The 239630-nt window shown below is 40.9% G+C and overlaps 6 protein-coding genes across 13 annotated transcripts in view; 3 read left to right on the plus strand and 3 right to left on the minus strand.

Annotated features, from left to right (window-relative positions):
* The window catches only part of RRAGD (Ras related GTP binding D), a 19485-nt gene extending 13054 nt beyond the window's left edge, over window positions 1-6431 (minus strand). Inside the window, exon 1 of the mRNA XM_066547480.1 lies at window positions 6199-6431. Within this exon, the coding sequence (XP_066403577.1) occupies window positions 6199-6346 (148 nt within the window). The 5' untranslated portion in view covers window positions 6347-6431. The remainder of the gene's footprint in view (window positions 1-6198) is intronic.
* Window positions 6432-10971: 4540 nt separating this feature from the next.
* ANKRD6 (ankyrin repeat domain 6) lies at window positions 10972-97864 on the plus strand. 8 transcript variants are annotated; one of them, XM_066547474.1, is made up of 18 exons: window positions 10972-11049; window positions 11391-11523; window positions 52948-53088; window positions 64124-64380; window positions 72676-72774; window positions 80965-81063; window positions 81572-81670; window positions 84893-84991; window positions 85903-86001; window positions 87591-87689; window positions 87921-87998; window positions 88796-88900; window positions 89148-89288; window positions 89517-89693; window positions 91587-91739; window positions 92324-92437; window positions 94155-94497; window positions 95566-97864. In XM_066547474.1, the coding sequence occupies exons 4-18, from the start codon at window positions 64261-64263 to the stop codon at window positions 96120-96122; spliced, it is 2382 nt and encodes a 793-aa protein (XP_066403571.1). In that variant the 5' UTR covers window positions 10972-11049; window positions 11391-11523; window positions 52948-53088; window positions 64124-64260; the 3' UTR covers window positions 96123-97864. The 8 variants fall into 8 exon arrangements, with proteins under 8 accessions (XP_066403571.1, XP_066403574.1, XP_066403572.1 ...); XM_066547477.1 differs by having other exon boundaries at window positions 89151-89288; XM_066547475.1 differs by lacking the exon at window positions 10972-11049 and adding an exon at window positions 11240-11302.
* Window positions 97865-99462: 1598 nt separating this feature from the next.
* Window positions 99463-101377, minus strand: LYRM2 (LYR motif containing 2). The gene is made up of 3 exons (XM_066547481.1): window positions 101290-101377; window positions 100998-101138; window positions 99463-100077 (listed from the first exon to the last, which is right to left on the minus strand). Exons 1-3 carry the CDS (start codon window positions 101332-101334, stop codon window positions 99997-99999), a joined length of 267 nt encoding a protein of 88 aa, XP_066403578.1. The 5' UTR covers window positions 101335-101377; the 3' UTR covers window positions 99463-99996.
* A 105-nt stretch (window positions 101378-101482) lies between these two features.
* On the minus strand, window positions 101483-195169 carry MDN1 (midasin AAA ATPase 1). Its single transcript, XM_066547482.1, has 102 exons — window positions 195068-195169; window positions 188225-188451; window positions 186469-186693; window positions 185024-185131; window positions 184753-184945; window positions 182584-182796; window positions 181261-181392; window positions 179671-179774; window positions 177621-177735; window positions 175897-176090; window positions 174788-174869; window positions 174011-174106; window positions 172914-173026; window positions 172229-172377; window positions 172072-172132; window positions 171368-171579; window positions 169814-169917; window positions 168683-168827; window positions 167962-168058; window positions 166641-166754; window positions 165866-166013; window positions 165590-165700; window positions 164622-164773; window positions 163982-164160; window positions 163409-163617; window positions 162182-162328; window positions 161323-161464; window positions 161060-161194; window positions 160836-160974; window positions 159721-159859; window positions 159499-159629; window positions 158864-159008; window positions 157693-157822; window positions 156909-157139; window positions 156011-156208; window positions 154356-154564; window positions 153702-153824; window positions 152610-152807; window positions 152410-152517; window positions 151655-151843; window positions 150742-150831; window positions 150392-150652; window positions 149980-150250; window positions 149471-149630; window positions 149054-149170; window positions 147703-147911; window positions 147020-147165; window positions 146332-146534; window positions 144991-145211; window positions 143889-144002; window positions 142963-143095; window positions 142179-142288; window positions 141389-141522; window positions 140642-140802; window positions 140185-140305; window positions 138830-139040; window positions 138457-138688; window positions 137474-137600; window positions 136425-136595; window positions 136069-136283; window positions 135592-135973; window positions 135300-135409; window positions 133506-134202; window positions 132389-132550; window positions 131461-131734; window positions 130261-130496; window positions 129520-129615; window positions 129211-129305; window positions 128413-128537; window positions 127152-127298; window positions 126750-126859; window positions 126237-126310; window positions 125852-126047; window positions 124230-124386; window positions 123927-124073; window positions 123378-123504; window positions 122393-122498; window positions 121234-121349; window positions 119726-120205; window positions 118979-119205; window positions 118480-118626; window positions 118063-118235; window positions 117528-117689; window positions 117260-117397; window positions 116852-116993; window positions 116481-116653; window positions 116113-116256; window positions 115345-115480; window positions 114364-114695; window positions 112695-112856; window positions 112218-112319; window positions 111870-112071; window positions 111235-111405; window positions 109639-109796; window positions 108045-108134; window positions 107555-107670; window positions 106756-106930; window positions 106071-106144; window positions 105863-105977; window positions 105151-105214; window positions 103793-103935; window positions 101483-102438 (listed from the first exon to the last, which is right to left on the minus strand). Exons 1-102 carry the CDS (start codon window positions 195167-195169, stop codon window positions 102250-102252), a joined length of 16728 nt encoding a protein of 5575 aa, XP_066403579.1. The 3' UTR covers window positions 101483-102249.
* A 537-nt stretch (window positions 195170-195706) lies between these two features.
* On the plus strand, window positions 195707-216139 carry CASP8AP2 (caspase 8 associated protein 2). The gene is made up of 10 exons (XM_066547483.1): window positions 195707-195783; window positions 196871-196946; window positions 198096-198176; window positions 199833-199933; window positions 201088-201162; window positions 202330-202445; window positions 204243-206737; window positions 207555-210486; window positions 212046-212145; window positions 213459-216139. Exons 2-10 carry the CDS (start codon window positions 196898-196900, stop codon window positions 213513-213515), a joined length of 6006 nt encoding a protein of 2001 aa, XP_066403580.1. The 5' UTR covers window positions 195707-195783; window positions 196871-196897; the 3' UTR covers window positions 213516-216139.
* A 7044-nt stretch (window positions 216140-223183) lies between these two features.
* GJA10 (gap junction protein alpha 10) lies at window positions 223184-231902 on the plus strand. The gene is made up of 2 exons (XM_066545922.1): window positions 223184-224533; window positions 231864-231902. Exons 1-2 carry the CDS (start codon window positions 223184-223186, stop codon window positions 231900-231902), a joined length of 1389 nt encoding a protein of 462 aa, XP_066402019.1.
* The last annotated feature ends 7728 nt before the right edge of the window (window positions 231903-239630 follow it).

A 239630-nucleotide genomic window follows, 5' to 3' on the forward strand; every position in this document is an offset into this window, starting at 1 on the left:
TTTTACTCTAATTAACACTATGCCACATATATTCTCCTTTAAAAGAGTATCATCTGATAACAAATACCCTTTCCAGCAGATAGCTACATCACAATGCTGGAAGAACAGAGTAAGACTCTGTGAAGTACCTCTGCATGATCTTTCTACCTGAGGGCTGCCTTTCTCTAAAATCAATCAACTAATAAATGAAATCACACATGCAAGGAGCTACAGGAAGAGTTCAACTCAGCAGGCACACAGCGCTTCTATGTTGCTTACTGAGTAAGCAGTAAACAGTACTGAGCTCATGAGGAGTCCTTTTCTAAGGTGCTTAGGATTTCACTTGCTGCTCAGCAATTCATGTTACAATCTGTAAAGGTTTGTTATCCAATAAATAAGATTACAGCATATCATCTGCCTATTTGCAAAACAAAGGCCTGGGAACACAGGGGTTTCATTGTGTTACCTACCCCAGTTTGAAACTGGCACTACTTTTTCTGGTGCTGATGCAGTTATATCAGCATCAAGTAGTTCCAACAGTAAACTATGCTGTTATATCTGTAAGGACATGAATGTGTAGCTATCCATTCCTGTACACACTTTAGCTTCAGGTTATCTCTAATCAAAACACCCAGAGAAGTCTAAATTGCTGCATCTAGTTGGCCTATAACTTTGAAATGTCCTTTGGTGCTGAGGTGAAATGGCACTGCCCTTATATGTAAAAAGCTTTGAAACACCTCTGTGACTCTGCAGTGTCAAACACAAGCAGCACAAAAAAATGAGTTGTCAGTGCTAAACCCACAGAGTACGACTCAGAGTACAGAGAGGTCAGGTTTAAAATACTGATCACATAACAGATAAACATACTATCCTGTGAGGTTTGGTAGACCTTTTCCTGTCCACTGCACCACAGACTATCCAGATCATACTTCACAGCACAACATAATATATAATTGCATTTCTTTTTCTTTTTTTCTGCTGGGATAAATTTTGAATTGCAAAACTTATCTGGATTACATTCATTCACATGCATCATTCTTGAATATGCCCAGCATATGTGGTCAGCTTTACTCCCAAAATATGAAAATCCAAAGCAAGAAATCTCAGTAACAATTTGAACCTGCCAATTTATTACATAGTCTTATCAGCCAAAAGAAGAGGGAAAGCTTAAAGGAATCCTTTGCCTAGGAGCACGTTTTGCACCCAGGGGTGGTGACCACATCTTGCATCTTCTTGTGTGCCTGAAGCCTTCAGAACCAAAGGAGCAGGGTATGTTTGCCAGGAGGGTACAGAACCGTTTCCAGGTCTGTTTGTGCCTCCCAAATTTGAGTGACAGAGAAGTAGGGCTTCTCAAACTGAATATATTGCAGTGTTAGCATAAAACATCTCCTGGCACCATCTACTGGCCTTGTGAGAGGTTGTGCCACTCAGTGCAGGTCCGTGTCACCAGTGACTGACAGAAGTTTTCAACTCATTATCAGAGGGATCCTGTCCATTTCAAATGCAATTGAAATTGTACCATGGCAGGTACTATCACTGACTGTGTTCTTGTCAATTATCACACATGAACACTGCCAGGCAGGAACATGTGCACAGGGGAAACACTTTCAGACAGAACAGAGATAGGTAACTCTGTCAGAATCTCATCCAGTAAACACAGCAATGGCCACTTCTGCTGATCTACACACAACAAATTTACGAAGTAAGAAACTGAGGTCAACATGCTCCTCTACTCTTCCCATCAACTTGAACAGAGGTAGTACTCCTGTGGCTGGGAGAAATGTGCCTACAATACTTCACATCTCCAGAAGAATAATAAACATCTGCTCTAAGATGATGTAAAGCTATTTTATGTTTTGGGAGTACAGCCTTGTCAATAAACCAAACCAAATATGCAAGAGTCAATGGTGTATACTCCATCTCACTCTGCTTTTTGGCCATGAGAAGAGAAAATAATTTATTCAAAGCTTTGTAAAGACTTTATAAAAACATGTAAAGAACAGGCTTCAAGTTGAGGCTTTATTGCATGTTGCAAAAAAATAAAAAGCCTCCCATTTGTAAGTTCAGTTGCATACAGAGCAAAGTCTCATCTACCATGGATTTGTACTTTGTGTCCCCTTCCTCTTCCCACCACAAAAACACCAACTTCCTCCTGTATGTCTTATGACATCTCCTCCAAATAATAGATATGACATGCTGTGGCTGGTCTGGAGCTCAGCACATTTCAGTTGGCTACACTGTGTACACCCGTCTGCCAGCTGCTGCCACAGTGAACACACAAAACTGCTCACTTGTCCCTCTGAGGACACTTCATTTAACTTCTCCTCTCTTCTGAATGCCAGTTTTCCTCAAACTTGTGGGAACTTAATAACCTTTGAGATGTCTTTTGTTCAGACTTGGTTGAAGATGGACAGCAGTTTCCAAGATTCTGACCATTGATGAGACAACCAGAGGACAAGCTACATACCTAACTCCCTTTTCTTTGAGAAACAATCTAAAAACCCACATATATCTGAAGAAATATCTTAAATAATTTGGGAGTTTTTACGTTGTGGTATTAAAATTATTCCCGGCTGTTAGATTTTTACTGATTGTAATGCTTAATAGCAGGAAATTGCTTTCTATTAAAGCCATACTAAAAAAAAATACAGTTGCAACTGCAAACAGAATTAGCGATGAGAATAATGAAGACCAGCTCTTCTGCTAGTAGGACTGTTACTTAGCTTTTGAAATCCTGCCAGTTCAAAGACAGGGAAATGTAAGAGTATCATCCAAACCTGACGAGATAGCAAGGCTTCTGCAGCACTTCCCTCTCAGAGAGAGTTAAGAGATTACCTTATATGTAAAGGAATTGGACGATGCTTTGCCTGCCCACATTCCTCTGCAGGAGTACATGACAACTCCTTTTTTAATTTGCCACAGAAATGCCAGTAGATGTATCACTGCAACTTCCCAGACTAGGTTACTGAGTGAGATCATAATATGCCCAAGAGAAACACTAAACTCTTCTCTGTTCTATAATGGGAAAGGTAATTTTCCCTATTGTGAGATGCCACACATTTCCTGCTTCATTCACTTTTGCAAAGAGTAAATGTTGTAAAATGCCAGTCTCTAATGCATATCAACAGCCCTTCATATTTCAACTTTTCTAAGCAGCCATAAAGAACAGAAGCCATGCTGGTTAGAGGCCATTCCTTTGAAGTATTCACAAATTTAACTCAACAAACCTAAAAGCACTTTCCCCCAGAAAAGCACTCAATTCCTTACAGAACTTCTGTTAACCACAGCTGTGTCCTTGCCTATGGAGTGTTTTGCATGCATTGCAACATGCAGAAGAGCACAGCTCCCAGGATTTGAGAACAGCATGCAGCACTCCCAACCTGTCTCTCCAGTACACAATTAATACTTTAGTATCTCCTTCATGCCATTAGATATACAGAGATAACTAAAGCAGTTTTTGAAGCCCATCCCGAGTAACAGATCAACTGCAATTAATTGTCAAAGCAGGTGACAACCCATGCTTTGTGGGCATATGGGATGGGGATGCCATGTTCTGTACATCCCACCAGCTTTCAAACATCCAAATGAAACATCACAGCTCATCTGCTCAAGTAACATAAAGCCAAAAGGAATTATTTTGCTTATGTTACCAACTGCAAGGTAACAAGCCTCTTAGTCTAGGTTTGAACTAATACAGCTAATGATGATTTTTTTTTCCCCACTAATTCAGTTATACTAAGTTTTAACCATTTCTATGTAAAGGAGAGGTAGCAGTTCCAAACTTCCTACTCTTACCTTCAAACCCATTATTCCTGTAGCATTTCCAGTACTGCTGTGACTGTGGAATTTGCAGCACTTTGGACTGCTGTCAAGACAATGCCCTTACAAAACACAGGCACTGAACATCTTCAATGCTAACAGATGGCCCAAGACTAAAGAGTTAACAGAAAAAGCTTGTATGCAATGAAGAAGGGTGTTCAGCTACTGGGGGTTCATAGACATTGCAGAAACACCTGGTGGAAAGAAATTCTTGTGGCTAAAAATCTCAGAAGTGTCTCTTCCAGAAGACCAGGTTCCACGCTGCCACAAGTGCAGCACTGCAAGGGTATGTCTTAAAGCCACTTCCTTGGGACGCTCTGCAGAGGGCTTTCCTGCTTCTGAACACTTTTAAATTGCATCTATAAAAACTATGACTAGGCTTTATGTAAATTTAAGTGTTTTAAGGTCTCTGAATATGACCCTAAGTGTAAACAAAAGACAAGAGCCATAGTTTCAGCCCTGAAGCTGGAGACACTAACCCAGTATAGGGTGAGGGATGACCAATGTGAAGTTTTGAAATCTTCTGCATACTTACAAGAAGAAATTATGCTTTTACTTTTAAGCCTGGATTCTCTCTTCACTGCCAACAGCCATGCACTGAAGCTGTTCTTCTTATACTGCCCTTTTCATTCTTTCTTTGTGGAAAAGTGGAGGCAGTGACACTGAATTTTGGACTACTTGCCATACAGAGCCAGGAAGAGAGGACAAAAAAAAGGGGGAAGCCCCCTGCCCTGCAGCCTAGTGTTATACAAAACACAGGGCCAAATCCCAACCCCCTCTAGTTCAGATGCTGTCTGCCTCTTTCTCTGGAGAATTCAAAATGAAAGAGAAAACCAGGGAATCTGGACAGTTTTAATCCTGTGTAAAATAGTCCCTGCATGTACTGTCTTCTTTTGCTATTCAGATGTAAATGTTTTTTTCTGTTAAGCACAATATTCTGGTATTACTGTAAAGAAGCAATTGCAATTTTTAGCAGTCTAACAAGTTCCTATTCAAAAATATCCAAATGAATTTGTCTGAAGACAGTATATAGGTTACTTCTCTACAGAAAATACTAAGTTAGTGTAGCACTAAAGAATCACATTAAAATTTATTATCTTTGCATCAAAATAAAGGCAATTCTTTAGCAGGTTTAAGTAAGACTTTATTTTATCTCAGTTACAGCTCTTACAGTCCAGCATTCCTATAGCTTTTAACCATGAAGGCTTATACTCAAAGCACTGACCTTCCTCCACTCCCCAAAATTACATTAGTCAATGCAGCATCTCCCGTGGCAGCCTGGAGGACTGGGCCTTTAAGGAGAAGGGTTCTGCACGCTAATATCGAAATAGACTTAAAGCATGTGGCCTTTTATTATGCTCTTATAAAAAAGCACTTCTTTTTTTATCCTGTGATACTGAGAGTTCTCCAAGCTCCTTTGTGAAATATGTCTCAGAAGAATGAATTCAGGCTCTGAATGAACGCAACAGGCTCTGAGCTGGCATTTCCTTTTTCTACTGAATGAGACTGCTTTTCCTGGTAAGCCCGTCCTTCTCAGCATCACCATCCATACTGACGCGGACATGCAGTGAGTAAGGCAGCTCCCCACAAGCACAGACAGACAGATGGACATTCAGCAGAGCCTGCCACTGTGGGACTGACACTCGCAGCTGCGGAGCAGCTCCGGACACAGAGCTGCGTGTGGCCGCTGCCTTTTATAGCGTGACACCCAACCCCCCACCCTTGGCACACTCGGGTCACATCATCAAGCTGTGGCCTCTAATAACTAATAACTCTCACGCCAGACTGGAAGAATACTAATGAGAAATTACACACACACACACACACACACACACACTTTGCCTGTACTCCCTTTGCCTCCTCCCTCTTTCCCAACGCTTCCTGCTACCTGTCAGCCTTGTCCTGCTCCTTCCTCAGAGCTCCCTGCACCCTCTGACCCACCGAGCACCCTGTCCCCGTCCCGGCCCTTGCCATGGCCACCTCCGCAGCATCCTCGCTCCGCCCGGCCTCCCAGCGCCCAGCCCCGTCCCCAGTTGGGCCTGCCCTCCCTCTGGGCGCCTCGTCTTTCCCCGCACCGCTGGCCCCGGCTCCCCCCGTGCCCCAAACCCCGCGGGGCGCCTCGCCTCCTCCCTGACCCACATCCGCGGGCCGCCAAACCTCACCTCCTGGCGGCGGCCCTGCGTCCCCCGCCACCGTCCCGGCCTCACCCCGGCCCCCGCCCCGCCTCGCTCCACACCCGCGCTCGCTGCCGGCCGCTCCTCCGCAGCCCCCTCCGAGCCCGGTGCTGCCCCTCGGCTCTCCGGGAGCAGCCCCAGCCCCCGCCCCCGCAGCCCCGCGGCCGCCGCCCCGCCGCTCCCCGCCGCCCCCGGTGCCGCTGCGGCCGCCGCGAGCGGCACTCACACGCCTCATCGCCGCCGCTCTCCGCGTCGCCGTCCGAGAAGGACTCGGCCCCGTCGGCGTAGCCCGCCAAGCCCACGATCTCCTCCTCCTCTTCCTCCTCCTCGTCCCCCTCTTCCTCCTCCGGCAGCTTCCTCGGCACCTGGCTCATGCCGGCCGCGCTCCTCGCGGGGCTCCGCGGCCCCTCTGCCTGCGGCAGGCTCGGGGCGCGGGGGGCGCAGGTCCCGCGCTGGCGCCGCGCCCGCCGCCGCTCCCCTCCTTCCCCCCGCACGGCGCTGGCGGAGCGCGGCGCAGCTGCCGGCGGGGCGGGCGGGGAGGCGGCGTGACCCGCGTCACCTGACGCGCCCGGTCACGGGCCGCCGGGGCCTCCGCGCTCGCCCGGGCCCGCTCCCAAGCCCGGCCGTGCCGCTGGCACCCCAGCGCCGGCGGGCATAGCCGGGCGCTGCGGGCTCACCGGTGGGTCCGAGCGCCGCCGCCGCTCGCCCCGGCCCTGCTGTACCGAGAGACGCCCGTGGGAGCCGTGCAAACGCGAGGCGCTGCCCCTGGCGTGCGAGGCGCCGCGGTGGGCGAGCGGAGCGGCCAGGTGTGCCCGGCAGCGGCACCGAGAGGGCACCTGGCGCTTCTATTACAAGCATCCCTGCTCAGAATCCTTACAGTCACAGAATCAAATAGGTTGGAAAAGACCTATGATATCATTGAGTCCAACCTATGACCGAACACCATGTCGGCTACACAGTGGCACTAAGTGCCATGTCCAGTCTTTCCTTAAATACCTCCGATGACTCCACCACCTCCCTGGACAGTCCATTCTGAATCTAATCACCCTCTCTGTGAAGAATTTCTGCCTAATGTAGAACCTAAATTTCCCCTGATGCGGTTTAAGTCTATGTGCTCTCCTCCTGTCACTGGTTGCCAGGGAGAAGAGTCCGATCCCTATCTGGCTACAACCTCCTTTCAGTCAGTTTGAAGAGAGTGGTAAAGTTTCTCCTGAGCCTCCTCTTCTTGCTCAAGTCCTGCAACCTCATCCTGCACAAACTCCAAAGACAGACGTGGGACTGTCCTGCATCATCTGTACACAGTTCCAGCATGTGGGAGACGCCGGGACATGGGCAGAGCCAGTGTGTGCTTGGTGCTGCTCAGGTCACCCATCTGCCAAGCACTGCCTGCTGCCCTGCCCCATGCTCCTTCCATGTCATCACGTGGGCGAGCCCAAAATGTTAATCTAGGCACTGATAGTGGGAGGTAATGTATTTGCAGTATGGGTTAGAGAGATTATTTTAGAAATAATTAACTTGATTAATAAGGAACACTAAGAGACATAGTAGTGAAATCTCTGAAGAAGTTGAGATTTTGATGACTCTGACAAACTAAGGTGCTCTCATCTCCCTGTCATTGCTTCCTCCAGGCTTGCTCTGCAAGGACAGACCTCCTGCCTCTCACCCAGGCTCCTTCTCAGGAGTTTCCAGTGCTGCTCTTCTTATCTTGTACCAGTCTAAGCTCCAGAGTGTGTGTCCCTGGCTGTCATCCCGTGTTGCCCACTGTGGTGACTGGCTGCTGAATTCCTGATTCTCCAACACCAAATTCCTCTGTTTCTGTTTCTTCCTTTCTACTTCTTCCTATCCCGTTCTCCCTCCTTGCATTCAATTTATTGAATAGACTTCTATTTGGAGTCTTCATTGTCTTCCTGCAGCTGATTATTTTTCTGACCTCTGTGCTGCATGACAATCTTATCACCAAGCCTTCCAGGTTGCACTAACCCACTAGAGATAATGGAGGTACACATCTGTTCAGAGGTGGGAGAAATCCCCCTTGCCTATTAATATACAAATTTATTCAAAGGCCTGCCTTTATTCTCAGTTTATCAACCTGCTTGAAGTTTTGCTTGAACAGATTAACAGTGTACTAAAAGATTATGGGAAACTTTTCAAGGTTAAATCCTGTAAAAGGAATTAGGACTTAGGTTTGGAGCAGGATTTTTTTACCACTTGTTTTCAGCATTGTGTCTCGGGACAGCCCTGACAGCCACTAGCCTGCTGAAAACTGATGGAAAGAGGGAAAGAGCTTCCAGGTGTGTAATGGAGGAACATCTGTCTCACACACCAGCTGATCACTTATGTGCACAAAGGGCTGTTAGGTTTCAAGGCCAGCTTTGGATAGGGGGTCTTGTCCAGAAGTGTCTGTATTAGGTTTCTTTTATACAGAAAGTTATGAAACATGACCAATGAGAGAGTGAATAATTTGGATATATTAAAATACAAAATCAGGGTGTAGAAACTCAAAAAAGAGTACTGGTTGCAATGCAGCTCTTCCCACAACATTCCCACAACTGACATCAGTGACCTGACCACAGCTTCAGGTTCAAAGCCACATAGACTCCAGGCCAGATAGGTTTTTAGAGTAAGGCTAAAGCATTTCTGCCAATCCCTTGGCAATATAATCTGCTGTGGACTCAGGACTTGCCTCAGGACTTGCTCCTCCTCTGTCCCTTTGCCACCAGATTGTTTTCAGTTCCCTCTGCCTTTTTCTTCTTTCCCTTTTGTCAGGTCATTTGACTTTGAAGCTGGGTGCACATAATGAAACAGTGTCCAGCCCTCAGTCACAGGACTTGCAGTAAGGGCAGAGGTAAATAAGAGGTTGCATCTTTGCATATATGATATGTACAGTGATAGATGTGACTGGACTTTGTCCATGGAGAGCTGCAGTTCATAGACATTATATTCTTCCTGTGTGATTCATTTCTCTTCCCACTAGGGAAAAAAATCCAGAAGAATACAAACCCAACTGTCTGCATTAGAAAAAGTTAATTTTACTGAAGTACAGGGAATTGTCCCACTGACATCCACATAATAGGAACCTATCTGCACCTAGGTTTGCAGGGTCATGATAGGGTCTCATCCTGTTCTGTAAAGAGTGAAAATTTCCATTAAATTTCACAATGTCACATTGGTGACAGACCTGTGCCAAGAAAACTTTTTTCTACAATGTGCTAGCATCTTGTTTCTCAGTTGTAATGATCAAACATAAAATAGTTCTGCCAACTTTTACATATATGGAGCTTCTTTAATACAGGTTAACTGTTACTCACACAAATGCTTTTATTCCTACATCAGAATTTTGAACAGTATCAAATTAAATAAAATTCACATGAAGTAAGCCCATCCTGAATATGGAAATGAGAAAACAAAATCGTAGTGTGAAGAATCACAGTGTGTTTTTATGTGTTTTAGCAACTACACTTTACCTTAAGTAATGACACCAGACTTCAGATTAATGCTGTAGTTTTGACAAAGCCTTGCTGTGATCAGGGAGGCATCAGAAGAATAAATCCAGTCAGTCAGTCAGTCAGTCAGTCTTTCCTGGGGAGCACCAAGGGTTTTGATGTGAACCTCTGGTATAACTATTGCCACAGAATGATGACTACCATAATAATTATTTAATGACAAAGGCATAAGTAGAATAACCTGAAAAAACATTCAAAAGAATATATTCATGACATAACTAGGAAGTGCCTGTGCTACTTCAATGTTTAGTTTGTTTAGGGCATCAGTTAATTTAGAGCATTTTGAGAATGCCTTCAAGCCAGAGAAACAGCCTCTGAAAGTGATGTGCATGTGAGATCAAGCATTGTATGGGGAACAGCTGCTTGCTTTCTGTTTTCTCCTTCTTCTCCCAATCCCACTTTTATCATTTTACTCAGCCTACTCATACAAACTCCTTTCTGCTCTACCAGTGTCTACAGATGGTCCTGTCCAACTTGCTTCCCTACCAGTTTGTAAATTACTGACATTCACCCATAATTGCCCACAAAACACATGACTTGGGTGAGCAGAAGGTCCCAGTGATATGGTGATAGCTGGAGGGGTGGGTGAGGCATCAAGCAGACACAGTCACCTTTCAAGGTGTTCCTCTCTGTCCTTCAGTTCAGACTTCAAAGCCCGCTGACTGGCTCCCTGCTGGAGGGAAGGGCATCTGGCCTCCCTAAAATTTGGGAAATTTTATTGTGTCCAATTCTGGGCTCCTCCATACAAGAGGGACATGTAGCTGCTATGGGTCCAATGGAGGGCAGCAAGGGTGATTGGGAGACTGAAGCATCTCTCTTATGAGGAAAGGCTGAGAGAGCTGAGCCTGGCTGCTGAAGATGTGACTGAGGGGAGACCTCATTACTGTGTATAAATATCTAAAGGGAGGTTACCAAGAAGATGGAGCCAGGCTCTTCTTGTTCTTGATGGTCTCAATATGGATATGAGGCAACAGGCACAAACTGGTGCATGGGAAGTTCCATCTGAACATAAGGAAGAACTTATGTTCTTCTTCACAGAACTTATTGTGCGGATGACCATGCACTGGAACAGATTTCCCAGAGAGACTCTGGAAGTTCCCTCACTGGAGGGACAAGAGCTCTCCAGACGCAGTCTTGTTCCACGTGCTTTAGGACGACCCTGGACCAGGTGACCACTGCGGTCCCTTCCAACCTGACCCACTCTGATTCTGTGGTTTTGTAGCGCTTCTGCTCCCACGCAAATTATTATGAGCTTCCATCATTAAGCTGCAAAGGAGCTTGGCTCCAGGAGAGCGGCCCGCCCGCGCGGAGCCTTGCTGCGGGCAGAGCCCTGTGTTCCTGGCCGGGGGCGGGCCCGGGCTCCGTCCCGCGGGCCGGCCGGCGGCGGGAGGCGCGCGGGTCTCTGGCGCTGCCCGCCCGCCCTCCGCGGCCGCTCGGTGTCGCCCTCGCAGCGGCCACGGCGGCGGCGGCGGCGCCTCCCCCGGGGCAGCCCCGGCCCGGCGGCGGAGGCGCCGCTGGAGGGGCAGAGCGGAGCCCGGCCCGGCGGGAGCGGCGCCGCTGGAGGGGCAGCGCAGGTGAGCCCCGCCGCGGCTCCGTGTGCGGCTGCGGCGGCCGGGGGAGCGCGGGGGGCCCGGGCGGGGCGGGGGCGCTCCCGGCGGGGCCGCACAGGTGATGGCGGAGGTGGCCGGGCTGTGGCGGGGCCGCAGCTGGGCGCGACCGCGGCGAAGCCAGTGCCCCCGAGCGGAGTCGTGACAGTGTTCCCGTATTGCAGCCCGGGGAGGGACCCCCCCAGTCGGGCAGACACGGACCCTCCGGGATGCCGCGCAGGTACAGGAGCCTGTGTCGACGTAGGGGCTCGCTTACAGGTTTGGGGGTGAAAATGAGGAGTCGTAACGCTCTTGTTCCAACTTTTAAGGCCGCATCTGATGAGAAATGGAAATCTGGCTCAAAGTCATCCTTCCTGTTGTTGACATCACCTGAAAACTCCGCTGGAAATTTTTCCACTAGTTTGCTGCAAACATCGCCTCCTCCCGAGGTCTCAACACCTTGTGAGTACACACTGGCTGCTTGTTGAGCTCTGATTGTGGAAATCCATGGCTACGGCGTGTCATTGTTCTGCAGTGTTCTTTTTATTGCAAGCATTAATAAAGAGCTTATCGTGCCCTGGGGTGTTGTGTGTATTACAGCATAGGCTGTAGACAGCGCTCTGTTTTCTTAAAAAGTCATAACCTGTATCTTCATGTTTTTATAATTATATGTGAAGCGATTATTTGGGTTTCTGCTTGGTATTTCTGCAATGCACATGACCAAAAGGACATGTTGTCTGCTACTGATACATTTTGTTCGCAGGGAAAACACTGAGAGAGTTAGAAAGTAGCTTGCTAGTAGGTGGATCGCTGAATTTTTGCCCCATGAGTTGTTTAAATGAACTTAGAATGTCCTACCAATGTTAAAGGAGTAATTGGGAAGATCGGCAAGTCTGCCTCTGTCCAAAGTCAGAAAAATGTAACCATGTCTTAACTCTTATGCAGCTTTGGTTAGGCATGGATCAGATCCCCTGGCAGGACTGTTTTAGTCTATGGGTTATTCTGAGGAGAATGTTATTTACTTTCTTTCAAGGTGATGTGTCAGGCTGTGCAGCTAGTTTTATAACAACTTATTTTGGCAGGCTCAAGTTTCAAGTATTGTGTAATCTTCATTCTCCAGATAGTTGGAAAACAAAGTGTTTCTGGAGATGTGTGATTACATGTAAGATCTGCAGTTGCATTGCAGACCACAAGACATGGTGTAATGACTCTCCTTCAGAACTTCATAACAATTTCTGAGCAGAAAATGCTCAAAAATAGTTAAATACACTGCATGTAGCAAAACCTGCAGTTGGGTTGCTACATAAAGTATTTACATGCCTGGTGTGTAGATGATGTATGCCTGTTTATCCATGAGGACCTATCTGCAAGGGTAAATGGGAATTGTGTAGCAGCTCTAGTAATGTCACTGCTTTTCTCCCTGTTTGTTTTTTGTTTTGTTTTGTTTGTTTTGTTTTTTTTTGTTTGTTTGTTTGAAAATAAACTAAAAAAAATTTAAGAAGGACTTTTATGGTAGTATTCAGCTGGGAAGTTTTCACTTTCCCTTGCTACTTAATATTTACCCAGACAGTGCTACCAACCTCATATAGGAGACTGGCTTTGAACACAAGAAATGAAATAACCAGTAAATGATTGGCAAAAATAAAGTGGAAACTCCCTGATCATGCAGGTGCTTTCCTTCAAGATTTTTTCACAGAGGTCCTTTCTTTTTTGAGGAACAGAAATTGTGAGAAGCTGTCTGCACTAGTGGGGCTCCCATGTTGGCTGATGTGATGTAGTTCCAGCACCAGGCTCAGCATCTTGCCCTGTTCAGGTGGCATGTTCTGGAGTTCAGATTATCAAATTTACCATGTTCTTGGACTAGATGAGATGAATGATACCTGAGTAAATCAGGTGCTTGTAGGGTGTGGTGGTGAGCAATTGAGCCTCAAGCTGCATTTCTCCATGTGTCTTTAGCTTCACCTCTGTTTGACTTTGCCAGTGAGTCATGTTGTGATGTAAAAGACCTTACTGTCCTTTACTCACTAAATCTGTATAACAGGATGAACAATGCTTATTGGTTTGGATAGGTGGTGTACCAATGAACATTTTTAAAGCACTTCCAGGTTCTTAAATTAATTATACTGACATCTATATTTATTCTCATTAGTTTCAGATGTGCACTTTCTCTTTTTCTCTCAACAGTTAGGACTTTGGATGAACTTGCAGAGAACTCACAGTTGTATCTTTTTATAGAGATATATCAGTACAACAGGTCCCTGGAAGTATTTTATTTAAAACAACAATGAGGTGCCTTATTTTATTGGCAAGATTGATATAGGGAGATATTTGTCAAAGACATAAATTGATTGAAATTGCTTTGGGCAAATAAAAATTTGAAATAAGTGTTTTTAGTTCCTTTTGTTTATTCAGGAACTAAATATGTGACTTTAATGATCCAGCTAAAAATAGAAGGTGCAGAACTGCACTTCAGAAAGACCTTAATTCATAACAGCAAGGGGCTAATTTTCTTCCCTGTCTCCTATACAGCTATTTTGATCCTAAAAATATCCAGAATAGTTTCTGAAGTACAATACTAGAAATATTCTTGCATACCATTGCTAACTTGTGAACCCTTTAGGAATAGCTTAGTTACTTGGCTACTCCACTCCCTGTTAGCAGGTGCTGCTGGAGAATAGTTTGTTACAGTTCATTGACAGCAGTTGTGAGAATAGTGAAATCCTGAAATACCCCATATCTTGCTGTGACCTGTCACTGAATTATGTGTACTGGTCTCTTTCCTTTTGTTTGTATTTGGTTTATCTCATGCAGCCATTCAGAAGACTGCTGGATTTGTGAAGGCAGATGTTCCAAATTTAGGAAGAGTCAGAATAAATATGTGGAGTTCTTATTTTTTGCATAGCCTTCAAACACATGAGTGTTGGGATGTTCCCTGTGCCTGGGATGTTCTCTGTGTGTTGCTTCCTTTGGCAGGTAGTGGATGACACAATGATGCTTTGTATTCAAAGCTGCTGGTTTGGCCAGACAGGTATTTTTCTTGTTTTCTGGAAAACACTGAGGTCGAGTTGGAGGCCTGAAGGTGTTGAGAGTGAAGCAGGAAGGATACTGTTGGTGTGCAGTAGTTTGATACCAAGGTCAAGAATGCTATCAAAAAAACCAATGATGAAATGAGTGTCAATTTAGGACACATTTTTAGAGGTGTGTGATAAATGAAGCATTAAGGCTGCACAGGACTTTGAGGCTAAAAGCAATCTAGTTTATTACCACTAACAATTAGTTGGGTATATCCTGTTGCCATAAATCAATCCCCATTGGATGGCCTAATGGATACAGTACAACAGCTTGAATTCTTGCATTATCCAGATGTGGAGAGGTTGTCTTGGTAGCCTCAGTGATGTACTTCTGATGGAATACCAAATGCACAGGTAACTCATGATACAATGCAGGACTGTAGATTGCTGGCTTGCTCTTGCATGGTTTTACTTTTGATCTTTTGGCAGAGATCCTGCTGTGTATCAAATGTAATTAAAGGTTCTTGGAATGAACAGGAAGATGATTTCTTCCAGCCAGCACTCGTGTGTGCCTGCTGTCTCCTCTGTGGCTCTCTCCTTCCCACTCCCCACACCCAGTGCTGCTCCTCCAATCCCTAGTGCATCTCAGCCAAGCCACAGCCATGAGGGGGAATCTGGCTGTGATTAGGGATGGGATTTGGGCACATCTGTGGCAAATGGTGGATCTATCTGATGGCAAGTGGTGGGAGTATCTGGTGTAGATGCCGGCTAGATGGAGCGTACTGGGGCTACAGGGTAGCTGGGGTGTGATGTGCTGAGCACAGGTACCCTAGTGGAATTGCCATAATCCTGAAGAAAAAATTATATACTCCTATGCCAGAAAAGCCTAGGCTGTTTAATCTTATGTCATGATCAAAAGCATTTTTGGAGTATTCTTCAAATCATTAAATCATACCTCCTCCAAATACTGGATTTAATTAAGCTTCTTGTAACAGCTTATGCCTTTCTCTCTCTCTCATACTTTGCCACCTTCCCCACCTAAACACCACCCACTTTGAGAAGTGACCACTGAAGATACAGGTTTTGTGTGCATGTCTTGGCATGCTGTTGGACAAAAGCATTTTCATTTGCATTATGGAAAATGCATTTGGAATGGATGAAAATTAGTTCCTTAAGGGTATGCATCTTCATTGTGTCTGCATTGCAGTGGGATAATTCCTTTTCCACTTTGACATGCCAATTGCTTTCAGCCAGTCAGGAGTATTTTCTGTTGGTTTTAACAGCATCTGCAATGTGACATCTTGGGAAGATCTGTTGCTAGGTCTATTTATATTGTGCCAATACACTTCTGAGTTAAAGTGCCCTAAATTGTCTCAGTTGGGACAGTCACTGAGGAAAAGTGCCAGCCTTATAAAATAAGAAAGCGCCATGAATGTATGGTAATTATATATGAGCTTAATATTTGAGTAACATTTTAATAGTGTTCACAGTGAATCATTTTAGGTATGATTTACTTCTACTCAGAGTTTGATGTCTGTCTGTGCAACAGATGCAGAAATTGCAGCTGTTTCAGAGTCTTGGGCAGGATGTGATCTTTTCACTGTTATCATTACTGTTCCAAATAATTGCACTAATAACTGCCAGGCAGATTTGTTGCTTAACTCAGTATTTAGTATTTTGTAAAGCTTACATATGAGTAATTTTCCTTCATTTTCTGTCTGAGCACTTTTGGGATTTGGCTATGTCTGGCTGAAGTCTTTCAAGAGGATTATGGGATGGAGGGAAGGGGGGGTGTCTTTCTTCTGGCTGCAAAATTATCTGCCTGACATCTACAGTTTTCATTGATGTTATTGTTCTGGTTTGAATCCAGATTTTAAAAGTGGAGCATTTTCTTATCATTTTTTTATAGACTTTGCAACAGCTCCTGAATTCTTGCAAGTATATGGTGGTGTTTTTTCACAGCTTCTGGATAAAATCTGACCATACTCTTTCAATGTGCTCTTTTTTATTATTATTTTTAAGTTTATGGTGGTTTTTAATGTTTATTTTTAAGCTTATGGGGTAAGTATTGCTATGAATGGCAGACTCAGGTGTGGAGTAAGCTTAAACATGAGTTTGAAGTATGGTATTTTATTAATGAACAGTCTGCTACCAAGTTGGATTCCCTTCTTTCTCTGTAAGACTACACTTAATCAGTTTGAAAGAGACAGATTTTAAGAAACCCTGACCTGGCATGCACTGGGTGAGGCTGTCATCCATTTCACTTATTGCCTGGTGTCTTGACAGACAAGTGGAGGTGCCCTGCAGGCGAGCAGCTTCATTGCCAGCATGCCTGATAAAGCAGAACTGGATTTGGAGATGAGTGAGGACAGCTCAGTAAAGAGAGGGTGTTGATCTTGGCTGCCTTAGTTGCTGCTAGCCTCAAAATAAGCAGGATCAAATTTAATTTATTTAAATTCTAATAATGTAAAGAGTTTTCAAAAACTTCAAAAACTACCAAGTGACATAGATGCTTTTGACATAGTTGGAATAACAGAGTGCCTAACCTTAGCAGCTTCTCTGTGTGACCATTTTTTACAAATCATACTTTGGTTGAAGGCAGTGAGAGGTAGATATCTCTTGCTGACTAGGACAGGACTGTCTGGCTGGGGAGATTTCCTTCAGCTCTTCCATCATTGTGGCCAGGAGCTGAGCAAGTCCAATGGCTGCAGGAATGATGAGCCTGGCTTGGAGGTGTGGGTGGATGGTGTCATGGTCAGCCTGGCCAATTCTCATCTCTAAGCTGGCTGTGTTTCATTTACAGGGAGAGATGACACATAATCTCTTTAATGCCTTTCACTCCTGTAGGGCATCCATATCAGTGACTCTGTCAAACTGAGGAGGGAACATGAGTGAATGGGAAACAGCCTGAGAAAATCAGAGAAGAAAGAACAAATGACAAATATAGCTTGAAAGTTGCTATTTGATAAGAAGAGCTATTTCTTCTCACTTGTTTTGAGCTTGAAATATGCTGGTTTAATCTGATGTCTTCTAGTATTTCTCCAACCTGATTTTCTTCTACTTCATTATCCTACCTTTAATTGACTTATGTTCTCCTTCCTGGAAACTTTTCTAGTTTTGCTAAACTTTTTTAAAGAGGAGAAGGCCAGACTTACAACCCACTGTCAATCCAGGATTTCATTCCTGAATCATCCCAAGCCCATCATTATGCATATGAAGTTGAGGTGTTTTTTCCCAGCCCAAATACCAGACTGTGTTTTAAATGGTATTGAAATCTACCAGCCCTTTTTAACAGTTGTAATCTTTCCCTGTTCCCTTGTGATTCATTAGTGGGTGTAATGACCACAATATATGCTTAATGCAGATGGCTGCAGGCTTAGTGTTCTTCTCTTGGGAAGACTGACCTTGTACTGTTTATTTCCTGTCTCACTGGTTCTCTATACAGATGAGGACTTTTCCTGTTATCCTATGACTGCCTAGTTTTTATAATACTGGGACTTTTTTTATGCGTTTGTTTGGGGTTTTTTTTCCCCTTTTAAGCAGCCTTCTTTCCTTTGGAGGGAATCTTTGGGGATTGGACATGAGTTATTGGGAAATAACTTCACATCAGTGCAAGTCTGTCAGCAGGCTATGTGTACACTCACCACAAATGTGAAGCAGTTTAACTTAAACCTCTGTCTTGTGTCCAAATAATCAACATTCAGCTCCATCTAATCTACATTGCAGTCACATCCCAGCTTGCTTCATAAAATTTTAAGTTTCAGTATTCTGTTTGGGATTTAGTTTTGGTTAAAGAGAACCTGCGTGCATTACAGTAACTCATTTCTGCTTCTCATTCTTCCTACCTGTCAGAACAGGTTGACTGTTTCTATATTTAGCTCTGCTTTGTTTATTCATCCTTTCTCAATAAGAATTTTGCACTTTGTTTACCTGGAAGCAAGATGGGTCCCAATGTGAAAGTGAATGGCTGAATTAAAAGAGGGGTGTGAATGTTTGCACTAAGTAGTGTGCCATATCAATAAATCAAAGCAGAATTTGCAGGCATAAGCTCTGAACTGAAAAAAACCCTAATATTTTAAGAAATTGTTCCCAGATTCATTCCCAGTCTCCATACAAGAGTATTTTAGGTCGAGAAAAACAAACCCAATTATTTTTCTGCCTCCTTTCTGTTCCCTTTATCCTTGCCCACCAACACATGGTTGAGAAGTTTAAAAGCAAACTTCTGGGTTCCATATTCTTTCAGAGAATTTAGCCTTTCATGTCTATAACTGCAGACATACAAATGAGGAGGATGCTGCTGCTTCATTTACTAGAACTGTGCCAGTTTTTCTTCTTTTTGTTTGTAATCCTGAAAGTAGGATACATGGTATGGAAGACAGAAACATATTCAAAATCAAGTTTACAGAACTTGAATACATGTATTTACAGCTTCTAAGAATGACTTTTTGGAAAAGTTGTAATAATATGAATTAGCTTACATATCATATGTGGGTATGTACATGCAGCAAATGTCTGCATATACTTAGATGGGGTGAGCTGGTTTTGGTGAGTAGACACACCAAGAAAACAGGTAAGGGTGCATTCAGAAGAACTGAGCACAGCACTTGAAAGAAAAAAACAAACCAACATTTTAAAGGTTTATTTGTTCTCCTCACAATTTTAAATTAAGACTCTCTCCTTGATTAGGCTGAAATAAGTGTTGAGCTACTCAGGAGGCTGTGGTGTAAAGCTAGTTTTGTCTGGGACCCATTCTCAGTCTTTCCCAGACATGGAATAAAGAGTGTCAGTGAAATGGAGAACTTGCTCTGTGTTTCAGTCCTGTGTAACTCTCATGAAACACAGGATACTCTGCCTTGGTAGAAAAAGCACTAAATGTGCTTTTCAAGTAAGCTAAGCCAGGGAAGGTTATCAGAGGAGAGTGACACTATGATGGAATTTCTCAGAACATTAGTAAATATGTGCTACAGTGTTTCACACTAAGATGAAGGATTTTTCTGTCATTCTATGGAGCTGTATACTTGTCATCTTCCCCAAAGTACTGAGATTTTGGAAAGGATTAACTATATAGGCAGTGTCTTAGTTTGATGGTTATCAATAAAGTCACATTGTAAGTTTTAATATGGCTGCAAGCAGCTGTTGTATGTCTGTCTTTTTTGCCTGTAAAAAGCAAACTGACCTTCAGTTGATCAGTTGTCATTATTCAAATTTTGAGAATGAGTATCCACTCTTCTGCTAACAAAAGTTTTTAATGGTTTGTCTATGTTAAGCTTAGCTCAAAATACATATGGTGTTTCAGGGAAAACAGAGTCAGGCAAAAGTGTAATGCAAAAGTTAGCAGATTTTACCAAGTACCATTTGAAAATCACTTCCCTTCTGCTCTACAAGTGGGATTTTCAGGCCTTGCTTAATTAAGGATCAAGAATAAAGTGATACTGAAATAATGACTATTTTAAAAATTCCCAGATTTGTACTCAAATAACAGTATGGTCCACAGAGAGGTAATTATCAACAAATTAGGTGTATCAAAATTATAATTAATTTAATATATTACATCTTGGAAGGGTAGAACTGAAAAACAAAACCTTCAAGTAGGTTTTGCATTATTAGATAGTTTAAAGATGGATGCTTATTATCCTGTTCTTTTAAAATTTTATGTTGTATTTTGTATCAGTAATGCTGGATCAAAACCTGATTTCCCTGCTTCTGTGGCTGATCTCATTCAGTTCCATGACTGTTTATGTGAATAAGACTCAAAGAATGTGGCTTTGTATGAAAAATATCCTCCCAGAGGGAGTTGTAGTAGGCTCACACTTAATATAAAGGGAAAAAAGACAGAAGTGAATGTTTATGTTTCATTGTCTTGTTGTACAATGATTTTCAGTGAAGTTTCATATTCCGTGAAATTAAATCTGTAGCCAAGATAATATGATATTGGACAATTTTTATAATTCAGCATGCAGGTCTGTGCTGTTGAAACAAAAGGCTGAGTGTTTTTAGGTGCAGATAGCCTGCCTTAAAGAACGTGTTGCCAAAGAAGTTGCAGTGCATTTTCGATAATGTTGAGCAGAGGGATAATTGTGTGCTCTGCATGGTGTGTTACAGTCATAGGAGTAGTTAACAAGATAAAGAAAATCTCAGCTTTCTCTCTGTTTACAAAACTGGCCTTTCTGGAAGGACTGGAAAACAAGAATACAAATATATAATCTGCTTGCCTTCTCTTTCTACCCCTCCTTTTGCCTCCCTGTGTTGAGCCAAAAGTATATGGGAAGAGTAACTGTAAGAAAACAGCACTAGAGTCAGTCCTCCTCTTCCTTAGTTTTCTATCCCTGTTTTATACCTCACTGGGAGCTGGTGGTTGTGAGGCAACTGCAGCTCCCCTGCTCCCCTGATTAGGTGTGATTCAGTCCTGTAGTGCCAGGAGAGAGCAGAACTCCTCTGTTAACTCCTCCTTACTCACACTGCAGAACCAGCAAATCCAGAGATGGAGCAGCAGAGCTCAGGAGTGAAGTTTGATCCTGTCTGCACTCAAACACCAATGTGTGCTTCTACCATATTAGGCCACTCCTGTGATTGTAAGGTAATGAGGATATCCTTGACCCTTTTACCATTTAATTTTCCCATTTTCTTTCCATTCTGTGCCACTTCTAAAAGCTCTGCATTGTTCCCCAATTTCATCTTCCCCCCTCTTTTGTCCCAGTACTTTCTTATCATTGATTAGAGAATAATCTGATTTTCTTTGACCTGTTCCTCATTTCCTACAAATCTCCTGTTGTTTTGCTAGTTGTGCTCCTAACAGTGGTTAATAAGTGCTGAATCAACACTTAGAACCCAAAAGAGATGTGAATAGAGCAAAAGGTTTTTTGACAATCCTTTAAGAAAGAATTTGTGAGAGAATGAAAAAGAATATGTGTCCCTCTTCCATACCTTTCCAGGCCATCTTTATAGATCAGTTTGGTCATGACACATCTTCCAAGGCTTTTTAAAGGCTTTATGTTCAGTATTTTCTTCCTCATCCTATCCTCTAGCCTTTACCTGTCTCAATTTGCAATCTTATTTTTTCTGCTTTCACTTCAACTCTAGTATTGTTTTGGGTCTTGGGGCATGTTTTTCCATCTCTGACTGCTTTCAGCTCTCTCTGTTCCAACATCAGTAGCTTATGGGCTTTTCTGGTTGCACTTCTGGCTTTGCTAGGCTTCCAGTCCTTACCAGTGTGCTGTTTTTTTGATAACAACTGACCACTGTGTTTCTTGGTAGGAGTGATGGTTAAGGAATATCTATTTCTGTCTTACTGGACAGGAACTGCCACCTTCTTGAGATTTCTATTGTGTTTTTCCTGTATGTTGTAAAAGTGAAAATGGAATCTCTTTCAAAAGGGTATCCTCAAATACACGAGGCACAGGGGTGCTGAGCTTCATAAGGGTAGGGAAGGAGATGGCCATGAGGAAAATCTGCATGTTTCTGGGAAGATGGTCCAGGAATATGATGTCCCTCTAGCATGATCCTGCTCCTCTCTGTTTCTCTGTCATCAGGTTTGGGATTTTTTTTGTTTCTTATTTCTCTTTAGGACCTGGGTAGCCTTTGTGGGCAGATAATGTAAAATGATCTCCATGTCTTAACACAATCTTGTATGAGCTGGCCCCTTGTAGAGTATGAAGGAGACTCAGATATACTGAGATTTCAGAATATTCATTAACTATAAAGCAGATACACTGACCTGCATGATCCCTTTCAGTACTCAGAATAGACCAAAGCATCTATTTTGACTGAAGACAAATAAAAAACCTAAGGAGAATGAAATGGATGCAACAAATAGCATCATCCTCCATGGTTCCTGTTAGTGGCTGACCAAGGAGGTGCTTGTACTAAGGGATCTTGGCTTTACCAAGGTGCTGTAGGTAAGCCCATGTAGTAACACATTTCCAGGTTTTCCTTTCTTTCAGCCTGTGGGAAACATCCACAAGCATTAAGAGGCTGAGTGCCTTTAAAGCCAGTTGCAGTTCCCAGAGAGATGGCTTCCACTGCAGGGCTGCTCCTTTGGCTTCCTGCAGTGCCTGGGAGCACCCAGGGGAAAGGAGGGGATCAGGGGGCAGTGAAGGGGAGTGGGGGTCATTTGTGTTCACCTTGCACTCTCAGCTCTCTGTACCTGAAACAAGTACGAGTATTTCTGGATTATGAGCCTGTGACTTCTTGTGTGCAGCCATGAGAGCAGAGTCTTCCCTGGGAGCTGAGGTTTCTGTCCTACAGGAGGAGAAGCTTTTAAGAAATGCAGTCTCTCTAGCATAGTTTCTTGAAACACCTAAAATTATATTAGTGGTGATCCTTTGAATCTGTACAAAGAGCCTGCTGGTGTAGGAGATTTTTATTTTACCTGGTTGGGTGTTGCATTTCAGTGCAGCAGATGGCATGTGTGTGACAAGTGCCCTTTGGTAAGAGAGTAAACACAGCAAGAAATACGCCCCAAACCCCTGGCATTTTCTTAGGCCTTTTATAACATCAAAGCACCCTTGTGCAATGCTCATTTCAGTCACCTGATGCAAGAGCCAAGGTTTTGTGATAGCTGCTTTCTTCTGTTGTTCCTGTGTTAGTACAGCTGGCAAGATTCTCAAGATACAGAGAAGAGCAATGTGAAATTCAAGGTGAGATGTGTTAACTGAGCCATAGCCTGAGCTGAGAGAGATTAACTTCAGTTACTTGTCCTGGAAGTATTTTGTGTTGATGCATAGGTTTTTAAAATTAGCTGAGATCCTAGTTTGCAATGTAAGTAGGATAGGATGGAAACATGATTTTGTTTATTTTGGGCTTGGTGGGGAGGCATTCCTCATGAATCAAATGCTGAGTTGAGACTATTGCTCTGCATGGCTTGCACAGAACAAATGAAGGAGGACATTTGGGAACTGGGCAGCTGTTCAGTTGGGTTGGAACAAAAGAGCCCTGAGGCAGGGAATAACTTTTGTTATCTGACTGAAATTCCCACCAGTGAATTTCTGCATGGAGTGAGGAAGAGTCTTCTGCAGAACTTGCAAAGAATTTAGCAAGTAATAAAGACAGCACAGAGGGTGCCCACAATCCACTGAGAGATCCTTCAGCTCCATGTCTGCCAATGGTCCAGGCAAGAGGATCAGAATTTCCATTGTTTTGTTTACATTACCTGTTTGGAGATTACTCACAAACATCACCTATACAGATACAACTGTGAAGGGCAGCTTGACCTTGTTGTATTACAACTTTATAGGGGAATTTTGATTACTTTTTGCAGATACTGTTTCTTATGGTAGCCTTCCTTCCAGAATAACTTAGGGAAAGTCTGTGTCTGTGTGGTATCAAACTGTCTCTGACTTTGATAATGGTGAGTGCATTAAAGATCAAAGTCTTATTTCTGTGGAGAATCAAGTCCCTGGTCTGGTCCCCCAAGTCCAGAACCTGCTCTATTGGTATGGCATATCCCTTTGGTCAGTTCAGGTCAGCTGTCCTGGCCATGCTCCCTCCTGGCTTCTTGTGCCCCTCCTCACTGGCGGAGCAGGAGACCCTGAAAGGGCCTGGACTCAGGGTAAGCACTGCTGAGCCACAACTGAAACAGCAGCGTGTTACCAACATTGTTCTTACACTAAATCCAAAACACAGCAATGAACCAGCTACTAAGAAAATTGGCTCTGTCCCAGCTAAGACCAGGACAAGGAGAAGGTGTAACAAGAGTAGGCAGGGTGTGAAATGGACTGGTGCAGCTGAAGGCTTTGTGCAGATACTTCTTCAAACCAATATTATTCAAACCAATGTCAGGACTGTCTTCAGACTGCGTTTGCATAAACTAAACTTACTCTTGAATTCTCATTTTGTAGTGTCTGAGTCAGCAAATGTGTCCTACTACTGTATTCAGCCCAGTATGTTTTAATGAAAAAATGGTCTTGTACCAAAACTGCTGCTGTCATTATTGTGCAGTCTGTCCCAGCATGTGGCTTTTCTCAAGTGTAACTCTCCTTCTTCCCCCAAAATCTACAATTGTGAAAGTCCTACTGGCCTGCCACCACAGGTCTGCAAAGAACCCAAGGGCATTTTGAATGAGAATTGCTTTAGAATTCCTGCTTGATTTATGAGCTAAAGAAAAAAATAATCACAGAAACATTATCCTCTTACCTGTTAAAATTTTTTTCTTCAGCTTTATGGTGATAACAGCTTAACTTTTTGCAAATGGAATAACCAAATGTTTACCTGTTTTCCACTTAGAAATATAGACGGTCTTTGCTTAAATGCAAGACAACTTGAGAGAAAAGGAAATGGAATTGTAAAGGACTAGAGGTCTTTGTTCTAAATTGTGGAATAAATAGACATTCAGGGCCTCAGAATTGGATGTTGGCTGAATTTTTATCCCATAACTTGTCTTTGAGAAATAATGCTGAAAATTTTTTTAGCAGTTTACTGTACTTTTCTAAGGAGATTTTTGTAACTTGTACAAAGTGAGACAAACATGGCAGCAGGTCTTTGCTTTTGGTTTTCTCTCATCAGCCCACCAGTGTTAATGTATGCACCTCCTTCTTTCTTTTGATCAAGACTACGTGACAGCCACAGAAACAAAGCAAGTACATTCATTCTGCACTATTTATATTTATGCATTCATAATCATAATTCATAAGCATGTTCACAGGTATAGAAATCTACTCCAGCCCATGCTGAGGTCACCAATTACAACAGGTGCCCTAAGTCTTATCAGCATCTTCACTGCCTTTCAGAAAGTGCCAAACCTGTTCTCATTTATGCTGCACTCAGCCACTAGATGTAATTTCTCACTATTCAGTAACACCTCCCTCTCCTTTCCCCCCCTCTAAAAAAAAAAAAAAAAAAGCTTGACTCCCAACATTCCTCTCATGTTTTACAAATATGTGTGAAAGTCTGTGGCAAGAAGCTGACTCTGCTCCTCCCCACTAGCCAGTCCTCTTCTGCTGCCTTGTATGCTTGTGTCTTCCAGTGCTTATTCCTGTAGTTAAGGTGCTGGAGGAGGTGTGTACTGTGGTTTTAAACACCCTTGAGTGCAAGTCCTGTGCAGCATTAGCATAGGCAAGTGGTATGAGAGAACACAGAGGCAAGGGGTACTCCTGGATATTTGGGTTTGGTTTTCCACTGCTTTTATTTAAAAAGGAAATTAAACATGAAAAACCGTAAGAAGAGAATGCTGTGGTGTAAACCTTAAGGACATCATTGAGTATTTGCTGCTGTGTGGGAGAGGTGGCCTGTGTGGTGCACAGGACAGGCAGTGCTGGGCAAGGCTCTGGAGAGGTAAGAGTGCACTTTTGTGTGGAAGCCATGACCTGGAACCCAAAGCAGGCTCGCACCATCGGGAGAAACGCTCGACTAATTCTGGCAGTTCCTGCTCTCTCTATGATTTGCTTTGCAGCTTTACTGTTCATTAACTCCTCCTTGGTGTTACATTAATCCAGGGCAAACAAGTTCCTTAGGTTTCTTGTTGCACTCCCAAACAAACACATTCATCAAAACTAGGATAACTTTCTGCACATACCTGACTTTTGCTGTGTTGTTTTGCATGCACTGACACTGCACACAAGTCTGAAAAATATGTTTTCTTGTTTTAATACCTCTGTAAGTACTACACTGAGGGGTTAGATCTCCAGGGAAGTTTGTTTACACTGCACTAGCAATGATCAGTTCACATGAGTTTAAATCCAAGGAATGAAACATTATTATTATTATTATTATGTTGTTGTTGTTGTTGTTGTTGTTGTTGTCCCTTGTATGGCCCAGAGCAGAGCTGTGTCTGAAAATGCAGAGAAAGCATTCTTTCAGAGGAGACTGCCACTCTGTTGCAAAGGTTGCCCAGATGCCAGGTCCAGTACTCGAAAAAGACATTTCTTGCCCATATTGGTTCTGCTGACTTTGTTTCAATCTCTTAATTGGTTTTTATAAGCTTTGAATCAGAGCAAGAAAGAACAATATTCTTCTCATAAAAATGGTAGTAAAACCTTCTGCCACTTCTGAAGTGAATTTCTGTGTATCCTCATCCCAGCAAACTAACATGGAGTCTAGCAAGGAAACTTGTCAAATAGAACTTTTCCTGACCAGATGAAAATACAAATCTGTTGTTCTTAATCTCCAGACCTAGTTTATATAAGAACTCAGATGCCTTGTAAGAGATCAGCTACAAGACTGTTGATGCAAAATTACAAGTATTGTTCTTGTGTGTAAGCAGTTTGTCAACATAACTGGAGGTACCAAAACAGAAAAAGTGAAAATAAAACTGTACTCACCAAGGGGATAGTCTTGCTCTGCTGATGCTGCTGACAGAAGTTGTGCTGCGTAGGACAGGAACAGGATCGATTTCAGATTCTTCATTTCTTTACCCTCTGCTGCTTCCTGCTGAACTACCCTTTTTTCCCCCCAGTAGCCTGAAACACATTCCAGAAATGTCTGTGTGAGGTAGAAGAGTAAGAGTGCCAAGGCTGCTGATGAATAAGAGACTTTGTGATGAATCTTGTAAAATTGGACCTTTTCATTCAGAGAACAGTTCTCAATTACTGAGACTTCTGTTGCCTTCTTTTGAATTGCCAGGGAGAGGAGGAGATGTTAAGTATTGTCCTGCAACACTTCCCTCTAGCATACCTGAATTACCAGAGGGGTGAATTGCTTTGACAGGGAGGTGGGGTAGGTGGGGGAAAATGCAGAGGAAGTGGACTCAGTTTGTTAAATCTGGAGATGCAGCAATTGCATTACCTCACTTCTGAAACTACAGTTTTGGGATATTTAAATTTATGTCAGAAGTTTGATTTTGAGCTTGCTGATCCAAGCTGAGATGATAATGAAAACTTTTAGCTTTAAAATCACTGCTTTTTAAACAGATACTCAGGTTTTATTGACATCCAATTCCTTAGAATAAATCTGTAAGATTAATTTTTTTTTCTATTCTAAACTGTTTTGCAACAATGTTATTATTCCAAGATTTGGTTTATTTGCTGATACTTCAGCTTGGAGCTTCCTACAAGGAGAATTTGGATTGCATGTATATTTTATCCAGACTATGCCAGAATCCCAAACATACATTTTTTTTCCTGCAAAGGGTTTTCCTGTAGTAACAGCTGGAGCACTGTGGTAGTTTCTATCTTAATAAGGTGGCATGCAGTGTGGTCAGGGCTGCAGCAGCTGTGTCCCTGGAGTGCACCTTGGTGAAGTTAAGCTTCATGCCTCGAATGGTGGTATCTGATTGCTAATAGGCAATAGGAATATGTAAACTTTGATGTGTGAGCTGTCACTTCAAGAAGAGGTATTGATGCAATGGAGGAGCTGCCTTCTAGTTCAGCAGGAGTCCTTGCTTGTGAAAGCTTGTGGTTAGCAGAACTGAGTTTCACAGACTTGTCTCCAAACCCTTGGTTCTTCATTAGGTCTGACAGGGTGTCATACACTTGTTAAAAATGATCAAATCGAGAGCCAATTTTATAAGAAAATTCAGCAAAGATTTATTAATTTGTCCGCGAGACCGAATTTCGTTCGTCAAAAACCACCACAGCCAAGGGTCAGGGTCGAGCCCAGGTTCGGCGCTGGGTGAACACACGGATCTGACCCCCAAATGTCAGAGTCTCCCCCTGTTCACGAATGATGCTGCGAGTTCTTACACAGGTCAGTCTGCCCGAGGCAGAGGTGACCGAATGTTCTTTGTGTCTCTTCACATGCAGAACCGAGGCTTTACATGTGCCGAGGTAGACAAAGGTCCAGTCCAGGTGTCGAGATATTGTCAGAGAACTTCGGGGAAGTCAGCATTCGCATGCATCAAGGTGGCACCGTCGATCATCGTGGTAGATGTAATTAATCATCGAGGTGATGATCACTCTTGAGTGCTCCCAGGACCGGGAAGCCGGTGATTATCGCCCTGCAAGCTTCTATTCTTACACTAAAGAACTCGATGTTATCTCAACGTAGTCCAGGAACTAGATGAATATGAATAAGACACTGCTCCCAACCAGGGTGGTCAAAAGACATAGTTTGGATCTTACAATATTTTATGCATTAATAGCATGAATTATCTCTACCATATACTACACACTTGTCTTTGAAATTAATCCATTCTTTGAAATTCCTGTGATGCTTTTTAACTTAACCACCTTGAGAGAGTGAGAGAGAGAAGTGTCTTTAAATAGGTCCCTATTTTCCCATATAATTATTGTAGGAGCTCCTGTTGTCTCCATTTGCAATGTTTCCCTCTCTCCCAAGCTGTAGTGGGCAGCTCTGCTGCAGCAAACACTGTAGCATCCATTCAGCATTGCTGCCAGAGCCATCAGCTTCAAGGGAGCTGCCCTGTCTCCACAGATCCTTCCAGCTTTTTGTGTTGGCTGTGGTGCATTGGCTTGGCAGCCACTCTTGTCTGGGAGAGCTTTTTAGAGACTCCAATGCTTATTTTTGTATGGAAATCTTCTGGACAAAATGTCTAACTCAGGAGGTAGGCAGCTGCTTTCCACACTGCACCAAGTTCTGTGTTTCACTTCTTTATTGTGTACAAGGGGTTTGGCTGGGAAGGCTGTGCTCCCTCTCTGTGCTGCTTGCTCTTCTGAGCAGTGGCAGCAGCCAGCATCCCTTCAGATCTCAGGGGGAGACCTCGGAATGCAGTGACAAACACCCAAATCTTTTCAGTGCTGGGGAAATGCTCTGGCAGGGGGCTTGCTGAGGAGCACTGCAAGATACCTAGATGGGGCTACTTCCCTCCATCACCAGGCAAGAAAGGAGAGAAAGCAGAAGCGGGTACAAGTTTCAAGAGCAAGGCAGCCTCTCCTCCCTGTGCCTGTGAGGGAAGCACCCCGATAGCCCATGCCACCAGCTGCACCTGGTGCAGAGCTGCACTGATGGCTCTTCCCTTCTCCCTGTAGTCTGAGATGTCACATGGGCTCTCTGCTCTCCCTGATGGTTTTGTTGTGGCTGGGCACCCCAAGAACACAGTCCTTCTGAAGAGCTTCCCACATTTATGGGGATAGAGCCTGCCTGCCAGACTCACACAGCACAGAGGAGTGAGTGGTATATGATGAACTTGCTCCTGATTTCTAATGTGAAACCTTGCTCACTGATGTAGGGGGAAAAGACAAACACATGCCTCTTTTAAACATGCTTTCTCTGACCAGTTTTGTCCTCCACCCTGCAAAAAATGCTATTAAGGACATAAATAATTTTTAAGGGAATGAGTCCTGTCATAAACCAACATTGCTGCTTTTACCCACCTAAGAAAATTCGCTGTGGAGTCTGTTCTTCTAGCTGGGGAGCTCAGCACTGGCCTCTTGGGAAGCAGATAGATAGACCCCTGCAGAAAATAGAGCTGTAGACATATGGTTCCCTGCAAATATGCTGAGATACCCTTTTCTCTTGTGCCAGCAGGTGACAGTCTCCCCTCCCAGCAAAGGGATTTATCAGTCTTAACTCTTTAACATTACTGTAAAAGTGCGACTCTATTCTTAAGGGAAGATGGAAAAGCTGGTACCCTCAGTTTTCCTTAGGCATTTCCTAGTTTTGTTTTTTTTTATGGACTCATAGAAACTACTGATTTAAGTCAGAAAATACTGAATATTGTGAAAATTGCAATGTGCACTCGCCCAAGAAGATTTGTGGCTGTATGTTGCACTTTCACCAGAATGGTGGGGTATTTTCCATTCTGAAGATTTGAGTGTTTTGTTTTGTAAACCAAAAAACTGGGTTGTTGCCTAGTATTGTTGCTACAGATCTCCAAGACATAGCTCCAGGACTGAACATGTTTTGCAGGATGTTTGCTCTCTCATTGCTGCCCTACTCTCTCTAACCCCAGCTTGCCACTTCCTCCTTCATTGAATGAAGACAGAGGGTTCCTTATTGTATGATAGTCAAAATGTAATATGATAGTCAAAATGTAATATGATAGTGCTGCAGGAGAGCTGATGGAATGGTACCAGGTGTTTGGTATTTTCTGTTTCAGGGAGATCTGCAGCTGCAAGAATGGCTTCTGTCTTACTCGGTCCCTATGCAGGAAGGGAAGGAAGGGAAGGTTGGGAATTCTTTGTGGTGTGGCACCATCTGTGCAGCCATGAGCCTTTCCAGGGGCTGCAAGTTGATGTGGATGGTATTTCTCACCGTATGAGAAAACCCCTGAGTTGGCAAACCAAACAGATGTGAAAACCCACAAAAGATCCAATTTCAGATCACATTTTTTCCTGAGGGAAGTTAGGGCAGATCTGTTCTTGTATAAAGGCATTGGGATTATTTTGTCCCTGGCCTCTCACAGGAGAAGCAGGTGAGGTTTCATTATAGAATGTGCTTTTAGTTAGCTGGTTCTGATCATCTGCTGTAGATATTCCTGCTGTTTCTGTTTTACCTTCTGTTGTGCTCCAAGTATGCCAGCACATACTACAGTATTGACTTTCCCAATGGGCATAGAAATAAAGCAGGACTGATAAATTGTTGTTTCAGAACTGCTTTTTGAAAGACACATCCATCATTTTGTGGACAAATTCAATAACTAGAACATGCTTTCTTCATTTTTGAACATATGTCTCAGGAAACATGTTATCCTATGTATTATCCCATGAGCACATTGTTCTTTGGAATTACTGTTGACTGTGCTTATTAATGCATAGTGAAAATCTCTTACAAAGAGAACTTGCATAGCCTGTATGGAAAAATACCTTAATTTTCCTGTCTTTAAAGATTACTTTCATTTTGGAGCTTCTCTCCCAGCAACAGGTTTAAAATAAGACACTTATTTATAAGTTGTCTTGAACAATTAAGCCATTAAGGCAGTTTCAAAATGAGTTAATAGCAGTAGCAGCCTCCTGTTCTCTCAGAGAAGGATGTGTAACTTTTTCTTCTAGCTAAATTGTATATCAGAATTTAAAAAAGGCTTCTTGTAAATATTCCCTTGCTGAAGGAGTGTTCAACCTGCCACTGCCTCCAATTATATTCCCACATGAAACCATCCTTTGACCCACTAGTGTCACAGACATCTTTTTGTGAAAATCTTTCTTAGGATTTTTCCTGCTGAAGCTGAGAAGTTTCAGCAACAAATGTAAACAATGGTTATCTGCTGCTGTGAAATGCAACAGGTCCATCTGTGATTGGGCCATCTTGAATGTTTACAATTAATGGCCAACCACAGACCAGATAGCTTGGACTCTCTGTCCGAGACACAGATCTTTGTTATCATTCTTTTCTATTCTTAGCTTAGCTAGCTTCTGAGAAAACCTGTCCTTCTAGTTCTTTTTAGTATAGTTATAATGTAATATATATATATCATAAAATAATAAATCAAGCCTTCTGAACATGGAGTCAACATTCTCATCTCTTCCCTCATCCAAGAACCCCTGTGAACACGGTCACACACTAGTATCTTGTATTTTTTCTGGCAAGTAGAATACATGCAACATAAGCCCTGAAACTGGATTCATACTACAGTCATGGTACAAATTAATTTAGAAGTGGCAAAGTCTTCCCATATTCTCCCAGTATATATGCTGATTAATATTTTCTAGTCTCATTCATACCACATAATATTTGGGTTTGGAAGGGATGCCTGGAGGTCTGTGGAAGCTGCACACTTCGCATGCTGCAGCAGTGCTTTCAAACCTGAAGGAAACTAAATCAGGTCCTCATACACCCTGCTTTCCTGATTGAAGATGAAACCACTTTTGGCTCAGTAGCTTTCAATTGTGCTGCTGATCTCCCAACAGTGGTACACTGCTATTGATTTCATCCTGAGTAATCATTTCACAGCTGCCCTTACATCATTGCCAGGTTTTTGCCCTTCGCCCTTGACTGAGCTTTTGAGCAATGAGCATCTGGTGAAGGTGATGACAATGATGAAAATGTAACCATTCAGAAAAAAAAAAAAAAGCAGCCAAGGACGTTTGCACCAAGAGGTTTGTGTTGGGTATTCAGCTTCATAGGTGAAGCAGTAAAATCTTATCAGGAGGTCATTCATTTTGAGAGTAATTGGACAGGGCATTGCAAGTTTTCATCTCATGTTATGAAGAGTGGTCATGCTGGTCAAAATTTCAAGCTAGTAAAAAGTCATTTCTTGATTTTTCTTTTAAAAAGAGATCAGCCAGGTCTGCAGCCTATCCCGTGTGGTTTTTTTACCTACTGTATGCTAACATCATTTGGATCTAGCTGCTGCTGAAATAAAAGGCCAGTTTGTCACCTGTGTTCACCAGCTACCATAAGCAGAGAAGAAAGAGAGAAATACTTTGAATCCATCTCTTAGGATGAACTAACTGCCAGATTAGGAGGGCTGGTTGGACCCATGTGGGCACGTGAGAACTGAATAATTGTAATAGTCTAGTTTCTTTTACAGCCCCTCAAGGCAAGTGTTTGTGATTATTTGCTGTAAGATACAAATCAGAAACAATATGTACATTAAGACTTGGGAACCATTGCATTACTCTAGTGTAAGAGGAGATAAAAGAGCCTGGGTAAATTTCCTCATGCTAAGGGAATTTCTTGCAACACCCATTATCTGTAGCATAGATGTCATGAACTATTTTAAAAAGATACCTCTTGAAAGCGAATTGCTGAATTTCTCTTTTTAGTTGGTGGATCAGAAAGCCATTACCCTCTTGGACAGCTTTTGCTCCAGTATCCTGCATAGTCATTTTGCTTTTGCTCCAGTATCCTGCATCGTCATTTTGCTGAGCAGCGGAAGGCACAGAAGGAAGGAAGGTCACTGCATGCTATGAAACCTCTCCTGCAGCCCTGCATTAATAGATTCCATTTTTCTGGTCTGTGTAATACCTGTCAGCTGGCTCTTGTGCCATGTTTGCACAAGGATCATTCCTGCAGTGTTTTTGGCTCCAGTTTGTGCTGTGGCTGAATTAGATCAAGCCAAACCAATATATAACACTTTTTTCTCCTGCTTAGATTGACCCTGGGAGTAAACCTGTTCTCTGGGGCTGTGTCTGGTTTTATATATGTGCTGGGTCAAGGTATTCACTGTTAGTCAAAGTTGCTGGCTTGTTCATGGTTCATTAAAAGTAAAGCAGACAAGCTAACACTGAATTGACTGCTCCAAAGCTGTGTTAATGTTTTCCTTCCTGACACAGGTGAGGACTTGAGCTCTTTCCTCTTACCGGTGGTTTTGTATGCAAGAAGCTTAACTTGTCTTTAAAATCTCACTTGTCAGTAAAAACAGCTGTGTTATGAAATAAGCTCATCTCATTTAGTAAAGTAAAATACTCTTTTGCCCTGTAACACAGTACATAGCAGGGCAGTGTGGAAGTGCAATCCCTCTGCCTAACAGAAATATGTAAGTCAACTCTGAAACTCTAACTGATGTCATTAACTGACCCTTAGTGCCTTTCTCACCTTCTCAGCATGTCCCATAGGCATTTTGGGAGCTGCCCAGTGCATTAAAGGACACTTGAGATGCTTTGTGTTCCCAAGCAGTGCAGCTGCTTTTGTGGATGCAGTGAGAGCTGTACTCCAGTTTTAGAACTCCTTTTACCCTGTGGGGGTAACAGCAGCTTTTGGTGCTGTTCCTGAGCACCTACAGCTGTGAGATACTTCCAGCCTTGCCCCTTCACTTCTATTCAGAGGTAGTGGAACCACTGTATCACTCAGATAGTGGGTTGGGAGGATGCCTTGTGGAGGTTTCATCTGCTCTGTAACTCCTCTACCCAGAGCAGCACAACTCCTTGTGACTGCTGTGCTCTGCTTTTGTCACAGTGGTCCTTGCTGTGCCAGAAAGCATCCAAATGAGACCTTCCACCCTTCTTTGGCTTCCTCAGGGTAGATTAATTGCACCTTGAGAGTAGTAATAAATGTGAATTTGAATATTGCTATTTAACTTTTATCTTCCGTTCTCAGTGTTTCGATTAAGGCAAATTAAAAATGAATCACATAGCAGCCTGTATTCTAAGGTCATGCAAGTTAGCAATTTGAATTCATTGAGTATGATGGGGGCATAAAGATAAAATGAGAGGTTTCAGGGAGTCTTACAATACTAACTCTTTAGGGGTGAGCAAAATAGCAGACTAAAATTTGCTAGACTCAGAGGGATCCTGGGATAATCAAACCATCCATAGGTCTGGAATCCTGTACAGTGAGATCCTAGATAAGCATCCAGATATGTAGACTATTAGATAATCCATATTACATTGTCATTTCTTTGTCAGTGCAAAAAATACCCTACTACCCAAATGGAGACAAAATGTCAGGTACACTTTCATGAGTATGACCACATTTGCTCCAAGTATCCTGTGCTTATTTTAATTCTGGCTGGAGATTTGTCTCTGGTTTCACCCTCTGCAAGGTGGGATATTGGCGCCAACAAATACCTTTTTGAACAGCTAAACTAAATGTTACCTTTTTTGGGAAAAAAAATAGGCACTCAGTCATCTTCTTAATAATAATGAAAATTTATTTTTATAAAATATCTTACGTAATTTTCTAAAATCAAAGCACTGGGGCCTAAATAGCTGAGCTTCATTAAGTAGATGAAATGAAAGAAGAGAAGCATCTGGCAGAAGAATGGAGGGCAGTGTAAAAATAGAGGCATATGGTGGTTTGAGTAGCATTAGTAATTTCTGAAATTACATTGCCTATGAACCTCTGCTCCATTCAAAGTAGAAGACTGAGCCAACAGAGCCAATTTTCAGGACTCTAACACAGTGTTCCTTTCTTCCTGAAAATAAGTTTAGGGAAATCAGAGGTACCTTTTGGCCAGCAGAATTTTTTGCCACATGGACAATTCTATGATGTACCCTAAAAAAGTCTTCAGAAAGCAAATCAGTTTGTTTTATAAAAAAAATACTCTGTTTTCCAAAAACATGTGCCCTGATTCATTGTGATTGGTCGGTATAAGGATTATGGAGAATATTCCTTGTATAAACACGCCCCTTGTTTGTACATATTTATCTGTATAGACTGTATGGAGAGGCTGGCTTGCTTGGTGCTGGGTTGTGGAGTTTTTGCCATAAAATGGCTTAATGCAAACATGCATTTCAGAAACATTAATGATTTTTCAAACTTTTAATCTTGAGTTAAAGAGTCAGTTTCAAACTTCTATTGTAAACTCCTTGTTTCAGGTTTTTTGTTTGTTTATTTGGTGGGTTTGTTTGTTTATTTTTGCATTCCTTTGTTTTTTCCTTCCCCTCCCTTACATCATTTTCCCCTACTCTCTACTGTCATCGTTTATGTTCCTTCTAAGAAATTTAGCTGGGTGTAGATGGTAGTGCATTCTTGCAGTACCACTGTATGTCTCAGTAAATCTGGAATCAGTGTCTCTAAAGCTTGTAAACCACAAGTGTAGGAAAATGAAATGATTCTCAACAGCACAGAGAAACTCTCTGTCAGACCTGGGGCTGGAATACAGGATATACATATTCTGGTCACATCACTCTGGACCGTGCTACCTCTGTGTCTACTTGCTGTTTTGTCTGTCTGACCTTTTAATCTTTCTCATCTCATTGCTCTCCTAATTTGAGTCTTCTCAAACAGTCCAGGTTGCTTCAGGCCTGTTCACTCTGGAACTGCTTTGGTGTACGTGTTCATCTGGCTCTCCATAATGCTTTCCATCATGGTTGTGACATAGGCTGCTTCTGGGATCATAAATATGCTCAGTAATGATATTGTGGGATATGGATATGCTGCTTATTAAGAAAGGCTTCAGAATGTGTAACTGCTGTTGTCTATGGAGAATAAGGTCCTCAGGATTATTTCTGATTTATGTAATTGTGGACACCATTATATTTAGAGACTGAATGTTTCCTAAAGTAGAGAAAGTTTTTTTTGACAGTTTGTGGAAAACCCTGGTGTCTCTAACTGTACTGGACAAGTGATGTGGTGTAGTCAGTAGGGGATTGTGTTAAATGGGAAATGCACATTTTGCTTTAATAGTTAAAGTGCAAGAGCATCTTATTCCACTGTAAGAAGAATTGGCAGCTTGCTAAAGGAGGTTTTCATATTTTTGAGATTTTAATAGTGATAAATACAATGATCCTGTATGCAGAATGCTTCTAGTTGTGAAACAGTTTTCCCACATAAAGGTGGTTAAAATTTATTTATAAATGGAAAAGCTGTTTAGCTCTGTAGAAAGTGGTGAGACTGTGCTGGTTTGGAGTTAATACTGGAGAGGTTCAGCACTGGGACTGTTTCATTTCACTCAGTTTCCCATTAGCAGTTGCAAGTGCTCAGCTTTTCATGTACATTTTTAAAGCAGTTTGATTAGCAAAAATGGGATGATGTACAAGTTGCTTCTCTCAGAAAATTCACTGGTGAGTTTTACTGTAATTAATTATGGTCTAGTAGTCACATTCAAAGTGAATTAAGTGAAAAATATACATTATCACTGTTCATACTTCACTTAGTCCCATTTTTGAGGTGAAGAGATCTGGAGGAACATGAGTGACTCTGGTAAGTAGTCTAAGATTTCTTTATCAAGCTATGCTAGATTAATTAAACAGCCTGCTTTACAACAACATCACATTATTTTTTGTGTCAGTTTAATAAAGTCGGTTTTAAATCACAATTTAAGTCACACTGGCATATCTTATTCACACAAAAGAGCTTCTGCATTTTTCTTCCTTTGCCTACTAGAACCAACAGTCCTCTAGCCACTACTAACATATCCAGCCTGAGAGGAATTTTGTCCTTCAGCACTGTATTCTTTATTTCCATTTAGGTTTTGGTCACTGTGTCTAACAAGGGTTTCCTCTGGTATTCCTGCTGAGTCAGTTCATTCCTAGTTTTGCATTTTTAGAGTTGATTATTCCTATGTAAATATGGAACTTTGTACTTTATTGATTGCATCTTCTTTATTCCAGACCATTTCTGCAATTTGAAATTACTTTGAAAAGTGACCTCTCTCTAAAGAACTTGAAACTTTACCCATTCTGATGTTGGAGAGAGATTTCACAAGGGTCATGTCTGTTTCCTTGATCCCAAATGGGGCTGTTTAACAAAATTGGACCAGCATATACATATATGGGAGCCTATCAGAAATTTCAGGACAGTTTGATAAAGAAACTTTCAGAGATAACTACTGAGCTATTGATTTTCTAAACCATTTGGGCACCCAGCTCGCACCCATAGGTTGTAATTTCTTAGTTCATGTGTCAGTGTCAAAAGCCTTACTGAATTCAAGATGCATACACTGCTCTTCTTTTTGCCTACTGAGAGGTTTCCCTGTCAAAGAGGAGTATTACATCAGACATAATTTTTGATGATTTTTGTGCTGTTTGAGGTTTTTTATCTTACTTTTATTCTTGTATTCTACTAGTGGCTGCTTAACCATTTATTTCTGAGTGGTAAGGGCAGGGTGGCAGTTTGTAATTCTTTTAGTTTTTCTCCTTTTCACCTTTTCAATGACAATCTTGACCTTCCTTTGTAGAAATTGTCAATTTTCTCTCTTCTCAGCAAATTTATAAATACGAACCTAAACAGGTGTAGGGACATTGGTTGAGCATTTCAATTGTTAATATTTTCCAGAATGTCCTGACCTCCCCCTTATTTTCTCTCATGGGCTTTCTTTGGTATAACAAGACAAGGCAGGAAAATGAGCAGCTGTATTGGCTTAGCTGGACCAAAAAGCTCCTCCTCCTGGCCTCACACAGTGGCCAGAAGTGTATGGCTAGGGAAGAGAAGGAAGGAAAACTGTCTCTCCTTGACTCCATATGATCCTTCAGTATCTACATCATCCTTTTTCTGAATAAGATGGGGTTGGATAACAATGACATAAGCTTGATTTCCTAAATTCCATAAATGAATGTTTGTGCTAGTTCTGAAGGTAAAACAGTTCTTTTACTACAACATAATTGTTGCTGGATATCTAAATAATAAATGCTTATATCTTCATCGGAACTTTCTGGTAATTTTTCCTGATGTTACCTGATGTTTTCCTATCATTGGACTGCTGCAGCTGAAGTGTTCTTTTATTCTAAACTGTGGCATGGCTTTGGACAGGGTGCCTGGCCTAGAGAGTTAAGCCAACTACTTATATATTGTGTGAGAATGGAATGACTGCAGCATCATTTTGGGGGTATGAACATGACTGATAAAAGGTTTATCTAAAATGGTTAGGCAGCATTGTTTATATTTTGAATGAAAACAGTAAGCTGCTTTTAGGGAAGAGTGATGAAAGAAGGATGACAGACTTTGATGAAACAATAGGAGAGAAATACAAGGTGCAGGATACCTTTGGTACAGCTGGATGAACATACTGAAGTCATGGTGCTTTGAGCTGAAGAGCTGTAAATTTGTGTAAGGTTTAGACATTAGTCCATGAGATGTGAGTGTCAGTGTTAATTGTGTGTTTTATGAAGCTGATGATTGGGCAGATTAGGCTCTGCAAACATCTTACCAGGTCTAGGCATCCAACCCAATGCTTTATTTGCTTGTAGTTCATCTGTAAATGAAAGAAGAAAACAATATAATTTTATTTCAGTGTTGCTCACAGCAAGTCTGAAAGGTTCTGTTGTTTCCCTTGGTTGTTTTAGTTTTCATTATAGCAGTGTTTCAAACACCACTGTCTTCTCTGAATGTGCTGGAGGTCTCCATGGAGAGCCAGCATGGGCAGGATGGGCAATATCCAGCTCTAGGCTGCAGGCTGGTATGATGCAGGAAATGCTTTGGCAATTGTACTGAAGTGATGCATCTTCCTGAACATAATCCAAAGCAAAACAAAGTAACAGAAAGGATTTTTTCTTCCCTTGGCACTTTTGCTGTGATGCTTACTCTGACATCACCTTTCTAGTCATTCATGTGGCATCCCAGGAGAGGCAAGACATGAATTTCTAATACAAGCAATAAACTGGAGTTTTCCTTCTCCTCAACTAAAGATGTAATTTAATATTGCAGTGACAGAGGATATGTTTTCTTTGGCAGGTAATTTTTAAGAGTCTTCCACACAATTTTTATGCCAAAACACTTCACTTAAGTAATTCTGTTACAGAGGGACATTAAGAAGCTCAGGCAAGAAAGGCAAGACATTTTCTCCTTGGGTTTGAAACAAGTTGGAAAGTAGATGAGGGAGGGAGGTTTACAAAGGCTCTTCCAGATTCCATGGGCAGGGAAATGTTTTGCACTAGCAGTGCATTTGGATGGGCACAGCAGAGGCCTGTGCTGCTTCAGCCAAGAGGCAGGAACATCCTCTAGGGAAGAGATGAGAGCAAGCTCCCAGCTCCAGGGATGTGAAGGCAGAGCTGTGCCATGGAGCTGTGCAGACTCATGATGCTTTCTGATGCTCTGGCTCTGTCCTGCATGAGCACCACCGGTCATGTGGGGACCAGTGCCAGAACAAAATGTGACCTCATCTGAGTTGCTTACAGAAGAGGACCATGTGTGTTGGCCCATCATGCTGTTTAGCCTGTTTAAATTTGGTAATTGTAATAATGTGAGGATTTAGGAAGGAACCCCATTCCTCCCCACTTCCCTCGGCCTTGAGGCTGCTGCTTGTATTGTTTCCTTTCTTCTTTTCCTTCTTTCTCTTTTAATGTTCACCAGAAATGTGGAATAAAGGCGTTTTACACTGCTGCAGCAAGTGTAGCACCTGCCATGTGAAATCTCTCCTTTTCTCTTTGAGTGAAAGCCTTAAGCAGCACTTCTCCCAGACGGAGATTAAGGCCTTGGAATTCCTGTCTGGGGTGGACATTTGATTAATACAGGGTCCTTTTATTGTCACCCTGCCTTTCTGCTCTTCCTCATTAGAAATCAGTGACTCTTCCCCAATTCATTCATGACACAGAGAAAAGAATGTCTAATTATACATATAAATACAGAAAATATATAGCATGCATTCAGCTAGTAAAATGAGCTATTTTCCCACATGAGGAGGGGATTAGGCAGGGGGGCATCTGTCTCCTGCAGCTGCTGGTAGAAGCCTCTGACAGATGGCAGTGCAATATATATATTTATTATATAGATGTGCATGCATGTACGTGGACACACAAGTAGGAGAACTAAACACATAGGTAATTTTGTTTTGTGTTTATGTTTCAGTGAAGGAATGTGGTGGCCTGGAGTTGTGGGAGGTTTTGCCTTTGAAGGCTGGAAATAGCTACTGTTTCCCTTAGCACTTGACAGCATCCTTGGATGGGAGAGGATTTATTTGCTGGGGATTATCCAGGGAGGGGTGTGGGGGTGTGTTTTGGCCACAGCATGCTGCTCTGGGGACATAATCCTTCCCCTAAGCAATTGCACAATATACAGAGATAGAAATGGGTATATTGATAGTTTGCCATAACCCTTTTAGCCCTTATCTCCAAGGTTTTCTCCACTTTTTAGTGATGCAGTCCTTCCAGACACAGCCAGGGTGAATATGTGCATCAGTTCACCTGGGGTTAGAGTTCCACAAGTGGTTTTCTGCTGTCCTCTCCCTGCTGCCTCCCAGCTGAGCAGCTGCAGCTCATGCCAGGGCAGGTATTTGGGGCTTGCTGCAATTCCCTTCAGCCTGGTTGGGAGCATGAACACAAGATCTGTGGTGCAAAGCCAAACCAAAACCAAGCTCTCTTGGACTCATGCTTACCCTGTGCCAGGGCAGTGTGGAAGCACTGCTGATGCAGAGAGAGGTGGAAGTTGCCTGGAGGAGACATTTCAGGTCCAGCTGTTACTGGAGGGGGTTTGATGGGGAGCAGAAGCTCTCTTCTGAAGTGGCAGGATGGTTATATGCTGTGTTGGTGGTGAGACCAGTGGGACCAGGGCTTGCCTTACCCCTGGAGCTTGGGGGTGCAGGGTTTGGAGCTGGCTGGAGCCTAGCTGTGGGGATACATGCCAAAGGTGCCCAGAGCAGGGTTACCAGGTTCAGTGTGATAGGTGGTGGTACAGAACAGAAGGAGGAGGGAAAAATCACCTTAGGTATCTATACACCATAATGCAGAGTGTAGAAAGTGAATAAAACCATACATATATAAATATATTTCATATATATGTAAATGTGTCAAATTTATATATATATATATATATATATATATATATATATATATCAAATAAGGAAGGTAAGAAAAGTTTTTGCATGGTCTCCATGCTCAACCCTGGTGGTCTTGTAGTTTTGTCATTCAAGTTTCTGACAGAAGTAAGGATCAAAACAAAAGCCCCCCAGCAACTGTGGTTCAAGATGAGTTCAGGTGAAATGAACATGAATGAGGCAGATGTACTTGGACAGGTGCTATGTGAGTGCTTTCTCAATGGGAGATGCTTGTCTGTCTGTCCACTGCTGTGGAGGTTCTGCCTTCAAAATGTACTGGATCCACTCCAAACCATAAGGTGGCAGTGGCCAAAACATGCCTTCCTTTATCTTTCCTTTATCTTTCCTTCTATTTTCTATTACTTCTATTTTCCTTTATCTTCCTTTATCTTTACTTCTGTTTTTAATGTTTCAGCATAGTAAAGTTTTTATTATCCCAGTACCTCCCTGAGAAGCTTATTCTACTGCTATGTAAATTGACCTGGTTAATAACTCAGTTTCAGTATTAACTTTTTTAATGCATTGTTACAGGGGTACCTGAAACTGTCAACATTCTTTGGTAGTGGTGCTACAGATCAAGAGCCCAAAACTAAGACCTCGTAGAGAGGGTGTTTCCAGCACCTGTTCACTTTGTTTGTGGAGGTATGTCTCCAGCACAGAACCAGCTTCATTCTTGCAGCTCTGGCAAATGAGCTGTGACACACTCTTACTGATGCTGCTGCTGCAGGTGATCAGCTAGAGGTTACTTTCATGAATGAAATACATTTAAATGGCAGGGAAGGAGAAGACTCTGGTTTATTTTGATTGCTTTTCCCCATGATATTTGAATACTGCGCTATGTAATATGAACAGTTATTTACAAAGATTTTTTTTTCTCCACACGATACCATAAATCAAGAGAGGGTTTTAAAAAACCCAAATTGCTTTTCCTGACGTTGCCTTTTCCCCTGAAGGGCCCAGGAGCTGAGATCTGAATGCTTCAAATGAACATATTGTTCTATTTATGCTGAATAAAACTATAGATTTTTATGTTGGATAATCTCTGAGGCAAATATCATCACCTGAATGTACTAAATAGAGTCAGCCCTCTTTGTTTATGTTTTCATTCCCAGATCAGTGCTAAAGGAATAGTTATAAAACTGCTCATCAGAGGTTTTGATAAACATTTTTCTGTAGTTGCAGAGTGACTAAGATGTAGTAACATGTTTGAGATGTGTTTGAGGAATAAAACACTTAATAACTTAGTGCTATACTAGCTGTTACAAAACAGCTGTGGGTTTCTTCTCCTTACCAAAGAGGTGATAAATTAGGGTGTTTCACTGTGCAAACTCCATCCTTTTTCTTAGGTTCAGCTTCTTTTAAATTGACAAGAATGGGAAAATAAATATGACAAAAATAGGTATAATCGCTCAAAATTCTTCATTCAGAGTGCATGAATATAAATTGGGGGTGCATGAATATAAATTGGGGGCAATTGAATTTGGAAAAACAGAACATAAATTTACACTGTAATCTGTTTGTAACAGGCTCAAATGATACCAGTTTAAAAAGTGGGAGAGCCTTTGAAGGAGCTGAGGCAGCAATGGAAGCACTTGCTCACTGGCTGGCTTGTGCATGCAGGCGTGTGTGGCTGCTTATTTTTCAGACAATTGTGCCAGCACTGTAAGAGCTCTTGTTTGGCACAACACCACTTGAGTGCCCTGAGACTGGGCTGCTTGTTTCATCCCAGCATCTGGTGAGATTAAGTATTAGTGCTGCAGTTTAATGAACAGGGTGCGGATGTGCATGAGTATTTGGGGTTGTTTTTGTTTCCTCCGGTTTGTAGCCGACAAAGCTGTAGGGATGAACAAAGCCTTCCAGGCTGCCTACTACATAGATTAATTTACAGCTGCCAGTTTATATTAGTTGTTCTATTTATTCTGCTTCGGTGCTTTTTTGAGGAAGGGAGTATTTCTTAGTCAATTGTCTGGCAAAGAGAAAGGAATTCAAGAAATGCGAAGCAAACAAATTTGCGGTAATTAGACAAGCTTTTGGCGGATGAACTGTTTGCTCCCTTTTCTTATGATATTATGTTGTTACACGGAAGGGCTGAAGTTTGAAAACAGAATTTAAGTTGACGTCTGAACTTTGTCTTTACTCTGCTGTTCTCTGTGTTGGTGATGCTGAGCCTTGATGAATGGCAGCTTTAACCACGTCTCTTGTCTGCCTGTTCAGCGTAGCCCTACGGGAGGTTTTGACAGGCAGAGCAGCTTAAGTCTCTTGTCTCTGCAGCTTTTATGATGCTGTAGATTCATCAGGAACCTCTAGGGCTCTTTATTTTTGTTTCCCTGTAACTCTCCTCTCTGTCTCTGCACTGAGTCCTGTTGCTGTGTGCTGCCCACCTGATGCAGCCAGGGACTGCTGGCTCTTTCTGCTGGAGATATCCAGAGCTGTGCACAACCCTGCACACCCTGAGAGGCAACTCAGTGCATTAGGTGGTTATCAGTGAGGGCATGAAAGGAATAGCTGAGTGTTTATCCAAGAGCCTTGTGGAAATGTCTGAATATTGATAAGGCAGACTGACTGATCTTGTCTGTCTTCTAAAATAATTGCTTTGAAGGACTCAAGTAGTTCAGAGGGGGATTATTTGGGTCACTCAGAGCAGGATCAGGCACACTGGGGCATGTGCTCTTCTTCCTCACCCTCAGTGGAGCCAATAATTTGTTGCCCAAATTACGGAGCATAAGATCAGACTGGGCTAAATATAATCTGGAATGATCCTGCACAGGTCATTCTCCTGCTTCCTTCTGCTGGGTTGCAGGGTGGGGAATAATGCATTGTGGGCCTCTTTGGAAATCAAGTGGCAGCTAGGAGGACATGAGACACCCCAGGTGCTAAGAAGAGACCTTCAGGAACAGGAGCCTCTGCTCTCAGGACCTCACAGCGTTAGGGGAGCCCGTTCTCCACTGAGGTGTCCCTGATGAACTGTCAGCTCTGAGGGAAGGCAAGGAAGTGAAGTCTCTCTAATTCACTCATAAGCCTTGCCAGGTAGCAATTAGAGTGTCTTGTGTACTTGGATGAAAGTGTCTAATGAGAGATCTATCATGCAGTGATAGATACAGAGGTATATGTATGTATTTATTTTTTCCTCCTGTTTTTTTTCTCCTCTTGAGAAGGTGGTTTTGCCTGACTGTTTTGCTCTCTAGTAGGTGATTAGTAGCAGGCATGACACTGGTACTGTGATCTTTGCTTTCTTCTGTCTTGATTGGACTTTGGCTTTGGAGCTTGCAGGTGCCTGTGACGATGGTGCAGGTGTTTGCTGTGCAATGTGCAGCTTCATTTGAGAAATGCTTTCTACTCCTCTTTTGATCTTTATCCTTTTGAAGGTCTTTGAATTGATTTGGAAATACCCTTTAATGAATGGGGTTTTTTTAACTGTTTCATATCAGATGTTTCGAGTATACGTGTGCTCCATTAATACGAATTTTATTTGTTGACTGTATCAAAAGTTATTTGATATGCCCTATGTAAAAGATTTCCAAACCTTATTAGCTAATCATGTTGTTTTTAAGATTGTGTAGCAAAGTGGAGCTGGTACTGGACTTCTTCAAAGTATACTTTGACTTGCAGTGGGTACTTAGAGTTAAAAATAAAAAAACCCAAAATCTTCTAAATGCACCAAACCCCAAAACAACCAGTGAATTATCGGAAAGAAAAATATTATATGTGGGGTTTTTTTTATTGTAACCAGTATTTAAAGTGGTTCAGAATAATTACTAAAACTATTTTAAACCCACTATTTTTCATCATTTTAATGGAAGTATCATTCCTTCTAAAAACAGCTCTGCACAATATTGAGAAGTAGCAGTTGTATTGTATAGAAAATACACCAAACAATTCACTGTTTTCTAATACTTTTCTTTGTCCTGAATAGACATATGTGAAAATATAGTACTTTTTGGTTACAAAGTAGAACTATCAATTTTTACTTTTATATTTTGTTGCAAGTGATTGTGTCTTTATTACCAGGCATGCTAAGCTTTCACATTCTTAATATTACATTTAAAATTAGTTCTTAAAATTCAATCAATTCCTCCCAATGCCTCACTTACATGCCAGTTAAATCTGCTGCTCAAAAAAAGCTCTTAAGGAATCTTTTTGGACAAAATCTCAGGGCATGTTGGGTCATTTTCAGAAAGGGTGAAGCTGAGTGAAATGTTGTTTTTTTTCTGTTGCAGTTGTAGGAGGTTTTATTCCTGGGTTGAAATGGCAAAACATCAGCCCAGCCATGTGCCCATTTAGCTGCTGGTAGGGATTTGATGTTCAGAATTATTTGCTCTGTGGCTGGGGTGGGTTTGCAAGTGTGCTGCTTTGCTTTGGTCACATCCAGTTCCTCTGCCATGGACTGCAGCTGGTGGCAGCCTGGGTAGCTGTTGGCTGCTGCACTTCTCCCTCTTGGTGAGATGAGAGCCCAGACTTGGGATACTCTTATGTAATACTTTCAGGCAGTACTTTACTTCTTGTTTTTGATACAAACAAGATGACCAATCAAATGGTTTTTACCTTAATTTGTGAAAAATATATGGACAATTAAATTGCTGTGCTGTTGAATCACTAGTTTTTGTTTATAGAGTCACTTTCAGAAATTCTGTGTGGTTCTCCTTTGTCAAGGAAATTTTATTTATTGTTTTTTATCATATGCATTGTTTTATGTTACTGCTGAATAAAGAATCACATTTCTTCATTACTACATGCCATACAGCAATCCTGAGTAGATGAGAGAGAATTAGAGTATATCTCAGTACCTGGCTTCTTCATTCCATGGAGTTTGTGCTGCTTTGGTGGACATCTAAAATCATTGCACTTGTTTTGATTGCTATCAGAAGTCAAAAAGTCTGACAAAACTGCAGAGATACTTGTTTGTTTTTTTTCCTTCTCTTTCATTCTGCAAAAACATTTATCTGTTTTTTTCTATTACACCACCTAAGTCAACAGAAGCTTCATCCTTGTCTGTGTGTGAAAGGGAAATTGCCCTCCTGTGCAGATGAGGGAACAGGAATCAGACAGTATCTCTGTTAAGCTTCTTTAAACATTTACTAAGAGTTTTAGAATAAAACCTTTGACAAATGTTGTGGTTGAAGACTTTCACATCAAATGATGGTATGTGTTTCCTGGTTTTCTTTTATGTGCACAAATGACTTAACAAAAATAATGGCTGTTGACTGTATTATAGAAATATATATTCAGAGTATGCATCATTAATAAGATCTTGAAAATAATTGCTGTATATAAAAACTCACAAAACCCCACAAAAATACTTTAAATTGCATATGTTATTTTCTTTTAAACATTTTCTTTTCAACTCTTGATTTCCTTTTTTTTTTTTTCTTTTCTTTCCTTCTGCTGTTTCTATTGGAGCTTACTCTTAAGAGCACAAATAAAAGTATTTGGGATATTTTTAGGGTATTTTTTTTCAGATATCCAGGTTGTAGCTATCCAGTTGTGTTAGCTGATTTTGAACCTTTTGCCCTTTTTATTTGTGCCACAGATGGGAAGCAGGCAGTGCTGAGCAGGTATGCAGTCACCAGCACAGAGGGTGTGCCTTCTGACAGACCTGCCTTGCCTGTCCAGATGTGTCTGTGCATCTGCTCAGAGTTGGATTCCTATGGAAAGGCTGGAAATGGTCAGGAGTGGCAGTACAGTGAATCCCATATTTGGGATTTCAATATCCAAAACTGAAATGGGACTAATCCAGTGCCCTCACAAACATACACGAAAAGTATGCTTTTTAGTTTAAATTAGATGAGGAAAAGTAGTTCCTGTATTTTCTAATATATTTTAAACATGATGATTTGGAATGAATGTGAGAAAGTGAACAGGTCATTTTGCCAAGTCTTTCAGGTGTAAGTTGAAACAGCAGGCTATTCAAATTTGGACATTTGACTCTTAAACCAGCCTGTCTGTCTGAGACTCTCTTTTAGGGAATGGAAAGAGACATTTTCATCCAAAGGGAAGTTATGAATCTCCAAATTAAGTGCCTAGTGTGGACTGCCTTCTGTTTCTTTCTCATAAGGATGCTCTGCAGTCATTGAAGAGAATTGGTCTGGGCTACCTGTGGATATGTATCCCCAGTTCCTTGTCCTTGCTGAAGGGTGGTGGTGAGGTGGGACAGTGTGGCCAGCAGATTCTTCTAGAGGAAAAATCTAACAGCCTGTTCATTTGTTTGAATTAATTCCTACATATGGTGATCCTAAAACTCCCCATCTTTAGAGAAAGCTGAGTAAGTGACATTTCATAGGCTGTCCATTCTGTTAAAGAGCTCTTCTGTTTTCATGTGGAGGGCACCTCATTCCCACGGTCACAGTGCTCCAGAGCCCTTTGTTCATCTTTGCCTCTCTTTTTGCCCCCTTTGGATGGAGGGGCATAAATCTCTTTGAAACACCCAGCTAAAATGTCAGGGTACTTAATGAATCAGTGACACAGCTACTTGTGCTCATCATGAAATTTCTGAACAGAGAACAAATAAACAGCCTGTAAGTTCATAAATATAAAGGTTTGTTTTCCTGCATGAACCATAACAATTCCCTGGTGCCTGTGCCTTGCAGCCTGTCACGGTATCTGGTTTTAAAGTGTGTGCCCTGCAGTGTCTTTGCAGGTAGCTGAATTGTCCTTCCTTTGGCATCCCTAACTTTAAATGGAGTAAGTTCTATCTGCTTAAACTTCCCCTCTACTCTTTCTTCCCTTCCTCATTTGATTTTCTTCTGAAAAGCAGTAAAGAAACTAGCAAAAGAAAGGGAAGTAAGATATAATGGAGAAATGCTATAGTTCAGTTGAACCTATACTTGAATTAAGAACTGCTCCTTTTATGATTCATATTTTGGAGTTGTAGTGCAGGGTGGAAATCCCTGTTTGCCTCAAAGAGTCTACATGGATTTTAATAACAAACATTACTCCTAGCAGAAAGAATTCTTCAGCATGGTGTGTTATAGATCGAGATCCATGGACTACATATTCCAAGATCCAAAAAAATAGCCTAGAGATTTAAAGCTGTTTGTAAATATAAAAAATAACAAGCCTTGTAGCTCTCTGGGTATCAGAAGTTGGAGTGAAATAATCAAAGTTAACAGCGAATTTCCTGTGATATAATAGGGTCAAGGATCATACTTGTATTCTACTTAAGGTTTTGCGTGTGTAAGGTTAGATATGGTGAAGGTGGCACCAGAAATAGCTTTGCTGCTTTAATGACAGCAAAATGAATGGTGATTAAAAGGTGCTGGGAATCCTGTAGCCTCGGATGGGAGCTAAGGGCTGTAATAACAGTTCAGAAGACAGTCTAGAAACAATTTTTAGCTCTTTCTTTAAGAAGATGGAGGCCTTGACATAGCAAAATATTTTCTCTAAAGGATGGCCAGGCTGTTGTTGTACATGGGGTTTGTGCAATCTAAGCAGAGGTGTGTGAAAATTAGAGGTGATGTCCCTTTGTGGTCAGAGGAAGGGGCCAGAAAGCAGCTGGGGCACTCCTGTGCCTGCATTACAGTTGTTTGCCTTTCTCCATCCATGGTAGAAGGGAATGTAACCAATGTAAATCAAAACTTTTTCAATATTTAAGTTATCCAGCAAAGTGTATCCAGAATGGTGACTATTGCAAAGATTTGTGAGACTTGTGGGTTCCTGTTAAGAGAAAGAAATGGAGGGAATGACTAATGTATTGCCTGTAAATAGTGTAAAATAATGAGTGGGAGGAGCAGGGAATTGTAGGGAATTGGCTCCAGGGTTTTGTCTTTCCCTTCCCCCTTGCACCTGGGTGGATCAATAGAAAGGGAGAGCAATTGTGTAATGGCTTTTTTGCCCACCGCTGTGTGCTGTTAGTTTGACACATGCAATTTACTTGGAAAAGCTTAAGTAGCCTTAATAACAGAAAGTCCCAGCAGAGCTGACACTAATGGTCTCCCCCGTTGTCAGTCTCAACAGAGAGATTAGAACTGAATGAACAAAGAGGCCCAATTACTATCTCCCCCTCTGGATGTGGCCCATGAAAGCAGGTATGAGCTGTGGCAGTGGCTCTTGGCACAGACTCTGCCATGCCCTGGTGTGAGAGGGGTTGGTTCTGTGCTCTCTGCTGCAGCATCACCCAGGCCAGCTTGTTTTGCACTAATAGCGAGGTCCAGTCATGCCCTGATAATGCACATTATAAAACACTCTTCAGACACTCACCATCCAATACACTGGGCTAAACCCAGCCCAGCTGAGTTCACCATTTTTTCTACTCAGACAAATCATCAAATAATTTCACAGACAAATCATCTTTTCTTGGCCCAAGCTTCAGGGAGGCAGCACAGTGCAGCTCTGCAGGGTGTGCAGCCACAGACAGACATGTCCCCACTGGACTGGACTTGCAGAAAGGTCTCAAAGAAAACACAACATTGTTTCTGCTTTCATCCAGAGCTCAGAGAGACTTGGTTAATAACCAAATATGAGCACCATCTGTGAATGGCTGCACACTACCCTTTGTGAGTGCTGTTCCTCAAATATATTATAAAGCACAGTGCCAGCTCTCTTTTGCCTCCCTTCACTAGGACAGGTTTGTACAATCAATCCAATATTCAGTTTTAAAAAATTGCTGCTGCGTCTGCTATAATTTTGTATCTGTTTTTTATGGTTAATGTGTGGAAGGCTTTAATTGCAGCTCATTCCTCACTAAGACTGGCTTTTTTTCAGGAATTTTTCTCTTCTTCTGTTTCTCTAGCTTGGCAGACCGAAGATTTGTCACCATTAGGAAATAAAACAAATTTGTTTCAAGAGGACTCTAGATGGGCTTTACCAACATAGGGTTTGATCGATGATGGTGATGATGGATTAATTTTGAAAAATATGTACCCCACCTTATTCAGTCTCAGTATTGAGGAAAAAGATCATCTTTCAGTGAACAGCTGATATTTGAAGATGCTATCCTGTTGACAAACTGTTAATACAAATCTGTCTCCCTGGGATTTAGAAGATTAAGACCTAAATAATACTCTACAGCATCAGTATCAACATTGTCTAGCCTTGCCACTCTTGGCTTTATAGCTCATTGTATTTTCCAACATCACTTAAAATACCAGGTACACCAGGTGAATGGTGGAGCTCACCATATTTGTATTTCAAAGGTAGTGAAATAGGTGCTTTGCATTTCATTAATTGAATGTAAGTATACAAACATTTAACTGATGTATATGAACATATTTCATTGATGGTTCTAGAGAGGAACAACCACTCTTGTACAAAATAATAACTAATATTTATGCTGCTAAAATATACTTAATATGCATGAAAAATAATGGGTTTGGCTAAAACCAGGTTTGTACAGCTTTGTGTGTTTTTCATACAGCATAAAAAGGAGCACGGCACATCCAATGAATGCAATATTTAATCTAAAGTGAAATGCTTAACACTCATAGCAGCAGTTCAAAGATGAGGACAGCTTTATTAGTGTTTTAGAGTCACGCTTTCTTAAACTTGAATTCTCATCTTACTGTGATAATTAAAGTTTTGCTGTTGATCTCCAGTGATTAAATTGGCTCCCTTATATATCACAGTTACAGTGTTGATTTTTTAAGTCATTTGTGCATACATCAGAAATTGCAGGGAGGCGAAAAAAAGTGTTAATAATCTTTATTAACAAAGACTTGCATGACTGATGAAAATAGAGGAGTATATAAATTTTCTATTCCCACCAAAACAAAATTTGAAATACCTCCTCCGTAATGGACTGGAGTGTATTTTGGGAAATACCTGTGTATTTCTTAAATCATATGCACTAAGCAAATACAACAGTTTATAAAGAAGTAGTAATTTATTATAAATATTTACTCTATAGCCACAGTGAGGTTTTTGAGAGCATGGACTTGTCCCTGGGAGATTCCCTTTTTTCTCCCTCCAGTTCTCTCTCAGCAATTGTTTTGAAGAGAATACTGGCAAAAGAAGCTTTTTCATTGTTTGTACTCTCTTCTCCTTTCTTAGAAGCCTGTCATTCTTCAGCAAAGGCAGAAGTTCTTTGCCTGCCCTCCTTTGCTAACCCTTCCACTTGCCCTGATGATCATGTACAATCTCAGACCATTTAAATGCTTTTTCAGCTCTTCTCTTAGTATCCACCCTCATGTCTCATTCCTCTGGTTTTGCAAGCAGCATCTGAACCTCTTCCATCATGAAAAAAGACCAGACCATTACCAGTTACATTTACTCTTCTAGACACCTTCTGCAGTTCTCTTCTCCCCTTATTTGTCAATGTGCTGTCAGTAGTTGTTGGTGGTACAGTGACTTTTCCAGTCCAGCTTTGCACATTTCATTCTGGGCAGTGCCTTTCCTGACCTCTCCCTCCTCAAAGGTGACAATGTGTGCTTCCTCCTCAGCCTCACATCAGCTGCCATCTTTCTGCTGTTCCTGATGTTCTTGAAATCCTGCCCATGCTTTTGTTCTCTGATCTCAGACAAGATGTTGGGTAGCATGCCTGGGCTCTTAAACTGCTTATGGCATTGCTGCTGGATCCTTCCTACTCTGTCTGCCACTCTGTCCAATTGCTGCTGCTTGATTTTCCTCACGAGTACAGAACAGGCATCTATTTCACCTTCTGGACCCTTTTCTTTGAACCGAGTTTCAGATTGTTAGTAGTCTTAAACAAGTAATATGTAAATTAGCAGCATGTTATGTTAATTTCATACTGTAGATACTATTTGCCAGATAGACTTTGTATTGCTGTGGAGTTACTTCTGTTAGCCTGCAGTTTTCAAAGAGTATAGATAAGAGATAAGATACCCAAGTGAAATCACACTAGCTGTGTTCCCAATGACCCAATGAACCTGCTGAGATGAACAGAATGACACAACTAATCAAATTATCTTGAATTAGACTTAATTATGTTTTTGCATGAATGTTTCTGGTTTGTTTGTGGTTTGTTTTTGGTTTGTGTTTTTGTTTGTTTTTTTTTTTAAAGGAACCTTCTATTTTTCCAGTTTGTACATGAAATTATAAGAGCACATAACCTGTGGAACTTGTACCACCTCTGAGACATTTTAGGAACCTGTTTTCAGAGTACACCATTTATTCCTAAACTGAAGTAGCATATAAATTCATCCAAGCTGTAAGAAGGGATGAGCTCTGGAGATGTCTGTCCAAGTTCCATTTCTTGATTCTCACTTTAGACTGTCTTTTTGCACATCATCTTGAATGTGACTGTTGATAGTCTACCTGTAGTTTAAATACAGTTTATTTATTTGGTTCTTTATATTTCAATTGGTATTTCCAATTAAAATGAAACAGCAAGGTGTGTTCACAAGACAGTGACATTGTCATTGACAACATAGTCAGCAAAACAGTACCAAAAGGTCAAGTCACAGACATAACTGTGCTTAGTTTTCCAATGCCTTTATGCTTTTGTACTGCAACATATCTGCTGATCGTAATGTATTAGGAAAAAGGATAGCAAAAGCAGCTAAATTATGTGGTAATTTTAATTAGTAGGAAAGAGGGATGGTAAGGTCTTCCAACAGCATTTTCTAATTGATGTCACTGAACTGGCATTTCAGCAATGATTTCTGCTTCAGAGATCATGAGAGATTATTTATCCTTAGCAGTTTTCAGCTCTCAAAAGTTCATGCGGGCCAAGTGACTTCCATCATTCATGAACACTGTTGTGAACTTGTCCCTTTCCTGATTTTATTGATTTGTCACGTGATTTCTGGGAAGAAATTAAAGTCTCTGTTGCATTTTCCTCATCCTTACAAAGCAGTGAGAGCTGCACAGTTTTATTTTCAGAGGTCAGTTAGTGGGAACCAAACTGGAGAGCTGTGGTTGGAACTTGTTTATGATGGGAAGTGGGTGTATAAACCTCAGGAGGAAAAGCCTGGGTTTGCCCAGGTGTATGCTGGCAGCTGAGTGCTGCAGAAAACACTGGTATTAAATTTCTGTGTTCTCACTCTGCTGTGATTCTCCATTTATGATGTGTTTCTCCTCACCCAGGAGCAGTGTACAGAGACTTGCTGTTGTTGCCAACACTGGAAAGACTGAAGCTGGCATCCCCATAGTCCTTCTCCAGAGGTTGCCTTGCAAGACACAGCTATAAATTTTCATCAGAAAAAACTGAATCCTAGATCCTTAAGAGTGAGTAAAAAACAAATGTGACCTTTCTGAATTTTTGTCTAAAATGTATAAAAATAATGCCATGCATTTTGCATTTTAGAAATGCATTCCAGTTCCTGGGTAACTAGGGATTGTGAAGGGCTCTGACTGAACCTGTGGCACTGGGTTATGGTATTTACATTGCACTGCTGTGTTCTTTGGGGTGTGTAGTTCCTTGCTTCCTCTGCTGTCTTTGTACGCCTCTGTTGAGCTCCATTTTTGAGGACCAGAGGCTTGAGGAGTGTCAAACGTTGAAATGGGATTTCCCTGAGCAGGAGGGAGCTTAGCTAGCTTGAATTCTTCAAGATAAAGTCACAGACTGTCCCCCTAGGAAGCCCCATCCTCTGCACAAGGAGGGGCTTTCCATGCACTAAAAGGTTCCATTGTTTCTGGAAAACACGGCACTCTCAGTGCTGGAGGACTAGCTGCTCTTGTGGGATCACTGACTAGGGCTTAGAAAATCAGACCTGAGAGTGTGATGTGATTTCTGCAGTCCATGCAGAAGATAAGTCATTACTCAGATTTGCTGATACTTTCTGCACTGGTTCATTTTTGCATCTCGTTTCCAATCTGAGTGTTTTCCCATGGTGAGTTAGAGTGCTTGCTCCACATGGTTACTCCAGCTCTTTGGTCCCACTGTCCTCAGCTTCCATAATGGACACCTCTGACTGAAGAGGTGAGTTATTTGAGAGCTGTTAACTGTCAGTGTCCAAGGAGAGTCTTTTCCCTCAGACAGCATCCCTCATTATCATGCTATCACCAGTGCACCTTCTGGTCTCACCAGAGATTTTTCCATTGAGATAATCCCTGCACAGCTCTCTACTGTCACCCTTGCAAGCCAACATGAAAGCACGATCACCATGCCATCAGCATGAAGATATCTTCAAGTTAATAGCACAATACAGTCAAGCAACAAAAAATGTCATCTGGTGTGATGCATACAGCCCATAGAATGTGTGCAAAAAACTTTATTTTTTTTTAGTTTTATTTTTAAAGTTATTTTTATCCCCCAGACTTGTTTTTCTCAAAGATTTGGCTTATTTAGGTACTTTGTATTGTGGGATGCTGCTAAAGTAATTGTTTTATTCCTGAGGGGACTGCAGCATGTTGTAAAACATGGATGTAACAATCCTTTAATACAATATGAAAGGGTTTCCAGGTAGATACATTCTCTGTTGCTGCCTGAAGTGTTTGTGGGTTTTGGTTCTGCGAGTTATTACTGATTCTGCCCCTCCTGCTTGTGTAACTACAGAGAAGTCAGTGCTAAAACAGGACCATTGGGCTTGTCCATTGTGTTCTTCTTGGTGACCCCAGCTTAAGAAAAATAGAAACAGCATTTAACCCTCAATTTACAAACGGGGTGGTGGGACAGAAAGAACCTCTAAGCAGTGTGGGAGGGTGGAATAGGGAGGAAAGGCAGGAACTTCAAAAGGAGAGGAAATCCATGGGGATTTAGCTCCACTCGGTCCAAAATCAAGAGGATTAAACTCTGCTCAGAGTTGAGTGCCAAGCACTACACTGTAAGAATGGATCTCTGATTCCTGCAAGGCAGAGAATTACTGTTTAAGCTGCAGAAATAAGTCTGAGAATTTGGAGTGTGCTGGGAAGTGAATTTGATCTGTCTGATGCAGTTGCAAGGAAAGGCAAAGCCCAGTTCCAGGGCTCTGAGATGCAGAAGTTGATCTGTAGAGGAGATCAGAGGGAATTATTAACTGTGTGGTCATCATGAACTGAAGGGTTAACTGGCCTACAGGAATAAGAAGATTTTGACCATGGGGGATTTCAGCTAGTACAGAAGTGGTCCCAGGGGAAGACCAGTAAAGCAAGAGGCAGAGTCTCACATCAATGATGAGCCTTGTCACGAAGCTAGTAGTCAGCCAGACATCCCTGATGAGGGTCAAAGAGTTTGTCTAGAAGATCTTGTGGAAAGTTTGTGTGGGGAGCTCAACCTCTGCAGGAAAACCACAAGCAGTGCAGGAAATAACCAGAGGATAAGGCTCCAATTTGGGTAAAAAGTCCTTTCTATGGCACAGAGACATTAGAAGGTGTACAACACACTCACCTCAGCAGCCAAGAGGTGCTGTTAATTTGTTTTTCAGCTGGGAGAAACAAGAAGATGATGATTTCTCACATCTCAGACCACTGTTTCCTGTTCTTGCAGTTAGAACAGCCAATGGCAGTTGTTTAACCTTATTTGCTCAGGATGTTTGCCCCTTTTTCCACCTTTCCCACTTCTTTCACCTTTTCAGATGATAAGTTCCTTGGTTTTCTACTCCTTGATGGTATCTCAGGATGGCTGTGATTTCTGAAAACCCAGCTGCCCTTCAAAGATGCTGACTGCTCTTCTCAAGGATGCTGCTGGCTCCCAGGCTCACAGTCCAGCAGGCATCTCCTCTTTCAGCACACATACTCTGCTCAGTGTTTCTCTCCTTGCAACCAGGTTGCCTTTAGGGCTGTTTACATCAAGAGCCCTCTGCAAATATTCTGTGTGGTTTTGAGTACCAAGCCTCAAAAGAGCTGTGTCAGGGGATGAATGAGCAGAGAGCTGGAGTAAGTTATCTAGAAGGGAGTGGCAAAAACCCCAGTGTTTTATCTAGACAAGAAAGCAATGAAGGAAATGAAAGAAGGGAAGAAGACAGGGATCCTCTAGAGTGATCTTCCATACTTCATTATGTTTGTCAATATAGGAGATAAATATTAGTATAATTTTGATAAACCAGCTTATTTTGTGGGGAAGAGAGTATTTTAATTGTCTGGAGTACAGTACTGACAGTATTGAAATCTCTGTTCATTGCCCCAGTTTCTGTGCCTTTACATGGCAGTCCAGTCAATTTGCTGAGACTACTGACAAATGTATCCTTTGATATGTGTTGGAATAATTTGGTCATTTATGAACATCTTTGCACTAGAATAGGAGTAGAGACCTTCTGTGGGTGTCATGTAGGACCCTGCACAGCCAGGAAACAGCAGTTTTGGTGGCTGACTTGACCTGGCTACCAAAGCAGAATTGAGCCCATGGTCTCAAGAGGAAAAGCTTTATCACCTTCAGCTGCTGCTGTGTGACCCAAAACACTGAGCACCACAGGAGATGTGCAGCATGGAGGCTTTGTGCACTGCATTAGAATCTTTGCTATCTTTGCCCTAAACTCTGGGTAGGATAGGGTAAAGTCCCTGAACTTTTCTCTCCTTATTAGGATCTCCTCAGAGATGATTTAAAGTTGCTCCCCAGTTCTTCAGGTCTCTTGCAAAGTCTGCTAAGGTCAGAGAGAGCCCTCTGGCAGACTCTACAAGTTAGGAATCTTTCCTAAAGAGGTTCCCTGTGTGAATCAGATGCAGCTAATTTAGCTCATCAATAATGTTTTTTTTCTTGGGAGTTACAGCCAGTTTCTCAACAGCAGCGCTGGGAGATGAGTGCATGGCTCTAGGAAATGAGAATTACTGTCCTAGCTGTGCTGACTGGTGGGGTGATTCTATGCAAAAAAAATGTGACCTCCATGTCTGCTTCCCTGCTGTGTTCAGTTTCTCTCACTTGCCCATTTTCCAGGGTGTGCCAAATCCCTGGATATTTGTGCTTCCTCTTGCTGTTGCAGTACCCTGTGGTGGGAGGCAAATGGAAAAATCGTCATCTCTTGATGATAATGGTGTGCACCATAACAGGGGCACACACCTCTCTGGGGTTGTAGTGGACATACTCAGCATTTCCAGCCATGCTTGTCTGAATACACCTTTCTCCCACCCTGGCCTCTTCATCCCTAAGATTTCATCCACTGGCTTTGAGCTTGAGCCTTGTTAAGCTTTTAATTGACACGCTGCCTGCCAGACTCTTGCTCCCATGCCAGAAGCCCAGCAAAACTGAGGAACATTGTGCCAATATCCAAACATCTCGTGTAGTCATGTTGTCTCCATGATTCAGTGCTGAGCTGGGTGGCACTGGTTCACCTACCTCACCCCATCTCCCAGTGCTCTCCCAAGACATCAGCTGTGAAGGTGCAGGAGGGGCTGTGTCATTGCTGCTGGCAGCTCCTAAGTCATGTTTTTCTTGAAGAGGAAGAGCATTTCCAGTGCTCTTTTGCCAGCTGAAGAATATTTTGAAGCTGGTAAATGTGTTCTTTTCTTCTCTGCTGTGTCAGCCAGAGCATTTCCTGATCACTGCCTGGCTGCACATCTTTAATAGTGTGTATAAAAGATAGGATCCAGCTCAAATAGGAGTTTGTGCCTTGGTGCTGGTTGGCATTAGATTATTGTAGTGGTGTTTTCTGGCCTTGAAAAAGAATCTGTAAGTGTAGGAATTACTTTTTCTTGAAATTTTCTGGAATGTCTTTTGCAGTATTAACCTGGGTTACTGTTATATGCTGTCTGGGAGGGTGTGGGGCTGCTTGTGCTAGCAGGGAAGAGGGTTCAGGTCATACATGGGCAGGAGGAGACCTCTGCACCAGCACTGTGACATGGCAGCAGCAGGGGCCCCAAACAGAATGGCAGATGCTGTCCATGCCAAAGATAATCTGAACCCTTGCAGCACAGGACATGTTTTGGGATCAGAAAAGGGAGAACAGCAGAGAAGGACAGGAAGATGGTTGTAGAAAGGGTTATGGCACTTTCTGCTCAGAATGAGGTCCTGCAGTCATTTTAATAGGCTCCTGCACAGAGGGTGATAGTGAGGAACAGTTCTCCCATCCAGAAGCCCCACTGTGTGTGATGGTAACATAAAACCCCACCCTCCCATGAGCACAGCCGTGTGTCTGCTTGGTTCCCAAGGTTAGGCTCTGGCACTTCTGTTAAACAGCAGTCAGCTGGAAAGATCTCCTAACTGGTTTTATGCAAATGGGAAGAGATGTGTCATGCATGTGTGTTTGCACACTGGCACTGTCCCCTATCAAACAATAGATATTGTTTTGTCATGTAAATAGTGCCCAACTGACAGGGCTTTCTGGGAGTTGAGCTTGCTTGCACTGAGTGGTTTTGACGTGTGTGTATGCAGGTGTTGAAAGAGTGGGGAGTAACAAAGCTGAGGAACTTCAATGAGAAAAGTCAAATAACCCCCCCAAATCACGTTATATGGAAAGTGGTAAGTATATTACTTGTGTGTTGCATAAGGGAGATTAGGGCTAGAAGGCAGAGAAGTAAGAGGGGAAGAAAAGCAATTGTTTTCATACAAGATTAGTTATGTTCAAGCAATGACTTGAAACTGCCTCTGATCTTCATTGCTGGTCTCCATGTGTCCGTGCCTCTCTGCAGGAGCATCCTGCCTGGCAGCTGCAGCTCTGGAGGTTGGTTTTGGTGGCACCAAAGCATTGCCTGAGAGCTGCCAGGCAGCTGAGGATTTACACTGAGTGCAGCCAGCAGTGGAGGCCAGGCAACAGAGATGGGCTGGACAAAGCCGCTGGGGAAGCTGCGGTCGCTGTCCCTGTGTCCGTTCGTCGCCGAGCGGGGCTGGCTGTCGGTCCGTGGAGCAGTGGCATCAATCAGTCTGCTCTGGTTGTGGGAAGCCTGATGAGCAACTGTCATGCAGATGCTCCCTGGGAGGCTGCTAAATAGTCATTGTTGAAGTAATTACTAGCAACAAGTGGGGGGAAAAAAAAAGCAGCTCAGAAATTGTTTTCAGATGTCCCAGACAGCGGTGATACTTAGGGTGATGAATATGCAACTATCCATATGAAAACTGAATGATTGTATTTGCCACAATAAAATATGTCATGAAAACAGCAAAATCCATCCCCCCAGACTCGAAGTCTATGTAGATGTCCAATTCAATATGTTCCTTGGTATAAAACCTAACTCCAAAAATAGTGTTGATGGTGTTGTAAAGGAAAGAAGAAAAGTGTGACTCAAAAGCACATTGTTCTCAACCTGGTGGGGGGCTTTACTGTTTTCCAGATGAAGCTTCTGCTGGCTTTCACAATTACACCTTTGACTGATTTTTAACTGTCTTTTGGGGCAGGAAGGGGTGAGAGGCAGTATCTTCCCTTTAGCAAAATATATTTTTTTCCTGAGTTGTTTCTACTGGATTCATGATGAAAGTAAAGAAAAATCACTGAAAGGGAAGCAGTGCTGCATGTCTCGGACAAACCCTTTTAAAGTCAGCTGAAAGAAATGGCAGATATATCAGCATCCTGCAGTAAATGATAAATGAGTTCCAGGAAACCCACTCTTTCTAATGCAATAATCCACTCTGCTGAATAATGCTGTTACTCTAAAGTGAATACAATCTTAGTGTTTACGTCATATTTTATGTATGACAAACTGCTTTGCAAAGAGGCTGGATGAGAAAAGAAGCATTTTATAGATTTTATACTGTTATGTACTAATAAAAAAAGAAACCCATTTTGCTGTGAGAGTCAAGCACAGAAGAGCAATATTTAGATGTAGGAAATTTTCTTAGAAAGAATATTATTATGAATTAGTAGCTTTTACCTACTCTCCCATAAAAAAATGGTCTAGTTCCGTATTTTAATATTGGAGTGTTCCAAAATAATTTAGACTAATTTTATTCCATTGTTTATGTTGAATAAAATAAAGCTACAAGATGTTGAGATTTTTTCTTGGACTAGAGGTTCCCCAGGGCAGTGGTCACAGCCCCAAGCCTGCCAGAGTTCAAGAAGCATTTGGACAATGCTCTCAGGCACATGGTGGGATTTTTGGAGCCATCTTGTGTGGAGTCAGGAGTTAGACACGGTGATCTTTGTGGATGCCTTCCAACTCAGGAAGTTCTGTTATTTTATGATTCTGTGATTCTATTCAGCATAATTTCTGGTGATAAACTGAAAAAGAGAATTTGGGATCCCTTGCAGAAAACTGGGGGTCCCTTCTTCTTTTTTTCCCCTTTCATCTTGTACCTCAGCACATATGGAAACTTTGTGTTAGCTATGTAAGCATTCTTTTATTCAAATACTAATTTAACTTAGTGATTGCATTGAGAATGACCTGTGCTCTGGTATTTCATCTTTTCCATTTAGCACAGAGAACTTCTTAAAATTGATTAGCTCACAGCTCCTAAATCTTTCATAGTTTTGGCTTTTTTCTCTTCCCTTAGTGAGAATGCTGCTGGTTTTAACCCTTTGCATGAACTTAGGGGAATCTGTTGCCTAGCCTTTCAGCATCTGTTTCCTAGACTGTCCTTTGGCTTTTGAAAATCATCATTCCTGTGCTTTTTTTGTTACTGACGTGCAGGGGCTACGGCCACTGAAGCAGCCTGGCAGCAGTTTGGAGGGGAGGGAGCTGGGGAAAGGTGCAGAGAGTGTTTTTGCCAGCTCTGCCAGTTGCACGGGAGAGAGGACAGAGCTGGGAGCTTTACAACCCTGCCATCGAGCAGCCAGCTGCCCACCCACAGGCTGCTGTGCCACCCCAGACAGACAGACAGACAGACAGACATGTCCTAAGTGTCCGTGGGGCAGTGTGGCTCAGTGAGCTGAGAGCATAATCCGTGGGGATGCAGCTGGACCTCAGTGCCGGGGGATGGTGCCTCGCAGCTGCCGACTGGGAACACTGATCCACAGTCAGCCTCTCCTTTTCCACACTCCACTGATGGGCTGAGCTCCTTATCCTCCGAAGGGATTGACCCACAACAAAGCAGCTGAACCTGTGGGCATCACATCTGGCCAGTTTCCTTGGAGAGGCTCAGGAAGTAGGTGTTGCTTTCCCAGCCCGCTCCAGGTAAGTAATCTGATCTTAAACAAAGAAGCACAGAGATGGCTGGTTTTCATTTAAAAATATGCTAAAGCAAAATAATTTTTTCTGTTGTTGTTTTGAAGGCATAAGATTTGAATATTCTCATGCTCTGTGCCTCCCTTGAGCTTCTGGATCTTGGGGGTGATAATGAGGGATTTAATTCTGGGCAGCAGGTGCTGGCAGCAGGGATGCGATGCAGCGCCTGTAATCGTGTTGTCGGGTTCATTTTGCACCATCTGGGTGTGAAAGGAGCAGTCAAGCTTTTAATTGCAGTCCTTGGGCATCTGGTACCTTCCTCCTGCTGCTGGGGGTGCAGACATGGTCAAGGAAAGACACTCTGTGTGTCTGAGGCATGCAGAGAGTTAAATCTGGGGGCAGCAATGCCACTGCCAGTGCAGCCACTGTGCTGGGCATGGGTCCCTGGGGAGGGGAATGAGAAGACTGTTCCCACTTCCACTGTTCACCCATCACCTTTTCCTACCAGCTCAGGAGAAAAGGAAAGTTGGTCTTTCAGTTGTCTGGGCTTCCTGTTCTAAATGGACTCACTTTTCTGAATTGCAGATAATCCCAGTTGAGGAGATGTAAAGCAGATTTGGTCACAGGGAATGTGACCTGTTGTTTGAGCAGGAGCCAGGCTCGTGCTGTGACAGCCCTCTGGGAACAGGACCAACACCTGCTGGAGACCTGGGCAAAGTGGGAGATACCCCTAAAAGACCAATAGCTGAATCAGCTCCTTGCTGTGTTTTTATGTATGATCCAAGTAGTGGAAAAGACAAGAAGGCAAACTCCATGATAGCAGTGATGCGGTCACAGTCCATCACTCCAGTGTGGCAGGGCATGGCAGGAGGAGGCTCATGATCTCACTGTGCTGCAGGGATGGGAAAACTGTGGGAGAGAGGGAGAACTATTCAACTAGGGAGTATGATTTCCAGCATTTACCTTGCACAGTTTATCCAGACTTTTCCAGCCCTACATTGTTGAGGTATTAGTGTCTTTCTAGCGGTGTGGCTAAGATGTGATGAGCATCTATGGTTTCTGCAAACTTGCTCAGAAATATCAGTGTATCAGGAAAATGTCTCCATTGAGACTGAGATTTTTGCAGTGAATATGCAAATCTGTCAGTGACAATGATGTCACTTCATTGTTTTGCTTTTGTTGTTTTGGTTTTTTTTTTTAAATTTAAGAGGTAAGAAAACCAAGCAGGTTCTGACCAGAGATGTTTTAAGATGTCAGTGTACATGTCTCCAGCCAAAGTGTTGGCAGGCATCTAAGGGATAAGGCTGGGAACAAACAAGTGATGGAAGTGATGGCACAGTTCACCTGGAAACTATCACTGCCCAGGCAGGGGCTGGCACAGACACACACCATCCTCTGCCTGAGGAGCTCCCTGTTGTGAGGTGTGCCCTGCACTGTGTACTGGTCACGGAGGGGAGCTGTGGGTTGTGCTCCTGGCTTATGGAAGCTCCATTTGGGATGTGATGGGAGACTCAGGGATGTTGGGAGCAGGGGGCTGGGATCGTGGGTGGGTGGTGGGGAGGTATGGAGGGAGGGTGGGTGTTCCACTTGCTTTGGAAGCAGGAGTCACTGGAAATCAAATACTTGAGGAGGTAAGATTGGAACTTGTGTTGTTTGTTACAGTTCAAATTAGTAAGTGTAGGCCACCTGTGTTTCTTGGAGCCTTTTTAATGGTTTGTACTATAATGTGCACAGCACTCTGCCAGAGGAGCAGGGTATGATGTGCTAATGAAGGACATGAGGGGTTTTCTATAATCTTCCCTATTTTCCATTTTACCAGGGTACAAACTGTGTCCATTACTCTGAGGGTGTGGGTGAAACCAGTCCAGTGGCACAGGGTACAGCACCACCCCTCTGTTGTTCTATGTTATGCTGACTTTGAGGCCTAGAAACTCTTTGTCTGGTTTCTCTAAATAAATGTGCAGCTATTTCCATGTTGCTCCAAACATGTTTGCACTTGGAAAGGAAGAGAAAGGTGAGGAAAAGCTAACTTGAATCTTTTAAAAGGAAATGGTCTTGCCTAATGCTTATACTTAAAAATCAAAAATCAGTTACCTGAAGCTTTTACTGGCTTTGGCATAACTTTCTATCAACCTCAGTGAAAACAGTAACTTCTCTGTGCTTTCAAGGGCCTTTTTCTAAGATGCATGTAATATTCTTCTGCATATTGTTCACTTTGAAGGCTGTTATAAGAATTAAAGCTCATAAAGCATTCTAAGATTTGCTAATATAAATCACCTTAGGAGTGCAAATTAAATTATGTTGCCATCTACTACTACAAATTAACCTACAGTTTTAGTTATAGCTGTTCTGAGATGGATTTAAAGGATAACCTAAGGGTGAAAGACATTGTATTCCAGTATCGATCTCCAGGATCATCCAGGACCCTGCACCTATTACTCTTTGACTATGCAGAGTGTTTTGCACTGGTGGCTGTTAAAGGGCAGTGCGGTGATATTTCAAGAGAGGAGGACAGATAATTTGTAAATACACTGGATATCTTGAAGGTGTTTTTCCTGTTCTGAAACAATTAAATGCTAACGTGAAAAGAGCACAAATGAAACTGAAATATTCCCAAACTGGGCAGGTTCTGGATCCCACAGCTCAAAGTGATCAGTGGATACATTTTCTGTAATTATATCAGAAAACTCTTTTCAGCTCTGATGGCTCGTTGGATGGGTCAGTGAAGCCTGGGCAGACAGACAGACATACAGTTTGCATGATGAGTGCTAAATCTGAATTGTTTCTGGAATCAGTGGGGAATGATGTCAGCTTGGTGGGGAGAACATAATTTCTCAGTGACAGCAAAGATGAGTGTTTCCCAATAGCAGGTTGTGATCTTTCCCAGCAGTGTCCTTGGGATGGTTCAGGGGAGGCTGTGAAGCATTTCATACTCGTTAGGGAACAGTCAGCTGCCTTTAATTGCTGACTGCACTCAATCCTTCCAGGGCAGAGGTTTGTATATCTATATCAGCAGTCAGTAACTATAACCTATTCTTGTTCCTCTGGCCAACAGGAGTTAACCCACCCTTGGCTAATTAAAGACCAGGAAACCTGGTGGGCGGACCACACAAATAGAAGTTAGGCTGAAAGAGAGTAAAGCTCTCAGAAAGTTCAAGGATTTTTGTCCCAACCAAGGGGAATGAGGGCACATTGAAAATGTGCTACTGTCTACATCCCTCCACCTTGCAACAGAAGTGCAATGTCTTCAGGAGGTTCTGAGGAGTTCTTGTGATCCCCTCCCAAGCCAATGCCAAGATGAACGCTCAGGGAGGAGCTGCTGTAGTGCTCTGTTTCTGAAAGCTGCCTGACAGCAGTGTTGTTTTCTGATCCATAGGTCCAATGGATGGCATAGCAATAACATCACTGTCCAGGGAGCTGGAATCCTTCCTCGCCTGCCTGCATGCTGCTTGAACTGATCCCAAGCCTTTGTTTTTGGACTGAAGAAACCTGAAAACCTTTCTCTCCTAATTCATGAGCCAGCAGGATGTGGTCGCCGTGCTTTCAGAACGCCTGCTTGTAGCCGCCTACAAAGGCCAAGTGGAGAATGTGGTGCAGCTTATCAACAGGGGTGCCAAGGTAGCAGTTACCAAGGTAACCAGAGAAAAACGCTTTGCAAAACCCTGGGAACTAATGTAACTCTTCTAGACCATTGTCTGTGAAAATGCCCTCCTAGCTTTACCAATCTGAATGTGACTGAAGTTAGTGTTCAGATTTCCTTAAAGTTTGCACTTAATAGCTCACACAGATTTGCTCTATAGTGGTCGTCTGGTGTTTATACCCTTTGCAGGAGGTGCAGCTGTGATGAACACTTAGTCCTTGCAAACACAGTGACACAGACAGAGGGGAGTAACATTTTTCAAAGCATTCATTGACTTTTGAACAGTGTGTGACCTGATGAATGGAGCGATTCATCACTGTCAAGGGAAGGGGGTTCAGGGCACCCGTCTCCCTGGTTGAGGAGATGGGGGAAAGCCACCTCTTGTGGCAGGGTAAAGGGATGCAGAAAGTGTTTCTTGCTGCTGAAGTCTCTTGGTGCAGCAGCCTCACTTATACCCAACCTCTTCATTGGTTTGTTTTGTGTAGTCCCTTAGTCAGTTCCAAACTTGGGGGTTGCAAATTGTGTTCCCTGTACCTTTGAGAAAAGTCAGAGTCAAAGGATTTCTGCTTAGATACAAGTGAGTTCAAACTGATTATTCACCTGTTCCTAATGCTCAACATGTTATAAATAATACTATCTTAGAAAAGATGAGATGTAATTATCTGTTGCAGAGAAGGTTTGATCAACAAAAAACCCTCAAATAGATAGGTAAGTCAAATCTTTCGACCTATAACATAAAATTTGGGGCATAATGTTTTGATGAACTGTTGTTTGCCATCCTACCTACTTATATTTGTGTTTCCATATTGATTTTGAATGTTACATATGTATGGAAGCTAATATTTACAGATAGAAAACACTTTTGATAAAAAGAGGAAAAGATAGAATGCTTATCTGTCAGTGACAGTTGTTTTCAGTCCCTTCACAGTGTTTGAGTTGTAGATAATACTTATTTTGAAAGTTGGAGTGATCCAAGGACAACCTGTGCTTGTAAGTTTTGTGTGCCAAAATAAAACTTGCTGGTAGATACAAAGCACAGATGTTATAAGCATGAGTAGTCCCATGTAGACAGCAGTTCTGTTCTCCAAGCAACTCTGTAGCTGATGAAAAACTATTAAAGGTAGTCAGCAATAGACCAGGAAATACTGACCTACACATACCTGGCTGGTAGCTCAGGGTTTTGTGGTTGTGTTTTCTTTTGTTTGTTTGGGTTTTTTTGTTGTTTTTTTTTTTTTAAGATTGTGAGCTTTGAGGCTGCTGAGGGACCTCTGCTAATTACAATAAAAAACAAATAACGTAGATTTGACTTTGAAACACAAAATCAGGTTAATTTGATAGAATGCAGATTTCCTAGAGTTGACAAGTTTTTCTTTCCTACGTGGCATAGGTAGCTCCCTTGCTTTGTTGTTCTGCCCTGTGTGGAAAATTAAAACAAAGCTCATTTGGCAGCAAAATTGTGATCAGGTGCAAAGTGCTGGTGTTTCTGTGGAGACATGTGCTTGCCAACCATGCTGGAGAGGTGTGAGCTCTGAGGCCATGCCTGTAGCTCACCAGGTACTACAGCACTGTAGCAATTCTTTCCTAGAAGTTGTGGGTCATCCCCGTGGACCCAGAGAGGGAAGATGACAAAAGCTGTCCCTGTTGTCCTTGTGGATGCAACCCAGCACACTGACAGGCAGGACAGATGAGCTGCTTGGGTAGCCTGGTGACAAGCCCTGCTCAGAAGAGATGAAGTCAGATCTGCAAGACTGTGGAGGAACGCACACAGAGGAGCAGGGGCTGTCTCAGAGCAGCAGCCAGGGCTGTGTGTATGGGACCTTTTGAAGGCTCACAGACTCACTGCTCCCACACCATCAGCCACAGAGAGCTGAGCTCAGTGCCAACCAAGAGGTGTGAGACCAACCTGGTGCCCTCACCAGGGCCCATCCATCCAGGCTCTGTGGTGTCCTGTCCAGGTGTGCACAGCGTGGAGTTTGCATCCTGCTCTCACCCAGCCTGCCAGCTGCACAGGGAGAGCATGTGTAGATTTTTCTACAAAAGGCTGTATAAACATTCCCTGGAATAGTTTGGCTTGCTAATCTGATGACACACACAAAAGCTGGAAAGAGAAAGATCTGTTTAAAATTAAGGACATGGTTGTCACAAGAGTGGGGATGTATAAATTAGACTCAAGTATATTGAAACAGGAAATCTGGAGGGGCTTTTTGAGCATCAGGTTCTTGTGCAGTTTTCTACTAAGCAGAACAAGCACAAAATAAGAACAACTTTCAGGATAGAGGTTTTTAATTTTAGAATGGAAATTAGCAGAATTTTTGTAGTGCAGTAGAATAGACCAAGCTTTCAGATAAATTGAAACCCAGAACCCTCTTCTCCCCCAAGATAAAACTCATTGCACAATGAAGCATAAAAATAAATGTATCCATGTGCCTGCCTTAGATCTGGTTTTCCTGTATGTCTCCTGTTTTTGTTAGTTTTCACTTTGTTCTGCCTAATTATAAATTACAGGGGTTTGCTTCCAAAAAAAGACAACATTTGATTTGGTCCTTGTCAACCAAACTTCCTGCTGAATTCTCTGGGTTTTATTGGAGGAGAATACATGGAGACAAAGCTCTTTGGAGGGAAAGAAAACGTTCCCCCATCACAGCAGTCTTTAAATGTATTTCTGATACACATCTGTAAGCACAGACCAATTGTTGTGAATCACACCCCAGAGCCACAGATTAAAGTGTCCAGGATCTTGACATAAGTGCTAGAGTTCTTTATTCAAAAAGGATCAATTGAGCATAGCTCAAGAAAAATGAAGAGTATTTTCTTTAACAAACCAAGTACTAGTAAATGCCTTATAGCTGACTTGTCCAATTCTGGTTTTGTTGTGTATGTCAGGTCATATGATGTGGTTAATTGTTGCTTCAGTAAGCAACAATTCATCTGCAAAATAGTATCTAATTTTTGTCACTTCTGAGTAGATGATTTCAGAAGAAAAGAGGAAGAATAGGAAAGAAACAAAATCCAATGGAGAATACACATACACACATCCAGGTGCTGACGTGAGCGTTACGGTGACGATGCACTGGTTTCATTTTGACAGCGTTACTAGCAAGGCATCTCTGCAGGTGAAGTCAGTATGGAAATGTGCACCTCCTCTGACTCCAGTGAGGGAGACTCAGATTTGAGGCCTTTTACAATATGTAGAGAGGAGCTGATGGCCTCTAGGTCCCAGAGGTGATGGCAATCTGCCACCAGGGAGCCCACAGTGGGAGAGGGCCGGTGGCACTGTGTGGCACATGCATTGGGCACTCGTGGTGGTGCTGGACCTCTTCCACCAGCCATTGGGGTTGTGGCCCAGGGCAGGTGTGGTGCTCAGCAGAGGCTTTGTGGCTCTGCCCTTCCCAAAGGGCACCTGCTTGGTCTCAGGGTGCTCTGTCGCTGCTCTGCCTGATGTGACAGAGATAATTTCCATTTTTACACCTTTTTGTCTGCCATTCTTCACACGTATGAAGAAGAAAACAAGAAAGTTGGTCCCCTCTTTCAGTCTTTTTTTTAGAGCTCTCTTTTAGTGAAATTATTGACAGCTGCATCTTTGGCACAAAAGCTCTGGGACTGTTGCTGAGCTGATGTGCCTTGCTGTCCTCCCAGGATGTTGTTGTCCTTTTCCTGAGGGTGTTGGGTTGGCATGGCCAGGTTTTGGTAGCAGGAAGGGCTACCAGTGTGGTTTCTGTGAGAAGCTGCTAAAAGCTTCCCCAGGTCTGGTAGAGCCACTGCCAGGTGGCTCCAAGATGGATGTGCTGCTGGTCAGGGCTTGGCCAGTCAGGAATGGTAGTAACTCCTCTGGGATAAAATATTTAAGAAGGAAGAAAAGAAGTTACAGAGATGTAATTATAGCCAGGGAACAGCAGTGAGAACATGTGAGAGGAACAACTCTGCAGACACCAAGGTCAGTGGTGGAGGAGGAGGAGGTGCTTCAGATGGTGGAACTGAGATTCCCTGCAGCCCATGGAGGCAGACCCATCCCAGAGTAGGTGGATGCCTGAAAGAGGCCTGTGAATCCATGAGAAAATTGTGCTGGAGCAGGCTCCTGCATTGATCATAGCTATAAAATTGAATTCTGCAGAGAATGGATGATCATTCAGAAAAAAAAAGTCCTAAAGAAATGGAAAAGGTAGTGCTTCTGTTTTGATTCAGTAATTGTTTGATTTAACTTCTGAAGCAGTCATGTTATGAACACAACATATGGCAACGCTTTTGTAATGCTGGGATACTTTAAGTCTCAGCTTCAGAGCATGTTGAGTTCTTTAAAGCAATTCTCTTTTTCTTGTTTTTTAAGCTAAGACAGAAGCAAAAAAAATAAATGTGTTTTGGTGCTTTCCCATTTTTGCACACCTTCAGTTTGAAAGGCTATTTGTGTCTGTTTTAAACAATAAATAAAGATAAATTAAAAGGGACTAACAAACACTTAGGAGCTTGCTGAATGCCTATTGAGGTCAATGAGAAGCTTTCTGCTGACTTGAGTGAGCAGGTTATTCATGGAGAACAGTCCAACAAATTATCAGTGTGAACAATGTGACAGGACTTGGATTTTGCTTTCAGGCTTTTCCAATAAAATGTGGACAGGCATGTTTTTTATGAGTGCAGAACAGATGAATAAATAACAGTCCTTGTGCACCACAAGAGGAGGGTGAGATGGAGAACTGAATGTACCTGCAGAAAAGTACCTACACATAGATAAACACAAGGAAGGATCACGGGGCTGACAGTGCTAAGGGCTCCCTGTATGGGTTTGGTTGTGGCGTGCATGCACCTTGGCAGCAATGCTGGGAGGATTCTGCTTTTAAGTGGTGTGCATCAACAGCTGCCTGTCAATATCTGAAAGCTGGAGTGCAGATTTAATGCAAACAGAATCCTACCCTTGGATTGTACTGCTGAATTTCCCGTGGCTGTTTGCAGTGCTTGGTGTGACCCCATGCACCCCACAGCTACAGCAGCGTGTCAGGGTGCCCGGGAGTTGCAGCCTTAGTCCCAATAGGTCCCATTTATTTTGTCAATAAGTCTGTGACACAGGGCCATTTGTATGATTTGTTGCCTGATGGAGCAATTGTTTACATTTGAATAGAAGTCCAAATTGCTGCTTTTTTTTACATATGAATGACTGGTTTATTGGTTCATTAATCCCAAGTTGCAGCAGTGTCTCATTTGTATTTGTAATAACCCCCAAAACATTACAGTTTATATTTGGCACGGCTCACAAGCTTCTAAGTCAGTAATCTGCATGTAGAACAGTCCCTGGGTTTGGTGTTGTGTCCTTGAACTGAGCATCTAGGAGACATTCTGGTTTGTATGTTTGCTTTCCTTTATGTATATTCAGATAAACTCCCTCTTTGCTGCTGCCTTCAGTGCAGAATGTCTTTATGGAGGAGACACACAGAGGGAGTTTTGTCTGTCTGCCTTCATCTCTCTGCCCCCTATATATTTTGGGTAGGATGAATTGCTGTGAGAGAAAAACTTGGTGGGCTGGTGATTTGACTTGAAGACATGAAGGCAAGAGCAGCCCTGACTTTGCTGCTGTGGTATGGACTTGTTCAGTGTTTGTCTCCAAAGCTTGGTCTGCTCCAAATTTGTCATCACAGCATGAGTGGCACCCAAATTGCCTTGTCTCTTCCTCACAGTTTGTTCTCGATTGGTGTGTGCATGTGTATGTACATCCATACCTGTGTGTGCGTGTATTTGTGGGGGGATTTGATGTTTTTCCAAGTGTTTGCATTGTCTGCACTGGAACAGTGTCCAGCTGTACCACTCATCTCTGCTCTCATTTTGATGTTGCTGGGAAGAAAATCTGGCATTGCGTGTTCTTGCAGGGTTGTGATTAATCTTGAGATGATCAGTGCTCTTCCAAAAGCCTGAGCCTCTAATCAGTGTTATATGCTGGAATTGATCTTCCTTCCCAGTCTCCTTTCCTGGCTAATGTCATAGTTTTTGTTTACAGCGTCCCTCTAAAGTAGCAAGAACTCAAGGACTGCATGTGTGCAGAAATTCTGGTTCCTGAAGGCCTCTCTTTAGGGTTTTCCAGTAGGTGAGATGCCTCTCAACCTATATTTCTGGATAGAGAATCTGAAACACACTAATACTCTGGAATAAAAATGATCCTTTAGTCTTCCAGCTCAACCATGCCAGCAGGCATAGCTCATGTGGCAATTGCCCAGGAAGGTGTGTTTGGTGAGGAAAATATGTCCCTTGTATTCAAATAAACTCCTATTCTGCTTTCATAGCTTGCTTTTAACACAGTACCTTTAACTGCATGTCAGCATTTTTGTAGTGGTTAGAGCTGGTTGCCTTACCAGAAAGTTTCCCTGCTGGAATATGTATTCATGTTGTTGATGCTTTCCTTTTAAAGCACATAAGCTGGCTTCAAGGTGGGTTTGTTTGGGATTTTTCCTTCTCCATGCACAGATTGCTATAAATTGTTTTCATGGTGTATTAATAACCTTCCAGGAAGTGAGATAGATGCCTGGATTAGGTGATTTACTTATTGGCATTAAGGAATGTAGAAAGTCAGTTCCTGTAAATCTGAATGTGCTGATTCACAGCACATATTCATAATCCAAACATACTGTTTATTGTTGGGAATGATTTGTCAATTTGGTATTTTAAAAAAAATATTTTATTCCTTTTTTTTCCCTTTCTTTATATCTTTTTCTCCCTCTATTGCTTGGGCATTTTAGGCCTCCTGCTATTGAGTTAGCTGGAACAGCAACATACCCCTGGCTCTCCTCCAGGCTGATGGAGAAGGAAGTGTGGTCAGTGCAGCTCAGTGCCCTTCAATAAAGGGTCAGGATTTTAGGGACCTGTGGCCAGATAGAGCCAGAGGCACCCAGGCTGGATGGTGCCCAGGGGCAGTGGTGACAAGAGAAACGAGCCCTTCCTACACCTTTAGCAGGGCAAGAATGGAAGTCTCTGTCATGGGAATGAACTGCTGCTGCCAGCAGGGGACAACATTCAGGCTTTGAGAGATCCACATGTCATAATGTGAGTGAGGGTTTTGTCCTCAGATCTGCCCCTTTAGGTCAATAAGATAGGACAATTGATCAACACTTAGTGTTTCTGAGCACAGCACAACTAATCAGTAATGGCACAAACATTTTGCCCTCAGCCATTCTGTTGATTCCAACAGCGTTTTTCCTTTTTCTCTGAAAAGGCCAAGTTAACAGGGCTTTACCAGGTATGTGGGTATGGAGTTTGCTGTATGAAAACAATCTTGTCTTGAGCTTGGTTTATTACATACCTGAAGTAGTTTTCTTTGTGAAGAAGTTGCTTAAAACCTCAGAGAGCCAATGGTTGCCTTCTGTGTACTTCAAGCCACTAGTCAGACAGCTCTTGAAGTGTTTGCCCCTTCTGTGGTTGATGTGTCAGGGCTGTTTATGCTCCTTTGCAGGATAAATCATTGGGTGGAAAAATAGACAACAGCACCAGTAGTGAAGATTTAGAATAAATACAGGTGAAGAGTCACGTGACTTTTAATGTGACCCTCAGAAAATGCCTAGTGGAGAAACCAGCATTCTTTGGGAAGATATTTTGTCAATTTAGCAATTGCTGGAATCCTGTTTCCTTTACTGCCATTAAATAATCTGCAGTGAACAGTTTTAGTGTTGTTGTTTCACAGATCTTAAGGTGTTTCACTCACTTTGAGATTTTACTGAGAGAGAGATAAAAATAAGTATTGTCTAAAAAAACCTGGCAGATCTTTTTTAAATTGAAGTTGATTGTCATACACACAAAGTCACTTGGAGTGACTACAGGCCTTCCATTCCTTTTCAGGAGAGCATCTGTCGTGTGCAACAGCTCAGTAATTCTTATCTCTGTTGCAAGGACAGTGCCCATTACAATATATGAATTAGCCAGTTATTGCAAGTTGTCTGTACCAGAGGGAAGGTGAAAGCAGTTGATAGTTCCATGCTCCAGAGGGACAAAAACAAGAGGGTCATGAATTCTGCTTAGGCATGGACACAGAGCCAGATCTGAATTTGTAAGGAAGGACCCTTATGTGAATATAATATCCCTTTTGTAGAGTGTCAACATTTCACCATAAATTGAAATATTGCAGAAGGTGGAGGAGAAGTTTTCAGCTTTCACAAAACCAAGGTAAAGTCTTTGTCACACTAATACATGTCAGTTGCTACTATTGCAGGTTTCAGACAGTGAGGTACAAGCAAAAGAATGATGAAAAGGAGATAAAACTGTTTTAAACTACCATGCATAAAAATTAATCTTAAGGTTTATTTTCTTCTCATTCATAGCATGGCCGGACCCCCCTGCATCTTGCTGCCTACAAAGGTCATCTCCACGTTGTCCAGGTTTTGTTGAAGGCAGGTTGTGATCTGGATATTCAGGATGATGTAAGTAGATACAACCTTCTAACTTGGGGTGGAGGGGAAAAGGTGATTTACAAATAACAGTAGACATTCACTTCTTTGAAGTGGGATTAAATGGAAATAAAATCTGTCTCTCTATTTTCCAATTCAGAGATGTAACCTCTATTAGAGATGCAAAAGTGCATGGGAAACAATGTAAAATGTGGTGGTTTTCAGTGAATAGCTCAGTGCTCTTGTTCAAGCTGCAGAGCTTTATAAGAGCTCTGCTTGTGCCAGGCTGTGTGAGAGTCATCATCTGCTGCTTCTGGTAGAAATGCTCTAGGAGTTCATTGTGGGAACCTGCTGGAGGACATCAGGTAGGGGACACAACCAATTTTTGGGTTTGCCTGAAGTGGGAGATGCTTTTTGAGTAGGCACATCCCTCAGCATCCAGAGCAGCTGCCCCTAGCACAGTGCTGTGCCATGGGGAGACCATCCTGATCATGGCACCATGCTCCATGTGGGGGTGCTCACATCTCTGAGGTTGCTGTGTGGTGAGGCATCAGCACAAAAGCCAGCTTTGAATTTAGCACATGGTGGTTTGTGTTCATTTGGTAAAATACATAAGTTGCTGGAATTTCTTGGGTTTCTGTAAGAGTAGTTCTAATCTAGGACCGGGCTTTAAGGTGCTTTGGATTGACAGGCAATGTGGTTTTAGTTCCCTCACTGCTGGAAAAGGGTCTATGCTGAAATGTGCAGTAGCAGTTGAATAACCATGATTTCTTCAAATTAATTGCTAACTTCTGATGGCGTGCTGGAAGAAGTTGGAGGTACAGTTGTTCCCCCTGTAATATATAAGGTGGAGAGTCTTCAAAGGCTATGGAGGCCCAAAGGTGTTAGTAGAGCCACCTGTATGACTGGTAGAAGGACACTGGAAATGTCTAGGTGCCTTTTAAAAATGCCTTTGGGCATTTGTTTGCATCTAGAGAGTTAAAAGTCTATAGCAACTGGAAAACTGGTTTCTTTCTCCACTGATGAGTAGCTGATTCCCTGGGAGATGTGAGCAGTCTGCCTGACGGGCTTGGGACTGGGGTACTGATGTGGCCAGCTTTCTGCAGGGAAACTTGTTTTTCTAGGAAGAAAATTTGCTCCCTGTGCTCTTTATTCTTTCCCTGTGCTCATCTGTGAAATGGAGCAGATTTGCAAGTGCAATGGGAGAATCAGTTTATTCAGATGCATCCTGGGTATGCTTTTTCACTTCTCCCAGCAGAAATGGTTCATTAGGTATTTAAGACAAAATTGCAGACACTTTTCAAATACAGCCAGTTTTCCTGAGAAAAGAAAACTGCTGCTTTAAGAAAGCAAGAGCTTCCACTGATTTGGTCAAATTGAGTTTCTGTGGAAACTGTTTTTTGAATAAGTCTGGTTCATTTGTTTTAATCATCTAGGAATAAAGTCTATGCTATTTATATGTAAATGTGAAAGCCATGATCGAAAAACAGTAAATCAGTGTTTAGCATAATTTCAGTTCAGTGAAGAGTCTTGCACTTGTAGAAATACTCAGCTCATAGAAAACTTACTGTCTTATGAGCTTAGGGGCTTTGTTCACAACTGGATACTACTTCTACATGTGGTGATTAATATGGGCAGAGTAGATGCATGCTGGATTCATAGATACTGAATCTTTAAAATGTATTTTGATGTGTCGCTCTGTATTTAGGTGTAGTGGTAATTTGGTTGGGATTGAGGAGAGCCTCAGGAGTTTCTGAATTTCAAAGGGTGTGTTTGGGTTTGTCTTGTAGAAAGAGGAAGTCTAAAACTCCAAATGAAGATTTTTGCTTGCAATAGGTATTAACTGAAATATTTCTGCTTTCCTTTTACATAGGTCTTCAAAGAAGGTTCTCTGCTTATGGCTTCTCCTTGTATAACTCATTTTTACAGTTTATGCCCCACAGAATGTTTGTAGTGTCTTTTAGTTGCAATCTCTTGATTATGCCTTCAGTCACTTTTACTGTGTGCTTATGTGGCAGGGAAAGCATCTTAGTCTCAAGTGTTGATTAACATCTGTATGTTTCCTTGCTGTTTTCCAGGAATGTGGATTTAGGTTCAGATATGAAAACACCTGTAAGAGTGGGGAGTATTATATTTAATTGATTTGTTGATTTTGGTCTATGGCATTGTTGTGATACCACAAAAAAATCCAAAATTATGACCTACATTTTATTTTTCAAAATAACAAGAGAAACCTAAACACTTAATTTTTGAGTTTTGATCAAATTCAAGAACAAGTTTTTATTTGCCAGATGATAAACAGAAACTTAAAAGCTGCTAATTGTTTCAGAGAGATTAAAATGCTCCCTTTCATCTTCTACAGATATATTCCCTAAGCACGGTAAGAGCCTTAAGAATTAGTTGAAGAATGACCTCCAGTGGCCTGGAGTGGGATTATTATGAATTTCAGCCGGTGGAGTCCAGCTCTGTAGAATATGCCACTCCAGGAGCTGACTCCTTCCTTCTCCCTGCCAATACTGCCAGCTCTTACTGGGATCCCAGTGCCATCTCTGAGTGGTCAATGAGTGTCCATACAGCACACACCTCAGAAATAGTCCAGGAGAAAATTGTCCCGGTGAAGGAAATCAAGGATGAAAAAAATAAGAGAAACCAGAAGAGAAAGGCTAGGAAGGAACCTAGAAGATCAGAAAGAGAGAAGGAGGTTAGAGCTCTTGTGCATCGCCCTGCCCTGCGCCTGCCGCCGGTCGCGGTGCATGCTGCGAGCCCTGGCGCGGCCGAGCTCCCCGCTGTGCTGCATGGCTGCATGGCCTGCTTGGTGCTCTGCATCCTCTCCTGCCCTGCCTGCACCCTTGAGAATAGCTGGGAAAACAAGATGATTTAAAACAAAGGCCAAAGGCCCCAAAACTTCCTTTCTGGAAGCTCCAGTTTAAGAAGCAGAAAATTAGTTTCAAATGGAACAATAGCCCAGGGTTCATAATAATTTCTAGCTGAATGGGAATGTGCAAAGTGGCTTATTTCTGTGGTCCCATTTCATTTAAAGTGTAATTTGTTTTGTTCATGATTATTTTTCATGCCTTGATCACTTCTGCTGGTCATGCATCATCATTTATTGTGCAAGAATAAATGAAGTTGTTCTTAGCTGCATATCACGACTGCCTCTCTGTAGCAAAAGAGGAGAGCAGCACAGAGACACTGAGAAAGCTGAGAGCATATTCAGTTCCCTTTGTGTACAGCTGCTTCAGGATATCCACATATGCTTCTATGCTCCTGCAAGTATTTAACACTTGGTTATATTTTAACTTTAGAATATTTTGATTCTTCTGCTGTGAATGTAGTGGCTTGATTTTATATTATATGACTTTACAAGTGCTGTTCAGCACTTTGCATCAGGGATTGAAGCCATGCGTTTTTTCTGGTTGTTTTGGTTGTTTATTTTTTGGTTGGCCAAAGTTGTGGATGCTCTATCTCTGGAAGTGTGCAAGGCCAGGCTGGACGGGGCAACCTGGTCTAGAGGAAGGTGTATCTGCTTATGGGAAGGGAGTTGGAACCAGATGATCTTTAGGGTCCCTTCCAACCCAAACCATTCTATGTTTCTGTGATTTTGGTGCAATTCTCCAGCAGCAAGATAGTCTGTTGATTTCTGTAAACACAGAAGTGAGGAGGCAAAGTGTCGCATGGGAGAAGGGCTTTAAAGGAGATTGTACAACTGTTGGATGCTCTGGAGAACAGGAATGTGCAGGAAAAAATGTGGTTATTGTTTGAGTTTTTTTAAATCAGGGAAAGGAAAAATTAACATTTACTACAAACTAATGTAAACCAAATCTCACTCATTTGGGTCTGTAGAGTCTATTAGAGAGACTCTAGTAACTCAGGAGAGCTATCAGAAGTCTACCTGAGACTGTATTGGAAGTCACTTGTGTTGTTTCATTCCCTTGGGGTAAACTTCAGATGTAAATGGATACCTGCCCTATTTCCAAGTGCCTGGTCCCAATGGTTACATCCACTGTTTTAGGATAGCACATGAGGAAGCTCAGGGAAATAGTTGCAAACATCAGGACACTGAGCAAATGCCAACAGCCATGCCAACAGAACAGTGATAAAGAAAGGGTAATGCCAAAGTCCATGAGGAAAAAATCAAGATTTAGGTGTCTGCCTTTCTTCAGGACTCCCAGCCTGGAAGCCTCTCCTGAAAGCAGGTGCTTAAGCCCTCTGTAAAGAGCCTGGTTCTCCCCTCTTGAAATGTACCTGCTGCTGTGCAGGAACCCTCTTACAGGTAGAGCTCTCAGATGTGCAGCCCTGCATCCTCTGCATCAGTGCATGCAGATTTCTATCCCAGTCTCCAAGTGTCAGCCTCTTACTATCCCAATGAGTACCAAGATTTTTTCCTAAAAGTGGAGAACTTCCAACACTGCAGTGCTGCCATGGCAAGACAAAGTGAGTGAGCACTGCTATCTCTGGGCTACTGTGGAAAAACCAGTGGCCACTTCCTTCACTGGCTTAATTTTGAAGGGTGGTGGCTGTACCTGCAACATGCCTGGATCTGCTTCCATCAGGTGTGTGGCAAGAGCACTCACAAGGCCAGAGAGAGGAGGGGAGCTGCCTGCACTGGGGCTGTGCAGGGCCAGGGTGTGCTGTGCCACCCTGATGCAGTGCCCTGTACCTGCCTTGCAAGCTGGTATGTCCAGGGCATGAACATCTTGGAGTGGAATTTCCTGAGTTTGGGCTGCCTTCAGGGCTAGGCAGAGTCTGAGGAAGGGGGTTTAAGACTCACCAGTGTAGACCCCAGTGCCTTACTTCTATTGAGCCTCACTTCAGTCTTTTTGGCCTTGGGCCCACACCTGCTTTTGGGCAGACTGTTGTTTCTGTCAAGGTCACGTTTCTGTGACATGGCTCTGGAATTGTCTCTCTTCATTGCTACTGATCTGCAGTCTGTTCCTAAGGCATAAATCTCTTGGAAACAGAATCATAAATTGTGCCCAACATAATAGTCTGGATGGTTAATACACATTTACCGATATAATTGCTCTCTGAGCCTCTGGAACAGACCCCTAATGCTTTGCTAAAGACAGAATTATAGCGAGTGCTTTCAGAGACATTTATTCCAGTAATTAATAAAAGGTACACAAGTCTGTGATTACACTGCCTGAAAATTCATGCTGTGAAAAAACCACAACTCATCTCTTTCCTTGGATTCTGTGAAAGGCAAGGCAGGGATTTGCTCCACTGCTGATGGGAAGGGAAGGCAGGTTAGAGTGCAGTGGTGCAGGCACTGTTATTTATAGGATGGCTGTGCTCTCCATGGCTGGGTTGTTCAGTGGCTGTCACACAGAAGCCATCACAACCTGGTGGTTCAGCTTCCACAGCACTTTAAGGTAACTATTTGTGCTGAGGTGTAAGGGAACAGGGGATCAGGTGCTGCCCTGTCCTGCTGGCTGAGGGGTCTGGTGCTGGTAGGGACAGACCCTCACCAGGACAATGAAATGTGCCCTCTCTTCACTGGGAGGCGCCTCAGTTGGTGAAACAAGGTTTGAGATATCCTTTGACACTCTCTGTTGCATGGATGAGGTGCTCATTTTGTCCAGTCAGGGTGTGGGTTGGACCTTACTCTTGGATGCTCCTGTAGGGAAGATGTCATAACCAAAGCCCATACCTCGGGCAGGAGGCACTTGAGCCTGCCATTTGCAGAACTTGTGTCCCTTCACCTACGTCTATTTCAGGGACCAGAATGTATTTTGGGACAAAGTTTAGGCATGGCTGAAGCTGTCCCAGTGCTGCTCTGCATCCCCAGTGTATGGCCCCCCCACCATATGGGTTGGGATTACCAAGACCTGGTCTTGCAGCAGTGAGGTGTGAAGCCCACTTTCCAAACAGACAAATGTGTTTGTATAAAATTGAAATGAATGAATTTAAATGAAATGCTGTTAGAAGTAGCTGTCGATCAACCAAGCCCCAAAAGCCGAATAGTCTTTGACCTCACTGCAGTTACTGTGATGTGGGGACAGGAACAGCCTTGATTTAAACTGTCCCAGTAAGAAGATCCTTAATTACAAACCGAATCCTGTACAATCCATTTCTGCCCCAAATTTGCCTTCTCCACAGTAATTTTCCCAAATGTAAAGCAGCAGGAACCAATCATTTATTGTTCAGATTCCATCCACTGCAATGGCAGTTACCATTTTGTTTTAGTCTGTTTTATAATATCTTCTGTGGATTTGCTGGTGCATCAATACCACTTGGCAGGGGTGGGTTGGCAGATTACTTTCCACTTCATGATAGTCAGATAAAATGATTTTTGCACTGTCCCACATGACTCACTACTGCAGTAACAGTAGCTGTGCCATTATCAAAAATCAGATATAAAATTCTTCCTTAGTTTGCTGGTGAGCAGATTTCCATGTAGTCATAGTAACCAGTAACTATTTGACATTTGTACTTGTGAGATGGTATAATTTGGACATTTTCCATAACATTTTGGTTGTCTTTGAATTTGGAACAAATACATAAGTTCAGAGCACTTGCCATGCTGTCAATTTTCCAATTCTTTTTGTTTCCACTTCCGGGAAGCTTCGCTGCCTTTGCTGAAATCCTTTAAAATATATTTCCAGTCACAAGAACAAATGTAAAAATACCTAACCTCTAGAAACAACAACAAAAAATAGATAGCAGGCATCTAAAAGCACCTTCAACACTATTTTTTAAAATCAACTTCATTATTATAAGCCAATTTAATGATTTACTGGTAGGGATTACTGAAAGGTTTTGGTTGGCAATGCTCATTTTTTTATAGATTAATAACTATTTTGGTGTCATTAGAACAAAAGAACCGCACCAAGAGCAATTTTTAAGTCAGCTGCTAATTGTCTTTGAGAACAAATTGTTCAAATAAGCCAGTTATCTAAAGACTTGGACACTCTAGAATAAAAAATAAAGAAATTCCTCTAATTTCAGTATTTAATATAATATGCTATTATCTGATGAAGAATGTTACCAGAGAAATTTAGTGTCTATTTAGGACTTGGTTTCCTGCAAGCTTTTTTAGGACACATGGCATATCTCTGCCCTGCGTGTGTTTGTGGTTACCATCATCTAGATAAGCAGAAATGGATTGGATTCCAAATCTGTTTATTAATCCCAAACAAGTCTGTGTGCAGCTTTGAAGCCTGTCTTTGTTCCTGGATTCAGGCTGTGCTTTGGCATTGCTGGTTCAAAGCAACTTCAAAGGAAAGCCAAGACCAGTTGTTGTGGCAGCAGTGGAGCTACTGCAGCTCATTTTCCCATTGATCCCTGTCTTACATCCCTACACACTGCTGCACAAATCCTTCTCTTGCCTCTCTTTTATCAGGTTCTACCAACATGTACATAAAAACATAGATAGTCCCTGATGGGCAGGGACAGTGATTTAAGTTTCCCTAGTCTTCAGTTTCTGGAAGGATTCTGGAAACTAACCTTGGGCTCTTCAGCTCAGCAAATGAGTTCAGAAGTTGTTAGAGAGGAGATAGATGGGCAGTCAGACAAGATGACCACATCAGCACAGTTTCTTTTGGAAACCTTAAAGGAAATAAACTGATGTAGGAAACTTGCTTGCTGCTGCTACATGGCAAGTCAAAGAGAAAGGAAAGTCATTTGGACCTCACGATGGCTCAGTTGCTCGAGTGAAACAAGTGGATGGTCCTGCAGTTGTGGTTCTCATGGTAAAGTTGCCTCCACTCTTAGCACTAATTGGTAAATTCATCAGAGGTGCTGAAGAGACCGATCTCATCTCATGCTCCTTATCCTAAGCAGGGCTGATGGAGCAATCAGAGGCAGAGCAGGAGAGCCTTATCCAGTTAGTGTAAGTCCTGGAGGATCATGATGATGAATTACGACAGCCTGTAATTCCCTTTAGTTCCCTACAGACACTGATGACTATTAGACACGTAGAGCCAGATGTATCCAATTCACTGCCTTCTAATACTGCCATGTTTTTGGAATGCTTCAGCGCTGTATATGGGATTGTGATGACTTGCAAACTTCTGTAAATGGTTTGTAGCTCTGATACTTGCAATAACCTCATTAATCTTGGAAACTTTTATGGTAGTTGTTTAGGGGGACTGTTTTCAAAGGCAGCTTGGATTTAGACAGTATGTGGGTCGAAGATGCAGCCCCTGTCTGTGTTGTCTGCATTTGCTTCAAGTCAAAATGAGGTGGGAATTGTACCAATTACAAATTTGCTTCTTTTTGCAGGGTGACCAGACAGCACTGCACCGGGCTGCTGTTGTAGGGAACACTGATATAATAGCAACTCTGATTCAAGAGGGCTGTGCTTTGGACAGACAAGACAAGGTAACAGACAAAACAAAAGCCCTGTGGAATGGCAGCTTTGGCAGTCAGTAATGTGAAGGTCTCAGAGAGAAAGTTATAGTTTATACTCTTTAGTAAGTGTCTGATCCTTCAGGAGTAATTGGAACAATTACATTGAAAAAAAAAACTTTACATCTCTTTAATACAAATTACTGGTTTAGTTATGCTTCTATATTAGGCTGATAGTTTTTGGTTTAAGAGTCTGTTCTTAGCTCATTAAGGGATGAATTAAAGGAATGTGCAGCCATACTACACCCTACGCAAAAGACTGCACAGTTCCCATGATTATCCCAGAAACTTGAGAATCCCAGGCTGTAAGTTTAATTTAGGAGTAAATATAACTAATTTCAAGTTCCAGACAAATAGCAATGTTTTTACCCTCTTATAAGAATAAAATAGAAAATAAGGTAGTAGGAAATGAAAATACTTTTAAGAGAATACGTTGGTTATACAGCCCCTAACATTCTCCTCTTGTGTGTGTGCTCCTCAGGATGGGAACACTGCTCTTCATGAAGCTTGTTGGCATGGATTCAGTCAGTCTGCCAAAGTGCTTGTTAAAGCAGGAGCCAACGTTCTTGCCAAGAACAAGGTGAGACCCATGGAGGAGGAGCTTTCAGTTCTGGTCTAAGGTGGCTGATTCTCAGAACTGGAGATTTCTGGCTGTGTCATTTCTCAGCAGGTGGGGGGCCAGCTCTTAGTGGGACTTTTTTCTTCTTTTTCTTTTCATTTATCATGCCTGGATGGTTCATCAACAGGCATTAGGAAATTCATATTTTGACAGCTGACGCAGGACAAACTCAATAAGGCGTTGAATGATACATTAATTACAGCTGAGGAACACTGCCATTCCTGTGGAAATCTCCATGGTGCTCTAATTTATACTGAGGAGATTCATTGTGATTGGTGTGATTTAAAATGGAAATGAATTGTACTAATAAGAAAAAGGTATTGAAAATCTGGTTTCCAGAAATTAAACAGCCAAAGGAATGTAAGCCACAGGGGGAAACAAAAAAAAAGTGTCTTTTGTTACTAACTTTTTCCTAATATATTAGCATAGTCTCTTCTCAGAATCTTGTAATGAACCTGGATTATGTTCCTTTTGGTATTTATAATACCTTGAGAGCCATTTAGAGGAAAAAATAACAAAGTAAAGGGTTTTAGTTCCACTCTAATTGTTATAACTGAGGGGCACTTCAATTCAGTAATTCAGAAGTTAATGGAATAGTCCAGAAAATGGTGGTAGCAGCCCATAGTGTGAGCAGAGTCAGGGTTTGGACAGCTGTGCTGCTGGATTGGTCAGATCACAGTGCCCTGCGTGACAGGGAGAGGGCTTTGGGATTGCTTTAGGGGGATCTCTGAGCATTTTTGGTAAATGTGCCTCTAAAACAACAACTGAAAGGGGGCTGGGAAAGAAAGGAGACAGCTGGTCAAAGTCTAAGGTTTAGAGTAAAAAGGCATGATGCTTGGGCATAGTGTTTCTGTATGTGCATGTGTGTATAGGCACTATAGAAGCATATATTTGTACAGTTGTGGTAACTTTGTGGTCTGCAATGTCATCGTCTTCGACATTATTTTATGTGTATTTCTTCTTTTGTATTATTTCAACTACCATTTTTTTATTTACTGTAATTACTTTTGCTGTAATGTCCATCTAGATTTGTATCAAGGGTACTTTAGAAAACTTCCTATGCTTGACTGTAAGCCTTGTGAGCCATTTTGCTCCTGTCCCTGGATACGCTTGTCTGTGTATACACATACACTTCTGTACAAAGGTGTGGGCTTGAGATGCAAGTCTGGTTATCCTGCATGCTTGGGTGCCTCAGGGAATTAGAAGATTTAGCATTAAAATCCAGTTTATGTCAGCTGGAGGCAACCTCTCTGGGAAAGTATGTGCACAAAACAGCTCAGCAGGGATGATGGCTGAAATATGACTGGCAAACTTAAATACTGCCTGAGCAGCTCCTGTGCTAGTCTTTGATGTCTTGTCCTTTGCATTTTACTCTTTGGGTGGTTTTTAATGGACAAGATATATTCTCAGGAGCTGCTGAAAAATGTGGGAATCATGCATGCTTGCACGTGCTTTTACCTTTGTTTTCAAGAAAAATTAAGAGCTTAAGTCTACTTAATCCCAAAATGGTTTCTCTGTTCTCTCAGCTTTTTGTGTTACTGATGACAAGGCATTATCATTCTGTCAGCTTTTCTGGCAGCCAGGGTTGAGTGCCATGGGCAGGAGCATCCCACAGGCTGTTGACTTACACCTGGGTATTGTGTCATTTTGGATGGATGGGACAGATACGGGCTGCTAGATTTGCCAAACCTGTGAAGCACCAGAAGATGGGAAGGATTTGACACTGTGTTTTGGGTAGCTGTATTTCTCCTGCACAGTAGTCACCCTGAAGGTTTATTTTTATTTAAGTTGGCTTAATAAAACCTTTTCTGCTTTGACAGATCATCCAGTGAGATCAGTCGTAGATGCTTATTTTTAGATTCTTCATCAGTCTGTACATTTCAGTGAAGATTCCCAGACTGGTACAACTTGGAGCTTCTCTCCCTCTCAGAAGTTGGTGAGAGATTTGTCACCCCATGGGAGATGAGCCAGACGAGCCACTCTGTGAGCTCTGACCCTTGGCACTGCCATTCTTGCAGAACTGAAGTCCTCACCTGCTGCACAGGACCTCTGCCTTCCCACCAGGGCCAACCTGCCAAACAGTAAATGATAAAGGCATTGCAGAGATAAACCTCTGAGGGAAAAAAATTGACACTTAAACACAATTTAGCTGAGAAGAGAAATGTTCATGTCTGCCACAGCTTAGAGCCTGACACACTCATATTCAGGTCTATAATATGCAAGTGAAGACCTAAGACCACATCTGAGAGTTGGCTTTTGTAATTCAAACCCTCTAGCTTTGATCTGTGTCTTGAAAGCAAGGGGGACAAATCAAAGGACAAAATCAAGGTGAACAGACAGCATAGTAAGCCTGGTAAACCTTTTTACCTGAGGTGATTTAATTTCTTGCTCCCAAGAGCCAAAAACCCTGAATGTTTTCAGACCAACAAAAACCAAGTGCTGCCGGAAAAAACTTGTCAGACCAATAAAATCATTCACCCTGTTAGAAAGACAATACACAAGCCAGCACTTCTTTGATTTCTGTCCACTTCTGCACATTTTCTTCTTTGAGGAACCATAGCATGTGATTCTCTGCAGCTTGGGAGGCTTTTTGCCCTCCCTTCTCATCTTGGCTAGACTGGTGTGCCTTCTGAACACCAAAGCTTCTTGGTAGCCTAAAATCTGTATCCTGCCCAGTGAGAGCACCTGCAGACCCAGCCAGACTTCAAGCTGGTTTGTATTACAATTGTAAGGAGACAGGAGTTGTGACCCTGGTCTGCTCAATACCCTGCAACATTCGTGGCTGGGATCAAAGATCCCATGCCATGGCAGTTTGGTTTTTTGTGTCCGTGCGTGGGGAAACCCAAAGCACAAGAATTACAGTTCTTTAAATTAAGTATTTAATACTGCTGTTTGAGACTAATGAATGAGACAGTTTCTAGAGTTCTTTCTTCCTGTAAACAGATTTGACCAATGCAGATATCATTATACTGTCCTATTTGTGCCTTTATTATATCCCTGGTAAGCCATTGCCAGAATGAAGTGGAGATTTCAGTCTCCAGGTTCATTCTCATATCTTTGGGAAAACAACAGTTTCCCACCCTTGGGTGGATCTTCTTTAGCAAAGATCTGTGAGATTTTATATTTTAATGCTTATGTCCAATATCTAAATATGGCTTTTATATTTTCCTGTATTTCTCTAAGGCAGGTAACACACCTCTTCACCTGGCTTGCCAGAATAGCCATTCCCAGAGTACTCGTGTTTTGTTACTTGGAGGATCTAGAGCAGACCTCAAAAATAATGTGAGTTTTGGAAATAACATGTTCATTTTTGTGTGACTTTCTTTTAGGTATATTGCTTTAACTCGTAGAAATACTCAGAAAGACTTTAAGCAATGATTTTTATTATAAATTATGTTGAAAAAACCCCACTACCCAACCATTGTATTCACCATGCACAGGAATACTTTTGGTAGGATTGAGTGATTCACTACTCGTACCCATCTCTTGAGCAAGGATAGAAGGAGCCAAATGGGGTTTTGCTGTTGCACAGACAATGGTGAAAGGCTTCAGATCTGCAGATCATATACACCGTATGTCTGTCTCTCAAATGAGGTAGATTCAAGGTGGCTTCAGCTTCAGACAGCTTTCCTCCTATTTTATAATGATTCTGGCATGATAGATAAAGAAAAATAAAAACAATCTACAAAAGGAAACCAGATATTTTTGCCCTGTTTGATAACAAAGTGGGCAGAGAAATGGAAACCTGTGAGGTTTTGTGCAGCTCCCAGGCTCAGCTGCACAAGTGCCACCCTTCACAAGAATGCTGCCACTCATGTTTTCTACATTATGTGCAACCCCAAGTTGAGATTCCAAATTGCATTGGGTTGTGGTTCAGAAGAACAGATGTAATGGGAAAATATAACTAACTCAGGGTTTAAAAGCCAGTAAAATAGCATTTTATTTTTCCAGTATTTCCCATCAGTGGTTAAAGAGTTCATGCTCCCCCCTTGCCTGACCCCAGCTCTTGCTAAACTTTCCCACCCATGGTAGCAGATTTTGTACTGCAGAGAAGACAGCATTGCTATTCTGTGGAGGTGTGTGGTGTTTACTGCTCTTTCTGATTTAATAGGATTATTTCATCCCTGAACATCATGATGAGTACAGGCTTTCTCACAGTGATTACATGCTCAGAGCTTTGTTTCTGTTTGCAGGCAGGAGATACCTGTCTGCATGTGGCTGCTCGTTATAATCACTTGCCCATCATTAGGGTGCTGCTCAGTGCTTTCTGTTCTGTCCATGAAAAGAACCAGGTCAGTGCATGAACCTCATTGTGACTCTGTGCCCTTTGCATATGGCCAGTTGTTGGGAAGAGGAATTCCTACCCAAGTAATCCTGCTTCACTCTGTGTGTTCCACTGTACCACCAAATGCCTAAGCTTTTAAGAATAGCCTTAAAGTAATGGCATATCAGTGGTTTATTATTTTGCCATCACATTTGCATTATTTCTTTAAAGCATTGCTTATTTATGAGGTGATTTAATGATCTTATAGCCATTACAGAGACATTGTGAAGCACAACTCACTGACATTTAGATGCTACTAAAGTGCAAATTCCTCTGGAATACTTTTCTTTGCTGCATTTTGCAGTAGGGAGAATTAGGAGGACATAAAAGTGAAGACAAAGCATGCTCTAAATTCAAAGTAATGATCAGTCCAGCCTAGGATTAATCATCCAGAGTTGTTTTATAGGGAAGTAACTGATTGCTGTACCTATAGGATAGCCTAATTGGGTAGTAGAAGGGAATGAAACTGGTACATTAAAACATTTTAAATCTGCTAAATAAACATATTATGTGGTGCTTAACCATGCTTTCTCATGTTCCTGGGAAATCTTCCATGTGTAATTGAGGATCATAAAGATGTTTTCTGAACTGTACATTTAATGTTCTTTCTTCACGATGAGATATTACAGCAAACAAAATAGGTTTCAGCATGTGAAATTTACTATGTAATTTCATTTGGAAATGAGTTTCTTAACTTGCAAAATGAGCTACTGAATATTAAGATCAACTGGTGTGAACCTAGCCTAGAGAGACATCCCTTTCCCTCATTCCCCAGCACTACCTGAAGTTGTTCCATATTTGCCCACAGAATGATTTAATTTAGGAGTACACCTCATCTAAGTTAGCAACAGGCACTAGTCCTGAGGAAATCTAATTTTATGAAGGCCAGATGCAAGACCAGGGGGACAGGAAGGCATTGTACACACGTGTCCAGTCCCACTTGAACAGTTGCTGGCTCTGTTACCAGTGCCCAAATCTGATCCCGGCTGTCTTCACCTCACTGCACCAGGACAAGGGCAGGGCAGTGTGTTAGTGCTGGACCCAGACTGCCTCCTGGCTCTGATCCAAACTCTGTTCTTCTTGAAGAAACCTGGCAAGAGCATGCCAACCATCTCGCTGCCAGTACTTACCTGAGTATTTCTGAGTAACGTGATACATCACCACCTGCACGCCAAATAATCAAACCTGGGGGGAAAAAAAGAAGAGAAGGTTGTAGTGGGAAAACTTGTTCTACCCTCAGATGTTATATCCATTTACTGGAGGTAGAGCTGGGCTGTCTCCAAGCTGCATCATGTGTCACTTGGTTTAGATAAATCAGATCACCAGCGCCCCAGCTGCATTTCTCAAACCCAGGCTGAAGTAGCTCTTTACCCCCTCCTGTCATCTTCCTCCCCAGTCAGTCATTTTTTATTGACCGGGCCTTATTTAAGCTTAGTTGTTGCATCAGCAAGTGTAGTTTTTTTTCATCTCTGAACATTTTTTAGGGAGGTGTGAATTCTGTAGGGTAAGACACAAGGACTAGTGTCACAAGTTTGTTTTCTGCTTTCTGACTTGCAGGCAGGGGATACTGCACTCCATGTAGCTGCTGCTCTAAATCACAAGAAGGTGGTGAAGCTCTTGCTGGAGGCAGGGGCTGATGCATCCGTTGTCAACAATGTAAGCAGGACACAGAGTTTCTTTGGTATTTTATATTGATGTAGAGTCTCTTCAACATTCCTCATAGGCTTGGTAGAAAATACTTGGTTGTGAAATGTTGATTTATATCTGAGTAAATTAATGCAATTAGTCACTTTTGTGCACAGAGTATATACTGAACTTGGTTGGAGAAATGTCATGTTTCCAGTAGCTTGTGTTTTGAAGGAAGTGCTGTTTTCTTTTTTCTCTCAGGCAGGCCAGACCCCTCTAGAGGTTGCCAGACAGCACAATAACCCCGAGGTTGCACTCCTGCTCACTAAAGCATCACAGGTACATTACACATCTTCTCCCCAACACACACACATACACATGGAACTGAGGCCACTTAATCTTGGGAGGCTGCATCCCCTGTTCCTTGTCTTCTGCTGTGAAAGGTTCCTACATTTCTGCTGGCATGGTGGGCTGGGCTCAGGTCTATTGACATAGAGCCTTTCAGCCCCCAAAGCGAGCAAGGTGTGCAGATTAAGCCTCAGCATGAAGTGCTGTCAGAGGTCTCTGTGTCCTGACTGGCAGAGGGTGGCACTTGTTCAGAGGCACTTGTTCCCTGCAGTGGCCCAGGGGTTAGAAAGTTGCCCTGTACCCTGAAGATCCTGAGTTGTGTCTCTCTGCTGCCTGCCTCTTGACATATCCTATCCCCAGAAGGGTGGTTAGCACTGGAGGATGCTTTGCAACAGGGACAAAACGTTTATGTCCTGTTTATACTTCGCAGCTGTGTGTGAAATTCTGCAATGCTCTTCAGGCCAGAAGGCAGGAGGGCATGAAACCAGGCACAATCCTGGTCACCTCTGCATGAAAAGGGCTGGGCTTGGCTTGGGAACCAGCCCAAAGACAGCAGAGGAGGTGTTCACCCTTCTAGGGGACAGCAGAGTGCTCCAACAGACTGAGCTCAGTGCTGATGTGTTTTCACAGCCATAAACACCCACGTTGCTTGGCTCATCAGTGTCCATCTGGCAGTGCACTCTCCTTTATCTCTTGCCTTTCAGAAAAGGAAAAGGTCTGCTCTGTTACTTGTCTTCTGTGTAGGAAAGAGCATGACATCACTGAGTAACAGTGTGGTCTGTCTTCAGGTCTCGCGTTTTAACCGTGGGAGAAGCCTGAGGAAGAAGAGAGAGAGACTGAAGGAGGAAAGGAGGGCTCAGTCGGTGCCACGGGATGAAGTGGTGCAGAGCAAGGTACAGCCTGGCATTACCAGCTGGATCTGCTGTAAGGAGGGACTGTCACCAAAACCCATTAAGGACACAGTCTGTTTGGAGCCATCACTGTGCATGGCCCCAGCAGCTGCCGAGGCAGTTAGCCATGCTCTGCTGCTAAAGCATTTCTCACTCACATGTGCAGAGCAGCTTAAAGCTGGGCAATCGAAGAAGAGGCTCCTTTTCCCCATCTCTACAACTGCTCTGAACTCCCTGTCTTTGCTTCAAGCAGGGCAGTGTCTCAGCTGCTGATGACACACCAAGCAGCGACCAGCCCCCAGAGAGGAAGAACAATCTGAAGGATAAACCCCGGTCAGCCTCACCAGATCCCAAAGGGAAAAAGAGCAAAAAGAAAAAGCCAAAGGAAAAGGTATAAATAGATTTAAAACAGCAGAGAGAAAGAAGGGATAGCTGTTCAGAAGTGGTGTGGGTCCCTTTGGTGTGTTGGGGCAGCAGTCCCACCATGCTCCTGGGGCAGAGATAATCTTCAGATAAAAGTGATTTTTGCTGTAATTGTCACAATAAATTTGTCCATTCCTACCAGGAATAGTTTACCAAGGTGCTCATGTAGGCAAAACATTGTGTGTATGTTGTCCAGGTTTCAGCACTCTCAGACCCCATCTCCCCAGCTGACCAGCAGGCACTCCCTCAGCCCCAGAAGAACGTGCCTAAGCGCAGAAGCAAACACCACTGCTCCTCTCCACCCCCTCCCCACGAGGTCCGAGCCTACCAGCTCTACACGCTCTACCGAGGGAAGGACGGGAAGGTGATGCAGGTGAGCCACTGCCCTCCCAGAGGGACACACTGCCAGCAGCCTGGGGAGCTGGCACACAGGTAATGGATAGAAAATATGCTCCACTAACTGCACTCTCAGGGCCATGAATCATGGCTTGGGATTGGTTTTCCTTGCTTGGGCTTCAGCTGCATTTTGGCCTGAAGTCTGGCAAACAATAAGCTGGTTTTGTGCCTGTTAAAGAAGACATACTTAAGTAGTTCTGATCTGCAAAGGTAAAGGGTGATTGGAAATGGCATGAGAAATTTCATTATATACTTTGGAATATTAAGAGTTCTGACAGAAGAAACTGCTTTCCCTTGGAAATTTTCTGTGTGAGCACCAAAAGCTTGCTACCTAAACCAAGAGGCTGAGTAATAGATTTTGTTCCATTTCTTTCTGGGTTTTGCAACATGTCTTTGGGTATTCTATGTTTACTGGGGGCAGTATTTCTATAGAAACTGGTAAACAAATAAACCTGGAGCTACCAGGCCACGTGCATTTATTCCAGTTTGGAGAATAATATTTTAGTCACTTTATACAATTAATTACCAGTAGACATTTATAAGAAAGCATAAGAACAGACATTAAATTATCCTGTAGACACTGTAGATATCTGTATTGTTGTTTTTTTAATATTGCCCTCCTGTACTCCTGGAAGGTCTATCCTTTCATTTCCTTAGCTTCTTGCATCCATCCATCAGCTCTTGTAAGTCCCTTCCTGTAGTTCAGAATTTCAGCAGATTCTGAAGACCATTGAAGTCAGACTTCTAAGGTTTTACTGGCTGTTTACTGCTTTCCAACCTCTCCATGTAATGTTTGAGAAATTTCCAGACGGGGCACTATGGAATTATCCTATAGCAGACATCAGGAAGGCTGGGGGACCTTTCATACATTAAAGGGATAAAAGAGCAGAGAGGTGCAGAAGGACTTGGGGAGTAGAGAAGTGCAGAAAGCAGACAGGACTTGTACACAAATCTCATCTGTTCACAAAGATTAGTTTAATAGCGCTAGACTCCAATACAGTATTTCCTGAAATACATGACACTCCTCTCTCCTTTTCTTTTTTGCTTGTCTGTCTTCTTTGATGCCCTGAGGCCATGAATAGCAAACATAATTTCTGAAGTACATGTACTTCTGAAGCTTTCTTTAGTACTCAGCAAACCACCCACCTTTCCCTGCCAAGGGAATAACCCCCAAGTTATGAAACATTGCTGTGGGGCTAAAGAGGAGAGGGAGGCTCCTTTGCAGACAGAGTTCAGAGCAGCTGCCTTGGGCTACTGGCACAGCCCTGAAGGAGCCACTTTCTGCCTCTGGGCTGCAGAAGAAGCTGATGAGGTTTAGCTGTCCTTGCTTGTCCTGCTGGCCTTTTGTGACCATCTCCCAGAGAGATTTAGATGTGGTCATTGCAGCTGCCCTTGCAGAGGGGCCATAGGATGGTGTCACATGAGTCAAAGGCAGGCAGAGGAGTGCCCAGCAGGCAAGGGGCAGCTGAATGTCAGGAGGGTGAGGGCAAACAGAAGCAGAGAGGGCTTGCCATCCAGAATTGGATTACAGCATTGAGATTACAGCATTGAGACACAGGGTATAGGCCTGTGTGGTGGTATTCCCTCAGCCAGCACAGAAGCTCTGAGCTCAGTGCTGCTTGTAGCCCCAGTGAAATCAACACTGCTGTATTAGGGTGTGTCCATACATATCAAATCAATCCCTGTGTAAGCTGTGCTTTTTCAACTAACAGCCCATCTGCTGGGCTGCTGTAAGATACTGTCAGGAGGGTGAGATATAGTACATGGGATAGAAGAACCCAGGGCTGACTGAAGGAGGCTGTGATAATGTTCCAAGTGTGCTAAGAGGGTGGGGTGTAGCAAGTAAATGTATCATCATCGCTCCTTTCAGGCACCCATAAATGGATGTCGGTGTGAGCCCCTGATAAATAAACTGGAGAATCAGCTGGATGCAACAGTGGAAGAGATAAAAGCTGAGCTTGGGACAGTACAAGATAAAATGAATATTAAGCTGGGCCAGATGGAAAGCAAAACTCAACATCAAGTAAGTACATGACCTGAAGTTCTGCTTGCCTATATGATTTAGAAACATATCCTAAACTTCATTAATATTTTCATTGCAATGATTCATTTTTTGCTTCTTGTGTTGTAAAAGCAAAGCTGAACTCTAATACTCAAGTCCAGAGAACTGTGACATTCCACTGGGAACTGATGTTGCAAACCACAGTCTTGAGAAAAAACACATTTAATGTCTTAAGTGGCTTCTGGTGCTTCTTTAGACAACAAATCTTAAGGGCTTGAGCCATTAAGAGGGAAAGAAGGCAGTCCCAATTATGACTAGTCAGTTCATAATTGTCAAAATCCCTCTTGCTGAATTATGTATGCATTGAGAATCAAGATCCTCTAAATTACTTTTTATTTTTAATTTAATAGTTATTAATTGGTGACTTTTAATTGGTGACTTATTAATTGGTGATTGAGCCTCTTTGCAAGCTACATCTAGTTGTAGTTGGCAGCATTGCTAGAAACCAAGACTGAAAGACAGACTGTAGTTGGATTTACAGGGTTCACAGATGGGAGTTTGGTTTCTAACACGATGATCTCAGCTGCACAGTGTTTTCCCCACAGCTCCGAGTTCTGGACAAGCTGATGGCCGAGCGGCTGTCGGCAGAGAGGACAGAGTGCCTTCACCGCCTGCAGCAGCACACGGAGCTGGAGAAGAGTGAGGGGGAGAAGCGGCAGGTAGGGCTTCACACAGCCACTCCCTCTAACTCTATCCCCTGGCAGGTCAGCTCCGGAGTTTCATTCCAGCAGGCAGAAAATATCAGAGATGTGTCACGTCTGTTAAAACAGGTAAAAGAGCTTCAAAGACCAAATTATTCCTACCCACCATCTTAGTCACGAAACCAAATTTATGATGTTTTTGCATTAGAAATGAGCAACGTGAAATCCAGTCCCACTGCTGTAATTTAATTTGGTGCATCTCTAGTGTGGGTTCTACAACAAAATACCATTTTTCTAACATAGTGATTTGCAAAAATTTCCAGCACTAAATTTTTCACAGTTGTGCTTTCAGCTTTTGCTTCATTAGAGAATATGCAGGAACATATCCAAATAGTAAAAAAGACAAAGATCTGTGTTGTTCCTTCTCATCCGTTTGGTTGTGGGCCCTGGGAATCTCTCCCTTCTTCTCCATCTGATCTTTTTCCTCCCCATGTATTAAAAGGCTGAAGTTCTTTCCTCTGATGTTACTAACACAGCACCATCTCCAAGCTGTGTATTACTGCCAATAGGAAAGTCCTTTTTGGTATGCTTGTTCAACCAGCAGGACAAGAACAACTGCTCCCACAGAGATCCAGCTCCTGCAAAAACTCACCATTTCAAACCTGCTGAGAAATTTGTGTTTCTCCACTCACACAGATGAATTTAAAATACAGTTCATTTTCTCATTATTGGTATTCTTCCAAGAATTGAGAAATACACTTTGTGCTAGGAAAACGTCATGAGTGTTTGTAAGACCATTCCAAATCCATGTAAAAAGACTGACAGCTGTGATAATCCTTGCATAGGATACTGATCAACATACTTGGGTCCAATGTCCACCAAACACTCTTCTCCAAACTAAGGCAGCTTTAATTTTTATTTTATAAGAGACGTAAGTCTTGTATAGGCTTCTGAACATGTAGGCTTGTACTCCATTTCCTTGTAATCTCCATTTAAGACACAAGATGCTGGAGTGATACGTCACTGAACTGAATTAAGTGATGTCAGTGTTTCTGCTCAGTTAGGTCTAATTGAAACACCTGAAAAAACAGAATTGGGCTTTCCTAAACACACTGACTAAATATCCTTGTGCCTAGGAGGGCCTGACCTAAATTCATGATGTCATATGAACAACAGGGTGAAAAGAGCTACTCCTATTTTAAATTATTTTAATGCATCTGCAGCTGACACTTATTAAGCATCTGTGTAATTTGAAAGCTGTTACTGATTTATCATTTAGTGGGGGACTCACCTTTATGACTGAATGAACAGAGAAGCAGAGGTTGGTAATTGTATAAAGTTGTCTCCCAGAAATGTCTAATTTGAATTTCACTCTTAAAAAATGACCATGTGGTGTTCCTTGCACTTAGAAAGTAGCACTGACTGTATGATTAAACAAGTCATCCCTGATAAAGTACTCAAGAGTTGAACTGGAAATAGAATATTCATATCTAAGGGGTGGTAGCTTGGATTAAAGAGACTGCCTTTCATAAGCTCACTAGCTTAGCACAGTTCTCCACCTTTTTTGATCTGGAGTCCTTTAAATATTCCCAGTGCAGCATGCCCATCTGAACAGGGAATCTAAGCCCATAGATACCCAGCTTGCTTCTCTGTGTCCCTGCCACATGTCCTCAGCAGCCCAGAAACCACAGGATGTCATAATGGGATTATGTAATTTACAGTCTCTTTCTGATAGATTTCTTTGGTTGATGAGCTGAAGACCTGGTGCTTGTTGAAGATTCAGAATCTGGAGCTCAAGCTTTCTGGAGATTCCAGGTCATCAAGACCAAAATCAACTTTGTCCACTTGTGAGTCTCTCACTGAGACCCTGGATACTGACAACAACCCTAACAGTGCCAAGGACTGTAAAGCCAACCAGCCTGTGCTGCAGTCAGAGGGCTCCCACCAGCATTCCTACATCACACTTCCAAACAGCCTCTTGGAAGATGGGGGAAGGAGCAGAGTCCAGATGCCAGAACAAAGCTTTGGGCCACACTTTTGCATTAAACAAGATGGAGCATTGGGTACAACCACATCAGGTACTTAACTGTCATATTCCTTCAAGGGCGAGCTCATTAACTGATTAACTTTTTAATACTTGTATTATTAATACTACATAATTCTGGTGGTGTGCTTCCCCCCTCCATATGGCTGATGTCTTGGGATTTGAATACACTTCAAGGCAGCCACTGGGAATATTTTAAGAGGTGGCTTGGTGGAATTCCACTGACTGTTCCTGATGCTTCTGCTATGTCTTTGAAGCAAAAGTCCTTTGGTGCTTTGAATAACTCTTGGCCCTGGAAGCTTTTGAAGGAAAAAAAAAAAAAGAAATGTGCAGAAAGGCCAGGTGTCCACAGCAAAGCCGAATGCTATCTGAGCCCTGGCTTCTGTAAGATACAATGTCCCCCAAACACCAAGCAAAGTGAACAGGCATGGATGCCCCATCAAATAGAAAGGCACATAAGAGATCTTGTGGTGCTTGAGTGTGAGCTATTCTGTATTGGAACAGTCCAAAGCATAGAAATGTGTGACCTTTCCAAAATTACTGGGACTTCCAAGTTTTGTAGAAGCAGGGAGTTCATCAATATCAGCAGACAGAACCTACTTTGGAAATCTAGATTGACAGTTGTTACATGGACTTCTGATGAAGTCACAGAATGGTTTTGATTGGAAGGGACCCTAAAGATCATCTCGTTCTAACCCCCTTGCCATGGGTACATGGGTAGGGACACTTTCCACTGCACCAGGTTGCTCAGAGCCACATCCAGCCTGGCCTTGCACACTTCTGAGGATGGGGCAACCACAACTTCTCTGGGTAACCTGTGCCAGTGCCTCACAGTGAAGAATTTTTGGCTAATATTTATGTCCTTTGGCTGTTGTCCATCTGTAGATCCACAGCTGCAATGCAGCACTTCTTTGCCTGAGCCAGCTTTTCTCCTTTAATGACTTTCTGTTACATCACCTGACTCTGAAGATGTGATAAACTAATATAAGCCTGTACAAGGTACATACAAAACCCCATCGTTCATCAAACAACGAGGTCTTCTGAGTGCTAAAATAAATGCCCAGAGCTTTTCTTAATATATTGTCTATAATTTGTTCTATAGGTACAGAGCAACAGGTAGTGGCTGGTGGACCAGTTTCTTCTGCCCCTGCTCAAGATGTCAGGCCAAAGGACAAAGCTGTGAGTGCCAGCACATTCCACAGGTTCCAGCAGGAGCTGCCCTCCTCTGAGCTTTCGGGCTCCAAATTAAGACATGTTAAAGTTCAAGCTGCTTTGCGGCCAGTGACTGAACCTGCAAAGACTGAACCACAGAGCGGCTACTTCCTTGACAAAGGAACTCAGACAAAGAAGTCCAGCAAAAGTGGGCAGTCGAGGCACAAAGCTGTGCACCACGGTGGGGCACAGCAGGGCCAGGAGCAGCAGCCCCCGGGCCCGCCTGCCCCTCTGCTCAGAGACACCTCCCAGGCCCTGGAGATAACCCAGTACTTCTTCGAGGCCGTCTCCACGCAGATGGAGAAGTGGTACGAGCGGAAGATAGAAGAAGCCCGGTGCCAAGCCAACCAGAGAGCGCAGCAGGACAAAGCTGCGCTCAAGGAGCACATCAAATGCTTAGAAGAGGAGCTGAGCAAATTAAGGACTAAGGTGCAGAAAGAGAGCTAGCACCTGCCAGGCAGCTAATCAAACAACAGGACTCATTTTGGAACCTGCTGTATGGGAATTGGGAATATTGATAGATATTTGTAGTGCCTGTTACATCCAAACACAACACTCTATTTCAGGAGTAGAAATAACTTTGGAAACTCCATAACTGAGGAGAGTTCATATGCAAACTATATTGATAACGAAGAGATGCTGCAGATTAGATCCTTTCTTTGTTATTTTCAAGAGTCTGTCAATATTGCACTCTCAGTTTCCAGATGCTGCTTGAAACCAAACTGCATTAGTATCCAAAACTGCTTTCTGAAAAGGGAATTCCCTTACTTCCACACAGGACACAGACTAGATGGTTCTACTGTATGCTACATGTAAACATGTTGTTACCAGTACTGAAATAAATCCAAGATGTTTGAAAGTTTTTGACATAATTACTTAGTGATGAAGGGCTATTGATCCTATTTTAGATACTCCCAGGGCCAGGGCCTCTCTCTAGTCAGGAGAGAAGCTAAAGAACCCAGTCCAGGTACAAGCCCAGACAGATGTAGGCTTCCAGCTGGGAGAAGGCAGGCAACCATGGAGGGACATGCTAGGGCAAATCATCCCAATAGGTACAGAAGCTTCAGCAGAAGCTTCACTTTGCTTTTCTCTTGGTTTTCCATTATTAAAACAAGTGCTAAATCTCATTTGTCTTTTTTTTAAATGGTGTCCTGCTTGCAGAGCTCCTCGTGATTACACTATTGTTGGGGCTCTACTCCAGTAATCTGACTAAGAATTTTGTTTAGGGCATGGATGACAAGTATTTTACTGTAACCATGGTCTGTTTTTTAGGTTGGATGTTTTATATAAATCTTTTTTTCCTTCAAGCAGGAAATGGCTAAATTGTCTACTATTGAAGAAGCTTGAAAAAGTCCTTTATCTAAGGAAGTGAAAGTTTGGCTTCCTGAATTCAAAATTTATTTTTCTGCAGTCAGGATTTTTTCCCAGGCACCTTGCCCAGACTGTCTACCTTTTTTTCCTCTGAATGGTTCCTCCCATTTTTTTCCCTTCTTTCTCTAAAAAGAAGACCGGGCCCTGATGAGTCCACAGGTTTTAGGACAAACAGTCCCACAAAACAGCACTCATCATTTTAAAAGCTTTATCACTGTATTTTGTTATAAAATCAGAACTTTCATTGACCAATGTTGTCCATGCTGACAGACTCCAGATAATTTCAAGGCACTGTAACTATTCCATCTGCATCCCTTTAGAGTTTCCTCCTTACACATCTGAGAAGGCTCCATCAGATTCTGCTAGAAATGTTTACTTACCAGATCATGATAGAACAACTGTTCAAAATCAGTTCCAACACAGATGGTACTGTTATGCCAAGGAGGAAAATACTTTTTTTCTGTACTAAGGAGCTCTAAAATCAATACAAAATACTTTACAGTGTTGAAGAATGCCATTCACTAATTAGTAATTAAGCTTTTGTCTTCTTAGCAGATGTACAAAGCAAAAAAGTCATATTATATAACGATACTTTTTAAGTTCCTATTAATGCACTATCATGACAGAAGAAGTGTATCTGCAGCTATGGAAATACTAGTTTTCTTGCTCTGACTTCTGTAGTCTAACATAGACACTTTGGTATGTTTACAGTTTTGTTTGAGCTACAGTAGGAATGCAGAAGCATGCTATTGAAGTTTTGTATCACCTGGATGAAGTTAATGTCTTGCCAAGCAATTAAAGTAAGTGTTGCTCAGAAATGTGTGGTGTAACATTTTCTAGCCACAGAAAACTGACACAGTTGCCTCACTTGACTCTGAAGGGGGAGCAGAATTTTGGACTTTAACTTCTAAGCTTTTTGTTTGTGGTTATGAAACACAGAAGTGGAATCTGCCACCTGTGCAGAGGGAGGCTGCAGGGACTGAGTGCTGTCTGTTGGCTGGTGCAGGTGCCCCTTTCAGAAGTTACAGGGCTGAGTTGTGCACAGATCACACACACACTCCTGATGCCCAAGCTCAAGGGAGAGGCTGTGGCTTTAGCTCTACTTTCCATACAGACCACACTGGACCACACTCCTAAGTCCAAGTAATTTAAGTAAATCCAAGTAATTACCAAGTAATCTAAGGCAGTAACCAGGCTGCAGGTTACTGATTTTAGAGGTTCTCTGAAGCCAGTGAGTGTATGGTAAAAGAAAGAGAAGCATTTTCTGCTAATTCCTTTCTATACCCCTCCCTTCTTCAAAACTGTGAAGGACTTTGTAAAACAGCTGTGACCTACCTACCTGTCTCTTCAGGTAAATTTACTTACCCTCACAGGCTGTACTTGGACTCTTTAAACTTCTGGCTGGCAGTTTTATACTTGGCAAGCCCACAGAGCAGTGAAGATGAATGGCAGCAGCACTCAAGGCATCAACATCTGTCCAGGGCCCTGTCTGTCAGTCCTAGCTCTGGATTACATACCCACAACCTGGAAATGTACAAACTGGGAGTCAAAGGGGTAATGCATGCTCTGGGCTCTGAAAGGAAAGCACCATGGTGAGGCAGCAGGGTACAGCCTCCTGATTAAGGAACAGAAGTCCAAGCACTGGCTGAAGGGGAATGGAAGGCTACTGTGGTAACAGCCAACAGTGGTTATGGCTGTTCAGTCAAAATACCTTTCTAAGCAGCACTTCCTCTTAACATGAAAAATAAATCCCCAACACAAAAATGTTCTGTCAGTCTGTTCTACCAGAAAATGTTAATAAAATGTAAATTTTTAATGAAGCGGTTTTAGATATATATTTTTCACTGACTGATTGAAGCTCAGAGGCTTCAGTCTATACAGATCTGAACCACAGCTCCTGCTCTCAACTGGGGTCATTTGCTCCTAGCCTGGAATTCTGTCCTGTCCCTTCCCTGGTGCCAGTGGTGATACCTATTTACCAGATTTGCTGCCAGTTTGTGCAGCTCAGCAACTCTGCAGAAAACCACCTTTGAAACAGGGGTTCTCCTCAAGGGAATTACAATAGTAGAATGGAAGAGGGAAGAGATCCTGCATATCTTGGATCACAAATTAAAATAGTAAGGCATCAATCTACTGCTGCCTGTCTAGTTTTGTGGAGAAAATCCCCAGCTCATCCCAGCATTTTTAAATTAAATGGAAAAAAAAAGATACACCACAGCTCAAGGAAAGTGAGAACAGCTGCAAGGTAACAATTAAAAGTGAAGTAGTGTAATATTTGAATAAACAAACCACAACTTTTGCAGTTATTTCCTACCTGTAATTTTTCTTTATATATTGACTTTTAAATAATAGTTTGAAGGTATCTGGTAATAAACATCTCTGGAGCTAAAATCTCCCATTTTCATAAATACAGACCTCCCCTTTTAAGTTTTATTTAGCTACTACTGAAAAACAACATCTACACACAAAACATTTTTTAATGTTTGTTTGTTCTAGGCCAATATATCACAAATTCTTTTTTCAATCACAAGTTTTGGTGAAAATCCTTGGTACAGTACATGAACAGCTGTCACTGTGAATATTACCAATTACAGCTACCACAGTGAAAAGCAGACAAAATAATCTGGCATATGTTTATTTTCCATTGCACTGGCATTAACACAGCTGTTTTAACTGTAATTTTTGGTGCTTTCTGCTTTTCCTGCAGCACATGGTACATCATCCATGCAGTTCTTTAATGTCTTTTGTGTCCAAGTGATTTCCACTTCTGAGGGTAGCAAAACTGAGAAATGGATTGGGGAAGGGGTAAAACCAAAACCCCCACAGTGGTAGATTTCTCCTTCAAACATTACCTGGTTGCCAGCAAAGGCTGCCATTGTAACCACATTCTGGAAAAAAACACTGTGCCTATTTGCAATAAATAAAAATTAAACTGTCAACAAAATGAAGATCAGGATTTTGCCAGCTTAAGTGTTCTCTGAAGTTCCTGAAGTTGCATGTTGCCTTGAGTAATCATCATCCTGATTGCATCCTGTAAAACAGAATGGAATCTAGTGAACTGTACATCTGTACACAGCATGGGTTTTATACATACACGGAGACTTTTAATGCATTAAAATACATTCAATAACATATAACTCTTACTGGCACTTCTGTAATTTACTTCTTTCTGTGACATAACACTGAGATGGTTAAAAATCAGGTAAATAAATGGATTCATTTTCTCCAGTTCCTTAACAATGTATTTGTTTGTAGCTTTGCTTTAATACTCAGTTTAAAAGAGGATTCAAACCCCTAATAATGTTTTCTTTATGCCTGTGTGTATTGACTTTGCAAGCCAGCAGTGAGACCAGCACATGAGCATTATGGAGATGGGTTTTACAGAGCAGGTGCTGGTTTCTCTCAACATTATCTAAGGGCTCTAAGGCTTTGTCTGCATAATTCAGCCACCTTGGGCACTGGCTAGAACAGGGAATGAACTAGGGAGCAGAGAACAGGAAAGGTACAAGAAATGTGAAGGTTTCTGCATTTCACACTTGCTTCACATTCATAACCATTCCATCTGATTGTATTCTGCTTGAATATAAGTGAAATTAAAGATAAAAAAGAAAAAGCTATAAAAAGCTTGACTATCACTAGGTTTGTGTTAGTTGCCATATATATAGACATTTTTCCTGATCTGTGATTTGAGTAAGTACAGTATTTGTTGTTCAGGTTTTTAATTCCAGATTATTCTCTGGAAATTTAAGAAACATCACTACTGCTAAGAGGGGGGATAATATTTAGAGATGCTGGATTATTTCTTCACATAAATGAGGGAATATAACAGGGGACTTTTCACCAGTCTGGAAGCAACACCTACAAAACAAACCCCAAGACAGGACAGGACAGGACGGTGCAGTGACCATGCCCGAGGCCAGGCGATCAGAGTGGCGGGTTCCTTATCCTCACCTCTTCTGTAGCATCTTTATTTCTCTTGAATTCCTCCCTGGCCCAGTCCTTTAAGTAGCGGCGATCCTGCTCAGCAGGGACCTCCCGGATAGCCCGCAGGATCTTGCGGTACAACTGAAGGACCTGCTGCCGCCTCAGGAACTGCCAAGGAGAGAGGGAAGTCTGCCCGCCGCCCCAGGGCACTGCTGCGAGCTGCGCCCTCGGCGCTTTGCTTCGAGGGGTATTTAAACAACCGCCGAGTTCCCCATGGTTTGTACAGGACGCAGCTTGCCCGAGCCCCCGTGCCCCGTACCTGCTTGAGGGTGAGCGCGGCCGGCGGGAGCCTCCCGGCGGCCATGACGCGGCTCCGCCCCTGCCCCGCCACGGGGCCGCCGAGCCCGCCCCGCGCGGGCGGGGCCGAGGCCGCCATTTCCTGCGTCACCGCGGCACTCACGGCCCGGTCGGGTTGTTGCAGCTTTGATCAATTCAAGGCGCAGACGTCGTAATTACAAAGAGCGGTACCTCTTTTTATTAGTATAGACGATACAAGATGCATAGCTTTTGCAATGAAAAATCACGTCCGTGATTTATGAAACATCCCCAACGCCTACCTCGGACGGGGCAAACTTCACAGTGTAAAGTGGTAAGGCAGGGATCAGCGTATATGGCGTGATTCAGAAAACTCCCTGCTGCTATCGTCAGGCAAAAATCGGCAATAATTAAAAATCATGCGTTAAAACCGCAGAATAGTTGCAAGTATTCAAGTACTTTTTTTTTTTTTTTTGGTTGATTAAAACCATCTGTGCCTCTCCTGGTCCCCCACTCTTTCCTTCCCAGAGGCACCTCCACATGGGTGATGCTGGAAAAGGCTTTATTTGTGAGACACCTCAACTTCTAATGCAGAAATGCCTTCCTAGGAACAAGACTGGTTTTACTTATGGCAGGGAGGGAGCGGCAGGAATAATATTACCTCTATTAATATTACAAACGCTTTTTTTTTTCAAGGTAATAAGTTATTAGAAGAGAATTTGAGACAAGTTTTACATTTCTTATGGGAATAGCAGGAGACAGTCTCACCATTGCATAATTGTCCTCTTGACACCTTGGGAGGATGCACACAAACCCTTCTGTTCTTACACAGCCTCTGCCCCAGGGCAGCTCCCACAGGATAATCCCAGTCAGGAAGAGCTTTATGACCCCTCCCATGAAATGCAGTTTCTTGTATTTCAGCAGTTCAGCAGCAGCAATCAGGTCCTGACCTTGTCTACAAAGTCTAAAGAGTGTCCGAGGCAGTCACCAGCTCAAACCACTGCCTGAGGGCATCGCTCAGAGTTTCTGGGAGCGCGTTCACGTCTCTAAGGATCATGTAGAACGGGAATGGGAATTCTTCCATGTAAGACCTGATTTCAGGCAATTCTCCAGGTCCTTTGAATATAGGTACTTTAATGTCCAAAATAGAATCCTGTAAAAAAAAGTGCTGATGTTACTACTAAATGACACACATATTCTATGATCACTGATAGAATTTACCCTATTTTCTAAGTACTTATAATTCTCCCCCCTTAGATTAAAAGTTAATAAAATACTTTTAAGATTAAAAGCTGTAAGTGTTCAGTGGTAAATCAGATCAAAAGCTGAACATTAATCAGTTAAATTCTTTTGCCCTTTTAGATAAGTGTACTAATCCATGAATTATAGGTTAGCAGGGACTAAGCTTAAGCTTTTGCAATACCAAATTCTGTAAATAAATTCTGTCTTTTCTTAGCATATTACGATTTGAGTTTACTGTTGGCACTTAAGTTTCATTAATTTGATGCCTTCCCAAGAGTCTGTAAGCTCTTTAGTGCTGAGTTCAACTCATATTTGTGCAGTGCTCTAACAGAAGATTCTTTAGCAACTTCACAGTATTTCAGCAAATACTACAAAGACAAAAATCAGATTAAACTCCAGCTGTGCTTCTTGTAAAGTAACTTCTCAGTTGCTCAGTGTTGCAGCTCAGAAATTAATAAAGGTTACAGAAAATACCTTTTTTTCCCCAGAAAAAAAAGCTTATGAAAGACACCCAGAATTTTCGCTTGATACTACAGCCAGGTTTCATCAGAACCTTTCAGCTGTTTGTCAGCAAGAGAACTGTTAGTTTTTCAACACTAAATATAGCAGATGAGTTTTGTATGCAAAAATAAAGATACAGGAAGAAAACACAACAAAATTAAGAGTCTTTACCACATAATTCTCTATCAGGCTTATGTTTGCTCACTTACTACCTTACAGAGCCTTCCTGAAACATGCCCATTTATTTCAGCTTCCCATCCAAGGATATCTAAAGTTTTCTTCCCCCATTACCAGATGCAGAACTCAGCTTTCCCAACTGAGGCACTAAATAACTCTCACACACTCCCTTCTGTCTAATGTTTAATCTCATACTGGCTCCAGCTGTCATGTCAATTGGGGACTGCTGTCAGAAATTATCAAGCTGAATCAGAGCTGAGATGGAACAAAGCATCTCTCAAGCTCCAAATCTGTCAACCTGCCAGCTGCTTCCCTGGTGGCCAAGAGCTACAAGCATTCCGTTTGAAGACGGGAGCTCTTAGCCTTTCTGTGGCATGGAAGCAGAGGGGTTTTTTTTTAAATACAAAAGATAAAAAGCACAGTAGGAAGAAATGGTAGATCTGACAGACGTGGAAAACTGCACTTGGGTTCAGTATCTCTGACCTCTACAAAAGATAAGGTAGCTGTATGGCATATAAAAGACAAGAAAAGGATTTGTATCAGTTTCTCATTCACTGCAGTTGAATACTTCTCCCTTGTTCACTTACCCGGGAATTAGGGTTGTCCAACACTACAAAAATAACAAAGATATTGGCACTCCGAGCTGCTTGAACTGCTGCTGTCACCCGTTCCTTGCCTTCCAAGAAAAGGCCTCTTCCATCAGATACAATCAAAAGCAGCTGCGCTGTTTCTGAGCACAAAGACCATTTAAAACTCCAGTAAGTTCAGAGTAAAACATTTAAAAGGCAAAACCCCCTATTTTGCTGTTTGGCCTGTGGGTATAATGGAAAAAGGAGTATTCCTAAGGATATTAACTCCTCAAATAGAATTCTGTCAAGTCAGTCCAATGAGTCTGAAGTAAACCTCCTGGAACATCAGACATCACACCCATGCTGCGTTCCTCAGCACCAATCATTTCTGGAGATATGTTATTGACCCAAGTTGCCCCTAGAGTCAGATACATCCCTCTAGAGGTACATTTTAAGTTATGTATTTAATTACACATAAAATCACAGTAATTACAGTGAGGAATGCAAGCCCTAATTGTTACAGAGGGATGCAGAACACACTTCTGCAGACAGGCCCCAGATGTGACAGGGCTTTGTCTTTTTACAGAAAGAGGTGATGAATCCTACAGCATTTTCTCTTGCCAGCTCCCTCAGAGCTGATTGCTGCTGCATCCCCACCTGGTTTACACAGAACTGGATGCAGCTCCCCCTCAGAATATTGTGACACCCTGGCCACCCTGTGGCAAAACAGCTGTGGATTATAAATCCCAGACTGTCCAGTTCTTGGAGTACTTCAACAACAAGAACTTATAAAAAATACAGGTGCCACCATGACAAGCTTTTAACTATCACAGAGCAATCTTTTAGACTAATAATGGGGCAGACATGAGGCAAGCAGTCTTCCAGCTTTTCTTGGAAAGAAAAGCAGCTTGTGATCTGAAGTTCCAGGACTGTGAAAGGCAGGTAGGAGGCAAATTCCCTCCTCAGAGCAGTGGCAAATTCCCTCCTCAGAGCAGCTTCTGGATACCTAGATAACCCAAGCTCTCAAGCAGGAACAGAAGTGTCTAGAGTCAGGGTCTTAGGAAGCTGGACAATGCTCCCAGCTGGCACTATCTACACCTTAACATAGTCTGCAATCAGGAGGTAAACGGAGACAGGTAAGGCGTGCCATTTTAAAAAGTCTTACACAAGATTTTAGTGACTTATTAACAAATATGAAGTAGATGTCGCCTGGGAGCCAAATTTCAACCAAACGTTGCTTTTGACAAAGCAAAACCCAAAGCCCTAATGCAAGTGATGTTTCAGTCCTAGGAGTCTTCCTGGCAAGATCCTACATCGGGACTGTAGTGAGCATTCCACTGCCATGGCAACAAGCACAGTAACACAAAAAAACTCACCCGGATTAATATTTTGAGACAACTGCTGTGCTGCAGCAAACATATTTGCTGATGATTCTAGAAACTGCAAAGGAAATAAGTAAGAAAATCAAGTTATCTTAAAAATAATAAACTTAAAAATGAAAACATTTCTAAAGAACAGCTTTCTCTCTTTTAAATGCTAAGACAGTCTGAACACGTAACACAGATACAGGTCTTAGCATTTTCCTGTATCAACTCCAGATTTAAATTTATTAAGTACTTTTGAACTAATGAATCTTCAGAGAGCCTTCAAATAGATTATTTCGTTCCCCAATACTAGCAAAGCCATCAACACAGTACACTGCTAATGAGATTAATGGCTTCATTGAAAATATACATCCTGTTTCTAGGTTGAACTTCTCTGGCTTCAGCCTGAAACAGGTGTATCTAGTTTAATACTCTAGTATTAATCTAGTTTAAGATTAAGAACATCAACAGTACCCAAAATACTTTTTAAGACTCAATAAAGAGTAAGGTGAATACTTAAAAGTGGTATATATCAGAACTAAAAGTGAGAAAACACTCTTCCTGTTACAAAATTACGACCATTTTATTTCTTTGTTATCTAACCAGCTATCAGACTCTCAAATACAAAAACAACTAATAAGTGTTACAAAGTGATCATGAAGCTGCTGATATCTTGTCTGGAAAAGACTGGTAAACCTGTTGCCCTAGAGGCATTTTTGTGTACCTGGGCTATTTTTGTTTTCTTCTGCTGAAACTTGCAAAGACGCAATATCCGTGTCCCTGACTGGTCACTGAACTGCTCGTGGAACGGGTGCAGCAGCTGAACAGTCTCTCCAAAGCTTCAGAAAAGAGAAGAAAATTAGAGCATGGAACTGGTATTTACATTCTGCTCTGAAGTACTGAAGAAAAGTCATGATTTCAAATAAACTCACCTACACACAGCAATTTGTCCCACTTCTAGAAGAGTCAGAGCATTTCCAATAACTGCCAGGGATTCATATGCAAGCTATTAAAGACAAAAGTTGCATCAAAAATTAGTATAGTCAATGTTTTACTCAATGCCCAGTATTAAATATGAAGAGTGTTACTGACATTATTTTTCATTATCTAGGAAGATAATTGAAAAGATTGCCTATCATGTGTAAGACAGTCAGTGCAATAAAGATACAATAGTTCTGCTTGAGGGCTTTAGCTGATTGATTTAGAGACACCACTTTAGGTAGGCTAATGAAATAAATAAGTAACTGTTCAGAAGGAAACACCATTTTAATTAATAAAAACCCTACAAGTGGTCTATGATGAATGGATATTTAGCACTCCAATGAACTGCCAGATAAGGAACTTTCAGCCTTTTGTACGCCACAAAAAGTAGTTTTACAGTGGATATGTACACCTCTAACAAAATTAACAGCTCGTCCTTTCAGCTAGTTTTCATTGATCTTTTGTTAATAATTCTCTCAGGCATGAATTGACAAGAGTTAAAGCACATGGACTGGAAAAACAGGTGCTTTGGAATTATCAGACTTTCCAGCAGCTACCAGCCCTGGATGAAACAAATCAGCAACTACACATCAATGACAGGTGGTTTCTCCATACCCCTCCCAAGGTTTATTTTACCTGTTTAGAGTGATTGTCAATCATACTAGAGGAATCATCAATAGCCAGGCAGATCTGGTACTGCCGTTTGCTGGGCTTGGTCCTTCGCAGCCAGATCTTGTCCTTTCGGAACTGACTGGCAATGTACGGGATCACTTTGCGCATGTTCAGCCTCTTCCCAGTTCTGTAGTCTCCTCTGAAAGTTGAGAAAAAGACAGTGACAGGGGTTATCAGCAGATATCTCATTCTGGAAATCCATGGCCTATGCAGCATATACACCAAATGATTTTTTTAAAAATACAACAAATCCAATATATGAGCAGTTTTAATACTGATATTTCATTATAGATAAAAATATCCCCCACATTTTTAATGTAAGATGGATATTCAGTGTTTTAAAAGAAGTTTATTTCTAGGTACCTAAAATGGAAGGCAGACCTTGAATTTACATTCCACCAGTTTGAAACAAATTTATATGTCTTTAAAAAATAATCATTTAATGTTATAAACAACGTAAAACATTTTGACATTTTACATAATCTTTGACTTAACTTCAAATGGTGAAGTTCATTAATCACCTGTTGCACAGGAGAAAAAAAAAAAAGTAGAAGGCAATATCCTCAGGATGGGTGCCAACTACTATATCATATTTGCATTTCATAAAATAACCTAATGTTTCTGTACAAGGAAATTGAAGGCATTTGCAAACAGGAATAATTACTGTAATGCAAGAATGACATAATGCTGCAGTTTTAGAGGTTAAAGCACCCCAAACCCATGAGTTTAAAGAAATCAGAAGCCTCAGAAAGACCCAACTTACTTCAACTTGGCAGCCTGAGTGGGTTCCAGGATGAGTCGCAGCTGTTCACAAAGCTGCTGTGATAGAGGAGCTGTCAGTACTAAATACTTCTGCCACAGATGTGCTGCTTCCTTCTCCTACAACATCACACAAAGAAATTAAAGTCAATTATGAAAGAACAAAACAAGAGGGGGAGCACTGTCTGAAGAAAGAAACCAAACCACAGTGCACCACAGGGAAGGCTGTAATGAGCTAAAACTGAGGGTGCCTCACATGACAATCTGCATTCACATTCAAAACAAGATCTGAAACAGCATCCTGCTTCAAGAATAATGTAGTATGTTTTTTAAAGTAAGGTAAATGTAACAACAAAATAGTATCTATATAATATGTTTTTGAGTATTTAAATTCCAGCCTGCTTGCATTCCTCAATGTTTTAGCAGTAAAAGAAGATGAAATAATGCAATGAAGGATTCTTATGACAGTTTTATATTCAAATGAGGTCACGAACCTCCTCTGGAGTTCCAGGCTGTTGTGTCTGCCAAGCTTCCAGTTGCCTTTCAAGTTCCTTTCTTAGCTCTTCAGGATCTCTAATGATGTGCTAGAAGTGGAGTTACGAGTTTTATGAGACAGAAAATTAAGTTTACACATCTGGTGATTCCCAAAGTATAGCAAACTATAAAGAAAGTAAAATGCATTGTTCTCATTCTTACAAACAAAAAAACCCCGAATACCTCAATGAAGATTCTAAATCTCCATGTTTTTTTAAGGGCTTCTATGTACATGAAGGATAAACACCTCCCCACAAATATCTCCATATGCGATTTAATCAATATAGAAACAAAGCTAGGAACATCTATGATAATGACACTGAATACAATAATATATAGAATTTCAAGATAAATCAATGAAATGATCTTGACAAACACCAGATTTATCAACAGTATAATGGAGACCAAACTATCGAACAATACACCTAACTAGTATCTTTGGAAACAGAGTACACTTCACTTAGTTATATTTTTATACAAGCTTCATTCAAACCACTTGAAGATTGAATGACATCATCCTCATTACCTGGCACCAAATATTATTTGATAAGCCATTCTGTTAAAGGACACCCAAGCTTTATGATACTTTTTTTACTCTCACTGTGTTTTCAGTAATAGCCTCTGTCCCTGACTTACAAACCCCCAGTTTGGCCAAACAGCACTACATGGTCTGTATAACCTGCAGGCACACAGACTAAGGAAAATAAGCCCATGACTCCAAGCTCAAAAGTCCCAGTAACTTCTCATTCCTCAAGAAGCAGCAGCTGTCCCACTGGTCACCTGCTGCATATTAATGGAAGGGAGAAAGAACAGAAACGGAGCAGATTTCTCTCTTCTTCCTTCTGCTGAAAGGTGAGAAGCTGCACTTTTCCCCCAGCTGCCTCTTTCCCTTCCCCTTTAAACAGTGCTGCAAGAGCTCCCTCTTCTGTTCCACATTTTGCATGCCAGTTGGAAGAAACCTACAAAGCTCAAAGGCACAATTATTCTGATAACATGAGAACATTTGCACTCAGCAGCTTTTTTCCAAAAAGCTGCAATATTTGGCATTAAGGTAGAAATACCAAGTGCAGCTGGCACACAATCCTTTCTTTGTTATGCATAGAAACAGTAAAATAGCACCCTCTAAGCATGTACTTAGGACACCATACTGTAAGAATGAAAGGTGAATCCTTCTAAAAAAAAACACACACTGAAAATATTTTCATTTCATCAACTGCTTATCCACCACCAACTGCTTATATGCTATAGGTCTTTATGATAAAATGTGCTTTTTCACAGAAGTTTGCACTGGAAAACCATGTTAACAGGAAGCTCTAGGATCTTCTAGGCCATGATCTTTTTTGAATTGAGACACTAATAAAAAGCTCAAAAAGGTTCTACAGTACCTACAATCAGCTGTTATAAAACAGTACTATATTCATGTATAATGACTGAATTGGCTGAAAAAAAAAGTAATTCTAGTCTTTTGCATTCACAGAGTTACATTAACACAGATCAAGTAAAACCATCTCTTCCTCCTGCTGTAGCTGAAAGAAGACAGACTGGGTATCCTACCTGGGGAATGTCCATCAGAAACTGGTGGGCTGTGTGTATGGTCGAGTCCTCGCTTCTCTCTGGCTTCTCTTCAGCCACCTTTAGTAGTTTTTCTGGTGCAGAGTCATTGACATCCTCTGAGTCAAAAGTCTGGAGCTCTGGCTCCACGTCACCTGGTCCTACAACCACAAAACTAATTACTGACTTCATGGGTCAACATAATACAAGAAACAATATTGTATCTGACTCTTTCACAGAGCATCTCATATGCTTTGTACTGCAGCTGACATTTCCTTTTAAAAGAAGTGCCAAATTTTAAGACATTTAATTCTAGGAATGGGATGAATACATCTTGCAACTCACTGGAACAGAAAACCATGCATTTCCTAATGCAAATTGTTTTTCTGTCTTGCAAACTTCTTGCTAAACAAAGTAATAGTTAACAGATATTTAACACCTGACAGTTCCACTGGTGAAGTACATTTATTGACTCTCATAGCCTCTATGACAGAATGATAGGAGGTATAAAGTCATATGAGAAGTCAAAAAATCATCATTAAAAAATGGCAATCTTTACTTATTTTTACTCTGATTTTTAACAGAACAGTTTTCTATAAATCAAAATTCAATTTACAAATAAAAGAATGGACTAGAGAATTTGTTTTATTACTGTTTCTACTGTACTACACTATTTAACAACTAATTTCTTAAGAATTATTCTAAAGGAGAAAAAGAATGACATTGTAGGACATGTTTCAAAGACTAGTTTTTCAGAACATAGTTAGAGAATCATGTGGAAAAACAAGCAGACTGATGACATGCACACCTGTACCATAAATAGAGCCTAGCAAGAGATCTAAGTGATTAAAGCTCAAGGGAGTGGGAGGCAAGAATGTAAGCTTGTAAAACTCGTCTCCCCTCTCCAGCCATGCTTTGTGTTGTTCAAGAAGAAAACTGTTCAAAATTCCAATCTATGATGTCATATACTTAGATGCATCAAAATTACAATTTCTGTTGCAATTGGCAAGAGATATTTCTACCTAGCTTTTTTTTTGAAAGGGGGGGGTTGTGTGGCTGACAAGTCAGACCTATCTTGTCTAACAACTACTTCTGTCAGCTGCTCAGTTTTGTTCCCTCTTAAGAAAGAAGGCAGTGAGAGTTTGGTGCTACCTCACCAGATGTTGTTCAGACCAGCTCCTCTACTTCTTGCTGGTTTGTTTTTTTGTTTTTTTTTTGCCAGAAGTTATACATAAAACAGTTGAGTTATGTGGTGCTGATGGTGGTGACACTGGAATGCATTGTTAAATGCCAATTAATTAAGTGAATTGGCACTGTGTTGAACAGCAGGGAAGTGTTTGCTTTTTATTTCTTCAAAGTGGTGGATAAAGATTAGAGACCATTAACTTGAAAGAAAGCAGTAAACCTCTCTGTCAATCAGTTTAGCAAAGGCTAATGCTGGTTACTGGGCAGAAGTAAGAATACTGCTGCAGAGGAGTCAATTTAGAGCAGGCATTCAGCCTTATGAAACATATCTACTACATGCAAATCTGAATACCTATATATACATCTAAAGATCCATATCAGCATGCATTTAGAATGCTTTACAAGTTAATGTACCAGAAGGTTTAGTGGCATTAGACTTCTTTTTTTCTGGCTTCAGCTCTTCAGTGTCTACTGCTCTGAGATCCTCATCCTCCATTTCTGTTTCCATTGCTGCATCTTCAAAGTCTCCTTCTTCCTTTTCTTCAGGAGGCATAACAGGTTTCTCTTGCTCCTTGCTAGCTACATCTGCACAAAGACAACAATACTTGTGAAGAGGAAAGTGGAAGGAGAAGTAGTCAAGTTAAAAAAAAAATGTTGCATTCTGAGGCCACTGTGTATCAATTTCAGTGAACTTAGAAGAGATCTGAAGCTCAAACTCCTGTTTTATCTTTCATTCTGCTGTGCTGTGTCATGTCAGTAAGCAATTGCCTTGATTAGCTGAAGTAAGATTTGAAGAGAATAGATTGTAAAGATAGTAAGATAAAATCTATTTTTAAAGTCAAAATCAGTATTTTCATAAGTGTTATTGTTGGTTGGAGTCTGACTGCAGAGTAGCATTTATTGTAGTGAAATGGTGTGGCACCTTTAACCAAAGCAAGGATTGTTAAACATAACTTTAAAAAGCAAACAGGGAAAACTACAACAAATACGAGTGTTTCAGGATTTGATTCTGCAATGACAACTCTTTACCCCCAGAAATCCCACTGTACCATATGTCTGTGCATCATAGTGTTCAGAGCTTTGTTTAATATGTTCAAATGCATCAGCCTCCTCCACGTTTTGTTTAGGCTGAGCTGCATCCTGCTTTGCTTCACTGCTGGATTCCATGGTTCTCAGTCGCTTGTGGATGCGTTCATTGTGATCTCCCATCGAGCGCTCGTTGTCTGCCTGGCCAGGTTTCCTCTTGAAACTCTGAAAAGGAACAAATTAACACCATCAACTTCAAGAGAGGTGTAGCCTACCACTAATGAGAACAGTGCTCTGACAAGGAGAAACTGAGTCCTGACTATTTGCTGGTCAATATTAAGACATTTAAACAAAAATTTAAAGAGACAAACCTGTGTGTTTTTTATGCTTTGCTTCTGAGAAGCCACCCGGGCCATACGTGTGGATTCATGGCCTTCTGACTGATTGGCACTTGAAGCTCCAGTTCCACTTTCCTGAAAGAAAAATAATAAATTTCAAACATTACCAAAAATAGAAACTACTGTAAACAAACTCCAGATGTTAAACTGCAGTGCTTTGCTACATTCTGTTCTGAACGACCAATGCCTCATAACTGCAAGTATAATTCTTATGGACAGCAGACAAGCCACTTCTACAGTTCAACAATTATCCTAAACTTACCTTTATAGGAGTGAAAATGCAGGATATCTACATAGTCTTTAAGGTTTTTTTTCAGTGAATTTACAACTGGTATAAACTAAGGTCTTAGGCACAGTTCTTAAAAACTATGGCAGCAGTTGCCTGATTTCAACTTGAAAACATATTCACAGATTCAGCATTTTTAACTCAGACACTTCCACATAATTTACCTCTTTAGACTGGTCTCTTTCTGAAGCCTCTCCAGCCAGCTCAACAGCACTGTCACTCTGCAGATTTTCTTGCCCAGTCTGCCCTTGTGTTTCATGCTCCATTCTTTCCTCAGCCTCAGGGATCTCTTCATCCATCTCTGAATTATCTTTATCCTCCTCCTCCTGAAATAGCATCAGATTATTTTAACATTCTAAAAAACATTGAGAACTCTGTGTTACTGAAAGGCACTTCAAGAAAAATACAGTTATAAGACACAGTCAGAGTGGCCTAACAAAGGGAAAGGCCTGTTTAACTGGATAGCCCCTCTGTGATGAGGTCACCAGCCTAGCACATGAAGAGAAGGCAGTGGATGCAATTTTCTGGATTTTTAGTAAGGGTTTTGATAATGTCCCTCACAGCATCCTTTTGGACAAGTTGTCCAGCTGTGGAATGAGTGGATTCACAGTGTGCTGGGTGGATTCTAGGGCTAAAATAATTGTACTGAATGGGGTTTCAGCTGGTGACAGTCACCAGTGCTGTTCCTTGGGTTTAAGCTCCAGGATTAGTCCTGTTTAATGCATTTATCAATGATCTGGATACAGGAGTTGAATGCTCCATTAGCAAGTTTGCTGATACAAACTGGGAAGTGCTGTGGGCTCTCTTGAAGGACAAAAGGCTCCTTGCAAAGGGGTTTAGATTGAATGGGGCACTGGACCATGATTAAGGGGATGAAATTTAACAGGTCCAAATGCTGGATTCTGCACCTAGGATAGAATAACACTGGGCTCAAGCATAGACTGGGAAGAGGAGTGGTTGGAGAGCAGCCCTGCAAAGGGATCTGGGGATGCTGGCCCACAGCAGGCTCAGAGTGAGTGAGCACTGAGCCCTGGCAGCCCAGAGGGCAATCCCCATCCTGGGGTGCATCAAACACAGCAGCACCAGCTGGTCAAAAGATGTGCTGAATCCACTGTATTCAGCACTGGTGCAGCCTCACCTGAGTGCTGTGTGCAGTTCTGGGCCCCATAAGTTAAGAAGGATGTGAAGGTCCTTTAATGTGGCCAGAGGGGAGTAACAAAGGTGGTGCAAGGGCTGGAAGCAATGTCCTATAAAGAGCTGCTAAGGACTTTGGGCTTGCCTAGTTTGGAGAGAAGGAGGCTGAAGGGTGGCCCCATTGCTCTCTACAACTTCCTGAGGAAGGGACATAGAGAGAGAGGTGCTGATCCCTTCACCCTGGTACCCAGTGATAGGATGCATGGGAATGGCCATTAGGACTTTAGTATCACTTCTTTACTGACAGGGTGGTCAAACACTGGGAAAGGCTTCCTAGAGAGGTGGCCAATGCCCCAGAGCTGTCAGTGTTTAAGAGGTATTTGGACAATAAGCTTAATAAATATGCTTAAACTTCTGGTCAGCCCTGAAGTGGTCAGGCAGCTGGACTAGATGATCACTGTAGGTCCCTCACCACTGAAAGAGTCTGTTCCACTCTAACACAAGGCCAAGGAGGCAGCAGGAACACAGACAGCAGAAACACATGCTTAATAAGCATAGTTCTTATTATCTTGATGAAGACTCTAACATTGTGTCTATTCAATGTCAATTTTTTCAGAGTATCACACAGCACAGCCATTTCTTAAATCTTGTATAAGGGAAAAAAAAAAAAAAATCACATTTTTATTTATCATACTGTACCTGAGGTTGAAGGCCTTGGTCTTCATTAGGGATTCCCTTATCTTCATTTTTTTGAGCAGATTCATTTTTTTTCTCATCAGGTGGTTGTGACTCTTCCTCTTCTTCTTGTGCATCCTCAGTATTCCCTGCCTTTTCTTCTTGATCATGATCTTGAGCTTCTTTATCTCCTTCATCTTCCTTCTCCTCTTTATCTTCAGAAATGCCCTCTTCAGCTGCTTTTGCATCTTGATCATCTCCTTCTGTCTCACCAGTATCCTCTGCATTCTGTTCTTCTGTCTTCTCAGCCTCATTTAAATCCATAGGTTTCTCATCTATTTCAAAATCATTCTCTTCTTCTGGATTAAAAAAAAAATCAGAAAGGTATATAAAACTTTCAGTGAAGTATAGAGACAGTGAACATTACAGGAATTTGGAATAAAACTGCCCAGCCTGTCAAAAACCCATAAAATACTCAGTTCTATGCACAAAATCTGTTTTCTATTAGATTAGAATTCTATTATAATTCTTTTAAGTCACAGTTGATTTCTAGCTAGCAGTATCACAAAAATTGATTTCTAGCTAGCAGTATAACTAGGATGAATTCCTAGTAACTTCCTTTAACCTGAGGGCCAATTGACTTTTGAGAGTACAAATACTCAGAAGTATAAGAGAACAAAAATGAAACCACAAAAGCAACTAGACAATTAAATAAGGAGATTCCAGCCTGAGATAGGCTGTATCACTTGGGTAGCATGAAAAGCATGCTCCACAGTGTGCATGAAAGGGGGTAAAGGAAAATATTGTCATGCTGACTTCTTGTCTGGCCTCCATTTGGTATGTTGGTATTTGGATGCACAAATGAATTTGCAGCTTCTTGCTGGTTACACTGAATCCTACCACCATCTCTCTCCTTTCTGTAGACAAAAAGGGTTCATGATCTGATTGTCCCCCCTTCTTCCATGTGGCTTTCATCTAGGAATCTATATAGATTTTCAGCTGTACCTTCATCCTCCTCCTCATCATCACTCTTCTCATTACTCTCCAGATTCAAATTATCAGGAAGGTCCAAAGGTTCAATTTCAGGCTCCTCTCCTTGCTGGCCATGATAAGGATCTACTTCATTGTCGTCATACTCACGCTGTCAGCAAAGAATGGGGAAAAAATAACAGGCATGGACTAAGCAGGAGGATTGGCAAAGATAAGAAACAAGATCCTACTGTATTCTCTAGGACAAAGAAATACTGGATACAATATTACATTTTGATCAGTTAAATGTGGATTTCCAGTGGTACACATAATCATGCATAAGGAGCAGAAAGATTAATTTCAGCAAATGCATTTACATAAATTGGTGGTACTTACAACCAGCATGTTTTCTGTTCAAAAGCCTATTTTCCTAGCTGAAACATTCTAAACAGAATATGCACTCTTGGAGATGCTAAATGTACTCTTGCATACTAAGGTGTTTCTGTTGCTATACAACAGAATTAGTTTTGGAGCTTTGTCCATCAAAACATCAATTCAATGTAAAGCCTGTTTTGGCAGCTATTGCAAGTTCAGGGTACTATAAAGAAATCCTTTCTTGAATATTTATCAGAAAATGAATGAGTATTATAATGGATACAGTATGGTTTACTTTTAGCTCTAAAATGAACTTTAGAGTGCTTCACTATAAAAAAAAAAGCATTTGAAATTCTCAGAAACACATGGTATGAGCAACAGAGTGTGGTTTAACAGCAAAATACTCCATGTAGTCCAAATAATTTTTACCTCATCAATTTGTTCATGGATTTTCTCTTGATTTCCAATGTCTTCTTCCTGTTGCTCTTTTTCCTCTTTCTTGGGAGGCTTTTTTTTATTATCCTTGTTTCCTGTCCCCAAATTGTCATCTTTTGCAACGAGCTCTGAATCCTCCTATTGATAAATCCAAAAGAAACTCAGTTACTTTATCCACTTTTCAAAGTCTCAGTGGCATCATCTCCTACTAAAAAAAAGACAACACCCAACAGAAGTTATTCCCTGAAATTATCCCCTTCTAAGGCAAAAAGCTACGAGAGGCAATTCCCATTCTAGGTCACATTAAGTTAGCAGAGTTCAATTCCTTTGATACTTTTTCCCCCCATCTTGTTCCTTATTACCTCATCCATTCCTGGTCCAGTTTCTTCTGTTTTACTACTAGCATCTTCATCATCGTCATCATCTTCATCATCCCCCCAGAGCCTTTCGTCTAGTTTATCATCAGCTTCAGCATTATCAAGATTGCCCATCTGCTTATCTAGTTCTTCCTCTTCATCTGAATTTTCCTCATCTTCTGTGTACAGTTCAGAATGTGTTTCAGTACAGAAGACAAAGATAATGTTTTTGTTAACTTTAGAAGCAAATAAGCAATCCTTAATTTTATCACCCCATTCAGTGTAATTGATATATGCACATGTTATAGGAAAGCATCAGCCATTACTGAACTGTTCTATAACTTTTCTTATAAGTTTGCCATAGTGGAAGAACAAACCTTTTTTCTCCAATTCTCCATCATGCATCTTTCCTTCAAAGTCTTCAGACATTTCAATTGCATTGTCTTCTCCTTCAATGTCTGGTTTAGAATCTTGATCCTCTTTCTCCTTCTCTTTCCCTTTTTGAAAACTGTCTTCTATCTAAATCATTGGTAAAGCAAAAAATTACAATGAATCTTGCCTATATATTAAAAGCTTCCCAAGCATATTAAAACACACAAAAACATATTGTGATATTAAAAGTATCACAACAAGATTTGTAAGGTGATAGGCAAAGGTAAAAGCCAACATAAATAGGAGACTGAAGATAACTTTGTGTTTCTTTTTACCTAAGATATCCACATAATGGATTTCAAGAGCTTTTTCAGTTTCACTTCAATTAAACAAGATCAACCCCAAATACTTGCCTGATCTTCACTTTCTATTTTGTCGCTCACATCCTTCTTGCCTTCCCCTTCTCCAATACCACCATCCTCATAGTCATGGAACTCTGTTGCTCCCTCTCCTGCTTCATCTTCAAGTAACTCTTTTGGCAGACAAAATCCCTGCAAAGGTGAAGAGAAACTCAAAATCTTCCTCAGTAGTAAGTACACTTTTCAGCTTACTTTCTACTCAAGACTTTTATACATTAACTATATGCTTGCCATAAAGCCACTGTTACCTCTACTAACTTACCTTCAGAGCAAGCTCTGTAAAAATGCTGGTTAGAACAGAAAGCAGTTTTCCAGTACTCCTGTGAGATGCCAGTGAAATGGTGAGGTAGAACAGGATGAGGTCTGAATATCTGCAGAGCATGGGCTTTAGACGCACCAACAAATAGCAGGACTGGTTGAAGAACTACAGTTGAAACAAAAAATCAGCTGTGAGTCATTACTTGTACTTACTGACATGCACCTCAGAGAGGCTCAAGACAGTGACTAAAAACATGCTCAAAGCAGAAATATCAGTAGGTGAGTTTAAGTACTATTTCTAATGTTTCTGGAGCTTTTTCTAGATTTTTCACAAAAACTTTGTCTTCTTACTACAGAAATGCTTAGCTTTTGCCAGACACTACAGAAGACTACTTTTATTTGTCCCCAGTTTCTCACATGCTTCTAGTTCTAAGGCACTGGGCAAGAAGAAGCAATGCACATTTAACCACCAAAGTAGTTACAATTCCAAATGTCTCAAGACTCCTAAGCTAAAAAACTCATGAAAAGAAAAAATTTACCTTATGTTTATATGAAGTGCAGTCTTCCCTGTAAGATTTCAGGATCTCCAGGAGTTCTGAAACACCTAAAATTGCCTTCTGCACATGTAAAGCCTCCAAATCAGCAGACAGATTTTGATCCAGAACTTTAGTTATATGTCCAGCTTTAATCACATCAAGTAAGGCTGCATCCTCTTTGTTTGAAACACATTAAAAAAAATGGAGATCAAGTCAGATATTCTAAAAATGTTATAGCAAGCAACCTAGAAATAGCCACCCTATCTGTGGCTAAATACACAATACACAATAAATACACAATTTCTATTAAAATAGTAATTTCCTTGTGTATTGGTACCTCTGACACACACTGTTTAAAAAATTAAGGTTTGCATGGTTTAAACTCTTCTGCTCCCCACTCAAGTTTATTGACAAACTTACCATTTTCCTCTGAAGATTTTTCTTCCTCTTTTCCACCTTCCTGTTTTCTCTCTACCAAACACTGAACAGCATACAGAACAGCATGGATAACAGTTTCCACTTTCGTTGAGAACTGCTCCACAAACTCTTCATCCGACCGTTGATTTCCTTTTGAACCATAACACAGGCAGTTTTACATGCTTGTAAACATCAGATTGCAGGTTCCTATGTTTCCTTTATGCAAGGACAATGACAGCACTATGCAACTTTTACTACACAGTTCTACCAAAATCTCCTTGCTAATCCTGACCTACAATTACAGTGCAGGATCCATCACTAATAGAGATGGTAAAAAAATTATACTGCACAAATAATGTCTGGACTTAATTTTGCAAGTTTTAATTTCATGAAGTTTTTGGATATCAGAAGGAACACAGGGCCACTTTCAGCAATAACCAAACTAATAAATTCTTGTGTCTTTACCAACATAACAAATCAGGGGGAGAAAAATTATCCTCACCAGTGCAATTTGACACAGGAGCAAGAAGCTGTGTTCTCCAGGCTGTGAAGTGTGAAGATGTGTTATTAACTTCTTCTTGTATATACTTCAGGCTCTTGATTAGGGCTATCTGATTTGCAGCTTCCATGCCTTGTCCTTTTGGAAGAAACAGGGACTCTATGCTTTGTAACTGGGCTGAGACTTCCAGCAAACAACTCACAGCTGATGTGCAAACTTCAAAGTCTCTCCTGCAACAGAAATACCGTAATACTGAAAGAAGAACAAACAGTCCAACTTAAGATTAAACCTTTTCTTGGTCATGGATAAGGGAGAGGCAGCATACATCCAGCCTGAATTTATTAAAGAAAAGATTTGACAAAAAGCTTATAGTTACACTGTTTCAAGCAGAGAGAAAATCAGAAGATTGTTATTAAATAGGCTACAACCGTATTTTAAAATGAAAATCTCTTCATTAACTTTATATTTGAAATTCACCTCATTAGCTAAGGAGCTATGGGGATAAAATCCTGAGAGATCAAAGACAAAGTGGGAAGCTGAGACAGAAATTTTTTTCACTTGACAAGGGAACGGGAGAAGACATACATTTCTTTAAAGAGTCAAGCACTGCATTTTGCAAAAAAATGAACAGAAAAATGTTTGAAGAGCATCTGAACCCACTTTTCAATATATGCATAGGCAAAAATTTTCAAAATTACTTCACACATACTATGTGAACATAAAGAAGGGATGTTCATGTGTAGGACTCACCAGGAATAAAAGGAGGTCTCACGTGACTGTTGTCTTACTCTGTCCACCTCTGCTTTCATGGCCTTCACATTTGCCATCACTGCAGTCAATTGTGTAGCTACCTGCAGCCACACCTGATCCTTATTTCTCATCCTGCAGCCAGGAGGCAACTGCTCAGCTGATACTGGAGACAAGTGCTTTAGATCTGAGGGAATCAGGTCAGGTATTCCCGCAAGAACATCTCCCATTTCAGGGACTGAACTCAGAGGAATGTTGGGTTTGACATCAGTCCTTTCACTGTCACTGCATCTGGCTGTCTCTTCTTTTGGGCAGCACTGGATAAACCAAGACAGCTCCTCAAGAACCATCACACACTGCATGCAGAGCTGCTGCAGTCTGTCTGTCCAGTGTTGAATACTGCCTTGAGGAGGAAATGCTGCATTGTACTCTCTGTCAGCAGTCAGCCTAGAATCTATCTCTTGTATACAACTCAGGAGGTTTCTAGTTAAGAAGAAAAAAAGAGAAGTTAAGATCACTGAGTTTTATGTTGTACTTCATTTTTAAAAGATCTACCTTTAACTAAATTATTATTTTTTTAAATCTAGATAACTTCTCCTGGAAAAACTAAAACAATAGTTGTTTTTTTTTAAAAAAAGGTGGGTTCATTAGTGATTTTTTTCCCTCCCTGAATTATGAAATACTACAAAGCCCTGGAAATCTGATTTGTTATGAAAGTCATGGTAATGTAGATATATGTCCACAAAATTTTACTATTTCTGTGACTCTAAAGCTGAGGAGTTTGTTTAGTTGGGGTTTTCTGTTTATTCATTTTTTTTTAAGTTTCCTGGCCTTAGAATAAATTTTGCAGCGGTAATCTCCAGTCCAGAATTGCTTCTCTGTACAAAGGTGCTAGCTCCTAACCTGACTTCTAGAAATTTCATGGACTACAGAGTGCTAAACACAAATATGCTCAACAAAGGTGGCATTTGCAATGACTCTGATGACTCAAGCAATGAAATGAAAGACCACATAGAGTAAGAAAGATTCTTACACACTTTTCCTTTTACAGTTTTGACACAACATCCAGTATGTCCCACCTTTCCAGAATTTTCCTTTGTAAGCTGTTGATGCTTCACTTATTTTGGCTCAAAATACCACCCAGATCATTTATTTGCCCCAGGTCGAGCCAACAACTTGAATGTAAACAAAATTAACTTAGGCCAATACCAAATGAGAGAGATATAACAATCTGTAAGTTTAATGGTTTAACTGTGTAATTAACTACAGGAATTAGTTCACATATATGCCTTACTTGTTCTACAAAATTATTTTGATTCCAAAATACTGGCTGCAGTGATAGGATAAACTTAGATCTTCTCTATCTAGGCTTAATTGAAGGGAGAAGAAATATCAGGAAGAAGAGGAAAAAGTTGTTTTTGTCTTCTGCCTTATTTTCCATCTTTCTTGAACTGATTTGCTTACTGTCAAAACTTCTTGCCAACAATTAAACATTGGAAGATGGAAAATACCTGAGTAAGATCCACTGTTCTGTCAGTACAGTAAGAGATCGCCTCTGTCTCACAAGCGTCTGCATGAGGTGTGCAGTGAACCCTTTGCAGCGCTCAATGCTGCCCAGTCCAATATCCTAAACAAAACAGAGACAGAAGAAGTGGGAGGGAACAGTCAGATGAACAACGAGACAATGGCAGTCTGTGTGCCTCCATTTCACTGAGCAGTCTGAAAGATTATGGTTTAATTGAACAAGTCGTACAAAATTTGCCCTTCGAGTAACTTCTGCAACAGTCACTCACATTAGATTTCGCTCCACTGAAGCAATTCTTATCAGGAAGTTGGTTCCAGTATTAAATCTACCTTATACAAATAATGATTAAAATCTGAAGAGGTACCAGCCTAAATGCTTTACATTCATGACCAATGCTACAACCATTCATTTTACCAGATATACTGACAATTACTTTCACTCCTTGCATTAGAAGTGAAAGGAGGTCACATCTTAAAGATCAGAATAAATGGTGACAACACAGAGCATAACTGCACAGTCAAGTTCCACTATTTGTATCCAGTATCAGGTGAGACTTTGATAAGATCATGTTGTAAAACAAGAGCTAAAGCATAGTGAAGGAAGAACATCTGGAAGAGGTGCTTTTTTTCTGAAATTTTGGAAAAGTTGTTCTGGTATTGCAGAGTTCATTTGTCTGTTCTACTGGTTTCAGACCAGTAAATGAAGAAATGTATTAGCACTTTAAATGAAGAAATGTATTAGCACTTTTTGTGTTGGACACAGACTCCTGTTATGCCCAATTATAAGTATCAACTGATTTCTTCAAGAACACTGGATCACATTGGGATTATTTTCCTTACAAGTTTGGATTCAGCATTTCATGAGTTTCTTCATGCACAAAAATGAGGCAATTAGGGATCTGCTGGGATGAAAGATAATGTACACTGAACAGATCATTAACTTCTTTCCCTGAACCAATTGTGTCCCTACATAAAACAGCAGGTTTCAACATGCTGCATTTAATGAGAGCTACCAAAGTGTCATATTTAGTATCATATTACACAACAGCGTTATCTCCCATCACTTTTTCACAAGGAAATTTCAGTCCAAGCTGGTAAAATGAAGTTTACAGAACTAAGATTCTGGTTTTACTTTGCTGGTTTTACCTTGGCAGGTGCTAACAAGGCTGTCTGGAGCCGAGAGTGACGCGCAAGTGACCGATAGAAGTACTTCTGGCACCCATCCCAGGCAGAAGAAATCTCTGTCAGCAACCTGGCAGAGCACAAAGAAGTCTGGTATTAAAAAGTACCTCAGCATGCTGGAGCCACCACATCAGCTCTCCAACCTAACAGTTTTGCCTGAAATTTGTTGTTTAGAAAATGCATCGAAGTTCCTATTCTTCATTTTATCTAAAAATATTCTAGTCTTAAGAAAAGATTTGATTTTTAAAATAAATTCTAGGAAAACCCTAAGTAATTGCAGAAAGATCTCTATCTTTGAATACCATTTAATACTTTCATAGTGATATTGTTTTTCTTCCCCCCATGCAGCTAAATCTAGCTTCATACAGAAGCCTTTCTTCTGATACATAAACTAAATGATTACATCCCAGGACAATAACCAGCAAGTCTCAATGACAAAAAAAGCCCTTGTTGACAGAAAAACAGTTTAAAAAAAATCTGAAAAAACATCTTTCCCCTAAGAAAGCTTTTCCAGTAATGCCCACTTTGAAGTATTTTCTCCTGAAATATCCCATTATTCAACGAAGACAAAACAATGAAGAAATCCCTGAAAATCACAGTTCACCTTCAATAAAATCATTAGCAGTTTACACTCTAATATACTGCTAGCAAAGCATCCCAGGCAAGGCTGGACAGTGGAGGGCTAACTGAAATCTAATTCATGGAAAGAATGAAACTGATGGTATCATTATTAAAGTGCAAATATAGAAAAAAACCAAAAGAAATTAAAAAAACCCCAAATCCTTGCTCAGTTGTACATACCAAACTGAGATGTAATGGGAGGAAGGGAATATGCAAAATCCTAAATGAATTACTGTTGAGAAACCCCAGTCTAAATCAACACGCCATGAATTCTATAAATTACAGCTGCATTCCCACAAAGTGAGGGGGAGAAGTCCTGGGTACATACGTGCTGTCCAGCTCATGTGTGCAATCCACTGCAGCCAGGGCACTGCGCAAGTCCAGCGGACGGAGGTACAGAACTTCCTGGCAGTCCTCTGAGCGGCACCAGGACAGACCTTTCCGGTATGACAAACCTGGAACGGTATTTCATCACACATCCTTTGATGCCCTCCTTTTTTGTATGAAAAATGTCACTCACACAGTTGGTAGGAAGACATTAAAATGTTCTTATTTTGACAAGTCTTTGAACATGCTGCAAGTTTTGTAATGTAAGAACACGTTGTAGCTGAGCTATCTTGAGCTGAACATAGCTGAACAACACAGCTGAAATAAGACTAACACAGACCTGTGTACATTACAGACTTTTCACTGCCCCATGTCCTTTAAGAAAGCTGTGTTAGGGATCATTTTTAAGACATGAAAAGGCTGGTGAATGAGGAAGGTAAAGGTGTTACCTTACATCATATTGTGGTGGGTTTAAATATATTGGCAAAGATAGTAAAATGCTCAAGAGCTCTGTACTGTTAAACCAAGCCCATTTTTAGTGGAAGCTCACCTGTTTTAGCAAGGCTTTTAAAGAGATCTGACAAAGCCCGTTGCTTTTGCATCTGAATATGCTTTGCCTCTGATTTCTGCTTCTCCTTAGTTGCTGTCTGATCAAATGTTAAATTTTGCAGTTCAGCTACAGAAACAATAACACCACCTGTATAGAAGACAGCAGACAAAGGTATGAGATTGAAATTTTCATGTATGCAAAGCATTCTTTGGGAAGACAACTATATATCTGCACTTTTTCCTGGCTTGCTCCATTTATGTTAGAGAGGCCAACTGTGGTATGGACATCACAAGAAAACCTAACCTGTGAACTGGTCGAGATTTTCCACCAGGTTTAAGAATGAATTATTTTCTGTAACTGCTGTACACATTTTCTTCATCTTCTTCGTCAGCTTAGACAGACGATACTGAAGAGAATCTGTATGAAATGTGATGATGCCCTGACATTCTGGGAGTGCCCTCTGAAAAAAAAAAAATGGAAGAAAATTATACACAAATACTCAAAGCTCTCATTTGACTCCTAGGAGTAAATTGCTTTAAAAAAGGGCTCAATTCTGCATTTATTTGAAACCCCAAAACATGCTCATATGATTCTTTCATCAGTTCAGCACCAACGCTTGAGAAAAATCATAACACATGTATGTCAGGCAGGCATTATTTTTGAACAGTCAAGTGAATGATGCTATGATCTTACTGTCTTAGGTGTTTGTCATTACCTCCATAACAAAAGTAATCACTATGTCAGGTCAGCTTCCTGTGCCTTCCAAGTCTAAAGGCATTAACCTAAATCACTAATGGCCTCAGGGTGTCAGGTAAGAACATCCTCACTCACTTTCCACTAGACAACAGAAACAGTGTGCAGGTAGAAATTATTAAATAACAGAATTAATTCCTCAGCATATCCAAAGCTTTTCAATTTTTTTTTTGGTTCAGTTTTTTTTTGTTCAATTTCAATTGTTTGCATGCGTCTTCTTTAAGGAATGAAGACAACATGGAGCTGCAAGCAGTGAAACCAATAACCCTGTTAACTATCAGTAACAGGCTTACAAATCACCCACTAACAAACAAAACCCTCAATCAATCAAATACATTAGATTTGCATTAAATTTCTGCCTCCTTGCTCTACCCTCCTGTACAGGACATGAGCAAGATCAGCCTGCTCCTGGTCTGAAGAAACAGAACAAAGCTGAGGGTAACTCAGCATTTCCCACTTACCACCAAATTCTGATGAGTTATGATTGTCTCCTTGCATCTTGTTAATAAAAACTAATGATATGAATAGGAATCTCTTTCAGGAAGAAAATTAGCTGACTTCCTCTCTGAGCTGGGCAAATTATTTAGAGACAGAGTAAACTGAGACTCTCTAGAACAGGATTTACCATGCATCAGCTTGTCCAAGGCAAATGTTCACAGTCCACAAACTCAGTCAACAGCAAACATGTGACAATATAGTGCATTCCCTTATGAGTATCCAAGCCAAAAGTGATTTAACATTTAATCAGACCTCATATGCACAAATCCTACAGCTACATCATTATTTGTTTGGGTCCTTGTTTAGGAAAAAATGAGTAATAATAATTTCAACTCCCAGGCTCCCAGTTTTACTTCACTAGTAGAGAAGTAACAAATTGCTGCAGGCACTATGCAAGCAAATGGGAGATGAGATGTGTAACAGCCTCAACTCTGTTATCAGAGCACAGATATAGTGCCAGATCAGTACAGACCATGCTTGTCATCCCATGCTGCATTCCCACCCATCTGCAGTGTTGCATAACACTGAACACAAGTAAGACCAAAAAAGTTTATGATATATTCAACAGATCTGACACTTACATAAGATTTTCCTGCATTAATCAGTGAAAAGCAATGTATAGATGAGAATAGGGAAACTGTTCTTCCCACACTTAGAATAACTAATTCAGTCACCTTGGTAACATCTGTTCTAGCAGACAGAACCTTTCTCAATGTGTTGTTTAGCCTCTGAATTTTGGTTTCTTTGTCGTCAGACTCCTCTTGCTTTTGCATGCAGTCCAGCTGCTCTTCCTTACCAATCTCCACCAAGGCAGGCTGACACGGCTCATCCAGAACAACTTCAAACTTCTTCATGAATTTAAAGAGAGTTCTAATTACCAAATGAAAACAAAAAATTACTGGGTTTTGTAATCCTGGAAATCTCTCAACTGCTGGAAAGAAATGTTTTCACTGTGTTATGAGCAGAAGAAACATTTCTGCATTCAAATTTAACATCATAGAGAAATCATCTAGACAGAAGGTTTCAAAAAGGGGAGCTTTATTTTAAGTTCTGACTTACCTGCGTATTTTTTCAACTGATTGCTTTATAGCCCAGAAGCTGACATCATTCCACCTGGAAATCTTCACAAATTCCTATTAGGAAAAAAAATAATCAATGGGATTACTTATGTAAATGAAATTAACTATTTCCACATCAAAGATGATCTTTAAACCTTATCAGCTACAATGATCTGGTAGCCCTAAAATGCCAAACATTTTAGTAAGTGAGCAAATTATTGCACAGGCATCTTATTAACATAATATTTGCACTGCATAAAAACTGCTGCATAGCCAGATGTTGTGAAATGAACAGCCCTGGGTAGAAACCTTCATGGATAAATGGGCTGATCAAACATTAAAGCTTTCAATCAACCCGTCCCCCACCTCAAGAATTAATTCTTGTCAAAGAAAATGTTGAGTTTAGTAGGGATTTCAGTGGCCAACAGAACTATTATAGACAAATTCAAATAGCTTCTGCTCCACTGTTCCTTTGATTAGACCAATATGTTGTCTGAGCCAAGTCTCCTTTTACCTTAAGTTCTTTTTCTATGGGCTGACGAAGTTCAGTGATTTTGGCCTCAACACACTCTGAAAACTGCTTATAGTAATTGTATAGATTCCACAGGATGCTGCACAGAACATCTAGAAGGGAGAAGGGACAGATAATAATCATCATCATCATCATCATCATCATTCTTTTTTTACAAGAGGGCATTTTTCAGTATCATTACAATAAATATACACCAATTTTTTTGGAACCTTAGCAACACCAAAAGATGGGATAAATTGACCAACAGGACAACAGTAAAACATCCCTATTGGCTTGTGTTCTATTTATGAGCTCAGTGACCTGTCTGGAAAGTCTGGAACACCTGATGGCTGAATATGGGGATGCTGTATAGGTAACTCACCAGAGATAATGCTAACAACTTACCCTTTTCTGCTACTTGAGGCATCAGCAAGACATGGCAGTGGAAAACCAGCAGTACCTGGAGCCGTGCCTGAAACTCTCCCAGAGTAGAGCCTTCAATGAAAGCCTGCAATGTGCTGACCAGTGTTTTCAGATCCATTTGCTCAGTTCCTGAACATTGCACCAGAAATTCAGAAAGAAAGTGAGAGAAAACAAACAAACAAAAAAACCTAAAACATTTACTTGAAAATTGTTGTCTGGTCTTCATAACTTTCAATTAAATATTGAGTGTCAATTAGGAAAAGTTCAAAACAAAATAGGAAAGGGGCAGAGAGGGGAAGAATTCTGATTTAATAAGAAGTAAAATTAACAGACTCCACGCTGGAAGAAAGGAAAGGGAACAAGAAGCAGCGTTAAAATAGTGACTGAGAAGGTCACTTATATGTTGAATTTCAGAATCCATTGAGTATTTACAGAATACTTGCTATTCTTTAAGAATGAATGGCTTTTTCAGTCATGATAAGCAACAGCACAAATAAGTCACTGCCAGTTCCTTAACTCCTCAAAGTCATGAGGACAGAAATAGAGCAGAAGAATCTGGTAGAGAATACAGTGTCTTTAGGGTATTATCTGTGGAAGAAGACATGTTGTCCTCTTTGAGATGTACTAACTGAAGGATCTGAGGCTCATCAAGTGCATTAAGTAGTCACGAGATTGGAAATTTGGCCTCAAGTCAGAGGATACTGCTTTCATCTTTACAATTCCATTAAATTTGGGGGAGGCAAGGTGTTGCCCCTCATTCCCCTATTTTATGTAACATGAACACATGCAGACAGATTTGCTAAGAACAGTATGTACCAAAACCTACTTACTCTAAGAATTTTTTAGGCTTTATACAGAATGTTAAAAGCAGTTCAGCTGGGATATGAATTATGCTTTCTGCAATTAAAAAAACAAGGAGCCTTTTCCAGTTGCAGATGGAGGCCTCCTACCCTCCAAATCTGTTTGAAATGTTTGTATATGCATGATGTACAGCTATCACAATTCTACTTTCTTTTAGGTGCTTTTTAAAAACATCTTTTCTTTACATCACAACACAGGCTCTGTGAGCCACAAGTGGTTTCACAAATATATACAAAGTTCATTCCATATGGAAAACCCTACACAGTCATGGAATTCACTGTGGGCAAAGAACTATATCTGAAAGTGCACTGTCAAAGTCTGGCATTTAGGACCGTAATCATACTAGAAACTGCATCACATTTATTTTAAGGCCAGCACTTACCTTCTGTGTTTGCCTCTGTCTGTTCTTGAACATACTTCTCAATCATCTGATAGATTGAGAACCAGTGCTTTGTGGATTTCTCCACATGCTGCTTCATAACATTGTCCAAACTTACTGACCAGCAACTAGAAACAATAAGAAAAGGGAGAGAGAAATCAAAAATATCATGGGTACTTTGAACTTTGGGTTCAAAACAACCAAAGTTTGTTTTCTGTTTCTATTAAACTAATGGAAAATGTAGCAGGATGAAAGAATCTGCACATTAGCTTAATATATACAATTTCTGAGGATCATTGTTTTGCTACCATTATTATATATGAGAGAAGAAAAAAAAGAGAGGGTAAAGCAAAATCCATCAGAGAAAGGTTTAAAGGTTTATTTTCTCAGAAATTGAGGTAGACTTGTGGAATTCCTGATTGTGACACACTGTGGCTATAAAAATTTCATGTGGTCTTAAACGGGAGACTGGAAACTAATTTTTAAGGACAATTTAATGATAGTTATTAAACAGACAAAACCCTACAGGCTCAGGAAAAACTTGGATGAAAACAGGAGAGCATTGGTAAAATATTGTTTCTACTTCTCCTGAGGCAAATAGAGTCACCACAGCCTGGACATGCTCATTCTGATCCACTACAGCTCCTCACTGGTGGTCTCCTTCCCTCACATATTTTCACCACGACAGATAGACAGAAGCATGTTCCAAAATTAAGGCAATTCTGTATTGGAATGTGCCTCCATGTGGAGATGAAAGCTTACAGTATCTAAGGAAAAGCAGCATGGAAGGATAATTCTTACTTCAACTCCAATCTGCGCCACTGAATGATCAGCTGTGTGACCAGATCCAGGTGCTTCCGCAGGGACAAGGCCCGACTGGCGTTCTCCTCCCAGTCCTAGAAAAGCAAAATTCCCCTTCACACAGCCAGAAATGAGTCACTGCCTGGCAAAACTCATTGCATCATTCTGGATTACTGGGTTCTTGCTCTTTAAACTGTCAGCATGGAGCAAGTTCATTCCCCCAAATCCTGACAAGCAGCTTCCATGTACTGTGTTTGTCACATGGTACCATAAAGAGAAAAATGAACTTTACCATAGACTTCTTCTTACCTGTGCCTTTGCAAGAAGAATTTCCAAGCCATTCAGAAACTTTGAGAGAGGACTAGAAAGTGGAAAACTCCGGATTCTGTCCATCACAACTAACAGCTGCAGAACAAAACCAAAAACATTCAGGAGCTGCACTTCAACAGAAGAAGCCATGAAATTCAGTTAATTTCTATGAGCATAACTGACCCTCACAAGAGATAAGAATTTTTTTCTTTTTTACACATTTTTAAACTGTTTTCTCAATTTAGTATAAGATCACTAGGAATTCAGTAAGGCCAATGCACTTGGGGAAGGCAGCACAAATTACCTAAGGCTAAGAGCTCATCTTAGGAATCTGAGTTTCTACATTACCCCACGAAATGTAACCTTAAAACAACATAGATGCTGTAAGAGGGACTAAAAATAACTATTCTAAAGCATTATGAAAGAAAGAACTTCAGAAGAAAACTGAGTAGAAGCAGCAAGACCTCGGGGATCTTTGAGCTATGGCAGACTGAAGACTGCTTAAAACTCTAAGTTCAGACTTGGCAGAATTCCACTTAACATTTCATGATTAAAACAGAACAGCTATAATACATACAGCAATACCTATACCTCTTATGAATAAACAGGTATGACTTCAAAACATCTGCATGAGTAATACAACATCTGTGCAAGCATATCAGTGTGTATGCACATGTCTATGCATATCTATACACATACACATAAATGTAATCCTAAAATGTTTCAAATATTTGTTTTTACCTGCGCAAGTACAGGATGCTCTGGCCATTCCTGCAGTAGCCCATTTATTTCTTTAGCAAAATTGTCAAGCACAGGTTGGCACTGTCGGACTTGCTGAATATTGGGATGCTGATAGAAGTCATAAGGGCCATCTTGCTGCAGCACAAGATCTGAAGTTACTTCCTCAAAAAAGGTATTGTGAAGAAGAGTGCTCAGCAGAAGCTGGCTTCCCAAAAGACTGTCATTCATTTCAGCACCTAGGAAGCAAGTAAGGAAGACATCACACATGCTATTAGTTCTTTTCTCAGTTGAATAGATAAAGTTAGGGGTTTTTTTCCCCCCTGTATCCGAAGCCTTAGCATGTTATCTTTTACAAGGGTAGAAGACTATACCACTGGAACAATGAGATGGAGTATGGAACACAAGACATATTTGGAGTTTATATTCTCTATTTTATCAGATTTTTCTATGAAAGTACAAGAAGTGTTATAAAGACAGGCTGTAATCCTGTCAGAAGAACAGATTGTCTGTATATAAATTTACATCAAGGAGATACTACTGTAAAGTAAGGCTCAGTGGAAAAGTAATCCAACACACAAAAGTAATCCCACATACATTATGGCTCAGGTGCAAACACAAAAATAAGTCATGGTAGAAACAACAGCCCTTATTCACTTCATCTTAATTGCGCACACGCCTAGATCAGAACTGAAATACATAGCTGTGCTTTAACAAGTGATGATTCTGAGATCTCATACATTGTTAAAAAAATTTACACATCAAGTTTTTGACAATTCAGGGTGGAATAAAAACCCCATGATACCTTTTTTCTTTTTACTTTATATACATAAGCTAAATTTAAAACAATTCTTTAATGAACTTCATTGCAAAATTTACTTCTGAGAAATTTCTTCAAGTGCTTTATCTTCCACAGGACTATGCAGATCCTATGATCAAAATTTCACTCAGCAGTCAATACATTTTTAAACTGTGTTGGTCTTCTGTATTACCAGATGGAATTAAAAAATGCATAGAAGAATAAAAAATCAAAGCATTCCACAAGACAATTCTGAACATGGGACAAATTCTCTGCGAAAAGGATTTTCTGTTTTGTGCATTTCCCCCATAACAGGTGTGTTTCATGACCTGTATTGTGATTATTTTGAAACAAATCTTTACAAATCTAAACTGGCATATCTGAAATACTGCTAGCAGTCTTACCAATTAAAGGATAGAATTGTGACACCAGGCATGCACCAGTCTGATAGCAGGAAATAAATGCACTGAAATAATGCTTGGCTTGATGAGAAGGCAGACTCTGTTGATACCACAGGGATCGAGCAAAGTTTAAGCACAACTGCTGATGAACCTTCATTACTGTTTGCATGGAGCTCTTGGACAAAAGGGCTCTGTCAACTTCCAGCTGGTCTTCCACTGGATCTTCAGTTTCCATTTTTTCTTCTAAGCTTGGCTGAGCTGTGATATCTTCAAAGTCCTGCAAATAACATGATAATCAAAAGTAAATTTTATTGTCTCCTCTCTCTACCTCCTCTTTTGCTTTTTTTGGCATTGCAACGACATGCTAATGATTTGCAGCTGGTACCATATAGACAGACTGCCAGTCTGAAACTGAACACAGGTGTACAGAACATTTCAGGGTGTAACTACAGCAGGCAGGAGTGCAGTACAGTGAACCCTGGGCTGCTGCCAACTAAACCCCTTTGCAGAAAAAGAAGCAGCAGCTGTGTCTGCTGATAAACCACCTCAACACTGCGTGGTTGCTTGAGGACCCGAACCATTCTGTCCCAGCTGCTTTATTTAATCAAGGAGATCAGCTTTCTCCACCTATAGTAGAACCTCAGATGACCTTACTTGCTAAACAAAAAATATTCCAGCTTTTTACAAGTAACTATGTTATTGTTCAGTTATATAATTTGGGATTTTTCACCCAAACCACAGTACAGTTCAAGCCTGGAAATTAATCCCAAAAACATTTTTCAACCAGAAGGTGAAATAAACCACAAGCACATCACTGAATACCTATCAAAATCTGCCCCAATTTGGCTTTTGGTTGAAGGAAAAACTACTTCATTCCTCATGTCATTTACAGCATTTACTTTCAGGAGCAACTTCAGATGTAATTTATTACCTTTTCATGAAAAGGAAATCTCCTCCTGAATTCTTCTTCTTCCTCCTCTTCCTCGCTCCGTCCTTTCCCGTGGCTTTTACTCCTGTACCTGTACAGGCTGCGTTCCATGGCCTCCTGCTCCTGGGCACGGCGCTCCTGCTCATCCCATTCGTTTACAATTGCCTAAGGAAACACAGAGCAAGATGCTTCTACACTTGTCAGTGTTTAACATCATCTCTATTCCATCATTGGGGCAGCATCTATTTTGCTGGGCTCTTCCCTCCTCTGTGGTCTACAACAGTAGAGATCAAAGCCATCTAATATTTGTGAGTTACCCTCTTAACAAGCTAATGAGGAAAATGTAAAGACAATACACAACAGAGTACTTGACCAAGTTCCAATCTCCTTTCCTCAACACTTAATAAAGAAACTCTCCACAAAGTTAGCATTGGGGTGCATTTTTCTGTGCATGTCCAACTTTGGGTTTTGCTGCTTGGGGTTTTTCTTACATAAATAAAATCTTTACTAATTATTACAGGCTATTGTTTTATGCCTTGATAAATTCAAACAAGTTAATCCAGTATACTAGATTATCTTTTACAATTAATTGGGAAAAAATTAGAAGATTTTAAAGAACATCCTACTAATAATTATCAAGATAAGGACCTCTAAAGATCATCTAATACAACCCCTCTGCCATGGGCAGGGACATCTTCCACTAGACCAGGTTGCTCAAAGCCTCATCCAATCACTCTCAAACACTTTCAGGGTTGCAGCATCCACAACTTCTATGGATAACCAGTTCCTGTGTCTCACCATACACATTTCTAAACAATTATTTTTATATTCTATCTAGATTTACCTTATTTCAGTTTAAAACTCTTATGCCCTGTTCTACAAGCCTGGGTGAAAAGTCTCCTTCCCTCCTTTTTATAAACTGAAAAGCCACAACAAGGTCTCCTCAGAGACTTCCCCCAGCTGTACAACCTCAACTCTGTCAGCCTTTCTTCACAAGAGGGGTGTTCCAGCCTCGTGATGATTCCTGTGGCCCTCCTCTAGAGCTGTTTTAGCAGATCCATGTCTTCCACAGGGGACAGGTTCAGAGCAAGACTCCCAGTTATGGGCATCCAGAGCTTACCCGACACAGATGTCTGAAGAGCTGCAGAGATTTCGGGTCCATCTCTCCTCTGGACAGTACATGGCATTGAAGATGCAGCAAAGCATTCACCAGGAGCTGCTCTGGAGTTGGGGAAGGCTGCTCAGCTCCCTCAGATCCTCCTTCAGAGTGCTTCAGAGAGAACTTTTTAAGTCCTTTAAGTACCCCAACTGAATTCACTGAGCATAAAATTTCTGCCCGAGCAAAGTAAGTGGGAAAGGCCCAGCCAACAGAAGGAAATGCCAGCAAAGAAGTGAGGAGGTTGCTGAGATCAGCAGGGCACACAGAGCTCTGCAGCACTGCGCTCGCTTCAGAAGCCACTAATCGCATGCCATGCTGCAGCTGCATGATGGCAGCCTGCAGGGGAGCGATGGCATCAGGGAACACAGCATACTCCTCTGCCAGGTGCTTTCTAAACTGATGGTGTGACTGTTGCCACGATGCCTCTTCATTTAACAGGTTCTGTGCAGCCTGCAGTGATTTAGGTCTCTCTCCACGGAGGAACTGCAGGAGGCGGGCTAGAAGGTCTTGGACTGAGGAAACCCGTGCTATGCTGCTGATGTACTGGTGAGCCTCCTGGTACAAGCAATCATACAGAGGAGCCGGAGGCCTGAAGGCCTTCCTTCTAGAAAGACTGCTTATTTGCTCCTTCAGCCTTTGCATTCTTTCATGCAACAGCCTGTTAAGAAATAACATTGACCGCTTTAGACATGGGAATACTTTTCATATGAACTTGTTTAAATGGATCTAACATAGCAGTTAGATACAGGAAAAGATTAATCAGATTATTCCTTGTATTATTCCAAAATTAATCCTTATCAGCAAATAAGGAAAAATAAGGGACAGCCTTTTAGCCCACAGATGTAGATTTCTTCTCTCCCTGCCACTTCAACAAACTTCAAGTACTTTTTTCTTACTACCTGACAGCTCTGTGAGCATTAAGAAAAAAAATAATATTACCACAAGCAATTGGTAAAACTCATCCATTCAGAACCTGCTTTCAATTATTATCATCTCTTTAAGCAGTAGTATGGAACTACCAGAGCCTCTATATGCATAATAATAAATCAAAAATTCCTACTGAAAGTGGAAAATAATGAATAATAGACAGTTTTTATCTTCATGTACACAGAACACACCTGAAGGCTACAGAAAAGAGAAAGCTCTTTGCTGAAAATTTTCTCCTCAAGTTCCTCTGATAAAAAAAAGCTACAAACAGCCCCAAACAAAATAACAGTGACTACAGATTCTGATTATCAACAGTGTACTCTACTCTGTGTGGTAAGAAATTTAATTCATCCACTGCAACACAGGCAAAGGCTATTGCTAAAACACACTATGCAGATTTTCCCCCAGTAATATCAGCTGAAGAACTCTGCAAAATAGCACTGGCACATATAATGGCCTTGAGAAACTACAGTGATATATAATTCATCTCACTTCAGCTGATTGATAATATTGTCACATTTAAGGAAAGTACTGTAATTTAAATGTATGGCATTGTTTTTACTTCCGGGCATGGTTTCAACATCAATATATGATGGCCACTGCTTTAATTATTCTATTTTCAGCAGTACAAAGTGTACAGACAATTCCTTATTGCAAGTAAGGAGCACAGTTGCTTCTTCTCTACCACCTCAACATGTAAATTGATACTTTAAAACCAGCAACTCTAGTTTCTACAGAAAGAGAGAAAAATTGTAAAGCTTCAGAGCCTGAGCACTCAAAGATGACATGTCCACTCTAAAAGAGATGGGTTCAGTGCCTGGGTGTTACCTGATATGGGGATGAATATAGTTGCTGACTGTTTCATCTTCAATACTTTTTCCTGTATGCAGCTGACATGAAAAATCATGTGTTTTCCATTCACACTCCAGCTGGTATAACTAAAAAGGAAAGAATAAGCCATTCACAGCAGTTCTTATTTTAGTAACCAAGGAGGTACATCAACTTTTTGGATATTAGAAGAAGTTCTAACGGTATAGTTTAAAAATCATGACCAAGCCAAACTCCTCTGCATTGATTTTACACATAACAAAGGTAAAAACCAACTTGGCTTCATACTCACCTCTTCTTTTGAGTACTTGAGCTTGTATTCTCTTTTAACAGCTGGATCAAACCTGGTCTGTGGAATCCACATCTGGATCTGCACCAAGCCAATGCTCACCCAGAGGCTTCCTCGCCAAGCCGTCTCCGGTAACTCCTGAAGCCCTTCCCCATAGAACTGATGCAAGCAAGTGAGCAGAAGGAACAGGAATTCTTTAGGAAGTAATTCCTGATCAGTGATGCTTTCAAGTATCTTGAGAAGGTACTCATATGCAATAGGATCCTTGAGGTAAAGCTTCTCACAGCACTCCAAAAATTCTTCTTGAAGATCCACTGGAATCAGATCTACCAGGGCAGAGAGCAGTCTGCCTAGCATTATTCCTTGTAGTCTAGCATCTGTGTGTCTGAAGAAAAGGAATGAGAAAATATTTACACACAGTAAGCAACCTTCTGTAACATGCTTGATTTAAATAACAAATATGTAGAAAAGAGGTCATACCTAAAATCTGCTATTGAAGAGAGAGCCAGGTTGGTCCACAGCACTGTGTTGACTTTGTGAAGCTGCTGTGCTCTCTCCATCCATTCTCCCAGTGTTACATGGGATGATGACAAGACAGGAAGCCCACTCACATCCCACTGGCTTGTCTTGCTGCTACTAGTTAGAATTTCAAAGAAGCACTTTGAGAAAACAGCTCGGGTCAAAATGCCTGGGCCCTGAATCAAGAGATTAAGAGTTAGATCATTCAGATGCAACTTGCTCTGACTATGCTAGAACTTACAATATTGCTTTAGAAAACTTGAATTAGTCAACAAGAGCATTCAGCCTAGAATTTGATTAGATCAGAAGAGACAAACCTTCGTAGAAGGGTTCACATGGGATTTAGAGAATTTGTTTTCCTCTGCTGCAGGCAGTGGCCTCCAGGTCAACCAGTAATCTGGGTCCGTGGTGAAAGTACTGCTCCAAAAGGATGCTAACACAGCACTAACTAGCTGAGATGACAGAAGAGACATTTCTTCAGGGGATATCTAAGGAGAAACAAAAACCTAGAGGTGAGAATAATGTACAGGGAGCAAAACAAAACTAAGCACACACATGTACAAAGAAAGTATGATTCTGTTTTTCAGTAGGGATAGTCCAAGATACTCTCCAAGATCCTTTCAAATTCACGTAGCATTTGCTTGCATCTCCTCAATGAAGAGTAAACTTCCTGAGGTCAGCACTGTCTCCTGTCTGTGAAATATGCAGCATGTTTACAGAGCAAGTTGTTAGAATACAGCCTGTAGTCCATGTCTGTGCAACCTTTTGTTACAATACACAAGGATGCAGAGGCATGAAACAGGTAAAGCCATCCAATACTCTGCTCTGAAGCATTTAAGGTGAACTTTGTGTTTTACTGTGCTTTGTGGGAACACAACCACTGTACAATAAATACTAAGCAGAGTTATTAAATGTTCTACAGAAAATGCATCAAGTAGCTTTATCAGTCTGTTTGATTTGCAACAGAACTAAAAAACTTTAGAGGCATGGGAACAGAGGAAAGCATTTTTCAGCATAGAATTACTTTGAATACATAGATACAACCAGGCTGGCACCTGCCATCCAAACAATTGCCCATTAGGTCACAGATGGATGTATGGAACAATACTACCAAACAGACTATTTTATTTGAGATTTTGTTGTATTTTATCTTTCAACATGGTGTCTTAATTGCATTTTCTCAAGGCTCACAGTTATTAACTTTTCTTGTTAAAAGAAGGAACAGCTTTTGTCAGGCAGACATAGAAAAACTGCATGTCAAAAATCTTAAGTGATATTCATATTTTGAAGAACCTTTGAAAACTTCAGGAAGATTAATTAAACTAAAGATCTGATTAAATTAAATTAAAATAAAATTTGTTCTTACTTCATTAAGGTGCAACAAGTGCCACAGTCCAGAGAGCTGGTGAGAAGCAGCTGGTGTCAGCTTCAGAGAAAAAGCTATGAACTGAGCTAAATCTGAACAGATGCTTAAGTCTTGACTGCAGTTCTTCCTGTAGCAGGTAAAAAAAATGCAACCTAAGCAGTGCTTAAGCAGGGCACACGAAATAAATCACTTGGATGTTGGAATACCAACCATCAGAGTTCCAACACTTGGATAGTAAAACCAATTAAGAATGGCAAGCAAAGTCACCAAAAGGTTAAAATTACTGCATTCCAAATGTTAGGGAAGAACAAGCACTCAAATAATACTCAAAACTCTTGAATTCTTCAAAGCTAACAAAATCTAAACACAAGAAAAGGGGGAAAAGTGTAATCTCCTGTAGCTAGAAGCTCCATGCTGAGCAAAACACACAAAACATTTGGGGAAAAACCATTTTCTAGCTTTATAGCTTTTGTGAAAAGTCAGAACTTTGCTGAATTCAAGAGTGAACCACTGACTCTAAGAGTCTCATTACACAAAAAAATTACTTTCACTAAACTCCATAAATGATTATCTTTTTTTTAAGGAATGGCAAACCAGACTAAAAATAAATACACTTGGCCCCTTAAAACAACACCAACACTTCTTAAATTAATAATGTTATTTAAAACTATGATTCTATGTGTGTATAGTTTACACAAAAGGAAGCATGCATGCTAGTCTACTTCCTTCATCTCCAGGTCTAATTCTGTTTTTCTGCAGTAGCCCCCAGCAATATAATGAAAACACCTTCTGTTGATTCCTAATACACATATATCAGTGTGCTGCATAGATATATATGCACACATACACAGGTGTATATGAATCACAAATACATACATACAGATTTACATGCAGATATAAAGCACCAAAGTTACACCTTCTAGCTAGGGATTTGGAATAGCATGAAAGGAATACAGCAGTTCTTTCTCCAAACTTCTTCTTACCTTCTTGCACAAGCCTTGGCCAAATAATCTGCTGTTAGTTTGTACTGCCAGAGCACCCCTATGTATTCCATGGCAGGCCACAGCTGAACTTGACTGCAGAGCTGGCTTAGCAGGGCAGGGTCTAACTGGTTGGAAATGGTGTCTTCAGGAAGCCTTTCTTCTGAATAACTGTATGTGACTCCTTGTGCTCTCAGCTGTGAATGCACAGCTTTCAAAAATGTCTGTAGCTGACCTGTTTGACAGAATAAAAGAGGCACATAAATATATGTACTATGTTTCTTGTCAGTGAACATTTAACATCCTTTCCATGAGTGTACAAAAGAATGGAGATGGCAGAAATCATCCTGCTGGGCTCTTCACAAGTGTAACCTACCCAGACTAACATCTTCTAAATGATTGGCTCTTATTATCAGGCCATCAGCTTGCAGCAATGCTTTCTTCATCTTCACTCCTGTGGCAGCAATTTTCACACAGCACATTTTTTCCTGCCATCTAGTGTCTCCACAGGCCAATCTTAGCTCCAAGATGTTCAGTGGTTTGCTGAGAGCTTTTAACTGAGAAAAACATTCCATGCCCAGTTTATCCTAGAAACACGAGAAGGACAATTTGTTTCAGCACAATTGTTTCAGACAATTTGTTTCAACAAAACCACAAACAAGATTTGTGACTGCAGACAAAACTAAGATTTCAAATTCACATGCACACAACTCAAGTACAAGCATATATAACCAGCCTGCAACAACAGCCTAAAAATAATCTTTTAGTAGCCTGACTCAATACAGCAGGAAGACAAATTAAAACAGGTGGCTACAATTCCTCCTTGTCAAGTAAGGGTTTTTCCCCTTCATGAAGAAACTACATAGATCATGCAGACAAATAGTATCTCAACTGGGCAATTTACCTAAATCAAGGGCAATAAATATACAAAATAATTAAAAAATACCAGGAGCTACTGTCACTTACAAGAAATTACAGTTTGCACCTGCAATTTAAATCCATTTGGAGGCTTAGATATGTTAGATACATTTGGATGCCTAAATACATTTGGATCTTTCCAAATCCTCAGTAAGCACTGAATGTTTTTCAGTCTCATAAAGTAACTATGTGCATTTTTTGATAGCTCAGTATCCTTGAGAGAGAAGGTCATAAAAACCTAGGTCTAAGCACTAGTGACCAACACAACTGCACATGACTACTTGTGCGCTCCTTTTAAACAGGGACTTGTACTCTTTAAAAAAATCACTGAAATATTTTTTTAAAAATTAATTACAACAGATTCTGAAATATATGAAGAGCAAACTCCAAAACTTTCAAATTTTAAAGGCCTTGTTTTGCGAAGTCATAAGGCAGCCCCATCCTGTGCTGTATAAAAGGAAGTGCATAGGCTGTTCTAAATACACCTGTGTTCACTGAATAAGCAAGTGGCATTTTGATATTCACAAGCCTCCAAAACACAACAAGGAGTAATATTTTTATGCTTAGGTCCCCCTTTCTATGACATAATTAATTAAACATAGCATAATTAATAGTACAAATACTATCTCTGGATAACTGATATCTTTCTCAAAAGATATGTATATTAACATGTGCTGAAATTTTTTTTAATCAATCTTAAAAATAGAAAAAAATTGTGTTTTCTCTGTCCTGAAAAGCAAGTGCTGTAAATATATTAAAGCCTATCTGGACATTGCTGGAAATACAAATCCTTTGCAAACATAATATTGATACCTTAAATGGAAGGGGTCTTCCTAGAGACTTCTGTAGTATCTTCATATTGGCTGAATTACCAGCAGGATTGACCAAGCAGTTCTGAATCTGCTGTGAAATGGATTGAATTTCCCTGGAAATCCTTGTAGAGGAAAAAATAAAAAAAGGGAGGGACAGAGGGGAGGAAAAAAGCCCACAGTTAACAAAAGTTTGAGAAACAAGACAAAAGGATGTATAAGGATGTATAAGTATTCTTTTACTAAAGGGGTAAAATTCTAGATGATCATTTGAGCAAGCAGAAGCACAGTGGTAGGAAACACAGATTTTAAAAATAAATGATGTTACTTGCATCACTAATGGAACATAACTTGGGACACTAATCTAAACAATGCTTAGCAGCTATAATGCTACAGAAAAGAGTAATTTATACAGCTATTTAACAGAAACAAATCAAAAGCCACTAAACAAAGCCACTCACTTGGTCTGGTCTGACCCAATAAGCATCTGAGGAATTCTGTCAATGAGGTGTTTCATGACCCAGTGCCAGTGCAGAGCCAGGAGTGACAACCCTGGTGAATCCACGGTGACAGAGTCAGAGACGGCCCAGAGCCGGTCCCGCCACAGCGAGCAGCACAGAACCTAGAACCAGCCAAGGGGGTTACAGAGTTACCCCTGCCACAGGTTACACAAGACTTCTTACTTCAAGCAGGAGAAAAAGCAAAACCACTATCACTTGTATAAACTTCAGAGTCCCACAGGGTTTTGTATTTAGTGCTACACAACCAGGACTCAAGTACAGGCTCTCTAAAAATACCACACCAGCAAGGGGAACTACAGCAGCCAAAACCAACCAATCCATGCAACAAGTCTACAATGTCAAGATTTCAGCAAAATGATATTCATGGTCTGAAAAGGGAAGGGGAGAAGTGAACCACCTCTGTGGCCTTCATGTCAGATATCATTCTTATCACAGATAGAAATGGATACTCTGTTTATCACCAGTGGAGCACTCCTACAGCACACTTCATGCCATCCTATGCAAGTATTAGAGGACACAAATACAGCAACTGAAACAAACATGATTGTTTGCCTACTGTTAGGCATATTCTGAATACAAACAGAAGCACTGCACTTTATTTCATGGCACCTGAAACTAAAAATAGCGTTCTGCACACAATCTCATTTCACTTAATTTCCATAAATGTACAATGGAAAATCTACTCACATTATGAGTGTCATCATCACTTAAGGCCACCTGAGTAGACTTCACCCAGTGAAGTGCAAATGCATCCCAAAGTTCAAAGAAAGCAGCAAGGTTGACCACGACTACGTGAGGAAGACAGTTGTAACTTCCTGGATCTGAGGTTTGGGGAAGAGGAAAAGAAAGGCAGAGACTGAATATTGCAGCCACATCACATGACACATGTGGGTCAACTTGGTCAACTTCTGATCACTAGAACCTCTCTAGCATTGAGAAATAAACCACAACCTGAAAAGATCCAAGAAATGAAGCAATAAAAGTAGCCCTTCATTATTTACACAATTCCCGGTTACCTCTATGCAGTTTATACATATATTAAAAAACCCATAATAAGGGATTCCTTGATCAATTGCTTCTATGCAGTACACTAACTTCATCACTAAATTTTACCCTTTGTTTTAGAAGTAAAACTTCCCACTTACATAAAAACACAGCTGAAGAATTTGGTTATTCTTGCTAGCTAAAGACAGAACACTATTCCAGTTTCTCTCCACTGTTATTTCAAAGTTTGGTTAATTAAGAGAAAAATCATATTCATTGATTACCTTGTAGAGGCAGGACATAAATAGATACCTTAGGTATCTCTAATTTAAGGATAATGTGTTAGATACCACACTAGTCCTCATCTGACTGCTTTACATTCACATATTCCTTCTTTGCACACCATGTTTGAAGCACACATTTCATAACAATGCAAATGAACTGTATTTCAAATTGACTACAGAACCAAAAGGAACAGCAAAAATCAACCCACTTTTGTGGAAATCTAGAGACATTCTTAAGGCACTGTTTCTTGGCTTCTTGCTGGCAATCAAACTCTTCTCAAGGTAACTCCTCTTTTCTCGGTCAAGAAATAACACTGCCCTGAAGTAAAAATAAAGTTGTTATCAATCCAACTGTTTTAAACCTTGGCCTTATGAGAATGGTGAACTACAACATGGCATTTGAACTGCAAAGTGACATAATACAGTCAGTGTATTATGGAAGAAGCATGAAGTGCAACACAACTAATTGCTTGAACATGGTTTCTGTAGAAGCAAGTTTCACAAGGAGCATATTCCTGACTTCACTAGGAAGGAAAAACCAGTGAGCTGCTAAACAGATGCAACACCACATCCTGTAGGATATGTGAGCAGCTGCTTTCTTAACACTTTAACTTCAAAATCTGTGCACTTTCTAATCTTATTAGGAAAAACAGTCAAAATCCAAAAGCAGGAGAACTATTTAAGTTTTGTCAGAGATCTCACACTGCTGCTTCTGCCTCTTTAATGCTTTATCCCACAGTTCTGATTTTTCCTTGAAGTACTGCAGCCTGTATGGAATGCTGGGAGCTCTGCTCCTATATTAAGTGATTGTGTTTAGTATGCATCTACAGAAAACAGAAGCAAAGAACTTAAACACCTGTACAAAAACCTCTGCTTGATATTTTTGACCACACGTATCAAAACCTAAAATCACACTTGGCAGACATCTCAAGTGCTTACTCAGCACTGGTTACAGGCATGAGCACTTTTTACAAGGGTTTTTTTGTAACCCACCGATTTGCGGCAGACTTCAAAAGTGTAAGAAGCTGGTCTGTGTGTTCCATTTCTGTATCAAAGTTCATCGAATTTCTAATGATCTCCAAAAACTGCATATTCCATCTTGGGTCCAGAGGCATCACATGTTCATCTGGAAAGGCAGACAAGACAGGACAGCAGTGAAACATCACTCAGTTCTTTTCTTGGTCCCCCTGCCTATGCAAGAACATTAAGGAAAGAAAGAAGCAGCCTAGGAGGAAGGCAGTCGAACTCTCCCACTCCAGATATCCCAACAGAAAAGCACTAAAGCTGACTGCAAGTTCTGTAAAACAGAACAGTAACAATAAATTAAACAGGGATTAGTTTAGAAACTCAAGTCTGGCTCCCAGTCCAGGCAAGACACCCAGGACCATCCATAAAAGGCCCACTGTCACTGGATGCAGCTTTCATGCACCTAACAAGCTTGGAAAAGAAGCTACAGGTCTGAGCTCCCCACAAAACACCAAGGGAAAATTACAGGCCAAGCCATGGGTTTCAGATGGGCTAACACAAATCCTGAGGAAAAAAGAAGACCAGGGTGCCTAAACTATCAAGTCAGAAAGGCAGTGAATATTTGAATCACTCTTCAGAACATCATTATGAGCTGTAGGAACACATCTGAGCCACAGATACACAGTCAGGACTCATGGGCAGAGCACTCATCTCTAACTTGAATAGTATGAATGCATTTAATTGCCATATTTGCTGTTCTAGACAGCAAGAATGTTTGTGTTTGTTGAAATTTTTTTTTGTTTTCTTTGTTGTACTTTCTTTTTATGACAAAGGCAACATATATTTAGAATTTAGCCTGTGTTTTGCTAGAAACATTTCCTAAGAAGGGTTGCAGTGTGTTCAGAGAACAAATAAAGGAAGCAATGTCTTACATCCATCTTTTCCAGGAATACCTGTCATAGTTGGCTGTAGCAACTTGATCATGTTACTGACTCCAGATGAGAGGGGACTGGCATAAAAACAACCAAGGGCTCCAGCACCCGCTTCCAGCTGAATCCTCACTGAATCTGCAGGTGAAGAGGGGAGAACATGGGCATAAAAGAGTGTTTAGTACAAATCAAGAAAAATAACTTCAACTGAGCCAGCACAAGCAGACTGAATCAAATCTGTGCATCCACTTTGGATATGCTGGTTGGTCATATTTTGTATTGGCTCCAGAAGAATCTCAGAATATCAGAGCTGAAGACATAAATCTTATAAGGAGTTCTAGTTGAACTAGTGATACTACATGTATGCTAGTAAAATATGGTTTGTGAAAATGAATTTATATCTTCAAATCTTTCTCTCAATGCATTTTTTTTGAGGGGGGGTGGGTGAATTTTCTTTACAATAAGGAAAACAAGAGCACACTTTTCATTATTTTTTTACATATTTTCTACTTTACAGACCTACCTGCCTGAAAAAAACAGGAAAATAAAGAGGAAGCAATTAATATAGGGACAACATATCTGAGATTTCAGACTATAGAAGAAAGCTAAATGTGTGAATTATTTGGACTAATGGCTGCCTAAATGCTTCATGAGTTTAATGTGATTAATTCTGTAATTAAGTGAATAGCTCTTCTCAGCTATCTTCCTCAATTTTCAGAAAACACTGCTTCAAGAAATCTCAGTTCTGCAGTTTCTTGGCTTTCTAAACATTTGTATTTTAACACCAGATACACAGAAGGCACTTGCCTGCTTTCACTATCACTAAAAGAAATAGTGAAAAGGCATATTTGCTTACACAGATGAAAAACCAATCCAAAAGTTACTAATTCAGAAGTGGCACAAGTTAAACACATGGCTGAATAATAAAGGATAATGTTTAGCTCAAATCTCCTTACTTCCCTAACATGTACAACCTGTTTCTGTCCCTCCCTGGAGCCTCCATGCCCTTGAATTACTGTGGATAATTGAGAGTCTTCATAACCCATAATTTGGAAAAGTCTGGATATTTTCATAGAAGACTTAACAACTCAGCCCTTAGACAAAACAAAGTTAAATGATTACATACCAAGCACCTGTGGCAGATTTTTGGCTAAGGAGTTAAGCCATTTAACTCTTAATTTCCAGTCTTGATTGGTTGCCTTTTCTATGAACAATTTCACTGAAGCCTGGAGAACTTCCATTTCGTCCATCCAGTTTGCATCTATCTCAACAGCACTGAACTTGAGATTCTCGGGATTAGTGGACTGCAGAACTTTCTTAAGATCTTGCAGAGTCACTGGTAATGTCCTAAAACACAAACAAGTCCAGCAATCAAGGGCTTGAACTGCCAGATCTAGGAAAAAATATATTTTGCAGGTCAAGCTCTGCAACCATCTTTAGGCATCAGTGGAATGCAATGATCTTTCCTCCATTATTTAGCTTTAAAACCAGTTTCCAACTTCAAATCAGTTGATAGTGTCTACTGATTATTAGGAGCTCACTGCTACCAACAATTCATGCACTACTCCCCAAGAGAATATGCACAGAATTTCACTGAGAAATTCTGACTGATTTGTGCACCAGAATGATGTGCAAATTTAAAAAGACAAAGATAGGAAAAGAAGTGTCATTGAGTAAAAAATAAACAACAACACTGAACAAAAATAGGCAAACACAGCATATTGCTAAGAGTTTACAATTCCAATTTTTTCTCTTACTACAAGCTTCCACACTTGTTTCACTGGAAGCAACCTACAGTACCTATCTGTATACCTACAGTCCAGAGGAGGTTATTAAACAAAGAAGGCAGAAACTAAGTTTTTGCACCAGTGTTGTAAAAACTAACAGCTATATTGCACAAGAAATCATTAGAAAATTCTTTCATACACCCCCTGAACAGGGGCCTCTGCTACTTTCAGACAGCTCTGTCTGAAGAAGGAAATTTTTGTTTTTACCTGAAACTACTGGACCTAAAATTACTGATGAGTAATTGATTCCATGAAAATTGGAAATCCAGAGAATCATTAGTGTACTTTAAACTACTTTAATGCTCTGGTTTTTTAAAGCTTAGAAGCAAACTGAAGGAAGAAATTTTGGGGCTCTTATTACCTACTAAACCCAGTGTTTGCATTCACATTTTCTGCTAAACAACTCTCAAAATGAGTCAAATGCACTTACTGAAAATTAAAAAGTCAAGTCTTTTGAATGTATTTGGAAGACTTAAGAATAAAGCAGTAAATAATTGAACTTTCATTTGCAGTGGTTGTATCCAAGGTAAAGGTAACAGGAACACAGAGTATGACTATCACAATCTCTACCTGCACAGTATCATGAAGACAGGATTTTGCAATAAACAATGACATGCCATGAATAGTTCACATAAATTGTTTCTCTTTTACTAGACCAAAAAAAAAAGTTTCCTGCCTACCTGCAGTTTCTGAGGTTTAGTCTATGCAGACAATACATCAGGACCTGTCCATCACTCTGGACTGTGGAAAGGAGTGAATCCTCAGCTGCAAACAGACCCGAAGGCAGGGAGTCTGGCCACAATCCCACTGCTAGCAAGGACTCACCCCAAGTGTCAGGGGAAGCCAGAGAGGAAGCATGCCTCGTAACCAATTCTAATACAAGCTACAACAAACAACCAAAAAGCAGTTTAGAGTCACATTCAGACATGTAGCATGTACTCAAGCACCAAACCTCAGGAAACTCTTTAATTACATGTATGTATTATGAAATTACTAGACACCAAATCTTCTACGAACACGATATAATGTACACAATAAAAGTACCAAAACATTCCTACAAGAAGTGAAACAACACACTGTGCAGTTCCAAACAGGAAGTGAATGTGTCTACAGATGAGTGTGCACAGTGTTACAGGCTACAGATGCACCAGTGTGAATATCCCAAAGTCTCAGCTGAAGCTGTCACAAACTACAAGCCTCAGAGTCCAAACAGGATACTGTTTGGTTCATCACTCCAAGAGCACCATCTTCATCAGTCTCTGTCTCAGGCATTTAAGAAACAGAGGATCTCAAACACTAGCCTCATGAAGTTACATTTTTTATTTATCTAGATGATCTAAGAAAAGCTTTCAAATATAGGATTTTTACCTTTTGGTTAATCTGCAGTTGCTGTGAGCGGCCATAAACTTCCCAACAGGCTCTGTAAAAAGACTTTGCTAATCCAAAGCCTCTCTGTATTTGCTGCACAATTAATACAGCAGCCTGAAGCAAAAGTGACAAAGATGACACAGAACCTGAAAGATACACAGCAATTAGAGTGATACAAATGTTTAGCAACTGTCAGCCCTTTAATGTGACAAACACCACTTCAGGTGTCAGGATACAAAACAAATATATCCTATTGACCTGAAAGCTGAATGGATTCTTCCCAAGGTTGATACGAAAATCTGACAAGACTGTAAATAACAGATGACCAGCTCAAAAAAAGACATCAGACAGCTGAGCTGAATGAAACTCAGCTGCAAAATACAACTTGTGCAAACCCTCTATTTTGCTGATTTTCACTTTGAATACATTGGCTTCACGATAGCAAGGGATAATGTGCCAGTGTCTGATGTCTCCTTACAAAGCACAGCAGCTACCACGTTTCCATGACTTGGGCCTACTTCCTGGGAATGCAAAAAAACCAATCCAAAAGTACCTGATTATAGTTTTATGTGCTTACTTATATCAGCACATAATAAAATAACCAGTGTTTAATACTAAAGACTTCATCCAGATATACATAATGAGCCCATGTTGCTAAAGAATAGTGAACAGACTTTTTTTACCTGCTATTGCTTCCTTGGTTTCTGAATGCACAGCCAGAAGTGCATCACAGACACTGTCTCCAACTAAACCCAAACCATGCAGGAGTAACTTCAAATCCAGACTGTCCAATATATTTCCATCATTCTCCCCAGGAATGTAAATTTCAATCCCACGATTCCGCATGGCTCTGGATATTTCCCCATGAACTGGATCCATAGAAAGGAAGAGTCTGTTGGGTATTAGAAAAGAATAATTCAAGTTGCAAGCGGCCTACAACAATCACCCATTTCAACTGCCTTAAATTCTTAAGATGTAACTTAGGCCCTTAAACTATCACTCTGGAACTACCAAATCTGCTTCTCCATAAAGTAAATTCCTCTTCATAAAAATGGGAACACAGTATCTAGAAATCCAGGGACAGCTACTGAATTTAAAAAGAAATCTGTATGAATAGTTATACTTTGCAATTAGACACAGATATTCTGCATGACTTCTAACTTATTATTATCTGAATTATGTCTGTTCTATCATTTGCCCACTTACAAAGAAAAGTTAGACTATGCCTCCGAGCTATCAAGATTTTTAGAAGTCTTAGCAACAGCTTCAAATAAATCTGTGCTATTTAAAAACCAAAGTATCCAACATTCAAGTAGTTATTATTATCAACAGACACCACTTAAAAGCAAGGAGGAAAAAGTACTTCTGCGATACAATGTAGTGGAAACAGGTTTCTGAAAAGTCAAGAGTGTTTCCAAGTCAGAGGAACCAGAGGGTATCAGTCCCAATATCCTTGTCATGAATTTGTAACAGGTAGGAATGATACAGAATCCTGTTACATTCTCCTTCCATCTTCCCCAGAGATTACTTCAGGTCTGAGAGAACAGGCTGTCTATTTGGGTGGTTTGTTGGAGTTTTTTAAAGTCCTGTCGTTGCAGGAAACTCAAATTTATATATGGGATGGAAAAAGCTGGGAAGAAAATTATTATGCCCATATACCAGCTTTCATAACCAGCATATCTCAAGACTTCAATGCATCCTCAATGCATCCTCAATTTCATCACAGTGAAGCAGGGAAGTGCTGAAGTCCTAAACCAGAAATGCAAAATCAAGGCAGAAGCACACTGCTATGCATTTTCCTGTGTAATAGTTCGTGTTGCAACAGGCATATAAAGCAAAGCCTCTTAAGCTTTCTTTTATATGCTCACCACAGTGCAGTTTTCTTCCCTGCTAGAGAGTGTCACTACACTGCATGGCAAACTGAACAGCATTCAAAATACCAGTAGACTGGCTCACTGATGACATTTTAATGCTAAACCTGCTATTTGATAAAGGAGAAAAAAAAAAGGAGAAACAAAAAGCAGAAAGAAGTACCTGAAGTTTGGATGAGGAACTATTGTTGGAATCGTGCCATCTATGACACCTCTCTCACTCATGGTCAGAACACCTCCTGGTTCAAGCAAAGCATTCAAGCGGTCCAGCACAGAAGGGCTACATTCAAAACAAATTCATGTGGTCATAAAAAGGTACCAATTTGATCCCCCTCTGATCTGAAATCAAAATGGTACCAACCTTAAGCAAAACCCAAAGAGTTAATTACTCTATAAGGAAACAGGAAAATTGTCAAGTGCTACACTGTCTGAGAAGGAAGAGACTCTTCCAGAAAATCTAACTTATTGCTCCTGTGTATTATCAAATGCAAAATATTCAGTTGTGAATCACTCAGTAAGAGGCAAAGTCAATCAGGGAGGTCAAAGGGTTCACTGAAACAAGGCCAGTAAAATCTCTTACTTGCAGAAATTAACATTGTCCATTAGGAGCCAGTCTCCAGATTGCAGGGCCTGAACCAACATCCCATCTACCCACTCAAAAGTGCCATGGCTGTTGCAGTCAGCAGCCTGGGCCTGTTGCAGCTTGAAACGCCGGAACTCTTCTACCAGGTGAGCAAACTCTGAAAGGAAATACATCTTACACTGAGACTCACATTAATGAAGTAGCTTCCAGCACCATTCAAGAAAAATAGTAGTTATTTTGTTAACAAACATATATGCTTCCTACTTTTTAGGGGAACATAACAGCAGAGGCTCCAGCTCTTCAGAAGCTTCCCTTAGGCAAAACCCACTTGAACAGAAAAAGTTTGCAAGCACAAAGAAATATAAAACAGATTGACACTTTACTCCCTAAACAGGTACTTTTCTGCATCACTTCTCCCCCATTAGATGAAATTTGATGAGTACTGATGCCTTATTTTAAACAATTATTAAAAAAAAAAAAAGAAGAAGGAAAGCCAACATACATACCTGCCTTTGTGTAAGAATTTATTTTGTTGTTTAGTCGCTGGATAAGTACAAGTATTCCCTCCAGTTTGCTCACTAATTCAGCTGTAACACTTCCACCTCCTTCCCCCAGAGATTTGGGTTTGTAATTCAGGATGAAATTGCTCCAAGCACGCAGCACGAGTTCAGCATCATCTGCACAAAGCTCTGCCAGGAGCAGACTGTCCCGTACAAGTGTGCTCACAGCACTCTCCACCTTTTCCAAGAGGCGCTGCCATGGCCTGTTGATATCAACCTGCAAACAGGCCAGTAGGGAGTTAGCTCATGCAGAACACCGTGCTGCCAGGGCTCCATTTACAAACACCAAGCTCACAGCAGACTGGCCACTATCAGGTAGGAAGGAGAAATTGTGCCATATTACCAAACCAGCGTTTACCTGCTCAAATCCACCCAGGAGCTCAGTTGTATCCATTGCGCTGTTCATCGCCATGATCTTCAGCCGATGGCCGGTGAGATGGGCCAAGAGCTCCACCAGACTGGTTTTGCCAACAGCTGCTGGGCCCACCAGGATCACCATCCAGCTCATGTGCACACACTTCATTATAGACTCCAGGGACTGCAGTGAATGATGCAGAAGTGAGAGAGTTCTGCCAGAATGAGGAATATAGTTGCCACGAGAAAGAACTGAATAACCGATCTGAAAGAGATGACAGAGGCAAATGGAGCTTGGCTGTGCAAGTTGTTTCCTTCCCTACCCCATCACAAAATCCCTTGTCAACAGTTTACCTGAACATTATATGGATTGATGTGGAACTCCCTGGTTCCTGTATACACACTGGCCTCCTGGCCAAAAATATCTCTGTATACAGAAATAACCTAGAACAGTTAAAACAGCAGAAAGAGACTTATGAGTTCAAGCTATCCACTGTTCCAAAGATTCACTTCTAAAGGTTTACATCTGAAGTATCTCTTCCTCTCAGCTCCACAGTTGTATGAGAGTAACTTAACATTTTAAATTACAAGCTCATTTAACTCAAAGTGCAGCAAGCAATGTGTGAGCTGCCCACAGCAACCCTTTCATTAACCATTGTTTCCTGAGACTTGAAATACTGTAAGCAATGTTTCTCTTTACAAAGTAGTGGGATAGAACTTACTTCATAATAAGTTCTTTCTTTGGTAACACAGAAAAATATAACAATGTTACAGGCAGGGGACAGTAAAGCCATGAGGAAATAGCCAGTCACATACAGCCAGTAACTTCAGTTTCACAATCTGACTTTCCAGTTTAATACTACTTAAATGGTGTGAAATTAAACAAAAAGCACAGGATTTCTAAGCAAGAGAGGGATAAGTAGGTAGCAAACATTATTTAATACAGAATCACACAAGAGTATGATCTGTTTTAATTTAAGTCCTTTGTTATTCTGCTTGCCTTTATTTACATCAGCTGTCTGCTTTTATACTAATTAAATTGATATTTCAAATGGCAAGGGGAGAGGGTATCTATACCCTCTTGCCATTTGAAATATCAATTTAATTAGAGCAAACCTCAAAACTCCAAACAAACATATTTTTAATTTTTAAGAGAGAAGTGTCTATGAATGAATTGCAAGGAATCTTCAAAGTGGAGATCTAAACTTGGATTTCTATAAATATATCCTGACCATCTGAAGAGAAAGGAAGGAGAACAATGGCTCACCTTTTCTTTGTCTTCTCTGGTTCTCATTCTTTCTCCATATACCAAAAACACATGCTGGCCTGGATCATAACATCCTGGTGACTGGTCAACAAGCATAAGCTGGCACCAGCGGAAAAGATCACGTAAGTTGAACTCCCAGGGTCCTCCTTTCTGTCCCCACTTTTTTTCAGCCATTACTTCTTTTTCAATCTGAAAGAAAAAATGGTAGTAATTAAAAAAATAATCATTTATTCCATCCACAAGCTGTTCTTCCATTTTTTTTTTTTAATGTTGACTGAACTTCTGCCTTTGGCACTGCTTACAAGACAAAGACAACTGAAAGAGCAGGCTGAATTTACTTTGCTGAAGATATGTTAGGAACTAAAGCCTGATTTAGAGTTTGTCTCTTACTGTTTCTCTTAACACTCAGTTCAATTTTGCAGTTTACTCTTGCACTCTCAAATGAATATGCAGTAAGATGCTGACACAAGAGATTTTACCTAAGGTCACAGAATACTACTTTCTCCTGTGTATATATGCTTTATCTTCTGTGAAAAACAGTGCCTCGTCAAATATCAACAAAGCACCTGATTGTCATGGTACAAGAATTCAGATTTAGTGGTGTTCTTTACTTTCCTCTGCATATATTTCCATCCCTCTTTTTTTACCCACACACTTCTCTATAAAAATGCTTGGAAATAAAACATTATACTTAATGTTTTTCTACTTACTGCATTCTACCCACTTCTACAGAAAAGAAAGTAAAATATGTTTACCTTGTTATTGAAAGCAACCATTTTAGCAATAACAGTTTTATCAATAGCAGGAAACAATGTATTCCCAATAAACTTCATATCTTCTGCTGACAGTGGATCAACATACACCTGGTAAAATCAAGAGAATTCAGAGTGCTTATAAAGTCAGAAACATGTAAGACAGGATCATGATATAGTTGAAACCAAACAAATAGGCTTGCCTGTGTAAATCTATTAAGAAAGGACTTGGGGAGACCCTTCCTTCCACCTCCTTGTCTGTACGGATTCTGGCATCCAAAAATCTTCGTCGTCTTGTGCTGTACATGAAAATTCATTCCCAGTTCTGGAACATAAATCTCAGCTCTGTGGTCAAAGCACGCATTTAGCCCCTCTAACACAGACTGAGAAGCCAGATTCAACTGAGGAAAGAAAGAAGGATACAATATTAATGCTCCACAAAACATTTTTGCATAATCTCTGGTCTAATAGTCTGGGATATATAGAAGGTAAAATTCCATTTCATTGCTGTTCTGGAACTAACACAAGTTATTATCACCAGCTAGACTGTTACTATACTGAAGCAACAAACACTTCCTTATGTTCACTTGTTATTTGTACTGTGTTTTTTCACTGTGATAACTAAACAATTCTCCATTGTAAAACCTGCATTTTCAAGACCTTTTTTCCTGAATTTATGTTCATACATTTGTGGCACTCAGAGCATTTTGTTTGTTTGTTTAAATTAAGGCAGTCTCAGCTATTATTTATAGTGGTTGTTTGAAGTGGCATTCTTCTCAATAGGGGAGAAAAATGAGGTATACAAGGGGCTAAGGAACTGAAGATTTTGCACTCTGCAGTAATTAGAGCACATATTGCCAAGAAGGCAGATCTGTGCACACACACGCTTGAAAGCACTTGCTACAGGGTACATGAACAAACCAGCAGTGGCAGAAAAGCTTATACTGGCAAGATGGAACTCTTCCCCATCTCAATTAAATCAGTAACCAACACAGTATATTAGTCCCCAAAAAAACACCCTCTATTTCAGTGAAACTGCATCCATAAAGAACATTTGTACTGAAACTTCTGTTGACATTCTTCTCTAAAAACTTTCAAATGCAAATCAAACCTATCCTTGTTCTTCTGCAATGATTTAAACTGGGATTCAATTCTTGTTCTCGTCTCAAAAAAGTCATCACCTGCCCTCATGAAGGGAGGTCATCGGCACTCAAAGGTGTTTATTCCACAAGCCAAATCACCAAATTTGCTCTTCTAGAACATTCCATTCTATTTGTCCCCAAACCTGAATTTACCTCATCTAACACAATCCAGTGTCCAGCCTTTAATGCTGCTAACAGTGGTCCATCACGCCAGGCAAATTCTCCTCCCTTTCCACCTTCAACAGGCAAGTCTGTCCCAAATAAGTCTGTCACATCCTTTGGGAGTAAAGAACAGAATGGAGGAGTTGAGGAATTACAAACAGAAGTTCATAAACATAATTTGTTAACTTTACTTAACATTTTCTCCCTTCCCTTTTAATGCCTACACTTTTAAGTCTAATGAAAAATTTTCATCAATTGCAAAATGCTGAAAGCTTTTCCATTATAGGACTCCAGTGATAAGGTACAATATTTAACAACAAAAATTTAAATTGCAACAGAAAAGCTAAAAAGCCTTAAAGCTGTTTTTGAGTAATGTTGCAGAAGCCAAGAAAAACACAGTAGACAAGGATATGTATGACTTCACCTGAAAAGAACAGAAATATCTGGGAATTGGCAGTCACTCACAGAACCTTGCTGCTCTGCCTCCTGCCCCCTCCCATTCAGTTCTGAGAGCACTGAGACCAAGAAGGAAAAACTGACATTTCAGATACAGTGCCAAAGTTAAAGAGAACTGCACTTTAAAAGTTATACAAAGCTTCTACCCTGCCATGAACACAAAGTAATGAAGATAATATTTTATTCTACCGTTTGCTCAGACAGGTTGATTCGAACAAGACAGTTGCCTGAGGCTTTTGCCAGGGCAGCAACCAGGCTGGTCTTGCCCACTCCTGGTGAGCCCTCCAACAGAATAGGTTTGTTAAGCTGTAGCGCTCTTAACAGCCTTTGTGCATTCACTGCTGTAGTCCCAGCATTTAAAGCATAATCGGTCATGTTGTTCCTCTGGAGAACAGGACCTAAAATAAAGGAAAGATAAACCAGAAAACAATTAAACAATTAAAGAATGTTTATGCTGGAGGTGCTGATAGTGTGCCTCTGAATGAGCCCACTCTGTCTGTAAACTGCTGATCTCAGTGCAGCAAGCAATGGAGATCCAGATTGTATGCCATTCTTGGAGATGTGGCACATAGATTTTATTTGACCCACAGCCGCATCTCAGCTTATCTCCACATATTTATATTGAATTTTGCAAAATAAGCATATGGACATAGGATTGTTTTGCCATGAAACCTCAACACCTCCTGGTTCATGACTTAAAGTAGAGATCTATCCCTGAACAAACATAAATGTGTTCTTGCACTTCAGTCATGTGGATCTAAAACTCAGAAACAGCTCTTGAAAAATTGACACTGAGGGATAGAATCCAGTCATGCTCCAGAGCAACATATTAATCTGTTCTATACACTGCCAGTTCTGTGAAGGAACATCCCCTTAATTAAAAGTTTGCTTCTCCTTTACTGTTATTATGGCATACAGTGGGGAGAGAGCACAGAGCTTGTCTGCCAAATTCCAGCCAGTATAGCTCCTTGGACATCACTCCCCCAAATGTGGAATACAGCATTTCTCATGTACACATGATACTAATCACCAGTGCATCCTACACAAACTGATACCTCTTTACTAGGAAAGGGATCCAAAGAGATTCCTTTTGTGAACTTATCAGCAGAGGGGAGCTAAGCAATTTACAAAAAAGCTTTACTTTGTACAATTTTATGCATGATTAACACAATCCATGAATGCCAGAAAGTTAAATATGAACAACTAATACAGCATTAGGAACACATAGGTCCGTGTGCTAAAAACTAACCAGCTGAGTTAGAAAGCTCAGAGTCAGCACTTTTTAGTCCTGTTGTGGTATTTTAAGGGTAAGCAGCAGTGTTTTGCTAGTTTCATTTGCATTTTTTTGTCCCATGAGGAATTGAAATGCAGAGATTAAATGATTTTGCCAAAACTGCAGCAAATCTTTGAGAGCCTAGAGCAAGGCATGGCATTATCTTCCATTCTGTTTAGCTTTGTACTCAGGACCCCTGATTTCCATTCTTGGCACAAGGGCCAGGATGAGCTGCAGCTTTAGTTAGTGGAACTTAATAGGCATTTTGAGCATGAAAAAGTGACAGAAAATCACAACTCAAAATTAAAAAAAGTTTTGTTACACCAAAAAAGTCTATGAAAATTAGGCCATTAGGAAGTAATGAAAAAGGGGAATGAACAGATGTGTCTTAATAAATGTGACTGAGTTGTAATCTACACATTTGGAGGCAGAAAAGGGATTTTTCTAAAGCTTAAGAACCAACAAATTGTTCTATGATGGTTCAGGTATTGTATTTAGATCTAGTGAATAACAAAACTACTGAAAATATAAATCACAGAATAAATGTCCACCCACTCCCACAGTCTCTTGCCTCTTGGAATAAAAAACGGGTGAATTCCCATAAAGTTGTCCATCCATACAAACTCTTTTTCCTTTGTTCTGTCATAAATCTTCAGTTCATTCTTCTGATAATCAGTCAGCTCAGAGAATTGACTCATTTTCTCACATAAGAATGTGAGGCATTTCTCACGAGCCAACAAAGCTGTATCAGCTGAGCAGGATGTTGTACCTGTAATTAGGAAAGTAAAGTGTGTTTCAAAACATAACTAGGCACATTCATCTCATGACAAAAAACTCATCCCTTCATGTGCATGCAAGTTTATATTTTATTTTAATGTTTACAGTGCTTCCAGTACTATTTGCCATGGACAGATTGTTCTGTGAGCCCAGAACTAAGGACACCATATTTCCAATCCCATTTCTTCTACCATCACAATCAACCTGACCCTTTGCCATAGGCCCCCCCAGGCTTTCTTTTCTGGCATTTCTTGTGCCTTCCACTTTTCCTCCTCTCCCTTATCTACTATTTATCACAAAGATGCATTCTCAGCTATGTGCACGGTGCAGGCCAGCACAGACAGATACTGACATGTGCAGTGGGGGAGAGCATGACAGCATAACATGTGCTCAAGTATCAGCTCAGTAAAACCACATCAACTCAATAAAAACCACAGGTTTTCTTAATTTGTGTGCTAGCCTTTGTAATATTATTAGTCCTTCTAATTTACTTCAGCTTGCTCTATTACTTAAACTCTTGCTGAAACACAGAAAAGGCACATGATATACAGAAGGTTGTCAAATGGAAGTGAAAACGTCTCCTAGAAAAGTCCCATGCTGCCCCAAAGCATTTTGTTTGCATTTGACTAAAAATATTAATACAAATACAGAGCTTCATATTTTCTGCTACCAAATGAGCACTGAAGACTTACCTGATCCTATTCCATCAATATACACCAAACATGCAGCATGGATAAAAGACATCCATGGGGAAATGTTACAGTGGCTGCATCCCTTGGCAGAGCTTGACTCATTCTCTGCCATGACATTCATAAAATTAACCCAGGCCAAGATGTCTCTCACACTGAGAATACACTGGCGACCAAACTCTTGATTAGTCAGCCATTCAACAAAGTCCATCATGAGTTCAGCTATGTCTGCCCCTAAAAAATATTTAAAAACAAACAAACAAGCCATCAAATAAATTTGAGTAACCATTTTTTTGGTCACATCTGCTACACTGTTGTAAAAACAAGTTAAGGCAGGTACAGCTGCATGAGCAATGTGGATGGGTACTCTATATCCTAGAAACAGAATAAGAGAAGAGAGAGCTCATGCCCGAGCTCTGATCCTTTTAAATTCAGGTAACAAGACAGCATCACGTGACTAACACTAACAGTGAAGCTGCTGGCAGAAAGTTAAGTGCCAGTTCTTTCAACACTCTATATTAAAACCAAGCTGGGACACTGAAGGGCTGGGGACAGTTCAGCTACCTGGATGGTAAAGTAAACACAGCCTTGAATTTACTTCTAGCTAGACATATACCATACACAGTGAAGGAAGAACAAAGTCCAGAATATAGCATACTGTCTTCAGGGAGAAACGTAGCAGAAAAAGGGTGACAGTGGTGTACATCCTGAGGAAAGGTTGTCAGCCTCCTGACAAACTCCTTACTTTCTCAGCAATATTTGAGTATCAACACACAGAAATACCCACCCTTGTGGTTTATTGCACCCGGAGACAATCCTGGATGGAGATTGTGTTTTACAATCTGTATCAAATCATCGCGGCCATTGCTCTGCGGACACCATATTTCTGTAAATCTGTTGCGCAGCGCAGGGGAAAGCTGCAAACAAGCAGAGTGACAGAGCAATTAAAGATTCATTACAACATCTTCCCCAAAGGTCAGTTAACAACAGCCTTGTAGTCACTGTAATTGTAAACAATAAATAAAATGAACAAGATAGATATTTCCTTTTAATTTTGACAGAGATACTTTGTAAGAAAATCTTTGAAAGAAGAAGGATTTTTAAGACTTCTAGTAGGGGCATCAATGCAGGAAATGGGTGATATAGAAAGTACAAAAGAATATGGGAGGAAACTGAGCTGGTTTGCAATCACCAAAGCTCTGTTTCATTGTAGGACATGGAAATTCGCCTTCAATTTAGGCTCGTTTCTTTATTTCTCTCTTCCTTGGTTGAATTGGTCAATCAAAAATTAGTAGCACAAATGCAATCCAGAAATAAATCCTGTTTACACACATGGCTTCAATGAGTGGTTCTCTATTTCAGAAACAACTTTAAATAGAGTACCCATCTTCTTTTGAGTAAAAGAGCTTCTGGTTCTTTTTTATAAACCTAGCTTCCAACACTGCTTAAAAGTTGTAGTGTTTTGTTGTCTTATGGGTTTTTTCAACATGTTTTAAATTACTTAATTCTCAATGTCAGAAACAATTTTTTTCATTTAATGAAAAAGCTTTCTTGGGATGTGATGTTCATTATTCACTAAGAAACACAAGATGACCATCACTTTCTGAATAGCATCTGATAGGCAACTTTGTACTACCCCAGAGACCTGGATTTACTTGCTTCACAAGTCACACCTCCTGTACTTGAATATTCTATATATCAGGACTAATTAGGGTATTTAGAGTCCTTTGACATTTTGCTGAGTATTCATTTATAATGCCACAGTGACAGCCCACAGAAGTGGCAGAAAAGAGATTCACTCCAATCCTCCTTTAGACCAATGAAGCAGATGCCAACTAGAAAGCACTGGATGCCAGAATTGGTTGGCATGATGCATTTTTGCATTGTACCTCCAACCACTTAATGGTCAGTAATGACCAGAAGATGCATGCTGTATTTCCACATGTTTTGGCATTTACCTCTTTTTTCCCAAAGTCACCTCCTGGGTTCATGGTTGCAAGGATGCGGAATTTCTTTCCTGCAACTAACAGTTCTACTTCATTCTCCTCATCATCTTGGCCACCTTTTTCAGCAAGTACCAATGTCTTTTCAGCTTCAAGAACACTAGAGAGAAGGTAAAAAAAAAAATAGCTTAAATTTTGCTCCACACTTCAAAAGATCACTTAAAAATGAAAATCATATTAATTGGCCTGGATAAACTTTCTTTTACCCAATATAATGGGTAACAGAAAAGACTGAAATGAGGGATACTGCTGCATACAGATAATGAGGTTGAATTTATATTTTAGTTGTTCTGGGGGTTTTCTTTACACACACACAAAAGAGGGGGAAAACTAGATTTTGTTCCTGGGATTTGCCAAGATATACATAATTTCAAGAGCTCTCTGGCAGGCTGAAAACATTAATACTGCAAATGGTAAACTAGAGATTTTACTTTTAAGTTTTATTTGTACCATTGTCCTTTTCAGCAAGAGAGCAGCTCACCTAAGCCAGGAAACAAAAGTGCCTAAAAGAAGTCAGATTTATGCCACTCATGTTTGGATAATGAACAGACACATTGAGGATGCTTAGTACTACCACATTTCAGACATACCTGTTAAGCCGCTCTAGTACAGAATCATCAGCTAAAGAAATCTCATCAAGGAGGAAAAAACCTTCCTCCTTCATTGCTAAAACAAGAGGCCCATCACACCACTCAAAGAGTCTAGAACCATCAGATTCCTCCTAAGAAATGGAAAAGAAAGTGAGAAGTGGTAACTGCTGCTTTTTACTCCCCTGGTGACACCATCCAAGGTATTAGTGGCGCAAGACAAACCTGCTCCTTGGCCCTCTGCCTGACTGGCCGCAGCCCTCCCAGGAAGTCTGATGTCTCCATGTGCAGGTGGCAGTTCACTGAGTACAGCTTCTGATTTGCTAATGCTGCAAAGATCTGACAAATGGTGGTTTTACCACACCTGCAACCAAGTAATTTGATTAAAAAGGATGAATTAAAAAAAAGAAGCAAACCAAATCAAACCAGTGAAATCCTGCTCACTTTGGACAGGATTCATACTTTCATTGAAGAGTTATGAGTCAAAGGCCCAGCATGCAAATTTTCTTCTGCTCCCTTTCATTGAAAGAAATGTATGCAAAGTGAAGCCATGTTTGGCACAATTGCTGCTGATTTGCACAAGAGACCTTTTAAAATTAAATTAAATTAAAATCAATTAAATTTAAATCAATAGCTGGACTGATGGATTTCTGCATGTTCTAAGTCAAATTTATTTCAGCTTGCCCTTCCAGATTTTCAATCAGCCTATCATTTCACTGAACTGGAAATGCTACATGTCTAGACCAAGCCTAAGTCTGATGGAATAAACTGCTGAGCATCTAGTTTTCATTTACTACCCAAGTAAATTTTCCTTCTCTCTTTTCTTGCATTTTTCTTTCCTTCTCTTCCATAAAAATTTACTCTACAAATTTATAACCAGCACAAGAGCAGACAGCATCTTCTTCCACAACCTCCACTACCATGTTTGAGGTGGAGAAGTGGTAGCAAGACTATATTCAAGCTCATAAAACATGCAAATTGAATGTGCTCTCGAAGAGAAAAATATCACAGTACCCCAAAAGCAGCCCCTCCCTGTGAGGCACAGTGAGATTCAACAGGGCACCTTGAAAGCTGGGGACAGAAGTCAGTTCACTTTTATTTTCCTACTTTTATGTAACTTCTATGTAGTTACACAATGCAGATGAACCCATCAAAGACACAGGTTAAATGAGATGCATCTGCTTCCCCTCAGAAAGGAACTGTGAAAAACAGCAGCTGCGAGTCTGCCATGAGACAGGCTCAAATCGAAAGATCCCAGATGAAAGCAGCACTGAAGCCCACACAATCATTTTGTCTCCAGCTCAGCAGCTGGTACAGAACATGATAAAAAGCAAGATTACCCAGTGTCTCCCACCAGCAGTACTGGTTCACCAAACTCCAGGGCTCGTCCCACCAAAATGGCAAGTCTCCTCATCCCTTGAGTCCAGACAACATGGCTGAAATCTCTGTCCATCACAGACATCCACGTGGAAGACTTAGCTGCACAACACAAAGCAATCCATCAGCTTCAGTCCCATCTAGAGATCTACCAGTTCCCTCTACCTGTTCCCTCTAGGAAACTCACCCAGTAGCTTTTTGACACTTTCCCCTGAGAAGAGAGACTCAGGATATATTTTTTTCTTGAAGTGTTTTTCAATGACATTTTGAATGACATCCACCTCCTCCTGTTTCCTGACTCTGCCTGCCAGAAGCATAAAACCTACAAAACAGAGGAAGAGAGAAAGCAATTACTACCTGAGTAATCAGCAACAAAGATTTACACTTAAGAAGTGGGGGCTGGAAAGCAGTTCTACAGACACTTGGAAAAGCTGGGGCAGCAGAGCTCACCATCATTTGCTAAGTGCTGAAGCCAGTCATAGTCCTTCTGCAGCTGCTCTGCCAGCCTGTACCTCTCAGCCCAGCGGAACAGATCCCGCAGGGTAATGAATCCGTGCTTCCCAGCAAACACCGTGGAACCTCTGCGGTAAGACTGCACAAGAGCAAACGTGAGCTATTTTTTCATCAACCTGTCCAAATACTTCTAGCAAAGCTTATCACCCCTCTCTGCAGTGACACTGCAACAAGAAAATTCTATGAATAACTACAAAAAAAGTTCAGTAGAGTCACAACATCTAAACACTAACTCCTTTTAGGCAGGTATTTGATGAGCATCAGGAACTAAATAATTTAGATGATAAAAATTTTTAAAAACCAACTAAGAATAAAATAGGTACCTAGAATAAAACAAAATCTAGTTTGTGCTGCAGTAATTGCTTTTAAACACAAGATAGTTTTAGCTAAGTGTCAAATGTCTGGTGAATACAGGAGTATCCGAACTTACCAAAAATTACTGTGTAAAAGTAATACTGAATTTCCCATGACCCAAAGACCCCTACAAATCCAATACTGTGCTTTGGCTCCAGAGCAAGGGATAATTCCACACATTAAATCCCAAGGTGTCTGGTTTCTTGGTGGGTTGTTTATTTGTTTTTTTGCTACAAGTTTTCTCTCAAATCTGACATCACCTTCCCTAGCCTTAGTCTTAACCACTGAAAATTAGTACCTTGGTGGGTTCTCTCTGTGATTTAGGATTTTAAATATCCTTCAGCTAACAATACCTCCCCCCAAAGGAATTTCTATTACTTTGTGCACGTTACTTTGAAGTATGTTTGCATTTCTTATACTAAAAGAAAAAATACTCTCATACTTGCAGGTCTAACATGACTTTGACAAGCTTGCTGCAGTAAGAAGGCGGCAAACTGCATCGCTTGTGCAGGATGGTTTCCAGTTCAGCACTCGGCAGTTCATCAAAATGCAGCTCCACAAAACGATTTCTGAAGGCTCTGGACAAAACCTAAAATATGAGACCACACCACTGTTTGAACTTTTTCCTTTGATATTGCTCATAGATGTTCCCCTACACATCCAAAGGAAATAAGAATAGTGTCATAGCATACAAATTAGCACACACATATAAACATTGAAAGAAAGAAGAGACAGTCAGGATGAGGACAAAAGCTTTAAAATGGACTGGGTGTTTTAAGGGCACAGGCAGCTAAGCATTACAAAGCCACAGGCTCACTCTCCCTACAATGGGAGTATTGGAAGGGTAAAAGTGATAAAACTTTTAGGCTGAGACAGTTTCATAGGTAAAGAAAAAGGTGCATGTGCAAGCAAAGCAAAATTAGGAATTCATTCGTCACTTCACATCAATAGGCAGGCATTCAGCCACCTCCAGGAAATAAGGGCTTCATCAGACACCAGTGTTATTTAGGGAAACAAACACTGAACTTCCCTTCTTCCTCCTCCCCCCAGTTTTGACTGCTGAGCACAATGTCATATGACATGGAACATCCCTTTGGGCAGTTGGGGTCAGCTGTCCCAGCTGTGTCCCCTCACAGCATCTCATGCACCCCCCACCTACTCCACAAGTACATGGGGCAGTGTGAGAAACACAAAAGGCCTTGAATCTGTGCAAGCTTTGCCCAGCAATCATTAAGACATCCCTGTGCTATCAACACTGTTTTGATCACAAATCCAAAGCACAGCACCATACCAGTCACCATGAAGAAAATCACCAATTCCAGACAAGAAACAGCACAAAATGGACTTCTACAGCTCAAGTAGAATCTCTTTCCCAGTGCTCTTGGACAAGAAATGCTGATTCAAGTGTAATATACGTGAAGTCCGGTTCACTAAATCACTTAAAACTTAACTACCTAAAATTAATTAGAAATTCTGTATCCATGAAACAAGCAACTCACCTAAACAGAGCCCAGCTGTACTGACAGTCCACAGCCACCTCAACTCTCTCCCACTTGAGAGATTCATGATGCTAAACATCATAACATTTTCACATCACACTCTATGTATGAGAGAGATTAACTCCCTAAAGTCTTGGCTACCCAAAAGGAACAGAACAGATCATACAGACCTTTCTGCCACCATAGAGACCTGGAGGGTTCTGTGTGGCAAAGAGCATGAAGCGAGGGTGAGCTTTGACAACCTCCTGGGTCTCAGTAATGAACAGCTCTCTGTTATCATCCAACAAGCGGTTGAGAGCCTCCAGAACATCAGTGGGAGCCAAATTCAACTCATCTAGAACAATCCAGTAGCCCTTTCTCATTGCATCTATGAGAATGCCTTGGAGGGAACAGAAAAATGCCTAGTTAAAAATCTTAAAAAGCAAATCTAACAGAAGCATGCACTCAGATACTTTCAGCAACCCATTTCATTCAGCATGAACACTAATCCAGAGAAGGAAGCAAGTGTTTTGTTTAAATTGTTGGCTTATCATCTTTAGGTCCCATGGGACAAGCATAATGAGACTTTCCAAAATTCATTGAAATTCACACAAGTGATCATTATTAAAGTGCAACTACTAATTTTATGACAGGCCATCTCTCCATTGTAATAAACCAGGTAAGTTAATCAGAAAAGGGGAAAAAAAAACCCCAGCCACTAAAATGAGACAGGAATTTGGAGTATATGGAACATGCTCACTTACCTTCCTTAAATACCAGCTTTCCAGAGGCATCTGATGTGTAACAGCCAATATATTCTTGGATATCAGTATGCTCATGGTTGTTAATCCTTACACAATGATTCCCAGTAGCAGCAGCCAACCAGCGAATTAAACTGGTTTTACCAACAGAAGTCTCTCCTTGAATCAGTACTGGATGAGTCCTAAAAGCCATGCCCAAAACAGTGGGTTAGAAGCATGAGTCATGACTTTCTCACACACAAGATGTGAACATTGTTAAATCACACTATCAAAACACCCCCACTTAACTCATTTGGGGTATCCAAGATCACACACTAACAGGGAAATAAAAATATCTTTACATCCAAGTGCTAACAGCTACCCATGAAGCTTTTCATGGCAGTGCAAAATAAGCAGGTTATTCTAACTGCAAATTTCTAGATCAGAATTTAAATAAAACTAGATATGGCAGTAAGATGGTTTAAGGAAACAAGAAACACATGTAAAAATTTCAAGTCACTCTATAATGAAAAGTTAACTGTAAAGTAGAAGGAAAATAGACATTATTCATCCAAACAATAAAGATTAGAGGGGCACCAACAACTCAAGGCCTAAACAAACATAATTACATTATTTTTTTAAATTAAAAAGTTAAAACACTTACCCTGCAGACACAACCCTGACAATGTCCTTCAGATTAAGCTTAACTGAAGGGGTCAGCACATAACTCTCATCTACTGTAGGTTCTTTGTCCCCAGCTGAAATCCAGTACCCTTCTATAAGTATGAAACTCCCCCCTTTAGGTTTTGGCATTTGCTAAGGAGACATGACAGAAATAACAGATTATACAGATGGGTTTCAATTTGCTAATGAAAACAACTACTGTTACATCACTGCTACATATTCTCTAAAGAAATTTTAAATTAATCCCTGAGCACTCCTGCAGTAACCACTGTCCCCTTGCCACAGAATGCAAATTATAGGAAAAACCTGACCAGATTATTTCAGGGTCATGAAGCAGAAATCTTTGCCAGTGGCATGAAGACAAAAATGTCTCAAGAGTCTTAGCACTGAATTTTGAAGGGCATTTACAAGCAGGAGCTTTGCTTTAATCTTTTTTATATATTTATACACATTTTCCAGCATGAAAGGGTTTATTTTGAAACAAATACCCATCTCTTTAACTGGCTTCCCCATCCCCCATGCAAACTCATGCTGGGTTCCCAGCACTACTGACATTCTTCCTTTCCCATAAGAGACAAAGCACAGATGCTTCTTCATATCCATATGTTCTGCATTCAGTCTAAAAATATAAAGCCTGAGAAAGCTTGTCCAAAGTCTGTGAAAGCTTTAGAGTTGGAACCACTGCATTAAGCTGCCCACACTCCACAGTGCTTTAGTTATCCAGACTTCCATATTTTTTCAAATTAACAAATAAAACCAGCTAACACATCAACATTCAAGCAAAGTAAAAAACTAGAAAAGAATGGCATTAATTTTTTCCGCTTCTTAACTTTGTAAAATGAAAAACAGAACGGCAAGAATGAAATGTAGAGGAAAAACGAGGGAAGACAACTCAAAATAAATTCTACTTTAAATACCAGACAGCTCTTCATAATCTTAGTTGCTTACCTGCTTGAGAAGGCTTTTGATGTTGCCAGAGACTATATGCTGGCATATTAGCTTTTGAACCACCGGGTGAGAACCTCTGTCAAGCTGTGTCAGGAAACTCAAACAGAAGCCCTAAGAAGAAGAATTATTTTCAGTGATAAACAGGAAAAATAGGGAAAAAACATACAGATTAAAGAACCATTTCTGTTCAATACTGAACATAGAGAAGATTATCCTTTACCCAAACAACCTCTGTAGTGAATACACACTGAAACACATGCCAGCCCAGGTAATCACCTCATACAGGGAGCGTGCTATGCTGCCACATGGATTAGAAGCTGCAAATCTCAGTGCCCTGCACAGGGTACGGAGACTGTAGTGAGGTCTGTGGCCAGTTCCATCCACCAGCTTGGTTTCTGCTTCCTTTCTCACAGACAAATAAAAGCTGCAAAAATAAAGTTACATAGAGCTGTTACTGATCAGACCACTGCTCCAAGGAATCAAAGCCCAAGTATGAACACTTCAGTTTATCCCCAACTGTTACTTTTCTCAAAAGCTCCAGGTTAGGAAAGCCATGCCAAGCTCTGCCATCTGTACAGTCAGTGAAGCACAGCAACAGAGTATTTTTAGAGCCATATTTCTGACAGGGCTCGATATACAGAGAGTGACTATAAACTCCAGATATTCTAAACATGAGATAGTTCACCCTACTCTAGGGGAAAGAAAGGTAACTCTACACAAACACACAAGACTCTCTTCAGAATTATCTACAGAAGCAAACCATTGTAGTCTCAGACGTGAAAGAGGACTGAAACAACAATGCTATTTAACTGGTGCCACCAAGAAAACAATTCTGAGTTTCAAAAAACTAAAATCTCCTTCCCATAAATACAGAAACCTGCAGAATTAAGAAGATGGATGTCTGTACTCTTCTGTTTCCTACAGCTATGCCAACTGCTGCATGGAGAGCATTATAGTGTTTCCCAAAGCGGTCTAACCACAGACTATCATCACATACTTACTTTTTGTGACTTATTTCATCAAGAAGTTTAAAAGATTACAGTCAACTTACTTCACAATTCCTTGTACTGTATTTTTGTTCACATTCAAGCTTCTCAGATAATCCATTATAAGAATTTGCAAGTCTCCTTCATTTCTCAATTCTTCTACATAAAGTTCAGTAAACCTGCAAGAATCAAATCAATTTGTAACACTTAAGACACGTGACCATATTGAAAAATCATATTATATATACATCTCATGGCATATAGCATTTTAAATTTTTAAGTAACAGAATACTGATTGTTAAAGCTGCAGATCTATAGATTGTCAAACCTACAGACAGACTCAAGAACCAGAGCAATTGAAAACTAAGGTATTACTAATACTTTCAAGTAATTTATCTGAATTAGTTTAACATCTTAGATTGATAGTGAACAGTGTGACTTAAATTACAATTTTAAACAATTTGCAATAGATACTCAGCAGTAGCTATTTTTGACAAATAGTAGTAGGTAATTTTGACAAATAGAAATATAAATTCTTTTAAACTTAGCAAGTTATGCTGATACTGAAGTCTCTTTTCTTCTGTATTACACTCATTTTCTTTTCTTTCACTATTCTGCAAGAGAGCCAAGAGCAATAAAACCTTGCTTTGCCACTAATAACTACAAATTACTAGTTACACATAGCTGGTGCATCTCTAGAATCTTGCCCAGTGTTTATGAATGTGGGAAGGGACTACACATGCAACTTTTGGCACTCATGAGTGAAACTGCATCAAGGAGGAGATGTGTGCATACAGGAATAGGTAATGGTACTGAAGAATGGATTTGCCACAATTCCAATTGCCTTGCCACAGCTTAAATGCTTTGAGACCACGTATCAAATATTTTGAGTATCACACCTTGGTGCCACCAGGCAAATCACCTTCCTTTTGAGTAAACAAGACTGGATATGCAGCTTTTTGCAAGGATCATCAAAACTTCTGAGTTCAGAGAAAGGCTGCTAAGCAGACACCAAGCACTTACATGTCTTTTTTACTCCCATCAGGAACATAATGCTTTTAGCATTATACTGCAGTACCTGGGAATGCTGCAGTAGCATTTCCAGGTGCTGACAGCTTCAATGTGAGGAATTTCTTCACATCTTCTGCTCCCACTGACAACACTCTACACTACTGCTACACCATTTGCTCACAGCTCAGCTACTTCCAAGTATTTTGCTGACTATTTCATGAAAAACCTTCACTACACATCCCTCACAAGTAGTAAATGAATTTATACTTGCATCTTCAGGCTTCAGATAAAGCATTCTTCACTGGTAAACTCCTGAAAGTAATTAAACTCTAAAAAACACAGTGACTATTTTGTCCCAGAATCATTATTTCCTACCTGTTTCTTATTCCTAGAGGAAGATTTCTCTTTCCAACATCTGTAGCTGGATTCATGCACGCAAACAAGCGAAAATCAGGGTGACGGACAAGAGGCTCTAAAGCAAAACGGAAATAAAAGACAAAGTTAATGATAAACACAGGATATTTATATGTTAAATATGGTGTATTTCATCTAAGGTAACTTTCTATTGCTGCACTACTACATTTCCTTAAAAACACCAGCATCAAGAATTTTCAGAGAATAATCCCATGTGATTTTATCAGAAGTACCTGCATCTTCACAACAGCCACAGGTAAGTAAAACCCTGACTTTTTCATGTGTAGCAAGATATTGTAACAACACAAAACATTTCAAAAATTATGTGAGTCCTAAACTTGGAACTCCTTTTGCCTCTTTCAGAACAATAGCCAGTGCTTCCCTCAGCCAGAAGAAAATAAAGCCTGGGATGCTCACACAACATTTGCCTCTCTCTGTAGCTTTTGAGAGCAGCATTCAGCAACTGTAGTTTATCTTTACATCTCTAAAGGGAGTTAACTTTCTACACAGCAGTGCTCACACTGCTGTTGAGAACAGACCACTTGCAAAGAAGTATGAAATCTACAAATCTTGTGCATACGTTCATTTTAATGGTAAATGATCTCAACTTATTTTGAGCTACATAGGATAGGGAACCCAGCTGAATACCAAGATAAGGCATAGGCAAGCATAGAAATAGTACCTGTGTCTCCTCTGTCCAGTAACACCAGTGAACCAGATGATCCTTCCAATAAACCACTCAGGCACTCCAAAGTCTCTGCTGCAGCCAAGTTAATCTCATCCAATAAAACCCACTCTCCTTTTTTCACTGCTTGTGCCAGAGTACCCTAAAAGCAAGATCAATTTGTTAATCATGTTGCCAGGAATGAAATGTCAACTGAAGCATTCAGATACTGGAATTACCTGGTGTGCAATCTACAGCTCAATTAGACAAATGGCAGTTCCAGACCTTTTACAGCAGTAGCAGTTTTACTGCTCTCTCTCAGTAACAGCAATCATTTTGCCAGTCACAGAAGTCACACAGTTATCATACCACTGTATCAGTTAGCAGTTAGATTGGCTCAAGTACAACAGATTTAAGATCCCTTTTTTGTGCAATCTAGCACTCTGGTGCATATGCATCACTAACACCACATGAGAATAAAGTTAATCTGAATAAATCCAAACACACAAGCAGTATTATGCTCCTAAGGAATCTGTACCCAACTAGTTAACACTATATTAAGTCAGAGGTTCTCCAACTACTCACAAATACATTTTTTTAATAGAAGACTGGTTAACACTTCACACACTTTACATGAAATTTGAGAGAATATATTCAGATTATCACGGTGAGAATAAACAAGCATAAATAAACATCATGGTTTCTCCTAATCCCATTTAATGTTTTCAAAACATATTACAGGTTTAAAACATTTAGAAAAATCTCTTCTAGATAAACAGCACAGATTCTTAATATTAAATCCTTCACAGGAATCCCTAGTCACAAGCAAGACCTACTGGAGACTGATCAAGAAGTTTTTTCTAATCTCCTAGAATTAAAAAGAAGATATGACATACTGATACTCATTATACCAGTCCTATATCCTGTTATACAGCACAGAATTAATGTGCTAGCACAAACCAGTCTCCACCTCCCATCTCACCACTGCTTCCTTGAATCTGCACACTTGATTTCATGGAGTTATCATGGCACACGTTTTACTTCACAGCATGGTTCTTGCCAGGAAGCTACTTATACAAGACTGATTGCAAAGTCTTTTAAATACTTCTCCTTATTTCTCCTAGCATCAAAATGCAAATATCTAAATACCTCAACAAATGCAAAGAGAAGGGCATTTTCTGTCATTTTCATCTGTTGATGAGCATGATTCAGTTTAAGACCAAATGCCTCCCACTTTTCCTTCAGTGGTAAGCCTGCAAGAAAACAAATTTAAGTTTGTACCATCCAAACACCAGCACAAAAAATGTTTGACAACAGTTTTTTAATCAAGTTGTTTCAAGCAGAGAGATACAAAAGTAAGCTCAAGCAACAAAAAAATTCAAGTCCTGCAGATGACACACCACAAATAAAAAAAATAATTTAAACTTCTTATTTTGGTTTCGGGCACGTGTGGTTTTTAGTTTTTCAAATTTAACTGTGCTCATATGTCAATAGTGCTCAGATAATTTGCTATTCATTCCCAGATGAGGAACAAATACCTATATTGCACTTTGTTCCAGCATGACTATTACCACTGTCTAATTTCCAAAGACAGAAAGAGACAGGTCAAAAAAATAAATCCAAATTTCTAACCCTTATGACAGAGAACAGATTAATAATGAACACTTCAGTATCAATAATTAACACACTATTGCTTAGCAGATACAACAGCATTTACTATAACTGATTTCAGTTATTTGTTAAAATCCCTACCTGAGCCACATACAACATCAAAATTCCTTAAGAAACTCTGCAAGTTACAAATTTCAGCTTGTTTTTATTTTAGGATTGTCAATTCCTGCAATAAGTGCAAGAACCTTTTAAACTCTCTCTTTTTTTTTTTTTTTTTTTACATTTGGGGGCATTTATTTTAATATCTGCATATTCAGAAGAACCAGTTAAAAGAAGAGTGGAGATAAAGTTGATAATTACTTTTATTTAGCCCAAATGGAAAGAAAGCTACAATTTCACTTGTTCTGCTGGTCTAGAACCGGAAACAACTCTAAGCAAGGTAAAGTATCAACATTGCCTCAGCCCCAATACAGGTTGTGAAGTATAAAACAAGAAAAACTTATTTGGAGATAAAACCACTCTGGAACAAAATAAAGCATTAGGCCAGTCAGCATCACTAACAGAGGAACCAAGGCAAAAGCAAGATCTTAAAAAAAATTTCTACCCTAAACCAGTTATTACTTTGGGTTTGGTTCTGTTATTGTTGTTTTGCTTTGTTTTTGAAAAGGACGTGTTTGTGAGACACAGGCAGGTTCCAGGGCTGAAAGTGTGGATACAGTCACATAGAAGAGTGACACACAAACAAGCAGGACTGCTCACCAGCACAGCAAACAAGTACTGAGTGGAGACCAGATGTCAAGGGTACCACAGGGCAGACATCTCCACACTCAGACATAGCTAACTGCAGAGATGAGTTAGAAAAAGGAAAACCAAAACAAAACCCAGCCACTGTTCTAACAGTGTTGTAAATGTCTTGTTGCAATGTTGACATTGCATTTCTCAAAACCAGAAAAAAAAAAGATGTAATATAGGAGGAGGGAAAAACCCCTAAACTTCAAACAAACCCAAATTAAAAGAACAAAATTCACCAGTATTTATCTACCCTCTGCATGGTTTAGCATTAATCTGTGTTTGATCCATCTGAAGTCTTACCAGATGCATTTTCTTTTACTTCTTTATTAATAGCAGATTTATGAATATGTTGCATTAGTTTTAGCAGATCATGCCAACGCTTCTGTCTGTAGCAAGTCTGAATGTGTCCCAAGAATGTTTGGTTTTTCTTCCTAGAGAACGTCTGAGAGAAGAGTTCTTCAAAAGACTCTCGCAGAGGGAGCCAGATCAGCTTGTTATCCACAGGCTTGTAACTGAAGAGAAGCAAAAGAGTAATTATTTATGTGAGACACAGTCACCTGTGAACTTAAAAAAGAAAACAAGTCCAAAACCAGTTACTTGAAACAACAATAAGCTGCATGGATGATCCCTTGTTTCTGAAGTTTTTTACTCAACCAATGAACCACTAGAATCGCACATATTGTAATGCACCAGGAGGTGATTTTGTAAAGACAGGAACACCCTGATAAGTAAAATATTTGTAGTACTACCAAACAATCTGTCCAGTGAATATTACATCAGATTTATATTGAACAGCTTAGCCATTTTTAAAGCCATTGGGCTGTGTTTTTGAATGACTTCATCACACACAGCTCTGCACACAATTCAGTAAAATTGCTCTGCTCTTCAGCAAGGACAAGAAGGTTTCTGCATGCAAACATGTTTACTAAGACATTTATCCAACTAGGTAACAGATACTGCCCATTTGTTCTGCAGAACAGACAAAACAGTGGTCAGTGACTCACCCCCCTAAGAGATCTGCTGTGTCACTTTGTTGGTTCATGTTGACAACCCTCAAACGGTGTCCTTGAAACAGAGATGAAAAGCACCATCAACTTGTGGGTTGGTTTGTTGTTTTTCACATTATCTTCATGTAAGTTACAATTTTCACACATTATTTACCTGTAATATGAGCTAGGTACTGGACTGCTGAGGTTTTGCCAGTTCCCGTTTCACCAACCAAGAGCACAGGCTCCCCTTTGACAACACACACTGCAAGCTGTTCAATCAGTACTGCAGATGGCCGTGTGGCAGCAAAGGTATGTTTTGCCCTGGAAAAACAAAGCAAGTTACTCAAACTAAGATTTACCAAGGAGCTCATTTCAATTTTGCCTTTTTTTTTTTTTTTTTTTTTTTTTTTGTGGTGTGGTTTGATTTAGGATTTTTTTTAATATAGGTCTGAAAAGAAATAGTTCTAAGATACTAATTTTTCTCAAGATACAACCTAAAAATTCACGGTTTCCAAATAACTTCCTGGCCAATGAAGTTACCAACACATACAAAAATCTCCCTCTTCCAAGGTAGAGCCATTGAAATCTTTTTATAACAGCTGTGGATTCACACTCTTTTGAAGTAACTCTAGTTCAAAGAAGCTGAAAATCTCCATGCTTTGGCTGCCAGAAGCATGATGCAGACACTCTTAAAAATACACAAGGTAAAACTTAGATCGAAAGGGAAAGAGCTCTCACATTCCTTTCATTAGAATGAGAATACCCAATTTGAATTTTCCTTAAACCCTGTGACTTGCAGCCTATTCTATTCCCCCACAGAATATTTCAATTCACATGGAAACTACAGGATATTCTACCTTTGAACAGTGAGAGCCTGGTTCTGCTTCTTCACAAGATTCACTCTTCCAACAGAGACTTCTTGTTCCCGTATTGAAATTTCTGGTTTATAGAGTTCACAGAAGAACTCCACCTGTGAAAAAAGCATCAGCATTCCCAATACTAATGTTGCTTACATTGCAATAAGAACACCCACCCATGCTACCAGTATTATTTTGTAGCAAGTTAATTTTTAATGGTAAAATTCTGTCATTTGGAGGTTTCACATAATCATCACCTAAAATAGTGAAGGACCTCAGAAGTGTTTTTATCTGTACAAACAATTTTCAACTTAATAACTTGGTAATAGTCTTTGCCACTGTATTTCTACTTCCATGGTAGTTCAACTACACAAATTTGAACAATTATTTTAACAATAAACAAACAATCTCCCTGAAAAAAAAACCCCTTTATGTGAACAAGGATATTTTGCCACTTGCAGGGAATAATACATTCCTATAATGAAATAATGCAAAGAAAAACAAAGAGAAAAACCCACAGAAGATTCAGAGATCCATCTGTCAACTTAAAGTAACAATAGAGGGAATTTGCTTTGCAGACTTCTTTCTATAGCCAGAAACAGTTGACAAAGAAGTGATATAGTTTAATTCTGTCATTTATAGAGCTCCAGAGAGGCAGGTGATTTTGTAATCATGACTACAGAACAAGTAGCAGTAAAGATCATGTTTCTCTCTGATCTCTCTGTTTAAGACTTTAATATTCACTGTAAACCAACTTAAGTAAAAACACATTCTTTGCTACCCTGTGCATATAGTGATATCATGTGCTTAGGCAGCTGTGCTGCTCCAGCTGTGAAATCCTTCTTTTGCATCATGAGGCCATTTGCTCTAAAACAGGTTGCCTGGAACTTTCAGAGAAAAAACAAATGCAGCTGAATATAAAATAGGAGAAAAACAGATCCTGGGATGGAACAGAAAGGAAAAAAAAAACCTGTTTGGGATGGAAAGGTGGGCATAATTTAAATAAAAATAGTGTAACATATTTCAATTAATCATAGAAAAATTACAAGCTATAGAATACTGCCAATAAAGACCATGTTAATTGTAGCTCACCATACCTTTTTTTTTGAAATGTTTAGGTAACTTCCAATAACTTTTGCCATTTTCTGTTTGCTCCCTTGGTTGGACAACATGGCTGTGAAACAGTCCAGTGCCTGTCAAGGGGAGAACCAACTTCTTGAAAACTAATTTTGTATGATTTTAACTGACAAAGAATCATCTTAATCTAAAGGAACCCACATCCAATTCAAGCATTGTAAATAAAACTATTTCACTGTCCTCTGATGGAGTCAAACAACAGAGTTCAAACAGATGCTAGAAGAACTTCCAAACTCTGTAATGTAGTGGGTTTACGCTGCATTAAGTTTTCAATGCCCAGCCACAAAAGCTATTTTAAGACAAAGGGACCAAAATAGAGATGGAAGTCACATTATAAAACATCTCATCTCAAAACTGCCTCTAACAGATGTACACCCAAAAAGTCCTCAACCTGTACTGTAAACTGATGAGTAGGTAAGAAGAAAAGTAGCCCCATATTACAAGAAAAAGAATGGTCTCAGCCACATGCAATTCCAGCTTGTATCAGTTACAATCATTTCCCACCATGCCGTTTGTAAGACAGCAGGAAATTCTTTTAGCACGTAACTGCAAACAACTTTCCTAGTAGCAACAAAAGCTTCTGATCAGAGAGATCACTAACATTCCAACTACAGTCCAACTGCTTCAAAACAAAACCAAACAAATCCCCATCTCACATTCCCAAAGAGAGGATTTCATGAGACATCACTAGAATTTGGGATCAGTTGGATCAATCTCTGCACCAAGTCTTACCGCACCTCCTGAAAAATATTCACTGCTGTGGTTGAAGAATGACTGTCAAAGTTGCAAGCAATCCTGCTGCACCAATTTAGTAGGTCTCTAAAAAGAAAAAACAAAAAGATTTGGTACAAACATGCCAAAATACACAGCACCTTCTTGCATGTTCAACTTAGGTCATGACATCATCTTGTGGCACTTGCATGTGCAATTGCTGTGCAAGTTGTACATGGGAAGACACAAAGGACAGTAACTCTGAGGAGCAGCTGAGCACAGACCAACATAGCTTATAAACAGATCATACATACTCTCATTAAATCATAACTTTAACTGTAAAACTCAAAGGTATTAAAGAATCCAGAAAGGTCTAAACCTCCCATTTTTTCAAGATACAGATTCCTTACCAACAACAAGATCTTCCAAAAGGCAAGAAAAGGAAACTTTGTTCTAGAAAAAGCTGACATTCTTATGCTCTACAAAAATATCAGGTACTACTCACACCTAGCATTTACTAACTAATCCTCAAAGCACTACTGGTTACAGAAATTCCAGATGAGTAGAACTGACAATTTGGAGGAGAGGAAGAAATAATTCAGCATCAAACTACATTTCATCATTAATTTCATTGATTTCAGAATTTCTGAAATTAACAGTACATTACAGATAGTTATTTTCAGTCACCCTAAGTTATAATGCTGAGTGTTCAGCATGAAATAATCAAGATAATATACTCAGTTACTGAAAATGTTATTTTCTAGCTACTGAAATAACATTATAAGGACCTTCCAGTTCTTAACTAGTACCAATATCTTGTGTTAACAATAATTAAGAATAAATTCATATGGCCTGATGCCAACAAAGCACTGCATATGACAGAACCCACACATTCCCCCATGCCACCCAAAAAGTAAGTATAGCAAATAGGAAGTTTAAATAATCCAGAATGAATTTAGCTTCTTTAAATGATATATTAATCATTATTTAAAACAAAAAATATATTTCCCAGTTTTTCTCATCTAATTATTCAAGCTATCACCATTATGTCTAAAAATTTAAGACAAATAACAAAAATAAACCCTTCTATCTCTGTAGCCAGCTGACTTCCAATAAACATGTAAGAAAAGACAACCTTAGAGATAGTTCTCGTCCTTCCAAGTTTGGTTTCTTATGTTCTGATCTCGATTCTGATGCTGCTTCTGGCATGTGACTGGAGCCAGCAGCACTGTTCTCTGGTGCCTGATACTTGTCTCCTGCAAGGTCAGTGAAAATGTCTAGCAAGTGATCTGTCACAAGAGCAAGGTTGGGGTATCTCCTTTGGAGGATCTGAAACCACAAACAAAAAAAGAAAAAAAATGAAACAAAACAACAAACCCATCCACACTGGAAAGAAACCAACAGCACCCCAGCTTTTACTGGGAAATGCTTCAATAGATATTATAGCTAGCAAGCTATATGAAACTGCTCTCCTGCAATCTCTTACGTGAAGAAAATAGAAATTATGACTACTATGATACCGATTTTGATGCCAAAACCAAACTTTTCCAGCTCAACTCTGCTCTAGATCATTTAATACATTTGCACAAATACCAACAGGAAGAACAAAAAGTACATTCAATCCTACCTGAACCCAAACCATGACCAGTTTACAACTTTACAACTGGTAACAGAAGTCCTTACCTCCCACCCTTCTTTTATTGACTAAATTCATATTGCATTCAAATTGTCTATTCACTGTGCTGACAAAGGCACATTAAGGGGATAATTTTTCTTTTGTAATTTCCTTTCAGCTCTGTTCTCTCCACTAAAGCTTGCCAACCAAAATATTGCTTCTCAAAATTACTTTTCACAGATACAGGCCAGGAAAACTGGTCCTACCCTGCCAGACAGACCTTTAAGATTAACAAAAAGATCATGAGACTTTTTTCAAGGCAAGGAAGTGGGTATACTACTGTGGAATCTTAGTGCTTAGTTTATACATTTTTGTAACTTAAGCTACAAAGTTTCAGAAAAAAGAAAAAAATAACCTGGTGGTAAGAGACACAGCTAACACTCAAGTTTTATTTTTTCATAAGGTTTTGATAGTTGTTCTTGCCCCAGTCCTAACAATTAGCTGACAAATGACAAGAAAGGAAAAAAACCTCACAGATATTTAAGGCCACCTATAATTGTGCTGGCTGCTGAACAAGACCAAAGGAGTGAATGAATTCTACTGAAAAAACTGTCTTCTCCATTCTAGAAAACTCAGAACTTTCTCCCCAACTCTTCTGCTAGAGACTATTCACTACGTTTTCCCTCAGCCAAGGTTCTTCTAGAATCAGATCCTGTTTGGAGCTCTCATCACAAGGAGAATCTCCAGAGAACTGAATTTTCATATGAGCCCTAGGCTGTTTTAATCTTCCAAAGAATTACACAGAGCAAACATCTCCCAGAGATGCTAACAAAAGAAAGATGGTAATACAAGCAGTTATTTTTAACTGATAACTGACCAACTATTTTTCAGCTCAAAGCTTAGAACACCAAATCAGAGTAAACTCAATTTTCTTTTTTGCTATTTCTCTCTGCTTTCAAGTCCCTGTGGGCTAATAAGCAGCAAAGTAACTTGATTCTTAGACCCACACAAAGCACAATTGTGTCTGTCAAGGCAAGTTCCAGGAATCTTGGTTCAATTCACTTCAAATTTTCCTGACAAACTGCCTGTTTACTTCAAAATTGGCAGCACAAAGCTGAAATTGTAAGGGTCTATTGTAGAACTTGAAGATAAAATAAAGATTCAATAAACTACTGAAAAACATTTATTGCCCCTAAGATAAAACAATTATTCACATGCCACAATGGAGCAACACACCCCCATACCTCCTTGAGCTCTCCTCTGCTCATGTTATCCAGATGAATTTTGGTCCAGTATTTGTCCAGAAGAGCAGCATGGCTGCTTTGCTGCCTGTACCAACCTCCACCACAGCTGAATATTCTAAATCAAAACAACAATGAAGAAACACAGCATGTTGAGTGTGGCTGAAGTATTCAGCATTTTCAGTGCATTTCTGTGCATCAAAGAACAAGGTACATACAGCTGCTACAGCATAAGGCAACAGGCATAAATGACACTGTCACTGTACTGTCCTGTACCCCACCTTGCCTATCCATGCTTTCCAAGTTACTTGTTATCATAGTGTTTTTCTTCCTATATGCCAAAATCTCCATTGAGGTACTTTCAGAAAGACTTAACTTTCTGTCAGTTGTCTGTCAGAAGCAATATCCAGAATCTTTGGTAAAGGGAGAAACCTGACAGAAGTGGCCTGTGAAGTATCTTAGAGGATCTGTGATCTTATTGCAGAGATGCAGGAAAAGCATCTTCAGCCCTGTCCCCTCCACAGTGTGTCACAATTCTTCTTCCTTGCCTCCAGACTCAGCTCTTTCCATCATATATTTCCTCCCCTTTGTTCTTTTCCTACAGAAATAACTATGCAGCCATGTAAGAAGTAGCCTTGCATATGCAAAGCATTAGATTTGGGGTTGTGGTTTGGCTTTTGTTTTCTGGTGGGTTTTCATTAATTTTTTTCTTCTTTGTTGTATTGTGTTTTGTTTCAATTTTTAAATACTATTGCCCAGCTGTAAACTGCAACAGATTTACAGAATCTACTCTAACAAGCCTAATGAAAATTACAATTTGCTGCTAAAAAAACTGTTCACTGATGGTTTTGGCTGGGACAGAGTTAAATTTCTCCACAGTAGCTGCTGTGGGGCTGTGTTTTACACTTGTGACCCAAACAGTGCTGATAATACAGGGATGTCTTAGTTACCCCTGAGCAGGGCTTCCAGAGAGGCAAGACCTTTCCTGCTCCTCAGGAAAGCACCAGCACCACCCAGCAGAGGTGGGTGAGGAAACACAGGGAGCTGGGATGGGACATGGCCAGGAGAGCTGATCCCAACTGACCACCAGGATATTCCATATCAGATTCCCAACTGACCAGCAGGGTATCCCATGTTCTGTATCAGCAGTGCCCAGCACACACAGCTGTACAAAGAAGGAGGAAGGGTGGGGATGCTCAGGGTGATAGGGTTTGTCTCTTTGTTTGTGTGGAAAGCTTTTGCTTTATCTAAACTCTATCTCAACCACTGACTTTTCCCACTTTTACTCTTCCAACTCCCTCCCCCATCCTGCTGCAGGAAAGTAAGCCAGTGCCTGTGTGGTGTTTAGTTGCTGACTGAGGTTAAACCATGGCAACCATGCATAAAGAAATAAAAATTCTTATGAAATGAGGCAGCCAAAGGAGTGGAATACAGAAGACTCGATTCCAGAAAAAATAGACCAGAAAAACAAATTTATAGAAGCAAGACAAAAGCAGGGAAATTTGTTAAAGGCTTTGAAATAAACTACAAAACATTTGAAAACCATGTAACTGCCATTCTCCATATAGATCTCCTAATCTTTAACCTTGATAAAGATTTATATTTTCCTATACAAAAAGTTATTTGACATCCAAGGCAGGAGCCACTACAACACTGAAACAATCAGGCAGAGCATATTGTATCTTTTTCTGGTTAGAAAACATTACAAACACCTATACTGACACTATAACTATTTCATAACTATGAATAATAAACCTTTTTCACACATTCCTATGAGTGGTATTTTGTCTTGGTGATGGGTTGGTTTTGTAGGGTTCCTCCTAGCAAGGTTCATTTCTTCAGCTTTGCTGAAGCTATTTTTCTGTACAAAGATTGGGATTCACCCCAAGGCTGCTTTCAAGTGGAAAAAAAATAATTTCATAGTTTCTATGATTTATATTGCTTGTTAACTGGAAATTGCTAAAATACTCCTATAAAAGAACCTTGTAAAAAGCACCTTGGACTTAAAAATAGGATACCACGTTCCCAATCTCATTTAAGTTTACAAACCTACCTCCTGGTTGCAAAAAATTGGAATCCTGGTGCTACTTTTAAACAGTCACCACGACCAGGAATCAGTAACTCTCTTTTCTCCAAAAGTGGAATCAGCACAGAGATCTGGAGAGAAAAAGAAAAATTATAAAACTTTTTTTTTTTTTTTTTTTTTTTTTTTTGGTGACACTAACAGACAGCACAACCATCCACACTTATTTCACACTTGAGATGCTGGAGCAATGCCACTGAGCACCATTACATTGCCAGCAACTGCTATTTCCAGAGATACACTTCCAAGTGATGCTAACAGGAATTGCAGAGTTCCCAGCAATTTTAATCAGCAGTGGAAGCCAAAGGTGCGATGTTTACTTACCTTTTTATCTCCCATATTCAAATTTAATGGTAAGACAATGGAAATGACAGCCACTACACTTCAAGTCCAAATCAAAACTATTTATTTTAAAATTATCAGATTACTTATTAGACACAAACAAAATAAAGCTTCTGATTTGAATATCTGCCTGAACAAAGATGACCTGTGTCTCAAGGATATCATTCTCAACCATAATCCTTTTTTAGTGTATACACTGCTACCCCAGGAGAGTTTGGTACCTATTTATAAAATCAGCCCTTCCGTGGGGCGGGACAGTAATGGTGGTGGAAAGAAAGAAGGGAGGTATGACCACACCAACCCCTCAGCACAGAGGGAGCACACAGAGATCCTTTGATATGGAGAAAGCAGACAGGATGCCTGCAGGGAGGACCTGAAGAAAGGGATTTGATGAATGCAGGATACTTCTCAGGGTATGCTCATCATGAGCGCAGTGAACTAAATCCACAGAAGCAAATAAGTGCACAAGCTCCGAGCAGTGAACTGTCTGTACATACAAGCTCTATTCATTTGCTTTCTTATAAATTTTCTATTTCTATACCAGAAAGCCTAGAACCTAATAAACAAACTGACAGGTTATTCAGTCACACAAAGGATGCTTTATGGAACAGATATGAAAGGAAACAACCAGCAGAATGTCCAGCAGGCCTATGCAGCAAAGCACCTCTATCGCACCATGGTGCAAATGACTTGTTTTCAGTAGCCATTACTTCAAGAGGCAAGGATGACCGACTAACTAGTTGTTCTGGAGCCAAAAAAAACGGGAAATCTGTTAAAACTTAAAATGCTTAGTGCAACAGCACATTTTTAATATGGAAGAAATGTGTAAGGAAAAATATGTGGAAGGGAAAAAAGGGCACACAAAAAAAAAGTCTTAAGCCTCATATATTGACAATATTCTGTCGTGTTTAGGGCCACATTTGGTTTCAAACACCAAAACACTATTAAATAGATACATTATCAGACACATTATCAGTGTCAACTCTAGTTTTCAGAGTGAAATCTGTGATCGGTGTCAGGGTCATGACTCCTCTGTAACGAAGACAGAAACTAATGAGGTGTGTAAACATGTGAACCAAGACAGGTGAATTCTTTCTAAGCCCTTCTAAAGCAGCAGCATTTTCAGCGTGCTGCTCCAGACCCCTGGTGATCAGACTCCCAAAACTGCCACCATGGGCATTACAACCAGTACCTTAAAGCAAACATAGAGCCACATACCACATCCAGAGGAGCATAATCAATATCCTCCAGGAGTATCCAGTGACCCTTGGTAACAGCTTGTGTCAAGGTGCCAGGCTGCCACACAAACTCTCCTGGAACATCTGTGCACCGATACATCCCCAGCAGCGTCTGTGACAGGAACAGGCACACATCAGAGACCTGGGCACCGCCTCCCCACGGGAAAGGATGGCAAAAACGACCAAAGTTGGGACAGAAGTGACACTTTACCTCTACCTTACTAAACAATCTGGCTATCTGTGCCCAGCATTGCACTCTTTTTAATTAAGAAGAAAAGTTTCCCACCTCCGGTGGAAATTTAACTGAAATAATTAAAACAAGCCAGGCAATTGGAAGTGAATTTATGAGCTGTGCCATCCTAATTTACAAGCAATCTAATGTAACACAGAAAACTGTCTAGGGTGACACCAAACTTTATGTTTTTGAAAACTCTGTGACTAAGGTAGTAAACAGAAGAATAAGGCAAGTTATTCAAAGGTAAAATCCAGGCAGAGCTTTGCTTTTCTCTCAAGTTGTAACTTCAATATAAGCATTGCTTTAAAAATTGAGGTTGTGATTTTACTGTTACATATTTTATACCTTGAACTTCACCACTTTTTCTTAAATATGGTGGCCTTACTCTTGTATATGAGAAGATACAGTCTGTGAGATGGTGAAACCAGGTGCTCCATGCAAGCATAGAAATGTGCTTATGGATGCTAATAAAAACCTTCTGATAACTTCAGGTAGATACTAACCACCTTCAAAAACTAAAAATAAATTGTGCCAAACAACATAACTCAAGCTCCAAAATTCTGTATGAAAAACAGTAAGTTCATAAAATTATCTACAGATAGAGCTTAATCATTAATATGTAACTGCAAGCCACCTCAACATCCCAGTACCTTACTTTATCTCACCTTTATATCACAAAAAAAGGCATCAGATTAAACAGACATTAGCTCACTTACACTGAAATAAGAGTGTTCATACAACCTTTGGCACCAGAATCCTGCTTTTTCCAATACAAATCAATTTTTTTAAATTAAAAAAAAAATCAAAAGTGCTGTTCCACATAGAAAAACCCTGATAAAATATAATTTGATACAGATTTAGCAAAATTACACAAAGAATTTAAAACCTACTGGAAAATAAGTTTTTTTTCCTGTTTATTTATTCATTCTCACCAATATTAAGACCAGTACTAAAGAGTTGGGGACTGGGGTCCTTGGGTGAAAACATTATATTGTTAGAAAATTAAGTCCATGCTTTAAGTAAAAGTTATGTCACGTGATTCAAACACCAAACAAATCCATCAGTTACCTTACTATCAGTTTGATCTCCAAGCTGAACTTTCAAAATATGAGGAGGTTTTGCTCTTCCTGTAACAGCTGCTAAATATTCAATTAAAGAAGTTTTGCCACATCCTATCGGTCCTTCTAATAAAACAGGAGTCTGATACGATACAGCAATAGCAAGGTTTTGAAGATTTGTGAAGGAAGATTCAACCAAAATAAAATTGCTGGTGTTATTTTCCTGTTCAAACATAAAATTTTGGGTTACTACACTTGAAATTACTTACAGTTGTACCACACAGAACAATTAGGAAAGTGTGTCTAACAACAAGAAAAATTTTGGCCTGCAGATCTGCATATAAAATAAAATAAAGGAGTCTAAAGCTGTATTTATTAACAGATATCAAAATAGATTTCATCCAAAAGCTATTACAGGTGAAACACTTAATGAAAAGTATACATACAACTTGATCCCAAGGGGAATTCCCACTAAGTTGTCAGTACAGGCATAGTAACTATTCAGACAGAACTCATGTCAATCAAATACAATTTGCAGTATGAGTGACTATAAGTCATGGGAATGGATCCAAATCACAGGACTAATCAAACAGCAGTTGCATTCAAATGATGCAAATATGAATATTAAATGGATAAATGTGAGTATTTACTTTTCTCTGTAGAGGCCAAAGTATAAGATCATTAAACTCAGTGAATGAAAAAAAAAGGTAAATTCAATAGCATTTTCATTTTATTCAAAATTAAATTAATTCAGTTTATTGAATGATAATTAATCAATGCCATGGACAGTCTTCAAATATTCTGGCTCTTACAGTCACCTATCTATATATGGCACAAAAATTAGTGCTTTGTGCCAAAAGGCTCAGAGGAAGGAAATCGGAGCATAGAAACAAGTGCCTTGTATTTAAGTCTGACCTTTTTCCAGATATAGCTTGATGTACTTCTCTGGAAACAAGAGAACCTGCTTTCCCTCACAGTTTGCTCCTATGTCTTCATCAGACCTCCTAAGCTGTCACTGGAACCTTCCTATTGTAACTGGAACTACACTGTAGACCAGATGAGTGGAATACCTGTGGCTATTAAAAAATAAAAGCATTCCTTTCAGGGAAGCTCTCACCTCCCTCAGAGATAAAGAGTATTCTTTCAGTAATCCAGTTTACACCATGGCCTGGCTTCAGCAGAGCTGCAGCAGCAGGGATGCTGCCATGGGAGTAAGAATCTTAAACAGCTCTACAGTTTCCCCTGCTACAGTGAACTCCAAACCACTCTCTCACAATCCTATAAAAAGTCCCAAAAGGCTAGAAACCACCGAATTCAAAAACAGAAGCAGGGAGAAAAACAGCGTGGGGGGAAGAGGAATTTGGAGGGAAAATCCTCTTTCCTTGCTTCAGCCACTCAAACAATTCTGGACACTGGTACTCTTCATTCATTTCTTTCTCCTGTTGTAGATCATTGTTACAAAATTAAACAAAAGAACTCAACTAAGAGCTAAAACTGGTACCTAAAGGAGAAAAACAGTCAGGAATACTGGCTGTAGCTACAAAGAGGGATCTGAACTGCTTAAGTTAAATAGTAATTTAGAAGAAAAAAGGTTAAACACCGTTTGTTTAAAAACGTTTATGCCTCGGATGGTCTTCCATAAGGCACTATAGTCTACATTACACTTTCTCAAGTGGTGACAGTAAATTCTTGCTCACTTTCTTTCCCTTCTCCCTGTCTTATGGAAGAATTTAAACAGCAGCCTTGTTTTCTTCTTTTCATAGAAGAACTGAGCATGTGTTTGGAGAAAGGCTGCATACAAGATGCCCGTAGAGCGCAAAACCACCTACAGCAATGCAGGTAAAAACAACTGTCCCAGATCCTGGCTTTACTCAGCTATGGACTGCCACCCCAACTGAGACTGAAGTTACTATGTTAGGCTGAATATTCTTTTGTAGTATGTTTGTACAAACTGCTACATGAAGGTAAAATGAACAGCACTATTGCTCCTTCACTGCTTTACCGCTGAGCTCCTGTGTGGCACCAGAATTATGCAACACTACAGCACACACTGAGAAAGATAAAGATACACACATTACTCACAGTATCTCAATACCATCCAATCAGGAAATAAAGTCAGTTCACTGTACTTAGAAATTCCTAAAACAAAAATGTACTGATTTAACTGTGGATTACATACCTGCTCTTCAGAAACATGCTGTAGTCTGGGCAGCACAATGCCACAGACAGCTACTACACGTGCAGAGAGGTCACCCGACACAACGTGTCCTTGTGTATAGTGTGGTTCTTTCTCCTTTTGCCAAAATGAGGAGTCTGGATTAGCCAAAACTAAGGCTTGTTCCACATTCTGCAGCTGAGATTCTTCTAGCAACCTGTGAAACCCATGTTTATTAACTCAGCTGAAAGCCATCAAGAAAAACAAATAATGTTCAAGAATTTAAAGTCCTTACTTCAGTCTGAAATGTATCAGCTCCTCAGGATTGAATATCTTCTTCAGGAAAGATAATTTATGCTCATCGCTCATGCACGTAACCAGAGCAAGACAGTTGGAAGTATACCTAAAAATTACATTTAGAACAAAATATGCCAAAACAGTTTTAAGGAATGTAGTTCGACAACTGTCAGTTGCATAACAAAACATCAAGTTTGGAAAAACGTGCAGAAAACTTTATTCATAGAAATTATTTTAGCACTATGCTTAACATTCTTTCAGATTAGACAAATATCTCAGAACTGAGGAAAGCAATTCTATCATGGCACAGTTTTAATTTATAAACCAATTAGCTAACATTTCTCTGAAAAACTGAATTATCAGCAGAAATATAATAACGGAATGCACTTTCCTAAATAAATGAAGGTTAACATATGAGACAAAGAAAATGAAGTCATCTCTGCCCATTTTTTTTCCTCCTACCATTTCCCTTCCAAAACTTCATTTCATGCTATTTCTAAAGTAAACTTAATGCAATGAAATCAATTCTGAGTGCCTAAAAAAGCCAACAACTCCCAAGTCGTGACTACATAAAGCTGTCTTGCTACAAAGGAACATTTAATATAAATCATAAACCAGTTCTCATTCATTATAATGCTGGTTTTAACTTCCAAGAACAAAGTTTTCAAGGAGCATGATGGGGGGAAGGAAGAGATGGGGGGAAGGCAGAAGATTGTTTCAGGATAAATGTTTAAGAGTCAGCTCATTCACTTAATAAAGACTATTGGTTGAACACCGGGTAAACCAATTCTACTCAATGAATTGCAAGTGCTCTCCTTTTCTGACACTAACTATGTCATTTTGAAGAGCTTCATAAATGACTGATAGATTTGACAACAGTCTTGGTTCTGCCCTTCCTAAATTATACACCTTACTGAAATTATGTGCTACCAACACAATTCAGAATTTATGTTTTAAAAAGTGAAGACTATTAAACATCTTTTTTTAAATAAAAGGCACTATCAATACTACATAAGGTAGAGCATGTGGTTAGGCTGAAGGCCTGCAGGCAGACACCTAACATGAAAGATCTGACCAAAATCCCACACAAAACCTGTAACAAGGCAAATACAAGGTGCAGCTTAAACAAGCTACGTTTTACAGCTGCTGAGAAATCAACACACAAACAACTGAAAAAAGAACCAACTTGGGTAAACTGAAATAATTTGGAAAGATTCTCTAGACCATAGTTTTAATCACTACTAAGTGCTAGTCTGAAGTTCACTTTGTGATAGATCACTACAGCTTTCAAAAGGTCAGTTAAGAAGTACAAATACAGACACCACTGGTATGGATTGCTGGTATTACTTGAAGATGCTTTCTATTGCATGTGAACATTTTTAATTACAATTCAAGACACAGTTACAGCTATTCAATGAAGAAGATTTGGAGGTTTTAACTTACCAACGGACTAAAGTGTCATGACTCCTTAGGAGCGGAACACACACGCTCCAGTCCCACAGCTCCCGGAAAACTGATGGCTCCTTCTGTAAAAATCTGTAGGCAGCCTCCATGAGATCCCGCAGCTTCATTCGTCTGCGCCCATACCGCACTGTGTTTGCATCTGAGCTCTCCAGGAAAAGCCTCTGGAAAACTGGTGATGTAGTTTTAAAGTATCTTAAAGCAAATCTTTAGAAGAGAGTGAGAGAGAAAGAGAACACAAACGTGTAAGTCAGAAGAAAGAAAACCAGACACTAATAAAGATGTCAGGGCACAGGTCCTAAGACAATAATTGACAGTACTAAGAACTAAGCCTGTAATTAACTTCATCCACACATGGGAAAGACAACCACTTCAGCAATCAGCTGACAACAGACACGTCACCTTATTAGAAATCATTACTTAATTATCAAGGGGAAACAGTACTGCCTCTCGTGAAAACTCTTTGACTGCTCTTGTTTACTGAAAAAGTAATACAGATTCCTATTTATGCAACTTTATATTCTACCAGCCTAGAGGTCTAATATTAAACTCAGAGATTTGGTTGTGAACTATTTTCAAGCTGTTTTGCTTTTCTGTAGATCACAGGTCAAAGTCAAATTGCATCTTACAACAGGATTTAATTAAAACAAACTGTGTTTGAGACTTGTATTTACTTAATAATTATTTCCGTTCAAAACACATTTGTTACTGTGGGAGACAATTCAAATCCTGACACTACCTCTCTTTACCAGGGAACACTTCCAAGCACATACTGCCTGGAGGAAATGTTAACTGCAATGTTAATGGTTAATGATGACTCCAACAATTGCCCATTTGCAAAAGCATCAGTGCTTTGCTGAGGATGTGCAGGGTCACAGCCCAGGGGCAGAGGGGCTGAGCACCCATCACCCAGGGCTACAAGCAGGGGTTTGGGCCGCATCTGGAAGAGACCACCAATAAGAAGCAAATCCTGCAAGGTGGGATAATGCTTTTTATCATGACAATGTCCTCCCACAGTGGCTCAGGTGTGAAAACTCCCCTGGGGGAAAAATACCAGGACATTCACACTGAAGGCTCTCATCCCTTCTGATGGCGCATAACTGGCTCAGCCACCTTAGAGGCAGCAGCCATGTCTTGGGAGGAGTCATGAATCAAAGATCCCTAAGTGCCTCCAGGTTCACTTTTAGGAACTTCCATCAGAGAACTGGTCACGATCCACAGTGTTGCAACACAGCTAAAACTCTGCCCCACCAGGGGAGGTACCTGGGCCTTCCCACCTGAACCTGTTTGTTTATTAACCCAACAAATTTTGTGTTCCATGGGCTTCCCCCACCTTGTGATGGATCAACACTTTGACCATCACTTGGACCAATGGACACTGAAACTGCAACAAGCAAGTCTCACCACTGGAACCGTGGGTAGTGACAACTTTCTATTCTTATCCTCTTTCTTTTGTTTCCCTTATTCATTTCCTTAAGTGTTATTTTTTATGCTTATATACTGTTGTATTTCTACAGATAATAACCAAAATGGCTACATATCTCCTTTTCACTGTAACCAAATGGTTCTAAAATAAACAAAACACCAGTATAAACACCATTTCTAAAATATAAAAACACCAGTCAGTGTCCTCTCTAATCCATCCCAATCAATCTATTAACAAAAACCTGGTTTACCCTGCCTCCAGGGGCAGGTTGTAACACCTCCTAAGTTCAAACACTGACATCCCATTACTCACGGCATAACATCCGGGTGGTCAGCAAGCAGCTTGCTCATTGCTACACAGAGCCTTTCATGCCGATCGTGGTTGATTTGGCCACCAGCTTTGATGGCTTCTGCATTTCTTTCCAACAAATCCAGCAGGATGGGCCGAAGCTGTCGGCCGATCAACAGGGTACATTCTTTATCCAGCAGTAACTGTGCGAAAGTACTGAGGATGCACTGACGATCCTGCTGAGTCCAAACCTAAAGGAATAGGAAGTGAAAACAGGTTAAATGACAAATGATTTTGACTTTTAACTTCAGAACTATTCATGCAGGAGTCAGAATGAATTTTACAGGAACAAATAGTTCAAAACCAGAAGGGAGTCCAAAATCCCAAAGCAAGTACTCAATTGACACAGTTCTCAGTATTCAAAAAAAAAATTACAATACAGAAGGAGTAAGATGCAGAACGATACACTAAACAGGAATTACAAAGTAGTCCCAAAATCCTAAATTATATTTTACAGCTGAAAGATAACGCAAATTGTATTTTTTTTAAAGAAAAAGATTGTGGAAATGTTAAAACAATTAATACATCTTCCTAGAATTTCCCTTGATCTTAATAGCTTGATCTTATGAGAGCCACAAAACATTTAAGACACTATACTTAACACATTAAACTTAACATTTAAACTTGCTTCATGTTCACTATCTGTTGCAGTGTGAAGCAACATCCTGCTTCACCTTTCCCAGTCCCTCAGGTGTGCCAGCCTCTCCCTTCCCCTCCCCCTTGCTAAGTGCTGTCCATCAATCTTGACATTCAGCAAGGGCATTGTCTGGTTGGTCAAGTTCAAAAGATTCCTCTCAGCCCTGGGGTCATTGGCCAGTCCAGGTGTCATTGTCCCCTGAGACTGCCCCCCTTCCACCTGGCTGGTGGCTCACCTACCCCTTCCCCTCCCCCTTTCCTTAAAAAGACACAGGACCATGCAGTCTGGATTCTGTTGGAGCTGTTACCAAGATTCAGAGATCTGTGACCATGGAATAAAACTCTGGATTAACCCTCCTGCAGAATCAGTCTCCTTTTCCTCTTCTCCTCACCTAAAGCCTTTCCATTGGAGGTAAAAACTGAATTCCTGCTTGCCTGGAGTTGTTCCAAGTGCCAGCTGCAGCATACAGCAAGCCAGGGGTGTCTCTGGGGTGAAAACACCACAGCTGCCACCTCTGGTCAAGCAGCAAGGGCCAGAAGAGCCCAGGCACGTTCCACCCAGTAATATTGGGATCATATTCCAATAACTATCTCTTTACAAAAAAGAAGCATTCAATCAGTCACGATCACAGCCTTATTTTTATAGTTCTGACAAGAATTACAGCAAGCAATGCTCTTAACAGGAAGCAGCTTGTATCTGCAGTTTTGAAGTTGAAATCCTTTTTCTTTTTATACTGTTACACAAAAATTGTCATTTGGTTCTTTAAAATACAAGGAAAACATATTCAAATCTGCTGGAAGAAAGAAAAAATCCCAAACCAACACACCTTAACTTCACATCTCCCCTGCTTAATGCTCCCAGCCCTCCTAACTTTGTTACTGATGAACAACCCATTTCTTTTGTCTTACCCTCAAATCTCTCTCTTTGAGCTCATGTTACTACACAAGCATCTCTCTCCACTTCCATGATGTTTAACACATAGTGCAGTACAAGTAATTTTGAAAATCAGGACTATGAATTTGCACTGTAGTGGTTTTGCTCTCAACTGGGATGCTCCATGCTCCCCTCCCTTACCGAGTGAACCCTTATCCTGTTCAAGACAGAAATATTCTGTAATTCGGGTAATTCAGTCTTTTGTTTCAGCACCACATGCAGCCAATTCCTGCTTCTCCTAGGCTTTAGCTACTCTGGTAAAACCTGTTCCTGGTCTCACCATCTCAGGGATGGTTCAATTTTTACAAGAGTGCAGCTGTCCTTTGATTGTACCAGTACACACCCTTCTAGAACACATGCAAACCTGTTCAAATTCCCTGGTCTCCTGAGTTTGAAAAGACATTCATCCCCCCCATACAGCACTAAGAATACCAGTGAGGTATATATACTACAAATATCAAACACATCACATTAATTGCAACCTTTTTCTTACAGGCCTCGTGTTTGCTTTTACAGAACATAAGTTTATCTGCCTCTCATCTATCACAGCAGCATCAGAAATTATTTTAAAAATAGAGCAATGCCCTGCTCATTACAGGGAATCAGATTTTGAGTGGCAAAATGACTAATAAGCTGTTTAAAGGCAGAATGGCTCATGAGAACCAGATAACTCAACTCGAAAAAACCAGAAAGTACCTCAAATTTTTAAATAAATTACGTCTTTGGCTACCCAAACAAGGCACAACAGGATGCCTAATTTATTAACCAGAGCTTTGAATATTAAATAAAGCCAGTTAACAATAAAATAATAAATAATGTGACTGATTCAGTAAAAGTCTGTATTTACATGTCTACTGTCCAAGAAGTTCATGCCACTTGGCAATTTTGTGAGAGGAAGCAGTTTTTTAATCATTGTGTGCAGTACCCTTAGGATTTATAAAACTGTTCAAAAATCACAGTGGCAACATTTTCATTCTACAAAGAGACTGTTTATCTGAGCCTAAATGAAAAATGTTATGGAGAAGCAGAATACTTCTGGTGGGTGGTGTTATTTTTAACTAAACATGGCTTTATGAAATACCAGCTTTCTCAACCAATAGCAACAGACACCTGATCTGAAAGTGTTCACATCTGGGACAGTCAAATCTGCACGTGGGGTACCAAACAGCTGCTTTAAGAAAGCATCATAAAAGGCTGTGCCTCCAAGCACACAACACACACAGCCTGTTATTGAAGAGACACCTGAAGCAGACACACAGCAAGGACAGAGACCTGGAGTCAGACTCGATCCCAGTCACTGCTCCAGCAGCAGGATGCACATCCCCCTCCCAGCTTGCAGAGTATGTGAGCTCATGTTGGAACCCAGGAAATTCCTCTGGCTGCCCTGGAGGACTCGAGCCCCTGCCCAGGGGGCTCAGAGACCCCCGTGCCTTTGATTTAGCCCTTAGAAAAAACAATTATCAACCTTAGATGAAGAATTACAAGCCACAACAGTTTAAGTAGAATGATAGTGAATTTATCACAGGGTGGAAAAACAGATTTTTTGGGGTTTTTGGAATGGGGGTTCAGGGGGCAAGATGGAGGAATTGGGGCGTGTCCAGCCTTTCTCCTTCTTCTTCTTCTTGGCCCCCATCTTCTGCTGTGATGTTGGCACTTTTAGATTGGTTTAGAGTAGAAGCTCACTGTCTAACATAGGTGATAGGTATTGGAAAGTAATTGTAAATATTGTACATGTAGTTTTTAGTATAAAAAGATAACACCACCCTAGAGCAGGCAGAGTGCCTGTGACTGTGCTGCTGAGCGGACCTTGGCAGGTCAGGAGAAAGAATTTTATGGATAAGATACAATAAACAACCTTGACACTGAGAAATGAAGAGCTCTGACTCCTTCTTTGACCACCAGGCTGGGAAAAGAGACTTTCTGACCTATCTCAAGGTCACTCTGACCAGCTAGAGATCCCAATGCTCAGAGCACACGAAGTACAGAAATCTTTAATAATACCTAGATTAATCCAAACTCTAAATTCATAAAAGGATCACAGCAATGAGCAAGCTGGTATATGCAATCTACATTTCTGCTCACGACACACAGGTTACACCAGACACAGATTTAACACTGGGATACTCCTAAAGAGTTGGGAGGGCATGAGGGCCACACATGGAAATCTTTCTTTCCCTCCATCACAGGAAGTCATGGTCTCTGTTCCCTCACACAACAGCTGTGTGATTGTGCAGCAACCAACTTGGCAAGATGATCCAAATTAATCCTTCTTACAAAGTCTTACACTGGGTGGGAAAGTTGAATAGATTTTCCAAATCAGCACTCGTTCTGGGAACAAGGTAAGAGAAGCAACACAAAGGTGTGGCTTGGCCTTTGGAAGAGGCTAAAAGGAAAGAGAGAAGCACCACTCTTTGGCAGCTGTTCAGTTCAGCAAGATAAACCAAAATGCGAGCTCACACTCTTCCTACAACCCACACAGTTCAAGGGAAACAAGAAAAACCCCAGGGGTGATATGCAGTCTCACAAGCTGGAACTTCCTGAACCTCCTCCAACACATCTTTGACAGAGTTGGACAGATCTCTCCCTCATCAGAGAGGATGCAAGCAAGAAGTTTCCCGTTGACTTTGCATCATTGACATAAGGTGTGTCAAAAATCACAGCTTTTCAAAACATAGCAGAAGGAGATGACAATACAGCCCAAGATGGAAGCCAAAGTGCAGCATACCTTCCCTTATTTCTAATGCTACACGATGGAAAGTCTAACCAATCTTTCAAATAAAATGTTGAAGTTACATTTTAGTATGAAAAAACCTCTGCCTTGGTTGCCAGAGCATCAGGACATTTTTCTGACAGACAATGGGTAACTGTGTGAATTTGAGACCACTAGGTCAACTCCTTTTTCCTACATTTATTAATATAAAGGAATAAAGGTATTTCATCAAATGCTAAGACTGAAGGCCTCTAAATAAAAGCTTGGAATTATTATTAAAACAACTTTCACTGCTACAGAGAAAAATGAAATGCAAAATGAAGGATGCCAACATAAACCATCAACGAATTAAAAAAGAAAAATCACGAATGGTGTGCTCAAGAGCTCCTGTCCAGTTAGGAAGGTTGCACAGACTGAATAAAAGAAACATCCCAAGGGGTCAGGTTCTTTAATACATATATTTCCATATAAGCACTGTGGTAGATGCAAAGGACAGAAACCAGTAAGGGTTTTTTTGCATTAAAGTTCCATTCCTAGGAGCGTTTTAACCTTCTCAGTGATCAACTTCTCTGTGGAAATTACATGATCACAGGCATCCAAAGACATACATTTGCACAAAATTCACATTTGGAATTCTGTGCAGGAAGACTTTCTGGCAGACCTTTGGTAATTCAGAGCCAAAAGCACATTCCAGCAGTTTGTGGAGATCTATTGCTTCTACAGTTTGCTTAAATTATTCAAAAATGTAAAAGTGGGGAACAAAGACTGGTTCAAAGAGCTTTTCATCACATCTTCCTTATTAAGAGCACAGAAATTTGCTGTGTATTTGCAGAGTTCATAGCATAGAATATAAAAATACTTTACAGAAAAGGTTCTAATTCTATCCCATACCCAGGCACAGGGAACAAAACCTTCCATGACCACATGAACTGTGCCATACTATGAACCTCAAAAGACTGCTCCTTATTTAGCAGTTGGGGGCAGGTTTCATTCCTTTATGGAATACTGTTGAAGAAATATGCTGCCAGAAAGACAGAACAAAGCTGTAGAGCAAAGAGGGCTCTACATTTCCAGAATGCAGGCTTTCTAGGTTATACACAAAGCAGGCAATCAGGTATGATGTTTAGAAATGGAGTTTGTTTACTGGCAAGACAAACTTAAAATAATCCTAGAGCTGTAGCTTCCAAGCCTGGAAACAGCAATTCAGTTTTCAAAAGGATGTGCTAATGTTAAATCACGTGCTGTTCCAGGCTCCCTCTATTCAATCACTCTTTAGGAATTTCCACCTAGCAAGGCTTTTAAACCTGAAGCATTTCCATGAACAGTCACCGAGAGGGAAAGGGCACAGCGTCTTTGCCAATCTCGATGATTCGGTTCTGGCTCGCTGCTCCATCTGTCCGCTACAACTCGTACCCACATCATCCCCCTTCCTATTTCGCAGCAGCTTCTCTCTCTGGAAAAGCAATTCCTCATCACTGCTTCCCACCAATTAGCTTCCACTCAGGACTGTATATTCGGGTCAATTTTACTTTGATCTTGTCATTTGCAGCGACAGAAGAAAGAGCCATCTGTGTACCAACAAAGAACCTCGAGTACCAGTATGAAAGCCTTCCCCAACCATAACTGAGACAGCAACTCAGGCTGAAAGCCAATATTCTGAAAAAATATGGTATTTCAGACTTTTCATCTTCAAACAACTGGGACATTTCCTAGACACTCAAAGAGAAAAAGAGACTTTGAGCCCCAAAATGTGTATACATCTGAGGGGCTTCAAAAGCTCTATCACGAAGAGCATTAATAAAACAATATCTGATGTGCTGATATGCTGTTACTACACGTCCTCAAGCATTTCAGAGACAGAAAGGGGATCGGTCTCAACTCTCCTAGAAAGCAGATGTGCCTCTCAGAGCTAAGGCAGCTTCGGCATGAAGATGACTATAGAACCATGTTTTCAGCATCACTACAACACGGAGACTGTGATTAAAAAAAACCCTCAAAGCAAAGCCTAGAATATCTATGCCTTTTTTTATCCCATATGCTGTTTTAAGGTAATTTAAAAAGACACGCAAAATAGCAACAGGGTAGGGACCAGTTACTGTCTCAGTGCTTGATAACAAAATACCACCTCTCGCTGTCACGCCTCCAGAGTCACCTTAGGCGGCATGGAATGGATTGAAGATTTTTACTGCGAGGCGAAACGCAATAGGAAGGGCACCAGGATACAGAAGAGAACCTTCCTCATGGGCTCCACCCGCGCACCCCCGACAGGGGCGAGGACGGCAAGAACCCGCACCAGGGAGAGAGGGAGGGAGAGAGCGGGGATCAGCTCCCGCCGGCTGCCCGAGGGCCGGGGACGGCCGGGGGGATCGGGCACACAGAGAGCGAGCAGCCGGGAGGAGATGGCGGCACGGGGGAGGCACAGGGGTGCGCTCCCTTCGCTCCACAGCGGCCCCTACGAGACCTCCCTGACGGAGGGAGTACGGACGCCCGGGGGCTGCCACCGAGCGCCGCACCGTCCGCTCCTCACCTGCTTGGCCACAAATCTGCTCAGCTCCACGCCGCTCTTCTCGTTCCTGCGCGCCACCAGCTGCAGCGGCTCGGCCAGGCGGAGCCGCAGCTCGGCCGCCATCCCGCTGCCGGGAGTCCCGCGCCGGGAGGGGCACGGCACAGCACGGGGGAGGGGGGCGCGGCGCGCAGCACGTGGGGCGCGCGGCGGACGCGGCACCACCGACTTCCGCTCTGCCGCCGTCACGGGAAGCGCGGCCGCCGCGCCACCCCCCGCTCTGCCGGACTACAGCTCCCGGCGTGCACCGCGCCGCCCCGCCCCTCCCGCCGCGGGCGCCGTCCGGGAGCGGAGCGAGGCTCTCCCGCTGGCTCAGAGCGCTGGAACGCCGTGCGTGGGGGTCTGCGCTTGCCGTGCCCTCGGCTTCACCTGCTCTCTGCTCCCCGGAGAGCCATCTGCCGCTGCTGCCGCAGGACTCGCCTGCCCGCGAGCCCTTTAAATCTGGGTCGGGCAGGCGGCCGAGGGCGGGCGGTGACGGACGCGGCAGCGGGTGGCCCCGGCTCGGGCGGCAGGAGCGTTACGCCCCCGGTGGCAGCCGCTCGCGGAGGCCGAGCGCGGCTGTCGGGCGGTAACGATGTCCCTGCAGGGGTTTGGCAGCGGGAGCGCCGACAGCAGCAGCCGCCGGGATTAAACCTTGGGCTTCCCGGGAGCTCCGCCGTAGCAGCGCGGAACGACACCAGGTAAGCTCGTGTGTGCCGTGCGGCACAGCCCCGGGCAGCCTCCAGCGGCCGCGGCCCAGGCCTGTGTGACTACTGATTGCCGTGAGCTCTGGGCCGGAGCAGGCGGGAGGCTCCCGGCTCGTCCGCCGGGAGCAGCGCGCGATTTCCCGCGCTCGGGGCCGGGCCGGGATGGGGCCCGCGGCTGGGAAGGGGCGAGGGGGCGGGGCCACGGCCGAGGGGGTGGGGCGTGGTCGCCCCGCGCGCCTCACTTTGGCGCCAACTGCTCGGGGCTGGGGGCGGGGTTTGCTGACGTCACGGCGGCGGATGAGCCGTGCAGCTGCGGCCGTTGGCTGGCGCGGCGCTGGCCTCGCCCCCCGCGCCCGGCCTGCGGCACCGCGGTGGCGGCAGCCGGCGAGCGCTGCCGGCCCTGCGCGCACCGCACCCCCCGGGCACAGCGCCCCTCGGCACAGCCTGCCCGCCCCGCGGGAGCCGCGACCGGGGGTGCTCCTGCCTGACCTCCGAGAGGTCCCGAGCTCTTCCGCCGCGGGAGGAACTGGGGCGGGCGGGAGCCCCTTCCTTCCCGCGTGTGCAGGGAGGGCGAGGGGAAGAGCGGCTGCCTCTGAACGGCCCGGGGGCTGCTCGGCGCTGCTGGGTTCCATGTACCTTCCCCCCTATCAGCCCCCCAGCCCGGTGCTGGTCTGACTGGTGGTATCAGACAGCGGGAATTTGCATTTAAATGATCAGTAGGGAAGAAATCAGAATTATCAAATTCAGATTATTTTAACTGGGTAAGCTGCACGTTCGGATAACCTGTTCATTTAATGCAGTGCTGATTTTCATATCAAAATTTCTTTGTCGGATCAATAAGTGATAGTTAAACATCTTTAGGATGCTCATTCAAATAACAGATATTTTTTACGTGTTTTTGAAAGATGATTTTGTTACCTTGATCCAAGAGTTTTCCTACTCTAGTGCTGGATTTCATTGAAGAACAAGGGCCACATGTAGCTCAGGTGTAATTTATGTACTTCAAGGTGATGCTGCTTTAGGTTGCTGTTCTGAAATTGTCAATTAATTGGTTCCCTGTGCTCTGATGTTTTACTCGTAGATGGGGAAGCCATAGGGAGTTTGTATCATGGCAGCGGATGAGGATGGACTGGGACTGTACGATATCCGCTACAGTGGTAAGAAGTGTTAGATTACTTTCTGGCTCCTGGGGAATTAATGAAAGCAGTCTTATGCAAGTAAATAGGTCCAGAAATAACTTAGAAAAAAAATCTGAAGTTGTGACAAATACCGATGAGCTTCAAATGTAATTAAATAATTGTGGCACAATATCATGCAAGCCCTATCCCGTTAGTAAGTTTGTATGTGAAACCATACCTTTGTACTTTGGATTTCTGGAATGTTTTGAAGGGGTCTGGAACTGGTCTCCCTCCTGTCTTTCACAGTGTATAATTTAACCTTCAGCTGTATCTTAATAAACAGTATGGGGCACTGCTCCTTTGTTTTCTGTTTGTAAGAGCCAATGTGCTCCCAACTGCCCCAGTACCCATCAGTATGGGTAAGGTTCACCATTGCCTTTACCCACGGTAATCACAGTAACTGCCACAGTACCCATAATCAGGGTACTCTTTATTTCCAAATCCAGCTTGGTTGATTTAACACATATTTGGGAGATTCCCAGCCTCAGAAGGACTATGGATATTGATGCTTTTCTTTATAGAAATAATATTTGTTGCAGAAATTGAGAGGTTCACACAGAGGACATGAGAGTGATAAGAGGCACTGCAAAAAGACATGAAGAGAGACTAAGATGATTTAGATTAAAATACATTTACAGAATCAGTTAGTGTGTTAGTAGATGGCAATACTAAAGCAAATTGGTGGTATTATGATATAGACTGCTACAGTACTTTCTCTTTAGCAAGAAATCTTTTCTTTAACAGTAGTGGTTTTATCATACCAAATCTTTTATTTTTGTTTTTGGGTTGTATAAGTTTGGTATTTAGTGTATTCTAGAAAACCGTTTCAAAGTTAGATCAGTTTTACTTAATTTGTCATTTTAAAAGCTATTTGCCATATAGTTGGTTTTATGCACAGTTCTTGTAGTATTTACAAACTGATCTTACAAATTTGCTCCCTGGTGACTGATCTTTTCTCCACAGTAGCAGTAGTTTCCTGGATAAAATTCCCCTTTTACTGATCTGTACTATAACCTCTACTATTTTCTTTTGGTATAGGATCACTGCTGTGCTTACTTTATGGGAAAGGTAGAGTTTGCAGTTTACTAAATGAGTACTTTGGCTTTTTTTTTTTTCCTATTGCTTTAGCTGAAGCTTCCCCCTTCAGGGAAGGAGATGAGAGCTCCGTGGATATTTATGATGGCTTGGACAGCAGTTTGTCCGTTTCTGGTAGGTTAATTGTGTCTCACTGCTCAGCTTGGCACATTACACAGTCTCTGCTTCTTAAGATGATTTCAAGTAAAACAATATCTAGTTTTAAGTTTACATTTAGCTGGTGCAACCTATGCTTCAGCAAGCAACTTGTTTAAATTCAGGATATATATTAGGCTGTATAAATGCAGCAGAGAATTCTTAAATCTGTTAGCTGAATGAATGAAAGACAGTTTTCCTGATATTGGCTATTTGAAGATACTTGAGCATGTAAAGGGATGCAGAAAACCTTAGCTATTTTATCTGTGCCTTGATAGTAAGACATTTTACCTTGGAAAAAACACCTTTATTTTGTGTTTTTGTAAGCTGCAGGATCAGATCCAGCAGTCACTGATCACTAAATCCTGTGAGAGATCCAAAACATACTTTCAGTGTGATACAGTAAATTCAGGATATCCTTTAAACCTTTTGTTACTGTCCAGATAATTTGACATGCTGTTGCAGCACATGCTGAAGTTCAGACAGCCAGAATACACAAAGTATCACCATACAATTGCAGAAGGCTTCAGGCATCTACCCTTCCTGTTCCTTAGCCCAACCTTTTATACCCCTCATGCTGATGCATTGCACCTGAGTGCCCTCTGTTCCCTTTGGTGTTGGTCAGTGCCCCTGGGCACTCCATGGCTCATTGCTGTCAGTGCTGCTCACCTGCTGCTCACAGCTGTAGCTCATGGGGGATGAGGCTCAGCCACAGCCCCACTCCCAATTACCACAAACTGTGTGCCTACAACATGTTAATGTAAATTAATTTCCTCTTTTAACTTCTTTGAATGTGAGAATTAAATGGATTCAGCACATGTTCTTTTTTGTGAGTCTTAGAGCACTTTAGTGAAATGCTGTTTCTAGTATTTAAGCAATTATTTCTCTCCTTACTGCTGTAAGACCATTGAGTTTTTATGAAGAACTGTACTATATCCTACAGACATAAAGCATCTATATATCTTCTCATTTTGCATTTTGTATTTCTTAAGTTCATATTTCTTATATGGAGTTGCATTGTTTCATAAACATTAAAGGTGCAAGGAGAGAGAGCAATGCTGTAGAAACATTTTAAATAGTCTAGTTTTGAGTGACCATGGTTTTTTAAATTTGCAGAGAGGGCTGGTGAGATCTTTGCTCTGTACAGATAAGATGTTATTTATACATGGTCTTCCATTGTATTAATAATACTTTTTGCATTATGGTATTGTCCACAGGATGGAAGCACAGCTTTGATAGCTGACTTCATTTATTTGTCTGCAAATGCATCTGTATTTCAGGGCTGTCATAAGCCAGGTCCTGTCAGTGAAGTGTATTTGGAACAGGGCACCCAGGCTGATTTGAGGAAAAAACACTATAATTAAATAATTTGGGTGTTGGCTTGTCAGTTGGTTTTGATTGTTTGGGGGTTTTTTTGTTTCACTTTCATTTCACTTACAGATGGCTATTTCAAGATATCTCTGTACCTTATTGCAACGTGGTATGATGTGAGCATGTAATAATTATTTTGTGTGTTGTTACCTTGTAAGTACAAGAAGTAAAACCAAAATGCACAGACAGTATAGAACTGTGTACACAATGCAACATAGTTAGAAAAATACCTTTTTCCTCATGTAATTGCTTTTCTTTATATAGACAATTTTGCTCCAAATACTACACCATCTAGAAGCAGCTTAAATTTATTTGATGAGATATTAATTGAAGAAGGGACTGCAAAGAAAGCATCCTATGATGAGGTATGTATTAATATGGAAAAAAAACCTTCTGGTGTTTTGGGGGGTTTGTTCCTAATTTCCTTGTGTGAGAAGTACAGAAAATGTTGTCAGATGCTCACACTGTAGGAAAAATAGGCTCTTTTTAAATAAGTAAAAACAAGAGTGTGCTAATAAACTCTTAGAACAAGTTCAAGTGAATGTCACTCTGTGACATGAACTGTTCCTATTTCTCATCCTTTGCATGCAGTTCATTTATCAACTGTGTTATGGGAAAATGCATTGGGATTTCCCTGTAGTCAAGGATCTGGTCAGACATCTGATACAAAGCTAAAATGTTGACATTTCTCCTAACAAGTTTTACCAGAGTAAAGCAGATAAATCTGTGATCTATTTTATGTGTTGTTAAATTCTGTCCTTGAGACTGAAGGTGGCCATGCAGTAGGTAACTGCTTCTAGCAAATCAAGACAACACTCATTTAAGTAGCATCACCAATCCTGGCCTGTAAGACACATTCAAATGGCATGAAAGGGACAGGCATTAACAAATGTTACAGAATAAGTAGGAGTGAACCCTCCAGAACTCGGCTGAGTGATGAAAATACTACTTTGCAAGTTTGAAAGTTGTCGACTGTGTGTTTGAGTGGAAGTTGGCCATTCTCCTGTGAAAACCTTGTCACTATCTACCTCTAAAGAAGAGCTCATATGCCAAATTTATTTTACTTAACTTTGTGATCTCAGCAGGATCGTGTTCTTTGCTATTTTTGCAGCCCAAGTTTGTTGTAGTAACTTTTTGTTGTGTTTTTCCTTACCTGTTTTATCTTACATGAGATCTGTCAAGAGAGTCCCCATCCATTTGGCTCTCAGGACTCCTGCTCCTTGGTAGTTGTGACTTTATTTCACAATAATATGGCTTCCTGTTATTCTTAACCTATTAATGTGAGGCATGCACATGTAGATTTCCTCTTAGCTGAGTGTTTGTGTTGTTTTAGAGACCTGCATGCCAATTGGAGCATATTGGAGCCTTTTGTTTCAATATGGCTTTCATATCTTCCTTTGGGGGAAAAACAGAGGTTTGTAATATACATTAATGTGTTAAGTAAGTATAGATCTAGAGAAGTAACTCTTCTGTAAAATTAAGTCCATTTCTGTGCTCTGAATTCTTCTCTCTTTGACAGTTGCAGGCAGAATATGGAAAATGTCAGCAGCAAATTAAAGAGTTGATGAAGAAATTCAAAGAAATACAGGCACAGGTATTGTAGTTCAAAGGGAAATATTGTCAAGATCATGCAAAGTAAATTGAATATTGCTTTGAGAAAGAATTTCATATGCTTTCCAGACTTGATCCATTGCATGGATGGTTTGTAAAGCATCCCTGTGGATGTTAGGAACTTGTTTTGCCTAGGATGGTTGGTGGGGATAGCCTACTGACAAGATCACTGGGTAAATTAATGTTTCACAATGTTGTGTGCAGTAGGACTTTATTTGGTTAAAAGCTATCTTCTGTCTTCCTGATTAGAAAGTAAATGTGTCAAATGAATAGTTATCAGAAAGGTATCCAGTACTCTTGTTTTTTTAATGCTCTAGGGGCGGGGCTGTAAAGGCACCTGAGCTGTCATCAGAGCTGGAAGCAGATGTCTGTGTTGCTTTGAGCATAGAGCCATTCTGATAAGTCTGAACTGCTCTTCAGCTGCAGCTGGTGTTCCCTTGCTGGGCCATTCTGTAGAGAGGATTATTTGGGGCAATTCTGCAGTGTGCTCTACTGCATATTGCACATAGCTCCCAAAGGTTCTAAGTCTGCAGTGGTAAGCAGCTGCTGCCCTGTGACACTTTTCTGCAAAACTTGTCTGCCTTTCTGAGCAGGCTTTGCTGAGGACAATTATCAAGAGAAGGGACTATTTCTAGGGTTGGCAGGGTTCTAGAATATCATACCTAGAAATGTTAGAATGATAAAGCGCCCAAGGTTGATTTTGATATCTTAGAAGAAATACAGTTACCCTCTTTCTCTGTAAGTGTTTGACAGTTACATCTCTCATTTGATCCAATGACCAAGAAAGAAATAAATGAGTAAAGAATGAAGCAAAGAAGTGGATTATCATTTTTTAGCTCACTTGTTTTATGGCATATTTCAGTTTTACTAAATTGTATGCTTGAAATGTTTGAAGTAATTACCACAAAGAGAAGCATAAATGTGAATAATGTTACCAAAACAAAAAAACCCAAACTTTTTGAATCTCAATAATTCTGATTTCTTTGAAAGAGTTTATATCTGTTTTACTGTTACTTTGCCAGCCTGGGGACACTTTTCTAGTGGTTGTCTCGCACTGTATTTCATTACATGGTTGGATATCCAAACTAATTCTTGTTTTTTTCTCTCCCTCTCCCTCTCTTACTGTCTCTTTTATATATATTTAAAATAGAATATCATTCTACAGAATGAAAACCAGGCTCTCAAAAAGAATATTTCAGCCCTTATCAAAACAGCAAGAGTGGAAATTAACCGTAAGGATGAAGAAATTAGTCATCTGCATCAAAGGTACAAATAGACAGTAGAACTGAAAACATGCTTGTGGTCTGATCATGTTTATATACTTGTTAGAAATTTTTGTGTGCATTTTAAGAAAAAATTAATGAAAAAATTAGTAAATTATTGTGTCGTTTAGAACCAGTACAATCAGAGGAAATACAGCTCTCCTTTGCCTGATGAGGTCTTGGGTTTCTACTTAAGAAAAGGAGTCCATGTGGTGACCATTTGCATGAATTTTTGTTTGTTTGTAACCCTCTATTCCTTGTGGGTTATCTAACCATCTTAGATGTTTGAAAGCAATATCTTACTAGTTTTGAAGCTGAATTGTGTCTGTTTTATGGCCTCAGACATGAATTCCATGGAACTTCTCAGACAACAACTGAGAAGAAATAAATTATATCATGTTTTCCTGGCAAGGTATGAAATCCTGTCTCCAGTGGTGAGGGATAACAACTGGAGAATTCCTGGTTATTTCTGTGTACCACTAATGTTACTGGAAGGAGTTGAAACAGTGAAGTGTGGATGGGAGAGTAGCTGACAATAAGGTTTCTGAACCATGTAAAGCCAGAGCAGGGATTTGGGATTCAGGATGCCAGCTTGTCAGAAGGTTACCTCCTTGCACTTGGGTCACACATCATTGGTTTGTTTGTGTTTTGGTTTGACCATTTGATATTTTCCTGCCCCAAAACATGTTGTAAAGAAGATTCCTCTGAGGTTCCTGTGCTGAAGGCTATTTGCATATAAACTATGCAGGTTTCTTTGCTAAATACAGAGAATTACCAGGCACAGTCTGATGGAGATCAAGAGGTATTGATGTGTGTAATTCTTTCAGCTCATCAGCTTTCACACAACAGCTTTCATTTTCACACCTTTGAGTGCAGTGAATTTTAAATTAAATTCTTTGAAAAACACTTTTTTGTTTTGAATATTTGACCACTTTATATACTTTAAAAGCTCCATTTCAGTATCATCTGATGGTGGTGAAAGTTTGTGAACAAGGTATTTGATCTAGATATTTTGGAAGCATCCACCATGGAAAATTGTGGGGAAATTGGCACCTTGAGATCTTAGAAACATGCCTTGTCTGCTGCATGGTTTATAGTAAATTAGCTTTTCTTAAGCAATACATCTATGTGTAAAGATTATTTCAAAGTTAGTATCTCTCAAGGAATTGTTAGTGTTTACCTCAAAAAAAACCCCTCAACTATAAAACCACAAAACGAAAAAAAACACAGCTTGGGTACAATTACATTAATCACACATGTATACCCTTCTTAATTTGATTTTTTAAGTTATTTTTTAATATGATGACTTCTCAGCAGTAGCATGTGGCCTTGATGAGGCTTGGTTATCTATGGTTATCTTGGTTATCTATCTATAATGTGTACTTGTTTTCTGGAGCTTGCAAAAACTCCCAAATGTAGTTTATTTGCTTATTGATGGCTTATAAATGATTGTTATTATAAATCACTAATGCTGTAAAGAACAACTTTTTTTTTTTCCTTTTGTTGCTGGACAATGAAATACTAATTTGAATTACTGAGATTGTTAACTAGACTCAATACAGTATTTTTTTCATAAATATTGATTTTTCTTTAGATTAATTTCTTTTGGAAAATATGTATATAAATTACATTCTTTTGTGCTGATGGAAATAATTAAATTTTTTTTAAATCACCCCTTTTTTTTCAGCTTGAAATTGAAAGTGTTAACAATTTTTACAGAAACATGGATTCATTGCAGTTCAGCTTTAGTTATGTTTAAATAAATTTAAAAATAAGATAACTTCTTTTGTTTTATAAACAGGCTGTCAGAATTTCCCAACCATCGAAGCGTTTTCACCAGAACATACCTTCCAGGAGCAACTAAAACAAAAGATTCCAAATTCAGACCTTCTGATTTTGGTGACAGTATGAAGATGGAGCACAGAATGAAGAATGACTGTTCAAAAGATGCATACCACAGTTACTCATCTCACAACACAGACAGTGGGAAGTGTGCCTCTGAGAAAAGGAACACGCCACTTTTGCCAAGGTACCCCCCTGAAGAGCTCTGCAGTGATGGTACTCACACGTGTGCACTGAGCTATGACCATACCTCCACCAAGGAGAACAGAAAGGAAAGAAAAGAAACCAAAAGTAATGAACAGCACAGCAGGGGAAATGGCAGCAAATACAAAAGAGAAGTACACCAGAGCGCTGGAAATGATGGAGACAGTGAGGAGGGGAATTTGGATCCTCAACAGAAGCTGAAAACCCTCTCAGAGAAGGCTAGTAAAAATGAATTGCAACAAAAAAGTCAGAGCATGAAACTCAAATGCAGTCCATGTGTGGAGAGAAGAGTAGAAAGGGGCGTTTCTTCCTGGGAGAAGCAGACAGCTGGTAAAGACAGATTTCAAACAAGAGGTGAATTGTATGCTGATGAGAGATCACAAAATGTTTTAAAAAAGGACATTAAAACACATGATAAAGGTGAAAAGCATGCTGGCCAAAAAAATAAACCGAATGAGAAGCTGCAAGAACAAGCAAGGAGGCCTAGCAGGGGAAGCAGTCCACACTCCAAGAATGAGCATTCAAAGAGTCTTCATGAATCACATAAATGTCGTGCAGAAGAGTCTAGAAAAGTAAAGCACACTGACTGCAAGAGAGACAGGGGGACAGATGATCATAGCTCTCGAGAAGGAAGGACTTCACCTTCTAATTCCAGCAGCAGAGAGCATAAATATGCACGCTCGAAGGAAAGCAGCGGTAGACATGAATGGGAAACAGCACATTCCAAATCAGAAAGACACAGAACTGAGGAAAAAAGGAAAAGGGAAAGAGAGGATCAGGATGAAAATAGACATTTTAGAAGTGAAAAAAAAGTTGCAAAAGAATTTTCTCACCAATCTGTGAAAGACTCCAAAAAAGGTACCCATGGTACAAAAAGTGAGAGAAACAAATCCTCTAAGCTGGAAGAAACATCCAGAGTAGCAGGCACCTTAAAAGATGATAAGGTACCCAAAAGTAAAGGTAATCACACTGGGCAAAAAAGCAAAGACTTAAAACTTAGCTTTATGGAAAAGCTAAATTTAACTCTTTCTCCTAATAAGAAGCAATGTCTCTCTGCAATGGATGGACTTAAAACACCTTCCCAAAAGGCCACTGATGAGGGAGGTACAGAGCTCACACTGCAAGCAGAGCTCTTAGATTCTGCCCACCCTGTAGACTGTGGTCCCACAGGGCAGAGTCATTCAGCACTACAAGTTCTGGACACTCAGAGCAGCATGGAACCAGCACTGCCTGTTGCTGTCAGTTCTGGAAATGGAGCCTTGAAAGCAGCAGCAGATCTGGCACAGGCTGAAGCATTGCCTGCAGTCACAGCTGATGAACCAAGCTCAGAAACCTTACCAGAAGAAGAAGGGGGTCAGATACAGCCCCAAGCCTTGCCAGAAGCAGCAAAGGTGCTGGTTCCTGATGAGATGGAGTCTGAAATGCCTTCAGAAGCAGCAGAGGCTTGTGATCCAGCTGAATTGGAAGCCTCAGTAAAAACAGCAGCAATGACAGGTCTGAACCACCCTGAATGTTTGCCCCTGGAGGTGACAGGGAGTGTGGCTGAGTGTGAAGAGCTGCCTGTGACAGAGGGTGAGATGCAGGATGATTATGTACCAGCAGCAGAAGTGACAGGACCTGAACCTGCAAGTGCAAGTATGGGAGACCTTCTAGAGTCAGCAGCAGAGAAGAAAGAGGAAGATAAAATATGGCTGGCTGCTGACACAGAAAGCTCTGCAGATCAAAGTGGCTCTCAAAGTGTTGTCTTAGATGACTCAGAACCCAGAAGTTCTGGTGACCTGGAGTCCTCTGATGTTGCAGATGATAGCAGTGAAACAAAACCAGACTCTTTAATGGAAGTAGTTAGGGATGATGATCACCTGGCTGCAGAAAATGTTGACTATCCCATTGAGGTAAAGAGTATCTGTGAAGTTAATACGAGTGCATATCATTCACTGGACAGAACTAGGATAAGTGATAAGGATGAACCACTAGTTGACCAGAATACTTGTGATCTGGGGCCAGACCTAGCTGATAACAGTACTGCAACAGCATCTTCTCTCAGTGGTGAGATGTGCCCTGTAACTAAAGAGAGAGTATTAACTAACCCAGTTTCTGTTGATGATGACAGCTCAATACTGAGCATTGATCTCAATCACTTGAGGTATATTCCAAAGGCAATCAGCCCACTGAACAGTCCAATACGTCCCTTGGCTAGAGCACTGAAGATGGAGAGTCCCTGTAAAGGCCTTGTGAAGACTTACAACAAAGGTATTTGTATGTGTATATTCTAACTTGTTTTCTACGTAAAACTTGAAAGATCCTCTCATGGAAAGTAGAAACTACTTCTAACTGCTTTCTGAAAAATACAAATTGTGTTTTCTTAAGCTGTGTATGTCCCAGTGGTCCTTTTTGTTAGTGGTGGCAGCATTTAATGTTGGAGCCAGGATTCTCTAGCCATTTAAATATTAGTGCTCTAAAATTGGAGTTGGTCACTATTGACAGAAGACTGCTTGAAATAAGAGTTTTGTATTAACTTACTAAAAAAATATATATATGCATTTCTTAATTGTGGCTAGTTTTACACAGATCTCTTTAGGTTTCAAGGTTTCATTACTGGGTCATTTATTCTCAATTTGTTTTAGTTTTGAAATTGTTAAAAGAAAAGCCAACTAATAGAAATATTAGTTCATAATGATGTGAGAGTTATAATTTAGCTGGTACAGTAATCAGAAAACTTGTTAAAGTAAATGGAAAGAAATTTGGAACTGATGAAAACTGCTATGTTTTTGTCTTTCCAATTGATGTGTTTGTGAGATAGTTCACATGTGTTTGGTGAAACGTTGAGGCCCCTTAAAGCTCAAAATTTGCTCAAAATAAAGTTTCATTTGCCCTTTAAAGCTCAAAGAAATATATTAAACTGGCAGCTGCTGAAGCAAACCACCCAAACTCATTATAGCTCAGGCTTCATGAGTTCAAACAGTTCTGAACAATCAGTCTACAGAAGAGAATCTTGTTTTTCTGAAAATATCTGTTTAAGATTTCGTTCTTTGTGGTGATTGATTAGCAAGCTGTTTTCTTTTTATAGATTTAATGCCTGAAAGTACTGTTGTCATCTGTCCCTCAAAGAACTTGTCAAAGGAAGTTAACAAAGAAAATCAAAAGCCAGTGAGCATGTCTGATGAACACTTAGAGATGGAGTCTCGGCTGAGTATCTCTTCAGATGAAATAGAAGAAGGTGAAATCATAAGTAGTGATGAAGATAAAGAAAGATCTAAACCAGAGAGAGGCTCTGAAAATACAAAAAAGTCAAGACCAAAAGCTTCTTCTGAGACACGAAATTTGACCAGCAGCCCACAGAATCAAAATAGCAAGACTGTGCACTGCAATGAAGACAATGGAAAATTTGTTTCTGTGCAAGTAAGCACACAAAAGAACAGAGAGAGGCATAAAAATCAGACCTTCAGATCTTCAAAGAATATGAAGAAAAACAAAACTGTGAGCATTGCTTGTCTTGAAAAAATAGTTCATGTTATTGTTGAACCTTCAAATATACAAGAAATCATGCAGATGCTCAGAGCTATACGAAAACAGATGAGGAAAAGTTATATGAAGTTCAAAGTACACTTCCCAGTTCAGCATTTTCACAGAATTATAGAATCTGGGATCATAAATTTTACAGCATTAATAAGATACTTGAACTTTTCCAAGATGTGTGCATTAGGTGATACATTAAAACTGAATATCTGTGATATTATAGAGTCGAAACTTAAACAAGTGAAAAAGAATGCAATAGTGGACCGTCTTTTTGACCAGCAAGTATCAGATATGAAAAAACAGTTGTGGAAATTTGTAGATGAACAGCTTGATTACCTATTTGAAAAGATAAGGAGGATTATAATAAAGCTATGTGATGTGGAAAATGAGAGCGAGGAAGGGAAGTTTGAAAGAGCCGGAAAGCAAAACCACAAGATTAGTCATAAAAATGATGTGGAGAGATCTAGAAAAAAGTCCCCGAAAGAAGGTTCTCAAAAGCCTGAAGAATATATTTCAAAACAATCTGTGGATTATGAACAATCTAACTGTCACCATGAGAAAAATAAGCCAGGTGCACCAAAAACTGCCCTTACAAAATGTCTTAATTCCATTGATAACACAAGAAATTCCCAAACAAAAGTTCACCTCTCTAAAGAGAATAATTTACAAAACACTCTTACTCCACTGAAGGGTGTTAAATGTGAGAAGGAAGGTCTCCAGCTGCCCAGAGATGCTAACAAGTCTGATCTCAGTTACGAGCTTCTCACAGAACAACAAGCATCCAGTCTTACATTTAATCTAGTAAGTGATGCTCAAATGGGTGAAATTTTCAAAAGCTTATTACAAGGTTCTGATCTCTTGGAAAAAAATGGTGGCAATATCAACAGAAATGACTGTGAATTCAGGACTCCGGAAAAACAGTTTTTAGACAGTCATAAATACAGGGATAATACTGCTGAATTGGAGCAAGACATCACTGCAAAGGAGGCATGCATGGATTGTAAACTGGATGAGGATATTAGTTGGACTATTGTTTCACCTGTAAGAGCTCCCTCATTGGCATCTAGGCCTCAGATGCCTGTTGATCCAGATGTGCTGGATGAGAGCTGTATGTTTGAGGTTTCCACAAACTCAGCTTCATGCAAAGAGGATGAATGCAATTTACAGAAGAATAAATCATGTATTTCTTCTATCCTCCTTGAAGATTTGGCTGTTTCCTTAACCATTCCATCGCCTTTGAAATCAGATGCTCACCTCAGCTTCCTAAAACCTGAGAATAATTCCAGCTCAGCTCCAGAGGGTGTTGTTAGTGCACATTATAGCGAAGATGCACTTCTTGGAGAGGAGGATGCCACTGAACAAGACATTCATTTGGCTTTAGAGTCTGATAACTCAAGCAGTAAATCAAGTTGTTCCTCATCGTGGACAAGTCGGCCTGTTGCTCCCGGTTTCCAGTGTCGCCCCAGCCTCCCGATGCAGGCAGTGATCATGGAGAAATCCAATGATCATTTTATTGTCAAGATCCGGCGGGCAGTGCCATCTGCCTCACCAGCCTCTGAGCAGATGGCTCCAGTGAAGGAGGCACAGGCATCCTCAGCCAAGACTGGAAAAGGAGAAATGAGAACTGGGGGAAAAGAAAAGGACAGCCAGAGTGCCACCGTGAAAGAATCTGTCAAACCAGATCTGGTTAAGATGGATCACTTGCCTCATGTCAGCACTGAACAAGACCAGAATCCTTCCTTAGCTCAGCCTCTGAAGGAGTCACACAGTAGTCTTGGCAAGGAAGAAACTACTGGCTTGCTTGTAACCTGTAGAAAATCTTCAGACAAAGAGAGCCATGACACGGAAAGCCCAGAAAAAGGTTCTGAGCAATCTGAGGCACAGAAATTGCAAGTATCTGAAAACATAAATGAAATGCATGTTAGATCTCAAGATTCTTTTCCTGCTGGATGCAGTATGAAGTCATGCATAACAGATGGTATTGTTGCTGGAATTTCATGTCATACAGTGGAATCCAGAGCAGATAACGGGACTCGGGAAACTTCAACAGGAAACTCAGAAGACAGTGATAAAAAGGAAGAACTGGAAGAGTGCTTTGATGCATCTGCAGACCTAACAGAAGAGCTTTCTAATGAGACTGTAACAGGTGAATGTGATCTTGGAACAAAACCCAGTTCAAAGACTAGTGGAGGGTGTCAGATAAGTATAGATGATAAAACTAATAAGAAGAGGAAAAAAGAGACTATCAAAGAGAATTCCAATTCCAAAAGGCAACGAAAAGGAACTGAATCAGCAGGTGAGGGGAGTGATGAAGGTAATGTCAGGACTGAAGATAAAAATTCATCACCCAAGCAATGTTCCAGTAAGAAGAATGACCAGCAGAATAAAGACTCTTCTCCCTTGGCTTCATCTCCATCATCACCTAGCCTCTATGCCAAAAACATCATTAAAAAGAAGGGGGAAGTAGTAGTTTCCTGGACAAGGTAATTTCTGATTTGATCTGCTTGATTACTTTAGGGTTTTTTTAAAACTATGTGAAACACTGAAAAGAGGGAAGAAAAGGTTATTTAGCTAATGATCAAAGTTATTTGGTAGCTCTACACCCTTCTCTAAAACGGGGAAAGGGAGCTCCTTTTATCAATGAAGGATTGCTGTGGGAGATTGATGTCCATCTCTTATCCACATCTCCTAAAGCAAGGAGTCCTTTTGGTTTTTGTTTTGAAAGCTTATGTGCTGAGGTAACAAGACCTACTGTAATCCACTCTATGTTCTTATTATTTCCCCTGCCTGGTTTATTTTTTCTGTCCAAAAATTTCAGCCAGGCTTGGTAGGGGATGAAGTTTCTTGATGTTCCTGTGAGGCATTGGTGACTGGTGAGGAACAGCTAAAGATTTTCCCCTCTGAGGGAAGGCATGAGAGCGAGCAGTTTTCTGGGTTTGGGTCTGAGCTGCTCAATCTGTGGAAATGTACCAGTCAACCATTCAACTCAATATATTCTGATTTGCAGGGTGTGGGTGACAAATGAGATGGCTATAATGTGTCAATAATACGTGCAAAATTATTGTGGTGTATTCTTGTTTTTAAGAAACTATAGTTGGCAGGTTTTGCTGTTCTTGCTATGACTTGACACAATCAACACTTTATAAAGGGGCTTCTAGAATTTTCAGGATAGACTTTTCTAAACTATAGTTCAAATGTAGTAAGTTTCTAGGTAGCATTTTAAAAGAAAACCGATTCCTTCACAAAAAAAAAAGACAGCAAAAGCTAGTGTGATTTTTTTAATGTGCAAATCAACAAGGCAGAAAGAGACTTACAATTTCTGTATGAATATTACCAGGTTTTCAGTTTTGCAGGTTTTGTTTATCTTTGAACTTTTGTTTATCTTTTTTTTTAGAAAGACATTTATTTAAATAACTAGTCATTACATTTTTCTTTGGAATTGAAGAAAATAAATAGAATTTGTTGAAGTATGATAGGTTTCAGCCAAATAAAATTGCTGTCTATACATTTTGCTTAAAATCATTGATGAGACAAACAGGAAATTGATGACACACTTCAGAATAGACTCCTGGGTTTTTTATTCTCATGTGAGCAGTAGATGTGCTCTGAGTATGTTTGGGTAAATAGCCACTTAGACAAGTCACACATCAGTAGGCCTTAGGTGAAAGCTTCTGTTCAGCCATGCAAACTGAGGCTGGAATGCTGACCTCTGTTGAGTCTAAATTCCTTTCAATTCAAGTTTAAATACCTGGTTTAGAAGCTTAAAACTCTTTGGCTTTGGTTTGGGGCTAGCTCCATTCTAACAATCCTGCCCTCCCTAGTAGGGGAATGTAATCTCCTCTACCACTTGTTCTTACTGACTCTGTTACTCTGTGCTGGTAGAAGAAAGGATCCTCCACAAATTTGTTGCTGCTGTTTGAACTCATGTTCTGTAGTTTGGAAATACTCTGAATTTTATATATACACCTGTATGTATTATTTTGTTTGTGTATGTGTACACAACTATATGTATTAATGTTTCAAAAATGCATTTTTGCTGTAGAAATGATGACCGAGAAATTTTACTGGAATGTCAGAGAAAAGGACCATCAAGCAAAACCTTTCTTTCCTTGGCCACTAGGCTGAACAAAAGCCCAAATCAGGTAGGTGATGGTCATTCTTGTATACACTATCAGCAGTATTCCTACATTTACAATTACAGTTTAACAAAAATCTTTAGAGATCTTCTGCAAATCTGTAGTTTTCTTTTCCTCATGTCTTTTCTGGGAGATTCCTGAAAAAAAAAATCTTAGATTCTGCCAGTTGTTACTTCTTAAAAATGCACATAGGGGTATTATGGGGATTCCTAAGTACCTGTTTGGTTGGTACACTGGAACTGCTCCACTCATAATCCAGGAACAACAGGATTGTTCTGTTGTTGGGTCAGCACTTAGATAAAGAAAGGCAATTTTGAGAGGCCTGAAGCCTTTGGACACCTTTAATAAATTAGAAAAAAGATTCAATTTAGAGCTGAGAAAAAGTATGATTGTGCAGAAAGGACATTTTTAATGAAGGCTTTTCTCATTTTCCTTTCACCTTTTAATGTAAAAGTTTCAAAGGACGCAGATACCAAATTAATGTATAATATTTCCAGAGGTTTGCATCTAACTTTATACTTGAATTGAATTGCTCTCTTAATATGTATCCTGCAAATCTAGAAAGGGAGAAAGACACTTGACTCCATTAGGAAATCCTGGATGATTGGGATCTGGATTTTAGGATATTGTGTTGTATGGTTGTAGAGTTTTTGTGGAGTTTAGAAGCTGTTGGGGTGGCTGGTTAGATAAAATAATGTTACCTGTGCATTTATGCCTCTCTTCCCAGTTTGGTGGATCATCAGTATGCTATAGCAATATGTATATAGCAATAAAGAGTAGTAGCTTAGAGCTGAATGAGATTACTGCTTCAGCTGTAGCCATGTTCAGCAAAAAGGCCTTTTACTCTGATCTACAGACCAGTTTTGTAAAATCCCTGTCAGGCAGATCATTCCATGATGAGCAAAAAATACCTGAAGCAACAATTGTATGAGAGGGTAAGAAATAGTCAATAAATGGTGCTTTTTGTGGAGCACAAAATAAGATTTTGTCTTTACATTTGCATCTTACTCACGGTTACTTGTGTCAAATCAAGGCTAATTGGCTTTGAAGCCTTCATTTTTTCCTCCTTCTTGTAGGGAAACCTGTGTTGGCTCTAGCTGTCTTTGATTAACCTGGAAGCTATTTCAAATGTGAAAGGTATAGGAAGACTTCCTAGATCCAGTTAATTTGTTAATGGTGCTCCTGAAATTCTCCTACTAAAATTTCTTTGAAGTAAATAGTGATGGTCTTAAAAAAAACTTGATGTCAGATCAATCTGTCTTGGTAGATATGGAAGTCAGGGACCTTAATGATATGTCTTTCTTTTTTTGTCCTCTCAGGTTTCAGAAAGATTCAAGCAGTTAATGAAGCTCTTCAAGAAATCCAAGTGCAAGTAGACTCAAACCAAGTTTATTCATGGTTACAGGGCTCAGGTGTTACCTGCAGGGATGGACTGGAGCCACTGCATTCATATGGTGGGGTTATGGGGAGGTATCTGAGTCAGAATACTGAGTCTGGTAAATCCAGTGCACTGTTAGTATTTACTTGTCTGAGTTTCCTCTGAACTCCTTTAACAGAGTAACACAGAGGGAACTTCACAAACCAGGTGGCAAGGAAAGAAAGGGCTTTGACACTGCACATGGGGCAGTATCATTTCAAGGGGATTATCTCCTATTAGTTAAAGGTGTTCTGTGGGTGGAGACAGGGGCAAGAGTGGGAGTGATGGCTCTTGCTTCACTTGTTGGAAGTTCTGCGTGTGCTGATGTTGAACTGTGATCTTAAAAAGTAAGAGTGCTTTGGAATCCAGTTGGTAGATAATCCTGGGAACTGACAGGTAGGTCATCTTGGTTACTGTGGAACATATTTTAAGAAGTGAGGTCATTTTCTTTTAAAATAAGGCAGGGCAATGATAGCAATGATTCCAAAAGTTGCTTATCTAGTAATTGAATTCTGTTGCTCAGGAAGAGGTGGATCTTGCAGCTTGTTCTTAACAACCATTTGTGACAATTGTTTACTTACTAAAGGTGTAGGTCTAACAGAATCTGTTTCCAGAGCAGTCAATGTGCAGGGTGGCGTAAATGTTACTTTACATGAACGCTCCTCTGCAAAGGCCATTGTGTTTTTCTGTTCCAAATGACATCTGGAAAAGGTACTTTGTTTAGGTCTTCAACATAATAAACATTCTGTTTTGTTAAAAAAATTAAATATCGAGGAGTGATTTTCTTTTAAAAATTATTTATTTTCTTTTAAAAATTTAGAAACAGACCTTTACAGTTACACAAAATGTGACTTCGTAGTTAATAACCAGAAGCAGAACTTTTCCATAAAAACAGGCAATTTTCAAAAGCTTGTCAACTTGGCATGTTTTGACAGCAATTGCATCTATCTTTACACATTGTTTAGTGCATTAGAAATTCATTATGTTCTATTTAAAAAAAATCTGTTACAACTGTTTCCAGTTTTACTAGGACATACCTAAAGTGTGTGTGTGTGTGTGTATATATATTTACGCACACATCTCGTACACACTGCTGTTTATCCCAAATTTCTAAAAAAGTTTTGTTTTTTCTTCTCTCTGAGAAACATTCCTGGAAGTTGCAGGGGGTTTTGTTTAAGGAATTCATTAATTTTTGAGGTTTTATTTTCTGCAGAGGATTGGAATTGCTGTAGTCTTTATTCAGTCAGAGCATCTGCTGAGTGCAGTTAGATTTCATTTAATAGCCCTCACCTAAGTGCATTGCCTTTCAACTTGGATTGAATTGGCTCTTTTTTCAGAGTCCAGTAACCATTTCTTCAGTGTCAGCATGTTTTTTGTTCCCTCTCCAGCTAATGGGACAGACTTCTCTTTCTAATAAACCATCAGACAATTTGTCAGTGATGTTGTCACTGACCCCTTTGGAGTATGGTACATGTGGCCTATGGAATGGATTGTCCTGCTGCCAAACAGTGCATTGTCCTTGTTTCAGGCAGTGCTCTGCAAACTGTTACAAGGAACAACTTGAGTGGGTGATGATGTCAGTTCTGGCAGTCTTCCATCTTCTGTGCTTGTTTCTGAACATTGCTTTCAATGATCAAATCTCACCTTCCGTGCTTTGCTGTCAGTCAGTGCCTGGTAATTTCAGTGGGGGATCAGTGCACCAGCCCATGCTTGTTCTTAACAAATGTTTGTGACAATTGTTAATTTGTTGGAGATTTAAATCTAACTGAAACTGTTTTCAGAATAGTCAGTTTGCAGAGAACTGTTCATGTGTGTGGAAAAATCAGACTCTCCTAAGAGTGTTCTTTTAACCATATCCTTATAGATCAACATGTGCACAGTACTGAAGGCACTGAGGGAAGTCACTTCTCTCTACTTAAGTGCTTCCTCTCTGCATCAAAAAAGGCAGGCAGTATTTTATTACAAAGTTGTTTATTCCTTATGTGTGTTTACTTACTTTCATATCTGTATAGGTGATGGGGGCAGAGTTTGATGGTTTTGAATCTGACTTGGATTCCTTTTTTGTAAAGTGTGAAACTTGGTTAATGTTCTCTCTATTGTATCTATGTGTACAGGTTCCTAGGTGGTCATGTAAAATATCTGATGTTTGTATATATATAAATATATGTATAAAAATAGAAAGAGCTTTGTTTAGCCAAAGATGATTTTTTAAAGTATATAAAACTACAGGTTTATTTTGTATAAACTGAATAGTTTGCTTACTGTAAGAGCAATACAAAAAATAAAATTCTAAAACTCACACGTTCTTGTTGAATAAAGGTTGGCTTGGAGTGGTTTTGTAACATTGTTTCTAATTTATTTCTCCAACAAGAATTTTGATACATATATGCCAAATGTACTGTATGTAATTCTACAGTCTACTTTGTGAAACCTCAGGTAAATCAAAATATTTTCTAGAACTGTTGGTTAATGGCTTGACAGCTACACATGCTGTGAAGAGCATTAAAATTTACTTCTCTTAGTTTGTATAAGTGAGTAGCTATGTTGATGTTCTGGCCAATAAACATGGAAGTTGTCAGCTGCTGCTCTGCTCTAATTACTGCTCTGAGTACATCCTGCTTCTTAGTGAATGTGACTGGAAATTGGAGAGTTTCACAAACCACATAAAACCCTTAAGCCACTTATGAAACAGGACCTACAACTTCAGTTGTTTTTCTGGAAACATGGGGTTATTGTTGAGTGGAATATTACAAAGGAGAAAGACCATTTTGTGTCCCAGGACCTTTCACTGGAAGACTGTAGCTGGTGGCCCTTCAAGAGGTCTACTCCATCCAACTTGCTACTGAAGGATAGGTCTACTTCCATCCAACACACATATTTTTACAGGATTCTGTTTAATGGTTGTGACTATTCAAAAATTTTCCAGAGTTTAAATCAAGAGAGTGGAGATGTGCATGATAGTGAAATCATGGGGCATTGAATTTTGAGGGATTCTCTCTTAGGCAAAGTCTGTTGGCAGCTAAAGGTGTACATACAACAGTTGTCTTAACTCAGGACACTTCTCTGAGATGTCAATCCAGCAACACATAGCTATTCCCATTAAGGCTTTCCTCTCATTGTGTGCACTCTAAAATCAGATGCAGAATAATCTTTAGCAATTTGTCTTCATGAAGGGAAGCAGCAGTAATAAAGCATGCTGAGGAGCAGTTTTAAGGGTTTCTTAGAAGAATCTATGAAATCAGTTGAGGCATTTCAGGAGCAGAATTGGCTTTGCTAGGAAAGATGGATAAAGTTTCAGGGGTAGCTGTTTGGTTCCTGTGAAAGGTAACTTGCTCCAGAAGGAGCGAGTTAGTACCAGCAGTAACAGCAATGTTTGTCTAGTAAAATGGAAAGAAGTTCAAGTGAAGTGACTTTTTTAATAAGCCAAGGTATTTCTAGACACTGAGAGTACACTGTACCAGTTTGTGGTTTAGGCTAAAGCTGAAATTCTGTAGTCTCATCTTTGCATTTTGTTATGCCCATACCTGAACTGCTTTGGCTGCAGCCTGTTGTCCAGCTCACTGTTCACATCCAATTTCTGATAGGTTTGGTGAGACAGCAGAAAGCACGGGCACTTTGAAGTAGTTTTGACCTTGTACTGTTAGTTTTGTTGTGATGTCAGAAATGTGAAGTATTAGTACAAGGAAATGCCGCTGTCTGTCTTATAAGAAGATTACTATTAGTTCCCACATATATATTTTTCTGTTTTTCAAATGTGTGAGTCCCTGACAAGAATGTCAAAACCTGCAATGCTATAAAAAGTGTATTTGGATCTAATACTAGAAGAACTTATTTTGTACTAGCTGGCACTTCTGATTTAGAATCAAAAATTATTGTGAGTTGGAAGAAACCTACAGGGATCCAGCTCCTGGCCCTGCACAGGACAGCCCCAAGAATGCCACCATCTGCCTGAGAGTGTTGTCCAAATGCTTCTTGAACTCTCTCAGGCTTGGTGGCTGTGACCACTTCTCTGGGGAGGCTGTTCCAGTGCTCAGCCACCTTCTGAACAAAGAATCTTTTTCTAATATCCAAACCTAAACCTTCTCTGACACAACTTCAGGCCATTTCCTTGCATCCTATCACTGGGCACCACAGAGAAGAGATCAGCATCTGCCCCTCCTCTTCCCCTCACAAAGTTGTAGATTGCAATGGGTCTCCTCCAGGCTGAACAGACCAAGTCACCTCAGCCAGCTTCCCCTCAAGGCCCTTCACCATCACTGTTGACCTCCTTTGGATGCTCTCTCCTATAGCTGAATGTCTTTCTCACACTGTGGCACCCAAAGCTGCCCCCAGCACTCGAGGTGAGGCTGCCCCAGTGCAGAGCAGAGCAGGACAATGCCCTCCCTTGCCCAGCTGGCCATGCTGTGCCTGATGCCCCCAGGACAGGGTTGGCCCTCCTGGCTGCCAGGGCACTGCTGGCTCATGTTCAGCTTGCCAAGGACCAGGACCCTTTCTGTGGCTCTGTTTCCAGCCTCTCATGCCCCAGTCTGCACCTACATCCAGGGTCACCCCATCCCAGGTGCAGAATCCTGCTCTCACACACGAGGCAGAGGAAATGCCCCATACTGGATTTGGATACTGGGATTTAGTGAATAACCACCAGGACCAGACCTTTCCCCCTCCCTGGCTGTGATCTGCTCCTGCCCCAGCACTATCTTCCTTGGGTCTCTGCTTCCCAGCAGGGAGGTCTCTCCTGGTCAGGGAAGCTCAGGCGTGAAGATGTGCTGGTTCCCACTGTGCTGCTTCTCACAGTTGCCTATTTCAGTCACCACTGGCCAAGGTCCCATCTCTGATCTGCAGGATATATTCCCTCCCACCAATCCACACACAGCCTGCTGTCAGTTCCCACTGTGAATCAAGCTGGTTCTGTCTGTGGCAGGAGCTTATAGCAAGGGAGTGTCCTGAGGCACCACAGATCCTTGCTTCTCTCCTTATGCAAACACCACCATCTCTGTGCCCTCACCCTGCTTCCCTTTCATGCACAATTAATTATATGGACCATTAACAAGCTTGTAGGGGCAGTCCTTTTACAACATTAATTATTCTGCTGCTACAGCAGAAATGCAAAAAATTGTCCCTTAACAGCCCACTGTCACCTGCCCTGTCCCCTGAGAACACCAAAACCTTAAACCAGGTTGCCCTGAGGGCAGAGTGAAGTAGGCAGCCTGTGGTTCTGGACCTGCCAAGGGACAGGTGGGATGGGACAGACATGTGCTGGGCCCAGAATGAGCTGCTTCTGCAGTGAACAACTCTGACAGGATGGACACATCATAGGTGCTGCAGCTCTTGCTCTTTTCTCAAGCTTTCACAGCCAGCAGAGATGAAGAGGATGCTCCTGAGAAACACCTGGGCACTGTGGAAGCTGCTGGAGATGTCAGGTCAAGAGCATCTGATGAGGCAGCACCAGGCCTGAGTCAATGCTCTGAGCTGAAGCAGCAAAGAGCTTCAGGGACTTGGTGACCAGATTTGGAAAGAAGAGACATGAAAATAAAATGGCAATGACAGGTATGTGAGAGTATATGGATGAGAAAAGCATGGGGAGGTCTGGGAGGTTTGGATGAATATTAATGCACATCTCAGGGGTGAAAATTGTATTCCTACTGCCTGTAAGGCATTTGTTTGTAATGTGTGCATAAACCATACATCTGCTGTGTTAAGCTGAGGCTCGAGGAGAGGTGCTGCAGCCACCTCAGCTGCTGCAGGGCAGGGCTCTGAAGGCACATTTAAACAGGACTTTCAGGGAGACATGTACAGCTTGTGTGAGAGAGAAGGATGCAATGGTGCATAAATCAGAGATCATTCCAAAGAAGAGGTGAGGCTACTGTCATTTGAGAACTGGCCACTGGTTTGTAGGAGTATCTTCAGGGAGAAGAATCTGAAATAGAAATCATACATGTGCCTTATAAAACAGAAGAAAAGGGCCAGAAGTTCCATAACGAGAGGAAAAAATGAGTATTTTGTATTTCCATAAAATGTAGGCCAGGGCATGGGCAGGAGTAGGCAGTAGAAGGTCTTAGTATCATCAGCTAAGTTCTGGTGGCTCCAATTTCTCACAAAATACCATTTTGACAACTTGCCTTCCTTTTTTAAACCTTGTCTCTCACAGACACCAGTTGTGAAGATATCAGTTCTGGGCGTGAGGGCAGCTATTCAACCCAGAGGATGAGGGGTTACTGTGCTGAATGCCTGTGTTTCTAACTTAAGACTCGAGTCTTAGTTCCTGTGGCCTCCATTTTCAAAGGCTCAGTCTAACACATCCTAAATTAACTCACCAGGCAGCAGGGTATGAAATCGGACATGACCGATCGATCCTCGAGCATTGATCCAAAGCTAAACTAATGGAATGTAAAGAAAATGTAAGACTCTATTGTACTGTAAAGGCTGCCTATTTAGCCATTTTACAAAATAAAACTCCATTTGGGAGCTGGGTGGAGGTGTAAAGTTCAAAGAACTGACTAAAACAAGGCATAGACACTTCACAAACTGCTGCTGTACAGATTAAGCCTTGGGGGAATGGCTTTATTAGATGCCACTGACTACAATAATTGCATGATAATTTTGGCTAGAGGCACCATCCTATCATCCATCCTATCATCTGATGATTTTTAAACTGTGCATGAATAGTTTAGACAGAGTGATCTTGGCATCCAGCTACATAGAACTGAGAAGTCCGTTCAGTGTACCACGTCTATGCTTGGGCTCTTGGGGAAAAGAAAAAAAAGGAAAAAAAATATGTCCTAGGACTCTCAAAGAGAGGTCTCTGAGAAATAACAACAAGCAGTTCTGCATGCTCCTTCTGCAGTGCTCTAAGAGATTAACCAGGGGCTTTCTCCTAAGGTAAGTGGCAGAAAAATAATTCTTTCTAGGGCTGTATGGAGCAGGCAGGTGCCTGTCAGGCTTGAAGCAATGCAAATTAAAACCATGAGTATTTGCATCTTAACGTTTAACTTCTGACAAGATCTGTAATGCTGCTATTTCGTACCTCAACTGATGCAAACATGGCGTGAATGTCACATAGAAGTGATTTGAATAGTGGCAAATGACAAAATGATTTTTAAAGAAGTAACAAAATCAAAAATAAAGGAACTTCCTCCAAGAGAAATTATGGATTTCCATCTGGTTCTAACTGATTACATGCATGAATTTTTATTGTTTGAAATAACCATACAAAAATACTGGGGCAGATACAAAGTTAGATGGTATAATGAGAAATGTCTCAGGTATGTACTCTCTATACTGAAAATGGTACATTTCTATTCTACAGTGCTAGTAGTATAGAATAGGCTGTACTACTAGAATTTCTAGTCTACTAGTAAACTGGAAATAATTATTTAATTGATATTTAAGATTGCTTTCTTACCGTAAACTGAAATTGCTCTGTTAGAAGTCAATTAAGACCAGGGAAGGGGACAGAAATGGAAAAATTAGAAGCATGTTGCTATGACAAGGTAGTGAAGTAGTTTGGGCTGATTTCTTAAAAACACTGGCTTTTGTGGCTCTAAACTAACTTCTTCATTTTATACACCGTATATAAATAATGTGTCATTATTTATACTGAAAGTTCTACCAGTGCAGAGCTGAGGGGAAGTGTTCTGGTATCAAGGGCTCACTTAAAGGGTGAATTTATACCATTCCTACAATTACATTTCCTCTGTTGGCTTTTATAATGCAAAGGTGAGGATAGAGTTATTTAAACACTGGTAGAAACCACTTAAGAAACAAAACTCTGTTGAGTCAGGGTGATATGTTTAGACACCTCCCTTGCCCTGAATAGTTACATCCACTCTGTTCCAGACAGAAACTTTCTGTTCCAGTTTCTGCTGCTAGAGAATTTCATCTTTGGGATTAAAACATATTTATCCCTGAATTTACATTGTAGCCTCATGCTTAGGGTTTTGTGGTTTGGTTGGGGTTTTTTGCTGAGTTAATCAATTTCAATGAGGGATCAGCCACTTGCAAGGCAGTGAATATGCCTAGAGCTCCTTTGCTTAACTGTTGCATTGGACTACAATAATTATTGCTGACTTTCTGTTTTCCTCCTGTGTCTCATTGCAATGATATGCGTGGGAGGAAAGGAATGGGGAAACAAGATATTCTGGGTGCATAACAGCACCTAAGAGATTGCTTGACTAGATGTGTTTACTTAGCCAGTTCCATGTGTGAAAATTCAAATTTGCAGACCAAAAACAGTCCCAGAAACATAATAATAAAGTCTGTAGGATGCCTATGCTGAGAATAACTTCACTGCTGGTTACAACTGAGGATTTTTACTTGCAGTGTGGATAAATACAGCCTTGAAGCAAAACTGAACTTCCTGGGATCATGTCATGAGCCAAGCCATATTAATAATGGTGATATCACCCAGCTATGCTATCATTTAAATATACAAGATTTTGGGTGCATCAACCAGCCAGATCTTTAAAAAAAATCTTAGAAATTGTACTTTACTAAAGGTTGTGGTTTAGTGGAATTTGGGATGTTTTGAAAGTATTGTAGCATAAAAGAAATTCAAGTGCGAATCCTAAGGTAGATACGATCCCAGTTGCTTCAATCATTTATTGCCATATTAAAAGAAAAAGTTCCAGGGACACAACACCAAACATGCAGTTGATTCACAAATAAACAGTCAAATATCTTACATTTCAATTCCCCATATTATCTGAAGCTCCAAAAGAAAGCTTCAAAAGAAGCAGCTTCTAAATCAAGCAGAACATAGACTAATTTGCTTGTGAATCAGTTTCTGGGACAGAGATAGTTAAAAAGATTTTCACACACTCACTCTTAAAAACCTCCACATCACTCTGATTCAATTATCTCATATGCTAAAGTCTATAATTAAATGCAGCAAACTTGATACATAAAAATAAAGGTATTAACCCTAGAAGCACTCAGTTTATTGATATTATCCTAGAACTGAGACTGTAAATGTACAGCTATGTGTAAATCAGCTATGTATTTGTAGTTTCAGAGAGAAACTTGTGGATTGTTACCTGGGTAGATGGGAAAATGTTGGATGGATGGCACTAAAATTGCTACTACCTTGGTGTAAAAAGTGAAACTATTTTTAAGTCACAGCTATAGGACATTTCTCAAAACTTTATCCAAAAATAATAAAGCAAATAACATTATTCATTGTGGCAAAACTATGGCAAATCCATAGTCAATGTGGAATGGAGTGTAGAATTAAATGGATGTAGAATTAAACTGTAGTTGGCAAATGATTTGCAAGGCTGGAAAAAAGTGATCTTCATTTCTTGTGGGAAGAAAAGAATATAAAGCTATGGGCAGTAATGAAGTACTGTGGTTTACAGCTGAAATAAATATCTCTTAATATTTAAATAATCTCACATGGGCATCTTTGACCAGTAATCATGACGTTTGAATTAATTTAAAGGCTCAGTAAGTAGAAAGTAATGACGAACTTCTAAGAGCTCTCCAGCTACCAGAAGAATGTATCTGAAACACATATATGAAAATTAACAAAAATACCAAAAACAACAACAAAAACTAAAAATACCCATTTCTAAAAGAAATCCATCATTGCAGGAAAATAACTCTTTTTCCCCCGCCAGATATGAACTTCTGACCATGGGGGACTGGAACTTGTTGGGCAGCATCCTTGAAGAAGTGCACATCCACTCCACCATAGTTGGCAAAATCTGGCTCACAATCCTGTTCATATTCCGGATGCTGGTGCTGGGAGTGGCTGCTGAAGATGTCTGGGATGATGAGCAGTCCGAGTTCATCTGCAACACGGAGCAACCTGGCTGCAACAATATCTGTTACGACAAAGCCTTCCCCATTTCTTTGATCAGATACTGGGTACTGCAGATCATATTTGTCTCCTCCCCATCCTTAGTGTACATGGGCCACGCTCTCTACAGGTTGAGGGCCCTGGAGAAAGAGCGGCAGAACAGGAAAGCCCACCTGCGGGCTCAGCTCGAGGACCTGGAGCCCATGCTCGAGGAACACAGGAGAGTGGAGAGAGAACTCCGTAAGCTGGAGGAACAGAAGAAAGTGAATAAGGCACCCTTGAGAGGGTCCCTGCTGCGCACCTATGTCCTACATATCCTGACCCGGTCGGTGGTCGAAGTGGGCTTTATGATAGGTCAGTATCTTTTATATGGGTTTCACATGTCTCCCCTTTACAAATGCACTCGGCCCCCCTGCCCTAACACGGTGGATTGTTTTGTGTCCCGACCCACAGAGAAGACCATCTTTATGGTTTTCATGAACAGCATCGCCGCCGTCTCCCTCTTCCTCAACATCCTCGAAATCGCCCACCTGGGCATCAAGAAGATCCAGAAGAGCCTGTGCGGGCAGCCGCTGTGGCCGGCGGGCCCGTCCGAGGAGGAGCCCAGCGCGTACAACTCCAAGAAGAGCTCGGTGGTGCCTCCGCCGCCCTGCCTGGCCAGCAACGCGTCCCCGCCGCGCCCCGCGCCCGCGCCGCTCCCGCCGCCGCCGCCCGCGCCCGCCGCCCCCGCTCCGCCGCCGGCCCGGCAGCACCGCGGGCAGCTCCGGGCAACGCCGCCGCCGCGCCGGCGGCACCACGGACAGCACCAGCCGCCCTCCTCCAGCAGCGAGGAGGCGCCGCGGGCCGCCCCGGCGGGCGGAGGGGCAGGGGCGGCGGGGGCGGCTGCCGCTGCTCGCCGGGCGCCCCGCAGGCAGAGCCGGGTGAGCGCCTGCCGCGATCTGGATGAGGAGCGCGGCGACTCCCCGGACAGCGGGCACTGCCCCGGCACCCGCAAGTCCAGCTTCCTCTCCCGCGTGCTCACCGGGAGCCGGGCGGGCAGCGACAGCGAGAGCACCGCCTCCCGCGGCGGCTCCGGCCCCGGCCCCGGCTCCGGCTCCGGCTCCGGCTCCGGCTCGGAGGGGCAGCGCCGCGAGGAGGGCGCGCCCAGCCCGCCGCCCGCCGCCTCGGGACGCCGCCTGTCCATGGCAAGTAGCGCCCGGGACGGCCCGCGGGAGGGGGGCGGCGGGGGGCCGCGGCAGCCTGTGCCGGCCCTGGGGAGGAGGGGGCGAGCCAGGGGGCAGAACGGCTCGGGCAGGACTGCCAACACAGCCCCAGCCCCTCGCGGCCCCCCGGACAAAGCCAAGCTCCCAAATGCTCGGCCTCCTTCTGCCGTGAAAGCAGGAATACCGGGGAATTACTGAGTCCCGAGGAGCTCTAAGTCACCGAATCCCGGCTTCTTTATATACTCATTCCATCATCCCAATCCACTCGACGAGGATTGTCCCAGGGAAAACTTCTTCAGCTCCAGCCAGTGTAAGAAAGAGAAGCCAAGAATGCGTTGAGTTCAATGACACAACTTCTCTCGGTTTCAGGTTTGTCTCAGAGGTGACCTCCAAGTCAAATAATTGTTCAATGAATAAATCAAAAGATCTACATGTAAAAACCCCCACCAAATAATTGCAATGCCAGAGCCAACGACTACAGAATTGCTTTTTCAGAAGCTCCTCTTTTTCTTTGGCCACATGCTCTAGGCTTGCTTACAGTCATAATGTTGGCAAGATATAGTGCTTGTATTCAAGAGTCAACAAGGCTTTCTTAAAAGAGATTTGAATTCTGGTGATCTCAGATCACAGGTTTGGTTCTTTGAGAGCATAGAGGCTCCTTTACAATCACTTGCAGTAGCAAGCCCATAAATACCTTTTTATAGGGCATGTAATAAACATGATTACTTCACACAATGCTCAAAGTCATAGATTCTGTTCAATTCTTTTTCCTCGCTCTTCCTAAACAACTGCCCCTCTCCTTTTTTTTTTTTCCTATATACAAAACAAACAAAGCCAACAAACTTCAAATCTTTTCTGGTAAGAAACACAAGGCTCCTTTATACTGCTTATCCAAAAATTGTTTGTGACTTCCAGTTTCCATGGGGTTACAGTTCCTACTGTAACCAGTCAGCATAAGCCATGTTAAATTGTCACTTAGGTGCAATTTAACCACTTTCCACTTCAATCTTTCTAATACAGGGAGAGGGCCTAGAGCCTAATCTGTTGATCTGCTGGCTCTAGATACTCAGATAGAAGGCCCTTTAAAAAGGTGAATGCAGAAAGTTATTCAAAGCAAGACAGAATTTCAGTAGCACTCTCTTGAGAACTCACAGAAGTTGGTTGGCAGCTTTTCCTATGTAATGACAATGATTCTACCTTCCAGGGGAGACCTTCAGAAAAATATAGTCAGTTTGCAAAACAATGCCATTACTCTTGAAAGTAACACTCTCCCAGCATGCTGTCTTTGGTGATCATTATGTACAGGGCTTGTGCTAGCATTTTAAAATGTGACTGATGTAGGTATGCTGCCTGGTGCTTCCTGCTTACAGCATGCAATATTTAAAAGTACATGTACTTCTTAATTCCACTGAGGCAAGGTTTTGGCAAATGCACTTTATTCTGGCACTGCTGCAGCACTTTATGAATACTGATTTCAATACACAAATATGCTGGTGCATCATAAATATGTTGAACCTGGGCATTAAAACTTGAATACTTTTCTAGTCTGTATTCCTCAGTTCCTATATTAACTATTTATTTTGATCAAATGCACTCAGCATTGGTTTGATTTGTTTTTATATTGTCCAGAAGACGATAATCATGTATTAATGACAGAATCACAGAATGATTTGGGTTGGAAGGGATCTTAAAGATCATCTAGTTCCAACCCTCACCCTGTCAAGGGACACCTTCCACTAGACCAGGTTGCCCAAAGTCCCCTCAAGCCTGGCCTAGAACACTTCCAGGGATGGGGCATTTACAACTTCTCTGGGCAACCAGTTCCAGCCCCCCACCACCCTCACAGTAAAGAATTTCCTCCTACTAAATCTGCCCTCTTTCAGTTTAAAGCCATTCCCCCTTGTTCCATCACTACATGCCCTTGCTAACAGTCCCTCTCCAGCTCTCTTGTCAGCTCCCTTTTACTTACTGGAAGGCCACTACTAAGTCACCTTGGAGGCTTCTCCAGACTGAACAACCCCAACTTTCTCAGCCCTTCCTCATGGGAGAGGTAATGTTTAGATAAAAGAAAAATGTGTATGATTTTATTAAAAATCTATTGATCATATTTTTTAATAAGTACTTAAAAGTAGCTATATTTAAAAAAATCCCAATGAAGCATACAAAAACATTGCCTACTGCCATCCCTGATTAACAGTGACTTGTAACACTAATGCAAAAAAAGTCAAAGTGCAGACACTTTTTAGCATAACAGTGAATCCAATGCACAAACATACTTTAAACAGACAAAATATAGTCTGCTCTAACCTGGATTTTACAAATCTAAGCTGGGTAGCCTAAAAGCAGAATTGACACTGTTCTTCAAAATTCTTTGATAAATTTCCCAAACTATCATCTTTCGTTCCATACGAGTTAAAGTTTTTTCTTTTTCCCCCTCATCCACACCATTCTGCCAGAATTTGTCTGTAGCATTCTTTGTATTAGGTTCAATGAGAGAGGAGTATCAACTCAACATTGAAAAGATCACTTTCTACAGCTCAATAACCATTCTAGCAATCTCCAACCAAACACATCCCCATGTTCTGTGCTAAGGCAGCAGGGCAGCTGCAGCTGCCCACAAACACCATAGTTTTCTTCCTAGCTGAAAGAAACCCTCAAAGTTACACAAAATCCATCCATCTGATACTGCAAAAGTCTTCAGACAAGTCAACTGCACTCTGAGAGTTGTGGCACTGAAAGCACCAAGCAAGTCTAAGGGTACAATTTATGGATGCTTGATCTTCAACCAGTGATGAGCTTTTTTCTGACCAGTATTACCAATGCCATTTCCACACCAAAACTGAATCTCTAACAAGCAAATAATAATCATTAGGGATAAATGTGTTAAAAGTTACTTCTCATTATGTATTGGATCCTGTGGATCAAACTATGAAGACCAGGTGTTGGATAGTAATTGGCTGGGTCATATAACGCGATTTTTTTTCACAAGTACAAAACTGCATCTCTCAAAGAGAACAGGAAGTTTCCCTTAGGCCTTCCTCTTTGGAGGAAAGGTTATTTTGGACCCTTAGGAGAGAATGCATTTAATTCTTCACTGAATGCCCCTATGAAACAGCACAGTAGGATATTGATTACAAAATACATGTTTGGCTATCAGGATTCCTCAACTTTTCCAGACTTCAGTGCAAACAAGACCAGCTCTATATCTAAAAAAGAAGAAATGCCCTTCCAATTGGTAGGATTTATACAGACCAACCATGTGTGGCCACAAACTAGAAGGCTATTTTTTTTAAAGGTTTTTTAAAACTTCCTTACCTGGAATTGGTGGAGATGAAGAGCCATTTTGTTGTTTCACATCCAACTGCAGCATAAACCCCTGACAAAATATTTACATTGCAACTGTTTATTTTTACACCCAACCCACTCACTCTTCATGTTCTGTTCCATTTCTTTCACGTGGCATTATCCAAAGTTAATCATTATTCATACCAGGAAGCCAAAGTCAGAGAGACAGAAAACCTAAAAAATTTATTTGACTAAAGATTTGTTAGGAAAAAAGCAAACTTTTTTTGAGCCTCTGTTGGTCAAGCTTTAGGTTTATTAGATTCTGAAGACAGAGCACCAAAACTGGACCTTCAAGCACATGGCAAACAAAGGTAGAGAATAAATGCATGACATGAGGGTTATTTCCAACTGATTTCATTCCACCTAACACAATGACAAGAGCATTGCTGACTATACAGATGAGCTAATCTCAATATAATGTTACAAAACTCTACACTGACAGGGGAATCCAGCAACTGTGTACAGCTCAAGTCAGACTATCTGCATGTCTCCAAAACCTTGGTCCTGTGGACCACAGTCAGCATGCTTTGAAGGGACAGAAAACAATTTGTTCATTGGTAACTGTCTCCAAGCTAATAATTTCCAAGGCTCACTTAGAGGATACCTCTTAGAGAATAAACAGTATTTTATCTTCTCAGAGATATTGTGGGTACACATATGGTTCTGCCCTAAGGTTTGCTTCTCTCACCACATTTTAACTTTTATTTAAGGGCAGATACAGCTATGGAGCAAAAGGGCATCCTCTACATGGTTCCAGACTGCCAGACTCCATTAGGTGAAGCAGGCCTTAAATGGCAGCTTTTCACACACAACTGAGTGAAAAAACCTTCACTGAATTTAGTATAGCCATAATCATAGCTGACAGCCAGGAGGTGGATCCACAAAGGTGTGTAGGAATTATGCTGCTGTCCATAGGACTCTGCACATTAATTATATTCTGAGAAAAAGACCTCATAATTTGCACCAGTCAGGGTCTTGAGTAGTGGATAATAGATGCTTAAGCCTGATAAGATTAATAGACTGATGCAGTCTAAGATCAGTTTATAACAAGTACAGATACAACTTGTGCTCTCTTGAAAATAGGCAGGGCCAGGAATTACAGCCCAGAGTAGGCACCTGGCTCTTGGAGCATTGCACTGAGGAGTATTGTCTCCCAGCATCCACATGCAAGATTGTGTCAAGCCATTAGGACCACAGAATAACTCTCTTCTTATCTCTGAGGGCATGAAAAGCAGAACTGAGCACTCCAAATGAACAGTTAGAGAAGATGGCAGCTTTACTTCCAAAGGCACTGTTCGCCAGAATCAAGCAATCTTCCTCCTCACCCATTTTCTGCAAACCAGGGAGTGATAGCAGAATGACCAGACAGCTCAGCTGAGGTGACCACAGCCTGACTTTCCATCTTCAGAGTGTCACAATGTCTTCCCAACTCAATTACTGAATGCAATCACTTCTACAAAAGCTGGAGGCTGGTATTTCATTGCTAACTGCATTTGAAGTCTTTGCTAGCTGTGTTTCCTGCCCTTCTAAAGCAGAGGATTCCAATTCCATGCTACCTGAGCAGGATGTCCAGCATCAGATCTTTTTGGTCTTTACCTATATGATAGCTTTCTAAAGAATTCTATGCTGTGCTCTAAAACCTAGGAATTTTAATTTGGTTAACTGGGATTGTGAGTTGTTACACTAGATTGGCAACTCTTCACAAAAGCACCAACTTCCAGATGACTTGGAACAAATATTTGCAACCCATGCCTCAACCTGTATTAAGAGGTTATGTGCTCTACTGTGCTCATGCTCTTTCTAGAGTACCCAAGGGTATTCCAAGAAGATGGGGGCTTGACATTATCTAATGTTTGTGTCTCTTGATGAAGCTGTGATATGTTCCTAAATCAAGAAGCAAAACTGGAAATCAATAGAAGATGTATAATGATTTTAGCAACCAAAATTAGTAGATCAAGACTTTCATAAAGAAATCTTAGGCATTTTAGGCACTCTAGACTTTTGTTTTTCAAGAAGTGCTGCATCTTCCTCATCCTCTCCTCCAGAGTGTCCTGTACTTTTACAGTGTCATCTTAATAAGTCTGTATTTTTGGCTACAAAGTAACCAATGCATCTTTAAAACAAGACTCCCTTCTTATGGTGAATGAAGGGAATAAAATTAACAATGAAGCAGATGGTGACACTGATACTCTCAGATTGCAGAATTAGTGAGAGATAGGGCTGCTGGTTTTATTCTTTTGCAGAGAAGAAAGTCTCTAGGGCTGAAATCCTGGTTCTGTCAAAGTTGTGAAAAATTTACAATTCACTAGGTTTAGTTTCCCTCATTGCACTGCTCTTTTATTCCTCCATGCTGTTCAATTTTTTCCTGCTTCTCAATTCTCCATTCAGCTTTGAGCCTCTTACCCACTGGGAAAACTCTCCATAGTGAGCAGGATAGGGAAGAGAAAGCTGCTGTTCAGCATGAGTGCTTGCCATCTTCTTCAGAACAGGGCATGTTTACTCAACCTTTCAGCATCGTGTAAGGAATAAATACTCATTTAACTAGCTGCTCACCTGCTCTTGCTTCTGGGGCTGCAACCGCTTGATAAGAGTGAATGTACATTGAAATCACAAACCTGATAACCACGGAGGAGTTATTTACACACATGAGCTCCACCAGGAAAATCTGCAGGTGGGGTAAGGGACTGGCAAAACCCTGTGTTCCTCTAGGATTTTTGAGAATCCTCAAAGGTATTCACATTTACACCTGCTAGTAACTACTGCTGGTTTTGTACAGTTTTTCAGGGTAAATACCTCTTTAAAAAAATAAATAAATCCCACAGTACTTGTATTTTATTCTGCCCTGGAGCATTCAGAAGAAACTTGTGGTGAGGACAGCAAATATACCAATTTTCCTGTAAAAGCCACTTGGCCACCCAAAGGTAACCATTCACCACTTGTACAAACACAGATAAACTTTGGGTGTCAGCAGCAGTTGAACACTAATGAACCCCTCTGAGGATCTGTGCAGCAAAAAACAAATAAGCTGGATTTTAGAAAGTGGAACTTATTTAATTGAGTCCATCTTTGTAAGGTTTTAAAGAATTCAAAAAGATACAAACCTCCTTACTATGTACAACAAGAGCTACTAGGGTGGGTTCACTGATTTCAAACAAATTACTAAATCACAGAATTATAGAATCAGAATGATTTGGGTTTAAAAGGACCTTAAAGATCATCTAGTTCCAACCCCCACACCCATGGGCTGGGACACCTTCCACTAAACCACATTGCTCAAAGCCACATCCAACCTGGCCTTGAACACTTGCAGGGATGGTACATCCAAAACAGCTCAGGGCAACCTTCTTCCAGTGCCTCATCACCCTCACAGTAAAGAATTTCTTTCTAATACCCAATCTAAGCCTATTCTTTTTTCAGTTTAAAGCCATTACCCTTTGTCCCATCACATGCCCTTGCTAACAGTCCCTCTACAGCTTTGCTGTAAGCCCTCTTTAGGTACTGGAAGGTGCTGTATGGTCTCCCTGAAGCCTCCTCTTCTCCAGGCTGAACAACCCTAACTCAGCCTGTCTTCATAGGACAGGTGTCCCAGCCCCTCTGACCATCCTCATGGCCCTCCTCTGGACTTTCTCCAGCAGGTCCATGACATTCTTATATTGTGGTCCCAGAGCTGGATGCAACACTCCAGGTGAGGTCTCGGAGGAGCTGAGTAGAGAGGGAGAATCACCCCCCTCAACCTGCTGGTCATATCATTACATTCATATATTTATTTTGGTTTAAAATCAAGGTGTTTCCCTTCTTCCCACCCCGCCATTAGCATTGAACAAAGCCCTACAAGGTAAGTATGTTGTCAGCTAAACACCAGATTCCCTTAACTGTGTTTGTGCTGGGGTTAATTTCTATGATAGCATTTATTTTTCTCCTTTAAGCCAATTCAGTTTTGTGCTTTCTTTCTCTTGTTGTCTTTCAGAGCATGCTCCTAGAACTATCATCCATCATGAAAAAGTAAGGACATTCTAAGGAGAAGAAATAAACTAAGGGACTGAGTACAAACTGCCTTCAGCAGAGAGATGAAAAGCAGATTTTCTGTCATTATGTTCCCCTGTCCGCTGCTGTAATGCTAAATTGATAATACAGTTTGAAAAAGCAAACACTTTATTCCTCCATTTCATGCCAATCCCAGCTGTGTTGTACTCTGACTGCTGCTGTTACTGGGTAGCTCACTCCACAACTCAAGATTTCTCTCACGTAGACTGAGCTGGATCTTGCCAGTGTGTGCTGCCACTGCAGAAACAGCCTTGTGTCTTTGGGGAGCGTTTTGGGATGCACAACTTGTTGTGAATGCTAGTGGTGTTCATATCAGAAACCAGCCTGATCCACAGAACTTCAAGGTAGCCTAAGACCCAAGGCACTGACAAGAAAGGAATAGTTTGATTTGAAAATAACCTGGAAGGCTATGTGGCCTCTATCTCTCCAGACTTCAGCAGCTGATGAATAAAAAAACAGTGGAAACAGTCATGGAATCTGAAAGGACAGAAAATTAAAGAGAGCAAAAAACAGCTGAAGAATATCTGCAGCTTTTCTGCCTGTGCTGCTGCAATCCTCAAATTCTGATAGAGCCTTTCCATGCCAATGTAGCCTCCTCATAGCTAATGCTTTTGGATTCAAAATTGAAACTAAGTGATATCAGACAATTTACTTTAAGCGCAAAATATCTATGCTTTCCATTTGGCTGTTTGAGAAGATCACATTGTGGTCACGAAAATCTTATTTGCTTCACAGCCTCATTAACTCATACAGAAGAACCAAAAGACAAGCAAAGCCAAAAAGAGCTCATTTCAGTTTGCTAGTACAGCCTAGCTCCAGAGGGTTGGCTTCTTGGGTTCTATGCAGCCCAAGGAAGCAGCCCGAGAAAGCAGCTCTTCCACTGGTGTACTTGGAAAATAAAGCAGCTTCTTCTGACTGTCCCTGATCCTGTTTCAGGTCACATACTTAAAACTGCTTTTATTTGTCACAGTTCACATTTGCTATCATCTCAGGAGGGAATGATGCTTGGAACAAGTTTGCTTACGATGCAGCTTTCCCTATGCATAAAAATCCTCCATCACTTGACAACTCTAAGGCAAGGCTAGCAGAAAGCAGGAGTACAGGAAAATAACTCAAGCACAAAGATTGCAGTGTTTTGGTTTTTTTCAAGAGCACATGATTTACATTCATATTCTGCCTCACTAGAAACTCATTGACAATTTGCCTGTGCATTTATTCAGTATTTTAAGGAAAAAAAAAAGAAAAGAAATACATGAAATGGTGGCCATTAAATGCCAGCAACAACTGAGGGATGGAGAAACAGCTTTGCTAACATACTCTGTCTGCTGCCAGGCTGCATTGATGTGGTGGATACATCTTCTGATAGATTTGATGGGGTGGGAAGCCTTCTTCATATATGCTCAACAGGAAGATGCTAAGGTTGGTGGACAAGGGAACATGATTAATGGTCTTCTGTCTGGTGATAAAAAAGCCTGGGGACCTCCCTCCAGCAGCCTGACCTCCTCCTCATGCCACAGAGTGTCATCCCAAGTGTGTGGGCCAGGGCAGGATGACTGGTCACGCCATTCCCCCCTCCCTGGGTCTGCTCCAGCCAAGCTGCTGGGCAGGCTCCCAGCTTGCATCCAACACAAGGAGAGAGGCGGCAGATGTAGGACCCCCACAGCACAAACACCTCGCTGGACCCCATGTCCTGCTTGTGGTAAATAGCATCTAAAACTGTTGTAATTTCTTCTTTCCTTTCTGGCTTTCCTGCGAATGGTCCATGGCACAAGTTTCCTCTTTCAGGGAGGAATACAACAGAGACTTTTTAGCTATGTTTTGTTACTACACAAACCTCTCTCAGTTTCTCTCAGGTTTTCCTTAAAGAGGAAACAAACCTCAGCCTCTTCCCTTACTTTCCAACAAGTACACTGGCATTTTAGAAGACCAAAACAAAGACTGAGCAGAATTGCCTTAAGTCATGCACTAAGGGAACGAGTATAGATACAGCTTATTTGATCTTCCAAAAAAACTTATTTCATGTTTGCAACGGAACACCCTGGGCTGTTCCTGCAGATCAAAGGTAGCTTGGATCCCTGGATCAAAGACTGCTAGTGAATTAGCAGTGGGACCACGTGAGTAGAAGTCTCTTCATTAGTCCAGAGATTCACCTGGCAGTAACAACTGTTTCCTACCCACCCTCCTGTGTCTCACCTACAACCCGCGTGTTAGCCGAGCCCGGCAATGTTGATTTCAGAGTCACGATGAGACAATTTACAATACATAATGATATGTCTTTATTTCATCAACAGAAATGGTGTCTAGACAAAATTCAGTTAACACTAGCAATTCAAATGAATGAAAAGGGTCGGGTGGTTTTTTTTCTTTTTTTTTTTTTTGCACAATACTGTATTTACAATGAGTAAATGACATTTTAAATTCATTAGTTCATAGCAATGCTTTCTTCCAAAAAGGTAAAAATTCTTAGTAACAGAGAGTAAGCATCAACAGCCACCTCATTTATTTATACAATAAAAATCACAAGAAACCACAGTCACCTAGAAAAAAAAATAAAGACAAGCTTAAGAACTAGTACAATAAAATGATGCATTGAATTAAGTTACATTAATCGCATAGAATTTGTGTAAAAAGTATGTAGAAAAAACACCTGATGTAACCTGTTACAGTCATTGACCAGTTATGAGAGGTACAGAGGGTTATACAGGTAGATATGTGTGAAAACTGTCCATACTGTTTGACCTGGGGAGGAAGAGAAGAGGGGTTGCACCCCCTTGCATACACTGATAAAACCCTGTTTTGAATATGGCCTCTGAAGTTTGTAAGGCATATATAAGAGGTGCACTTGTAACCAACTGGTTCTGGAACAAACTCTTAGGGCATCCTCACCCTTGAAATCAAAGGTGATGCTTGCAACTTTGAGTAAACAACCACGCATTGAGTATCACCAAAGTGTTTAGTATCATTCCTGCTGGTCTGAGGGATCCAGAGAGCTTCAGGCAGAGCAAGCGCAGCAGTGAGAACAGGACTGAAACCATGCACATTCCTCTCGGGTACATCACAGCTGCAGGGTACCACCAGCCTGGGCAGGGGGTGCCAGCCACAACCCCCAGCACGGGGCAGCTGCTCCCTCCTCTGCCCACATCCCAGAGCACGGGCTCCTCTGGCTGCAGGGATGAGCCCACCGTCCACCGCAGCCCCCGCCTGGCTCCCTCCAAAGCAGGGGGAGTCGTTTGGGTTCGTAGCCTGGGACCATCTCTGCTTCTAAGCAATCAATGAAATCAAACACTGCCAGTTCCAATTTCTATTTTGGGATGTTAGTTTCTTTCTGCATGCCCTTAATTAGCCAAAAGGGACAACAATGGCACTGCACGAACCACACAGTGACTGTCAGTTATGGCAAGGGCTCTGCCCACAGTCACGTAAGTTTGCACAAGAACAGGAGTCATCTAACTGGCTTTTTAGCAGTCGTTTGGTTGGGGCAATAAGCTTATAAAAAAGATATTTTTAGCATTTCTTCCTGCCAAAAAGTGATTTTGTTAGCAAAAAATGGCAATATTATTAATGTAATACCGTAAAATGCTCATCAATAATTGACTTCAATATAAATAATACCTATCTTGGTGGAGTGTAGGAAAATACTGTACACTTAATCTTTGCAAGTAATGCCATTAAAATTTTAAGAGTAAAGGGAATTATTATTCTACAGACCACCAACAATAGATCTTTTAAATATACACACAGTATTTGAACATATGCATATACACATATATTGTATTCTACAGCATCAGACCTGATGCCTGAGTCATAAAATACTCCAGGGAGTATTATAAATATACATATATGTATTATAAACAGTAAAATACACAAACACACACTGACTAGAATTATAGATGTATGTATACATACATACATACATGTATTCTATATATGGATGCAAAATTAACTTGGACTGTGTTGGCAGAGACAAAACTGAAATGAAGTCAAAATCTGTTGAGAAAATTTTTACCAGGAAAGAGAGCAGAAATTCTTTATGTTAATAGTTTGAGTTTCACCTCACTTCTGATAAAAATAAAACTGCTCCATACTTAGCAGATCCCCTCCTTATGCAAAGCCGCTGCTCATACTGAGATAAAACTTCTCAAGGCAGCCCTAAAATAGAGACTTTTAAAATGCTGTAGCCATGGGCTACAACATTCACCCAGAGGCACCTTCAAAAGCATCTCAGATCGGGGAAAAAAAGAGGTGGAAGCAGCACTGCTTGTTGTAATGGTAGAGGATGTCAAGTGGAGCAAAATGTGAGACTGCGGAAAGCTGGCAAACATCCACTTTGTCTCGCTGCAAAATTCACTAAGGGTCTCCTATTCTGCGAACGCACCCCTTACTCTCTCCTCACCACCACAGCAGTGGATTACAAGACACAGATGAGGATGTGGTGTTGATTCTGGAATTGCAATGCTTCACCACATTTTCTCCTAGTGGATCAATTTTCATTTTATTACAGGATTATAGTGATTCCAGCATGCAGATTTGTTTTATTTACTAGGCAGTCATGAAGTCACATATTAAAAAAATTAACTATATATCTAGGCATTTTAACTTCTATTTAAGCACTCTTTAGGATACAGACATGATGAAGTGTCACACTCCAGATTAACAACCACAGTATCAGCATTAATCATTTCTCTGGCAGGAGTTAATCCACTTAGCAAAGTTACATATCTCGTTCCCACTCTGCTTTTTAAAGAGAAGTAGCAGTTAGCATACTAATCACTGTGGCTTGCTTTTGCAGCACATTTTACTTCCTTGGGAAAAAAATAATACAGGGATTAGATCCAAAAATATAGTGCATCTTAAAAGCAGCATATACCCTTAGAAAGACATTTAATAAATTACTTGTACAATATATAAAATAATAGTTTTATCCTGCAGCATCAAACTCTTGACGCCTGAGTCATCACGTTAGGAAGTCAGTGATATAAATACTGGGATCTCCTGATAATACAGCCAACGTTTTTGCTTTTGTTTTGTTTGTTTTCTGTTTTGTTTTCACTCTTTTTTTTTTAAATTTATTTTTTCACTACCTTTTTGTTCCAGAATCAGCTTGCAATGAGCTTTAATTGTGTTCAAGGCACCCCCAGAGAACGCAGAGAAACAAACACATTATATAGTGTAGTACTCACCTGACAAAGCATAACAAGCCTAAATGAAATGAGGTTTCCTGGCAATACAAGTATAGCAATGGCAGAGGAAAAGGAGGACTAGATACAGACTGGACAGAGCTCCAAGGACTCATGTGCCCATGGGAGCAGAGCAGTGCTCAGAGGGGAGATGGGGTCTCACCATGCCATTCCCAAGCAACGCCCAGCAGGAGAGATGCTGCATGTATCCTCTTTGACAAATGCAAAGAGATTCTTAAGATCACAGTGACCACTGGCCAAACTCTTAGAATTCTCCAGTCAGATTTTTTTTTCTTTCCAATGATGTTTTGTGGTCATTGGTTTGACCTCGTGAGACAAGAACGTTTGGGTATGTAAACTGACGTCCAGGTCTGAAACTAATTCTCCCAGTATTTTCCTTTAAATGTTAGCCCAGTAACTGCTTTGAAAGCCACATGGTTCAAAATAGCAAAAAAAAACTCAAAACAAAATAGAAACAAAAAACAACCACCACCACCACCACCAAAAAAACCCCACTGAAAAACCATGATACATGTAAATATAGGAAGCAATGACACAAAATCAGCCACTTCTAATGGGAAAGAATGAAATCAAACATCCAGAAAAGCTTGCAGGGGAGGGAAAGAGAGAGACGAGAGAAAGGTTGAGGAAGAGACACTTATTTGAGCAGTGGTTTTAAATATCAGTTCCCAAGGTAGAGGAAATCAAGGGACCCAGCACCAGTATGAGGCCAGGTCAAACCTAAGAGCTGCAGCGCAATGGGTTGTGTGGGTGGGTTTTTTAAACCGTCGGAATGAGGTCAAGAGTACCAGTTGCACATGAGTTGTTAGTAGAGTAAATCTTCATGTCAGGAAGCAAGTTAAAACTTGGTTTTATACTCATAAAACATTCTATCTATTCATATATATAGGAGGTCACTTAAAAATAAAAAAGGCAACAGAAAAACATCTTTAAAATACTGTGTCAGTTGACCCTTCCCTCCCGCCCCCCCCAACCCTCCCCAAGTAGCTATGACTCTATAATGTGATTCACATTTAGTTTTAAATTCTAGCTTTCACCATGGTCTCATAGAAACAAAACTTCTCTGCGAAGCACAGAACTGCTTTGCAACGTCAACAAATTCAAAGGAAAATCAAATCCCACCCCCCACCAAAGAGCTTCTCAGTGAAGTTACCTGCAAAGGATGGTTGGGAGGGGGTTCAGATATTTTTAGGTTAAGCTCTTTTAAAAAGAAAGGACAACTCCTCCCCCTTTTTCAACCGTCTGAACTAGGAGTTTATGGCATTTGTATATTTTTGAACATTTAAAGGTAAGGATTTTGTACAGTAATGATTAATACCTAAACATAAATATTCTCCTACATTATATACTAGTTTTTCTTTGTACATGCGGGGAAAAAAAGTATTTTCAACAAACATGGCACATGCTATATGCAGTACCTCCTCAGTAGCTTGGCTACAATTACAATAGTTTGCATGAGGAGGATAAAAGCAAGACTTTGTGGCGAGTGGGCGACAGTCCATGAGCACAGTCTGAAGATGGAAGAAAGTGGAGAGAGGGAGCTGATTCCTCCTCCAGGGTTCAAGATGCTGATCTACTTGAGTGCCTCAAAAAACCACCAGCGCACACCTCTAGTGTAAACGTTAGCACAGAAGAACACATTATCACTTAGTGCTTCTGAGAAGCTGCTTCCCCACACTTTTTTTTTTTTTAACAGGTGTGAACAGCTGGTCATTTTTTTTTCAGCGAGAACAGACAATATCAGCCAATAAAGCACATGACAGTTGTCGTCGATAAAGCCACACAACCTGGCACACGTAGGGCAAAGAACCACAAAATAAAAACTCAGTACACTTAGAATAGTAATAATTATTAAAAAAAGCATTAGGAGGTTGTTCTTCTGTCTACACTGTACATACAGATGTTATGCTTGGAAAGCTGCTGTCTCACACAGTCATAACATGAGTCAACATTAAGATACAAGTCCAATACAGTTACAACTAAGCCAATTCACTGAGTAGTCTCCTTTGAGACAGCGCTCTTTTAGCTGCAGTTTGTGCTGAGGGCAATGCTGCAGGATGAGAGGATCCCGGAACACAACAATTTGATGGGTAAGTGACCAAATAGGGTGTTGGCAAACGTACGTTTTGCTCTTAGAGGATACAGTGCTAGCTGGACTTCCGTAAGGAAACCAAAGTCAACAACTAGGGGTGTGATCCTGCAACTCTGCCTACCTAGGCAGGGTCACTGACTTCACCAGACCCAGCTCTGCAACTTGGGTCTGGTGGGGAGAACAGGTAACGTCTGAGGACAGCTGAGGTCAGGCTCTGGGGACTTAGCCGGAGCAGCAGTTGCTTCCATGAATAAAGGATGCAGAGTGGGGCTGAAGAAAAAGCCCCCAGGTATATTGACGTGATCTCTGTTTGCTTTACTTCGTGGAACATTTGATGAATTGATCCAGTTGTCAAATACACTTTTCTCTAAAGAGTGAAATATACTTTCCCCTATAAGAC

This window comes from Molothrus aeneus, chromosome 3 (genome assembly GCF_037042795.1).
Source record: "Molothrus aeneus isolate 106 chromosome 3, BPBGC_Maene_1.0, whole genome shotgun sequence".
Taxonomy (NCBI): Eukaryota; Metazoa; Chordata; class Aves; order Passeriformes; family Icteridae; genus Molothrus; species Molothrus aeneus.

What these genes read in the sequence shown, in the direction of transcription:
- MDN1 (XM_066547482.1), bottom strand. Translation starts at nt 195,169, where the DNA reads ATGGCGGCCGAGCTGCGGCTCCGCCTGGCCGAGCCGCTGCAGCTGGTG. An exon ending in GCAGATTTGTGGCCAAGCAG is followed by an intron (nt 188,452 to 195,067) that starts GTGAGGAGCGGA and finishes CTATTCCTTTAG; the next exon opens with GTTTGGACTCAGCAGGATCG. An exon ending in ACTTGTTGCACCTTAATGAA is followed by an intron (nt 136,596 to 137,473) that starts GTAAGAACAAAT and finishes GTTTCTCCTTAG; the next exon opens with ATATCCCCTGAAGAAATGTC.
- ANKRD6 (XM_066547472.1), top strand. Translation starts at nt 75,149, where the DNA reads ATGACCTCCAGTGGCCTGGAGTGGGATTATTATGAATTTCAGCCGGTG. An exon ending in CTTTGGACAGACAAGACAAG is followed by an intron (nt 81,064 to 81,571) that starts GTAACAGACAAA and finishes TGTGCTCCTCAG; the next exon opens with GATGGGAACACTGCTCTTCA. An exon ending in GAGCAGACCTCAAAAATAAT is followed by an intron (nt 84,992 to 85,902) that starts GTGAGTTTTGGA and finishes TTCTGTTTGCAG; the next exon opens with GCAGGAGATACCTGTCTGCA.
- LYRM2 (XM_066547481.1), bottom strand. Translation starts at nt 101,334, where the DNA reads ATGGCCGCCGGGAGGCTCCCGCCGGCCGCGCTCACCCTCAAGCAG. An exon ending in CCGCGCTCACCCTCAAGCAG is followed by an intron (nt 101,139 to 101,289) that starts GTACGGGGCACG and finishes TCTCCTTGGCAG; the next exon opens with TTCCTGAGGCGGCAGCAGGT. An exon ending in ATAAAGATGCTACAGAAGAG is followed by an intron (nt 100,078 to 100,997) that starts GTGAGGATAAGG and finishes TCTGTTTTACAG; the next exon opens with GATGCAATCAGGATGATGAT.
- GJA10 (XM_066545922.1), top strand. Translation starts at nt 223,184, where the DNA reads ATGGGGGACTGGAACTTGTTGGGCAGCATCCTTGAAGAAGTGCACATC. An exon ending in CGGGACGCCGCCTGTCCATG is followed by an intron (nt 224,534 to 231,863) that starts GCAAGTAGCGCC and finishes GTTGTCTTTCAG; the next exon opens with AGCATGCTCCTAGAACTATC.
- CASP8AP2 (XM_066547483.1), top strand. Translation starts at nt 196,898, where the DNA reads ATGGCAGCGGATGAGGATGGACTGGGACTGTACGATATCCGCTACAGT. An exon ending in AGAAAGCATCCTATGATGAG is followed by an intron (nt 199,934 to 201,087) that starts GTATGTATTAAT and finishes TCTCTTTGACAG; the next exon opens with TTGCAGGCAGAATATGGAAA. An exon ending in TGTGAAGACTTACAACAAAG is followed by an intron (nt 206,738 to 207,554) that starts GTATTTGTATGT and finishes TTCTTTTTATAG; the next exon opens with ATTTAATGCCTGAAAGTACT.